The sequence below is a fragment of the Trachypithecus francoisi genome, unplaced genomic scaffold, assembly GCF_009764315.1.
Source record: "Trachypithecus francoisi isolate TF-2019V2 unplaced genomic scaffold, Tfra_2.0 Lachesis_group3, whole genome shotgun sequence".
Classification (NCBI taxonomy): domain Eukaryota; kingdom Metazoa; phylum Chordata; class Mammalia; order Primates; family Cercopithecidae; genus Trachypithecus; species Trachypithecus francoisi.
In genome coordinates, this window is record NW_022681468.1 from 123,974,830 (window position 1) to 124,220,952 (window position 246,123).

Here is a 246,123-nt window from a genome sequence, read left to right on the forward strand (position 1 = left end):
TGGGAAGAAATATTTGTATGAAAACTAGAATTCTGGGACAAAAATGGAACTCATATTCAATCCTGTTAGCTCCCATTTATTTAGCAAAGTGATTCTGTTAGCACCCATTTATTTAGCAGAGGGATCCAAGGATGAAAGCAAATTCTGGTAGCTCTCTAGAAACATTTAACTCAGGAGTGGACAGTATGAAATATAGTTTTCATATAATGAATGTGCTGAGCTCACAAAGAGTTTATGATCATAGGAACTGAGGGCCATGGGAACCATCGTCGGACATTTGAGAGAGCCAACCCTTGAGAACGGGATGGTGAAATGCGAGTAGGAATTTGACTAAGAACCAGGTAGGCCGTGGAAGCATAGGGTGCTTGCTTCGTTCACAGGTGAAAAGATGTGGACTAGGTGTGGTGCCTCACGCGTGTAATCCTAGCAATTTGGGAGGACGAGGCAGGAGGATCGCTGAAGCCCAGGAGTTCGAGACCAGCCTGGGAAAAATGGCAATACCCCGTCCCTACCGAAAATACAAAAGTTAGCAGGTCGTGGTTGGCGCGCCCCTGTGTTCCGAGCTACTCGGGAGGCTGGGGTGGGAGGACTACTTGAGCCCAGGAGGCGAGATGGCGCCACTGCACTCCAGCTTGGGCGAAAGTGTGAGGCCCTGTCTTAAAAAAGAGAGAGAGAGGGACATGGGAGATTCTGCTGCTAGGGATTAAAGGCATAAAGGAGCGAGGTCGCCCTGAATCTGGAAAGGCAGAGGGTGCATTAGGGAAGTCTTTGTTTGCTTCACTGAAGTGCCTATACTGTATCCCACAGACACATGGGAGCCAAGGAAGGTCCTTAACGTGGAGATGAGTAAAATCAAACATGTGCTCAGCAAGAAAGACCTATCAGAGAGGAGGAACTGGTAGTAGGCAAAGTAATTGGAGAACAATGCAATCTGCTAGGTATGAGTTGATGAAAGCAGTGACCTTGACAGTCTTGAATTTTAAAAATAAATTTTTTTATGATAAAGGTATTTTTATTGTATTGTGTTTACTACATAAGATGCAATATGGGGCACTTTTTTAAAAATTGAGGTGTAATTTAAATATAGAACATGGGTAATCTTTTTTTTTTTGAGAAGGAGTCTCACTGTGTCGCCCAAGCTGAAGTCCAGTGGTGCCATCTCGGCTCACTGCAAGCTCTGCCTCTCGGTTTCAGGCCATTCTCCTGTCTCAGCCTCCGGAGTAGCTGGAACTACAGGCGCCCACCACCACACATGGCTAATTTTTTTGTATTTTTAGTAGAGATGGGATTTCACCGTGTTAGCCAGTAATTCTTAAATATTCAGTTTAAGCTGAATTTGTATATATGTATATAGCTATGTGATTATCACCTAGATCAAGATCTGAATATTTCCAGTATCCCAGAGGTTATTTCATGTTAAAAATATCTTTGCAGGCCGGGCGCGGTGGCTCAAGCCTGTAATCCCAGCACTTTGGGAGGCCGAGACGGGTGGATCACGAGGTCAGGAGATCGAGACCATCCTGGCTAACACGGTGAAACCCAATCTCTACTAAAAAATACAAAAAAACTAGCCATGCGAGGTGGCAGGCGCCTGTAGTCCCAGCTACTCCGGAGGCTGAGGCAGGAGAATAGTGTGAACCCGGGAGGCGGAGCTTGCAGTGAGCTGAGATCCGGCCACTGCACTCCAGCCTGGGCGACAGAGCAAGACTCCGTCTCAAAAAAAAAAAAAATATATATATATATATATATATATATTCTTTGCCTCTCAGTAATTACTATCCTGATATATCACCACAGAGTCGTTTTTGTCTATTCTGTTCTTGAATTTTATATAAATGGAACCTACAGTGTCTGATTTCTTTTTTTTTTTTTTGGTTTGAGATGGAGTCTCGCTCTGTCACTCAGGATGGAGTGCAATGGCACAGTCTCAGCTTACTGCACCCTCCACCTCCCAGTTCAATTGATTCTCCTGCCTCAGCCTCCCAGGTAACTGAGATTATGGGTGCCCACCACCACGCCTAGCTAAATTTTGTATTTTTAGTAGAGACGGGGTTTCACCATTTTGACCAGGCTGGTCTTGAACTCCTGACCTCATGATCCACCCGCTTCAGCCTCCCAAAGTGCTGGGATTACAAGTGTGAGCCACCTCACTGAGCCTTGGTTTCTTTCCTCCATATAATGCGTATGAGATTTATCCATGTTGCTGAGTGAATCAGTAATTCATTCTCTTTTAGTTTCTGGTTTTGCTCTATCGTAGTTGACTGTATGAATATACCGCAAATTATCCATTCTCCTATTGATGGATATTTGTCTTGTTTCTAGTTTTTAGCTATTATAAATAAAGCTGCCCTGAATATTTGTGTACCTGTCTGTTGGGGATATATGCGCTTAATTATCTTGGAATAAATACCTATGAAGGGAATCGATAGGTTACATAGATGTATGATTAGCTTTAGTAGGTACACTAAGCAGTTTTACAAAGTGTTTTGGTCAATTTACATTCCACGGCAATGTTTGAAAGTTCTAGTTGCTCTATGTCCCTGGTATTTTCAGTCTTTTAATTTAATTTAATTTTATTTTATTTTTTCATTTTTTTCTTTTTTTTGAGACAGAGTCTTGCTATGTTGCCCAGGCTGGAGTGCATTGGCACAATCTCAGCTCACTGCAACCTCTACCTCCCCAGTTCAAATGATTCTCCTGCCTCAGCTTTCCAAGTAGCTGGGATTACAGGTGTGCACCACCACACCTGGCTAATTTTTGTATTTTTAGTAGAGATGGGGTTTCACCATGTTGGCCATGCTGGTCGCAAACTTCTAGGCTCAAATGGTCTCAAACTCCTGGGCTCAAGTGATCCTCCTGCCTCAGCCTCCCAGGCATGAACCATGGCGCCCAGCCTAATTTTTTTTTTCCAGCACCACCCCCCACCCCCAGCCAGTCTTTTTAATTTTAGCCATCCTGGCAGTGGGTAATAAAAAATAGAATAATTTTACTTCAGCATATTTGAAACCTGAGGCTTATCAGCTGACTTCTGCCAAGGTGAAAGCTATTGATATAGAAGAAGACTGAACGTTGGCATTTTGCCTCAGATGCTTCATAAAAAAGGTCCAGTGGAGGTGGGCCTATCCAGCCTGGTTTGACCACTAGTAACATACTACAAAATGACTTCTTTAGGCCTGAGTTTCCACATTCATCAAATTAGGTGAATTTGATGAGTTAGATTTGGTTCTCTCTAATGCTCTTATCAGCTGTTTCTAAATTTTTCTGCAAAGAGACCCCACTATTATGGACCCCTCTCTCCAAGAGAAATCTAACAAGACAAAAATAGAAATGGAGAGAAGAAAGAATATCATTCTGGTGAACTATAAAACTGCAAGGCAGGGCTGGACGTGGTGTCTCATGCTGTAATCCCAACGCTTTAGGAGGCTGAGGTGGGAGGATCGCTTGAGTTTAAGAGTTCGTGACCAGCCTGGGCAAAACAGTGAGACCCCATCTCTAGAAAAAAAATTTTAAATTAGCCAGGTGTGGTGGCCTGTGCCTGTAGTCCTACCTGGTCAGAGCTGCAGTGAGCTGTGATGGCGCTGATGCACTCCAGCCTGAACAACAGAGCAAAACCTTGTCTCAAAAAAAAAAAAAAGAAAAAAGAAAAATACTCTGGAAGGTGGCAGGGGAGATTAAAAGGCAGAGCCAAGTGGGAGTCAGTGCCAAGCTGAAATAGGTAGGGCTAAGAGTTTTATGATACTACCAGTCAAACGAAAATGCAAATTTTGCTTTGTCTTTATGTCCTACCTTCTAGATGCAGCCTTCCCAGCCTCATCTGGCCCAGGGCCAGCTCTCCCTTCTCAGAGAATAGTCACCACTAACTACAGGAAGCATTTGCTGAGTACTTGCCATGGATGAAGCTCATTCCCAAGGGTGAAGGCTGACTTCCTGCCTTTGGCAAGAGGTCATACACATCCTTGTTGTTATCTGTGCATAAAATCTTCTATTCCTGGAAGAGGTTTTAGAAAATGAGCTGTAGAATTTGGCTGGATCCAAATCGCCCAGGATCACCTAGCCAGTTATCCCTGAGCAAAGTCAGGTTTCTCTAGATGGTACAAAGCTAAGTGTGGAGAGGGAGACTGACTGGATCAGTGCGGGTATCTAACGGGGAATCCTCCACAGCCAGATCATATACATGTAACCTCCTAACTCTGCCTGGAGAATGGGTATTGTAGGTAATCTTTACTGGGAAAACCTTCCCCTCTACCTGTCAATCCACAGTTCAGAAGTGTGAACTAAAAATGAAATCCTAAGCCTCACAATTGACTGAGCAGACCCCTTCTTGGCCAAGGGGACCCCAGAAAAACCTTAAAAACTGAGTTCCCGATCATGACAGGATGGGAGGTCAGACATGCCTCCTTATACCCCCTCCCTTTAGCGGTTTAGACACAACAACTGACCAGTATTAATGTGAAAATAGAGAGCACAAGACTGATGGAACAACAACAAAAAATAAAAACAAATAATGTGTTTAAAGACTGATGAAATGGACCCTTTGTGGCAATATGATACCAAATTATAAATAAGACCTAAGGCCATGCTAGGCAAGAGGTAAGTCACACACGCCTGCACTTAAAGAATAAACCATGTTTAACTGCCACAAGGTTTTTCTTTCTCTAGCAGCTAAACAAGCACTAGCCTTGAGATAATCAATATTAAAATTTCTAGCTCACTTCTCACCAGACACTGACCAACTGACCCCTTGTTCCACAAGCCATAACTATAGCTTTGATTGGACAAGAGACTGATTTCAGTAACCTTCTGCTAATAAGAAGACTATCAACCACAGATGGGTTCTGACTGGTTTAGAGAGGCTGTACATTTGCGGGCCTTTGTGTCCTGAAAATAACTTTTGACATGTAGGCCAAATTGTAATACATTTAAATGTTAAGTCTCCACTGCAAGGTGAACATGGGTCATATGTAACATATATGTTTGTTCAATATTCGTGCTTCAGGACCACCTTCATGAATATTCTTACCTCCTCCTATAACCTGTTGCATATGTATGTTTAGCCAATCCATTCAGCAAAAAGCTCCTGTCCTACCCCTTCATACTTCAAGTACCTGACTCTGATCTTTACCAGAGGCTACACTTCCCAGCCTATCAGCATGGTCAGCTTACAAGCTGTAACCCTTTATAGAAAATAAAGTCTCATTTTCTTTACTTTCTTTTATTTATTTATTTATTTTGAGACGGAGTCTCGCTCTGTCGCCCAGGCTGGAGTGCAGTGGTGCAATCTCAGCTCACTACAACCTCCACCTCCCGGGTTCAAGCAATTCTCCTGCCTCAGCCTCCTGAGTAGCTGGGATTACAGGCGCCCACCACCATGCCCAGCTAACTTTTGTATTTTTAGTAGAGACGGGAGTTTCACCATGTTGGTCAGGTTGATCTCGAACCCCTGATCTTGTGATCCACCCACCTCAGCCTCCTAAAGTGTTGGGATTACAGGCGTGAGCCACCTTGCCCGGCCTCTTTTTTTTTTTTTTTTAGACGGAATTTCACTCTGGTTGCTCAACACTCAGGCAGGAGTGCGATGGCGCAATCTCGGCTCACTGCAACCTCTGCCTCCTGGGTTCAAGCGATTCTCCTGCCTCAGCCTTCAAGAGTAGCTGGGATTACAGGTGCACGCCACCATGCCCATCTAATTTTTGGTTTTTTTGTTTGTTGTTTGTTGTTTGTTTTTTGTTTGAGACGGAGTCTAGCTCTATCGCCCAGGCTGGAGTGCAGTGGTGCAATCTTGCAGTGGTGCAAGCCCCACCTCCCGAGTTCACCATTCTCCTGCCTCAGCCTCCCAAGTAGCTGGGACTACAGGTGCCCACCACCACGCCCAGCTAATTTTTTGTATTTTTGATAGAGACGGGGTTTCACCATGTTGGCCAGAATGGTCTGAATCTCCTGACCTCGTGATCCACCCACCTTGGCATCCCAAAGTGCTGGGATCACAGGCGTGAGCCACCGCGCCTGGCCTGTATTTTGTGTTTTGAGACTGAGTCTCACTCTGTCACCAGGCTGGAGTGCAGTGGCACAATCTCGGCTCACTGCAGCCTCCGCCGCCTGGGTTCAAGCGATTCTCTCGTGCCTCAGCCTCTCGAGTAGCTGGGATTACAGGCACATGTTGCCACACCCAGCTAATTTTTGTATTTTTAGTAAAGACGAGGTTTCACCATGTTGGCCAGGATGGTCTCAATCTCCTGACCTCGTGATCCACCCACCTTGGCCCCCCAAAGTGCTGGGATTACAGGCGTGAGCCACTGTGCCCAGCCCAATTTTTTGTATTTTTAGTAGATATGGGGTTTCACCATGTTGGCCAGGCTGGTCTTGAACTCCTGACCTCAGGTGATCCAACCGTTTCGGCCTCCCAAAGGTTGGGATTACAGCCACCGCACCTGGCCTTAATTTTTTTCTATTTTTAGTAGAGACAGGGTTTCATCATGATGGCCAGTCTGGTCTCAAACTCCTGACCTTAAGTAATCTGCCTGCCTCAGCCTTCCAAAGTGCTGGGATTAGAGGTGTGAGCCACTGCACCCAGCTTGATGGTTTTAAAAAACAGGAGTTTAGATAGGCGCGGTGGCTCACGCCTGTAATCCCAGCACTTTGGAAGGCTGAGGCGGGTGGATCACGAGGTCAAGACCATCCCGGCCAACACGGTGAAACCCCGTCTCTACTAAAAATACAAAAAATTAGCCAGTCATGGTGGCGGGCGCCTGTAGTCCCAGTTACTCGGGAGGCTGAGGCAGAAGAATGGTGTGAACCCAGGAGACAGAGCTTGCAGTGAGCTGAGATTGCACCACTGCACTCCAGCCTGGGTGACAGAGCGAGACTCTGTCTAAAAAAAAACACACACACACAAACACACAGGAGTTTCTCTGCAGACGCTCTTTTTTTTTTTTTCTGTCTGCCACAATCCACGTATAAGATGTGATTTGCTCTTCCTTGCCTTCTGCCATGATTGTGAGACCTCCCCAGTCATGTGGAACTGTAAGTCCAATTAAACCTCTTTCTTTTGTAAATTGCCCAGTCTCAGCTATGTCTTTATCAGCAGCATGAAAATGGACTAATACAACCCCCATCTCTACAAAAATTTAAAAATTAACCAGGCATGGTAGTGCATGCCTGTAGTTCCAGCTACTCAGTAGGTTTAGGCCAGAGGATTACTTGAGCCCAGTTCAAGGCTACAGTGAGCTATGATCATACCACTGTACTCTAGCCTGGGCAATGGTGCAAGACCCTGTTTCAAAATAAATTAAGTACATAAATAAAAGCTTAAATATGAAAAAGAAAATCAGAGGGAAAGATCTTTTTTCTTTTTCTTTTCTTTTTTTTCTTTTTCTTTCTTTTTTTTTTTTTTTGAGACAGACCCAGGCTAGTGGTATGATGATGGCTCACTGCAGCCGTGACTTCCAGGGCCCAAGTGATCCTCCCGAGGAGCTGGAACTACAGATGCCACCACGCCAGGCTAATTTTTGTGCTTTTCTTTTCTTTTCTTTTTCTTTTTTTTTGAGACGGAGTTTCGCTCTCATTTCCCAGGCTGGATTCCAACGGTGCGATCTCGGCTCACTGCGACTCTGCCTCCTGGGTTCAAGCAATTCTCCTGCCTCAGCCTCCCAAGTAGCTGGGATCACAGGCATGGGCCACCACACCTGGCCAATTTTTTTGTATTTAGTAGAGATGGGGTTTCACCATGTTGGTCAGGCTGGTCTCAAACTCTTGACCTCAGGTGATCCACCCGCCTCGGCCTCCCAAAGTGCTGGGATTACAAGCGTGAGCCACTGTGCCCAGTCAATGTTTGTACTTTTATAGAGATGGGATCTCACTACTTTTCTTTTCTTTTTTTTGTTTTTGAGATGGAGTTTTGCTCTTGTTGCCCAGGCTGGAGTGCAATGGTGCAATCTCGGCTCACCGCAACCTCTGCCTCCCAGGTTCAAGCGATTCTCCTGTCTCAGGCTCCCAGGTAGCTGGGATTACAGATGTGTGCCACCACGCCTGGCTAATTTTTGTATTTTCAGTAGACAGGGTTTCATGATTTTGGTCAGGCTGGTCTCCAACTCCCAACATCAGGTGATCCACCAGCTTCGGCCTCCCAAAGTGCTGGGATTACAGGTGTGAGCCACCATGCCCAGTGGGTCTCACTACTTTTCCCAGGCTGGTTTCGAACTCCTGGGCTCAAGCCATCCTTCTGCCTCAGTCTCCCAAAGGGCCGGAACCACAGGCATGAACCACTGTGCCCGCCTTCTTTTTTTGTTATTACTGTTTGGTTTCAACTACATCCTGAAAAGGGGGAAAGTATGGGGGGAAGTGGAAAAAGAAACTGTAGACCCACCATATCCTATAATCAATGGCTGTTAGTGTATGTACTATATGCTTATGATCTTTTTTCTCACCAAGATTATAAACCTCCCTAGAGCACAGATTACCTCCTTTTGGTATCTGTAGTATCTAACACAATGTGCTTTAGAAAGTAGATGTTTAAAACATATTTGTTGATGATAATACCCAGTGCTAGATACAGATGGTTTTGCATCAACCTGGCCATGCTATCTCATTCACACCTCATGTGCTAGATAACTTGTCTTTTCCTGATGGGTTCCTAGAGTACAGGGCAGCAGAAAGCCAGCTAGAGTTTGTCAACCACACAAACAAGACTTGGCAAGGCCACGGCCTGACTGATTAAGCCAGTAAAGATACATTGAGCCACTTTTAGATTCAGGTAGTTTATTACTTAAATACAGTGCATAAGGAAAAATGCACAATGGTGATAGATGCTTGTGATCCTTGTCTCATACATCAAAAACGACAATACAGTTGACTCTGTATCTGTGTGTTCTACATCTAGGATTCAACCTACCTCGGGTCAAAAGTATTTAGAAAAAAACTGAAATAAAAAAAAATAGGCCAGGCATTGTAGCTCTCACCTGTAATCCCAGCACTTTGGGATGCCGAGGCAGGTGGATCACATGAGGTCAGGAGTTCAAGACCAGCCCGGCCAACATGGTGAAACACTATCTCTACTAAAAATACAAAAATTAGCCAGGCGTGGTGGCAGATGCCTGTAATCCCAGCTACTCGGGAGGCTGAGGCAGGAGAATTGCTTGAACCCAGGAGGTGGAGGTTGCAGTGAGCCAAGGTTGCACCACTGCACTCCAGCCTGGGCGACAGAGCGAAACTTCCTCTCAATTAAAAAAAAAAAAAAAGTCAGCCAGGTGCAGTGGCTCACAGCTGTAATCCCAGCGTAGATCGCTTGAGGTCAGGAGTTTGAGACTAGCTTGGCCAATGTGGTGAAACCCCATCTCTACTAAAAATATAAAAATTAGCTGGGCATGGTGACGGGTGCCTGTAACCCCAGCTACTTGGGAGACTGAGGTGGGAGAATTGCTTCAACCCAGGAGGCAGAGGTTGCAGTGAGCTGAACTGAGATCGCACCACTGCACTCCAGAGCCTGGGTGACACAGTGAGACTGTCACCAAAGAAAAAATATATATATATGAGAGGAGGATGTGTATAGGTTACATGCAAATGCTATGCCATTTGATATCAGGGACTTGAGTACCACTGATTTTAATATCTGTCAGGAATCCCGGAACCAATCCCCTGCAGATACCAAGGGACAACTGTACTGAAACAAAAGGGGCCAAATGACTGCAACGTGAGTTGCGAGGTACACTGTTGAACAGGAGCCAATTCTAGACTGCGGCCAAATGATTTTGTATTCAGCAGTGCTATTCTGAGGGAGTGGGGAGAAAGCCCCACACCTTATCAGAAACTGTGAGGAGAGGAGAAGCTGTCTCCTGACTGCCTCCCCGAGGAGGTTGCCTCCAGGTCCCTATCAGCCTCCTATTCTCTCCTATTCTAGGAACATCACACAGCATTCTGCTAAGACTCAGAGATACTTGGATTCAAGCCTATGCCTATGGTACATGCAAGGTGGCCAGCGTTCCATGGTGGAGATGTTCCTCTACAGCTTTCTTGGGATTTGAAAATAAGAATAAAAATCAAGAAATCTGGCCAGGCACGGTTGCTCACTCCTGTAATCCCAGCACTTTGGGAGGCCGAGGTGGGCGGATCACGAGGTGAGGAGATCGAGACCATCCTGGCTAACACAGTGAAACTCCATCTCTACTAAAAAAAAAATACAAAAAATTAGCCGGGCATGTTGGCGGGTACCTGCAGTCCCAGCTCCTTGGGAGGCTGAGGCAGGAGAATGGCATGAACCTGGGAGGCAGAGCTTGCAGTGAGCCAAGATGGCGCCACTGCACTTCAGCCTGGGGGACAGAGCAAGACTCCGTCTCAAAAATAAATAAATAAATAAATAAAAATAAATCTGAATTCCAATCTAGTCAAATCTATAATTATCCATGTGATATAAGCAAGTATTTCATCTGTCCATGGCTTTTTTAAATGCATGAAATTATATATATATATATATATTTTTTTTTTTTTTTTTTTTTTTTGAGGCGGAGTCTCGCTCTGTTGCCCGGACTGGAGTGCAGTGGCCGGATCTCAGCTCACTGCAAGCTCCGCCTCCCGGGTTTACGCCATTCTCCTGCCTCAGCCTCCCGAGTAGCTGGGACTACAGGCGCCCGCCATCTCGCCCGGCTAGTTTTTGTATTTTTAGTAGAGACGGGGTTTCACCGTGTTAGCCAGGATGGTCTCGATCTCCTGACCTCGCGATCCGCCCGTCTCGGCCTCCCAAAGTGCTGGAATTACAGGCTTGAGCCACCGCGCCCGGCCGAAATTATATATTTTTAATTGTTTGCTTTTGGGGGGGAGGGGGCTCTCTCTCTTCTTGTTAGGCTATAAATTGCATGAAAACAGGGCTTTATCTACTTTGTTCACTATTGTGGCCCCACTGCTTAAAATAGTGACAGGTACAAGGCAGAGATTCAGCAAACACTTGTTGAATTAATGAAATGAAGTGCAAGATATTTCTCTGTATTTTGTGTGTGCGTGTGCGTTTAAAGCTTTTAAAATCTGCTCTCAGGTCATTTGGATAAAATTAATAGAAGAGACCCAGGGAAAATGACTTTGCCTTTCTTTTCTTTTTTTTTTTTTAAAGGGAGCTCAACTTTAAAAAGCCTGAGGGAAGGCTCATTTAACCTTAGAGTGAATAATTACATACTGTGGAGTGGAGCATAGTGCCCAAATAGATTTTTTATTAGTGCTATTATTATAAACCCTAATGACATATGACTCTGACACATGGTTCTTTGTAATAATAGAAAATAGGGGAGACCCCGCTTTTGCACTGTTTTGTTGTACACCTGCTACTTTCCTGGATATCTTTCCAAGTTCCCTTTTTCTCAGCCAATATACAGTGTAGACCAGCAAAGAAATTGCAGGTCAAGGGACCTGCCTCTGGTTCTGATTATAACAAGTCATTCATTTCTTTCCCCTAGGAAACTGGGGTTTCTTCATTTTATGTGGTAAAGTGCATACTTTTTTTTTTTTTTTTGAGATAAAGTCTCACTCTGTCACCCAGGCTGGAGTGCAGTGGCGTGATCTCAGCTCACCGCAACTTCCGCCTCCCGGGTTCAAGCGATTCTCCTTTCCCTAGCCTCCTGAGTAGCAGCTGGGATTGCAGACGCCCGCCACCATGCCAAACTAAGTTTTGAATTTTTCGCAGAGATGGGGTTTCCCCACGTTGGCCAGGCTGGTCTCGAACTCCTGACCTCAAGTGATCCGCCTGCCTCGGCCTCCCAAAGTGTGGGATTACAGGAATGAGCCTCCACGCCCAGCTGGTTTTCTTTAATTGCAATTAAGTGAAATGTATTATATTCCCTTTAGACGTAAAGAAATTATGGCTCAAATAGATTGAGTGACCTGCTAAAAGATCACTAGCTAATATTAGAGCCAAGTTTCGGATTCCAGGTTCAGATTTCTTTCCACCACAACAATGAGGCACTTAGATCTCCAAGGCCCTAGTCCCTTTCCTCTCAATATCATCTCGTTGAAAGGGCAGGGATTTACCCCGGTTTGCTCCCAGCGTCTAAGGCTCTCTCTGCCTGGCACATGGACAGGAATGTTGTCTATTTTGAGCATGCACTCAATATATATTTACTGACTACAGATGCGCCACAATCTGCCCTGTGACTTTCAGCAAGTCGCTGTTCCTTTCTGGATTTCATCTCTATCCCCTGCTCGGCCCAGCCTCCACCCCGCGCCTCCTTGGCTCCTCCAGCCACTAGACTGCGCTGTGGTGTCGGACCCCACCCAGCAGACAGCGGCGCCCTTCTTGGCCCGGCTGCGCCTTCGCCAGTCGCTCAGCGGATCGCGAAGAACCGGAAGTGCTAAAGTCTCTGAGGCTAAGGCCGCTGCTACTGCCGCCACTGCTTCCAAGTGCCGCGTTCGCCGCCTGTGTTGTCACCGGCGCCGCCGCTGAGGAAGCCACTGCAACCAGGACTGGAGTGGAGGCGCCGCAGCATGAAGCGGCGCAGGCCCGCTCCATAGCGCACGTCGGGACGGTCCGGGCGGGGCCGGGGGGAAGGTGCAGTATCCGCCCCCCTCTCCTTCCCCTGCGTCGGCGAGGCTTGAGCGACGGCTCACCAGGCCCTCTCCGCCTCACGGAGGGACTGCTCGGCGCGTTCTCAGGGTCAGCGCGCTTTGCGGTTTACCCGACGCGCAGCCCTGTCCTGGGCAGAGCCGGTGGCGGGCCCCCCCAACTTGCCGGAAGAGGAAGCCGAGGCTCTGAGATTCCGTGTCAACCACCGTTCACTGGGCGCCCCCTGAGCTCTGGGCGCTGGTCTCCTGACTTCCACGTCCGTTTTCTTAATTGAGTCTCGCTGGGGTTGGGAGGCCGGGTATTGTCAGCGCTTACAGATAAGGAAACGGAAGCCCACAAAGGCCAAGGAGTTTTCCTTAAGTCCGACTTGGCAGATGGGCTCTGGACTCAGATTTTCTGGTTTCCCATTCAGATTTCCTGGTTTCACAGCTGGTGGTCTTTTTTTCTCACCTGCCTCATGCTAGATCGATTCCCTCCCTGCTCACTGCCCCCTCCCATTCTGTTCCACCCACTTGCAGCAGGACACTTTCCTGCCACACCTCTCTTCTCACACACTTTTTTTCTAAGACTTAGCATCCCTCCCATCTTCCTTCTCATATTCTCTGCTATGCCTCTCTTCTTCTTCCTCATTCATAGTTTTTCAAGATCTTTGCTCCCTCTGTGCTAATGAACCTCTCAACTAGGTGTGGACCCCAAAGAGAGATAGGCTTCAGTAAGGCTTTACGTGTTTAAGTGGACGGCTGTTTGGCCCTCGAGTTAAAAATTAAGGAATTTCACTTGAGTGGATCCAAACTCAAGAGTCCTAAAGCTGTTTTCTGAGTCAGCATGCTCTATTTCTGAGTGAGGGACTTAGTGCTATGGTGTGTCTTGACATTTTAGTCCATTGTTGCTGTGCTGGCATAACCTTGCTGGTTTTCCTACACTTGCCACTTAGCTTTCCCCACCCCATCCGTTGATCACCTACTTGGGCTGTGGGAGCCCAAAATTAAAACTGATAGAGTAACAGATATAATAGCAGACCTTCCTTTTTTTTCCCCCCCAAGCCAGAATTTCAACAAGTTTAATGCTTCTTTTTCCAGAAAAGTTACCTATTTATTCTCAGAGTAATGCAGCAAGAAAAAAAGCAAAAATGGAATGTACTTAAGATGAATAGAAAATTGTTTATCTCGTGAAAAATCTTAAGTTATTAAATTCAAGTTAATTCCTTTTCTGCAAAAATGGCCTGTAACTCTTATTGGCTATCCTCCTGAGTTGATTCTATCCCCAACTAGCTTGATATGACGTTATTATGTAAAACAGGAACAGGAATAGGCACATAAAAATAAATTTTATTAATCATCTGCCGTTTTTGATGATGTGCAGTAGTCACTGAGTAACTTCACATCTGTATGCCTTTTGTAACTTTTTAAAAAGCCTTTCCATGATTTTCCTTTTAATGTATGTCTGGACACCAAGGTTTACTATGTTAGGATATTCTTTTGACTATATTGGGCTACACATCTCTGAAATAAAATAATTATTGGATTTTGATAACATAAAATGCAGATACAAAATAATCTAGGCATTATGTATTATCCCAAATAGTAGTATTTCGGTATCAGTTTTAACTATTGTTTTGGGGCTTCCCTTTTTGACCACATATGGTCCATCTTAATGATCAGAGTCTTATTATCTTATTTCATTATCCTGGTGAGCAGGCTTGGATGGTGAGAAAAGGAAAGATTCCTGTGAGAAGAGCAGGGTGAGCAGAGGGAGTCTGTGCTTGAAGTTGAGTCACTTGAAAAAGATCTCTTTGAGCGTGCAAGAGATCTGAGCAGATGAAAATAAAATCAGGTAGGCACCAGGGAAACTACTTAAGTGACGAGGTAGGTGGGGCAGTGAGATATATGCACTGTGCTGAGAAGGTACACTGACCCTATTTTCCTGTTTTTGACGTTAGAAAATTCAGATCACCTACTTTGAGAATGTATTTGTATATAATCTGGAACTAAGTCATTTACCAAACGTCTGCACAGATTACCAATATTGTATAATATCGGATATATTTTAGAAATGCAGGATTTATATTTGCTGTGAACATACAGAATAGCAGACTGTCATTTGGACTGTACAGTGTTCGTACATGTACACACACGTATGCATGTATATGCATCGAGTGCCCGGGGCTTACTACAATTCAGGAATACCAGATAATTTAAATGTAAGCTAATGTACCTTTTACATAGAAAAGATGTGACGCGAATGATAAGAAGCTGGGCATGGCCAGGCGTGGTGACTCACGCCTATAATCCTGCACTTTGGGCCAAGGCAGGAAGATTGCTTGAGGCCAGGAGTTCAAGACCAGCCTGGACAACATAGTGACACCCCTATCTCTACAAAAAAGTTTTAAAAAATTAGCCAGGCATGGTGATGCATTCCTGTGGTCTTAGCTACTCAGGAGGCTGAGGCGTGAGGATCCTCTGACTCTAGGAGTTCAAGGCTGTACCACTGCACTGCAGCTTGGGCAATAGTGAGACTTATCTAAAAGCAGCTTGGGCAACAGTGAGACTTGTCTAAAAAAAATAAACTGGACAGTAAGGCTTCGGAGGAGGTCTTTCTGTTGAGCTTCCCTGTTCTGTTCACCAGCCCTATTCTTGCAAGCACTGTTTTGGAGATGAACTTCCAAACATAACACAAGAGAAGTTGAGAAAAATGAGCCCAATTTGTATAGGTTCTTTTCTTCTTTGTCCCTCAGTCCATTAGATATAAAACTGGGTCCGCTGGCCAGGCATGGTGGCTCACGCCTGTAATCCCAGCCCTTTGGGAGGCCAAGGTGGGTGAATCATGAGGTCAGGAGTTCAAGACCAGCCTGGCCAAGGTGGTGAAACCCCCGTCTCTACTAAAAAATAGAAAAATTAGCTGGGCGTGGTGATGGGCGCCTGTAATCCCAGCTACTATGGAGGCTGAGGCAGGAGAATTGCTTGAACCCGGGAGGCGGAGTTGCAGTGAGCTGAGATTGTGCCACTGCCCTCTAGCCTGGGTGACACAGCAAGACTGCCTCAAAAAAAAAAAAAAAGAAAAAAGGAAAAACTGGGTCCATTGACATTTGGTAGAAAGTAGGCCTCCACTAGCTAGCTTTTAGTAGGGCAAGTAAACATATGATAGAATATAACCACCACAGTCTTATACTGTCAGTAAATATCAGTGTGCTGGATACTCATTGAACTAAATGACTTTAATTCCCTGCCAAGCTGCTTTGGATTTTAGTCATTGAAAGTGAATGCTCACTTGTTACAGTATTACAGGCATACCTGATGTAACTGTCTAATAGGTTTTCTGGCCACTTCATTACTGTTATATTGAAAATGGTAACATAGGTAACTACAGCATGAAAAAAGACAAAATAAGCTGCACACATAGTTCATTCAGTTATTTGGCATGCCACTAATGTGTGCTTAATGGACTAATTCACAATCCATACCTGCTAATAACTTTTAGTCTCTGATAGTTACTATGAATTGATGTTAACCTTCAAATTTGGGCTTTAAAAAAGATATATTAAATGTACAGCCTTGTATTTATTATTATAGAAGTAGTTAATATGTTAAGTTTGGTTACATAAATGCAATTTAGTTTATCTCCCAAGTCCACATGTCTTTGACATTTATTAGTTCAAAAAGAGCAGATTGCCCAGAATTTTTATGTTCTTTCTTTTTGGCAGTGTCATGAATAATATATGTTAGAATACCCACTGGTTTATGATAATACTTTTTGTTATTTGATACTTTGCTCGTGTTAAATGTTGGAAAAGATAAAGGAGAAATGCAACTTCTGGATTTGTGAAATGAGAATAAACATTATTAGCAGATGAAATATTAACAAACACTAGGGGTTGAACTGGTAAACCTCGGTTTATGCTTTTATCAAAATACTGTTGGTACAAATATTAAATGTTTTCTGTATCAACAACTTCAGCTAATTAAAGCCACTTTAAGATAGTATCTTTTTTTGGCTCAAGCCTGTAATCCCAGCACTTTGGGAGGCCGAGACGGGCGGATCACGAGGTCAGGAGATCAAGACCATCCTGGCTAACACGGTGAAACCCTGTCTCTACTAAAAAATAAAAAAAACTAGCCGGCCGTGGCGGCGGGCTCCTGTAGTCCCAGCTACTCGGGAGGCTGAGGCAGGAGAATGGCGTGAACCCGGGAGGCGGAGCTTGCAGTGAGCTGAGATCCGGCCACTGCACTCCAGCCCGGGCGACAGAGTGAGACTCCGTCTCAAAAAAAAAAAAAAAAAAAGATAGTATCTTTTTGTCTGCCATTTAATCAGTATATGTTGTATGACTGGTAAGAATAGTCATGTAAGTTTCCTTAAAATATAGAGTCACCAGGCTGAGTGCAGTGGCTCATGCCTGTAATCCCAGCACTTTGAGAGGCTGAGGTGGGCGGATCACGAGGTCAGGAGATTGAGACCATCCTGGCTAACACAGTGAAACCCCATCTCTACTAAAAATACGAAAAAGTGGCCAGGCGTGGTGGCAGGCGCCTGTAGTCCCAGCTACTTGGGAGGCTGAGGCAGGAGAATGGCGTGAACCTGGGAGGTGGAGCTTGCCATGAGCCAAGATGGTCCCACTGCACCCCAGTCTGGATAACAGAGCAAGACTGCGTCTCAAAAAAAAAAATAGAGTCACCACAAATGATGATGATAGTGATGTATAGGCAAGAGCAGAAGACTCAAAAATGTGCCAGCCAGTCAAGTGTTTTGTTTGGCTTTCCGTTTAAAAGGAAACGATACATTATCTTGGAGAGGTATCCTAGGAAGGTTATTACATGCACGTTATTTTTGACAGTTTTATTACCGTTCTCATTTGTTGTGGTTATTTCTGTTAGCTGAAAAAAATCCACACTTACCAAATGTGTTACTTTTTAAAATGCAAAACACTTAGCTTCCTTGGCAGAGTTAGCTTCGCTATTGACATGCTCTTGGGTGGAGCATAGCAGCCAACTGGCAAATGGCCTGTTTCCTTCCAGTGTGGGAAAGAAAAGGGAGTTTTGGCAAGAAATACCTAAGGAGAGCCTTTTATAAAAGTTACCAAAGGGATTTATAGGCACTGCGAAGTAGACCTGACCTCAATTTTTTTTTAAATTTCATTTTTAAACTGAACACGGAAGGGAGAGCTATTGCTTTTCTTACTAGGTTTCATTGCAGCTGTGCTAAAAAGCATTTTTTTCTTGCCCTCCCCACTCCCCCCGCTTTAGAGAATAATTCTGATAATAGAAGACAGACCTGTGAACAGCTTCATGTGCCTTGTTTTTCTAGGAAAATGCAACATGGCAGCAGCAATGGAAACAGAACAGCTGGGTGTTGAGATATTTGAAACTGCAGACTGTGAGGAGAATATTGAATCACAGGATCGGCCTAAATTGGAGCCGTTTTATGTTGAGCGGTATTCCTGGAGTCAGCTTAAAAAGCTGCTTGCTGATACCAGAAAATATCATGGCTACATGATGGCTAAGGCACCACATGATTTCATGTTTGTGAAGAGGAATGATCCAGATGGGCCTCATTCAGACAGAATCTATTACCTTGGTGAGTACAAAGTCATAGTTTCTGAGAGAAAATGATCTCTTAAGTCAAACTTAACTCTAGATATAATTGACACTCAAAGTTTGATGAATAAATAAATTAGCGACTTTTGGTTCCATTAAAGGAAAAAACCTTTTAATTTGAAGAATTCGATTTTGTTGTATTGCATTAACTTTATTTTTACTTGTAGGTAACAAACCATGAATTGATCATGATCATTTTTCAAAATCAAAGATGCCAGAAATTGCTTCTTCCTAAAGCTAGCTTGAAATGCCTTTCTTTAGATGGTCTGATTAGGAAAACAAACAATAAAACCATTAGTTTGTTCCCACTCAACAACTACTGCTTTTTTTTTTTAATCCAGAGTTGTTTTGGTCTCTTCTTCCCGAGTCCAGTCACTCCAGATTTAATGTCTGCCTAAATTAAATATGTTAATCTACTGGTTTACTATCTTGTTTGTTAAAATTTTAAAGATAGGTTCCTTCCCTTCCTCCAGAATTTTTCCAATATAAGTTTTATTCGTTTATATGAATGTGTGCATATATGTGTTTTATTTATTTGTGTGCATGTGCGGTGTGTGTGTATGTATATGTGTATAGAGATATTAAAGATGTCTGCATGAGTTCATGTCATAATTTTAGTTTTTTTTTTTTTGAGACAGGGTCTCACTCTGTCACCCAGGTTGGAGTGCAGTGGCACACCGATGGCTCACTGCAGCCTTGACCTCCCAGGCTCAAACAATCCTTCCACCCCAGCCTCCCTGGTAGCTGGGACTACAGGTGCATGCCACCACGGCCAGCTAATTTTTTTTTTTTTTTTTTTTTTTATAGAGATGGGAGTTTTGCCATGTTGCTCAAGCTGGGATTCATTTTTTTTTTAAATAACTTCAGAATATTCCATTATATAATTGTGCCATATTCTACTTAACCAGACCTCTAATAATGTTCACATGCCACCATAACCAGCTACTTTATTTAATTTTTTTGTAGAGACGGAGTTTTACCATGTTGCTCAGGCTGGGATTCATTCTTTTTTAACAACTCAGAATATTCCATTATATAATTGTGCCATAGTTTACTTAACCAGACCTCCAATAATGGCAATTTAGGTTTTTCTGATCTGCTGTTACAAAAGAAGAGGAAGTGAATGTCACTATATTAGATCATTTTGCACATGCATGAATATACCTGTAGAACTAATTCCTAAGAGTGGAATTGCTGGGAAAAAGGGTATATATATTTTGAATTTTGATTGATATTACTGAGCTCCCCTTTCAAAGAGTTTATACTGCCATCAACATTATCTCAGATTATCTATTTCTCCATGCATACACCAATAGTGAGTAATTAAACTTTTTTTAACTTTCCCAGTCTGATTAGCGAACGGCAGTTTCTCATTGTTTTTATTTTATTTCTCTTATGAGTGAGGTTAAGCATTGTTTCACATGCTTAAAAAGCCATTTGTGGCTGGGCGCAGTGGCTCACGCCTATATTCCCAGCACTTTAGGAGGCTGAGGCTGGCGGATCACTTGAGGTCAGGAGTTTGAGACCAGCCTGGCCAACATGGTGAAACCGCGTCTCTATTAAAAATGCAAAAATTAGCCAGGTGTAGTAGCACACACTTGTAATCTCAGCTACTTGGGAGGCTGAGGCAGGAGAATTGCTTGAACCTGGGAGGTGGAGGTTGCAGTGAGCTGAGATGGTGCCACTGCACTCCAGCCTGGACAACAGAGCGAGACTTTGTTTCAAGTAAAGAAAAAAAAAGCCATTTGTGTTTCTTTTCTGTGCAGTCACAGTCTATAATATTTTATTTTTTAGTTGGGTTGGGTTTCTTTTTTCTTTTTTAAAGTTCTTTTCTTTTTCCACCCAACCCCTGAAGAGGGTTTCTTTTTCTTAATGATTTGAAGCCTTTTATATAATAAGTGAATTAATCCTTTGTAGAATTGTCCCAAGTTTATTTTTAAATTATTTATTTATTAATTATTATTATTATTTTTTGAGACAGGGTCTCTGTCATCTAGACTGGAGTGCAGTGGCATGATCTTGGCTCACTGCATCCTTGACCTCTCAGGCTGAAGTGATCCTCCCGCCTCAATCTCCCAAGTAGCTGGACCTACAGGCGCGTGCCACCATGCCCAGCTAATTTATGTTTTTGTTTTTTTTTTCATAGAGACAGGGGTTTTGCCATGTTGTTCAGGCTGATCTGGAACTCCTGAGCTCAAGCAATCTACCTGCCTCAGCCAGGATTACAGGCGTGAGCCACCGAATCCGGCCTTTTTTTTTTTTTTTTTTTCCTTTTTTGAAATGGGGTCTCACTCTGTTGCCTAGGCTGGAGTGCGGTGGTGTGATCTTGGCTCACTGCGACCTCCATCTCCCAGGCTTAAGCCATCCTCCCATCTCAGCCTCCCAAGTAGTTGGGACTATAGGCACACACCACTATGCCCAGCTAATTTTTGTATTTTTGGTAGAGATGGAGTTTCACCATGTTGCTCAGGCTTGTCTCCAACTCCTGAGCTCAAGCTATCTGCCTACCTCAGCCTCCCAGAGTGCTGGAATAGCAGACGTGAGCCACTACACCTGGCCAGAAATCTTTTATAAGAAATTATACGTTTTTGAGAGCCCTTATTCCAAATGTGGTATACTTAGAAGAAGCTCTATTATTGAGTAACAAGCATTTTGTTACATTAGCATTTTACTTTATCGCATGCTTAATTTTGCCTCTTGTTCTTTGTCATGCTATCCTAAAGAGAAACAGGACTCATTGATACTGTTGCCTGAAGACATGGGACCAAATTGACTGCTGTAGCTCTAAAGACCGCTAAATACCATTAGGAAAGAATGAGAAAAGCCCATTTTGTGCTTATGTCAGAACATAGAATGTACTGGGGAAATTTTTACTGGTGATGGATAAAGCTCCTAGATGGAACTAGGAGCATATAGGGAGGGGCAAATGAAATGATTGTGGGGAATGGCTGTTACTAAGGAGAGAAGAAAACCAATTTTTCTTTTAATATTTTAAGACTGAAGGCTCTTAGAAAGAGAATGATTAAAGAGGATATGATCGCATTTTGTAAAATTGTGAATGGTATTGGTGGGTGACCACAGTCTTAAGAATTCTATAACAAAGCAATTTGGGAATCTACAAAGTACATTTTACACAAAATTGAGTGCTGAAGTAAATGTCAGTGGATATATAACTTTTTACTCCAAAGGCAATGTAAATTAATTAGAAAAATAAGAGGATTAAAAAAATATGTGGTTATTTGGGGGCTCATCCTCATGAGGGTTAGCATGGAAGTTAACCACACCTTTCCCTAGACTACCTTCTGCTGGCATTAATAATTCAGAAACACAGGTCAAGGGTCTCTTTCACCCAGGAGATTTCTTGTTAGTTCTGTGTGATTTATTTTTTCCTTCCTTCACTCCTCAAGCTTTTTGGAAGCAATACCTTTTTTTTTTTTTGAGATGGAGTTTTGCCCTTGTTGCCCAGGCTAGAGTGCAGTGGAGTGATCTCGGCTTACTGCACCTTCTGCCTCCCGGGTTCAAGTGATTCTCCTGCCTCAGTCTCCTGAGTAGCTGGGATTACAGGCATGTGCCACCACGCCTGGCTAATTTTGTATTTTTAGTAGAGACAAGGTTTCTCCGTGTTGGTCAGGCTGGTGTCGAGCTCCAACTTCAGGTGATCCACCCACCTCAGCCTCCCAAAGTGCTGGGATTACAGGCGTGAGCCACCGTGCCTGGCCAATAATACCTTTTTAGAGTAGAAAGGCTTTGTTTTACCTTATGTTTTCTTTGATTCACATCTTCATAACCATAGTGTTTCTGTCAGTCTTTTATATGTAACTTTTATATGTAACTCACTCTACACTACTGTTATCTTTCCATCTAGTTATCACATGATTTCACAGAATTGATTTGACTTCTGCTTAATTTAGACCTTTTTCCTTCGCCCTTCCCCAATAAAGGACAAAGAGATTTTCAGCAGATCAGATGCCAGATTCTGTGTTGTTTTAATATTAGCATACTTTTATTGGAAACCCTAAAGGTCTTATTAACGATTATAGTTACAGAACTTTTTTTTTTTTTTTTTTGAGATGGAGTCTTGCTCTGTTGCGCAGGCCGGAGTGCAGTGGTGTGATCTCGGCTTATTGCAATCTCTGTCTCCTGGGTTCAAGTAATTCTGCCTTGGCCACCTAAGTAACTGGGATTACAGGAACATGCCACCACACCCAACTTATTTTTTTGTATTTTTCGTAGATACAGGGTTTCACCATGTTGGCCAGGCTGGTCTCGAAGTCCTGATCTCAAATGATCTGCCTACCTTGGTGTCCCAAAGTGCTGGGATTATAGGCCTGAGCCACCACGCCTAGCCTACAGAACTTTTATAATGAATAAAAACTAGAATTCAGTTAGATCTATGTGTTTCCAAGTAAGCACTTTAAATGTTTCAGAAACGGAAGAAACAGTAATCTGAAGTTGTTACATTGGAATCTCATGAGCCTGTTGCCACCTGGTAAAGGACTCACAATTTTTTTAAAATTCTGAAAATGGTACTTAACTTTTCTTTACACAGCAACTTACATACTTTTATGTTTATTTTGAGAGGGACTAAGATCTAATTACCAGAATGAAACCTGAGCATTTTTCTTTAATGTCTCAGGTTTCTTTTTGTTGTTGTTGTTTTAAGATGGGATCTTGCTATGTTGCCTAGGCTTGTCTTGAACTCCTGGGTTCAAGTGATCCTCTCACCTTAGCCTCCCAAGTAGCTGGGATTATAGGCATGTGTAGTGGGCCAGGCTAGCCTTGGTTTTATTGAAAATTTTTATGGTGTATGGCATAAGCACATTCTACTTGTTAACATTCATTATAAATCCCATAGAGTGCAAAATATTGCAGTGTATAGAAGGCATTATATAGTTGCAACTGTGAGTGTCATAAGAATGCTATTCGAAAAAATAATAATAAATGATTGCTTTCTCCTATAGCCATGTCTGGTGAGAACAGAGAAAATACACTGTTTTATTCTGAAATTCCCAAAACTATCAATAGAGCAGCAGTCCTAATGCTCTCTTGGAAGCCTCTTTTGGATCTTTTTCAGGTAGGATCAAATGTTGTTATTCCTATGATTTGGTGTATGTATTCAGATACTGCATTTATTTAGAAATTGGGATTTTATATTTAAAGTAGATGTAAATAAAAAAAAAAAACATTTTTATGTTTTTGTATGTGTGACCCTGAAATTCCATTTAATTCTTGATATCTGAAACTAAGAGATAATAAAATTCAATTTTTTAAACTGCTTTCTCCCTGTTTAACTGCATTTCCCTTTCATAAACTTTGTACTTATGTAGTTCTCACATTTTTTAAAGGAGTTGTTCACAGAAAAGAACTGATAAATATTTCCAGAAAGGCTTATTTATATATTTTAATTGATTTTGTAGTTTTAAAGCTCAGTAACAGCACTAAAATAAAGATACAAAGTTCAGTTTTACCTTCTAAATAATATAATTCCATTTATGTAAAATCAAAGGTCGGGGTTTTATTTCCCCCAATATTTTATCTTTATTTTTTGTTTTTAAAAACTATTTTATATAAATATAAAATAGTTTTTAAACATATATATATATGTTTAATAAGATGGGGTCTTGCTATGTTGTCCAGGCTGGTCTCAAACTCCTGGATTCAAGCAATCTGCCTGCCTCAGGTTTCCACACGGCTGGAATTACAGGAGTGAGCCACCTCACCTGACTGATTTTATCTTTAGATAAGAAAGTACATTGTTGAAAATATCCCAAATATAATGTTTTGGTACAATCGTTTTCTTCTCTGGTTCTCATTATTATTTTTACAGTGAGTACTTATTCATTTATTATTATCATTTTTTTTTTTGAGATGGAGTTTTGCTCTTATTGCCCAGGCTGGAGTTCAGTGACATAATCTCAGCTCACTATAACCTCCACGTCTCGAGTTCAAGCAATTCTCCTGCCTCAGACTCCCAAGTAGCTGGGATTACAGGCATGCACCACCACGTGCAGCTAATTTTGTATTTTTAGTAGAGCTGGGGTTTCACTGTGTTAGCCAGAATGGTCTCGATCTCCTGGCCTTGTGATCCGCCCACCTCGGCCTCCTGAAGTGCTGGGATTATAGTTGTGAGCCACCGCACCTGGCCTGGGCCAAGTATTTGTTAATTGAATAACATGAATGTGCTATTTCTCATAGAAATTTAAAACAAGCCGGGTGCGGTGGCTCAAGCCTGTAATCCCAGCACTTTGGGAGGCCGAGACGGGCGGATCACGAGGTCAGGAGATCGAGACCATCCTGGCTAACATGGTGAAACCCCGTCTCTACTAAAAAAATACAAAAAACTAGCCGGGCGAGGTGGCGGGCGCCTGTAGTCCCAGCTACTCGGGAGGCTGAGGCAGGAGAATGGCGTAAACCCGGGAGGCGGAGCTTGCAGTGAGCCAAGATTGCGCCACTGCACTCCAGTCTGGGCGACAGAGCGAGACTCCGCCTCAAAAAAAAAAAAAAAAAAAGAAATTTAAAACAAAAAACTTTTATAACAACTAATCTCTTTTTTTTTGAGACACAGTCTCACTCTGTAACCCAGGCTGGAGTGCAGTGGCGCCATCTCGGCTCACTGTAACCTCTGCCTCCCAGGTTCAAGTGATTCTCCTGCCTCAGCCTCCCAAGTAGGTGGAATTATAGGTGCCCACCACCATGCATGGCTAATTTTTGTATTTTCAGTAGAGACAGGGTTTCACCATGTCGCCCAGGCTGATGTCGAACTCTTGGCCTCAAGTGATCCACCGCCTCAGCTTCCCAAAGTACTGGGATTACAGGTGTGAGCCACTGCACCTGGCCACAACTAATCATTTTCACTGCAACTATTTATCGTGAACATTTGCCCTTTACGTAGGCATGTGACTTTTCTTTAAAACAGAAAAAATTTCTTATTCTAAGACCAGTGTCTTTAACTGAAATAATGATAATTTTCTCATGGAAAAATTGGCAAAAGTTTTTTAAACTTTTATAATGGAAATTTTTAAAGCATACAAAAGTAGAATAATGTGAAATATTTTCAACAAGGATTAAATCTTAGGCATCAGCGTTGATTGTAGCCCTACTAACTTCCCCTCACAACCCCCCACCCCTCCTGCTCAGATTTTTTGTTTGTTTGTTTTGAGAGAGTCTCACTGTCGCCCAGGCTGGAGTGCAGTGGTGCCATCGCTGCTTACTGCAAGCTCTGCCTCCTGGGTTCACACCATTCTCCTGCTTCAGCCTACCTAGTAGCTGGGACTACAGGCGCCTGCCACCATGCCCAGCTAATTTTTTGTATTTTTGGTAGAGACGGGGTTTCACCGTGTTAGCCAGGATGGTCTCAATCTTCTGACCTCGTGATCTACCTGCCTTGGCCTCCCAAAGTGCTGGGATTACAGGTGTGAGCCACCGTGCCTGGCCCTGCTCAGACGATATTAAAGAAGATACCAGATATGTCATTCCTGAAATACATCAGTATGTATCTCCAAAGGATACCAGTTTTTTTTTTTAATTGAGACAACATTTCACTCTCACCCAAATTGGAGTCCAGTGGTGTGTGATCACAGCTCACTGCAGCCTTAACTTCCTGAGCTCAAGCTGGAGTGCAGTGGCACAATCTCAGCTCACCGTAACCTCTGCCTCCCGGGTTCAAGCGATTCTCCTGCCTCAGCCTCCCGAGTAGCTGGGACTACAGCGTGCGCCATCACTCCTAGCTAATTTTTTTTTTTTTTTTTTTTTTTTTTGAGACGGAGTCTCGCTCTGCCGCCCAGGCTGGAGTGCAGTGGCCGGGTCTCAGCTCACTGCAAGCTCCGCCTCCTGAGTTTACGCCATTCTCCTGCCTCAGCCTCCCAAGCAGCTGGGACTACAGGCGCCCGCCATGTCGCCCGGCTAGTTTTTTGTATTTTTTTAGTAGAGACGGGGTTTCACCATGTTAGCCAGGATGGTCTCGATCTCTTGACCTTGTAGTCCGCGTACCTCAGCCTCCCAAAGTGCTGGGGTTACAAGCATGAGCCACCGCGCCTGGCCCTACTGCAATTTTTTTTGTTGTTTTTTTTAATGGAGTTTCACTGTTGTCGCCCAGGCCTGAGTGCAATGGCACCATCTCGTCTCACTGCAACCTCTGCCTCCCGGGTTCAAGCGATTCTCCTGCCCCAGCCTTACAAGTAGCTGGAATTACAGGCATGCGCCACCATACCCGGCTAATTTTGTATTTTTTAGTAGAGAAGGGGTTTCTCCATGTTGGTCAGGCTGGTCTCAAACTTCCAACCTCAGGTGATCCTCCCACCTCGGCCTCCCAGAGTGCTGGGATTATAGGCGTGAGCCACTGCGCCTGGCCCACAATTTTTTTTTAAAACGGCCCAGGCACAGTGGCTGATGCCTGTAATCACAGCACTTTGGGAAGCCAAGGAGGGTGGATCACTTGAGGCCAGGAGTTCAAGACCAGCCTGACCAACATGATGAAACCCTATCTCTACTAAAAAAATTATAGAACAGGCCGGGTGCAGTCGTTCATGCCTATAATCTCAGCACTTTGGGAGGCCGAGGCGGGTGGATCACCTGAAGTCAGGAGTTCAAGACCACCCCAGCCAACATGGTGAAACCCCATCTCTACTAAAAATATTTTTAAAAAGCCAGGCATGTTGGCAGGTGCCTGTAATCCTAGCTACTCGGGAGGCTGATGTGGAGAATCGGTTGAACCCGGGAGGCAGAGGTTGCAGTGAGCTTAAATTGTGTCACTGCACTCCACCCTGAGCGACAGAGCAAGACTCCATCTCAAAAAATAATAATAATAATAATAATAAATGAAAATTAGCCAGGTGTGGTGGGGCGGGTGCCTGTAGTCCCAGCTGCTCGTGAGGCTGAGGCAGGAGAATCGCGTTACCAGGGAGGCAGGGGTTGCAGTGAGCTGAGATGGCACCGCTGCACTCCAGCTAGGGTGACCGAGGAAGAGACTGTCTCAAAAAAAAAAAAAAGTAATCAATAATAAATAAAGAAATACTTCAGGCTGGGCACAGTGGCTCACGCCTGTAATCCCAGCACTTTGGGAGGCTGAGGCGGGTGGATCACCTGAGATCAGGAGCTCGAGACCAGCCTCATCAATATGGAGAAACCCCCTCTCTAATAAAAATACAAAATTAGCCGGGCATGGTGGCACATGCCTGTAATCCCAGATACTTAGAAGGCTGACACAGGAGAATCTCTTGAACCCAGGAGGCAGAGGTTGCGGTAAGACGAGATCACACCATTGCACTCCAGCCTGGGCAACAGAGCAAGGCTCCGTCTCAAAAAAAAACAAACAAACAAAAAAAACTTCATTGTGTTTCAAGATTGCTTTGAGTATTCTGTGTCTCATGCAATTCTATGTGAATATTATTAGGGTCAGCTTGTCTATATCTGGAAAAAAGGCATTTGGAATTTTGATAGGCATTTACACTGTATTCCAATCCATGCATACGTGATGTCTTTCTATTTATTTAGATCTTTACTTTCTTTGAGCAGTGTTTAACAGTTTCCCTTATACACATCTTGCTCTTCTCTAGTTAAATTTACTACTAAGTATTGTTTTCTTTTTTTATTTTAATGTCAGTCAAATTTAGCAGTTAGGAGTTGTATACCAACTTTAGTGACACTAATGTTAATAAGTTCTGATAACCCACTACTATTAGGTCAGCCTATTTTTTTAAATAACATTTAAAGTATAATTTTCATTCTTTTATTTTTGAGACAGATTCTTGCTCTGTGACCCAGGCTGGAGTGAGGTGGCATGATCTTGGCTCACTGCAACCTCCGCCTCCCAGGTTCAAGCGATTCTCCTGCCTCAGCCTCCCTAGTAGCCGGGACTACAGATGCGCACCACCATGCTCGGCTAATTTTTGTATTTTTAGTAGAGGCGGGGTTTCACTGTGTTGGTCAGGCTGGACTTGAACTCCTGACCTTGGGTGATCCACCTGCCTCGACCTCCCAAGGTACTGGGATTACAGGCATGAGCCACCACGCCCAGCCACAAACTTTCTTTGAGAGACATTATAACAAATATGTTTTAAGTAGGAAAAAACCACAGAGATTCTGCTCTGAAGTTTTTTTGTTTTCCATTTACTTAGCAAATATCCTGAAAAAGCGAAAAACAATACCATCGTTAAATAAGTAACAGACAGTAACTCCTATAAATAATTTAGGACATAAATGAAAGAAATCACTTCTTTCCCAGCACTGGGAGGCGGAGGTGGACAGATCACTTGAGACCAGGAGTTTGAGACCAGCCAGGCCAACATGGCGAAACTCCATTTCTACTAAAAATACAAAATATTAGCTGGGCATGGTGGTACATTTATGCAATCCCACCTACTCAGGAGGCTGAGGCACAAGAATCACCTGGTTGTAGTGAGCTGAGATCACGCCACGGCAGTCCAGCCTGGGCAACAGACTGAGAGTTTTGTTTCAAAAAAAAAAAAAAAGAAATCACTGTGAAATAGTGAATTGGAAAACTTTGCTAGCTGAGAATTCAAGCAAGGTTTTGGGGTATAAGTAAACTGGGATAGGTAGAAAGAAAAGCATTCTTCCAAGAGTCAAGGGAAGAGGGGTAGAACACACAAAGACCAGGAGACAGAAAACCACTCATTGAGTTTTATTTAGATCAGTGATGTGACCAGCTTGACCTCTAAGGTTTTATTAAGAGGAGTATTGCTAGTATAGTGGAAAGGTATTAATAACAGCTGACACATTTGAGAGCTTATTCTGTGTCAGTCATTGTGCTAAACATTGTACATATTTTATCTAAATCTTCACAAAGCTAATGTAGATGATTTATTACTATTTTGAAAATGAAGAAAATTACTTTTGAATAAATTAAGCTACTTTCTCTTTTTTTTTTTGTTTTTTTTTTTTTGTTTTTTGAGACGGAGTCTTGCTCTGTCACCCAGGCTGGAGTGCAGTGGCCGGATCTCAGCTCACTGCAAGCTCCGCCTCCCGGGTTCACGCCATTCTCCCGCCTCAGCCTCCGGAGTAGCTGGGACTACAGGCGCCCGCCACCTCGCCCGGCTAGTTTTTTTTTTTTGTATTTTTAGTAGAGACGGGGTTTCACCGTGTTAGCCAGGATGGTCTTGATCTCCTGACCTCGTGATCCACCCGTCTCGGCCTCCCAAAGTGCTGGGATTACAGGCTTGAGCCACCGCGCCCGGCCGCTACTTTCTCAAGGTTAGACTTCTAGTGAAGGGTCAAAGCTTGGATTCAAACCACTTGACTTAGAAGTCTGTGCTCTTAACTATGTGCTGGCTACTAAATTACAGTTAAGTTGTAGAAAGTCTTGAATGCCAACATGATTAGACCTTATTCTTGTTCTCTAATGTATACAGTAATCATCTAAAGACCCTTTACTAGGAAATCTTTCAGCAGATTTCCTAAAGTTAATCTGCTTAAAGTTGCCAGCAAATTTTGGGGTCACTTAACATGTAGACTGTGCTCGGTGAATTAGAAGGCTAAAAAAAAAAAGTAGAGTCAATAATGTTGGAGATTCTAGGATTTCAGTGCCGAAAGCAAAAGACGGTTTTTCAGAAGACTGGAATAGGTGACTTTCCTTTCACATTAGGCAACACTGGACTATGGAATGTATTCTCGAGAAGAAGAACTATTAAGAGAAAGAAAACGCATTGGAACAGTCGGAATTGCTTCTTACGATTATCACCAAGAAAGTGGAACATTTCTGTTTCAAGCTGGTAGTGGAATTTATCACATAAAAGATGGAGGGCCACAAGGATTCACGGTAAGTTGGAGTTGCTAGTGGTTAAATCTGGTTTGGATCCAAAAGGTTATTTGCACCCAAATCAGAAAGGTAATTAATAAACAAACCAGAAACTTCAGTTTACCCACCAACAAAGACATTTAATAGCAGTGAAAACAAGAAACATGGAGATTAGTTTCCAATTTTAAGAGCTAATTTTTTTTTTTTTTTTTTTTGAGGCAGAGTTTCACTCTTGTTGCCCAGGCTGCAGTACAATGGTGCCATCTCGGCCCACCGCAACCTCTGCCTCCTGGCTTCAAGTGATTCTTCTGCGTCATCCTCCTACGTAGCTGGGATTACAGGCATGCACCACAGCCCCCGGCTAATTTTGTATTTTTAGTAGTGATGGGGTTTCTCCATGTTAGTCAGGCTGGTCTCGAACTCCCGACCTTAAGTTTTCTGCGTGTCTCGGCCTCCCAAAGTGCTGGGATTACAGGCATGAGCCACTACACCCGGCCTTAGGAGCTAATTTTCTTTAACCAGCTCAGGCAACAGAGAGACCCGTGTCTCTACAAAAACATTTTAAAAACTTAGCTGGGCATGGTGGTGCACACCTTTAATCCCAGCTACTCAGGAGTCTGAGGTGGGAGGATCGCTTGAGCCTAGAGGTCAAGCTGCAGTGAACTGTGATTGTGCCACTGCACTCCAGCCTAGATGACAGACTAAGACCTTATCTCAAAACAGAGTTAATAATCTTTCTAGTTACATTAAGATACCATTTTTAGGCCAGACACGGTGGCGCACACCCATAATTCCAACACTTTGGGAGGCCGATGTGGGCAGATCATTTGAGCCCAGGAGTTCCAGACCAGTGTGGAAAACATGGCAAAACCCCATCTCTACAAAAAAATGCAAAAATTAGCCAGGCAAGATAGCATGCGCCTGTAGTCCCAGCTACTCAGGAAGCTGAGGTGGGAGGATCATTTGAGCCTGGGAGGCAGAGGTTGTAGTGCACCGAGATTGTGCCGCTGCACTTTAGCGTGGATGACAAGAGTGAGACCCTGTCTCAAAAAAAAAAAAAGATACAAATTTTAAAGTGGTAAAAATACTTGCTGTATAGAAAGATAGAGTAGGCCATGGGTAGTGGCCTACGCCTGTAATCCCAGCACTTTGGGAGGCTGAGGCGGGTGGATCACTTGAGGTCAGCAGTTTGAGACCAGCCTGGCCAACATGGTGAAACCCTGTCTGTACTAAAAATACAAAAATTAGCTAGGCGCACCTGTAGTCCCAGCTACTCGGGAGGCTGAAGCACGAGAATTACTTGAATCCGGGAGTTGGATGGAGGTTGCAGTGAGCCGAGATCATTCCACTGCCCTCCATCCTGGGCGACAGAGTGAGACTACCTAAAAGAGAGAGAGAGAAAAAAAAAAGAAAGGTAAAGGGCATTAGTTCCCACTTCCTGTGTAAGCACCGAGGAAGATTTTGGAAGATTGTTATCACAAGGCAATTTTTTGTTTCCCTTGAAAACTAATTCATCTTAATAAATTATATATATACACACACAGTTTTTTTTTTTTCTTTGGAGAGAGTCTTGCTCTGTCACCCAGGCTGGAGTACAGTGGCGAGATCATGGCTCACTGCAGCCTCAAACTCCTCGGCTCAAGCAATCCTCCCACCTCAGCCTCGTTGAGTAGCTGGGACTATAGATATGTGCCACCACACCCGACTAATTAAAAAAAATTCTTTTTAGAGATGAGGGTCCCATTATATTGCCCCAGCTTGTCTTGGACTTTAGGCTCAAGTGATCCTCTTGCCTCAGCCTCTCAAGTGTCTTATGTTTGGTTTTATTCTAGGCAATTCATTATGAGCTTTAGGAACTCTTCTTTTAAGAGAATTGTGATGATCCTGGCTTCTATTACATTTTTATGAGCAAACTATTTTATATTGGTAAAAATAATTTTAAAATATTTAATAAAATATTCAGTGAATAAGTGTTCAATAACAATGTTTAATGAACAGTAAATACTCTTAGGTATTGGGGCAGGTTGGGGCAACAAAATTTATGAAGTACTGTTTTATTGTCTTTATGTCCTCTCCTATTACCCTTAGCTTTTTCATTCAAAGTAAAAAAATGAGTCCTTTCTGGTAAGTTAAGGCAATGGAAAGTTTATTTTTCTGGGAAGCAATGATCATTGTTGACTTTTTTTTTTTTCCTGAGACTGAGTCTCTCTGTCACTGAGGCTGGAGTGCAGTGGCACTATCTTGGCTCACTGCAACAGCCACCTCCTGGGTTCAAGTGATTCTCATGCCTCAGCCTCCCAAGTAGCTGGGACTATAGGTGCCCACCATGGCGCCCAGCTAATTTTTGTATTTTTGGTAGAGATGCAGTTTCACTATGTTGGTCAGGCTGGTCTCGAACTCCTGACATCAGGTGATCCGCCTGCGTTGGCCTCCCAAAGTGCTGGGATTACAGGTGTGAGCCACCACGCCCGGCCTCATTGTTGACATTTTACCTAGAAATCTTCTTCTTCATATAGGAAGCGTGCTGGAACATGTATGTGTCAGCCTGATATTTACCTTAAAATGTTGTTTACTTTTCTAGCAACAACCTTTAAGGCCCAATTTAGTGGAAACTAGTTGTCCCAACATACGGATGGATCCAAAATTATGCCCTGCTGATCCAGACTGGATTGCTTTTATACATAGCAATGATATTTGGATATCTAACATCGTAACCAGAGAAGAAAGGAGACTCACTTATGTGCACAATGGTAAGGCATAGTTCTTCAAATTTACTTTTCTGAACAGTATTTTTTGAAGTATAATTTGCTTCTTGCATTTTGACATTAGATCACCAAGCTGGGTGAGCTTTGCATTTGAAATTCAAGTCTTTAAAATTTTTTAAAAATAGAGAAAAGTACAGAGAATAACTGGTATGTACCACATGTATAATACTGCTTTCTCTTAATGTTCATTTTCAAACAGTGCAACAAAAGAACCTCTGACATGATTGTTCTTTTAGCCTAATAAGACTGCCAGAATTTTCATAGAACTCTTGTTATTAAAATAAAATTTTAGGCTGGGCATGGTGGCTCCTAGGACTCTGGGAGGCTGAGGCAGGTAGATTGTTTGAGCCCAGAAGTTCAAGACCAGGATGGGCAACATGGTGACACCCCGTTTGCCAAAAAAATAGAAAAAAGTAGCTGAGCATAGTGGCATGTATAATTCTAACTACCTGGGAGACTGAGGTAGGAGGATCACTTGAGTCCAGGAGGTCGAGGCTGTGGTGAGCCATGATTGCACCATTGCACTCCAGCCTGGGCGACAGAGTGAGACTCTGTCTCAAAAATAATAAAAATAATAATAAATAAATAAGTAAGTTTTGTTTTTGAGAAACAGATAGAAAAACCAATTACACACTCTAAGAAACTACTTGAGGCCAGGTATGGTGGCTCATGCCTGTAGTCCCAGCACTTTGGGAGGCCAAGGTAGGTGGATCACCTGAGGTCAGGAGTTCTAGACAGTCTGGCCAACATGGTGAAACCCTGTCTCTACTAAAAATACAAAAATTAGCCGGGCATGGTGGTGCATGCCTGTAAATCCCAGCTACTAGGGAGGTTGAGACGGTAGAATTACTTGAACCTGGGAGGCGGAGGTGGCAGTGGCTGAGATGGCACCACTGCATTCCAGCCTGGGCAAGAGAACAAGACCTTGTCTCAAAATAAATAAAATAAAATAAAATAAAACTACTTGAGACTGAGATGGGGGGAAGCCTGGACAACATAGTAAGACCTTGTCTCTACCAAAAAAAAAAAAATTAGCTGGATGTGGTGGCACATGCCTGTAATCCCAGCTATTCAGGAGGCTGAGGCAGGCAGATCACTCAAGCCTAGGAGGTTGAGGCTAAAGTGAGACATGGTTGCACCACTGCACTCCAGCCTGGGTGACAGAGTGAGACCCTGTCTCAAAAAAAATTTATCCTTCAGTTTCAGAGAGCCTACTTAGTTATCATCATAATAGGAAAAATAGAACTTTGTAGAACTATATATATTGTGGGAATATTTAATTAAGTTTTATTGAAGTGGCTATGATAATACTAAGCACTATTCAAAGCACAGAAAGCTGTGGTTTCCTCTAAAGGTTTCATACAAATGAAAGATGGGAAATAGTGTATTGCTTTTTCTTTGAACACGTGAAACAGTTTAGGATTAAGTACCATAATGAAGATGAAGACTGAAAATTCTTTTGTCTAACTTTTGCTTAATCTTATGTTCACAAAGCTGATTGTCATCTTTCTTAATCATTATCCCCTCATCATCATCAATCATTAGTTAAAATTAATTACAGACCAGGTGTGGTGGCTCACACCTGTAATCCCAGCACTTTGGGAGGCCGAGGCAGGTGATCACGAGGTCAAGAGATCGAGACCATCCTGGCTAACACGGTGAAACCCTGTCTCTACTAAAAATACAGAAAATTAGCCGGGCGTGGTGGCAGGCGCCTGTAGTCCCAGCTACTCGGGAGGCTGAGGCAGGAGAATGGTGTGAACCTGGGAAGCAGAGCTTGCAGTGAGCTGAGATCGTGCCATTGTACTCCAGCCTGAGTGACAGAGCGAGACTCCTTCTCAAAAAAAAAAAAAAGAAAGTCATTGTTAACAGATATGTTACAGGTAGGAAAACAAAATGATACATATTCTCTCAAGTTTGTTTTTTTTTTTTGTTCTTTTTTTTTTTGAGACAGAGTCTCACTCTGTCACCCAGGCTGGAGTGCAATGGTGCGATCTCTGCTCACTGCAACCTCCGCCTCTCGGGTTCAGTTGATTCCCCTGCCTTAGCCTCCTGAGTAGCTGGGATTACCGGCTAATTTTTTTTTGTATTTTTAGTACAGACAGTTTCACCATGTTGGCCAGGGTGGTCTCAATCTTCTGACCCTGTGATACACCCACCTCGGCCTCCCAGAGTGCTGGGATTACAGGCATGAGCCACTGTGCTCAGCCTGTTTGTTTTTTGTAGCAAAGTCTCGCTCTATTGCCCAGGCTGGAGTGCAGTGGCATTAGCTCACTGTAACATCCGCCTCCTGGGTTCAAGTGATTCTCATCCCTCAGCCTCATGAGTAGCTGGGATTACAGGTGCATGCCACCACACCTGGTTAATTTTTGTATTTTTAGTAGAGACGGGGTTTCACCATGTTGGCCAGGCTGGTGTTGAACTCCTGACCTCAAGTGATCCGCCCACCTCCGCCTCCCAAAGTGCTGAGAACAGGCGTGAGCCACGGCACCTGGCCAGACATAGGGTTTTATAAGAGCACCAATGTGGGAAAGTGGTCAGGGAAGGCTTTCCAGAAAAGATGACACCTAAACTGATCCTAAATAATGTCTATATATTATCTAGTACACTCCTGACAAAGGGACTACATGAGAAGGGTCTTGATGCAAAAGACATCATGGTGTTTGTGAGGAGGTAGAAGCAATGTGAAGGTCCTGAAGCATAAGTTCTGAGTCAAGAAGTAGCAAAAGACTGGCAGATAAGGGCCAGGACAAGGGTAGACCATATCTTCTGTAAATGAACATGGACTTTATCATGATATGAGGGTCCATGGAAAAGTTTTTAACAGTTGTGTGATCATAATCATCATGTTGTCCATAAGTTGCTCTGGGTACTTTGTGGAAGTTAAATTCAAGAAACATGGGTAGAAACAGGAACACCAAAGCTTGACTGTTGCAGTTATCCAAGTTATATGGCCTAAATCTAGAGCATAGGATAGAGACAAAGGGATAGAGTAGGGAAAACCTTAAGTTAAAAGTACAGATTTTGGTGTTTAATAGGTCTCCCTTTGAAGTCAGGAAATCAGAACAGCTGTTCTACTACCAATGGCAGTAGAAAGATTAGGTTGGTAGTTAATAAATCTGTTCTGGAAATCCAAGCCATTTTTTCATGCTTTTTTTTTTCCATTTTTTTGAGACAGGCTCTCCTGTTGGCTCACTGCAGTCTTGACAGGGCTCCAGCAATCCTCCCATCTCAGCACCCCTGAATAGCTGAGACTACAGGTCTGTGCCACCATGCCTGCCTAATTTTTAACTTTTTTTGTAGAGACAAGGTCTCCCTGTGTTGTCAAGGCTGGTCTTGAACTCCTCGGCTCAAGTGATTCTCTCACCTCAGCCTCCTAAATTGCTGGGATTATAGGCATGAGCCAACAAACCCAGCCCAGTTTTTCATGTTTCAGCAAACACTGGACACTTGCTATGTACCAGTTATTGTACTTGAGGCTGAGACTGCAAAGCTGTGATATAACTGTCAGACTTAAGGCATTTTTAGTAATTTTTTTTCTTCTGTAAAATTGTTTTCCACAGGATTTGTGAAGATTGGCAGAATTTAAAATGGAAAGCACTGGAATCCTGCAGGACATTATACTAGTGTTTTTATTCTTTATCATGTTGTATGTAGGTATGCAGTATATTTTCAGGATTAATAGAGTAGTTAAGAATACAGGTAGAGCCTGGTGAAGTGTCTCATGTCTGTAATCCCAGCACTTTGGGAAGCCAAGGTGGGAAGATCACTTGAGCCCAGGAGTTCAAGACCAGTCTGGGCAACGTAGGGGGAGACCCTATCTCTACAAAAAAATAAAAAATAATAAAAATTACCCAGGCATGCTGTCATGGGCCTGTTTCTCAGCTACTCTGGGAGCCGAGGTGGGAGGATCACTTGAGCCTGGGAAGTCAGGCTGTTACACCACTGCTCTCCAGCCTTGGAGTGAGCTGTAATTGCACCACTGCACTCCAGCCTTGGTGGCAGATGAAAGAGAGAGACCCTGTCTCTAAAAAAAAAAAAAAAAAAAAAAAAAAAAAAAAAAAAAAAAAAAAAAAAAGAATGTAGAACTAGTTTGAATTAGGCCGGGCGCGGTGGCTCAAGCCTGTAAGCCCAGCACTTTGGGAGGCCGAGACGGGCGGATCACAAGGTCAGGAGATCGAGACCATCCTGGCGAACACAGTGAAACCCCGTCTCTACTAAAAATACAAAAAACTAGCCAGGCGAGGTGACGGGCACCTGTAGTCCCAGCTACTTGGGAGGCTGAGGCAGGAGAATGGCGTGAACCCGGGAGGCGGATCTTGCAGTGAGCTGAGATCCGGCCACTGCACTCCAGCCTGGGCGACAGAGCAAGACTCCGCCTCCAAAAAAAAAAAAAAAAAAAGAACTAGTTTGAATTTCAAGTCTACCATTTATTAACTGTGCGGCCTTGGTTATTTAACCCATCTCTTTGTTTCCATATCTATAAAAGCACGTGTTAATAGCACATCAACATAGGGTTGTTATGAGGCTTTAATGAGTTAATATATATGAAGTATTTAGGATACTGCCTGAAACATAGTAAGTGTTGTGTAAGTATGTGCTTAGATAGAAAGTAGGTAGGGGGTTAATGTCATCAGCTTATTGCACTCACAATAGGTTTCTAAGTGAAAGTCCACTTGAGATGGATTTGGTCAATCAGTATGTACATGTGTTTATTCTTTACTTGGTGATAGAGGAATTTAAAAGTAATAAAATCCTAGTTTCTGCTCTCAGATGACTTACTGAGAGGACTATTTATTCATTTAATAAATAATAATGGAAGTCCATAATAAACAGTAAGAAGATACAAATGAGGGTTACTTATCTTCATAGTATTGGCTGTATCATTAATTCCAAAATTCAAAACACTTGGAAAACTGAGCTTAGTTTTCATTAGGTTGTTACTAAAACTCATTTGGCAGTAACATCTGACCTGAAGTGACCTGAGTATATTTATAAACTTAATATGCTCACCTACATAGTGTGCCTATTCGTAAGTTTGCTGCAGGAATATTAGTGTATTTGATTACAAGGTATTTGGTTACCCTGCTGCAGATACTACATAATGTATTATGGTAGATGTACAATATATGAAAAATCTTGGCCAGGCACGATGGCTCATGCCTGTAATCCTAGCACTTTGGGAGGCTGAGGCGGGTGGATCACCTAAGGTTGGGAGTTCAAGACCAACCTGACCAACATGGAGAAACCCCGCTTCTACTAAAAATACAAAATTACCTGGGGTTGTGGCGCATGCCTGTCATCCCAGCTACTCGGGAGGCTTAGGTTGGAGAATCGCTTGAACCCAGGAGGTGGAGGTTGCGGTGAGCCGAGATGGCACCATTGCACTCCAGCATGGGCAACAAGAGCAAAACTCTGTCTAAAAAAAAAAAAAGAAGAGGGAGGGAGGGAGGGAAGAGAGAGAGAGAAAGAAAGAAAATGAAAGAAAAGAAAGATCTCCCAGATTCTGAATTCCAAATATTTCTTTTTGGATTCAAACTTTTTGGATAAAAATATCATTGGTTTGTACTGTACATGATGTCAGACTATATAGAAAATATAGATAAACAAAAATAATAAAACTTGCCTGTAAAATTAGAATCAGGCCAGGTGCAGTGGCTCACACCTGTAATCCTAGCACTTTGGGAGGCCAAGGTGAGAGGATTACTTGAGCTCAGGGGTTTGAGACCAGCCTGGGGGAAACATAATGAGACCTCATCTCTACAAAATTTTTTTTTAAAAATTAGCTGGGCTTAGTGACACATGCCTGTGTCCCAGCTACTTGGGAGGCTGAGACAGGAGGATTACTTGAACCCAGAAGATGAAGGCTGCAGTGACCTGAGATCTCACCCCTGCACTCTACCCTTGGTGAAAGCAAGACCCTGTCTCAAAAATAAAATAAAAATTAAAGTCCCTATGGTATATGTAATGCCTACTAGACTGGCTAAAGTGAGAAATATTGAGAACACCAAATGCTGGAGAAGAACTTTCATACTTTGATAGTAAGAGTGTAAAATAATAGAAATACTTTGGATAACTGACACTTACCACACTAACCAGCCATATTACTCGTAGGTATTTACTTAGAAGAAACAAAAACACATGTTCTCAAAAATTCCCTTTTTTTTTTTCTTTTTTGAGACATGATCTCAGTCTGTCCCCCAGGCTGGAGTTCAGTGGCGTGATACTGGCTCACTGCATCCTCCTCCTCCCGGACTCAAGCGATTCTCCTACTTCAGCCTCCTGAGTAACTGGGACCATAGGCACCTGCCATCACACCTGGCTAATTTTTGTATTTTTTATAGAGGCGGGGTTTTGCTGTGTTGCCAAGGCTGGTCTCAAACTCCTGAGCTCAAGCAATCCACCCTCCTCAGCCTCCCAAAATGTTGGGATTACAGGTGTGAGCCACCACGCCTGGCCCACAAAAATTCTTACATGGTAATAATGTTCATAGCATCTTTATTCATAATAGCCAGAAACTGGAAACAGGCAAGATATCCATTAACAGATAAAAACTATGGTATGCAATGGAATACAACTCAGCAATAAACAGGAATTAACTATTGACACATGTAACAATATTGATGAAACTCAAAAGAATCCAAACACAAGTATATATATACTGTATGATTTCATTTACATGAAATTCTAGAATATGCAAACCTAACCTCTGGTGATAGAAATCAGATCAGTGATTGTTTCTGGGTCGGGGCTGGGCCTTGACTGGGAAGGAGCATGAGAAAACATCCTTGGGTACTGGAAGTGTAAGTGGTGATAGGAGTGTGGTCACACAAGTATATGTATTTTTCAAAAATAAACAGTACATTTAAGAATTCGTAAATTATAAAGCAATTTTTAAAAACCTTGAAATCTTACTACTTGGAGATAACCATATTTCAGCTTATATCAGCACTTTTTAAAAATGCATTTTTAGGCCGGGCGCGGTGGCTCAAGCCTGTAATCCCAGCACTTTGGGAGGCCGAGGCGGGCGGATCACAAGGTCAGGAGATCGAGACCATCCTGGCTAACACGGTGAAACCCCGTCTCTACTAAAAAGTACAAAAAACTAGCTGGGCGAGGTGGCGGGCGCCTGTAGTCCCAGCTACTCAGGAGGCTGAGGCAGGAGAATGGCGTGAACCCGGGAGGCGGAGCTTGCAGTGAGCCGAGATCCAGCCACTGCACTCCAGCCTGGGTGACAGAGCAAGACTCCGTCTCAAAAAAAAAAAAAAAAACAAAGCATTTTTATAAATGAATCACAGTGTAAATGCTATTCAGTAATCTGATTTGTTTTATTCAAGTATATTGTAAACATGTCCTCATGACACAAATTTTTTTTTTTTTTTGAGACGGAGTCTTGTTCTGTCACCCAGGCTGGAGGGCAGTGGTGTTGTGATCTTGGCTCACTGCAACCTCCACCTCCCGGGTTCAAGCGACTCTTCTGCCTCAGCCTCCCAAGTAGGAGCATGCCCTGCTAAGTTTTGTGTTTTTAGTAAAGACGGGGTTTCACCATATTGGCCAGGCTGATTTCAAACTCCTGACCTTGTGATCTGTTCCCCTCGGCCTCCCAAAGTGCTGGGATTACAGGCGTGAGCCACTACGCCTGGCCTCAAAATCTTATATAATTATGGCTTTGTGGTTTTCTTTTAAAACAAGAATCCCCTTCAAACTATTTGCTGGAAACCTAAGTGTAAAACAGATGAAAGCTGAGCTGCTCCAACTGAATGAGATGAAAGAAGAATGGTTGAATTATATGACCTATAAGATTCACTCTAGGTCTAAGATATACTTCTTTGTGTAGGAGAGTTGCAAGTGTCCCCTATACTCTGCTCCTTTACATGTAATCTTTTTTCCATGATCCTGCTAATTGGGAAAATAATAACATTTATTTGGAGCATGTACTGTGGTCCAGGCTTTGTTCTGAGTGCTTTATGTGAATTAATTAATTTAATCTTCATATCAGCCTCACAAGGTAGCCTTTTATTCTCATTTACAAATGGGATAATGCCGTGGAATAAGACTGAATGATTTGCCCAAAGTCAGACAGTACGTAAATGATGGACCTCAGATTTGAACTCAGTCCATTTAGCTCCAGAGTTTACCACTGTACTCCAGCTACCTTTCCAAATAAACTGAATCATTTTGCTTTGTACGTATGAAAAGATAGCTTTCCGTGGTAATTTTGCCTTTTATATTTGTCTAGAGCTAGCCAACATGGAAGAAGATGCCAGATCAGCTGGAGTCGCTACCTTTGTTCTCCAAGAAGAATTTGATAGATATTCTGGCTATTGGTGGTGTCCAAAAGCTGAAACAAGTAAGGGGATTCAAATAATATAGTATGGATCATTTAAAGTATTGTAAGATTCAACTGTCAGTTAAGTGCACAGATTCTAAATCTTGGTTAATAGATTCGAAAGTGGATAATAGATTCCAAAGTGGTGATGATTGATTCATGCCAGTAGTTACTTAAAATATATACTTAAGGCCAGGCGCAGTGGCTAACACCTGTAATCCCAGCACTTTGGGAGACTGAGGCAGTTGGATCACCTGAGGTCAGGAGTTCGAGACCAGCCTGGCTAACATGGTGAAACCCCGTTTCTAATAAAAATACAAAAAATTAGGCAGGCATGGTGGCACGCGCTTGTAATCCCAGCTACGCGAGAGGCTGAAGCAGGAGAATCGCTTGAACCCAGGAGACGGAGGTTGCAGTGAGCCGAGATCGCACTATTGCACTCCATCTTGGGCACTGAGAGTGAAACTCTGTCTCAAAAATCTGTAGATTATGGCCAGGCACAGTGACTCAATGCCTGTAATCCCAGCACTTTGGGAGGCCGAGGCGGGTGGATCACGAGGTCAGGAGATCAAGACCATCCTGGCTAACACAGTGAAACCCCATCTCTACTAAAAATTAAAAGAAAAACAAATTTAGCTGAGTGTGGTGGCGGGTGCCTGTAGTCCCAGCTACAGGGAGGTTGAGACAGGAGAATGATGTGAACCTGGGAGGCGGAGCTTGCAGTGAGCCAAGATTGTGCCTCTGCACTCCAGCCTGGGCGACACAGTGAGACTGTCTCTCAAAAAAAAAAAAAAAATGTAGATTATATTTCATCATAATGAAGTCTAGTAAAAACAATTGTATTGTGGTTTAATGCCTCTGGCCCCTCAATTCTCTTTGCCAGTTTTTCTCCTAGAGGCTGGTCTTGGTAATGCTGGCAGCATTGGTGGCAAAATAAAAAATACCACACCTTGGCCGGGCGCAGTGACTCACACATGTAATCCCAGCACTTTGGGAGGCTGAGGTGGGCGGATCATGAGGTCAGGAGATCGAGACTATCCTGGCCAACATGGTGAAACCCCATCTCTACTAAAATACAAAGAATTAGCTGGGTGTGGTGGTGCACACCTGTAGTCCCAGCTACTCGGGAGGCTGAGGCAGAAGAATCAATTGAACCTGGGAGGTGGAGGTTGCAGTGAGCCGAGATCGTGCCACTGCGTTCCAGCCTGGCGACAGAGCGAGACTCAGTCTCAAAAACAAACAAAAAAACACACCTTAATGTGTTGCTATAAAAATGTGTGATTGACTAGAGAGTCTGTTAAACAGATGACCAAATCAGTGTATGAATGGATAGGATAAAAGGGAACAGATTCCTCCCTTTCTTGGGGCAAATTCACAAATATCTCACTCTAAGAAACAGCTCACTAAAGCTTGGCTTTCAAACTTTTTGACCATGATCCAGTTAGAAGTGTACTTGTATTGTGGCCTAATATATATACTGTATAGATAAAACTGAAAACAAATTTCAAGAAGTAATACTTATTCTTTTTTTTTTTTTTTGAGACGTAGTCTCTCTCTTGTCGCCCAGGCTGGAGTGCAGTGGCGCAATCTCAGCTCACTGCAAGCTCCGCCTCCCAGTTCAAGCCATTCTCCTGCCTCTCAGCCTCCCAAGTAGCTGGGACTACAGGCACCCGCCACTGCACCTGGCTAATTTTTTGTATTTTTAGTAGAGACGGGGTTTCACCGAGTTAGCCAAGATGGTCTCAATCTCCTGACCTCATGATCCACCCACCTCGGCCTCCCAAAGTGCTGGGATTAGAGGCGTGAGCCACCGCGCCTGGCCGCAATACTTATTCTTATGTGTAATACTCCCTGATACTGTTATGTTGGGTTTTTTGTTTTTGGGTTTTTTTTTTGTTTTTTTTGTTTTTTTTTGAGGCGAGGTCTCTGTTGCCCAGGCTAGAGTGCAGTGGTGCAGTCTCAGCTCACTGCAAACTCTGCCTCCCGGGCTCAAGCAATCCTCTCACCTCAGCCTCCCAAGTACCTGGGACTACAGGCGCAAGCCACTACACACAGCTAATTTTTATATTTTTTTGTAGAGATGGAGTATTGCCATGTTGCCCAGGGTGTGGTTTGTGTGTTATATTTTTTAAAATACTGATTATGACCCATTAATAGATTTCATGACCTACTCATGGTTTGGAGCTAGCAGTCTGAATGCTTCTCTAAGAGACCCTGAAAAATACTTGTAAGCCATGTCTTGGATTTGGACATTTTATTTTAAGATGTGAAATGTATTGTTGTATTTGTTAGAACATGATTTTGACATGAATAGAGAAATTATTCAAAATAACTGAACTGTATTTAGTATTTATGTTTTTAATGGGAAATATTATAAATGTAATTAAATATTTCATTTTTCAACAAAGAATGCATTTTATGGTATGTAAGAATGAAGTCCTTCAAAAATGTTTTTCCTTGTTTTGAAAATATGTATACATACCATCTCCAGTTGTTTTCCCTCCAAAAGAAGTGGCTTAACAATAACTCACCTTGCTGCTACAAAGACTAGTGATATTTTCCTACAAAAAAGGTAGCGTATTTTATACATAAGTTATTCTTCACTATAAGAAATCTGATACTAGAAGGAACGGTTGGTTATGACTACTTTCTGGAATAATTATTCTAAATTTTCAATATCTAAATTTCTTTTAAGCTCCCAGTGGTGGTAAAATTCTTAGAATTCTATATGAAGAAAATGATGAATCTGAGGTGGAAATTATTCATGTTACATCCCCTTTGCTGGAAACCAGGAGGGCAGATTCATTCCGTTATCCTAAAACAGGTACTGTACTCCATTGGCATTTATATTCACTCATTTCCTCTTTCCAAATAAGATTCTGTAGTCATCCAAAGGTGTAGTCAATGACATTGGTCATTTCCGGCCTTATTTATGATGGGTTGTTCACTGAGTATCACAAAAATAGATTTTGAATTAAAGGGTGATCGTTTTTTATTCTTTTCAAAGGTAGGGATGTCCACACAATTGATTTCCTCAAGGAATGAATTAGAGGGTATCTTTGTGCCAGGCGTGGTAGCTCATGTCTGTAATCCCAGCACTTTGGGAGGCTGAGGCAGGTGGATCATTTGAGGTCAGGAGTTTGAGACCAGCCTGAACAACATGGTGAAACCGCATCTTTACTAAAAATGCAGAATTAGCCAGGTTTTTTGGTGCATGCCTGTAATCCCAGCCAATTGGGAGGCTGACGCAGAATAATTGCTTGAACCCAGGAGGCAGAGGTTATAGTGAGCCGAGATCACGCCATTGCATTCCAGCCTGGGCAACAAGAGTGAAAGTCTGTCTCAAAAAAAAAAAAAAGGAGACGGTGTCTTTGCTAGCAAATACAGATTTTTAAGTGATACTGTTCATAATAAGTGATTTTTTTTTTCCATTTTGCTTCTTACGGCATTTCAATTGTGAAAATAATACATATTTTCACTTTATTTCATTCGGACTCTTTTCAGCCTGGTTTTTTTTTTTTTTTTATTCTTTTAAAATTTTATTTCAATAGTTTTTGGGGAACAGGTGATTTTTGGTGACATGGATAAGTTCTTTAGTGGTGATTTCTGAGATTTTGGTGCACCCATCACCTGAGCAGTGTACACTGTACCCAGTGTGTAGTCTTTTATTCCTTACCCGCCTCCCACCCTTCCTCTGGAGTCCCCAGAGTCCATTATATCATTCTTATGCCTTTGTGTCGTCATAGCTTAGCTCCCACTTACCATTGAGAACAATGATATTTGGTTTTTCCATTCTTGAGTTACTTCACTTAGAATAATGGTCTCCAGCTCCATCCAGGTTGCTGTGAATGCCATTATTTTGTTCCTTTTTGTGGTTGAGTAGTATTCCATGTTGTATATATACTACATTTTTTAAATCCACTTGTTGGTTGATGGGCAAGCCCCTTATTTTTATTTTACTTTTTTAAGACAGTGTTTTGCTCTGTCATCCAGGCTGGAGTGCAGTGGCGTGATCTTGGCTCACTGAAGCCTCTGCCTCCAGGGTTCAAATGATTATCCTCCCTCAGCCTCCTGAGTAGCTGGGATTACAGGTGCCTACCACCAAGCCCGGATGATTTTTGTATTTTTAGTAGAGATGGTGTTTCACCGCTCCTGACCTGAAGGGATCACCTCGGCCTCCCAAAGTGCTGGCATTACAGGTATGAGCCGCTGTACCTGGCCGAACCCCTTATTTTTTGATACTCAAAACGTATGAATTTGAGATGGGGCTCTGAGATTCTTGTGCAGTAAAGCTCTGACCATCTTCATTATTCTTTTTCATTTTTTTCTTGAGACAGTCTCTCTCTGTTGCCAAGGCTGGAATGCAGTGGTGTGATCTTGGCTCACTATACCTCCACCTCCTGAGCTCAGGCCATTTTCCCACCTCAGCCTCCTAAGTAGCTCGACCAGCCTGGTGCAGTGTGTACCACTGCACCTGGCTAATTTTTGTTTTTTGTTTTTTTGCTTTTTTGTTTTTGTTTGTATTTTTTTTTTTCTTTTTTGCTCTGTCATCCAGGCTGGAGTGCAATGGCGCGATCTCAGCTCACTATAACCCCCGCTTCCCAGGTTCAAGCGATTCTCCTGCCTCAGCCTCCCGAGTAGCTGCAATTACAGGTGCCTGCCACCATGCCTGGCTAATTTTTGTATTTTTAGTAGAGACAGGGTTTCACCATGTTGGCCAGGCTGGTCTCGAACTTCTGATCTCGTGATCCACCTGCCTCAGCCTCCCAAAGTGTTGGGATTACAGGTGTGAGTCACCGCACCCAGCTGTTCTTTTCGTGTTGTTTGTTTTTTTGAGACAGAGTCTCGCTCTGTTGCCCAGGCTGGAGTGCAGTGGCGCAATCTCAGCTCACTGCAACCTCCGCCTCCCAAGTTCAAGCAGTTGTCCTGCCTCAGCCCCCTGAGTAGCTAGGATTACAGGTGCATGCCACCACACCTGGCGAATTTTTGTATTTTTGGTAGAGATGGAGTTTCACCATGTTGATCAGGCTGGTCTCAAACTGACCTGAGGTGATCCACCTGCCTCGACCTCCCAGAGTGCTGGGATTACAGGCATGAGCCACTGCGCCCTGCCTAATTTTTGTATAGTTTGTAGAGATGGGGTTTTACCATGTGAGCCAGGCTTGTCTTGAATTCCTGAGCTCAAGTGATCCACCTGCCTTGGCCTCTCAAAGTGCTGGGATTACAGGCGTGAGATACTGTGCCTGGCGTATACTTTACTCTTGACTTAACTAAAGTATAAAGAGAATTGATCTGGCAAAATTAATTTGAGTCATTTTGGATAAGCATTACTATTCATTTATGTCTCTTTCTTTTTTTTTTTTTTTTTTGAGACAGAGTCTTGCTCTTGTTACCCAGGCTAGAGGGCAGTGGTGCAATGGCAGCTCACTGCAACCTCTGCCTCCCAGGTTCAAGTGATTCTCCTGCCTCAGCCTCCCAAGTAGATGGGATTACAGATGCACACCACCATGCCTGGCTAATTTTTGTATTTTTAGTAGAGATGGAGTTTCACCATGTTGGCCAAGGTGGTCTCAAACTCCTGACCTCAGGTGATCCACCTGCCTCAACCTGCCAAAGTACTGGGATTACAGGCGTGAGCCACCGTGCCCAACCTATACATTATTCTTGACTTAACTAAAGTGTAAAGAGGATTGATCTGGCAAAATTAATTTGAGCAATTTTGGATAAACATTACTATTCATTTATGTCTCTTTCTAAAGGTACAGCAAATCCTAAAGTCACTTTTAAGATGTCAGAAATAATGATTGATACCGAAGGAAGGGTAAGTATAAAATGCTGAGTTGACCTTCTGTGTCATTTGACTAATCTATTCAGCCCAGTAGGGTTCTTTGATATACTTTTTTATTTTTGGACTTGTTGAACTTGCTGAGATATCTGTGGATCATGATTTTAGACTGACCTAATTTTTTACTTACAAATCATCCTGCTGGTTCATAAGATGGGAATATGGGGATATGCATATTAACCACTCCTTTCCAATAGTTTTTCTGTTTGCCTTTATTCTCCAGATTAATGTTAAAAGAAAAAAAAAGGTAGTTATTGACTGGTTACCTTTTGTGGTGGGTAGATGTCTGTGGTGCATTAAACATCCCACAGTGGCCGGGCACAGTGGCTCAAGCCTGTAATCCCAGCACTTTGGGAGGCCGAGACGGGCAGATCACGAGGTCAGGAGATCGAGACCATCCTGGCTAACACGGTGAAACCCCGTCTCTACTAAAAAATACAAAAAAAAACTAGCCAGGCGAGTTGGCGGGCGCCTGTAGTCCCAGCTACTCGGGAGGCTGAGGCAGGAGAATGGCGTAAACCTGGGAGGCGGAGCTTGCAGTGAGCCGAGATCCGGCCACTGCACTCCAGCCTGGGCGACAGAGCGAGACTCTGTCTCAAAAAAAAAAAAAAAAAAATCCCACAGTTGACTTGTACTACAGCTTTCCATTTCAACAGCCAAATGCTTATAAGCTGCATGCACACAAGACTAGCTAAAAAACAGTCTTCTCTTCTAGACTTTTTTGGGGTTTTTTTGAGTTTAAGTGGAGGTTTAACAGGCGAAAGAAAGAGAAAAGAGGATAGCTTTCTCTCCTGTAGAGAGAGGCTCCCGAGTCAGTCTTCCTCTTCTAGACTTTTTTAAAAACAGCTTTACTGAGATATATAACTCACATGTAATACGATTTATTTAAAGTTTAAAATTCAGTGGCTGTTGGTATATTCACAGAGTTTTGCAACCATCACCACAGGCAATTTTAGAACATTGTTATTACCTCAAAAAGATACCCTATACTTCTGAGCCATCATCCTCCAACCTCCTCGTATCCCCCAGCACTAGGCAACTTTTTTTTTTTTTTGAAATGGAGTTTTGCACTGTCACCCGGGCTGGAGTGCAATGGTGCAATTCTCGGCTCCCTTCAACCTCTGCCTTCTAGGTTCACGTGATTCTCCTGCTTCAGCCTCCTGGGTAGTTGGAATTACAGGCACACACCACCACACTCAGCTAATTTTATGTATTTTTAGTAGAGATGGGGTTTCACTATGTTGACCAGATTGGTCTCAAACTCCTGACCTCATGATCCGCCCCCCTTGGCCTTCCAAAGTGCTGGGATTACAGGCATGAGCCACCACGCCCAGCCTAGACAACCATTAATCTACTTTCTATCTCTATAAATTTGCCTATTCTGGACATTTCATATAAGTGGAATCATACAATATGTAGTTTGGTCTCCTTGACTTAGATTGTTTTCAAGGTCCATCCATGTTGTACTATGTATCAATACTTCATTTATTTTTAATTGATGAATAATACCTTTATATGGATATACCATATTGTATTTATCAGGTGATGAACATTTCAATTGTTTCCGTTTTATGGCTATTAAGAATAATGCTGCCATGAGTATGTATGTAGCAGTTTTTGTGTGGGCTTACTCTCTGGAGTATATACCTATGAGTAGAATTGTTGAGTCATTTGATGACTTTTTTTTTAACCTTTTGTGGAACTAAAGTATTTTTCCAAAGTGGCTGCACTATTTTATTTTATTTTATTTTTTGAAGAAAGTCTCCAGCCTGCCTAATATGGTAAAACCCCTCTCTACTAAAAATACAAAAAAAGAGAAAGGTCTCACTTTGTCACCCAACCTGGAGTACAGTGACACGGTCCCACTCAGCCCAGCCTCAACCTGTCAGGCTCAAGTGATCCTCCTGCCTCCACCTTCTAAGTAGCTGGGACTACAGGCACACACTACCATGCCCAGCTAGTTTTATTTTTTGTAGCGACAGGATTTCCCTGTGTTGCCCAGGCTGGTCTTGAACTCCTGGGCCCACGTGATCCTCTCACTTCAGCCTCCTGAAGTGCTAGGATTACAGGTGTGAGCCACCACACTCAGCATGCACTATTTTATATTCCAACCTCCTCATATCCCCCAGCACTAGGCAACCTTTTTTTTTTTTTTTTGAGACGGAGTTTCGCACTGTCACCCGGGCTGGAGTGCAATGGTGCGATTCTCGGCTCACTTCAGCCTCTGCCTTCTGGGTTCACGTGATTCTCCTGCTTCAGCCTGTGTGAGATTTCCAGTTTCTCCACATTATCACCAACACTTCTTGTTGTCCATTATATTTATTATAGCCATTCGATTGTGGGTTTTTTTTTTTTTTGAGATGGAGTCTCACTCTGTCGCCCAGGCTGGAGTGCAGTGGTACGATCTCTGCTCACTGCAAGCTCCACCTCCCGAGTTCATGCCATTCTCCTGCATCAGCCTCCCAAGTAGCTGGGACTACAGGCGCCCACCACCACATCCAGCTAATTTTTTTATATTTTTAGTAGAGATGGGGTTTCACGTTATTAGCCAAGATGGTCTTGATCTGTTGACATCGTGATTCGCCTGCCTCGGCCTCCCAAAGTGCTGGGATTACAGGCGTGAGCCACCGCGCCTGGCCGCTATTGTGTTTTAAGTGGTATCTCATTGTGGTTTTGATTCATGTTTCTCTGATGGCTAACGATGTTGGGAATCATTTTCTGTGTTTATTAACCATGTATATATTTTCTGTGGAAGACTGTCTATTCAGATCCTTTGCAGTTTTTAAAAATTATTTATTTTTTACTGTGTGTTTGCTAGACTTTTAAAGGAAAAATGTTTGCTTATCCGGGGCTATTTCTTTAATATATTACACAAATGGGCCGAGCACGGTGGCTTATGCCTGTAATCCCAACTATTTGGGAGACAGGCAGATCACTCAGGTCAGGAGTTCAAGACCAGCCTGGCCAACATGATAAAACCCTGTCTCTACTAAAAATACAAAAACTAGCTGGGCGCAGTGGCACATGCTTGTAATCCCAGCTACTCGAGAGGCTGAGGCAGGAGAATCACTTAAACCCGGGAGAGAGAGGTTGCAGTGAGTTGAGATGGTGTCACTGCACTATAGCCTGGGCAACAGAGTGAGACTCTATCTCAAAAAAACAAAAAAACGCCACCATATATACATAATTACAAATATATATATTATACAAATATATTTTAGGCTGGGCACACTGGCTCATGCCTGTAATCCTAGCATTTTGGGAGGCCAAGGCAGGAGGATCACTTGAACCCAGGAGTTTGAGACTAGCCTGGGCAACATAGGGAGACTCCATCTCTACAGAAAATTTAAAAATTAATATTTTATTTAATTTCATTACAAGCACACACCTTACCTGTAGTCTCAGCTACTCAGGAGGCTGAGGCAGGAGGATCACTTGAGCCTGGGAAATTGCGAAGGCAGTAAGCTGTGATCAGGCCACTACATTCCAGCCTGGACAACAAAATTTGACCTTGTCTCAAATATATATATATGTACACACACACATATATATATAAATAAAATATGATTACTGTGTGTGTGTATATATATATATATTTCTAGGTGAAATATAGGGAATTAGGGACTATTATTTTTCTGGATACTCGAGTTTAAGGTGATTAAAACTTGATTTTACCAGTTATTATCAAGTGTTCTGTTAGTATCAACTCAAAGAAATAGACTTTTAGGATGTGTTAAAAGTGCTTAGAACTTTTTTAGGCACAAAAAGTAAGTACCAGTATAGGTAACCCAGAATTTACTCCTGGTTTTGTTATATCCTTTGTGCCTTTTTAATACCTGACTCTGGAAAAATTTCCTGCTTTTTAGATAATTGTTAAAGTAGACTAGCAAGCTAATTATTTATCTAAATCTTCTATAACTAGATTCTTTTTTTTTTTTTCTTTTTTAATAGATAATGGATGTCATAGATAAGGAACTAATTCAACCTTTTGAGATTCTGTTTGAAGGAGTTGAATATATTGCCAGAGCTGGATGGACTCCCGAGGGAAAATAGTGCGTATGTTAAATTGTTACTTCTTTATAACTAATTTAGGATCCAGAGCTTTGGAATATTTGTGCTGTTAGGTTTGTCTTGTTGTTGGAGCTGCCTTCACATGTAAATTTGCAGTACAGTTATTACTGCACAAGGCATTTTTCTTGAATTAAGTGGATTTGTGCATTTGTAACCCTATAAGCATAGGTGCACTGCAGTTTAATTCTGTCTGTATACTCAGCCAGTTATGGTTCACAGTGTTATTTGTGATTAAATTATATGACTTGAAGGCTCACACATAAATGTATATTTTTTTAAATTGTATAATTGTAGAGCTTTATATGAGGATTATTACAAATAAATAGTTTCTGTGTCTAAGGTAGACAGACAGCAGGAGTTTCACAAGACTGGCATTTGTTGACATTGATACTAAAGGGAGAAAACTTTTTTTTTGAGTCAGGGTCTCACTCTGTCACCCAGGCTGGAGTGCAGTGGTGCAGTCATGGCTCACTGCAGCCTCAACCTCCCCGGCTAAAGCTATCCTCCTGAGTAGCCGGGACTACAGGGACATGCCACTATGTCCAGCTAATTTTTTTTATTTTTTGTAGAGACGATGTCTCACTATGTTGCCAGGTTGGTCTCAAAACTCGTGGGCTCCAGTGATCCTCTTGTTTCAGCCTCCCAAAGTGCTGAGATTACAGGTGTGAATCACTGCACTTGGCAGATTTTTTGTTTATATAGACAGATCTCTCTCTGTGTCACCCAGACTGTAGTGCAGTGGCATGATCGTAGCTTACTGTAATCTTGAAATCCTGGCCTCAAGCAGGCCTCTCACCTTGACCTCCCAAAGTGCTGGGATTATAGGCTCATGCCAGCCTACAGGGATAAAACACTTTCACTGGCCAACTGTGGTTTTGGACATTTCAAGAAAACCACTTTTTATAAATTCTATTCAAGCTTAAAGTATATTTTTAATTAACTATTTGTAAGTGATAATTTAATATACACTAAAGCAGTTGTTTCATTGTGATTATAGATATAATTGATAGGTGCCAAATGAGATATAGAGAGTTCTTTTTCTGATAGCTTGCTTTATTTCTGGTTCTTCTCTTTTATTTATTTAAATAGTGCTTGGTCCATCCTACTAGATCGCTCCCAAACTCGCCTGCAAATAGTGTTGATCTCACCTGAATTATTTATCCCAGTAGAAGATGATGTTATGGAAAGGCAGAGACTCATTGAGTCAGTGCCTGACTCTGTGACGCCACTAATTATCTATGAAGAAACAACAGACATCTGGATAAATGTATGCATTTTTTCCTGTACTTGTTTAAATATTTTCTCAGAATGCTAAAGCAAATGAAGTTATATAGCAAACTATCAGAATGCTTTTTTTTTTATTTTAAAGGGACCATATTATTTCTTTAGTATGAACAATTCCAATTCGAGTGATTGTTCCAGAATGGAATGGTTTGTATTTAATAGATAGAAAGTAGGTGCCATTGAAATGACATCTCCTTGGCCTCAGATTTGTTCCTGGAGATAACAGATATTAAATACACAGTCTCATCAGTGCTTCTGAGAGGACTTCATGAGTCTGGTCTAGAAAAGACTTTCTCTTTTATGTTGGCAAACTGTACCAAAATGTACCCATTTTTAATTGAATTTTGAATTTTCCAATTTAGCAGAAAAGGTTAAATAAGATACAAAATAAATAAAGCCATTTCACTTCCTAGCTGAATATAAGTTTAAGCTTCATATGATTCGCCTATAAATACCTGTTTTCCCCTGAACTATTAGAAAAATTATCTTCGGAAAACAAAAGTAAAAAAAAATTTTTACTTCATCTTTCTGTATTTTATTAAACAAACCTTGTGCCATGTTTCAAGGATTATAGAGATGTTGAATAAGAAAAAACTTTTGGTCATATTTTTCTTTTTTACTCCATTTGAAAACATTTACTTCTCAGTGGATGAAGTCTTTGACTAAAGTAAAATAAATCTGAAAGCCCCAAGCAAAATTTATTACTGTAAATACAGCATTCCCGTGGCACTGATGGTTATTTATATTTCAACGTATATTTATCAAGTAATTTTTCCTATAGCCTAATTGAATTATGTAGTATTTTCATAATCTGTATAGTAAATTTAGCTATTCATTTTACAGATCCATGACATCTTTCATGTTTTTCCCCAAAGTCACGAAGAGGAAATTGAGTTTATTTTTGCCTCTGAATGCAAAACAGGTTTCCGTCATTTATACAAAATTACGTCTGTTTTAAAGGAAAGCAAATATAAACGATCCAGTGGTGGGCTGCCTGCTCCAAGTAAGAAATCCATTTTATTGTAAAAAAAGAAAAAATGTTGGAAGCAGAAGGTGGGAGGGACAGGGGAATGTATCTTTTGCATGCTTTGTAAGCATCAAATACTTGCTTCATTAAACTTAATATGTAAGTTAAACGAAAATATAAATACATGTACGCGTAAAAAACACAGGACAAAGTTCTTAATGGATTGACACATATTATAAAGTATTAATAGTGAATAATCTCTAAGTATTAGGATTACTGATTTTTACTTTCTACCTTTGCCTTGACTGCAATTTTTAATTTGTTTAAAGTGAGCCCATTTAGAAAAAACTATTTTTGGCTGGGTGCAGTGGCTCACACCTGTAATCCCAGCACTTTGGGAGGCCGAGGCAGGCGGATCACCTGAGGTCAGGAGTTTGAGACCAGCCTGGCCAACATGGCGAAACACCATCTCTACTAAAAAATGCAAAAATGAACCGGGTGTGGTAGTGTGCACCTGTAGTCCCAGCTTACTCGAGAAGCTGAAGCAGAAGAATCGCTTGAACCCAGGAGGCGGAGGTTGCCGTGAGCCAAGATCACGCCACTGCACTCCAGTCTGGCAACAGGAAGACTCCGTCTCAAAAGAAAAAAAAAAAAGACAACACTATTTTTTAAATGTTATGTAATTATTAGATATTTTTACACACTAGGTGTTTCCTATACTGTGCACATATACACTGGAGTTAATTTATAGTTATAGGTCTTTGGATTGATATAATTATGTTGCCCAAAGTAAAATTAAATATATCAGCTGAAGTTAATTTTTCTTTAAAAAGTGGTTTTCCTGTCGAGCACGGTGGTTCATGCCTGTAATCCCAGCACTTTGGGAGACTGAGGCGGACGGATCACTAGTTCAGGAGATCCAGACCATCCTGGCTAACATGGTGAAATCCCATCTCTACTAAAAATACAAAACATTAGCCAGGTGCGGTGTCGGGCGCCTGTAGTCCCAGATACTTGGGAAGCTTAGGCAGCAGAATGGCGTGAACCTGGGAGGCGGAGCTTGTAGTCAGCCGAGATCGCGCCACTGCAGTCTAGCCCGGGCGACAGAGCTAGACTCCGTCTCAAAAAAAAAAAAAAAAAAAAAAAAAAGTGGTTTTCCTTAAGTGGTGGTTTTTCTTCTGGAAAATATGATACAGAATGGATGCATAAGCATAGAAAAAGTGAATGGGTACATAGAACACTTTTCCTGGGTTTTCCTAAAACTGAGTTACAGTTCTCAACTTTAATAATATAGTTTGTTTTGGCCGGGCGCGGTGGCTCAAGCCTGTAATCCCAGCACTTTGGGAGGCCGAGACGGGCGGATCACGAGGTCAGGAGTTCGAGACCATCCTGGTGAACACGGTGAAACCCCGTCTCTACTAAAAAATACAAAAACTAGCCGGGCGAGGTGGCGGGCGCCTGTAGTCCCAGCTACTTGGGAGGCTGAGGCAGGAGAATGGCATAAACCCAGAAGGCGGAGCTTGCAGTGAGCTGAGATCCCGCCACTGCACTCCAGCCTGGGTGACAGAGCAAGACTCCGTCTCAAAAAAAAAAAAAAAAATAATAATAATAATAATATAGTTTGTTTTAGAATAGGAAGCACTTTATGGTAAGTTATGTTGTATGCTTAACTCCATTTGTAACTTAACGGATTCAGCATGGCCCTTTTTAAAAATTGTGGAAAAGGGCCGAGCGTGGTGGCTCACGCCTGTAATCTCAGCACTTTGGGAGGCCAAGGCGGGTGGATCACAAGGTCAGGAGATCGAGACCATCCTGGCTAACACGGTGAAACCCCGTGTCTACTAAAAATACAAAAAAAAAAAAAATAGGTGGACATGGTGGCAGGCGCCTGTAGTCCTTGCTACTCGGGAGGCTGAGGCAGGAGAACGGCATGAACCTGGGAGGCAGAGCTTGCAGTGAGCAGAGATCCCGCCACTGTACACCAGCCTTGGTGACAGCAGGAGACTCCCTCTCAAAAAAAAAAAAAAAATTTGTGGAAAAATGTACATAAGATTTAGCATTGTGACCATTTTTCCATTTTTAAGGGTGTAATTTAGTGACATTGAGTATATTTATATATTTTTAAAATTAATTAATTTATTTTTTTGAGACAGAGTCTCACTCTGTCACCTAGGCTGGAGTGCAGTGGTGCTATCTCAGCTCACTGCAACCTCAGCCTCCCAGGTTCAAGCAATTCTTCTACCTCAGCCTCCCGAGTAGCTGGAATTACAGGCGTGCACCACCATACCCAGCTAATTTTTGTATTTTTAGTAGAGACAGGGTTTCACTATGTTGGCCGGGCTGCTCTTGAACTCCTGACCTCATGTGATTCACCAGCCTTGGCCTCCCAAAATGCTGGGATTACAAGCGTGAGCCACAGCACCCAGCTGATTATGTTCATATTGTGCAACCATCACCACCATCGGTCTCCAGAATTTTTTTCATCTTCCAAAACTGAAACTACCCATTAAACAGTCGCTTTCTATTACCCCCTTTCCCCAGCCTCTGGCAGCCACTTTCTGTCTCTGTGAATGTAATTACTCTAGATGTCTTATTTAAGTGGAGTCTTACAGTTTTTGTCCTTTTTTTGACTGGCTTATTTACTTAGCATAATACCCTCAAGTTTCATCCATTTTATAGTGCATGTCAGGATTTCCTTCCTTTTTAGGGCTAAGATTTCGTTGTACCACATTTTGTTTATCTGTTCATCGGCACTGGGGGATTGGTTCTACCTTTTGGCTATTGTGAATAATGCTGCTGTGGACATGGGTGTACAAGTATCTGTTCCTGTCCCTGCTTCCAGTTCTTTTGGGTATGTACTCAAAAGTGGAATTTCTGGATCATATGGTAATTCTATTTTCAGTTTTTTGAGGGGCTACCATACTGTTATCCATAGGAGCTACATCATTGAAACACCAATGGTCGTGGCTACCGCTGCCCCATTTTACATTCCCACTAACAGTGCACAGGGTTTTAATTTGTCTACATTCTGGATGACACTTTTTATATTCTGCTTTTTAAATAATAGCTATCTTAGTCTTTCTTGCTCCGAGTCATCCTCCTTTACCTTCGTATCTACTTCATTTCCTTCTTCCTCCTCTTTGCTTTCTTAAGAGCCGTAATGTAAAACAGTTAGTATTTATCTATGTTAATCTTGTAATTTCTGTCTATAGTATTTAAAGTACTAAATTGATTTTTTAATTTGCTTGTGCTCTTTGAGTTTAAAAATTTTTTAAACACTTACGTGGAAGCCTAGGAAAGTCACTAGTACCTTCTCTCCTCCTAGGCCTGTCGTCAGCTGTCACTCCCCACAGCAATAGATACAAGCAGTGAGGAAAACAGAAATGATTTTCCCTTTTTAAGCTGTTCCTATAGGCCACTGAGAGAGCCTTGTCAAGACAAACGCTCATAAAAACAAATGAGTGCTGGGTGTGGTGGCTCACGCCTATAATCTCAACACTTTGGGAGGCTGAGGCAGGCAGATTGTTTGAGTCCAGGAGTTTGAGACTAGCCTAGGCAACATGGCAAAACCCTGTCTCTACAAAAAAAGACCAAAAAAAAAAAAAAATTAACCAAGTGTGGTGGCATGAGCCTGTAGTCCCAGCTACTTGGGAGGTTGAGGTGGGAGGATCACCTGAGCCTGGGGAGGTCAAGGCTGCAGTGAGCTGTGATCGTGCCACTGCACTGTAGCCTGGGCGACAGAGCAGAACAGGAAGAAAACAAAAACAAAATGAATGGGACATGTTGACATTTACTATGGTAAACACTTACCTGGGTAATTGTTTGGCAAATGAAGAACAATTGTATTAAACATTTTCTTTTGTGGGTTTTAAAGTAGTTTGTTGCACTTTTAGAAGAAATGCCTTATTGAAATAGCTGATACGGCTGCCTCAGAAGTGCCAGGGAGTCAAGCCAGTCCTAACTCAGTGCCTGGGGATGGATTGCACGAGCCTGGTTTTAATGCCTTTATGGCAGGTCATGTGATGGTCTTTGTGGGAGTGAGACAGGGACCCCAGCCCTGCAGCTCTGGACCCTGGCTCCCTGAATGCCATAATAACGTATATTTGAGTGGCAAAGCTGTACCCCTCACAGTGGCCAAGAGCCAGTTCTCCTGTTCCTCCAAAGCCCACACTCAGAAGATAAAGCTGGCTTGGGGCAGCATCCAACCCAACTTCCACCTAGCACTGGAGTGGAATAGAGGTATTTGGGTTTCTCTAGCCTGTAAATGTCATACTTTCAACTAACTACTGAGTTTGGGGTGGGGGGGAGTATCCTGGCAGAAATATCACTGCATTGCCCTGGACCTCCTTCTTTACCCCAGTGTCTAAGGTACAAGGGTACAAGAAAGAAGGCTGACCAGCACCTTTAACACTGATTTTATTTATTTTTAAATCTGACAATATCTTGGGAAAGTTTTACAAAAAGAAAAAAAGAAATCAACAGAAACAAGTTATGGAAAAAAAACAAAAAGAAAAGAAATGCTTTGTCAATCCATTAGACTTCTTCGTTTGTCTAACCAAAGGTTCAAGAATACAGGTGCTTTTGAGTTTTCTTCTGGCTTTTCCAAAAAATCTCTTTTGCTGTTTTTGCATTATCTAAATAGATCATTCCATTATTATTCCGGAGTATTGTAAAGACTCATAACTTGGATTTTTTTTTAACTGTAGAGTTTTTTTTATTGAAGTGAAATTCATAAAACATTAAGTTAACCATATAAAAATAAACAATTCAGGCCCATGCCTGTAATCCCAGTATTTTGACAGGCCAAGGCGGGAGGGCTTTAGGCCAGCAGTTCAAGACCAGCGTAGGCAATATAGTGAGACCTCATTGCTACCAAAAACAATAATTTGCTGGGTTTAGTGGTGTTTAGCCTGAGGTAGGAGAAAAGCTTGAGCCTAAGAGGTGAAGGCTGCGGTGAGCTGTGATCATGCTGCTGCACTCCAGCCTCAGCAACAGAGTGAGAGTCTGTCTCCAAAAAATAAAAAATAAAAATAAGCAATGCAGTGGCATTTAGTACATTCACAATGCTGTGCAACCTCTGTCTAGTTCAAAAACATTTTTATTACTCCAAACATAACTTTTTGGAAAAAAGAGCTTAGAGTACTGTTCTTAATTATTTCATTTGCTAATAGTCTGGTATAATGTACTGAATTATAATTATATTTATCTTCAGGTGATTTCAAGTGTCCTATCAAAGAGGAGATAGCAATTACCAGTGGTGAATGGGAAGTTCTTGGCCGGCATGGATCTAATGTATGTTATTTTATTCTACTGATATGTTTGGTCAGTATTACTGTGTGAATGCAGTGCTAAAAATGAGTGTAATTTAATATGACCCCGGTATATTTTTTTTCGAGACAGAGTCTTGCTGTGTCGCCCAGAGCTGGAGTGCAATGGGGTGATCTCGGCTCACTGCAACTTCCGCCTCCCGGGTTCAAGCAGTTCTCCTGCCTCTGCCTCCCAAGTAGCTGGGATTACAGGCAGGTGCCACCACACCCGGCTAATTTTTTTGTATTTTTAGTAGAGATGGACTTTCACCATGTTGGCCAGGCTGGTCTCAAACTCCTGACCTCGTGACCTGCCCCCCTCGGCCTCACTTTACAGGGTGTGAGCCACTGCGCCCAGCCAACCCCAGTATTTTTAAAATACTGAGTTAGGGCCTAAAAGTACGTTGTTGAAAAGAAATAATCTTAGTTTAAATTATAAATCTCATTTATTTTATAGCCCTTTTATAGATGTGTTCCTAAAGGTTATTTTCTTTTCTTTTTTGTGAGACAGGGTCTTGCTCTGTCACCCTGGCTGTAGTGCAGGGCACAATCATGGCTCACTGCAGTCTCAACCTTCCAGGCTCAGACGATCCACCCACTTCAGCCCCTGGAGTAGCTGGGACTACGGCTGTATACCACCACAAGCTAATTTTTAAATTTTTGGTAGAGATAGGGTCTCATATATATTGACTGGGCTGGTCTCAAACCTAAACATCTACCACATCTAAACATCTACTACTTGCCCCTACATTTATCAGTTTTCTTTCATGTCATGTGTACTTGTGATATGTTAGTTTGTCTTTCTCTCTTCTCTATTTTCTTTCTTTTTTTTTTTTTTGAAATGGAGTCTCACTCTGTAGCCCAGTTTGGAGTGCAGTGTCATGATCTTGGCTTATTGCAACTTCCACCTCCTTGGTTCAAGCAATTCTCCTGCTTCAGCCTCCCGAATAGCTGGGATTACAGGCATACACCACCATGCCTGGCTAATTTTTATATTTTTAGGAGAGACAGGATTTCGCCATGTTGGCCATGCTGGTCTTGAACTCCTAGGCTCAAAGGATCCTCCCACCTTGCCACCTCCCAGGCGTGAGCCACCGTGTCCTGCTCACCATTTTCTTTTCTTTTTTGAGACAGGGTCTGACTTTGTTGCCTAGGCTGGAGTGCAGTGGCACAATCTTGGCTCACTGCAACCTCTGCTTCCTGGGCTCAAGCCATCCTCCCACCTCAGCCTCCCAAGTAGCTGAGACTACAGGCACACACCACCACACCCAGCTAATTTTTGTATTTTTTGTAGAGAGGGTTTCGCCATATTGCCCAGGCTGGTCTCAAACTCATGAACTAAAGCATTTCACCTGCCTCGGCCTCCCAAAGTGCTGAGGTTACAGGTGTGAACCACCATGCCTGGCCAAGCCTACCATTTTAAGATGTATTACGGCCGGGCGCAGTGGCTCAAGCCTGTAATCCCAGCACTTTGGGAGGCTGAGACGGGCGGATCACGAGGTCAGGAGATCGAGACCATCCTGACTAACACGGTGAAACCCCGTCTCTACTAAAAATACAAAAACTAGCCGGGCGAGGTGGTGGGCGCCTATAGTCCCGGCTACTCGGGAGGCTGAGGCAGGAGAATGGCGTAAATCCGGGAGGCGGAGCTTGCAGTGAGCTGAGATCTGGCCACTGCACTCCAGTCCAGGCAACAGAGCGAGACTCCGCCTCAAAAAAAATAAAAATAAAAAAATAAAATAAAATAAAAAAATAAAATGTATTACTGCTCCTTGATGAGAAAGGGACATATTCATAGTTTCAGAGCCTAGCAAAAGTTGTAAGTTAGCATATGGTTTGAAAAGTGACTTTAAAATCTATTACAGACTACTTGTATCTACATTATAAATTGCATTTACTGCCTGGGCACGTGGCTCACACCTGTAATCCAGCCCTTTGGGAGATGAAGGCTGGAGAATCGCTTGAGGCCAAGAGTTCAGTAATAGTTTGGGCAACATATAAGACCCTGTCTCTGCCAAAAATAAAAAAAAAAACAATTAGTTGGGCATGGTGATGCACACCTGTAGTCCTAGCTAGTTGGGAGGCTGAGGCAGGAGAATCGCTTGAGTGCAGGAAGTCCAGGCTGCAAATGAATTATGATCATATCACTTGCACTACAGCCTGGCTGAGTGATACTCTGTCTCATAAATAAATAAATAAATAAATTGCATTTACTTCTTCTGAAGTAGTGATTGTCTTTCATTCATCTGTTTATCTTACCCCACAAATTTAAACTTTAATCCACCACCTGCAAAGAGTGATGGGCATTTATACAGAGCTTACTTAGATTGATAGGGAAAAGGAAGGAAGTCTACCCTCTGTTTTATTCTCAGTACCAATTCAGTGAATTCTTTAAAGAAAAAAAAATTGCCTCTTTGAAGTACCTTGCATTTGTTGCAGCTGTCACTTGGATGATCATATGAGATCCCTAGGGACTCCATCCTGTATGTGTGTGACACATACAGTTGAGGTATGCTGCCAGGATTTAGTGAAGGCCTAAGTGTGGTTTCCTCAAATTGACAGGAATATTTATTGAAGGATTATGTTTACTGACTACTGTAAAAATCACTTGTAGTTTCTAAAGTGATTAAGGAGACATGATGAAGATCCAGACCCCAGGTTTGTTTTTGTTAGTAAAAACTTTAGAGTGTCTGCTGGGCATGGTAGCTCAAACTTGTAGTCCCAACACTTTGGGAGGCCAATGTTGGGGGATCACTTATGCCCAGGAATTTGATACCAGCCTGGACAACATAGTGAGACTCTGTCTCTGCAAATAAAATTTTTAAATTAGACAGGCGTGGTGGGGCATACCTGTAATTGCAGCACTTTGGGAGGCCAAGGCAAGAGGATGGCTTTAGCCCCGGAGTTTAAGGTCAGCCTGGGTAACACAGGCAGACTCCATCTCTACCAAAAAAAAAAAGCAGGCTGGTTATGGTGGTGCATGCCTGTAGTCCCAGTAACTAAGGAGGCTGAGTGGGGAGGATCGCTTTAGCCCGGGAGGTTGAGGCTGCATTGAGCTGTGATCACATTACTGTGCTATAGCCTGGGTGTCAGAATGATACCCGCCTCAAAACAGCAGCAACAACAAACACTTTAGGGTATCAAGATGGACCTTTAAAGTCTCATTTCCACTGAGATCCTCACGTGGCCTTCTTGTTATATATCAAAATAAATTTTTGGGTTTTATTTTTGTTTTCAAATATTTTTTTCTGTTGAAGGACCTTGGATGTTACTGTCACCTGAGAAAAAACTCTTATTGTGGAATTCTAGGTTCTGAAAACAGAAAGCTACACTGATGTAAATTTCATGCTATGTGATGGTTGAAGGATAAGAGTCATTACATAATGCTGAGGGAACCCCAATAATTGTAATTGCATACATCTGATCCTTATTTGAGCCACCTAAACATCTACTACTCGCCACTACGTTTATCAGTTTTCTTTCATGTCATGTTTACTTGTGATATGTTGATACGTTAAGTCTGTTTTTCTCTCTCCTCTATTTTCCCTCTTTTTTGGGGGTGGGGATGGAATCTCACTCTGTCGCCCAGGTTGGTATAGTGACATGATCTCGGCTTACTGCAACTTCTGCCTCCTGGGTTCAAGCATTTCTGCTTCAGCCTCCCAAGTAGCTGGGATTACAGGCATACACCACCATGCCCGGCTAATTTTTGTATTTTTAGTAGAGACAGGGTTTCGCCATGTTGGCCAGGATGGTCTTGAACCCCGACCTCAGGTGATCCACCCACTTTGACCTCCCAGAGTGCCAAGATTTCAGGCGTGAGCCACTGCACCTGGCCTTTCCTTCCTTCTATTCTTTTTTTGTGTTTGTTTGGAGACAAGTCTCACTCTTGTCCTCCAGGCTAGAGTGCGATGGTGCGAAGTCAGCTCATGGCAATCTCCACCTCCCAGGTTCAAGCGATTCTCCTGCCTCAGCCCCCTGACTAGCTGGGATTACAGGCACCTGCCACCACGCCGGGCTAATTTTTGTATTTTTAGTAGAGACGGGGTTTCACCATGTTAGCCAGGCTGGCCTCAAACTTGTGAGCTCAAGCAATCTGCCCACCTCATCCTCCCAAAGTACTGGGATTACAGGCGTGAGCCACCGTGCCTGGCCCTTTCCCTCTATTCTTGATTTGTTTTTTGACTTAAGTTACCTTTTTCCTTCTCTGCTTTTACAAGACTGTTCCCACCCAAAGTTTTTTTTTTTTTTTTTTGAGACGGAATCTCACTCTGTTGCACAGGCTGGAGTGCAGTAGTACGATCTCAGCTCATTGTAACCTCCGCCTCCTAGGTTCAGGTGATTCTCCTGCTTCAGTCTCTTGAGTTGCTGTTATTACAGGCGCCCACCACTATGCCCAGCTAATTTTTGTATTTTTAGTAGAGACGGGGTTTTGCCATGTTGGCCAAGCTGGTCTCGAACTCCTGACCTCAGGGGATCTTCTTGCCTTGGCCTCCCAAAGTGCTGGGATTACAGGTGTGAGCCACCGCATCTGGCCACCCACCCAAAGATTTCTAATGGCAGTAATTGGGTAAAGCTTTAAGACTTTTAAGGCTATGAGCTTCTTTTTCTTTTTTGAGATGGAGTCTCGCTCTGTCACCCAGGCTGGAGTACAGTGGTGTGATCTCAGCCCACTGCAACATCCACCTCCTGGGTTCAAGGAATTCTCATGCCTCAGCCTCCTAGGTAGCTGGGATTATGGGCACCTGCCACCACACTTGGCTAATTTTTGTAATTTTTTTTTTTTTTTGAGACGGAGTTTTGCTCTTGCTGCCCAGGCTGGAGTGCAGCAGTGCAATCTTGGCTCACTGCAACCTCTGCCTCCTGGGTTCAAGTGATTCTCCTGTCTCAGCCTTCTGAGTAGCTGGGATTACAGGTGCATGCCACCATGCCCAGCTACTTTATGTATTTTTAGTAGAGACAGGGTTTCACTATGTTAGCTAGGCTGGTCTCGAACTCTTGACCTCAAGTGACCTGCTGCCTCCACCTCCCAAAGTTTTGGGATTACAGGCATGGGCCACTGCGCCCAGCCACCTGTGAGCTTTTTATTGTTGAGGGTGGTTCTCAAAGTGCTGGACCAGTGCAAAGCGTCAGCATCACCTGGGACCTTATCAGAAATGCACATTCTTGGCTAGGCACAGTGGCTTATACCTGTAATCCCAGCACTTTGCGAGGCCAAGGTGGGCAGATCATCTGAGGTCAGGAGTTCGAGACCAGCCTGGCCAACATGGTGAAACCCCGTCTCTACTGAAAATATAAAATTAGCCGTGTGTGGTGGCACATATGCCTGTAATCCCAGCTACTTGGGAGGCTGAAGCAGGAGAATCGCAGGAAAATCGCTTGAACCCAGGAGGCAGAGGTTGCAGTGAGCCAAGATGGCGCCACTGCACTCCAGCCTGGGCAACAAGAGCAAAACTTGGCCTCAAAAAAAAAAAAAGAAAGAAAGAAAGAAATGCACATTCTTGGGCCCACCTCTGACATCCTGAATCAAACTTTGTTGGTGGGGCTTAGTAATCTGTTGAACAAGCCCCCAACCCGATTATGATACTTCCGTTGGATGTTAAGTAGTTACAGGAAACAGGAAAACCACTGTCGATGGTGGTGAGGAATTGACTGGTTATTTTTTTAGTTTTGAAAGGCCTGACTCCCATCTGCTAGGTCAAAACAGAACGAGTCCTGATCTTTTGCAAAGATTAACACATACTTGTAAAGTTTCATGAATATTTGTTTCCTATCATTTGTATGCTTTCTGTATATGTCATATGGGCCTACTTACCCAACTGTGTTGATTTCTGTTTATGGATGCTAAAAATATGTTTAGTGATGAAGAGACAGCTTCCTGCGGGGGGAACGACATTTAAAAATAACTTGCTTTTAGAAATATATCTGTGTTTTCATTGCTGTGTAAAAAATTTGCTTTTTTTTTTTTTTTTTTGAGATAGGGTCTTGCTCTGTTGCCCAGGCTGGAGTGGATTGGCATGATCATGGCTCGCTGCAGCTTCAAATTCTGGGCTCAAGTGGTCCTTCCACTTCAGCCTGCAAAGTAGCTGGGACTACAGGGATGCATCACCATGCCCAGCTAATTTTTTCATTTTTTGTAGAATTGGGGTCTCCCTATTTTGCCTAAACTGGTCTCAAACTCCTAAGCTCAAAAGATCCTCTCACTTCAGCCTCCCAAAGTGCTGGGATTACAGGTGCGAGCCACCACATCTGGCCAAAAATTTTCTTTTTTTTTTTGAGACGGAGTCTCACTCTGTCTCCCGGGCTGGAGTGCAGTGGCCGGATCTCAGCTCACTGCAAGCTCCGCCTCCCAGGTTCACGCCATTCTCCTGCCTCAGCCTCTCGAGTAGCTGGGACTACAGGCGCCCGCCACTTCGCCCGGCTAGATTTTTGTATTTTTTAGTAGAGACGGGGTTTCACCGTGTTAGCCAGGATGGTCTCGATCTCCTGACCTCGTGATCCACCCGTCTCGGCCTCCCAAAGTGCTGGGATTACAGGCTTGAGCCACCGCGCCCGGCCAAAAATTTTCTTAAACGTTGTTTGAGTTGGCTGGTAGAAGATTTACAGGAACAATAAAAGAAAGCCATTTGTTGAAATCATATTGTAATTTGAGAAGAATATTAAGTGAATTCAGCTATTGAGTTTACTTGCGGTTTTTTTTTAGTTCTGAATGAAGACTTAAAAGATCTTATCCATGTTTATTTGTAAACTACACCAGTATTGAAACTGTGATTTAGTTCCATTATTCCACAACCCAGTAGAAAAGTCTTTTGCAAATTGTGCAAAAGACCAAAAAAGTACAGCCTAAAATAATATAACAGTAACTAATAAATGTACAAGATAGTAAAATTAGACTTTCAAGTATGTATGAATGATTGACCTATATTGCAGCTATAGCTACTTAGTAGGCTGAGGCAGGAGAATCGCTTGAAACCGGGAGGCAGAGGTTGCAGTGAGCTGAGATTGCGCCACTGCACTCCAGCCTGGGCAACAAGAGCGAAACTTGGTTTCAAAAAAAAAAAGAAAGAAAGAAAGAAATGCACATTCTTGGACCCACCTCTGACATCCTGAATCAAACTTTGTTGGTGGGGCTTAGTAATCTGTTTAACAAGATTAGTTATAATCTTGTTATAGCTATAGCTGCAATATAGCAGAGTATTTTTTCCCCTATAAAGAGTGTTATTTTAAGGAAATAATTCTTGTATTTAAGAAAAACAAACATTCTGACCAGATGGGAAACTATACAGTGTGTAACTCAGGTGTCCTTTTTCCTTCAGGGCAGGACCTATTCTTTTTTTTTTTTTTTTTTGAGGCGGAGTCTCGCTCTGTCGCCCGGACTGGAGTGCAGTGGCCAGATCTCAGCTCACTGCAAGCTCCGCCTCCCGGGTTTACGCCATTCTCCTGCCTCAGCCTCCCGAGTAGCTGGGACTACAGGCACCCGCCACCTCGCCCAGCTAGTTTTTGTATTTTTAGTAGAGACGGGGTTTCACCGTGTTAGCCAGGATGGTCTCGATCTCCTGACCTCGTGATCCGCCCGTCTCGGCCTCCCAAAGTGCTGGGATTACAGGCTTGAGCCACCGCGCCCAGCCATGGCAGGACCTATTCTTAGCTATAAGTCATGAACAGCCAGGCATGGTGGCTCATGTCTGTAATCCCAACACTTTGGGAGGCTGAGGCAGGAGGATTGCTTGAGGCCATGGGTTTAAGACCAGCTTGGGCAACATAGTGAGGCCCCATCTCTTTAAAAACATTTAGAAACTTAGCCAGGCATGGTAGTGTATGCTTGTAGCTACTCAGGAGGCTGGGGTGAGAGTATAGCTTCAGCCTCGGATTTTGAAGCTGCAGTGAGCCATGATCGCATCATTGCATTCCAGCCTGGGTAGCAGAGGTGAGACCTCAACTCTTTAAAAAATAAATAAATGGCCGGGTGTGGTGGCTCAAGCCTGTAATCCCAGCACTTTGGGAGGCCGAGACGGGCGGATCACGAGGTCAGGAGATCGAGACCATCCTGGCTAACACGGTGAAACCCCGTCTCTACTAAAAAATACAAAAAACTAGCTGGGCGAGGTGGCGGGCGCCTGTAGTCCCAGCTACTCGGGAGGCTGAGGCAGGAGAATGGCGTAAACCTGGGAGGCGGAGCTTGCAGTGAGCTGAGATCCGGCCACTGCACTCCAGCCTGGGCGACAGAGCGAGACTCCATCTCAAATAAATAAATAAATAAATAAATAAAAAATAAATAAATAATAAGCAAAATTAACTCAGGTTTATTAATAGTGGCAGCAAAAAAAAAAAAAGGCGTAAGTCAGGAAGTGACTCAAGTGATTCTAAATAAAATTGGGGGTTAGCTTTGCCAAGGTCATGTTAGCCCTGATTTTGTTATTGTTGTTCTCTTGTCAGATCCAAGTTGATGAAGTCAGAAGGCTGGTATATTTTGAAGGTACCAAAGACTCCCCTTTAGAGCATCACCTGTACGTAGTCAGTTACGTAAATCCTGGAGAGGTGACAAGGCTGACTGACCGTGGCTATTCACATTCTTGCTGCATCAGTCAGGTATTAAGTTTGTTTAAAAAGGGTTTTGTGTCATATTAAAACTCTCTGCTTATGTAATACTCCTTTTGAATGATGTGAAATTGGCCTACAAAAGCCTAATTCTCTAAGGAAAAGCTTTAAAAAGCTTAACTTCAACATTGTTTATGTATATAAATAGTCTCTTACAATACTCCTGCTATATCATTAGTGTAGATGTAACAGCAGATAACCTTTTCTGCCTCCCTGAGGAAAAATATAATTGTTTCTTCCTTCTCTAGCATTGTGACTTCTTTATAAGTAAGTATAGTAACCAGAAGAATCCACACTGTGTGTCCCTTTACAAGCTATCAAGTCCTGAAGATGATCCAGCTTGCAAAACAAAGGAATTTTGGGCCACCATTTTGGATTCAGCAGGTATTCTTTTTTTCCCCGATTCTGACGTTAAGTAGGATTAATATGTTAGTACACTAAACTTGTGTCATATTTTCACATTTCCTGAACAAGTCTTCCCATCTCTCACCACTTCCTGTCCCTGAGCTGCCGAGTTCCTGATAGATTCCACTTCTCCTGTTCTGTTAACTACTGAATAAGATGGGTTACTTCTCACTCCAAGCAGGAGCAAGTCTGGAAGGCCTTTTTGAAAATAAGATTAAGGCCAGGTGCAGTGACTCACGCCTGTAATCCCTACATTTTGGGAGACCGAGGAGGGTGGATCACTTGAGGTCAGGAGTTCTGGACCAGCCTGGCCAACACAGTAAAACCCCATCTCCACTAAAAATACAAAAAATATCTGGATGTGGTGCTGTGTGCCTGTTGTCCCAGCTACTCGGGAGACTGAGGCATGAAAATCACTTGAAGCCAGGAGGCGGAGGTTGCAGTGAGCTAACACCACTGAACTGTAGCCTGGGTGACAAAGCAAGACGTTGTCTCAAAAAAAAGAAGAAAATAAGATTAAAATAGTCAAGGTATCAGCTAGGAAACAGTTTATTCACAAATTTTGATGATTTCTCAGGTAAACAAATGAACTTGAAGATAATAGTATTCTGAACTGGTAAGACTCTTTGAGCAAGGAAGCTGCAGCTTTGGAGAATAACCAGCTGATAGCTTTCTTAAACTTTTGAAGCACTTGTAATGGCCATCTTAATAAAAGAACACTTGCCGTCTCTGGAATGAGAGAAACACTGAATTATCTGTTTAAAATGTTTGATTTCTTAAACATAAAGAATGGACTAGGCTGGGCGTGGTGGCTCACACCGATAATCTCAGCATTTTGGGAGGCCGAGGTGGTCGGATAACAAGGTCAGGAGATCGAGACCATCCTGGCTAACACAGTGAAACCCTGTCTCTATTGAAAAAATACAAAGAATTAGCCGGGCATGGTGGTACACGCCTGTAGTCGCAGCTACTCAGGAGGCTGAGGCAAGAGAATTGCTGAACCCAGGATGCGGAGGTTGCGGTAAGCTGAAATTGCGCCATTGCTCTCCAGCCTGGGCAATGGAGCAAGACTCCGTCTCAAAAAAAAAAAAAAAGAATGGACTGGTTTTATGTATCCTCTAATTCACTTTAATCCCCAGTCTTTTTTTCTAGTATTTTTACTAATTCACTATTTCTGCCAAGGGATTAAGAAATTAGGCCAGGCGTGGTGGCGCATGCCTATAATCCCAGCACTTTGGGAGGCTGAGGTGGGTGGGTCATTTGATATCAGGAGTTCAAGAGCAACCTGGCCAACATGGTGAAACCCCACTTCTACTAAAAATACAAAAACTAGCTGGGCGTGGTGGTGGGTACCTGTAGTCCCAGCTACTTGGGAGGCTGAGGCAGGAGAATCACTTGAACCTGGGAGGTAGAGGTTGCAGTGAGCCGAGATCACACCACTGCACTCCAGCCTGGACAACAGAGTGAGACTCTGTCTCAAAAAAAAAAAAAGAGAAATTAGTACAGAACGAAAAAATATAAGTGTGTTTTAATGTCCACAAGCAGAATCCGAATTTGTAATATGGTGATGATCTCTGCCTAGACTGTAAATTATCTGCTGTACACAGACACTTAGGAGATGTCTGTATAGCCTTGGTGAACCAAACTGATGATGACTTTTTTCTGAGTTCTGGTTAGGCTTATTTTCTAATGATCAGAAGCAAATGTTTTTGGTCACCTACCATGAAAAATTAAATTGACTAATAATTTCCCTCACCCCCTACCCAGCTTTATTTGTTTCTAACCAGATAGATGGTTTAACCAACAATAAGTTACATTGAGCATAAAGTATTTGTATAGTTCTTTACATAGACGTTTCCTAGGCTCCAAGGATTATTGATAACACTCTGTGTCTGCTTCTGAAATAATTTGATATGTTTGTTTTGTTGTTGTTTTTTATATGGTGAGTTTTTGTTGTTGTCAAGACAGTGTCTTGTTCTGTCGCCCAGGCTGGACTGCAGTGGCGCAGTCACAGCTCAATGTAGCCTCAACCTCCTGGGCTCAATCAATCCTCCTGCCTCAGCCTCCTGAGTAGCTGGGACTGCAGGAGCACATCTCCATGCCTGGTTAGTTTTTTAATTTTTTTGTAGAGACAGAGTTTCGCCATGTCACCCAGGCTGGTCACAAACTCTTGGGCTCAAGCAGTCCACCCACCTCAGCCTCCCAAAGTGCTAGGATTGTAGGTGTGAGCCACCATGCCTGGCCTAGTTTTGTTTTTAAAGATGAATATACTCTTGCTTAAATTCTAGCTTATCATCTGAAAGAGGGGTGGTCAGTTTGTGTTGGAGGGGCTGTCTTTTAATATCTTCTTTCTTGTTCCCAGATTGTAGCACTCCCATAAGAACTCTTTTGTAGACTGTGGTATGTTACCTATTTACAGGTCCTCTTCCTGACTATACCCCTCCAGAAATTTTCTCTTTTGAAAGTACTACTGGATTTACATTGTATGGGATGCTGTACAAGCCTCATGATCTACAGCCTGGAAAGAAATATCCAACTGTGCTGTTCATATATGGTGGTCCTCAGGTGGGCATATTTATATACATATATACATACACCCATATGCATATGTATTTTAGATCTTTTGTTTTTTAAATGTCTAGTCAGTTGTTTAAGATTTTGAGCATTGTTGGGCATTTGCTCTTAATGACTGACTATAGCTTATATTCTAATTATTCAGTTTAGGGGGTCAGGAAACTGCTTTTTGTTAGAGGTTTAATTTATAAATCACTAATTATTATTATTTTTTTTTTTTGAGATGGAGTTTTGCTCTTGTTGCTCAGGCTAAAGTACTGTGGTGCAGTGTTGACTCACTGCAACCTCCACCTCCCAGGTTCAAGTGATTCTTCTGCCTCAGCCTCCCAAGTAGCTGGGATTACAGTCATGCACCACCATGCCCAGCTAATTTTTTTTGTATTTTTAGTAGAGATGGGATTTCACCATGTTGGTCAGGCTGGTCTCGAACTCCTGACCTCAAGTGATCCACCCACCTCAGCCTCCCAAAGCGTTGGGATTACAGGTGTGAGCCACCGCACCCTGCCACTAAGTCAGTTCCTTAATTTGCAGTGTGGACTATAACTCTGTGTAGAGGAGTGGGGTATTCATGTCAGTAGGTAAATATGTTGCTTTCTATGTAGATAAACTTGTTTGGGAAATAAAATGAAATAATTAAATGTCTTGGTAAATAAAAACAGTCTTAACAGATATTTTCAGAAAGCCTTGGTAGCCTAATGAATTCTTCCTCTTCATTCTAAAGCTGTATCTCTCAAGCAAATTAAAATATTTTTATCAGCTAGTTTTGGTAACTGTTACACTACTATTTAGCACAGTAAGAAGTTTATACCTTGATTTTCCTTATCCTGGATTAAGTATTAGCCAATCACTGTTCAGTAAATACTTTGACTATTGGAGTAAAATGTTTTGACCAGGCATGGTGGCTCACACCTGTAATCCTAGAACTTTGGGAGGCTGAAGTGGGAAGATCACAAGGTCAGGAGATCAAGACCATCCTGGCCAACAATGGTGAAACCCTGTCGCTACTAAAAATATAAAAATTAGCTGGGCGTGGTAGTGCGTGCCTGTAATCCCAGCTACTTGGGAGGCTGAGGCGGGAGAATCACTTGAACTAGGGAGTCAGAGGTTGCGGTGAGCCGAGATAGTGCCACTGCACTCCAGCCTGGTGACAGAGCGAGACTCCATCAAAAAGTATATATTTTGGATGGGTGTATTGGTTAATTGCTAAATTTTAAAATTGTTTATTCTTGATTATATATCCTTCACTGAGCCTTGGAAGAAATTAAAATATAATTATAGTGTTTTCATAATACAATCCTTAGACTCAGTAATACCCTTTATAATTAATAATTATACCCAGTTATTTAGTATCTGGAAATGTATCTACATACCAAATTGTATGAGGTACCTATAACAGGCAAATTCATAGGGATAGAAAGTAGAATAGAAGTTGTCAGGGACTAGGTGGAAGGAGGATGGGGAGTGTTTTGAGTGTTTTGTTTCTTTGTTTCTTTGTTTGTTTGTTTCTGAGACAGAGTCTCACTCTGTCTTCCAGAGGCAGCATCTCAGCTCACTGCCTCATCCACCTCCTGGGTTTAAGCAATTCTCCTGCCTCAGCCTCCCTAATAGCTGGGATTACAGGCGTGCACCACCATGCTCGGCTAATTTTTTGTATTTTTAGTAGAGACAGGATTTCACCATGTTAGCCAGGCTGGTCTCGAACTCCTGACCTCAGATGATCAACCCACCTCAGCCTCCCAGAGTGCTAGGATTACAGGTATAAACTACCGTGCCTGGCCGGGAGTTATTAATGGGTACAGAATTTCTGTTTGGGTGATGAAAAAGTTCTGGAAATGGATAATGGTGATGGTTACACACCAGCATGAATGTATTTAATGTCATTGAATTGTATGCTTAAAATGGTTGAAATGGTAAATTTTATATATATTTTACCATAATTTAAAAAAGGTTAGCCAATTCAATTAAAACAATTTTTTTTTTTTTTTGAGACGGAGTCTCGCTCTGTTGCCTAGGCTAGAGTGCAGTGTCGCGATCTGGGCTCACTGCAACCTCCACCTCCCAGGTTCAAGCAATTCTTTTGCTTCAGCCTCCTGAGAGCTGGGACTATAGGTGTGCAGCACTACATCTGGCTAATTTTTATATTTTTAGTAGAGACAGGGTGTCACCATGTTAGCCAGGATGGTCTTGAACTCCTGACCTCAGGTGATCCACCCACCTCAGCCTCCCAAAGTGCTGGGATTACAGGTGTGAGCCCCTGCACCCAGCCAAAACAAAATTAATTGTTTAGAATACTTTATGCAGTACAGCTATGCTTTTTTGCACTTACCGAACAGTCATATTTGAATAAGACTATGAGTGAATTTCACCATGTGGTTTTTGAAAAGCTATAGGTGACTTAGGATGATTTATTGATTTCTTTCTCAAAATGTTCTTGGGAAAAATTCAAATTTGATAAGGCCAGAGAAGAATCTGGGCTGGGTGCGGTGGCTCATGACTGTAATCCTAGCACTTCAGGAGGCTTAAACAGGAGGATCACTTTAGCCCAGGAGTTCGAGATCAGCATGGCAAGATAGGGAGACCCCCATCTCTACAAAAAGTAAACAAATTAGTTGGGCATGGTGGCAAACACCTGTGGTCTCAGCTACTTGGGAGGCTGAGATAGGAGGATTGCTTGAGCCAGGAAGTTTGAAGCTGCAGTGAGCTGTATTCATGTGATTGCACTCCAGCCTAGACAAGAGAGTGAGACCATGTGTCAAAAGAGAAGAAACAGAAGAATCTGGCCTGGTGTGGTGGCTCACGCTTGTAATCTCAGCACTTTGGGAGGCTGAGGTGGGAGGATTACTTGAGCCCAGGAGTTTGAGACCAGCCTGGGCAAGACCCCCATCTTAAAAAAAAAAAAAGAAGAAGAAGAATCTGGTGTTCAATTTGCAGGGAGATTTTCCCATGAGATTTCACATGCTATAGTGCCCCTGTCCCTTCAACCTCTTGGAAGATCATTCATCTTGTTTGATGACTTCATTTGGGTTAATTATGAAGAGACTCCCTAATATAGGACTAGGTCTTTTTAATAGCACACAATAACATTGTAAAATTTGTTTAAATCTTTTAAGAGTATGATGTTCATGTGGTCAAAACTGTTCTTTGGTGTGTATTCACGTCTAAGTGGAAATCTGTTGAAACAGCAACAGTGTCACAATTCATAACGTGAAGTGAATTACTTTGTCACCAAAGGCAGCAATTTCTATAGGTCAGAAAAGAGTGAAATACAAGAAAAACAACAGATATTTCCCACTAAAGTTATCAAGGATCAGTTCCTTAAACTCTCCTTTATTAACAGCTGTGTTTCTAAGCATTTATTTGACAAGCCTGGGTGAGGTGGCTCATGCCTGTAACCCCAGCACTTTGGGAGGCTGAGGTGGACGGATCACTTGAGGTCAGGAGTTTGAGACCAGCCTGATTAACATGGTGAAACCCCAACCCTACTAAAATTACAAAAATTAGCCGGGCATTGTGGTGCACACCTGTAATCCCAGCTACTCGGGGACTGAGGCATGAGAATCGCTTGAACCTGGGAGGCTGAAGTTGCAGTGGGCTGAAATCATGCCATTGCACTCCAGCCTGGGTGACAGAGCAAGACTACATATCAAAAGACAAAAGTTTGTGTAACAAATACTTACAATATTTCCTAGAATGTGCCAGACACTGTTCTGCAAATAAAAATGCAAAGAGATCAGGCTAGATGATAAAAGGACACAGGTTTTGAAGAATTGATACTGAAGGAGACTTTTGGATTGCCAGTGCCGAAAGGCAGTATATTTAAGTGTTCATATCAAGCAATTGAGACCATCTTCTATACATGGTAGCAGACAAAGAAGTGAGGTGGTTTTCTTTAAATGTTCATATTTGTGTTCTTCTCTGCCTAGTATTTCTTCTTTCAGCACTCTCCCTTTAAAGACAAATCTTTAGCCAGGTGCTGTGGCACACATATTAATCCCAGCTATTCAGAGGCTGAGGTGGAAGGATTGCTTTAGCCCAGGAGTTCGAGGTGAACTATGTAGTGAACTATGATTGCACCACCATACTCCAGCCTGGGGTACAGAGTGAGACACCATCTCTTAAGTAAATAAATAAATACAAGTACCTTTACCCACCAAACACCCTCTTCCCAAGGTAGAAATGGAAAAAAAAAAATTCTCCTATTTCTCTTTTTCATTCATTCATTTAGCAAACAGGTATTAAGTTCCTGTGATGTACTAGGTACTGTTCTAGGCAGTGAGGATACTCACTGAACATGTCAGACTAATGTTCCACTTCATGGACCATAAAGGGAAAATAATAAGCAAACATAAAAAGATATGATGGTGAGACCCCATCTCCACAAAAAAATTTAAAAATTAACCAGGCATAGTGGTGCACACCTGTAGTCCCAGCTACTTGAAGACCGAGGCAGGAAGATTACTTGAGCCCAGGAATTTGAGGCAGCACTGAGCTATGATTGTGCCACTACACTCCAGCCTGGAGACCCCATCTCTTCAAAAAAAAAAAAAAGGTATGATTTTTGTTTGTTTGTTTTTTGAGACAGAGTCTCTCTGCTGCCCAGGCTGCAGTGCAGTGGTATGATCTTGGCTCACTGCAACCTCTCTGCCTTCTGGGTTCAAGGAATTCTTATGCCTCTGCCTCCTGAGTAACTGGGACCACAGGCACTCCCCACCATGCCCAGCTAATTTTTTGTTTTTAGTAGAGACAAGGTTTTGCCATGTTGGCCAGGCTGGTCTCGAACTCCTGACCTCAGGTGATCCACCCGCCTCAGCCTCCCAAAGTGCTGGGATTACAGGTGTGAGCCACCACACCTGGCCTAAAAGTATGACTTTTTATAATGGAAGTTCTATGAAGATTTGCTGGGAAAGGGGATGGCAAGACCTCTCCTGAGGTTACAAACATTGACAAGGAATGAGCCATGCAAAAGATACGAAAGAAAAGCATTCCAGACACAGAAAACGGTAAATGTCAAGTTCATGGGACTAGAACCAACTTGATAGTGTTGACAATAAGGTTAGAGTACAGTGCACATGGAGGGAAATAGTATGAGATGAGGTCAGAGGTAGCCAAAGATCTCAAGGGCCATGTAGACTTATTCTGAAGGGTAATGGTAGCCAGTGGAGGAAGCCAAGCAGCAGTCATGTCTGATGTCTGATGGGGAGGAAAGTTTTTCTTATTTGTCCTTGTAACTGTCATTCGAATAACACAGTTCTTCAGGGTAGAAATAATCAGTTTAGTAACTTTTTATATTGGGTGGATTGATTCACTTGTATGTAATTAATATCTAAGTTAGAATTTTAAAGCCTACGGTTGTTCAGTAATTGCCCTGAACTTGAGTGTGAAGTTAAGCAGGAAGCAACATAAACATGAAAAGACTTAAGTTAATTTAAAAATAAACGACTTAAAAAATTGCATTTTAAAGGTAAAATAATAGTGAAATTAAGCTTTCTATTTCTTGCAATGCCCTGCCACTCTTGGGTTTTTATATGCTTCCATATGATAAACTGAAGTTGTGTTTCTTCCTCAGGTGCAGTTGGTGAATAATCGGTTTAAAGGAGTCAAGTATTTCCGCTTGAATACCCTAGCCTCTCTAGGTTATGTGGTTGTGGTGATAGACAACAGGGGATCCTGTCACCGAGGGCTTAAATTTGAAGGCGCCTTTAAGTATAAAATGGTGTGTGAGCATAAAAACACTTTTCTTTTACAGACATTTACATTTTTCTGGTGCATTGTTTGGTGTGAAACCCTTGAAAGAGAGTTGGGGGAAGTGGGTATGAATGAGTGAATGAGAGTGTATCTGTGTTAGAGTTTGGGGGTGGGAGAGAAGATGCAACTTGATGTACACTAGGCTAGCTCATGTGTACCTATATGTAACTTTGGAGAACTGAGATAGAGCCACTTGTACATAGAAATACCCTCTCTATTTTGTATGTCCACTTGGGTAGAATTTAGCACCATTTAGCTTTCAGCATCCTGGACACTGTTGAGGAATAATTGAGATTTGTTCTGTCCTCTGTGAAGAGGGAATCCAACTGGTTAGTGCCTTCCTTGTGACAAGCCTCTTTCTCTCTACAGGAAGCTTTAAATGCTACCTTTTAGAGATGCCCCATGTCCTTTCTGCTGCTTTGGGAAATGATGAGAATCCGATGTTCCTTTTGCACAGTAAGGCAGTTACTGTGTTTGCCAGTGTTATTGGACATGCTGAGTAAGACATGGGGATTTTCTCCCACAGCCAGTTCTTTGACCTTATGTTGTATTCTCATGTAAGTTTTTTTGTTTTTATTTTTGTTTTTGGCTCAGTGAAGTGAGATTTGCGTGCACTGGCAGGCCTAGTAATATAGACAAGGTGGTGGTGGTAGGAATTAGGACCTTAAAGAAGTAGTATGTTCAGTTCCTAGAGATAATATAATAGGGAAATAAGAAGATAGGGCCTCAAGAGCAATTCCTTCTGCTTTACTGCACTAAAAATTAAAAAGGAGAAGTAGGTCAGGTGCAGTGGCTCACGCCTGTAATCCCAATACTTTGGGAGGCCAAGGCAGGAGGATCACTTGAGCCCAGGAGTTCAAGACCAACCTGGGCAACATAATGAGACCCCCCACCTCTACAAATAAGTAAAAAATTAGCTGGGCATGGTGGCGCATGCCTGGGGTCCCAGCTACGTGGGAGGCTGAGGTGGGAGGATCACTTGAGCCTGGGAGGTTGAGCTACAGTGATCCATAGTCACACTACTGCACTCCAGCCTGGACAGCAGAGTGAGACCATGTCTCCAAAAAAATAAATAAATAAAAAGGAGAAGTAAAATTAATTACTTAAGGGGCTAATTTTTTGTCTTTGGGTATAGAAAGGCTTGTTACAAGGAAGATGCCGACCTCTTAGCAGACAACAGAACAAATGGAAATGGGAAATACCCAAATAGCAAGGGACAGTTTGAGTAGCAATAGGAAGGAGCTTTATGACTAAGTGGTAACTAAACTCTAGGACAGGCTAGCAACAGAAGCTATAGGCCCCTATCTCCAAATAGATCTTTTAAAAATTTGAGGGAGAGGGGGCAACAGAATCTCAGTTGGTAGTAAATTCTAATCTAAAAAAACCTACAGGGCCGGGTGTGGTGGCTCACACCTGTAATCCCAGCAATTTGGGAGGCCGAGGCGGGCGAATCACTTGAGAGGTCAGGAGTTTGAGACCAACCTGGCCATAGTGAAACTCCGTCTCTACTGAAAAATACAAAAATTAGCTGGGCATGGTGGCGCATGCCTGTAATTCCAGCTACTTGGGAGGCTGAGGCAGGAGAATTGCTTGAATCCAGGATTCGGAGGTTGCAGTGAGCCAAGATTGTGCCATTGCACTCCAGCCTGGGTAACAGAGTGAGACTCCATCTCAAAAAATAAATAAAATAAAAATTAAAAGACCTACAGGTATTTTTAGTAAAAACATTTATCATATTTAAAAGCACTCTTATGAGACTTTTATTCATCAGAATCAGTGAAATGTTCTCCCTTTTTTGACAGGGTCAAATAGAAATTGATGATCAGGTGGAAGGACTCCAATATCTAGCTTCTCGATATGATTTCATTGACTTAGATCGTGTGGGCATCCACGGCTGGTCCTATGGAGGATACCTCTCCCTGATGGCATTAATGCAGAGGTCAGATATCTTCAGGGTATGTGACTTCCTATTATACTCATTTTTGCAATAAGGGTAGATTTTTCTGTAAATAGAGAATATATAAAAATGTCTATTTCCTGAAGGTTTACAGAGTTGGCAATGTGTTTTTGGGTTTTTGTTTTTTGTTTTTGTTTTTTTTTGAGACAAAGTCTTGCTCTGTCGCCCAGGCTGGAGTGCAGTGGCACAATCTTGGCTCACTGCAACCTCTGCCCCCTGGGTTCAGGCGATTATCATGTCTCAGCCTCCTGAATAGCTGGGATTACAAGTGCCCGCCACCACACCTGGCTAATTTTTTTTTTTTTTTTTTTTTTTTAAAGTAGAGATGGGATTTCACCATATTGGCTAGGCTGGTCTCAAACTCCTGACCTCAAGAGATCCATCCATGTTGGCCTCCCAAAGTGCTAGGATTACAGGCATGAGCCACTGCACCTGGCCCAGAGTTGGCAATATTGTAGAATGTTAGGGGTTGTATGTTTAAGAGCCATGTGAAATGTATATATATCTCGTTTGTTTTTTTGTTTGTTGTTTTGTTTTGTTTTGTTTTGTTTTGAGACAGAGTCTCGCTCTTCACCCAGACTGGAGCACAGTGACATGATCTTGGCTCACTGCAGCCTCCACCTCCTGGATTCAAACGATTTCCAACTAATTTTTGTACTTTTAGTAGAGATGGAGTTTCACCATGTTTGCTAGGCTGGTCTTGAACTCCTGACCTCAAGTGATCCATCTGCCTTGGCCTCCCAAAGTGCTGGGATTACAGACGTGAACCACTGCACCCAGCCTTCAAGTTTTATATGTATATATGTGTGTGTCTGTGTGTGTGTGTGTATTTTTCTTTTAAACATATATAATGTTTAAACATCTGTCAACTGGATAACTAGTTACTGACTGTTTATAGATACGTGCCAAAGAGTATAGGAGATGGTTACGATTAGTAAAGCACATACAGCATACCTATTGGATTGTAATTACTTAATTGTTGGACTGCAAGCTATGAGGGCAGGGACCTGTTTGCTCTGTACACCACTGTATCCTCAGCAGTCAAGCCTAATGCTTGGCACATAGTAGGCCCTCAATAAGTGCGTTGAATGAGTGAATTATTAAATGTATAAATGCTTACAATTCTGTAAACAAACTTGGAAAAATATACTAGAAGAAAATACATAAGGATGATAATTGTTGAGAATAGGAATTATGAGTAGTGTTTCTTTTTTTAATATTTCAATAACATGATGTTACTTTACAGTGAAAAGTAATTTTTAAAATTTTTATTTTTTATTTTATTTTATTATTTTTTTGAGACAGAGTCTTGCTCTGTCACCCAGGTTGGAGTGCTGTGGCCGGATCTCAGCTCACTGCAAGCTACGCCTCCCGGGTTCCCGCCATTCTCCTGCCTCAGCCTCCCGGGTAGCTGGGACTACAGGCACCACCACCGCGCCCGGCTAGTTTTTTTGTAGTTTTTAGTAGAGACGTGGTTTCACCGTGTTAGCCAGGATGGTCTTGATCTCCTGACCTCGTGATCCGCCCGTCTCGGCCTCCCAAAGTGCTGGGATTACAGGCTTGAGCCACGGCATCCGGCCCTTATTTTATTTTTGAGACAGAGTCTTGCTGTCACCCAGGCGGGAGTGCAGTGGTGCGATCTCGGCTCACTGCAACCTCCGCCTCTCAGGTTCAAGCAATTCTCATGCTTCAGTCTGGGATTAAAGGCGCCCACCACTATTCCCAGCTAATTTTTGTATTTTTAGTAGAGATAGGATTTCACCGTGTTTGCCAGGCTGGTCTCGGACTCCTGACCTTGGGTGATCCACTCGCCTCGGCCTCCCAAAGTGCTGGGATTACAGGCGTGAGCCATTGCACCTGACCCTTAATTTTTATTTTTAAGAACAAAATAAGGGTTTTATTCTTGCACGTATGTCTAGATGATCTTCATAATAAACATAAATAAATTCTGACTACTCCCATAATTTTCCCAGGCTTGTAGCTATCAAGAAAATAATTAGAATATGTAAATATAAAACTATGCAAAGTTTTAGTATATTTCATTTATTGTTTTAAATTCTGTACTGCCAACAGAGGCTTAAAAAAAAAAAGGTGGCTCCTTTTTTACATAAAACTGACAGTTCTCGCACATTTTTTCCTCAGTAGCAGGATGTAGTTCAGTTGTCTTTTAACAACGGGCCTGGCTTTTGTATTTCAGCTAGCCCAGGTTAAAGGTTTGGTATGTAGAATGCCCATGGAACATGAAACTGACTCACAAGAGTATCAAATTCTTGACCTTGGCACTTCACTTCAGTATTCTGAGTTGCCTAAGACATGTATGGCCCAGTCATAAGGCTAAAGCTTAAGGATAATTTTACAGTGTAATTTTGCAGTTGTAAGATCTCACTGCTAGCAACTCTCTTTTTCCAGACCACACTTGACGGTCAATGTCATCTTATGCAGGTTGCTATTGCTGGGGCCCCAGTCACTCTGTGGATCTTCTATGATACAGGATACACGGAACGTTATATGGGTCACCCTGACCAGAACGAGCAGGGCTATTACTTAGGATCTGTGGCCATGCAAGCAGAAAAGTTCCCCTCTGAGTAAGTGCAAGCTTTTTTTTTTTTTTTAAATTGAGACAGGGTCTCACTCTGTCACTTAGGCTGGAGTGCAGTGGCATGATCAGGGCTCCCTGCATCGTCAAACTCCTGGGCTCAGAGGATCCTCCCACCTCAGCCCCCGAGTAACTGAGTCTACAGGCACGTGCCACCATGCCCACCTAATTTTTTGTATTTTTAGTAGAGTCAGGCAGAGTTTTACCATGTTGCCTAAGGTGGTCTCAAACTCCTGGACTCAAGTTATCTGCCCATCTCAGACTCCCAATCATGCTGGGATTACAGGCATGAGCCACCGGGCACAGCCTAATTCAAGCTTTAAAATGAAGATTATAAATTTTCAATTGTATTTTTAAAAATTGGCTTTAATCCTAATGGAAAATTCGAATACTGAAAAACCAAGATGAATATGTTATACTAGAATATCATGGCTGTTTCTTAAAACTGAATTACAGGCCAGTTCATATAATGTTTTTTTACAAGTGATATTTGAAGCAGTTGTTTTTGCTGAAAAAAGTTAAGTACACGACTTTCAAGGTGGAAAAAATGTTATGTCTGCCTGAATATATTTTACACATAGTTTTTCTGGGGACATGCTGTAATTATAGATGTGTTTTAATATTTTAATTATAAAAAATTGAACACAAGATCTTTTTTTAATCTTTCATTACATGTGGTATCTCGTTAATATGTTACAAATTTAATATTGAAAATATTGAATTCTTATTCTAACATTACAGTATCAGGAAGTTAATATGGTTAAGTATGATTAAATAAGTGAAATTGTTTTTCCAAATACTGTACTATTTTGCCTAATCCTGTAATACTTCCATTTCTCCAGACCAAATCGTTTACTGCTCTTACATGGGTTCCTGGATGAGAATGTCCATTTTGCACATACCAGTATATTACTGAGTTTTTTAGTGAGGGCTGGAAAGCCATATGATTTACAGGTGAGTTATTCTACATTTTCTGGATAAATGCAGTCATGATTAGTGATTGATTACTTTGAAATCTATTAACTGTAGGGTAAGTCCAGATTTTTAGAGTGTCCACCCTCTGCTTAAGAGAACTCAAGTAAGAGGCATATTTAGTAGTGCCTGTAGTTGGATAAAAATTAAGATTCTATTGCAGTCAGGCTGACATACCTGCCTATCAGATTACATGACTGTGTGTCTGTATCTGCTTTCAGTTTGGAAGCATGGAAAAGATGACAGGAAGTCCATTCACTGTTCTCCTTTGCTTTTCTTTTTCCGCTTTGAAGGGTGAGGATATGCTATTTTGATTTCGTGGTTGTAAAAGGATTCTTAAGGCCTGATTATATGGTCTTTTAATTTTCTTTTATTTTACATTGACATTGGAGCAGAAACCAGCAAGTTACCCTCCTCCATTGCTCCATTTATAGATCATTATTCCAGTTTTTCTTAAAACTGTGTTTTACTCCTTAAATAGATTATGGACACACAAAAATTGAAAAAATCACTTTTTCCTTTTTAACATTTCAGTTGATATTTATGTTTAAACTATGAGATATTTATAGCAGTAATTTTTAAACTTTTTGGTTTCAGGACACCTTTACCTACCAAAGAACTTTATGTCAATTATATCAATGAATATTTCTCATACAAGATATTAAAACAAAATTTTTAAATATTTTAAAATAATAAACTATCAGCCAGCCGCAGTGGCTCACGCCTGTAATCCCAGCACTTTGGGAGGCCAAGGTGGGCACGGATCACTTGAGGTCAGGAGTTCAAGACCAGCCTGACCAAAATGGAGAAACCCTGTCTCTACTAAAAATACAAAAACTAGTCGGGCATGGTGGCGCACGCCTGTAATCCCAGATACTTGGGAGGCTGAGGCAGGAGAATTGCTTGAACTGGGGAGGCGGAGGTTGCGATCAGCTGAGATTGCGCCATTGCACTGCAGCCTGGGCAACAAGAGTGAAACTCCATCTCAAAAATGGTAATAATAAACTATTACATGTTAACACAAATCACATTTTTCATAGAGAAAAACTATATTCCAAAACAAAAAAATAATTTACTGAGAAAAACAGCAATATTTTACATTTTTCTAAGTTCCTTTAATGTCTGACATAATAATAAAGAAGACACTTACATTCTTATGTCTCTTTCTGTACTCAGTCTGTTGTGATATGTTGTTTTGGCTAAAGTATGTGAAGAAAAATTTGGCCTCACAGAGTAGTTATGAAATGCGGCCAGGCGCAGTAGCTCACGCCTGTAATCCCAACACTTTGGGAGGCCGAGGCAGGCAGATCACGAGGTCAGGAGATCGAGACCATCCTGGCTAACACGGTGAAACCCCGTCTCTATTAAAAATATAAAAAATTAGCCTGGCGTGGTGGCGGGCACCTGTAGTCCCAGCTACTCGGGAGGCTGAGGCAGGAGAATGGAGTGAACCTGGGAGGCAGAGCTTGCAGTGAGCCGAGATTGCACCACTGCACTCCAGCCTGGGTGACAGAGTTAAGACTCCGTCTCCAAAAAAAATAAAAATACAAATACAAAAATTAGCCAGGTGTGGTGGTGCATGCCTGTAATCCCAACTACTCAGGAGACTAAGGCACGAGAACCGCATGAACCCGGGAGGCAGAGGTTGCAGTGAGCCGAGATCGTGCCACTGCACTCCAGCTTGAGTGACGGAGTGGGCTCCATCTTTTTTGTTTGTTTGTTTGTTTGTTTGTTTTGAGACGGAGTCTCGCTCTTCGCCCAGGCTGGAGTGCAGTGGCCGGATCTCAGCTCACTGCAAGCTCCGCCTCCCGGGTTTACGCCATTCTCCTGCCTCAGCCTCCCAAGTAGCTGGGACTACAGATGCCCACCACTTCACCCAGCTAGTTTTTTGTATTTTTTAGTAGAGGCGGGGTTTCACTGTGTTAGCCAGGATGGTCTTGATCTCCTGACCTCGTGATCCGCCCGTCTCGGCCTCCCAAAGTGCTGAGATTACAGGCTTGAGCCACCGCACCCGGCCATTGGACTCCATCTTTTTTTTTTTTGAGACGGAGTCTCGCTCTGTCACCCAGGCTGGAGTGCTGTGGCCGGATCTCAGCTCACTGCAAGCTACGCCTCCCGGGTTCACGCCACTCTCCCGCCTCAGCCTCCCGGGTAGCTGGGACCACAGGTGCCGCCACCTCGCCCGGCTAGTTTTTTTGTAGTTTTTAGTAGAGACGGGGTTTCACCATGCCAGCCAGGATGGTCTCGATCTCCTGACCTCGTGATCCGCCCGTCTCGGCCTCCCAAAGTGCTGGGATTACAGGCTTGAGCCACCGCGCCCGGCCTGGACTCCATCTTAAAAAAAAAAAAAAAAAAAAAATGGGAGGAATATTTTAGCTTTTTCAGTTAATTGTAGATACCATTCTTTGATACTGTACCAAAACTGGACAAGTGGTAGTTTCTTAAAGGTTGTGGGATTTTGTTTGTTTTTGTTGTTTTAAATATATATATCATATGTACTTTTTATTATATTTTTTTTAATTTTATATATATATATTTTTTTTTTTTTTTTTTGAGATGGAGACTTGCTCTGTCAGGCTGGAATGCAGTAATGTGATCTTGGCTGACTGCAACCTCTGCTTCCCAGGTTCAAGCAGTTCTCGTGCCTCACCCTCCTGAGTACCTGGGACTACAGGCTTGTACCACTATGCCCAGCTAATTTTTTTGTATTTTTCGTAGAGATGGGGTTTCACCCTGTTGGCTAGGCTGGTCTTGAACTGCTGACCTCAGGTGATTTGAGGCCTTGGCCTCCAAAAGTGTTGGGATTACAGGTGTGAGCCACTACACCCAGGTATATATATATATATATATATATATATATATATATATTTTTTTTTTTTTTTTTTTTTTTTTTTTTTTTTGAGACAGAGTCTCGCTCTGTCTCCCAGGATGGAGTGCAGTGGCGCAATCTCAGCTCACTGCAAGCTCCGCCTCCCGGGTTCCCGCCTTTCTCCTGCCTCAGCCTCCCGAGTAGCTGGGACTGCAGGCGCCCACCACCAGGCCTGGCTAATGTTTTGTATTTTTAGTAGAGACGGGGTTTCACTGTGTTAGCCAGGATGGTCTCGATCTTCTGACCTCGTGATCCACCCGCCTCGGCCTTCCAAAGTGCTGGGATTATAGGCGTGAGCCACTGCGCCTGGCCTAAATATATTTTTTAAAATAAATAAGAGATGGGTGTCACTAAGTTGCCCAGGCTGATCTCAAACTCCTAAACTCAAGTGATCCTCCCACCTCAGCCTCCCAAAGTGCTAGGATTGCAAGGTGAGCTACCATGCCCAGCCAACGAATTTTTTGTTGTTTTTTAATTTTTTTTTTTTTAATTGAAGTCTTACTATGATTCCTGGGCTAGTTTCAAACTCCTGGGGTCAAGCAATCCTCCCACCTCAGCCTCCCAAGTAGTTGAGACTACAGGGAATGGGCTCCTGCATCTGACTTAAAGCTAGGTTTTAGTGTGGAATCTGAAGTGATACATATAAACTTCATGTTCTGTAACATTAAAGTGTAGATCTTATACTTCAAATGGATCTTTTACCATGCATTAGCCATCTGGAAAATAGTGGCTCACTGTGTTATTCCAGTCCTTCAAATGTTGACGCCTTTTATTATACAATATTTTAAAAATCACATATAGTTATATTACCACTGATCTCATCAGAAAAGTGTCTAAGTATTGGGAAGCTCATTAGTTAATAGTAGTAGATGCAAGTTTTCCAAAATTCTAACTCAAAAGCCCAGATTTTATCATTGGCAACAAATACTGTCAGTGTTGTCCGTGAAGTGGCCAGCTCACTTCATTCACTTTTGAGAAAATATTTACTGGATACCCTGAATAACCATAGTTGTCAGTCATTCTTTGAAGTTAAAAATGGAGTTCCATTTAAAAAGCAGCAGTTCGGCCGGGCGCGGTGGCTCAAGCCTGTAATCCCAGCACTTTGGGAGGCCGAGACGGGCGGATCACGAGGTCAGGAGATCGAGACCATCCTGGCTAACATGGTGAAACCCCGTCTCTACTAAAAATACAAAAAAAAAACTAGCCGGGCGAGGTGGCGGGCGCCTGTAGTCCCAGCTACTCGGGAGGCTGAGGCAGGAGAATGGCGTGAACCCGGGAGGCGGAGCTTGCAGTGAGCCGAGATTGCGCCACTGCACTCCAGTCTGGGCGACAGAGCGAGACTCTGCCTCAAAAAAAAAAAAAAAAAAGCAGCAGTTCAGCTTGTGACTCATTCACACTAGTACTTTTCCTTGAGACATCCTGTAGCACAGGTGCTTTATGCATTCCCATTTCATAAACACAGAATATTAAAGACTTCTACTCAAAGATTGTAACTTAATAAATTCTAATTTTTACCGCTACTTAATTGAAACTGACGTTTTTCTTTTTTATTGGAAGTGTGTGGTGGTGAGAAATACTGTGACTTCTAGTGCAGTTTAATGATAGTGCCTTGATTCATGCTACCCAGCTTACTCACCTTTGCTTTTGCATCATCACTGTAAATGCTGACACAACAAGTAAAGGCAAATACTGTCTTTGTGTTGTTCTAAAAGTAGTTTTGACCGTTTGTATCCCTTGAAAAGCTTTCAGAGACCTCTGAAACTCTATAGACCACACTTAGAGAACAAACCATTGGTCTACAGGTAAATCCATCATTAAGCCTAATTTTAATAAGGAAATCATAAGATGGGGAGAGGAGCGTTTAGATAGGATTTATTCTACAATATTGCATAGAGGCTGTGGTTCATATTATTAATCCTGTTTAAAATCTCTGGAAAGCTTTGGAAGAGGATGTATTACTAAATTCTTTTTTTTTTCTTTTTTTTTTTTTTTTGTATCTTTATTTTTTGTTGTTGGTAAGATCTATCCTCAGGAGAGACACAGCATAAGAGTTCCTGAATCTGGAGAACATTATGAACTGCATCTTTTGCACTACCTTCAAGAAAACCTTGGATCACGTATTGCTGCTCTAAAAGTGATATAATTTTGACCTGTATAGAACTCTCTGGTATACACTGGCTATTTAACCAAATGAGGAGGTTTAATCAATAGAAAACACAGAATTGATCATCACACTTTGATACCTGCCACGTAACATCTACTCCTGAAAATAAATGTGGTGCCATGCAGGGGTCTACAGTTTGTGGTAGCAATCTAATACCTTAACCCCACATGCTCAAAATCAAATGATACATATTCCTGAGAGACCCAGCAATACCATGAGAATTACTTAAAAAAAAAAAAAGCATTAACACCATGTATTCATACTACCCTATTTTCACTTTTAATAGTATTATAAACTTCATGAACTTAATTAGCGTATTTTTACAGTATACTTTTGAGTTTGTTAAAATATGATATTAGTGATTGGTTTGGTTCAGTTCCAGAATCTCTGACTAGTTACAGATTTGATAGCACTTAAATGTAATTGAATAGCTTATGCTTCATTGCTTGGGCATATCCAGCATGTTATGAACTAATAACTATTAAACTTGACCTAACCAGTCATTCATTATTGATTTTTCAAGGATAACTTAGTGGCCTCCTAAAGACACTTGTTTTGGCACTGACCAGTTTTTAGCCAATTTAATCTGTATCTAGTATAAATAATACTCATTTTTCTTTGATGATATTAATGGAGTGGGCTTTTCCTTTTGCATAAAGGCTAGTAACTGTATATGTAGCATGGATTTAATTAGTCATGATACTGATAATTACAGGCAGAAAATTTTTAATCAAATGATTAGAGCTTAAATATTTGCAGGCAAGTTTTTTTTTTTTTTTCTTTTAAGAAAAGGAAAAAGTACACATTCACTAGAATTCTTCAGAAAATTTAGTGGTGCCAGTTTCCATTTGGAATTTCCTTATTAAAATATTCTAGAATTTTAAGGAGATTGAAGGGAATCACAGTGGGGTGGGGAGTCCTGGGTTTGGGAAATGACAGAGAGAAGAGGTGGTGACGGCCTGATTAAAAACTAAGCAGAAGTAGTTTTAACAAAAAGACTCAGGAAAATGTTTGGAAACTGAAATTTAAACAACTAGAATATTAAGGAAACCAGAATCAATAAATTACTGTCTTGCCAGCACAGCTACAGAGTAACATGATTCAGGGGAGGAAGAGTTTCTTAGAGTTACTTTTATAATTCTTTTTTTTTTTTTCTCTTAGGTTTAGAAATCCTACACATTTAAACTTTATCCTTTTAAAATTATTTGAACATAATTTAGATATTGTAAGCTTAAAATACAAATGTTTACAGATAACCTCTTTACCATAAACTAATCCCTGGCAAGCCATGGCTCTCTTTTTTTTGGTATTTAAAGCCTATAAACAGTTTTCTTGAATGATCATGAACTTTTCTTGGTTTAGCACTAGGATTTAGCTATGAAGAGAGCTCATAGGCTTTCAGGTGCTAATTGAGATCTGCCCTGTTAAGAGTCTTGGGGTGCTAGATCGGTCACGTTGACACCAGTGGCAGGGAAGGCATCTATGAGTTTGATGCTTTTTATCGCACACTTCAGTGTTTAGAAAGTTATTACCAATACTTTTAAACAACACTCCAAGAAAATTTGCTATATTTCTTTCTCATCACTACAGAGAGAGTAGATTTCCCCATAGAGAGCACAGCCTTCATTAGTAAGGTTGGTGACTACTGGTAAGAGGTGGACTTCATTGACACCAAGTGGGAGGTAGGGAAAGCCCAGAAATGGCAGGATGGCATGGTGGTTCTGTCATTGGGAAAGGTATTGGGTTTTGCTGTTTATGTTTATACTGTATAATAGATATCACACTTTTTCTTATTATCTGTATATGCATTGCTTTTCATGTTTGATATTTTCCCATGCCAAGATTTGTTTATATATATTTTCAATGTTAAATTAAATTGATTTGAGTAACTTTCTTCCCCAAGAAAGTATTTTCCCCTTTAAGTATATATCTGACTGTGGAGGGTGTTTTGCTTTGTTTTGTTTGGACTAATTGGCCTCAAAGAATCGATCCTTATATGCAATATAAAGTAGAAATGGTATATAGTAGCTTTTAAGCAGCTACTCCATTGAAACCTGTCACCCATTAAGGCTGTTTCTTCAAAATGGCACCTTTTATTTTGCTGAAACAAACTTAGAAAACTTCATGTACTCTTGAATTCACTGGTTCGTTGTTTTCCTTTTGCATGTTGCCTTCTCCTTTCCTCCTATCACAAAGAATGTTTCCATTATCACTCCCAGTCACTTAAATGCCATTCTGCTGCTTTAGCAGGAAAAAATACCTGAATGAATTCACTTGCAGAAAGACAGTTTGACTGAATTTGCTTTTTACAACCAGTGTGGAAAATATCATAGTCAATTGAGGCAATCAGTAGAAATCTAACTGAAAGTTTGTACCCCATGAGTATGGGTAACAGCTTAAACGGCAAGAATATATAAAAGTAGCAACAGTTTAGTGGGAGCCAAAAAGCACTAGGTTACATAATATCATACTGTGTTTTTAAAGACTTGATAAATGTGTACACTTGAACAACCATTAAGAGGGATAGTTACTTGAGCATTTTAGAGTAGTGGAACTCAAAATCTAAGATTGATCTGGAATACTTACTAAAAGAAATGTAGAGTTTTGAATCTCACTCTAAATACATTATAGGCACACGCCATCATGCCCGGCTAATTTTTTTGTATTTCTAGTATTTTTTGTATTTCTAGTATTTTTTGTATATCTAGTATTTTTTTTGTATCTCTAAATACTCTAGTATGTATTCCCAGGCTAGGCATGGTGGCTCATACCTGTAATCCTAGAACTTTGGGAGACCAAGGCGGGTGAATCACTTGAAGTCAGGAGATCAAGACCACCTTGGTCAACATGGTGAAACCCTGTCTCTACTAGAAATACAAAAAAATTAGCCGGGCATGATGGCGTGTGCCTATAATCCCGAACCTACTCGGGAGACTGAGGCAGGAGAATCGCTTGAACCTAGGAGGCGGAAGTTGCAGTGAGCTGAGATGGCGCCACTGTAGTCCAGTCTGGGCGACAGAGTGAGACTCTGCCTCAAAATAAATAAATAAATAAAAATTTGTATTCCATTGATTTGGGTAGACACCAGGAATGTGCATTTCTAACAAGCTTTCCAGGCGATCCTACAGTAAGTCATCTATGGACTACTTTAAGAAACTCTTCTATAGAGAATGGAGTTGGATTAATAATAGGTGATTTTTTACACTGGACTGATTCACAAGAACCTAAACAGTAGTCCATGAAGCTGCTCATCTGTGGTAACTGTTTGGCCCTTCTCACTCTGAAAGCCGCAGGAGATGTTGACTTTGTTTCTATCCCGTTTGTCTGGAGATTAATTTTGGAATAAAAGTTTTTCTCTTTATGCCATTCCTGGTTCTTTTCCAAAGCCTCATACAAGAGGATTAGGTCACAATGCATGCATTACCTTTTTAAAAAATGCAATGTTGATACCGATGCTTACTTTTTTTTTTTTTTTGCTACTTGTTTTATTCCTTCCAGATAGTATAGCCCACCTTTCCATAGCATAGTTCTCTTCAGATGGAATGATTCCTGTAAGATTTCTCATTATTAAATCATGCATTTTCCAAGATGGAATCAATCTTTGATTTAATCTAATCTAATATTCTCATTTGTTAGAAGAACAACCTACATGCTAGAGAGAGAGGAGGAGATATACCCGTGACCACAGCCAGTTAGTAGCCAGTTGGTGCTGGACTCCAGCCAGGTGTCCTGCCTCATGGTAGTTAAATGATATATAGAAAAGGTAAATTTTTAAAGAAATATTTATTAATATATTCATATAAAACATTTTAAAGGTAACCACATAAAAATGGTTAATTTTTCCATTCCAAAGTAAATGCTAAGCATGCTTATTAATGAAGCAGTACTTCTAATTAGTATATGACATTCTGAAGTTAATTAAACTCATTGCACTAAATGTGTCTTCCTTGGTATAGTGGGGGATTTGAGGATTGGAATATAGAGTAGAGTGCTTGCTTACACCTGGGAGCCCATCTTATAGCTATTTGATGTAAGAAAAGAGACATGGCCATTTCTAAACTATATAAGGTGAGTAGTCTATTCCCAGCAGATATAAAAGAGAAAGAAAACTTTTTTGACTCCCACCTTCCCAGCCTCACCTATCCATCTTCCAGCCTCAAATATGGAGATGTTAGTGCAAGGTGCTGGGCTCTAGGTAGTCATTTCATACGTCCTTTACAGGTAAAGAAAAAGTAGTGTTTGTATGTTTGTTTTTAAATAACCCCAAAATAAATTTATGTTGTATTCAGCAAAATTGGAGTTCAGGTGTTTAATTTTAGAACATAAAGTGCCTGCTGTTTTAAGCATTGACTTGCATAAAAAGAATTGCATGTCTCACTCCAGTAAGCTTATGGGTTTTCTCATTTTTAGGTATATGGCTTTTAATCATGTAAAGTGAAACATTAGTTTTGTTGCATTTTATTACAGGTTCTTTGTTGCAATAAAGATGCTGCTGAAATTAACTGATTTAAATGTTCCTTTTTCTCCCATTTGCCCACGGGAAATGTACAACCTTGCCTTGATTAGTGGCAACTATGGAGTGACTAATACACATGAACAAGGTCACGTGCTTGCAGTGGAGAAGAGAGACTGCAGTATAAAGGATTACATGGGGGTTTTAGTATAAACACTAACCAAAATGCATCCAAGCCTAATGGGAGGTGTGCAGAGAACTGCTTTCTATCTGCAAGTGGTTCCCAACAACCAATGGTTGATACTACATGGGTAAATGGTGCTTACAGCCAGTGAGGAGCATATCCCCCTACCCCACCCTCCACCCCCGAGCACCTGGGGGTTTGTGGGAATACCACCTAGAGTTGATAGTGGCTTCTGCATGCCGCCCAGGAAATTTTTTTTTTTTTTTGAGACAGTCTCTCACTGTCACCCAGGCGGAAGTGCAGTGGCACAATCTTGGCTCACTGCAAGCTCTGCCTTCCAAGTTCACACCATTCTCTTGCCTCAGCCTCCCGAGTAGCTGGGACTACAGGCACCCACCACCACGCCTGGCTAATTTTTTGTATTTTTAGTAGAGATGGGGTTTCACTGTGTTAGCCGAGATGGTCTTGATCTCCTGACGTCTGACCTCGTGATCCACCCGCCTTGGCCTCCCAAAGTGCTGGGATTACAGGCATGAGCCACCACGCCTGGTCCCTACTGCCCAGGAAACTTTGAGGGAGTTTAATGTACTATGTATTTCAGAGGTTTCTGGGTTTTTTTGTTTTTGTTTTTGTTTTTGTTTTTGTTTTAGGTGGAGTCTTGTTCTGTCACCCAGGCTGGAGTGTAGTGGTGCAATCTTGGCGCACTGCAACCTCCCCTGCCCAGGTTCAAGCGATTCTCCTGCCCCAGCCTCCCAAGTAGCTGGGATTACAGGCACCTGCCACCACACCTGGCTAAATGTAGAGACAGGGTTTCACTATGTTGGCCAGGCTGTTCTCGAAGTCCGTCATGAACTCAGATGATGTGCCTGCCTTGGCCTCCCAAAGTGCTGGGATTACAGGCGTGAGCCACCACACCCGGCCTGATAATATTCTGTGTTTTTTTGAAGTTTTATTAGAGAAAGGGCAGAGAGGAGGCAGATGAACCCCTCTGAAATAAGTAAATGGGTTTGTGTGATAATCCTTCCAGAACAGATACTTAATCTGGATTCTGTAACCCTCAAGTTGTGTGTGAAATACTGCATGAAAAGTAGTAGTGTATTATTCTGGAGATAGATAGGCTCTTTGGCGTTATCAAATATTCAAAGGGATAATGACCCCAAAAAAGTTAAGAACCACAGCTGTATTAGGGTCTTAAACTTTTTTTGTATACAAAAATTATTAGGAATAAAAATGAGTTTAAAATAAGGGACTACTAGGCCGGGTGCGGTGGCTCACGCCTGTAATCCTAGCACTTTGGGAGGCTGAGACAGGGAGATCATTTGAAGTCAGGAGTTCAAGACCAACCTAGCCAACATAGTGAATGAATTTTTGTATACTAAAAACAAAAATTAGCCGGGCATGGTGGCGCATGCCTGTAATCCCAGCTACTTGGGAGACAGAGGCAGAATCAGTTGAGCCCTGGAGGCAGAGGTTGCAGTGAGCCAAGATCACACCACTGCTCTCTAGCCTGGGGAACAGTGTGAGACTCTGTCTCAAAAAAATAAAAAGTAAGGGACTGCTATAGATGAGTGCTTCCTAACCTTTTCATCTTGTAACACAAAAAGAGATACTCGTATGACACAAGGATAAACATGCACACTGGGGTAAGCTGTTAAGACTGCTTGTAGCCAGAAGTGACTCTCCAGGCCCACCTCAACTTTAAAGAAATTAGTATCTCATTATACATATGATCTATTTATAACACTATGGTTGGGAAATTTTATAGATTACCTTGGCCTATCAAAAATCAGCTTTCACCTGGCACAGTGGCTCATGCCTGCAGTCCTAGCACTTTGGGAGGCTGAGGTGGGCAGATTGCTTGAGCTCACAAGTTTGAGGCCAGCCTGGGCAACATGGTGAAACCCCTGTCTCTACAAAAATACAAAAAACTACCCGGGTGTGGTGATGTGCGCCTGTAGTTCTGGCTACTCGGGAGGCTGAGGTGAGAGGATCTCTTGAGCCTTGGAGGCAGAGGCTGCAGTGAGCTGAGATCACACTACGCACTCCAGCCTGGGTGATAGAGCCAGACCTTGTCTCAAAAAAATTTTTTTTTTTTTAAATTAGCTTTCACGCCAGACAAGGTGGCTCACACCTGTAATCCCAGCACTTTGAGAGGCCAAGGCGGGAGGACTGCATGAGCTCAGGAGTTTGAGACCAGCCTGGGCAACGTAGCAAGATCTTGTCTCTACTAAAACTTTTAAAATTAGCTGAGCATGATAGTGCATGCCTGTAATGCCAGCTACACAGGAGACTGAGGCAAAGGATCACTTGAGCACAGGAGGTCGAGGCTGCAGTGTGCTATGATTATACCACTGCAGTCCAGCCTGGGCAACAAGACCCTGTCTCAAAAAAAAAAAAAAAAAAAGCTTTCAGACTAGCCATAAGCGTCCTATATACTGTGACCGAGGTGTAGAACTCCAGTGCCCCAGACTCGGAGCAAGTGCTACAGCCTTGAAGCCTTTTGACTTCCCTTTGGCCCTATTAACCTCACCCACCCCACCCAATGGATATGAGGGGGCAGATATTGATCCCTTGGTGCTTTTGTGGGGAGTAGAGTGAAACAGTCGCAGTGTGAGAATCTCATAACCAGAGTATAATTTTATTTTGGATTCAGTGTAGTTTGGGGATTTACTAGGATTTAAGGATTCATCTTCCGGTTCTATCACCCTGGAAGAGTTTGAGCTCCCATTGTAATTTCAGCTCTGAAAGACACAGATTGTTTAGTCTGCTGTTTGTTCCTTACTCCTTACTAAAAGATGCTCTCTCTAAATTGGACTCCAAACCTGTGTTCTTAAAATAGAAGTTTGGGGAAGCAATTAGCCAGGATAGTTGTCCTTAGCTAGCTCCAGGATTCCCCCATCTTTATTGGAAAAACACCCTGTAGATGTGGCATAGCTTAACATTCTACTCAGAAGTGACAGTTATTTGCAGGAAGGTCAGTCCTCTGGCCAGGATGGTTCTGGAAACCACAAAGCTTCTCTGTAAAATGAGCTCTCTGTGCTGGCTTAATTACTGAGCACATACCTTGTCATAGTTGCATCCCTAAGCATGCATGTATATACTACTGTCTGCAGTTCAGTTGGGTACTTGATGTGTTGCCATGCCAGTTAATTGTTTTAAGCTGTCTCAACCGTCCATTCCTTTTCCTTCCTATTGTTGCTCCTCTCCCAGTCTAGGTCTCATGATCTCAATGCTGGGTAAATACAGCCGCTCTCTGTCCACCCTGAGTTCAGGGTGAAGAATAGAATTCCAAGTGACTTCAAATAAGCATTTCTCAACTTTCATTTAGCAAATATTTAGGAACAATCATGTGCCAGGTCTCTGCTAGGCCATCAGAAAACAGAATTGAAGAGGATACAGTCCTTGCCCTCAGTAGGCTCTCAGGACCAACTTCACTTTCCACCTAGAAGCCACCTCCTTTAAAGGAGCTTTTTTTTTTTTCTCTTTGAGACAGCATCTCCCTCTGTTGCCCAGGTAGGAATGCAGTGGCATGAACACACCCACTGCAGCCCCAACCTCCCAGGCTCAGGTGATGCTCCCACCTCACCTTCCCAAATAGCTGGGACTTCAGGCACACACCACCACTCCCAGCTAATTTTTTCATTTTTTGTACGGACGGGGGTCCCGCTTTGTTCAACCAGGCTGATCTCGAACTCCTGGGCTCAAGCAGTCCTCCTGCCTCAGTCTCCCAAAGTACTGGGATTATAGGCATTAGCCACCGTGCCCAGCCTGGCAAGCTAATTATTTCCTGCCAAACTTCAAGTGGTGCTCTAGTCCCTAATCAAATACAAATTCTGTCTGACATTCAAGACCCTCCTGCCAGGCGCAGTGGCTCACGCCTGTAATCCCAGCACTTTGGGAGGATGAGGCAGGCAATCACCTTAGGTCAGAAGTTCGAGACCAGTCTGGCCAACATGGTGAAACCACATCTCTACTAAAAACACAAAAACTAGCCAGGCATAGTGGCATGCACCTGTAATCCCAGCTACTCCGGAGGCTGAGGCAGGATAATCGCTTGAACCTGGGAGGTGGAGGTTGCAGTGAGCTGAGATTGTGCCACCGCACCCCAGCCTGGCAACAACAGAGCGAGATACCATTTCAAAAATACATATATATATATACACACACACACACACAAATTAGCTGGACGTGGTAGCATGTGCCTGTAAATCCCAGCTACCCAGGGAGGATGAGGCAGGAGAATTGCTTGAACCCGGGAGGCGGAGGTTGCAGTGAGTTGAGATCACGCCACTACACTCCATCCTGGGCAACAGAGCGAGACTCTGTCTCAAAAAAATAAAAATGAAAAATAAAAGCCTGGCCAGCGGCCAATATGGTGAAACCCTGTCTCTACTAAAAATACAAAAATTAGCTGGGTATGGTGGCATGCACCTGTAACCCCAGCTACTCAGGAGGCTGAGGCAGGAGAATCCCTTAAACCCAGGAGGCAGAGGCTGCAGTGAGCCACACCACTCCAGCCTGGCCAACAGAGCAAGACCCTATCTAAAAAACAAACAAACAAAAAACACTCCGGGCGGGGTGGCACACGCCTGTAATCGCAGCACTTTGGGAGGCTGAGGTGTGAGGATTACTTGAGGCCAGAGGTTCGAGACCAGCCTGGCCAACATGGCAAAACCCCATCTCTACTAAAAATACAAAAATTAGCTGTTTGTCGTGGTGTACTCCTGTAATCCTAGCTACTCAGGAGGCTGAGGCATGAGAATGGCTTGAACCTGGGGGGTGGAGATCACAATAAGCCAAGATTGAACCACTGCACTCCAGCCCAGGCAACAGAGTGAGACCTTGTCTCAAAAAAACAAAAAAAAACAAAAAAACTCAGTGGAGGATTGGATTAGTTAATATACATAAGCACATGATGCCTGGTACACAGTAACTCAATAAAAGTTATCTCAAATTTAGCATTTAATTTCTCTTTTTTTTTTTTTCTTTTTGAGACAGAGTCTCGCTCTGTCACCCAGGTTGGAGTGCAGTGGTGCCATCTCGGCTCACTGCAACCTCTGCCTCCTGGGTTCAAGCGATTCTCCTGCATCACCCTCCCGAGTAGCTGGGATTACAGGTACGCACCACCATGCCGTGCTACTTTTTGTATTTTTAGTAGAGACGGTGTTTTACCATGTTGGCCAGACTGGTCTCGAACTCCTGACCTCAAGTGATCCGCCCACTTCGGTCCCCCAAAGTGCTGGGATTACAGGCATAAGCCACCTCACCCAGCCTAGCATTTAGTTTCATACCATACTGTTTGCTACTGGTTTTGTTTCTCCAGTTGGATCACAGACTCTCAAAGTGGTACCTTTACACTTGTTTAATTCTCACCCATAATACCTACTGCAGGGTCAGATATGTATGAGATACTTGAATACCAAAAAAATTTTTAAATAAAAACATCTGACATCCCCCATTTAGGGTTGTCTGATTGATAGCTTGCAGGTTCATAAGTACCCATCTACCAATTTGTTTGTAACTGCAGAAGAAACCAAATCCTGCCGGGCGCAGTGGCTCAAGCCTGTAATCCCAGCACTTTGGGAGGCCGAGACGGGCGGATCACGAGGTTAGGAGATCGAGACCATCCTGGCTGACACGGTGAAACCCCATCTCTACTAAAAAATACAAAAAACTAGCCGGGTGAGTTGGCGGGCGCCTGTAGTCCCAGCTACTCCGGAGGCTGAGGCAGGAGAATGGCGTAAATCCGGGAGGCAGAGCTTGCAGTGAGGTGAGATCTGGCCACTGCACTCCAGTCCGGGCGACAGAGCGAGACTCCGTCTCAAAAAAAAAAAAAAAGAAACCAAATCCTTCCCAAATTTAAGCTTTTAGAACTCCTTCTTTAAAATGTCCTTGTAGTTTGTATTCTTTATCCCCAACTGAGGCTTCAGGTCAGGAGATATTGTCCTTCTCAACCCTGGTTGCTATTATAGTTGCCTGGGCAGCTTTTAAAAACATTCATATATAAGTCCCTCCCAGGATCCATTACATCAAAACGGGGAGGGGAGGTCCTGCCATCTTTTAATGTGTTAAAAATAAGTTCTCTAGGTGATCCTAATGTTTAACCAGAGTGAAGAGTCTCTGGCCGGGCTTGGTGGCTCATGCCTGTAATCTCAGGACTTTGGGAGGCTGAGGACCGCAGATCACCTGAGGTCAGGATTTCGAGACCAGCATGGTCAACATGGTTAAACCCCATCTCTACTAAAAATACAAAAAGTAGCCATGTGTGGTGGCACACACCTGTAATCCCAGCTACTCGGGGGAATGAGACAGGAGAATCGCTTGAATCCGGGAGGCAGAGGTTGCAATAAGCCAAGATCATGCCACTGCACTCCAGCCTGGGTGACAGAATGAGACTTCATCTCAAAAAAAAAAAAAAAAAAAAGTCCCTAAGGTAGAGCAATGGAAGATTTTATTCACAGAACGTTAGAGCCAGAACGTATTTTTAGAAATCATCGAATTTACCACTTTACTTAACAGAAGAGAAGCTGATGCCAAGCCGGGAAATGATTACTCTGCGGCCATACCAGCTGCCTAGAGTCCATACTGAAGCTCGGAGCTTCTAGCTGTGTCTCCACCTCCCAGAACAATGTCCTCCCAAGCCAGACCCAAGCAGAGAAATTTGCCAAAATAAGGGTGCCAAGGCTGTTGCCAGGGTGGCCTCAGCAGAGGTACGGGGAGTAGAGGAAGTCCCCACCCCTTGTTCCACCCACAGCAACTTACCTGTTTACTCATGTATAATCAGGGAAAACACGTTCCACAGCTTAAAAGAACAGGTAGAAAATCAGTGACCCCTCCCCTCACTTTCAGATGAGGAAACTGAGGCCCAGAGAGAACTACAAAGCCATAACAGCTGTTCAGTGGCAGAATTGGAACCAAAACTCAGGCCGACTAACTCCCTGAGGTACAAGGAGATAAAGTGATTTCCCCAAAGGCACAAACTAGTTGGTAGCTGAACATGGACACCTGAATACAGTATCTAGGACTGTCAATCTAGAACTCCTACTAAATTCCCTAAAATCTAAGAGGTCACCATTTGTGAGACCCTAATATTAGAAACATCAAAACGTGAATTAAGACTATCCTAAGAACCAGGTGCAGTAGCTCATGCCTGTAATGCCAGCACTTTAGGAGGCTGAGGTGGGAGGATTGCTTGAGCCCAGGAGTTCAAGACCAGCCTGGGCAACATACCGAGACCCCATCTCTACAAAAAATATGAAAGCCAGGCCTGATGGTACGTGCCTATCATCCTAGCTTCTTGGGAGCCTGAGGCGGGAGGATCACTTGAGCCCAGGAGGTTGAGGCTGCAGTGAGCTGTGTTTGTACCACTACACTCCAGCCTAAGTGACAGAGCCAGACCATGTCTTAAAAAACAAAAAGCCAAACCAAATACACACACACACACACACACACACACAAAAGAATGATCCTAGAATCAAGGAAATATGATACTTGTCTGAAGTCTGAGTTCCTTCAGGGACTGAGCTGATGCTGAGCTCAAGAAGTGTGTGCTGGGTGGGTCTTGGATGTGAATCTCCCTGAACTTGCCCAGAGAAAGAAGACAGAGCATGAAAAAGAGAAGGGAATTTGGGATCTGATAGAGTTGGGTTCAGATCCAGCGGTTCTGATTTTGAGCAACACCTCTGCTTCTCTACCCTTGGTTTCCTGGACCCTAAAGTGGAGTTTTAATACATCACAGAGTTGCTGTGAGGCCAAATTGTCAAGTACAGACTGGCATGGGATGGCGGTTTGGAAGTGATTCGTGACAGCGAAGTTGGCCGTCCTGCTGTTGATCCAACCCCACCCATCCAGGCCTGCCAGAGGGTGCAGAGTGCTCTCCAAGACTTGAGCTGTGAGGCCCAAACCCTGGGGAGAAGATAGATGCTGGAAGGGGAGAGGAACATGACTCAGCCCCAGGGATCTTGGGAGGACAGCAGCTTCTGGGCCATGAACAAGGGTGGGTACAAAAGCCTCCTATGGGGGTGACTAAACTCTGCCCTGGCCTCAGATACCTCCCACTTACCTGACCCAAAGGCTGATCTTCTGGTATTGTACTTTTCTTTTCTTTTCTTTTCTTTTCCTTTCCTTTCCTTTCCTTTCTTTCTTTCTTTTCTTTCTTTCTTTCTTTCTTTATTTCTTTTTTCTTTTTCTTTTCTTCCTTCCTCCTTCCTTCCTTCCTTCCTTTCCTTCTCTCTCTCTCTCCTCTCTCTCCCTCTCTCCCTCCCTCCCTCCTTCCCTCTCTCCCTCCCTCCCTCCTTCCCTCTCTCCCTCCCTCCCTCCTTCCCTCTCTCCCTCCCTCCTTCCCTCTCTCCCTCCCTCCCTCTCTCTTTCTTTCTTTCTTCCTTTCTTTCTTCTTCTTTCCTTCTGAGATGGAGCCTCACTCACTCTGTCGCCCAGCCTGGAGTGCAGTGTTGTGATCTTGGCTTACTGCAACCTTTGCCTCCTGGGTTCAAGCGATTCTCCGGCCTCAGCCTCCTGAGTAGTTGGGATTACAGACGTGCACCACCATGCCCAGCTAATTTTTGTATTTTTAGTAGAGAAAGGGTTTCTCCATGTTGGCCAGGCTAGTCTTCAACTCCTGACCTCAAGTGATCCGCTCACCTCAGCCTCCCAAAGTGCTGGGATTACAGGCATGAGCAACTGTGCCCAATCTCCACATTCCTTTAAATGAAGGCATCATTAACTGTAAGGCCCTTGTTAGGGATAAAATATTTTACCTTTGAGCCAGGTGACACATTTCCCTCTGAATACCAACTGCTAATGTTTGTATGGTGAGTGTCCTACCACTTAGAGTACTTCCTTATGACATCATCATATTCAATTTGATCCTCACAATAAAACTGGGATGTCAGGCATATTATTATTATTCCCCCACTTTTTTTTTTTTTTTTGGTCAGGGAAAGAAATAAAAACTTAGAGAGGTGTATGCCTTGCCCAAGGTCACAGTGCAGAAGCGGAATGCTGATCCTGGTTTCACCAGCTAATTGGCGAGCAACATGAATTGAGCGGTTACATGGAGCTAATGATTATTCTACTTCACAGAGTTGCTGTGGGCTTTGATATGAGAAAACACATGCAAAGCTCCTAGTGCCTGGCACGTAGCAGTCAGACACGAACTATTAGTTCTCTGGGCAGTGGAAAAGAGGGTGGTCAGGGAAGGCTGCACAAAGGAGGTAACATTTGGATTGGGCACTAATGAACAAGCTTCCCCAGGTGGAAGGAAGTCATTCCAGGCAGGGAGAATAGGGATGAAGGGATAAGGGTTGTGGGGGCTGGCGCACTGGGAGAGCTGATTGTGGGGAGACTGGTAGAAAAAGCTGGGGGTGCCAGGGAAGAAGTGTGAAGGGCCATGCATGATGGAAGCTGAAGAGATTGTGCATCTGCCCCCAGCTCTGCTGCTTGCTTCACCTCAGCCGGCCTAGCTTGTCTGGAGACAAACGATGGGACAGGTCACGGGATAGTCATGCTTTGATAGGGAAAGTGTCGGAGCAAAGGACTGTTGGGTAGAACAGGTTCAGGGGGAGGATTCCAGCCCCTAGAAGCTGCGGGAAGACACAGACTCCAGCAGGAGGGGGTGAGCTTCCACACAGGGATGGACAATATGACAGTGTCGCATGCCTTTCAGTGCTGCGGAAGACAGTGCTGCCATCCTGCCACCATCAGTGTGTCCAGCTGCAGGCAGAGCGTCCAGAGAGACCCCAAGAGAGAGCAGGTCTCAGCCCATGGTGCCAGAAGCCAGATGTGCCGGGGCCTTATAGAAGGGGACCAAAAAGGAGTGATCTGAACCCCAGTCTTGCTGGGGCAGGTGGCTTTGCAGAGGTGAGCATCCTGGAGCAGCCGTTCCAGGCGGGAAGTAGCCGTTGATGGGATGAGCAGATGGAACAGTGTCTGCCTAGAGTGCTGAGGAGGGAGAGCAGGAGGGCAGGAGGGTGTCCACCTGCACAACCTTTTTAATGAATTTTTTAAAGTTTTAAATGTATCAGGGTTACATAGGCACATAGCTTAAAGTCAAGTTATATAAGTCTCAAGTAATATGTTTGTATTGTTATTCTTTTTTTTTAATTTTGATGTACTATCTAGTGGCGTCCCACTAATGAATGATTAGAATTTAGCTGTTTTCCCTTCCATTTCCACCAAATACCCACAGTTCCCATCTCCCTCATCCCTTCAGTATAGTCTTATTGTAATTTTACTAGATTAGATTCCATTTTTACATCGTTAAGACTATGTAAATGTATTCAGAGATGAATCCACACAATATACTTCAAATATTTTCTTTTTTTGAGACAGGGTCTCACTCTGTCGCCCAGGCTGGAGTGCACTGGCACAATCTCGGCTCACTGCAACCTCCACCTCTGGGGCTCAAACGATCCTCTCACCTCTACCTCCGGAGTAGCTGGGACCGCAGGTGCATGCCAGTATGCTAGGCTAATTTTTTGTATTTTTGGTAGAGATGGGTTTTCACCATGTTGCCCAGGCTGGTCTTGAACTCTTGACCTCAAGTGATCCACCTGCCTCAGCCTCCCAAAGTGCTGGGATTATAGGCGTGAGCCACTGCTAAACTTTGAATTTGTTTTCAGTCATGAATACCTTTTTGTTTTACCTAGTTAATAATTATTTTTTAGCTTATATATTTATTACTAATTAAATCCCAAGCTCCTCAAACTTTCCATTATCTATTTTGCTTAATTGCTAGTATTTCCAATGTTTCCCTGCAATATATATAACATTTCAAATATTTAATGAGTTAAAATGGTTTTGATTGGCTAGTCTGAGATGAAGCTCTCATTTGCTGTGCTGACTCTTTAGAGAAATGTGTTTGGATTTTCAGGCAATTCGTGTGTGAGTCTACGGTAGGCATGGCCACCTGCACAGTGCTAGTTTCTGTCCTCAAGGAACTTCCAGTGTCATCTGAGAAATATAAACATAGAGAAGTCACCATATGAGAAATAATCTAGTTAGTACCTGTTGAATGGGACAGACAGGTCAGTGTGGACTCAAGTTGAGTTTTAAGGGCGTCTATGTTTTTTATTATGATAAAATATACATAACATAAAATTTACCATTTTATCTACTATTTTTTTTGTTTGTTTGTTTAAGACGGGGGTCTCGCTCTGTCACCCAGGCTGGAGTGCAGTGGTGTGATTTCGGCTCACCGCAACCTCCATTTCCCAGGCTGAAGAGATCCTCCCAACTCAGCCTCCCAAGTAGCTGGGACTACAGGCACGCACCACCAAGCCTGGCTAACTTTTGTATTTTTTGTAGAGATGGGTTTCCACCATGTCACACAGGCTAGTCTTGAACTCCTCAGCTCAAGCGATCTGCCTGCCTCGGCCTCCCAGTGTGCTGGGATTACAGGTGTGAGCCATTGTGCCCGGCCCATTTTAGCCATTTGTAAGTGTACGGTTCAGTGACATTAAGTACATTCACATCCTTGTGTGGCCATCACTATTACCTCCAGAACATTTTCATCATCCCAAACTGAAGGTTATAGGTATTTTTTACTCTTTATGTTACATTTACTATTTCTCCTTACAAAAATAGGTGTTCGATGTGGATAGTTTGAAACAAACAAACAAACAAAAAAACAGAAAAGCACAAAGAAGAAAATAAAAATATCCCATAATTCCACAAATCGATTAGAGACTTGATGAGAAAGGTGTGGAAAGGCATCTCAGGGTGAAATGAGACCCATCCTGCTACTCAGAGGGCTTAAGCAGCGGAGAAATGAGGATGATAATTTTGAATATGAAGGGTGAAGATATTGGAAACATACCTATCTTTTGTATCTTCCTTAAAAGGGGATAAATGGGGGAGGCAGTGAGTGGTTCTAATAGTGAACCCAACCCTGTAAAGATTCCAGCAGCTGTACTGATGATCAGGTCTGTTACCATATATCAAACCACCCCAAGCTTAGTGCTGTAAAACAACAGCAGTCATTTGTTGTTACTATCTCTCACAGTCCTGGGGGTTGGCTGGGCTCAGGGGTCTCCTATGTGGTTGCAGTCAGACAATGGCTGGGCTACAGCAGTCAAGAAGGCTTCCTCTCTTACACATGTGGTTCCTGGGCTGGAAGGTATCAAACAGCTGGAGGCTGGAACGGCTGGGGCCCCTCCAGCCCCTCTACCTCCATGGGGTCTCCCCACATGGTCTCTCTTATGATGGCTTCAAAGTGGCTAGACTTCTTACATGGTGGCCCAGGGCTCCAAAGGCGCATGTTCCCCAAGAGAAAGCAGTGCAGGAGCAGTAGCCCCTTCTATGACGGACTTCAGAAACCAGGCAATATCACTTCTGCCACATTCTGTTCTTTTTTTCCTCTCTTTTTTTTGAGATCGAGTCTCACTGTGTTGTCTGGGCTGGAGTGCAGTAGTGAAATCTCGGCTCACTGAAGCCTAGGTTGAAGCAATTCTTCCGCCTCAGCCTCCCGAGTAGCTGGCATCGCAGGCACACACCACCATGCCCAGCCAATTTTTGTATTTTTAGTAGAGATGGGGTTTCACCATGTTGGCCAGGCTGGTCTCAAACTCCTGATCCCAGGTAATCCACCCACCTTGGCCTCCCAAAGTGCTGGGATTACAGGTGTGAGCCACCACACCTGGCCTCTACTTCTTAAAGGGAGGAATGTCAAATAATTTGTAGACATATTCTAAAACCACCACAGTGGTGGATTCTGTTATCTAGTCTAGAATGATATGAGTACCATGGACCCCCACTGCTGGTCTACAGAGCAAGTCATCCGTATATTCTTGATTTAGAGTCAGAGAGCCAATATGCATTTTAGAGATGACTCAGGTAAGTGCTTCCCAACATTTTTTTGATGCTCAAACCCCATTCACAATAATGTGCTATCTTGTCCCCTGCTGAGAGATTTAGAACTTTCATCATTTTTGGCCCAGGCATCTCGAGCCTGTAATCCTAGCATTTTGGGAGGTTCGAGGTGGGAGGATCACTTGAAGCCAGGAGTTTAAATCCAGCTTGGGCAGCAAAGGGAGACTCTGTCTCTCCAAAAAAGTCAAATAATACAATAAATGAATTTTTCATCATTTTTGCATGGTTTATAATAAAGAAGTAACTTTTAAAAAACATTTGTTCAGAAAACATTCATTGGGATTTTACTGTCTTCTGTGCACTGTGCTAGATGCCAGGGATATGGGAGGACACATGGTTCCCACCACAGTGGGGTTACTGTCTAGCAGTAGAGCCAGACAATTTAACAAAAGATGATAATAAAGTGTCTTCAGTGCTCTGATCAGAGAAGTACCAGCTCACAAAATACTTTCCCTGGTTCTGATCTCTCTGCTCAGATTAAAACCGCATTTCTAGGCCAGGTGCCATGGCTCATGCCTTTGGCTCACACCTGCAATCCCAGCCACTTTGGAAAGCCTAGGCGGGTGGATCACCTTGCAGTCAGGAATTCAAGACTGGCATAGCAGAACCCTATCTCTACTAAAGAATACAAAAATTGGCCAGGCGCAGTGGCTCATGCCCGTAATCCCAGCACTTTGGGAGGCGAGGCAGGTGGACCACTTAAGGTGAGGAGTTTGAGAACAGCTTGACCAACATGGTGAAACCTCATCTCTACTAAAAATACAAAAATTAGCTGGGTGTGGTGGCGTGTGCTTATAATACCAGCTACTTGGGAGGCTGAGGCAGGAGAATCGCTTGAACCTGGGAGGCAGAGGATGCAGTGAGCCAAGATCGCACCACTGCACTCCAGCCTGGGTGAATACAAAAATTTGTCAGGCATGGTGGCAGGCGCCTGTAGTCCCAGTATGTGGGATGCTGAAACACGAGTGAGAATCACTTGAAGCCAGGCAGAGGTTGCAGTGCACCACTGCACTCCAGCCTGCGTGACAGAGCAAGATTCTATCTCAAAAAAAAAAAAAAAAGAGAAAGAAAGAAAAGAAAAGAAACAAAAAAACAAAAAAGAAACAACATTTCCAGCACTTTAATGCTGTCACTTGGATGTCATACAGGGCCCTCACACTCAACTTGTTTAAAAGGCTAATTCACTTCCCTCTCCTAGGTTCTGCTCCTCCCCCATGTTCCCTTCATTTAGTAGTATCCTATCCACCTAGTCAAACCTACAAGAATTCTAGCCCTGTCCCAGTCTCTTAACCACTACATTGACCTGTTCCCAAGATGTCACTTCAGTCCTAGAACTGTCTTAGGGAAGTTATTTTAAGAAAAAAAAAAGTTTTTTTTTAAACAACGTATTAATTCAAGGTAATTTTAATATATTTAAATTTAATTATTTTAAAAGCCATATTACTCATTTAATAAATGATTCATGCTGATTTTAAGGTAATTAGGGGCCACGCACAGTGGTTCATGCCTGTAATCCCAGCACTTTGGGAGGCCAAAGCGGGCAGATTGCATGAGCCCAGGAGTTCAAGACCAGCTTAGGCTCACATAGTGAGACACCGTCTCTACAAAAAATTCAAAAGCTAGCTGGGTGTGGGGGCGTGCATGCCTGTGGTTCCAGCTACTAGGGAGGCTGAGGTGGGAGGATCACCTAAGCCTGGGAAGTTGAGGCTGCAGTGAACCAAGATCGTGCCACTGCACTCCAGCCTGGGCAACAGAGCAAGACCCTATCTCAAAAAAGAAAGGAGGAGAAAAAGAGAAAAAGAAAGGCATCATTTGTCAACAAACAAAACTATATATAAATGTGGTTTGAGGACCAAATATACAATGAAATATAATAGTGTGGGCTGGGTGCAGTGGCTCTCGCCTGTAATCCCAGCACTTTGGGAGGCCAAGGTGGGCGGATCACGAGGTCAGGAGTTCGAGACCAGCCTGGCCAACATAGTGAAACCCTGTCTCTACTAAAAATACAAAAATTAGCCAGGCGTGATGGCATGTACCTGTAGACCCCAGCTACTCGGGAGGCTGAGGCAGGAGAACCACTTGAACCCGGGAGACAGAGGTTGTGGTGAGCTGAGATCATTCCATTGCACTCCAGCCTGGGCGACAGAGTGAAACTCCATCTCAAAAAAAAAAAAAAAAAAAAGAAAAAGAAATTAATAATAGTGTGTTATAGGATCAAAAACAGACAAAAATTGCTTTTATAATATGGTTGCATTTTGTGTTAAATATTTTAAATTTTCTGAGTTTTATTTCTGAGATGTGAAATAAAAGATTTTAGAATTTATTGGGAAGTATTCCCCACAAAAGAATATACTGTGGATATAGATGATTTGTCTTTCCAGTAAACAACAAGCCGAATTAGATTCAGTTGTCATTAAATTTTGTTTTTTTAAACAGTGTTTTTTAGGCCACGTACAGTGGCACACTCCTATAATCCTAGCACTTTGGGAAGCTGAGGCAGGCAGACTGCTGCTGAGCTCCAGAGTTTGGGACCAGCCTGGGCAAGGTGAGAAAACCCCACTTCTACAAAAAAAAAATCAAAATTAGCCAGGCGTGGTGGCACACACCACTGCTTGGGGGCTGCTGAGGTGGGAGGATCACTAGAGCCCGGGAGGTTGAGGCTGCAGTGAGCTGTGATCATGCCATCACACTCCAGTCTGGGAAACAGAGCAAGACCCTGTCTCAAACAAACTAATGAAAAAAAAAATAGGTTTTTGACCTGTCAGTGATTGAGTTTTGTTTTGTTTTGTTTTGTTTTGCTTGTTTGTTTGTTTTTTCTGAGACAGGGTCTCATTCTGTCACCCAGGCTGGAGTGCAGTAGTGAAATCTTGACTCATTGCAACCTCTGCCTCCCAGGCTCAAGAGATCCTCCTACCTCAGCCTCCCAAGTAGCTGGGACTACAGGCACACGCCACCACACCCAGCTAATTTTTTTGTATTTTTGTAGAGATGGGGTTTCACTATTTTGCCCAAGCTGGTCTTGAACTCCTGAGTTCAAGCGATCTGGCTGCCTTGGCCTCCCAAAGGGCTGGGATTACAGGCGTGAGCCACCACACCCAGCCTGTCATATATTTTTTATGGTCCCACGTGGCTATAAACTAAACAGTGTATAAATAACCAAGTATGAAAATAAGTTAAAGCTGTTTAATGATAAAAACCATGACAGTGGGTGGGGCGCGGTGGCTCACTCCTGTAATCCCAGCACTTTGGGAGGCCGAGGCGGGTGGATCACCTGAGGTCAGGAGTTCGAGACCAGCCTGGCCAACATAGTGAAACCCCGTCTCTACTAAAAATAAAAAATTAGCTGGGTGTGGTGGCACGCACCTGTAGTCCCAGCTACTTGGGAAGCTGAGGCAGGAGAATCTCTTGAACCCGGAAGGCGGAGGATGCAGTGAGCTGAGATGGTGCCACTGCATTGCAGCCTGGATGACAGAGTAAGACTCCATCTCAAAACAAAAACAAAAACAAAAACAAACCATGACAGTGAACTATGTTTATCTGAGCACATTCCTCCACCCTCCACTAACTGCCACCCTGGAACACCCCATATACCCTTGGAAGCTTTCCATGTTACCAGTTGAAAGAGGAAAATAGGCCGGGCGCGGTGGCTCAAGCCTGTAATCCCAGCACTTTGGGAGGCCGAGGCGGGTGGATCACCTGAGGTCAGGAGTTCGAGACCAGCCTGGCCAACATAGTGAAACCCCGTCTCTACTAAAAACTACAAAAAACTAGCCGGGCGAGGTGGTGGGCGCCTGTAGTCCCAGCTACTCGGGAGGCTGAGGCAGGAGAATGGCGTGAACCCGGGAGGCGGAGCTTGCAGTGAGTTGAGATCTGGCCACTGCACTCCAGCTTGGGTGACAGAGCGAGACTCCGTCTCAAAAAAAAGAAAGGAAGGAAGGAAGGAAGGAAGGAAGGAAGGAAGGAAGGAAGAGAGGGAGGGAGGGAGGGACGCCAGGCGTGGTGATTCACACCTGTAATCCCAGCACTTTGGGAGTCCAAGGCAGGTGGATCACTTGAGATCAGGAGTTCAAGACCAGCCTGACCAAATGATGAAACCCTGTCTCTATTAAAAATACAAAAAAGTAGCTGGGCATGGTGGCGCAGGCCTGTAGTCCTAGCTACTTGAGAGGCTGAGTCCCAAGAATCGCTTGAACCCAGGGGGCGGAGGTTGCAGTGAGCCACTGCCCTCCAGCCTGGGGGATAGAGTAAGGCTCTATCTCAAAAAAAAAAAAAATAGAAAAAGAAAGAAAAGAAAACAAAAAAGAAAGTGACAGTTAAAGACAAGAATAGACAGCAGGGAAAGGGGATAGGAAGACTGCTGGTGGAGTTGTGAGAAAGCGTTTAGGGTATCCAGTATGAGGGAACAGACCTTTGGACTTGCACCGGCCGGACAAAGGTCTTGAAGCTGGAGGGGAGGAGACTGCCTGCGATCAAGTTACAGCAAGGAGGATGGTGTGGCTGGAGAGGTGGTGAGCAGAGGGGGTGATGTCAAAGGGGAAGTCAGAGAGTAAAACAAGCCTAGAGGGCCGGGCGCGGTGGCTCACGCCTGTAATCCCAGCACTTTGAGAGGCCGAGAGGGGTGGATCACGAGGTCAGGAGATCGAGGCCATCCTGGCGAACACGGTGAAACCCCGTCTCTACTAAAAAATACAAAAAACTAGCCGGGCGAGGTTGCTCAGGAGGCTGAGGCAGGAGAATGGCGTAAACCCGGGAGGCGGAGCTTGCAGTGAGCTGAGATCCGGGCACTGCACTCCAGCCTGGGCGACAGAGCGAGACTCCGTCTCAAAAAAAAAAAAAAAAAAAAAAAACCAAGCCTACAGATCAGATAGGCCTTGTGGGTCACAATAAGGACTTTGGCGTTTGCTCTGACATAGGAGCCACTGGTGGGTTTCCAGCAGAGAAGTGGCATGATCTCATTTTAACAGGATCACTCTGGCTGCTCTATTGAGAAAAGCACTCAAGGAGGACAAGGACAGAAAGAGATGAGTGAGGAGTTTACTGCAACAATCCAGGTGAGAGGTGACAGGTCTTGGACTAAGGCCACAGTGAGTAAGTGGAGGGTGAAGGATCCGAACAGGAAGAGTAAGAGATGACTCTATATTTTTAAAAACAGAGATGGGGGTCTCGCTATGCTGGCCAGGTTGGTCTTGAACCCCTGGCCTCAAGCAATCCTCCCACCTCGGCCTCCCAAAGTGCTGGGATTGCAGGCATGAGCTACCACGCCTGGCCTCTACATTTTTGACCTGGGCAACAGGAAAAGATGGAGCTGCTAGGAACTGAGATGAGGAAGACTGTGGGAGGAGAAAGATGGATAGAAAAGATCAGGATAAGTTTGCCTACCAGACAGCTAAAGGAACTGGGGCATAGATGACTGGATACACAAGTCTGGGGTTCAGGAAAGATGGTCTAGGCTGAAAGTATACATTTGGACATCATTAGCATAAAGATGCTCTTTAAAGCCTTGAGGACCAGATGAGATCACTAAGGGAAGCAAGTGTTTCAAGGAAGAGGGAGTGATCCACTAAGTCAAATGCTGCTGTTAGGGCAAGTGAAGATGGGGCGTGGTAATGAATGAATAAACGCCAGGCCTGTTAGATATGCAAAGCACCACAGATTATTGAGGGTTAACTGACAACAGATAGGTGTAGAGACAAGATGGCTCTAAGACACAGGAACACTTGGAAGGGAAGAACTATGGCATCTTGGAGTTGGAAAGGACCTTAACTAGGTCGTTGAAATCTGTACTCTTTTCCCCACTCTAGCCTGACAATTGAACCCTTGGCTGTAGAACAAGAAATATTTGCGGGATACTGAGGCAAGCAGTCTGGCTAGGTAGGTTAGAGAAACTACCGTTGAAGCATGAGAGAAAGGGTAGTTCAGTAAATACTGGACAGCAGAGGCAGGGTGAGGGGGTGGAGATGACCTTCTGAAGTCAGAAAACCAAGGTTCAGGTCCTGCAACTGCTGCTCCCTAGACTCCTGTCCTTGGGCAAGTCACTTCACAGCCCCTAGCCTCAGTTTCCCCATGCGACGACTTCTGAATATGGTAGTGCTTGAAGGTAGCGTAAAAGGGTCCTGCCTGTGTTGGTTACTGCCAGAGCAAGGGAAGGAGGCCAAGAGAAGCCCTTGGTTTGGGATGGCAGTGGAAATGGGGATGAGGAGGAACTATCATGATCTCTGCGGGTCGGCTTGCACAGCGTGTGGAGAAGCGAATCAGCATTCAGGCCAGCACCTGTGCTGGAATGGACTGGGCTCGGGTGGCAAGGGGGCCATTCGGACAAAGACCGTGGCCCTGAATCTGCCTCCCCTGAGCCTGGAACGGAGACGGAGGAGACCCCGAGGCAGCAACAGGGAGAAAAAATAGAGACGCCGAGGCAGAGAGACAAGGAGACTCAGAGACAGGGAGACTAAGAGACAGACCCAGCAACAGGCGGCCTCACGGGGACCCGAGGCGACCCGGAGAGAGCGAGGCACCGGGACGCAGACCCGGGCCCAGCAGAGCCCCCGCGCGGCTCAGGGCCGTGGTGCCCGGGCGCAGGGTCCCCTGCCGGGCCAGGGCGGCCGCACTCGCCGGGCGCCCCCGCCCGGGCCGCTCGCTCAATATGGCGATGGAGGGGCGGGCGAGGCGGCAGCGGCCACGGCCCCCGCGCCGGCCCCAGCTCGGGCCCGGGCCCCCGAGGCCGCGCCCCCGCCCGCGGCGCCGCGCCTCCCCGGGCCACTGACGCCCGGCGCGCCCTCCCCCCGCGGCGGCGGCGGCCGAGGCGCGGGGAGGCGGCGGCGGCGGCGGCCCGAGCCCAGCCCCATGGCGCGGGGGGACGCCGGCCGCGGCCGCGGGCTCCTCGCGCTGACCTTCTGCCTGCTGGCCGCGCGCGGTAAGGGCGGGCGCCCGGAGAGACGGGAGCGGCTGCGGCGTGAGGGTGCGCCCGCGCCCTGGGCTGCATCGGGCTGCGGGGCTGGCGCGAGCCTGGGTCCCGAGCAAGTGCGGGGACTGCGCGTCCGGGTGCCCGCGGTGCCTGCGCGGGGATATGCGAGCTGCGGCCGGGGGTCGTTTGCGGCGCGTGCTTGTCCGCACTGAGTGTGTGTCTTTGGTTCGCAGAGTCTGGAGTCGTGTGTGTGTGGTGTGTGTGTTGGGAGTGCTCCCGCCGTGTTCCGCAGTGCGTGCCACGGTCGCGGCGTGGCATCGGCGGGGCGGGTAGCTGCGGTGTCGGTGGCTTTCGCGGGGCGGGCTCTGCCTTGCCTGCGCGTGTCTTGGGTTGAGAGTGTGTGTGAAAGAGGAGGGGACTGGGGTTGTGTCTGCACCTCCATTTGGGTCGGGTGCGTGTGCAATTGTGTTTATGGGGCTGAGCTAATATTTGGCCTTGGCATTTGGGAAGTGTCCTTGCCCGTAGTGGGGGACAGAGCGATGGATGCCGATTGACTGGGGGTGGTGGTGATAAAACAACACTCAACTTTGCCCAGTGGGTGTGGTTCCTGGGGCCGGTTAAGGAGGGGTAGGGGGAGGTGTTACTCCCCAAAACCTGTGGCCCGCAGTGGACTGGGGGAGGGGGCAGGAAACCATTTGCTTTCGTGGGCATGTCCAGCGCTCGTTCTCAGGATGGGACGCGTGTCACCCCGGCCCCACCCTCCAGGGGCCGACCCGGGAAGCGTGGACGAGGTCATCAGGGCCTCATCCAGTCCGCAGCCCAGTGCGGAGTGGGTGCGGGGTAAGTCAGAGTTGTCCAAGCTGGAGAAAGGGCTGGGGAGGGGATAGCGGAGTCCCCAGGGTGTGTATCTAGGGTTCCCGCTTCCACCCACAGCTCTGTTGCTTCCTGTCCGGTGTGCGTTTGGGGGCGGCCCATGCAGAGTGTAGGTGGCAGGACTGGGAGGGGGATGGGCTGGCCGCTTTGTTCGCCTAGTTCTCGCCTTCCCCGCGGAGGGGGGAGCTGAGGATGTGTCCGGGGAGAGTCGGGGAGGGACTTGGAGGTGGGGGTGGGGAGGGGGATTTCTCTCCAGCTGCTGCGGCTTTCCAGAGAGACTCAGCCAGGCCACGTGGGAGGGAGGCGGGGGAAGGAGCCTTCGCCTGGCCAGCCCCAGGCCCATCTCCAGGAAAACCAAACAGCGGGTGGGAAAGTGCCGGGAACTGCTCGGACCCCTTCTGTCCCTACAAAGACACGCCCCTTTCCAGTCCCAACCGCGGATTAAGCTGGAGGCCGCTGCGGGGCTGGGTTTCGGCTGCTGGGCCAGGGGAGCTGGGGGACCTGGCTTGTCAGGTGAAAGGGGCGGAGAAGTGTCAGAGAGGCGTCTGTCCTCCCGGAGCTCAGGGGATTAAGTAATAGTTCCCCTGCCCCACCTTCCGCTATTCCTAGGGCTCGTGGAACGAGCTCAGGGTCACCCAGCAAAACTGCATCGGGGCTGGGAACCGCACCGGCGCATTATCCAATGCCTTTAGGACCTCCTGCGAGGGACCCAGCTTCCCTGGCCTCTCCCTGCTCCCCAGTGCACAAAGTAGGCGAGGGACCGAGTTGCGACGTCTCTTGGTTGCAGTGTGAGCGGCTACAACAGCTTGCCCTAGTCCTCCAAATCTCAGCAGGCCTGGGGACACTCCAGTCGAGTTATGACTAGCCACCCTGATCTGTACTGAGGTCATTCATTCATTCAACAAATATTTATGGAGCACCTTTTGTAAGCTAGCTTGTGCCTAGTGCCTAGAATATAGTAAATAAGGAGGCAGACCTAGTCCCTGGTGCAAAGCTTTCAGTTCGGTGGAGGGGGAAACTGACAAGTCCCCTACAGTGCTGGGGAAGAGGCAAGGAGGAGGGGCTCTTACACCGGTCTGGGAAGGTCAGCAAAGGCTTCCTGAAGAAAGTGATGAGTAGTAGAGCTCAACATGGAGTTAGCCCTGTAGAAGGAGAATGATGATGGGGACAGTTTTCCAGAGAACAGCATGTGCAAACGTTCAGAGGTGATTTAGTTTAGATCATTGGATTAAACTAAACCTAGCTAGCTGGAGTTTAGGGACAAGGGGTGGGTGTGGGGCAGGTAAGGGAAGCATGGAAAGAGGTCAGGCAGTATCAAGACAGGAGGCTGAAGAGGGGAGCTAGATCCAGCTCACAAAGGGCTTTCCAGGGCCCACCAAGGTTTCTGGCCTGAGAATGCCATGAGCCCTTGACAGGATTTAAGATCAGCTTTGCATCATCTCATTCCAGCCATTGTGGAGGATGGATTGGGTGGGGCTGGAGGCAGGAAGCTCCAACGCCTGGGCTCCTCGGAAGCTGTTGTGGCAATCCAGAAGAGAGGATGCTGGCAACTAGCATAGTGGCAGTTGGGGTTGAGCTGGAGTGGCTGCATTCCAGAGGTTTTCAGGAAATAGAATCAGTAGAACTTGAGGATAGATTGAATTTGTAGGGGGTGAGACAGAGGAAAGTAAGAAATAGGCCAGGTGCGGTGGTTCACGCCTGTAATCCCAGCACTTTGGGAGGCTGAGGCAGGCAGATCACATGAAGTCAGAAGTTCAACACCAGCCTGGCCAACATGGTGAAACCCCATATCTACTAAAAATACAAAAATTAACCAGGTGTGGTGTGCATGCCTGTAATCCCAGCTACTTGGGAGTCTGAGACACGAGAATCGTTTGAACCTGGGAGGTGGAGATTGCAGTGAGCTGAGATTGTGCCACTGCACTCTAGCCTGGGCGACAAAGTGAGACTCCGTCTCAAAAAACAAAACAAAGCAAAAACATGAAGCAGAATGAAGGACTGATATTGGGGTTAGGATGATGCCTGTGCCTGCCCATCTCCTCCCAACACTGTTCTTGTGTCAGGGACTGGGACTCCTGTGTGAGCGAGTGGCAAGAAGCCGAGCTCTGTTCTTATCACATGCACAAAGGTGGTGCTCTCAGCTCTCCCTTCTTCTCAAGTCAGAATTCGGAGGGTGGGGAGCCTAGAGGTCAGCCATAGGAGGCCTCTAAGAACTTGAGAGCTTTCTCCTCTCCTGGGAACTCTCCCCCTCCTCTATCCCTTTCTCAGCCCAGAGGCTCAGAGGCCAATCTCAGTCATTTGGGGTGGGTCTCTCTCCCCATCTTGGAGGTTAGGAACCAGGTCAAACAGTGGGAGTTTCTTTTAATAATGAATCTTATCCAGAAGGTATCTCAACCTCCATTGATCCTCTGTTTGCTTTCATGACTCAAACACACGTTTACATGTAAATTAGCATTTCTTTTCTCCTAAAGTTCTCTCTTTCAAGTTAAGCAATTTCACAATTAGTGCATGGTTGAATGTCAGCACTGAAAGGAACTTAGAAATAATTTCAGTCCAGGTGCCATGCGTGGCTCATACCTGTAATCCCAGCACTTTGTGTGGCTGAGGCAGGAGGATCGCTTGAGCTGAGTTTGAGACCAGACTGGGAGACATATTGAAACCTCATTTCTACGAAAAAAAAAGAAAAAAAAAAAGCGTGGCAGGCATGTTGGTGTGCACTGTTATCCTTGCTGCTCAGGAGGCCGAAGTGGGAGGATTGCTTGAGCCCAGGAGTTCAAGACTGTGGTAAGCTGTGATAGCTCGCACCACTGTACCACTGTTCTCCTCCCTGTGCAACAGAGTGAGACTCTGTCTCAAAAGACAAAAGAGAAAGAAAAGAAGAAATCATTTTAGCATGAGCCTGTTTTACAGATGAGAAAACTGAGTGACTTCCCAAAGTTACATGATGAGGGACTGAAATGGAACCACCCTTTCTAGGGATACCCAAGTCCACTCTCTGCACTCCTCTGTACCATATGAGACATTATCAGCTTTAGGCTCTCCCCTCAAGTAGGTCTATCTGGGCTCTGGAATCCACCCTCCTCCACTTACCCCCCACCCACCTCTTTCTATTCTCTCCCATGGTACAGCAACCAGACTTGATACAGAATTCCAGATGCAGAACAGATGTCTACCAGGCAGGCTTGGGGGCAGGGGGAGGAGTATGCATGGCTCTGAGGGAGAGGACCCCAGCCTGGTCAGAGGTGGGTGACAGGAGCTAGGGGGCCAGGGAAGGAAAACCAGAGAGTATGTTTTGGAGCCCGACATGCAGAGAAATCAAACCCTGTTACCTGTGCCAACTGGGTTGCCAGCTACTACTGCCTCACGGCTGAGGCTGAGGAGGTATCCTCTGAATTTGGGGGCCCATGGGGTCCTTGGGATCAGGGAAGCAAGGACCAGTAAGCTGTCCTTCAGGTGCAGACCCAAGGCTCCTGGATGGTTCTATAAGGGGCTCATTACCTTGTTAGATAGTTTCCAGGACAGAGTTCTGGCCAGTGAGCAGAACATACCAGGAGAGACAGGTGGGCACAAGGGAAATATATTTTTTAACCATATGAGCCATACAGCAAGAGAACAGGCAAGGTAGTGATCTCCCCAGCCTGGTCATGTTTAAATACAGGGTTTCTTTCAGTGTGGACTTGCTGTTCTGTCTCTGCTTTTCAAGCGTATCGTGTCGACTGGATGCCACACAGCGTGCTAGGCCAGTTTCCACATGTCTTCCTGACATCTCCCGCCCTGAAGGGAGTTACTATTGTTTTTACAGATAAGGAAACTGATGCTTGGAAAAGCACAGGGGGCTCTGTGTCTTCTGTGTCTTATCTTTTCGAGGTTGTTTTCATGGGTTCACTCATCCATTCAAGAAATGTTTATTGAGCACCTGCTGTGTGTTAGGCACTGTTCCGGGTACTGAGGATTTAGAAAGCTGACTAAGACATAACCCCAAGACTTTGGTGCCTAGTTGAGGAGAAAGGCAAGTCAAAAACCTAGAGTGAAGGCTGGGCGTGATGGCTCACACCTGTAATCTCAGCACTTTGGGAGGCCGAGGTGGGCGGATCCCTTGAGGTCAGGAGTTCGAGACCAGCCTGGCCAACATGGTGAAATCCCTTCCTACCAAAAAATACAAAAACTAGGTGGGCGTGGTGGCACACACCTGTAGTCCCAGCTACTTAAGAGGCTGAAGTAAGAGAATCACTTGAACCTGGGTGGCAGAGGTTGCAGTGAGCTGAGATCATGCCACTGCACTCCAACCTGGGTGACAGAGTGAGACTCCATCTCCCCCACCAAAAAAAAATCTGGAGTGACAACTATGATGATGGGGGTGCCAGCGTTCTACGGGGCAGAAAAAGGAGAGGTGTCTGAAGCAACCAGAGATATCACAGCTGTTCTAGGGAGTGAGAGCAGCACCAGCAATGCATGGAACAGGATGTGTTTTCAGAGAACTGGCCATGGTTCGCTGTGTGTGGAGGGGCAAAGGGTCTCAGGGGAGCGGGAGGTAGGCAGGTCAAGCTGAGCCTGGCTTTGCTGTCGGATAGGCTGAGGCTAAGCCTCTCCCCTCAGGATTGCAGATTAAGGGAGAGCTGAGGCCTTCCTTGTGTCCCAGGCAACTGTCCCAACTCTCCTTCCAGCTGTTGGGGGGAGGGGCTCAGCATGTGGTAAGGGAGGTAGCCAAGGTGGGGGGCGGGAAGGGAGGTTTCTGGAAGGAACCGACTTGTGTTCCCTGGGAAAGGAGAATGGTGATGGTGTTGTGGGGAATTTCTCCTGGGCTGAAAACAAGTAGTAAATCTGTTGGGCCCTGAAATTCAGAAGTGAGAAGGCACTGATGTGATGTTTGTGGCAAGTTCCTGGCTTAATGAAGGAGCCATCTTGGCCTCGTTGTTCCCCTCCCCCAGCTACACACCCCTTCCCTAAGAATTCACTGAAAAATGGAACTCACACCAGGCCTCCACTAATCCCACGCAACAGCATTGAGCTGGCCCTGGAGCTCAGCAGCGAATCTCCTTGCTGTCTGGGTTCTAATTGGCCTCATAAAATCCAATTTATCCTGTAAGTGGGTAAAATAATCTGTCAGAAAAAGGAGACTGAGAGGTGGCCCTAGGGTTCCCAAATGCAGCAGCTCTGTGTCTGTGGCAGGGTCTCACTGAGGAGATTGAGGAGAAGGGATTATGGGAGGGGCGGCCCCCTCAAGACAGCCGGCGGGCAGCAAGTGTCCTCTGGGCACCTGCAATGTGTCCACCCCCGCCCTGAGAGGGAGGGCTAAAAACGTTGGGGGTCAGCCATGACAGTGGGTTGGGGTGGCAAGAAAGTGCTGGCCATGAAGCTCCTGGACAAATAGGGTCCCCTCCCCAGAGCATCTTTTGTGAAAAGATTTGGTGGTATGGGAACCACAATTATATTAAAACAAATATTGCTGTGTTACGGAGCAGAGTGCAAAATGTGCTAGAGGTTTAAAAGGCAAAACATTTTAAGCAGGCAGTGAGCCTTGTAAATATGTGTTCCTCTGCTGTTGGGAGAATTTGGATGAAAATGTGTGAGAAGTTTGGAGACTCCTCATTTTAAGATTGGGGAAACTGAGGCCGAAAGGACAAAAGTAGCTCACACCAGGTCATGCAACAAATGACTGGACCTAGAACCCAGGACTCTGAGGCCAGGCTTGTCCCACCACACCCCCTTGTCTGTCTAGGCAAGAGTAAGGGACCTCCAAGTGGCTTTCAGCGTGAGACTTAGGAAAAACTTTACCTGGGAAGGCAGGAGCAGCCTCATAGAAGGGCTGGCACCTGAGTCCCTAAGGATACGCTTCCTGGGCACAGAAATCAGGTTGGGCACAGAGGCAGAGAGAACCCTCTTATTCAGGAGCAGTTGTCTCCTCAATGCTGGGTTCATCCCCAAAAAGTCAAAGAGGGCAGTTTTCCCAGACTGTCTCCCAGAGAGATGAGACCCCTCCACCAAGCCTCAGTTTCCCCATCTGTGGAATGAGGATTCTCAGGCTTCACAGACGTTTCCACTAAAATGGGCTGTCTTGGGCTGCTGGCACAGCACTGCTGCTCTCTGAGGAGGACCCCCTCTTCTCTCTGTGTCTACGTCCCTGTTGCTTTCCCTGTTCCTGCCTTGCTGAGTTCCTCAGAGGTGGGGAAGCCAGACATCTGCTGATCCATGAATATTCAGGAAGGGAATCGGAGCCTCCTCTGGGCTCCCCAGCCAGCCGCCAGCCCCTCTGGCGGCCGTCCTGCTTGCCAGAGCCCAGGCTGCTGACATACCCAGCAGCTGCTCGGGCCCCAACTGTTCACATTGTTTGTTCAGCGCAGCAGGGGATTTTCCAAGCCCGGGACATGCTTTAGGGGGCAGGGAGGCTGCCGGAGGGCTCAGGGATTCGTGTCCTGTGGGGGTTTTCTCCTCTGAAATCCAAACCTACTGCTTAGTGGCTGGAATGGGTATTTGGAAGCCGCTGCGCTGAGAGTCGGGCTTGCCTTCCCTCTACCCTGTACTTGAATCATGGCATCTAGGGCCTTCGAGATAGAAGGGACTGGATGATAAGAACAGCAAATAGCACTTGTACAGCCCTTTACAGTTACAAAGTGCCTTTAAAGAATAAGCTCCCCACCGGGCATTGTGGCTCATGCCTGTAATTCCAGCACTTTGGGAGGCCAAGGCAGGCAAATCACTTGAGGTCAGCAGTTCGAGACCAGCCTGGCCAACATGGTGAAACCCTGTCACTACTAAGAATACAAACATTAGTCAGGTGTCATGGCGCATGCCTATAATCCCAGCTACATAGGAGGCTGAGGCAGGAGAATCACTTGAACCCAGCAGGTGGAGGTTGCAGTGAGCTCAGATCGTGCCACTATACTCCAGCCTGGGCAACAGAGCACAACTGTCGAAAGAACAAACAAACAAAGAATAAGCTCCCATTCCTTGAGTGATGTCTATTAGGCTCTGAGCTGTAGCCCTGACATACATTGTCTTGTTTAATTCCTTCACGCTTAGTGGTGTCATCTTCATTTTATGCATGTGGAAACTGAGTCCCAGAAACATTAAGTGGCTTGTCACAGAGCTGGTAGGTGGAGCAGCAAGGTTGAAACCTTGATCTTCTTCCCCAAGGTCAAAAGCTGTTTCCACCACAGCACATGGCCCATAGTAGCATGAATGCCACATTGGTTTCCCCAATTAGAATGGAAACTTGGTGAGGGCAGGGGCCGCTTCTCCCCGCTGAACCCACGAGTACTGCTGAGGCCAGTTGTGTAGCCAGAGGTGTCCAGCAGAACGCATGTGATGAATTAAGAAAGGCAGCAGCCCAGGTCAGGTCCTGTCTCTCTGTGTGCCCTTCACTCTGCAATCCCAGAGCCCTGGCTTCTGCACTGGTCTCCTTATTTCACGCAGCCATCACTGCTCTTCTCCCCTCACTCTCGTTCCTCTTTGGAGGTGGTGGGAAGGGAGTCTGGAGACTCACAGGGGTTCTAAGTGTTGGCCTGTGTGTCCCGGTGTTGGTGAGTGTGGCAGAGACTAAGGTGCATGTGTTCAGGAGCGCAGAGCTATGTTCACCAATTCGTGTGTGGTCTCAATGGTGTTTTATGTTTGTTCAGAAATAGGTGTGTCCATGTCAGTGAATAATCATAGAATCATAGAATCTCAGAGGTCACCTGCTACATTCCAGTGAGCTGGGGTCCAGAAGGGGAAAAGACTGGGCCAAAACCACATGGCTAGACTGTGATGGAGCTGGACCTAGAACCCAGGGTCTCCTGGTTCCCTCACCATTGTTTTGTGCACGTCCCCGTGTGGCTCTGTCAGTCCAGACTTGCCTTGTAATGAGTATGGGCCATTGTCCCAACCTCTGTCCCTGGTTCCTCTCAGACATGCCATTCTGCCTTGAAGTAAGGAGTCAGATCAGAGCCTAAGAAGGGATCTTGGGCCACTGAGCTTTTATAAGACAAGGAGGCAGCAGGTCAAACTGTTGGGAGACACAACAGGGAGAACCAACCAACCATTTCTCTGTGAATAATGGTGGCTGGGTCCTGCTGAATATTGGTTCCAATAATAAACATTGGCCTTTGTGTGTTTTTGCCTTGACCCTGGGATGGCATTCCCTTCCTCTACTGTTTCCCTACTCTCCTCTTTGTGGCAAGGGCAGTGTTGGGGTCTGTAGGCTCTTCTGGGGCCTTGGGAGAAAAAAGAACCCTGGATTGAGTCAGGAGACCTGAATCCTGGCTCTGGCCTCCTGCATGGCCTTGGGTAAATTAGCTGCAGGGAGTGTCGAGCTTCTCCAGTCACCAGGACAGACCAGGCTGCAGGCTGCCAGGGCCTGGAATGAGCCATGGGAGCCTCCTCTCATGCTGGCTGTAAATCCAGCTTGAGTCTAGTCCCTACCTGGGGCACTTAATTCCCAGCAGGATCTGCTCACTTAGTTCATTGTCGGGGAAGGGGAAATGTCTGACTTCCCTTCATCCAGGTGGCACCCCCAACCAGCTGGGATTTATTTTTGTTTTGTTCATTCAAAATATATAGCATTCACACACACACACACACACATACACACTTTCTCACACTTAAAATACATTTTAAATGTTTCTTGGATACAGTATTTTTCTAGCCTCTGTGTGTGTGTGTATAAAGAGAGACAGAGCGAGAGAGAGATCTACATATGCATATGTATATATTTTAGACAGGATCTCACTCTGTTACCCAGGCTAGAGTGCAGTGGCACAATCACAGCTCACTTCAGCCTCGACCTTCTGGGCTCAAGGGATCCTCCCACCATGATTGGCTAATAAAAAAAAAATTTTTTTTGTAATAATGAAGTCTCCCTATGTTACCCAGGCTGGTTTCAAACTCCTGGGTTTAAGCAATCCTCCTGCCTCGGCCCTCAACCTCACAAAGTGTTGGGGTTACAGGAGTGAGCCGCCATGCCTGGCTTCCAGTGGCATATTTTTGATTGGGTAATAATGACCAATATGATCTGTTAGGTTCCAAGGTAGGGAATGACATTACTGAGCCCCCATTCTGTGTCAGGAACTGTGCTTTTTTTTTTTTTTTTGGGGGGGGGGATAGAATCTCATTCTGTCACCCAGGCTGGAGTGCAATGGCACCATCTTGGCTCACTGCAACCTCCACCTCCTGGGTTCAAGCGATTCTTCTGCCTCAGCCTCCTGAGTAGCTGAGAATATAGGTGCGCGCCAGCACACCTGGCTAGTTTTTGTATTTTTAGTAGAGATGAGGTTTCACCATGTTGGTTAGGCTGGTATCGAACTCCTGACATCGTGATCCACCTGCCTCAGCCTCCCAAAGTGCTAGGATTACAGGCATGAGCCACCGCGCCCATCCACTACATTCTTTTCTCACACATCATCTCGTTTAATGCTTACAACAGCCCTATGAGAAAGGAATTGCTATGCTTTTTTTTTTTTTTAGGCAGGGTCTCATTCTGCCACCCAGGCTGGAGTGCAGTGGCATAATCGTGGCTCACTGTAGCCTTGAACTTCCAGGCTCAGGCGATCCTCCTTGCTTCAGCCTCCTGAGTAGCTGGGACGACAGGCGCATGCCTCCACGTACAGCTAACTTTTTACATTATCTGTAGAGATGGGGTCTCTCTGTGTTACCCAGGCTGGTATGCTTTTTTCATTGAGACACAGTTCACATACTACAAAATTCACCCTTTAGTGTTCGACTCATTGGTTTTTGGTATATTCATATTCACAACGTTGTGCAACCACAGCCACTATCTAATTCTAGAACATTTTCATCACCCCCAAAAAAAACCCTGTACTCATTAGCAGTCACTCCCTGTCCTTCCTCCCCCTAGTCGCTGACAATCATTAATCCACTTTCTGTCTTTATGGATTTGCCTCCTCTGGGCATTTCATAGAAATGAGATCATGCAAAATGTGGCATCTTATGACTGACTTCCTTCACTTAGCGTCAAGTCTTCATGCTACCTTGTAGCATGCATCAGTCCTTCATTCCTTTTGATGGCGGAGTAATCCAGTTATCCATTTATCAGGTGATGGGCTTTTGGGTTGTTTCCGCTCTTTGGCTATTATGAATAATGCTGCTATGAGGAAATTGAGCAGCAGGGGAAGACAGGCACAGAGGAGTGCAGCAATTTGCCCAAAGTCACAGTTAGTAAGGGGAGAACCGGGATCCAGATGCAGGTCTTTCTCCTTGATTTGCCCCCCTGCTCAGGTGACTCAGGAGCAGAGGCTGTGGGAGGTGGGGGGACACACACTGATGGCCCCATGCTCCTCCTCTATGCAGGGGGGCTGCTGTTGCCCCAGGAGACGACTGTGGAGCTGAGCTGTGGAGTGGGGCCGCTGCACATGATCCTGGGCCCAGAGCAGGCTGCAGTGCTGAACTGTAACCTGGGGGATGCTGCCACTGGACCCCCCACCAGGGTGACCTGGAGCAAGGATGGGGACACCCTGCTGGAGCACGACCACCTACAACTGCTGCCCAATGGTTCCCTGTGGCTGTCCCAGCCACTAGCACCCAATGGCAGTGACGAGGCAGTTCCTGAGGCTGTGGGGGTCATTGAAGGCAGCTATTCGTGCCTGGCCCACGGCCCCCTCGGAGTGCTGGCCAGCCAGGCTGCTGTCGTCAAGCTTGCCAGTAAGTGCTTGCATCGGGGGACTGAGGCTGAAACCTAGACTTGGGGTGTGTGAAGTGGGATCTGCAGTTAGTTACTTGCACAAATGCCTCTCTCTTGAGCCCACTCCCCCTTTCCCTACCTCCCATCCTGCTCAATAGGTCTCTTCCTGGTATTGTCTATCCTCATTCTTGGGTATTCCATAATCTTCCCACTTCTTCTTCTTCATTCCCCTGTTTCTTCTGCCTTTCTTTCCCTTTGAGTCCTAGAGTCTGGGCTTGTGCTTTCCTCCAGGGAGCCTGCCAGAGTGCCCCCTTTGTGTCAGAGGCACAAAGCTGCCTCCTAAGGGAACTCCTGCCTGCAAGGCAGGTGGAACATGTGGAGTCAAACCCCACGCTCCAGCCTTACCCCTTAGGGGGATCTCAGGAGGCACAGATCACCATGAAATAACTTTCAGGCCAGAAGAAATGTGCATCTTACTGTATAGTTTGACCATCACGATGATGTTGGGCAGGGGGGCTTTGGAATTCATTCTGCTGGCAGCATCTGACCACTAATCACCACTTCTTGTTGTGTCTCCCTCGGTCTGAATTGGCTCTGCTTGTGTTTCTACGACTCTGTTTCTGTGTCTCCATGCGGATGTGTTTCACTGTTTGTGCTTGCTGTGGCCTCTCTCTCCTACTCCTCTCCCGTCCCTGCCTGTGTCTCATTGTCCCCAGCACTCGCAGACTTCTCTCTGCAACCTGAGTCTCAGACGGTGGAGGAGAACGGGACAGCTCGCTTTGAGTGCCACATTGAAGGGCTGCCAGCTCCTATCATTACTTGGGAGAAGGACCAGGTGACATTGCCTGAGGAGCCTCGGTGAGTGCCCTGTAGGGGAGCGGGTCCTGGTAGGCGGGGTAGAGAGGGCTCTGGGGTGCACTCAGAACTGAGATTCTTAGAGTCAAGGTAGCTGCATTTACCTAAACTGACTTGAGTGTCAACCACCGCCTGACTCCTGGCTCATGTCTGGTCCCAGAGAGAAGTTGGACAAGAAGTTTTTGCTCCCTGGGAGGAAAGCCACCCATTGAGCTGTGGAGCCTGGGTGGGTGTCGTAGTAGAGTCCTTCCCAGCACATCTAGTCCAACCACTTGCTTTATTGTGGAGACTGAGGGCCAGAGAGGAGCTGTGGTTTATCCTAAGCCATGCCGTGAGCCATTGGCAGAAAGCTGGTTGTCTGTTGAGGGCTCCCGGAGGCTGCTGGGAAGGTTTTCTCTTTTCAGGCTTCCTCCGGAGTTTCCACTCTAGATGCATCACTTCTCTCTCAGTTCCAGCCAGTGGGGCGCAGCCCTCTGAGAAGTGAATTGTAGAGGTCTTTCCTCTTTCCCTCTCCTCTCTCTGTAAAGGCAATGGATGGGTAGAGCAATCCCAGGGAAGAGTTTCCAGGGCGGAAGGGAAGCAGAGGCTAGGCCCTGGACTTGGTCCCTCTGTGGCTTCCTGGGTAGGTCCAGATGTGTATACAGCGTGACCAGAAACCACAAAGCTCATTTCTATCTGTGGTCTCTGAGTTGGTCTCATGACTCAGTCATCACCCGCTAAATTCTTACATATCTTTGGAAATGTGGCTCCAAGGCCTTTCCCAGCCACTCTGCAGTCCTCCCCCTATATCTCCGTAGCTGTAGTTACCAGCTAGATCCTTCTCCCGTCCTGGTGGAAGTGGGGTTCCTCAGGCTCTGAAACACTGCCCTTTCTCCTCTGGAACCAACCTTCTCTTGCCTGTGTCGCATTGTCCCAGCTCCTCTGACTTTTGCCCATGTGTAGAAAAAATTGGGGGTTGTAGGAGAAACTTTGAGGTAGAAAAGCCACAAGACAGTTGTGAGGGAGGAAGAAGATGAGCGGTCCATACATAAGAGATCCTGGTTGGGTGTGGTGACTCACGCCTGTCATCCCAACATTTTGGGAGGACAAAGCAGGAGGATCGCTTGAGCCCAGGAGTTCAAGACCAGCCTATGCAAAATACCGAAACCCTGTCTGTATAAAAAATACAAAAATTAACCCAACGTGGCAGTGTGGTGCCTGTGGTCCCTGCTACTTGGAAGGCTGAGAGAGATCACTTGGAGGTCGAGGCTACAGTGAGCTGTGATAATGCCACTGCATTCCAGCCAGCCCGGGTGACACACCGAGACCCTGTCTCAAAAAAAAAGAGAGAGATCCTGTTGACTTTAGTGATGGGTTAGCCCCACTGGTCCTCAGAGAGTCGCTTCTCACCCAGCCTCTTCTCCTTCCCACCTATAACATGAAAGGAAAAAGAAATGAAAGTTGATTTAGATTGTGTTTTCCCAAAGTGTGGCTTTTATAGAATGTTAGTCCCTTTAAATGTTTCTTGAATGAAGTATTCTATGATCAAATAAGAACAGGAAACTGCCTGTAAATCTCCCTCCTGGAGTTGGCAAGACCCTGAGAAGTGCTGTAATGAGAATCTGTGGACCTTGTTTAATCGAGCACTTCCCAGGCTCGTTTGCCCAGGAGCCCCTTAACATCCCATGAATGAGCATTCTACAGGGTGAACCCTGGGAAATGTTGACTCAGCCTCCCTAACGCTGACATTTTCAGTTCTGTGCCTTTCTAAATGTGGAGGCTCTCACCACTGTGTGATGACGGGTGCCTCCTGGGAGTTCTGTGAACCCAGAGCAGATGATCTGGGCAAGTGAGAACCAAGAGAGAGCCTACTCCTGATGCCCCCCAGAGAGGGTAGCAGAGGGCAGCAAAATCTCCCCATGTTGAAAGTCACAGCATGAACCACTTAATGGGAGTGTACCTTGGGCCAGGCACTGTGCTGCGCCTTTTACATGGTTTCTCACTTAACCCTTCCAATCATCCTTTAAAGTAGGTATTTCTCATTTTCACATTTTCCTCTGTTTACTTTTAATTTATATTCCTAGCAGATGCATTTTAAAAATTCATATCAATATGGCTGGGTGCAGTGGCTCACTCCTGTACTCCCAACACTTTGGGACCCAAGACGGGTGGATCGCTTCAGCTCAGGAGTTAGAGACCAACCTGGGCAATATGGTGAAACGTCATCTCTCAAAAAGTACAAAACTTAGGCCGGGTGCAGTGGCTCACACCTGTAATCCCAGCACTTTGAGAAGCTGAGGTGGGCGGATCACAAGGTCAGGAGTTCGAGACCAGCCTGACCAACTTGGTGAAACCCTATCTCTACCAAAAAAAATACAAAAATTAGCCAGGCGTGGTGGCACATGCCTGTAATCCCAGCTACTCAGGAGGCTGAGGCAGGAGAATCACTTGAACCCAGGAGGCGGAGGTCGCAGTGAGCCAAGATAGCACCACTTCACTCCAGCCTGGGTGACAGAGCAAGACTCTGTCTAAAAAAACAAAACAAAACATAGGCCTGGTGCAGTGGCTCACGCCTGTAATCCCAGCACTTTGGGAGGCCGAGACGGGCGGATCACGAGGTCAGGAGATCGAGACCATCCTGGCTAACACTGTGAAACCCTGTCTCTACTAAAAAATACAAAAAAAAACTAGCCGGGTGAGGTGGCAGGCGCCTGTAGTCCCAGCTACTCGGGAGACTGAGGCAGGAGAATGGCGTAAACCCGGGAGGCGGAGCTTGCAGTGAGCTGAGATCCGGCCATTGCACTCCAGCCCGGGCGACGGAGCGAGACTCCGTCTCAAAAAACAAAACAAAACAAAACAAAACAAAACATAGACCTGGTGCAGTGGCTCACGCCTGTAATCCCAGCACTTTGGGAGGCTGAGGCAGGTAGATCATCTGAGGTCAGGAGTTCAAGACCAGCCTGGTCAACATGGTGAAACCCTGTCTCTACTAAAATTACAAAAATTAGCTGGGCATGGTGGCCAGCACCTATAAACCCAGCTACTCAGGAGGCTGAGGCAGGAAAATCGCTTAAACCCAGGAGGTAGAGGTTGCAGTGAGCCAAAATGGCGCCATTGCACTCCAGCCTGGGTGACAGAGGAAGCCTCTATCTCAAAATAATAATAATAATAATCAATTTTATTGTACATACTAAGTTTTTTGTTGAATCATCTTTTCTTTTCAAAAACAAAAATGGGCCGGGCGCGGTGGCTCAAGCCTGTAATCCCAGCACTTTGGGAGGCCGAGACGGGCGGATCACGAGGTCAGGAGATCGAGACCATCCTGGCTAACATGGTGAAACCCCGTCTCTACTAACAAAAAAAATACAAAAAACTAGCCGGGCGACATGGCGGGCGCCTGTAGTCCCAGCTGCTTGGGAGGCTGAGGCAGGAGAATGGCGTAAACCCAGGAGGCGGAGCTTGCAGTGAGCTGAGACCCGGCCACTGCACTCCAGCCTGGGCGGCAGAGCAAGACTCCGTCTCAAAAAAAAAAAAAAAATGGGATTATATTGCAACTTTAATTTTTTTTTTCTCTTACCACTTGATGAACATTCAGGTCTGTACATATGAATATGGTAGGTATTTTTATCTGGATTGTTAAATGAGGGATTGGAGGATCAGAGACAGAAACTTGCCCCAGGTCACACAGCTTAGTACTCAAGAGTGTCAGACTCCAGCACCCTGTGTGGAGGATACACAGGCTTCTGGCAGGTGTCATTTGGTGGTTGGGTGCAGAACCTGTGAGGTCTGAAGAACTTTGTATCATATTATGACTATAATTTTTTAAAAAATTAAAGGTGGGTTTAGAAATCTGTAGTCCAACTGTGGCTGGGAGCAGATAAGTTACTTCCCCAAAGCTTCTCAGCAAACCGGTGGGTTTCAGACCTCTCCACCATCCCCAACATCTAGCTCAGGCGTCATCCCGTGAAGCCACAAACCTAACCCAGGAGGCCAGAGCTGCCAGTTTCTGGACTCTGGGAGTGTTTGCCCCCGAGTCCTCTGAAAAGTGATCCTCATCTATAAATAAGCTGGGCTCGCATGTCCTGGCACATTGTGTAGGGGGAATAAAGAAATGTCTAAAACAGCAACTTGATTATGCCCAAGGTATGTATTTTTACACATGCCCAGATATAGTGCATGCACAAATATGCTATTCATAAACTCAGCCTAGTGGTTTGAAGGAGACCATATGCCTTGGTGTAGTGTGTGCACATGTGCAGTTAATAAACACACTGCGTCAGGATGTATGTGCTTCGTTTGGAACTGATGGTAAAGACTAGAGCCCAAGGCAAATCCCTGGGACTTATACTATTTTCTAATAATAGGGGATAATCTAGGGGATAATTTTCCTTCCATGGGAACCAGTAATCAATGAGAGCAATGTTTCCCAAATCCCAGGCATTCACAAACCACCTTCATAATTGTGACCATACTTATACCATTTACACAATCACTTAATAATTTTCTTTACATCAACTCGCTCTTTTGTAACTTGAACACATTTTAAAAGGGAACATTATCTCACTGCAATAAAATGGAAAACCAGCAACACTTGCCATAAATAGAAGATAGCTATAAAAATAAATAATATAACTGCTAGGATAAAAAGCCATGTATCTGGATCCACTTGAAATAATTTTGTTATCGTCATTCACTCATAAGAAACATGTAACGAAGGGACTTAAATAACATGGACTCCTACTCTACCCTCTCCCAGTGGTTGCCATTTCTGTCAATCTCATGTGACTCCCAGCCAGTATCCCCTTGCCCTGGGTGGATCTCAAGGGCTTAGGGTGGGGGCTCCTTGGCCCTTGGGAAATTCAGAGCAGCTGTGTCATTTCTTCTGTGTTCTTTAATCCTTGGGACCCAAGTGGCCTTTTGTGGGTAGGGGCAGCAGACTCAGGTTTGAGGTTGGAAAAAGAATAATCCCTTCCTTTTTGATTTGAGATTGTTTTTCATTCTATAAGTAGCTTTTATTTTATATGAAATTTGAATTTCTTTTAAAATGGTAAAGTATACCAACTTTACAGAAAGGGGAAAAAAGTCACCTCCTGACTGAACACAGCTTTCACCAATTTGAGAGTTTCCTTGCAGTCTTTTGAAATACGTATATGGGTTACACCATTGTAAACATGTGTTTAGAGCTTGCAATTCATAAATATGTTTATGTCCATTATCTAATGTGAGCTCAAGACACATTAAGAGGGTCAGAGTTGTGAAGCAGGCAGGACAGGAATTATTTAACTCATTTTTCAAATGGGAAAACTGTGGCCCAGATATGGAATGTCACTTGCTAAAATCACACACATTGAAACCAGTTCTCTCCACCATGTCACAGTGCTTCTGTGTTAGAGCCCAAGTTATAAACAAAGTGTACAAGGGCACAGACTATTAGCAATTTACATTTTAAAAATTTATATTTCCTAATGGATACATATTAATTGCAAAAAAAAAAAAAAAACCCTCTTAACAGGCACAATAAATAAGAATCCCCCGATCCCACTCCTACAGAAAACCCCGATAAACCACACAAGCTTTGCCACCTTTGACTTTTTCTATGGATATCCTAACATAACTTTTCTCTATTTTCTAAAAGTAGAATTTCTTCATAAACACTGTTTTTTTACTTTTTCCCCCTACTAACTAATATATCTTGAACATCTTTCCAAGGACAGAGCTTCTAAAAACACATTTTAGCAAAGCAAAAGATTTTTTTGAGTCAGGGTACTCACTCTGCCACCCAGGTTGGAGTGCGGTGGTTCACTGCAGCCTCTACCTCCCCAGCTCAAGCGATCTTCCCACTTCAGCCTCCTGAATAGCTGGAACTACAGGTGTGCTCCACCATGCCTTGGCTATTTTTTGTATTTTTTCGTAGGGACTGGGTTTCACCATGTTGTTCAGGTTGGTCTCCAACTCCTGGCCTCAAGTAATCCTCCTGCCTCTGTCTCCCAAAAAGCCCGGCCAGAAAAGATTTTAGATGAACACTAAAAGTGGTTCCCCCTTGCCTCTATCGCCTGCAGCAATAGCACCATATCTGGGGAAAGGAATTCATTCATTCATTCATTCATTTGTTCATTCATTCATTCACTCAACACACATAATTAAGGGAATGTTATTTTTTCAAAGGAGAGACTAGCTCTTGAGTACTTGAAGCACACTTTTCTCTGGAAAGACCTAGAAACACTGGGGTTAGGAAATGTAGGCAGTTCCCAGCAGCGTCGTCAGCTCGCTAGACCCAGGGGAAAAGAGGAGAAAGAAAAATCTTGGAGGAAGAGCACATTAGCTGGATGGGGGTGGGGCCTGTTTCTAGGTGGGTCCTTCTTGTCCTTCCCCAATTCGTCCTTTCCTGTCAGTTCTTCTCTGGCAGCAGACTGGGTGCTGGCCCAGGATTTTCCTCCAGCCACACTTGCCTCTCTGTCCCTTTCTCTCGCTCTGCCCCAGCACTTATGTAGACAGCTGTTGGAACTGAGGGTAAGAGGCTGGGGACAGAGGTGGGTTTACCTGTGCCATGCAGGAAAGAGCAGGGCATATTTATGGGTTTTTTTTTCTTTTGAGACGGAGTCTCGCTCTGTCCCCCGGGCTGGAGTGCAGTGACCGGATATCAGCTCACTGCAAGCTCCGCCTCCCGGGTTTACGCCATTCTCCTGCCTCAGCCTCCCGAGTAGCTGGGACTACAGGCGCCCGCCACCTCGCCCGGCTAGTTTTTTGTATTTTTTTGTAATTTTAGTAGAGACAGAGTTTCACCGTGTTAGCCAGGGTGGTCTCGATCTCCTGACCTCGTGATCCACGCGTCTCGGCCTCCCAAAGTGCTGGGATTACAGGCGTGAGCCACCGCGCCTGGCTGGTTTTTTTTTTCTAAGTCCTCTAAGTCTTTGGACCACAGCATGTTTGTAGGGCCCCTATTTAGAACATCCTTCCTCCCCAGCCTTTGAGCCACTTCTCCTGTCCCATGCTTAGATTTTTTTAGACCCCACTTCCCCAGGAGCTAAGGGATCTCCACCAAGCGCACAACTGCCCTCTTCCCTCTCTGACCTTGGCCCAGCCTACATCCCAGAGGCCAGTACCGTTTGCTCTGTTGATAAACTAGGACTCTCAACCTGGAGCTGACCCTGTAGGGATCCCAGTTGGAGGATTCTGAGGGACCCATTCACCCCCTCCTTAGTTCAGAGCCCACTCTGGTCCCCAACATCCCAACCCCCATGGAGACCTCCCTATCCCAGATTACATCGTTTCTCAAGCAAGGTCTCTGGACCTTTCTATTTTTCTAGCCGAGAGGGCAGGGAACACCCTGATCCATCATGCCCCGTCTAAGTAACATACGTGTTGGCTGGGTCTGCTTGGAGACCACGTCCTCTCCAAGGGCATTCTCAGCCATCCAATGACTGCCGAGACACGCAGGTAGGATGAATATGACATTTAGCACCAGAAGACTTGGGTTCGAGCTTTCGCGCTGCTCAACCTATGAGACCTCAGGAAAATACCCTCCTCCCTCCAAGCCTATTTTTCACCAGTAAAATGGAGGTCGTGACCCTCTATGTCTTGGGCTTGTTTTGAGGGTCACATGAGATAGTGTGAATAAAGGATATTTTATCAAGGGAGGGAGAAGGTAATACGGGAAAGGGGTAAAAAAATTCAAACTGTATAGAAGGATATATAATAAAAAGTCAATCCCTCCCACCCTCAGTCCCCTGGATCCTAGGTCCCCTCTCCAGAGACAACCACCATTACCAGGAACATTCAATGTATACACAAGCATAGAAGCCTACATGTCGCCACACATACTGTTTTGTACCAGAACACATTTGGAGATGGCCCTCTGTCAGCAGACACAGAGCTGCCTCCTTTTTAGCAGCTGCCTAGCATTCCATTGTGCGAATGTACCCAAACCAATTTAGCCAGTTCCCACCCTGCAGATGGACACTTGGGTTGTTTCCAGTCTTTTGCTATCACAGATGGTGCTGGAGTGAATATCGTTTAACATGTGCTCTTGTGCACACGTCTGAGAGTATCTGTGGGATAGAGCCCTAGAAGTTTTGATGTTGAGATATCACCAACTTGCCCTGGACAGATGGTGTATGCGCAGGGCCACTGTTGAGGCAGGAGTGCCATCCCCCATTCCCTCATCCACATGGAGTGTTATTAAGCCTTCTGATTTTCACCAATCTAATAGGTGAAAATGGTGTCTTAGAGTATTTTTTGAGACAGAGTTTCACTCTTGTTGCCCAGACTGGAGTGCAATGGCGCAATCTTGGCTCACCGCAACCCCCACCTCCCAGGTTCAAGCGATTCTCCTGTCTCAGCCTCCTGAGTAGCTGGGATTACAGGCATGAGCCACCACGCCTGGCTAATTTTGTATTTTTAGTAGAGACGGGGTTTCTCCATGTTAGTCAGGCTGGTCTCGAACTCCCGACCTCAGGTAATCCGCCCGCCTCAGCCTCCCAAAGTGTTGGATTACAGGCGTGAGCCACTGCACCTGGCCTGGTATCTCAGAGTTTTAATTTGTGTTTATCTTACCATGAGCCACCCTCCCTGTGGCCCCCCTGCCCACCTCACAGTTGCCCGATCCTCTCTTCCCAAGGCTCATCACGCTTCCCAATGGCGTCCTTCAGATCCTGGATGTTCAGGAGAGTGATGCAGGCCCCTACCGCTGTGTGGCCACCAACTTGGCTAGCCAGCGCTTCAGCCAGGAGGCCCTACTCAGTGTGGCCCACAGAGGTAAGGGGGCTGGCTGGGTGGGGAAACCTGGGGGTTTCTGAAGCCAGCCATCTCAGAGCTGGGAGGGACCTCAAGAAGTCCAGGCCTTGCCTTCAAGTAGGTGATAAATGTTAGTCCCATTGACAGGTGAGGCGATGAAGTCCAGAGAGGGTACTGCCACCCAGCAAACCAGGGAAGAAAGAACTGGGATGGAACACAAGACCCCAGACTCCCAGGGCGGGACTCCTCTCTTCATGCAAAGCCTCTGTGCCCTCGGGTTGGATGGAGTGTCGAAGGCTGGGGACAGAGGTGGGGAGGCAAGGCATCTGAGGCCGTGTCAGCACCCAGAAGCCCTGGTCCCTGCTCCTTTCTCTCCTCCCCTTCTAGAGTCACTGAGGGGTTCAGGCACTGGGGGATTCGTCCCTCTCTGCTTTCTGTGCCTTGCGAATCTGGCTCCCTGTGGCCTAGTGCTCTTGTCCTTTACTCGTTTCTTTGAAAAGCTCTTGCCCCAGTGTGATGGAGTAGGAAGGGCACAGGCTTTGGGGTTGGAAAGACCTGGTTTGAATCCTGGTTTCTCTGCTCACCATCTGTGTGACCCTGGGCTCCTTATCAAATGTCCAGCTCAGAGAGGCTTGAAGAGTCCTTGAGATAAGAATGGAAAGTGCAGGCCGGGCGCAGTGGCTCACGCCTGTAATCCCAGCACTTTGGGAGGCCGAGATGGGCGGATCACAAGGCCAGGAGATCGAGACCATCCTGGCTAACACGGTGAAACCCTGTCTCTACTAAAAATATAAAAAAATTAGCCGGGCGTGGTGGCGGGCACCTGTAGTCCCAGCTACTTGGGAGGCTGAGGCAGGAGAATGGCGTGAACCCGGGAGGCGGAGCTTGCAGTGAGCCGAGATCAAGCCACTGCACTCCAGCCTGGGCAACAGAGCGAGACTCCCTCTCAAAAAATAAAAAAGAGCCGGGCGCGGTGGCTCAAGCCTGTAATCCCAGCACTTTGGGAGGCCGAGACGGGCGGATCACGAGGTCAGGAGATCAAGACCATCCTGGCTAACATGGTGAAACCCCGTCTCTACTAAAAAATACAAAAAACTAGCCGGGCGAGGTGGCGGCCGCCTGTAGTCCCAGCTACTTGGGAGGCTGAGGCAGGAGAATGGCGTAAACCCGGGAGGCGGAGCTTGCAGTGAGCTGAGATCCGGCCACTGCACTCCAGCCTGGGCGACAGAGCGAGACTCCGTCTCTAAAAAAAAAAAAACAAAAACAAAAAAAAAAAACAAAAAAGAAAAAAGAATGGAAAGTGCCTGGCACCTGGTAGGTGCTCAACAGATCTCACTTCAAGCCTCCCCCAGGGGCCCCTCCCCTGCTGCCCTTTGCCGTGCATCCCTCCCAGCTCCCACCTCCCACCCACTCTCCACACCCCCACCCCGTCCCCATCCTATTCCTTCTGGGCTTAGCTGGTGCTGATGGGCTGTTCCCAGTCTGGTGGCTTCTCCGTTCTGTTCTGAGGGTCTCTGCCTCCACCTGCTGGACAATCCAGATATTCACCACTCCACCCAGGGGGCCAGGGTCACACAGAGAACTTGGCAGGAAATCAGGGTTTAGGGAGCTGCCGCGCAGGCAGAAACTCAAGTCCACTGTCTGCCTTTTCCACTGGGGAATCCAAGGCCCTTTGGAGAACGGATTTGCCTAAGGTCACCCAGTGCGTTAATGGCAGTGCTGGAACTAGAAACTATAACTGTTGACTCCAAGTCTGGTGCTTTGCCCATGACCCTGACAGTTCTCTGCCTAGATGGTGGGTTGCATTTGGGAGGGAAGAATGGAGGGAGATGTGGGTCTGTCTAATCATTTCTCTGGTGCTGAGTTGAAGCCCAGGCAATTCTTCTGACTCTAAAAGAAACAGCTCAGAGGTCCAGTCCTAGCCCTGCTGACTTTTATTGCTACATCCCCCATCTGACAGATGGAATCATTGCTGCTGCTCCCAGTACCACCTCACCAGGTTACTGTGCGACTCAGGTGAAGTATTGAATGGCAAATGCCTAATGGTAAGGCTGCCTTCTGTCTTCTTGCCAGGGTCCCTGGCGTCCACCAGGGGGCAGGACGTGGTCATTGTGGCAGCCCCAGAGAACACCACGGTGGTGTCTGGCCAGAGTGTGGTGATGGAATGTGTGGCCTCAGCTGACCCCACCCCTTTTGTGTCCTGGGTCCGACAAGGTGAGTGGAGGGGGTGGGAGAAGGAGGGCATGGGAAGGGAGGGATGTGGCATCTCACATGCCTCTAAGTCAGGGGGATGGATGTATGGGTGACGACCCAGGGGGTCACCAACCTTCTGGTGTGGCAGGAACTCCTCTCCCAGGGCTGGGTGTGGTGGACAAGGTCGGAGCTTCGAGGGGAACTGGACAGACTTATTCGTCACTCTGTGTAGCATGTGCTTTACAAATGCACTTCCAGGCTGCCACTTACAGAACAGTTATTGCAGCCCTCCTGAGGCCAGGTGCTAAGCTACATTCTCCACTGTAATTACGTATTTCTGTTCCTCACAACAGTGTTACAAGTGAGTACTTGAGAACTGGGAAGGTGCCACACAGCCAGTGAGTCAGGTGGAACCAGACCCCTCTGCTGGTCTGTGTAACTATAAGGCCAGCTCTGGGACCACCCCAGCATACTGCTGCCTTTGTGTGACTGGCATCATGCTGGGCACAGTGAACAAAATACAGAGAGGCAGGGACCCTGCCCTCTGAACTCATCATCTAGTGAGGAAAAGGAAACACACATCTATGAAGAGAGGTCTGACAGTATCAGGCTACAACTGAGAAGTGCCACTGAGTGACTGGAGATGCCATCAGGGTAACACCAGTGCTGGGCCAAATGTCACTATGCAGTCTCCTGAGCACTTTCACACCTGTTTTCCTGGCAGCCTCCAAGAGCCCTTTGGGGAGAGTAGAGGCCAGAACTATTATTCCCAGTGGGCAGATGAGGAAACTGAGGCTCAGAGAGGCAGGTGGAAGAGCCGGGACCCAAGCTTTTGAGTCTGTTCTCTTTCTGGTACGTTACTTCCTACAGTCCTATAGAAAGAAAACAAGGGTTATTTTTGTTTCCATTTGTTGTTAAAAAGTGACTTGTCCCAAATTGATGGCAGAAGTTTTAAATTCAGTCCTCTTTACCCCGTTCCCCAACTCATTCTATTACTCTATACACTTTTCTAAAAAAAATAAGTTTATATCTCATACTCAAAATTGTATATCATGAATATATACAGTTTAAAGAAAATAAATTGAACAATTATTAATATGTACTCACTACTGAGCTGATAAAATAGAACAGTGCTGGGATTTTCGCAACTGTCTGGCCTGCACTGCCTTGTTGGACCTGTGACACTTGCCTACTTAGGGGGCCAGCAGGACCCTCGTACTACTGGGATAAACTTGTGGTGTCACCTAGAAGTTCTAATGTCGATATTTCTTAATTCCTGATTAGGCATCAGGGTCACCCAGGGGACTTGTTAAAACTGCAGGCTCCTTTCTTCACCCCAGAGAGTCGTGATCCAGGAATCTTTTTTTTTTTTTTTTTTTTTTTGCCTGTCACCCAGGCTGGAGTGCAATGGTACAATCATAGTTCACTGTCGCCTCCACCTTTTGCTGGTTCAGGTGATCTACCTCAGCCTCCTGAGTAGCTGGGACTACAGGCATGTGCCACTATGTTTTTTTTTTTTTTTTTTTTCTTTTTGGAGAGACAGAGTTTCTAGATGTTGCACAGGCTGGTCTCAAACTCCTGGGCTCAAGCGACCCGCCCATTTTGGCCTCCCTAAGTGCTGGGATTACAGGTGTGAGTCACTGCGCCCGGTTCTGCACCTGAAAGTGTGCTCTTCAGCTCTACGACCTAGGACTAGTTAGAAATGCAAAATCTGGGGCCCTGCCTCAGGCCTCTACATCTTAACATGGTCCCCTGCTCATCTGTGATTTGTGTGCACTGTACGGATTTGAGAATTGCTGTTCCGGAGGATCCTGACACCTAGGAAGAGAAGGGCTGGAAAGGAGCTTCATTCCTACCCTAAGCACTGCTTTCTTTCCAGGAACTTACTCCACTAAGTCAGGGAGGAAGCATGGGTTTTTGTTTTTGATTTTGTTTTGTTTTGTTTTGCTTTTTGAGATGGAGTCTTGCTCTGTTGCCCAGGCTGGAGTGCAGTGGTGCAACCTCGGCTCACTGCAACCTCTGCCTCCCCGTTCAAGCGATTCTCCTGCCTCAGCTTCCCAAGTAGCTGGGACTATAGGAGCCTGCCGCCACGCCTGGCTAATTTTTTGTATTTTTAGCAGAGACTGGGCTTCACCGTGTTAGCCAGGATGGTCTCGATCTCCTGACCTCGTGATCCGACCTCGTGATCCAGGCGTGAAACACCCGGGCTGTTTCGTTTTCTTTCTCTTTTCTTTTCTTTTCTTTCTTTCTTTCTTTTTTGATGGAGTTTTGCTCTGTTTCCCAGGCTGGAGTGCAGTGGCATGATCTTGGCTTACTGCAACCTCCGCCTCCTGGGTTCAAGTGATTCTCCTGCCTCAGAGTCCCGAGTAGCTGGGATTACAGGCATACACCACCACATTCGGCTAAAAACACATTTGTGTTTTTAGTAGAGATGGGATGTTGCCATATTAGCCAGGCTGGTTTCAAACTCCTGATCTCAAGTGATCCACCTGCCTCGGCCTCCCAAAGTGCTGGGATTACAGGTGTGAGCCACCGCGCCCGGCTGTTTTGTTTTCTGACTGCAAATGTTGTAAATGTTCACCATAGAAAACTAGGAAAAAAATAGATGCAGAAAACACTCCACCACTCAGAGATAAAAATTGTTTATGTACCAGTATACCTTCTTTCAGTTTTTTTCTATGCATATGTACAGTTTTCTCCCTGAAATTGAGAACATGTGCTGCATTTACAGTTCCAAGTCCTATTTTCATCCAACAGTATATCATAAGCATTTCTCCATCTTTAAAACATTTTCAAAATAATTGTAATGACTATCTAATATTCCATACTTTGAATATAGCTATAATATAATTCACCAGTTCCTGCTGTTGGATTTTTAAGTCCTTTCCAGTTGTCCACTGTTACAGTTAACACTGCAGTGATCTGCTCTGTTCACAAATATTTGCCTGTAATTCTGATCATCTTCCTAGGACAGGTACGCATAAATGGAATCCTTGGCTTCAAGGCCTAGGTGAAGTTCCTTTACGGCCCTTTCTCCAGCATTGCAATTTACTATTTTTAAAAATGTTCTCGGCTGGGCGCGGTGGCTCAAGCCTGTAATCCCAGCACTTTGGGAGGCCGAGACGGGCGGATCACGAGGTCAGGAGATCGAGACCATCTTGGCTAACACAGTGAAACCCCGTCCCTACTAAAAAATACAAAAAACTAGCCGGGCGAGGTGGCAGGCGCCTGTAGTCCCAGCTATTCGGGAGGCTGAGGCAGGAGAATGGCGTGAACCCGGGAGGCGGAGCTTGCAGTGAGCTGAGATCCGGCCACTGCACTCCAGCCTGGGCGACAGAGCCAGACTCTGTCTCAAAAAAAAAAAAAAAAAAAAAAAAAAAATGTTCTCAAGTTGATGGGTGAAAATTAACATCTGTGTTTTAGTATCTTTTTTTTTTTTCATAGAGACGGAGTCTCACTATGTTGCCCAGGCTGATCTTGAACTCCTGGTCTCAAGTGATCCTCCCACCTCAGTCTCCCAAAGTGGTGAGAGTACAGACGTGAGCCACCATGCCCAGTGCCTTTCTTTGATGACATGAAGTGCCTTTCTTTGATGACATGAAGTTGAATATGTTTGTGTTTCTTGGCTATTTGCATTGCTTCTCTAGATTTTCTGTTCATGTCTACAAGGCAAGGGCTTTTTAAATGGTTTTCATTTCACATTGAGATAAAAATCTGTGCACCTTCAAATCGTTGTCTTGGTACGACCTTACCAGCCCTAGCTTCATCATAGTACTGGGCTGGGACCCCAGGGAAGGAGCATGTCCTTCTTGAGAGAAATGAATTTAGTAATGAAAACTGACGAGTGTATGAGCACCTATTATTAATATATGCCTGTACTGTGCCAGGGGTTCTCACATTCTTTCAACCCTCATGGAAACACTGCCAGTTAAGGGCTAGTTCCCCCTTACAGATGGAGACAGAAGGGCTCAAGAGAGTCCCGGCAAGAGGAGGAAATGAGATTCGGACCAGGGACGGTTGTGTTCACTTTACCCGGGTGCAGAGTGTTCCTGAGGTCCGGAGAGTGAATGGAAGGGCAGTCCCTAGCGTCCCCTCCAGCGCGTCTCCCTCTCCTTCCCCAGACGGGAAGCCCATTTCCACAGATGTCATCGTCCTGGGCCGCACTAACCTACTAATTGCCAGCGCGCAGCCCCGGCACTCCGGCGTCTACGTCTGCCGCGCCAACAAGCCCCGCACGCGCGACTTCGCCACTGCCGCCGCAGAGCTCCGCGTGCTGGGTGAGGCGGCCGGAAGGGCGGAGGGAGAGGGTTGTCTGGAGCTGGGGTGAACAGCGCAGGGGGAAGAAAGGCGGAGGTGGGGCGAGGGATGGGGACTAGGTAACTGGAGGACGGAGTGCGGGGCGGAGTGCTGGGATGGAGTGCTGGGATGGAGTGCTGGGATGGAGTGCTGGGATGGAGTGCTGGGATGGAGTGCGGGGCGGAGTGCTGGGATGGAGTGCTGGGATGGAGTGCTGGGATGGAGTGCTGGGATGGAGGGAGAGGGGTGATTACGGCCTGGCGCGGGTGATTAGAGGGGAGGTGGGACTGGGGTTGTTGGGGGGATAGTGGAGTGATCTGGGTGGTACTAAGAAAACTGGGGGCAGAACAGATCTGATAGGTGTGGGAGACATCGGAGGTCAGGGAGGAAGGAGATAGGTAAATTAGGGGTGGGGTTAGATCCGGGAGGAGCGATATTTAGGGGAGGCTGAGGCGGCCTGGGGACAGTTTTGGAAGAGAAAGAGAATGGTCGTTGTGGGGCTGGGGTAAGTGGGGAGAAGAAGGGGTAAGTCTGCGCTGAGCGGAAGTAGTTTGGAAAGGGTGAATCAGGGAGAGGTTAGAGTGATTGGAAGGGGAGCGGGGGAGGGCGGTGGGGCGCAGGGTTGGGGTCCTGGGGGGAGGGGCAGACCTTAGTGGCGGGACCCCCGCGCTCAGCGTCGCCCCTCGCGCCCCCAGCGGCTCCTGCCATCACTCAGGCGCCCGAGGCGCTGTCGCGGACGCGGGCGAGCACAGCGCGCTTCGTGTGCCGCGCGTCGGGGGAGCCTCAGCCAGCGCTGCGCTGGCTGCACAACGGGGCGCCGCTGCGGCCCAACGGGCGCGTCAAGGTCCAGGGCGGCGGTGGCAGCCTGGTCATCACACAGATCGGCCTGCAGGACGCGGGCTACTACCAGTGCGTGGCTGAGAACATCGCGGGAATGGCGTGTGCTGCCGCGTCGCTGGCGGTGGTGGTGCGTGAGGGGCTGCCCAGCGCCCCCACGAGGGTCACTGCTACGCCACTGAGCAGCTCCGCTGTGCTGGTGGCCTGGGAGCGGCCCGAGCTGCACAGCGAGCAGATCATCGGCTTCTCTCTCCACTACCAGAAGGCACGGGGTACGTCGGCCAGGGGCGGGATGCACCAGGGGGCAGGATGCACCAGCGCAGGCCCCGGCGGGGCGCAGCCGGGAGGGTTTCAGGTCTGGTGACTGAAGGGTTGCCTGATGGGTACCTCTGCAGCGAGGATGGACTGGGGTAGGAGTCCATATTAGAGACCCGCATAGGTATGGTAGGTATGGATTAGGCAGTTGGCGCTGGAAGGGCCACTGCTTCCCTCAGTCATATTTGTTGAGGGAGGAGGGAGAGGACGTTCCTGGAGCCACCTCCCACCCCAGTAAACTAACTGGAGAGGTGGGTCATTTCCAGGAAGCACTCCCTAACCAGTGGAGGAATTAATACAGTGAGACAGGAAGCCGAGGGAGTTTATACACTCCTGCTCAGATTATCTGGGATGATTTAGCTATAAACAGACACCAGGACAATATGAAGGATTCCTAGACAAACTCCATCTAGCCAGCACTGGAGTGGCACTATGACAGTCCCTTTGTCCCCTGTGTCACCAGGCATGGATAATGTGGAATACCAGTTTGCAGTGAACAATGACACCACGGAGCTACAGGTTCGGGACCTGGAACCCAATACAGATTATGAGTTCTACGTGGTGGCCTACTCCCAGCTGGGGGCCAGCCGCACCTCCACCCCAGCACTGGTGCACACACTGGATGACGGTAGGGCCTCTGAACCTGCAATGGGCAGCTTGGGATAAAAAGAATTCCCTGGGGAGGGGAGCTCGCCCTCTCTTTACTAATGTAAAGGCATTTTTACCTGCTCATATCATCTTTTGTACCCTATAAGAGAGTGGACAGGGGTTCTCCTCCTCAGTTTACAGTTGGGGAAACTGAGGCCCAGAAAATGAGAATGATTTGCCCAGGTCAGTAGTTCAGCTGGGACTTGAGCCCAGGTCTTGTGATGATTCCCTGTGTCATGCAGTTCTCCCTGACACCTGTGTGCCATCCAGCTAGGGTAGGGGTCAGTGACATTAACCCATTAGATGTGGAAGATTGTGCTCCAAGACTTTTTCCAGCTTCAGGGTGGGAAAGATGTCCCCTCATCCTTCAGCCTGGGGCTCCCCTGAGAAGCTCCCTTTCCTCCCTCAGATCCTGGTCCTGGCCTACTTCTGACTTGCTGTGTGACCCAGGCAAGTCTCTGACCGCTCCTGAGCCTCACCTTCCACGTCGGTGGAGCAGAGCTCACGCTGATGTTCTTCTGTCTCAGTCCCCAGTGCAGCACCCCAGCTCTCCCTGTCCAGCCCCAACCCCTCGGACATCAGGGTGGCGTGGCTGCCCCTGCCCCCCAGCCTGAGCAATGGGCAGGTGGTGAAGTACAAGATAGAATACGGTTTGGGAAAGGAAGGTGAGTGGGGCGGGTGGGCTGCAGGCAGGTCTGGGAATGATCAATGTGAAGAGTGGTCAGGGTTGCTGGAGACCTGAGCAGGGTAGCGGAGTCAGAGGAAAGGAAGCAGACAGAGTAGGGAGGGGTTGGGGAAGGGTGAACCTGAAAAACAGGGGTCTGGGCAGGAATGAAAAGGGAAGATAGAGGGGCCTAGCTTAAGGCAGAGGGAGGCCTGGGCTCTCACCCCAACCCCTCCACAGCTGCAGTATGTAATCCTACTGAGTCCCTGCCTCAGTTTCCTTATCTGGGAAATGGGGGGCTGAGGTGGGAGGATCACTTGACCCCAGGATGTCAAGGCTGCAGGGAACTGTGATCATGCCATTGTACTCCCATCTGGGTGACAGAGCAAAGCTCTGTCTCAGAAAAAAATAAAAGGATAAAAGGAGAAGGAAGGTGGCTGAGGGACCAAGGGAAGGGTGAGGAAGGAGGGAAAGGTGAGGAAGGAGGGAAGGGTGAGGAAGTGGCCATGGTGGCCCTCAGGGCTCTGGAAGCCAGGCAGTGCTTGCTGGCCTTCATGGTCAGCCCCTTGTGTCTGCATCCCGTGTATGTGTTGGCGGGGGATGGTCATTGACAGCTCCTGGGGAAGTGGGGAAAGCCTGCCATCATTCTCTCTGCAGCTGAGCCCAGGCTGATAGCCTCCATCAGCCAGAGGTGGAGGCTCAAGCGTCCACCCTGGAGCCATAGAGTCTGTCCAGGCACTGAGGGGTCAGTGCTGAGAATGCCTCAGGCTCCCATGGGCACGGAGGAACCAGGATGTGAGGTGGAAGAGCCCTGTAGGAGAATTTAGGATCCGGATCCTCAGGTGGCTACCCAACAGCCCACCTTTTCTGTCCCTGCAGATCAGATTTTCTCTACTGAAGTGCAAGGAAATGAGACACAGCTTACGCTGAACTTGCTTCAGCCAAACAAGGTGTATCGAGTACGGATTTCGGCTGGTACAGCAGCCGGCTTCGGGGCCCCCTCCCAGTGGATGCAGCACAGGACGCCCAGTATGCACAACCAGAGCCACGGTACGGGGTTAGAGAGACAGGAGAGTGTGTGTGTGACTGTGTGGGTGTGCGTGTGTCCTTGGGACCCAGTGCCCCACCCCCCGCCCCACCCTCCATCAGAGACCTTTCATGGCTCCCTCTGCTTGATGGGTGAGCGAGGCCCAGGTGCAGAGGTGAAGGGCTGGAATCTGGTGTCCCTTCGGTTTGCCATGTGACCTTGGACAAACCATTCTGAGGCTTCATTTACTGCCCAGGAGTGGCATGAGGTTGAATAATGTATTGTAAGTAAAGTGCTTAGTTAAACTCATTGAACTGTAGCTGCTTCGAGGATGATGATGATGGTTTTGTTGAGAGGCCCAATAGAAGAGTGATTAAATGCTGACCAAACCGGGCTACGTGCTCTCTGTGCGACACTGGGTAAATTACGTAACTCTCTGAGCTTCAGTTTTCTTATCTGTAAAGTGAAGGTTGTAGTATATTTTCACTATTTTAGAGGGCTGTAAGAATAAAGTTATAATACATATACAAAGTGCATATACACAGTGTGTTTGACACATTGTAAGCTCCTCACTCTCAAGTGGGTGTCCCTACTGTAATGGTGGCATCCCTCCTTCCTGGCCTCAGCAACCACCACTCCTACTGCCCCCAACATTTGATCCTTCAGAAGACTTCACAGAGGCCGATTCTGTGCCAGGTGCTATCAGCCTGCCCCAGAGGTGCTCCTTGCTGACTCCTTTGCAAATGCCCAGCAGACACCCCTGCATTCCCTGCACTCTGTGCTTGCAGAATAGTGAGTTCACCTCTGGACCAAGCCCAGGCCTGGCACTAAGAGTGGTGGCTGAGTGGTGATGTGTTGGGAGAATGCTGGCAAGGCTCTCACTGAATGCCATCTTACTGCCTCTTCCTCATGCCTCTTCCCTGTCTCCTATCCCTGGCCTCCTTCTCCTCATTCCCCATTCTGTTCCTTAATTTTCCCATCCTGCTCCTCTGCCCCCAGTCCCTTTTGCCCCTGCAGAGTTGAAGGTGCAGGCAAGGATGGAGTCCCTGGTCGTGTCATGGCAGCCACCCCCTCACCCCACCCAGATCTCTGGCTACAAACTATATTGGCGGGAGGTGGGGGCTGAGGAGGAGGCCAATGGCGATCGCCCGCCAGGGGGCCGTGGAGACCAGGCTTGGGATGTGGGGCCTGTCTGGCTCAAGAAGAAAGTGAAGCAGTACGAGCTGACCCAGCTAGGTGAGGAGGGCTGGGGGAGCGGGAGAGAGGGATGTAGCTTCAAGGGGGACTGGGCAAGCTGTGTGAAGGAGTTAGAGACGGGATGCTTTCTGTGGATGGGAGAGTGACCCCAGATGTCCCCCTAGCTATTAAGCCCTGTAACCTTCCCCAGTCCCTGGCCGGCTGTATGAGGTGAAGCTCGTGGCATTCAACAAACATGAGGACGGCTATGCAGCAGTGTGGAAGGGCAAGACGGAGAAGGCGCCCGCACCAGGTGAGGGCCATGGGGGAAGAAGGCAGGGAGGGCTCAGGTGAGGGCTCTGCTAGCCGCTTCCTTTTCTTTTCCTTTGGGCCAGCCTAGTGAACAGGCACTTTAGTAGCCTCAGCTCATGCTCAAACCCATTCTCCTAGGATTAGGGGTCCTCTTCTAGCTCCAGAGAGCCTCTGTCATGGAGAGAAGGTCGTCTGTTCACTGTCTTAGGCCTGCCACCTTATTTTCATTAGCCATGAATAGTGCTGATTTCCAAAGTTCGAACAGAGGGAAACCCTATGGTTGATCAGTAACTCCTGACCCCAAGTTTGACCTTAAAACAAGTTTTTTTAAAACACACTTGTCTACATCACACTATCAGACTATCTCTCAAGTCTAAGAAGAGTGAGTATCCCTATGTGACCTAACGGGAAACTGAGGCTCAGAGAGGAAAAGGAACTTGTCCAAGGTCGCACAGAGCCTCGACTAGAACCGGGACTCCTGGTTTCCAGGCAAAACTCTTTCCACTGCACTACACTGCCTTGTGGCCCTGTATTGAACACCTCAGTTACCCATCATGACACTCCCTCACCCCTAACTTCCCAGCCACATGGTTTAGCAGAGGGAGTAATCAACCAGAAGCCGTGAAGCCTGGGTTCTTTTTTTTTTTTGAGACAGAGGAGTCTCATTCTGTTGCCCAGGCTGGAGTGCAATGGCATGATCTCAGTTCACTGCAACCTCTACCTCTTGGTTCAAGCAATTCTTGTGCCTCAGCCTCCTGAGCAGCTGGGATTACAGGTGTGCGCCACCACACCCGGCTAATTTTTGTATTTTTAGTAGAGACGGGGTTTCACCTGTTGGCCAGGCTAGTCTCGAACTCCCGACCTCAGGTGATCCACCCACCTTAGCCTCCCAGCCTGCTGGGATTACAGGTATGAGCCACCACACCCAGCTGAGTTCTAATTCCAGTTTGTTCATTTCTTCATTCAGCAAATATTTCACTAAGTGTCTACTAAGTGCCAGCTCTGCTTTGGGAATTTAGTGGTGGACAACACAAATAAGGTTCCTGCTCTCATGGGGTTTATTTTATGTTTCTATAATAAACACTTATAAATATAGTGTTTATTATATTTCAGACATTTCCTATCTATTTTTAAAATATTATATGATTTAATCCTCATAACAACCCCATGAGGTAGGTGCTATCATTAGAATAGTGAATGGAGACCCAGAGAGGGTAAGTAATTTCTCCAAGGTCACACAGCTAGTAAGTGTCAGAGCTGGAATTTGAACCAAGGCAGCCTGGTTCCAGAGTCTGGTTCCATGGTTATTCATTGCTGTGGTTTGCTGCCTCTCTCTTTATTACGTTCTTACAGACTAGTGTTCCACAGTCAAAAATCAAATTCTTGGAAGCCTCAGTTGCCTTATATGTGAAGTAGGAATGATGCTACTCAACTCACAGGATCAAAGGAGAGGGTCAAAGAAACAGCCTTTGGAACTGTAAACCACTATACATATTTAAGGATGAGTATCCTCCCTCCCTTCCTCACGCTCTAGTTTTCACCTTTCAGACATGCCCATCCAGAGGGGACCACCCCTGCCCCCAGCCCACGTCCATGCAGAATCAAACAGCTCCACATCCATCTGGCTTCGGTGGAAAAAGCCAGACTTCACCACAGTCAAGATTGTCAACTACACTGTGCGCTTCAGCCCCTGGGGGCTCAGGAATGCCTCCCTGGTCACCTATTACACCAGGTGGGGACTACTGCCTTTACTAATGTAAAGAAGGAAGAGCAGGTGGGGGTGGGGGTGGGAAGGCAGCAGGTAGTGATCAGGGACGGGCCCCTGGGATTCAGGAACACGTCATGGCTCACCCGTTACACTGAGGCCACACAGAGGAGCTGCACAGGGTCCACGTCCTTGCCTGCTGACCAGATGGTAGCGAGGAGGCCATCCAATCCCATCCCCTCACAACACAGCCTTGTTCTCAAACTCTGGAGAATGTGACACAGGACAGACCTGTTTCTCCAGCCTCAGAGGGCTCCCAAGCTGATGGTGAAGAGAGCCCTACCCCTGTCTCAGAGCTGCTCCCTCCACCCTGTCAGATGGGGAGACAGAGCCTGAGGAGCCTGAGGTTTGGCGGAGGAAAGTCGCATAAAAAGCAACTGATATATACAATTGCCATGAAGGCAAAATTAAGCCAAAGAAAAGATGCATCAGAGATGATTCCACAGGTGGAGAATAACTTGGATTAATCCAGGAAGGTTTCCTGAAGGAGGGGGCCTGGTTTCGAGATTGGACTTGGAGCAGCATACATCCAGACCTCTCTGTAGGTCCCTGGGTGGTGGCAGTGGCCTCCAGGTCAGGGAGCAGCTTCCCTTCCCATGGTAGAGCCTGGGGCTGAGACTGACAGCAGAGGAGTAGATTTGGAGGGGTCTGCCCCGTTGGGAGAGTGTGCCTGAGAGCACTAGTCATGTTTCTTGCCTTAGCAGTTCTGGAGAAGACATTCTCATTGGCGGCTTAAAGCCATTCACCAAATACGAGTTTGCGGTGCAGTCTCACGGCGTGGACGTGGATGGGCCTTTCGGCTCTGTGGTGGAGCGCTCCACCCTGCCTGACCGTGAGTGGCTCCCAGCCCCTTACCACCAACCCATCTTTTACCCAACTCCTTCTTGCCCCAGCAGCAAGAAACATCCCTCAGAACCCCCAAGGTTGGGCAGAGCTGAGGACAGAAGAGTTTCTGGGAGGGGAGGAATGTTAAGTCCTTCCACCCACACACACTGCACTGTTTTCTAGAATTCCACAACTAGAAACCAGACCTCATCTTTGCTTTGTGGCTTGTTCCATGAAGAAGGAAGGGAGGTCATGTCCTCATGCTCTCTGTCCCCCAGCTCTGATGTCTCTCCCCATCTCCTCTCCTGCACCCCAGGGCCCTCAACACCCCCATCCGACCTGCGACTCAGCCCCCTGACACCGTCCACGGTTCGGCTGCACTGGTGCCCCCCCACAGAGCCCAACGGGGAGATCGTAGAGTATCTGATCCTGTACAGCAACAACCACACACAGCCTGAGCACCAGTGGACCTTGCTCACCACGGAGGGTGAGGGCTCCTGCTCCAGGGCATCTGCCTAAGAGCTTCCCAGCCTCTCCCGCTTCCAGCAGTGAGAACAGTGCTGGGGTTTGTTCCAGGTGCTTCTGGGAGAAGCAGTAGAAGCTGCTGCCTACACAGAGAGCAGACTTTCCCAGTCCCACCTCCCTGCCCACCTCTGCATCCACCCACTCCGTCCCACCATCCCTGCTCTCCCTGCCTCCCTCACCCCCAGGAAACATCTTCAGTGCTGAGGTCCATGGCCTGGAGAGCGACACTCGGTACTTCTTCAAGATGGGGGCGCGCACAGAGGTGGGGCCTGGGCCATTCTCCCGCCTGCAGGATGTGATCACGCTCCAGGAGAAGCTGTCAGGTATGACTGCAGGGCAGCCCAGGGTTCCCAGAGGCCCCTGGAGTTGACTTCCAACCCCCTGGCTGTGGACACAACTGTAATTTCATTATTTTGTACAGCTGTCCTCCTGAGCAGAGCAAATGTAAAGGGGAAATAGGTGTGGTTCAGTGATGACTTGGTTCAGATGTCAGGTTCACAGGCAACTGGCTTTTTAATTTTTTTTAAGACGGAGTTTCACTCTTGTTGCCCAGGCTAGAGTGCAATGGCGTGATCTCGGCTCCCTGCAACCTCTGCCTCCCAGGTGCAAGTGATTCTTCTGCCTCAGCCTCCCAAATAGCTGGGATTATAGGCACATACCACCATGCCTGGCTCATTTTTGTATTTTTAGTAGAGATGGGGTTTCACCATGTTGACCAGGCTGGTCTCAAACTCCTGACCTCATGATCCGCCCACCTTGGCCCCCTAAAGTGCTGGGATTACAGGCGTGAGCCACCATGCCTGGCCAATTTTTGTATTTTTAGTAGAGACGGGGTTTCACCACATTGGCCAGGCTCGTCTCAAACTCCTTACCTCAAGTGATCCACCCACCTTGGCCTCCCAAAGTGCTGGGATTACAGGCATGAGCCACTGCACCCAGCTGGGACTGGCTTTAAAGACCAGTTTCTTTGGGAAATTGCTTTATTGGAGGATTAACTTGGTGAGGCGATGAGCTTTACGGGGTGGAAGTGGACAGTAGGACTGGCTACATAATTTCCAGGGCCCAGTGCAAAATGAAAAAGTGCTGTCCCTTATTTTAAAAATTAGAAGTCGGGCATGGTGGCTCGTGATTGTAATCCAAAGGGCTCATGCACTTTGGAAGGCTGAGGTGGGAGGATCACTTGAGGCCAGGAGTTGAAGACTGGCCTGGACAACATGGTGAGACCCCGTCTCCACAAAAAATTTAAAAATTATCTGGGTGTGGTAGCTTATGCCTGTGGTCACAGCTGCTTGGGAGGCTGAGGTGGGAGGATCACTTGTGCCCAGGAGGTTGAGGCTACAGCGAGCCGTGTTCATGCCACTGCAGTCTGGCCTGGGTGACAGAGCAAGACCCTATCTCAAAAAAGAAAAAAAAAAAATTAGAATTGTAAGGTGGTGACAGCAGAGCATTAACTCAAGCGTGGGGCCCACCCAAGCATGGGGTCTGCGCACCTGCACATGTTGCACACCCATGCAACAGCCCTGGGGACAGGCAACACGTGTTTCACCAAAGGCCAGTTTGAGGAGGAGAGACCATAACTTCTGGGTGTGTTCTGGGGAGGACAGTCACAGGGAGTGGTATAGTAGTTTCTGTGAGGCCACAGGGACCTCCTGTCCTTGTATCAGAAGATTGTGAGCATCTGAAGGGTGAGGGTCCGGCTGGTGTCTCCTGAGAAAGCCATGGATAGTCCTGATCCATGCCCTGTGCCCTTCTTCTGTCCTGACCTGCTCTGTGCCTCTCTCTCCCCCACCAGACTCGCTGGACATGCAGTCAGTCACGGGCATCATCGTGGGTGTCTGCCTGGGCCTCCTCTGCCTCCTGGCCTGCATGTGTGCCGGCCTGTGCCGCAGCCCCCACAGGTGAGCAGGGGAGCCAGTCTGACTTCAGGAAAGGGAGACTTCCAGGAAGGGCTGCAGAACGGGCCATCGGGGAAAGTGGCCATGACTTGCCCTTGGCACTCCCAGGAGCCCCGTTAAAGTTAGGACTCTGGGATGAAGGAATCAGGGATGATGTCTTCATGAGAAGGGGGAGTGGACTTAGGGGAGCCCCTGGCTACCCCCCTCAGCAAGGCCAACAGAACTGCCTCGCTCCCACTTCCTCTGTAGCTGCCAGCATCTTGGAAAGAGGGGGCCCAAATCTCCAGATGCCGCCCTGTTTATAGCAGGAGGCTGTTTTGAACAATAGCAGTTTTTCTTACTCACTGCACAGACCAGGAAAGCAAGTCCCAGAGATGGGCAGGAACCTGCCCAGAGACACAGGCTGGACCAGATCCCAGTCCCACCCGACTCCTTACTCTGACCACTGTGCCTTGTTTTCTGTCTTCCCTTCCAGGGAATCCCTCCCAGGCCTGTCCTCCACGGCCACCCCTGGGAATCCTGCGCTGTACTCCAGAGCTCAGCTTGGCCCCCCGAGTCCCCCAGCTGCCCATGAACTGGAGTCCCTTGTGCACCCCCATCCCCAGGACTGGTCCCCGCCACCCTCAGACGTGGAGGACAGGGCTGAAGTGCACAGCCTTATGGGTGGCGGCATTTCTGAAGGCCGGGGTCACTCCAAAAGAAAGGTAGGTCAGAGCCCCATATTGGGGCTCATTTCTAAGTAGGACACCAAGGGGCGCCAGAGCACAACGTGTGGCTGTGTGAGCAGGGCCCTACCTTCCCCTTGGGAGCCAGCTGCTGACGCTAGGGCCTCTCTCCCTCTTCCATGGAATGGTTGACTGGTCAGGGAAGCACATGGGCCTCCATATGCTGGCAGAATAGGTCAGCCTGGTTCTCACGAAGGAGAGGGCCTCCCAGCAGGTGACCCAGGGTAGCCAGAACACCCAGCTCCCTCCTCATCCCTGGAGCTGGGGAGACCTCTATGACCCAGCCATCCCCGTGTGGGGAGAAGAGGCCAGTCGGCTTGACTGTGGCCAAGTGGGGCTAGGACCAGGATAAGGTGAGGCCTTCGCAGGGCTGGTCCCCTTCATGCTGGCAGGGGTGGCACATCCCAACCGACTCCGACCCGTCCTCCCTTACCCTCTCACGCCTGGCTCAGACACCGCGGGCTTTGCAGAGCGTCTGTTCTGCTCCTCTGTAGGAGGACTCATCCTCAGATTACCCTGCTGACTCTCAGCCCTTTCTGTGCTCCTCCCCTGAGCCTTGGGGAGGGAGAGAGCCGCGGGTGACAGGCTGGACCCTGCTCTCCCAGGGCCCGTCCCAATTCCCTCCCCTGGGCTTCCATCTCCCAGCCAATCCTGGTCGTGCCCCTTAGTGTCCCCTTCTTTCCCCTGTGCAGATCTCTTGGGCTCAACCAAGCGGGCCGAGCTGGGCTGGTTCCTGGGCAGGCTGTGAGCTGCCCCAGGCAGGCCCCCGGCCGGCTCTGACCCGGGCCCTGCTGCCCCCTGCTGGAACTGGGCAGACGCTGTTGCTGCAGGCTCTGGTGTACGACGCCATAAAGGTCAGCATCCTGGAAGGAAGGGGCAGGAAAGGAGGAAAGGGTCTCTGTGCTAGTGAAGAGGCAGTAATGAGTTCTCTGGAGACCCCTGGGTGGTAACTTCCCTGGGGATAGAAGTCTAGCCAAAAGACCCCTGGAACCTCCAAAGGTTGAGTAGGGGGAGGGCAGGCCAGTTTGCAGGAACCTGTTTCAACCTGGGTTGAAAACAGTCCCTCCTCTACCCAGACCTAAGTGGGCCACAGCAGTTTCGTGGATCTGAGGGTGTGGCTGGCCTGAGTATGCTCAGCCCTTCCTCCTCTCACCAGAGGCCCTGAGTCTGGTACTCCTGAAACTCCTGGATGAGGGCAAATAGGAAGATTCCATCATTCCCTGCATTCGCATAGGTTCGAACAGTTCCTGTGTATCCTTTACCAGCTCCCATGTGATACCTACGCTGATGAAGGGTCAGTCTCTCTGCCCCATGTACGCTGGTCATTCTGATGATTACTCTCAGAAATGGTCACTTTGTGTTCTCTGCTCTGATCAGGGCAATGGGAGGAAGAAGTCACCCCCAGCCTGCAGGAACCAGGTGGAGGCCGAAGTCATTGTCCACTCTGACTTTAGTGCATCTAACGGGAACCCTGACCTCCATCTCCAAGACCTGGAGCCTGAGGACCCCCTGCCTCCGGAGGCTCCTGATCTCATCTCGGGTGTTGGGGATCCAGGGCAGGGGTCAGCCTGGCTGGACAGGGAGCTGGGAGGGTGTGAGCTGGCAGCCCCTGGGCCAGACAGACTTACCTGCTTGCCAGAGGCAGCCAGTGCTTCCTGCTCCTACCCAGACCTCCAGCCAGGCAAGGTGCTGGAGGAGACCCCTGGAGACAGCTGCCAGCTCAAAGCCCCCTGCCCTCTAGGAGCCAGCCCAGGCCTGCCCAGATCCCCGGTCTCCTCCTCTGCCTAGCTCCTCCCAGAGGGTGTGGTTTGGGGTAGGCAGGTATGGGTCACACAGGATGCAACACCTGTGGCCATGCATGTCCACATGTGTGCCTGTAGATACATCATCAAGCCCTTTGGAGCTTCCTAAGGTGCTTTGGCTGGGGGGAGAGGAAAACATGGATTATTCACTCCCCCCATACTCTTTGTGATACACATGTGACATGCGAAAGACATACGAGACACAGCTACATGTGATGTGCACGTGTGAAGTGCATGTATGTGTACTGGTTGGTGAGCTGGGAAACCTTGGCCCAGGCAGTGGTCACTACAGCCAGATTGGTCCTCCAGGTCAGGACGGTGCCCCAGAGTGGTCAGTCCCCAGCCCTGTGGGCCCCCACCTCCATCACCCAGCCTTTTATTACACACTCTGAGAGTGTCTCCAATGCCTGTCTGACAAAGACAGTCCCAGCCCATTTTCCTGTCTGGCTGGGTTGAGTGCAAGCAGACTCTGAATGCCTAGCATTTCAGCTGCATCACCTCCCAGCTTCTTATTGCCCAAATAGAGAGGGTGACCCTGGCTCCCCTCTGAGCAACTCTGCATTTAATTTTGTAATTTGGGAAGTGCCTGGTTTTGGAAATCCGCTCTCTCTCACTCTTCCCCTCCTTCCTTGTCCCTGGCTGCTCTAGTGGTCTGTCTCCCAGTCACCTGGCTCTCCCAGCACCAGTGCCCTTCTCTTGCTCCCAGATACTCTTTCCTTTCCTCTCTCCTGTTTTCCTTCCTCTGCTATCTCTCGCACCTCTCCCAGACTGTGTCATCTGGTTCTCCTGCCTGGGTTCAAACTCTGCACCCTTCTCTAACAACGTGACTACCTCATGTGTGCTTCAAGGTCCCCGTGCCCCTCCTGTATCCGCGGCTGCCGTGCGCCCGCCTGCTATCCTCCTGCCTCCTCTTCACTCAGTGCTTCTGCTTGCCCCGCCCCAGGCAGGCCGCCCACGCCCAGTGCGGGTGTGGGGAAGACCTTCTGGCTTCCCTGCATCTTGACTTTGGGATTGGGATCCGAGGGTTCTCCATAGATGGATCCAAGTCAGAGGGGAATGTTTGAGACAGGGAAGGGGACTGTGATCCAGAGGCTCAGAATTAAAAGATGCCCTCCCTTCTATGCAGGGGGTCAAGTTTACTGGATGGAGATGATTTGGGGCCTTTCTTCCAGAAGAAGCTAAATGAGGAGAAGGGGAGTGAGAGTTCAGGGAGGCCCTTCCCACCCCGTGAGGCTTGACTTGATCTGGGTTGGGGATGACAGGAATGTCACTCTCTGAGGTGCTGGCAGGGAGGTCTTTGCACAGGAAAAGGATTAGCTCATTTCAGTTTGTTTTTTCTTTAAATTGAATCCTCAAGTCATTTTCTATTCACCTGCCGCACAGGGACAAGCTTGACTTCTATTTTATGTGTAATGAAAACAATGTCATTTATTTGATTTTTCACCTCAGCCCTCTCATAGGAGCATAGAAAGTTAGGGTCTTTACCCCCTAATGGTGTCTGATTGGCACATCAAGAGTTAACTCTGGCTTCTGAGCCAAATTTGAAATAACCAGTCCATTTTTCCTTTTTTTTTTTTTTAATGGTGAAATGTCTCTCAGCACAGTTGTGGCTTCCTCAAACCCTGAAAGCATCTGTGTTTATTACACTCGGGTGTCACTCACTGTTGATGTCTGCACCTACATTTCCACCTCCTCCCCCTCCTTCAGCCAGCCTATGATAACACTAAAGATTATTAATGTTGGTTTTGTATCTCGTTAAAGACAGAATTGTCACTTGTACTATTTCTGTAGCATTCAGCCCTGCTGTGGCTAACACCACTGTGTATGTTTCATCATTGCTCTGAAGGTCAAAAGCCTCATTTTATTTTGCTGGTTTGATTTTTTTTTTTTTTTAAGAAGAAAAAAAAAAATGCCCTGAATTAAATGGCTGTTTTAACAGTAGGCTCTTAGCATTACACCACATAGTCATTTTTCATGTTCTTGTTTAACAGGCACTGAGGTTCTGGTTTAAATTAAATAGCTGCAAATGAGACAATTTATAACCCATTAGGTTGGGTGGAAAATTGTTTCTCAAAAGCAAATAAGTAATAAATCTGGTATCTGCCTATAACTCACAGTTGATAAGAAAGTGGCCATTTCTCACTAGCATTATATATGATTTGGGCTCTGGGTAATTTGGAAGTGTTAGGTTTGTGTCTTTGTAGCAGTATTTTTATTAGAAAATAATCTATTGGCCTTTTACAGGGTATTAATCCCTTTGTCACCTACCATTGATGCCTTAAGTTTTTTGAGTCTCAATTAAAAATCTTCCTTTTCTTGATGCATGACAAGTGTAATCAGTACTTGCTCATTTATTCATCTGTATTTAGTTTATGCTGTACTATTTAATTATCCTCCCAGCGTTTTTCTTCTCCTTACAAATATGATATTCTTTAGTGTTAAGCTAAGGCATTGATTCATGTATCTGTCCTTATGATGAATTAATAAACTATTTTCCAGAAATGTGGAATTATCTTTTGGAACCATTGACTATGACTAAAATTTCCTCAGCCTTTCTGCCCTATGGAGTTTTTTTCTTACTGGGATGGGAAATGTTGTTGTTGTTGTTGTTTTTGAGACAGGATCTCTCTCTGTCGCCCATGCTGGAGTGCGGTGGCACAATCATAGCTCGCTGCAGACTCAATCTCCTGGGCTCAAGGAGTCTTGTCACTGCAGTCTCCCTAGTAGCTAGGACTGTAGGCACATGCCACCATGCCTGGCTAATATTTAAAAAAAATTTTTTTATAGAAATGTGGTCTCGTTATCTTACCCAGACTGGTCTCGAACTCCTGGGCTAAAGCCATCCCCCTGCCTCAGCTTCGAAAAGTGCTCGGATTACAGGCATGAGCCCGTGCCCCTTGGCCCAAAATAGTGTTTTGTTTGTTTTTTCAGACTAATCTCACTCTGTCACCTAGGCTAGAGTGCAGTGGCATGATCTCAGCTCACTGCAACCTCTGCCTCCTGGGTTCAAGTGATTCTTTTGCCTCAGCCTCCCGAGTAGCTGGGATTTCAGGTGTGCACCACCACGCCCGGCTAATTTTTGTATTTTTAGTAGAGACGGGGTTTCATGTTAGCCAGGCTGGTCTCAAACTCCTGACCTCACGTAATCTGCCCGCCTCGGCCTCCCAAAGTGCTAGAATTACAGGCATGAGCCCCTGCATCCGGCTCAAAATGGTGGTTTTGAAGGTAAAGAGCAGGTGGTCATGGCAAAGAACTAAATCATCTTCCTCCCTCAACAGGCACTTAGGAAAAAGACGTAAACTCAGGAAAGATGAGTTCTTTGATGGTACTTCCTTAGACTCTCTGGGGATCTCTTTCCATCTGGGCACACATTTTTCTGAACTTTTTTGGGTGCAGGAAAGGGAGAACAACTCCAGAGATTTGGGCTCCACAACTATTCTTCTTTATAGCTCTGGTCACCAAAATTACTCATGGCCACAAAATCACACACACGTGCACTGTGTGTACAAGCTCAGAGACCCGCACGTGCATACTTGTCTTCACAAACAACCTTGTGTCTGTCCGTTAATGCAAATGTGCACACAGTCTCACACACAAAACTCCACACTCACACCCCACACACATCTTGGCATCACAGTTGGCAGCTGCTGTCTGCTAAGAGCTTTACAGAGTCCAGAACATGCTTTCTATTGGAGGGAATCAAGAGCTGGAGGCTGCTTTGCTCAGGACCACCCCCAAAGTGGCTGGTGGGCCAGACCCAGAGTTAATTGACAGATCAGACAGAGAGATACTGCACATTTTGCACTCGGCAGAATAGCCATTATTTGCATATCACTCTCAGACCAAGGGTTGTGATAAAGAAGAATTAAACACTTGTCAAAATGAATTTAAAATGACAGCAATTCAAGACACCAGTTTGACCTCTTCAGAGTCCAGGACAAGCCAAGAAGGGGTTGTTGAGAATTCAAGCCCTGCAGGAGGGAGTTCCAGGATTTTAGGCCCAGGGAGGGCTCTTCCCCTCCCTTTCCTAAGGCCAGTAGACCGCCACTCCCACCCTTTCTCACAATGAAATCCAATAGGGCTTTGGCACATTGGGATCCTCGACCTAGAATTTTCCATTGCTTCCTGCTGCTCACATGCCTCATGTCCTGCTTCTCAGGCTCATCTTCCAGTAGCAACCCCAGAGTGAATATTCCTGAGCTATGCCAACCCCATCATTAGTAAACCTGTCCATCTGCAGGCACTCTGATTTCTGGAGGCCTGTACTTACTTACTGTATCAAAGTTAGTTTTTTTGTTTGTTTTGAGACAGAGTCTTGCTCTGTTGCCCAGGCTGGAGTGCAATGGTGCAATCTCAGCTCACTGCAACCTCTGCCTCCCGGGTTCAAGCTATTTTCCTGCCTCAGCCTCCCGAGTAGCTGAGATTATAGGCGCCTGCCACCATGCCCGGCTAATTTTTTTTTTTTTTTTTTTTGAGACGGAGTCTCGCTCTGTCACCCAGGCTGGAATGCTGTGGCCGGATCTCAGCTCACTGCAAGCTCCACCTCCCGGGTTCACGCCATTCTCCTGCCTCAGCCTCCCGAGTAGCTGGGACTACTGGGACTACAGGCGCCGCCACCTCGCCCGGCTAGTTTTTGTAGTTTTTTTTAGTAGAGACGGGGTTTCACCGTGTTAGCCAGGATGGTCTCGATCTCCTGACCTCGTGACCCGCCCGTCTCGACCTCCCAAAGTGCTGGGATTACAGGCTTGAGCCACCGCGCCCGGCCCCGGCTAATTTTTTTGTATTTTTAATAGAGACTGTGTTTCACCATGTTGGTCAGGCTGGTCTCGAACTCCTGACATCAGGTAATCCACCCGCCTCGGCTTCCCAAAGTGCTGGGATTACAGGTGTGAGCCACTGTGCCCGGCCAAAAGTTAATTTTGTACATAGTCCCAAAGTTCCAGAGGTGGTATCAAATGAGGGACTTAGTTTTTCCTCTGCCATCTCAGTCCAGTGCCAAAGGAGCAAATAGATACATTAGGCCAACATTGATTGATTGATTGATTGAGACAGGGTCTCTGTTGCCCAGGCTGGAATACAGAGGGACTACAGGCACGCACCACCAGACCTGGCTAAGGTTTGTATTTTTCGTAGAGACAAGTTTTCACCATGTTGTCCCAGCTGGTCTTGAACTCCTGGGCTCAAGTGATCTGCCCACCTTGGCCTCCCAAAGTGCTAGGATCACAGGTGTGAGCCACCAAGCCTAACCTGCCACCTTTAAATCTCTAGCTCCTAGAACTTAGTAGCTGCTCAGTAATTTTGATGGACTAGTCCGTCATGCTGGACTCAACAAAAGACCATTTAATAGCTACTGGCTGAGATTCAAGATCTCTGAGGGCTAGTATGGGTATGTCTCTGCTAAAAGACTTGCTTATCTTCTCTAACATTCTCACGTGGGACCTGTGTTGTCTCCTTATACGTTCTCTGACATGAACGGTTGAGGGACTTCTTTGTGGCGCAGAAACGTTACTGGGAATTTTAAGTTTCTACGTGCTTTTCCAGTTACCAGGTCATTTGTCAGGACCTCTGCGGTTTAAAGGTCTCTAGGGATGAACAGGAGAGATAAGATTATTTTCATCCTTCAGATGAGCTCAGTGAGAGTGACTGGGCTAGGCAGCAGGCAGAACCCAGGTCTGAAGCCAGGCCCCTTTAGAGCTCTCATTGTCCTGCTGGGTCCGCTCTCTCCAGGCAATCCTCCCCAGCGGAGCGCCACGACTCCTCGGTCCAGAGAAGCCAGTCTTGCAGCTACAGGATCTATCCTTTGAGTGGAAGGACCAGAAATCCATGGAAAACTTAATCTTTGACAACTTTACGCAGCTTTTTAGAGAATTATCTCTAAAATATGGACTTGGAGGAGGGCGCAGCAGAAAGAGTGGGTCAGAGCAAATCCCGCAGCTGCGAGTGTCTTTCCGCAGCCCGGACGCACTCCCCAGTCCGCTGGGTGTCCACTTCCTTAGCCCCCCAGGTCCCGGGCTAGCCCGCGGGGAGGGGATACCCGGCTGCAGCCCGGGACGGCGCCGGCCGCTCCAGCCACAGTTCAAAGCGCAGGGGGCGCGTCCGCCGCGCAGCCGGGAATGTCCGGCCGCTTAAAGCGCTCGCCGGCTCTTTTGTTCCCCAGACCGGGCCTCCGGGGAGAGGGGGTGGGGGAGGGGACCGGGAGCGGAGAGGAGGGGGCGGCAGGCTGGGGAGGAGGGCGGGGCGGCCGCGAGCTGTGCGAGTGTGCAGCGCGCACCCCGGGCGAGGCTGACAGATCGCCCGGGTGGGTGCAAGATGGCGCAAGCGGAGCTCCCCCTGCGCCCCCCGCGCCCCTGAGCAGGCATGCGGCCCCAGTCCCCCACTGCACGGGCTCGGCCCCGGCCGGAGCCCCAGCGCCGGCCCCGGCGCCGGCCCCGCGGGACGCTGTGAGCCGCGAGAGGCCCGGGAGCCGCGCGTCGCCGAGACGAGCGGACCTAGAGCCCCATGGCTGTGCAGCGCGCAGCGTCTCCGCGCCGCCCGCCCTCCCCGCGCTGGCCCCGGCTCCTGCTGCCGCTGCTGTTGCTGCTGCTGCCCGCGCCAAGCGAGGGTGAGCGAAAGCGTCCGGCTCAGGCGGCTGCGGACTGAGCCAGGGGAAGGGCGAGCAGGGAGGGAGCGGGCGCGAGGGGCGTACCCGGGGAGAGCGGCGCGGACCCCGCGCGGGAGGGACCCAGCGGATCAGGACGGGGAGAGGGCACCAAGGCCGGACTATCGGGGGCCCTAGGGGCGTGCTGAGGACGGAGCCCCCCGGAAGAAGACTGGGGCAGGACCTGGAGCCCAGACTGCAGGGCAAGGCGTGCAGCGAAGCGGGAGCAAGCAGGGCGGGCTGGCGTGGAGACAGAGGGAAACGAGCCAGGGGAGACCGCACGGCTAAGCAACGACCGAGGCGGACGAGCTGGGGTGCTCGGTGCCTGGCCGTGGATATAGCTCGAGGCAGCCGAGGCAGGGGACAGCAGTCTGGGGGGCGGAAACCGGGACCCTGCTGGCTGCACTGGGCGGAGATGGCACGTCCCGCATTTGGAGCTGGTGCTGGGCTGAGGAGTGCGCGGGAGAGACCTTAGAAGAGGAGGAGGGAGATTCCTGGAGAGCGGCGCGTGGCTAGGAAGCGACCCGGGACAGAGCCCGTGAGCCAAGAGGAGAAGCCACCAAGAGCGACAGCGAGCGAGCCGCGGGGATGCTCACGTGCCCCTGCCCTTCCCCGAAGCGTGCACACGCGGAGACCCTACCCCTGGCTCTCGCGGTCCGCCGGCTCCGCTGCCTGGAGCTCGATCACCACCACGCTGTTCCCTTTGGTGGCTGCAGTGGTCCCATCTCCCGGGAGGGGAGTGCAAATCTAGTCCCTTACCCCTCCCACATCAAGTTCCCCACAGACACTCATCTGGGCTATTCTGTCTCCATTCCTCTCCCAAGAAGTAGAAGATCGCGTCCGCATCAAGGAAAAACTTTATCCCCCGACAGCTATGCCGGGGTTGGACTGGGGGCTAAGACGGGTGAACTCACGACATGGGGAAGATGCGCAGGGGTTTGAATAAGTGCGATCCTAAAAAGTCTTAAAACATTACATCTCCCTGGGCCGGGGGCGCGGGGCGGGGAATGCCTATAACCCCAACGCCCCTCCTTTCTCCCCACCCACTTCCCCATCTCCCCCAGCCAGGGAGGGCCCTAGTCTGCTGGGGAGGGACCTGCTCCAGGATCGCTAGTTATCTGGAAATGTGAGGAGGGGTCTGTGACTGCCCTTTCAGACCATGTGGGTTCATTCCTCCTGGAGTGGAGTTGTAACTGGTCTGGTACGTTGCTTGCTGGAGAAGTTGGTGACTTGGCATCATGCCTGGGACTGGAGTGCTTGTCCCTCCAGCCGGGCTTCTGATTCCCTGATCGGCCTTAGCCCCATCTATTCTTTGGCCTCCTCCTTTTTCTGCTCATTTCTCTTCTCCTGCAGGAGCAGAGAGGCTGGCTGGAAGTAAAAGTTCTAGGAGCACCCTCTTGCTTGGTTTTGGGAAACCATAGTTGGTGTTTGCTATCTTCATCTCTCCCTATGACAAAGGCAAAAGGACAGAGTGCCAGAGAGGAGGGGCAATGGGGCCACATCCTAGTCTGTACCCTGGGTACTGGGACCACACACCCTGCTCCCTGCCAGGCATTGGACCAGGCCTCTGATGGGTTTTGGCCAGCAAAAAGAAGCATGATTTATTACTATCTCCCTCTGTATTTCTTTAGAACTTTAAATTTTTCATAGTGCCTTTGAGTCGGTTAATCATGTCGTAGAACCCTATGACCCAAGCCCCATTGTTCTTCCTTCATCTAAACAGATGAGGAATGAGAAGCCAGAACATGTTGAATACTTTACCTAAGTCACACCCTGAAGGTCTGTGAGGCTTCAGTGCTTACCCAGGTTGACCATCGAAGTAGCAGCAGCTGTATTGCAGTCAGTCTTGCTTTTGGGTCTCAGTTTTGCAGCTACTGACTGTGAGACCCTGGGCAAGTCACTTGACGTCTCTGGGCTTCAGTTTTCTTACCTGTGAAAGAGAAAATGGTACAAATAATATCCATCTCTGAGATGGTCTGATGATTAAGTATGCACTTTGTAATGCGTAAAGTATAATAGGAATTCCTATTAACATTACAGAAACATGGGAATGAGGTGCATAGACCCAAGGAACTTGGAACCGTGTGGGTAGAGTTCTTCCTGGATGCTCATTTCACACTAACGTCCTATTTCCTTCCATCTCCCCTTCCCCAATGCAGGTCTTGGCCACTCTGCCGAACTGGCATTTGCTGTGGAGCCAAGTGATGATGTTGCCGTCCCCGGGCAGCCTATAGTGCTGGACTGCAAGGTGGAGGGGACCCCTCCAGTGCGAATCACCTGGAGGAAGAATGGGGTAGAGCTGCCAGAGAGTACCCACTCCACCTTGCTGGCTAATGGATCCTTGATGATCCATCACTTCAGAAGGGAGCGGGGAGGCAGCCCTTCAGATGAAGGTGACTATGAGTGTGTGGCCCAGAACCGCTTTGGGCTGGTGGTCAGCCGGAAGGCTCGCATTCAGGCTGCAAGTAAGTGGATATCCCTTGTTTTCCCTTGCTGAGGAAGCCAGCTGGTGACCCAGGGTCAGCCTAGGGCACAAGGGCAGCGGGAGCGGTCCCATCTCATGCAGCCTTCTGGAGGACTAATTTCTCAGCATGGGTCGGTTTTGAGGTGCATGGCAGTGATCTGTGGTGGTGGAATTATATCACATGCTTGTTTAACTGACTGGAATGTGAATTGGCAAGATTGTAGCTAAACACCCATAGGGGAGTTGGGGAGAAAGCTTTACCCAGTTCTTGGGTCCGCATGTCTTAGTGTCCATACGCCTGTCATACTTTGAGTATCCCAGTTCACTGAGTTTGATTCTTGTGTATAAAGATAAATCATTCCCATACTTTAAGGGTGATTAAAGACATTTTTGAATGGTAATTTTGGCTACATTCCATTTTAAATTATGTGCTTAAATTAATGTAAACCTTTGGGTAGGATAAGACCTCTATATACCAGTAATGAAATTCTGGAGCTTGTTAACAGTTTGCATTAAAAAAATATGGTAGGATAATTTCAGAATTATCTCAGTGATGACATCACTCCTACTCACCTTCATGCTAATGTGTGTTTTTGAATGGGAGAGAAAAAGCGAGGCAAGATGTTTCAGCTCTGGAATTGTGCTTTGCTTGTGCTGCTTGATCGTCAGTTGTGGTGATGAAATGATGACTGTGGTTTAACTGCCCTGTCCTGCAAAAATTATGTTATTGTTGAATCTGTGCACACTGGGAGTGTGTTGCATAAACCAAAATTCTCCATGTATCCCAGGGAGGTGGCAAGCTGTGGGCAGTGGGGTCATGGTTGAAAAAGGGCAGAAGTTTTGGCAAGTGGAAAATGTTCTCATCTCATATCTCTGGACCTCTGGAAGGGGGTGTTCCTTTAAAGAGGCTGCTTTGACTATTGTTGGTAACAATTCTAGCTAACATTTTTTTTCTTTTTTCTTTTTTTTGGAGACGGAGTCTTGTTCTATCACCCAGGCTGGAGTGCAGTGGTGTGATCTTGACTCACTGCAACCTGTCTCCCGGGTTCAAGCGATTCTTGTGCCTCAGCTTCCCCAGTAACCGGGATTACAGGTGTGCACCATTACGCCCGGCTAATTTTTGAATTTTTTGGTAAAGATGGGATTTCGCCATGTTGACTGGGCTGGTCTCGAACTCTTGGCCTCAAGTGATCCTCCCGCCTCAGCCTCCCAAAGTGCTGGGATTACAGGTGTGAGCTCCTGCACCCAGGTCCAGCTAACACTTTTTAAGCACTTGCTGCATGCTGGGCAACCTGCCCAAGTGCTTTACATGAATTACTTCATTTTGTCGTAACAACAGCCCTGGAAGAATGGAAGATAGGTCATTATCATCCCCCTTTTACAGAAGAGAAAACTGAGCCTTAGGGGGACTCAATGGCATTCTGGTAGCAGAAGAGCCAGGACTGTCATCTGGGCAGCCTGAACCCACACCCTCCCACTTAGCTCCTGTGGCACGCCGCCTCTTTCCTGTCTGATCACTGACAAGTTTCTTCCTGGCTCTGAGGGCATTTGCACAGTTGTTCTGAACGGCTGGTGAGTGATGAATCAGTTTGAGGCAGGAGCCCTCTCGCTGGGTTTAAGATACCCCTTTGTTCTGAGGAAGGCTGATCCAGGCCCCCATATGGAGCTCGCTGGGAGGCAGCCCTGGACTTTGAGACCAAGTCACTTCTGGCTCAGCCATCCTCATCTCACGGCCCTCCCGGCAGTGCAGGGGAAGGCTGGTGCAGCCTCTGAGCAGATGGCTGGGTGTGAGGAAGGGAAGCGTGGACAGAGGGTGGGGACCCCAGTAAGATTTGCAGACCGGAGAGCTGAGACTCCTCAGGGAGATGCTCCCCATACCCTCCCTGGCCTGTGTCAATGCTGAGATATAGATGGCCCCTGCTGAGGCCTTTGTATCACCAGCCTAGAATCCTGGGAGATAAATCCCCAGGGGCTTATATATATATATAGCTAATTGTAAATGTGCTTTTTTATAAATGGTAATACCTTCAAGATGTTTGGTTTCTTTAAACTCCTAACAATATAGTACAAGAAATTAAGCTGTGGGTGGGGTCAGCTTGGTTAATCCTTTGGGGTCCTGGAGACAGCTGGGGGGTTTGCCTCTAAGCTCTGGCAGTCTGACATGGCCCCTCTCTCCCCTGCAAGGCTGTGGTCCCATGGGAGAATGCTCAGATGCCAAGCAACGGTGCGGCTGGATCCCCTTTTCTCACTTCACAGGCTGATGTCCCTAGAAACCTCCAAAGCTGATTAGCTGCCTGGGTTTCCTCCTTCGTAATAACTCCCTGCCTGTGTGCCTGCCGGCACTGCAGGTGTTGTGTGACACAGGAGGGTGCCTTTCTGAAAAGGTGTGAGGAGGCCTCTGGAGGCCCCTGCTTCTCCTGCCTGCTCCACAGGGTCCCGTGGGGAGGGGGCATACTAAGCACCCCTTGCAGACTCACAGTTCACCCAGCAGACTAACCCAGGGAGGCAGATGGGTATTCAGGTCTATGTGGGTGGGTCTGCTGGGCATCTGAGCTCTGGGCCAGAGGCCGATGGTTGGAAATGCACGCGCTTCCATCCCAGGGGGTTCAGATGCTATCCTCAAAAGACAGCCTGGCCAGAGTGGCTACACCACAGGCTGATTCCTTTGGGGCTTCAGTTTCAAGTGTTTCCCCTTTAGAATGCAACAGCTCAGGATCCTAAGAGTGTTCATGCTCGGGAGCCCTAGACTCCGCCTTGCAGCTCCATGTGCTTGTAGTTTGGGGGCTGAAAATTGAGACTTGTTAAGGATGAGACCCTGGACAAGTTAATGCTCCCTCATCCCAGTTTCCTTGCCTGTGAAACGTGCATGTGATCCTGCCTGGTAGGGCGGCTGTGAGGACCAGCACACCCCACACTTTGCCTGGCACGCAGGAGGCACTCAGTAACGGGAGCCGGCACTGCACTCCTCATTTAAAGGCAGTTTCACTGACATGGTCTTTAAATGTAATCTTGGCTGCCCATGGAGGTTAATCTCCAGCAAAAGCAAACTGCCTGACTCTGCTCCCGGCCCCTGCTTTCTCCCTCGCTGGGATTCATTTAGGGAGTTCTCCAGGGAAATCTATCAGGGAGTGGAATTATTGGAGCCAGAGTGCATCTTGTTTTGTTTTAACCCCTTCCTGGGAGGACTGAGGGTTCTCCCAAGCCTCAGGGTGTGGGCTGAAGCTGGCCTGGCCAGTGAGACCCTCCGCTATCCCTCTAAAGGGGCTGACCCTGGGGAATGTGTGCATTGACTCATACCTGAGGCCTGTGTGCCTGAATGACTCCAAAAAGGGATGGACTAGCTACAAGGAGGAGGATGGGGGACACACCCCGAGTCCCTGCCACCCTCAATCCCTGCCCCTCTTTCCTAGCCTTAATTCTTGATCTCAGGCCTCTTGGGGAACCGGGGTGATCAGCTCTGTGATATAGTGCAGGACTTCCCAAACTTTACTGAGCCCGTGGATCGCCTAGGAATCTTGATAACATTCAGATTTTGAATTCATAATCTAGGCCAAGGACTGACAAGAGCCCAGGTATTGCCAATACAGTTGGTCCACAGGCCGTATTCTGAGTAGCAAGGGATTAGCAGAGACCACTCCCATGTCATAACCTCCACTGTGGGGGTCTTCAGGCAGCATAGTGAAGCCTCTGGAACAAGGGCTTCCGGGCCAGACTTCCATGGGTCTGAACCCCAGCTCTGCCACTCAATGGTCAGTGCCCTTGGCAGGAGTTACTTAGCCCTCTTGAGACTCTGTACCTTCATCTGAAAACAATGTGCACCATTACCATCCATCTGTCAGGGCTATTGGAGGAGTAAATGAGGTGATGGGTCTAAAGTACCTGGCACAGGGCTTGGCATCTAGGAAATGCTAAGTATTACTGTTGGTGCTCAGTATTGCCCACTAATTTAGGATGAGGTCTCAGGTGTCTCAATCCTGGCTGGGTTCTCCAAGAGCCAGGACTACCCTCACTCCCAGCCTGGGGCCATCTTGCTTGGGGAGGCCCAACAGTGCTTTAAGTGTGGGTTGTGGTGGCGAACAGACCTGGGCTTGGTGGGCTTGGGCCTTGGCCCCACCACCTGCTAGCTGTGAGATCTTGGGCAAGTCACTTCACCTCTCTGAGCCTTGGCTTCCTCATCTTTAAAATGGGGGAACGTGATGGCTCATGCCTGTAAATCCCAGCACTTTGAGAGGCTGAGGCAGGAAGATCGCTTGAAGTCAAGAGTTTGAGACCAGCCTGGGCAACAGAGCAAGACCGTGTCTCTACTAAATAAATAAATAAATAACATGGGGGGAAATAATATAAAATAATAAAAAATACCAAAGAGAAATGTTGTGAAGATTACCTATGATAATGTGCAGGAAGAGCTTAGCACAGGGCACAAAGGCAGCATTCCCTATTATTAAGGTACTAATTGTATAAATACATACATATATATATATTTTGAGACTGAGTCTCGCGCTGTCACCCATTGCAGTGGTGCAATCTCAGCTCACTGCAACCTCTGCCTCCCGGGTTCAAGCAATTCTCCTTCAACCTCCTGACTAGCTGGGATTACAGGTGCCTGGCACCATGCCTGGCTAATTTTTGTATTTTTAGTAGAGACAGGGTTTCATCATGTTGGCCAGGCTGGTCTCGAACTCCTGACCTCAAGTGATCTGCGCACTTCCTCCCACAGTGCTGGGATTACAGGTGTGAGCCACTGTGTCCAGCCGGGTCCAGCCAGGTACTAATAATGTTAACTATTATTATTTTGAGGAGCTAACAGAGGTGAAAACATGTTAAGTTCTGACCTCCTTTAGTTGTGATATGATTCCCAGAAAGGTCCCTGGTGACCCCAGACTCCTAGAAAGAGGCAGTGGGGCATGGGGAGAGAAGAGAAAGTCCAATTCTAGTACCCTGCTCTCTCCGCCTCAGTAAGTCACCTAGCCTCTCAGGCCCTCAGTTCCTACTTCTGAAGTTTGAATCATTCTAACTTGTCATAGGGAAGGCAGTTTCACCAGTATTCTAGAGTCCATTTTCAGCAACAAGGCCCATGGTGTGTGGCTCTGGGGGCAGGGTCTGGGTGGAGGTCTGTGGAACCAGGTTGGAGTGGGGGGTTAGGAGAACTGCGGGCAGGAGCTGCTGGGGAGTACAGCCTGGCATTTAGGATGCCCTGTGTGGGGAGGTGGGTCCTGGAGGGTGGTAGTTCCTGGCGCAGTGGCTGGTAACCCTGGAGGCCTCTATCACCTAGAGGTTAGTTGCTCAGGCCTGGTGTGTGGAATGCAAGTTCTTTTCTCCTTCTTGAAAGGCCTCTCAACTGAGGGAGGCCTGAGGAAGTCTCCCCTGCAGCTCCTCAAACACACACATCTGTCTATCCATTAGGGCAGGAAGCTGCTGTCCCCAGCGATGAGTGAGTGCCCATACCTAGGCCTGCCCTCATGCCAGGGCTTCACCTGTACCCAGCCACAGCTCAGAGGTAGGTGCAAATGGATGGGGTTCAGACACTTTAACCTGCCAGTCAGCACTGCACAAACTGACCCTTTCTGACACTGCTGAGAAGCTGTGTGTAGAAAAGCCCTTGTCTGAACACCAGGGGTCCTGTGTGGCTGTGGACAAGTTACCCACCCTCTCTGAGCCTTGCTTTTCTCATTATAAGGTTGAGGGGTTGGACTGAGGCTCACTTCTGCTCTGGGGTACGAAGGCTTCCTTTCATCCATCCATCCTCAGGACGCGCCTGCCTCCCCTGGGCCTTATCCAAGTCTATTTCTGCCTGGTTCTTCCCATACCTGATCCCTCCCCAAAGACCATCCTGCTTACAGTCATATCTTCCTCCCCTTCCTAAGGAAGGCAGCATTTGTGGTCTGTGGCATTCAGGCTAAACCCTCTCGGCGATGGCTGCTTGCATTGTTAAGTAACTGTTTTGTGGCTGGATATTCCATCTGTCTCCTCAACTGGATTTTAAGCTCCTAAAGGGCTTCTCTCTTTTGTATTTCTCATGTCCCCTGCCTGTGGAGCCTGGTAAAAACTAAATGAACATGTGGCCTTCTGGGACAAAGCTGTCTCTCTGTCTCTCTTCTGTTTCTCTCTCTGCTTCTCTTTTGCTCCCCACCCCACCCCCCTTGTAATTGATAGCACAGCTTAAAGGAACAGAAGCCTGTGAACGGGGAGGATGGGCAGGGGAATATAATGCACGCGGGGCAGGATCCTGGGGTGCTGCTGCCGCGTGTTTATCTCTAGAGGAACTGAGATTCTCTCTTCCTCACCAGATGGGGTGTGAATCAGAGACTAAATTGCTTGGTACCCCCTCCATGCCGGGGTCTTGGGTCTCCTGCCTTGGGCTTTACTCTCTAGCTAGACAAGGCCTATGTCCCCAGGCTCATTGGCCCCCAACTGTAGGGGGAGGGCCCCCTTACTCTGTGTGCAGGGCCTCCCCTCACCGCCCCCCACCCGCAGGACTTGAGTGTGGAAGTCGAATGCTTCTGGTTCCCACACCTTGGCTCCACTGTCACAGGCAGCCAGCTGGCCCCTTCAACACAATGTGCAAATCTTCTCTGTTCCTGTTCCTGGCATTGTCAGCGGCCAGGCGCCTTGGCTGGGAATGCGGGCCGGTGAATAGGAGAGGCATTTGCAGCCTGCAAATGAAACAGGCCCCCAGCCCCCCTTAACCCTCTGCCCCCTCCCCACCCCCAGGGAGAAAGGACTTTTTCACTCCTGGCCTTCTTGTATTGCCTTTCCCTCTCCCCTCTTCTCTCCAGAGTGCCTGCAGGCTGGGTGTGTGTGTGTGTGTGTGTGTGGTGTGTGTGTGTGTGTGTGTGAAAGAGAGAGAGAGAGAGTTTTCCACAGTAGCTTGAAGGCTGTTCTCCATAGCCTTCAGTAAACCTAGAATGCAACAGAAGAGCACCCAGGATGAAAAACCAAACAGCTCACTGCTGTCTTTGTTTAAACTGGACTGAGTGATTCCACCAAAAATGTCTGCCTGTGTAACTAACCTATGACACCTTTATTTTCTCTGGCCATAGCCTGGTTGCAAACAAGGAATGTAGAGACCAGTAGTGAGTGAGTGTGTGTGTGTGTGTGTTGCCAGGTGGGTCTAAGCATACAGGTGTGTGCCTGAAGGATGTCATTGGGCCTAAGGTTGGGGTCCATCTTTCCTCAAAGGGCTCTCCTGTGGAATCCCTCTTCCTTTGAGCAGTAGTCAGGCTAGAAAGCTGGAGCGGACAGACCCCGCCTGGGGCAAGAGGAGGTGATAGATAATTGTATTAGGTCTTGTAAGGGACTGACTCTTACCCAGCCAGCTGAAGTGAGAGAGGAGTGGGGCAAGCCCTGGGGCACTGGGTGGAGGTTGGGGGGGGCTTACATTTGGAGCGTTTGGGTGTGGCCATAGCACCTCCAGGAGTCTGGGCTATGGTTTTCCTTTTTCTTTTCTTTTCTTTTTTTTTCCTTTTTCTTTTTTTTTTTTTGAGACGAAGTCTCACTCTGTCTCCCAGGCTGTAGTGCAGTGGGGTGATCCTGGCTCACTGCAACCTCTGCCTCCTGGGTTCAAGTGATTTTCCTGCCTCGGCCTCTCTAATAAACTGAGATTACAAGCATGTACCACCACACCTGGCTAATTTTCTTGTAGTTTTAATAGAGATGGGGTTTCACTATGTTGGCCAGGCGGGTCTTGAACTTCTGGCCTCAAGCGATCCACCCACCTCGGCCTCCCAAAGTGCGAGGATTACAGGCGTGAGCCACCGCACCTGGCCTGGGCCATAGTTTTCTTATTCACTGGGTGGCTGCCCAAAATCTAGCTGCACTCTGGCAAGCCTGCTGGCCTGTGCTGCACCATCCCCCCAAAAGAACCTCTCCCTGATTTCTGAGCTTGCTCTCCCTGCCCCCAACTTTGTTCATCCTGTTTTAAGAAATGCCTCTGTGGCTGCCCTCAGATGTAAGGAGAGCAGAAGAGAGGGCTTTCTGAGGAGGGGCTCCCTGAGGAGGGGCACCTGGACTCACGATAGATGTTGGGACTCAGTGAAGGTGGGAAGCTGGGGGCTGAGCAGAGAGGCCTAAAGAGTGGCAAGCTGGGAGAGCTGCTGGCAGACCCCAGACTGCAGGGAGATGCAGGGACCAGGGTTGGCTTAATGCAGGCAAGCCGGTGGGGGCCAGGACTGGCTCACCTGACTCAGGCGGGAAGGAAATGTGACACAGAGGGCTGGTGTCCCAGGGGCTCCACCCGCCCTTCTCTCTCTCTTCTCTGGGTCTTGATGTCCATGCTCCTTAGTCTTTGACACTCCTCACCCCCTGCTGCCACCTCTGCCTTCCTGTGAGGCCACATTTCGTATATTGGTCTTTCATATCCCTCAGTCCTAGTTTCTCCTGCCTTGTCCTCCTAACCTTCTTCCTTTCTCCAGCTCCTCCTCCCTCCTTCTCTTTCTTTATTGTTCTATCCTTCTTCCTGCCTCTTTCTTTTTCTTTTTCTTTAGAGATAGGATCTCACTCTGCTGCCCAGGCTGGAATGCAGTAGAGTGCTCTTGGCCTTGAAATCCTGGGCTCAAGAGACCCTCCCACCTCAGCCTCCTGAGTAGCTGGGACTACAGGCATGTGTCACCTCATCCAGCTAGTTTTTTATTTTTTTTTTTTTTTTTTTGAGACAATGTCTCACTCTTTCGCCCAAGCTGGAGTGCAGTGATGCAATCTCAGCTCACTGCAACCTCCACCTCCCAGGTTTAAATGAGTCTCCTGCCACAGCCCCCCGAGTAGCTGGGACTACAGGCCCGTGCCACCACGCTCAGCTAATTTTTGTATTTTTAGAAGAGATGGGGTTTCACCATGTTGGTTAGGCTGGTCTCGAACTCCTGACCTCAAGTGGTCCACCCACCTCGGCCTCCCAAAGTGCTGGGATTACAGGCATGAGGCACCGCGCCTGGCCAAATTTTTAAAATTTTTTGTAGAGATGGGGTCTCACTATGCTGCCAAGGCTGGTCCAAATTCCTGGCCTCAAGCCATCCTCCCACCTTGACCTCCCAAAGTGCTGGGATTACAGGTGTGAACCACTGTGCCCGGCGTGCCTCTTTCTTCAGTTGTGAGAGTTCCTGTGTTTACCATCTTCTGCTGTGTTTAAAGTGGGATTTCTGTTTCAGAAGCAGAAGTAGGTGAGCTCAGGCCTCTGCAGAGACTAAGGAGAGAGACTGGGAAGATGAGGTTCAAAGAGGACAACAAAGGATGGGGTCCATAGCCCCCCAGCAAGTCAGGGGCTCTCTGGGAGCAGACCTTTCTTGAGAGGAATCTGAGAACCCTGGCCCGGGTTGGGGCCTGTCTCTGAGCCTGGCCACTGACACTGACACTGACCACAGTGGGTGGTGGGGACAGCCCTGGGCTGCTCTCTGGAATGCTGGTGTTAGGTTGCAGTGCAGATGCAGGCAGTGATAATGGGCAGGAACTGGACTTTCTGGTCTGGCTGCTGCCCCCAAGGCCATTGGAATGTGAGGGTGGGGGTACTATCAACAGGCCACAGGGACTTGGGGTGGGCAGATGGAGACCAGACCACCTAAATGGAGAGGAGGGGACAGACCACCAGGAGAGAGACCCCAGTTCTAACCCTTTCACTGAGTCGCAGGCTGCAGCAATAGAATCCTAAAATTCCCAGCCTGCTTATGTCCTTAGGGGTCTTCCCGGTCTCCTGGTGGGATGACAGCTCTGGAAAAACCTTGGTGCTCATCTAGTCCAACTTTCTCACTTTACAGACTTGAAAACTGAAGCCCCAGGGGAGTGACCTGCCCAAGGACACGGCTGGTCTTCCAGCCTGGGCAGGTAAGGGAGTCTCTGGTTTATCAGGCTTCTGAACCCTGGCCTTCCCCAGTGCCTCACTCTTCACTGCCCTCTGGTTTAGAAAGGGGGAGTCTTAGATGGTCCTCCCCGAGGACACACTGGCGTGCATGTTTCTGTTTTTCTTTTTCTTTTCTTTTTTGAGACGGGGTCTCACTCTGTCACCCAGGCTGGAGTTCAGAGGTGCGATCTTGGCTCAGTGCAGCCTCAACTTCCTGGGCTCAAGCAGTCTTCCCATCTCAGCCTCCCAAAAAGCTGGGACTACAGGCACACAATACCATGCCCGGCTAATTTTTGTATTTTTGGTAGAGATTAGGTTCCACCACGTTTTTCAGGCTGGCCTCAAACTCCTCAAGCAATCCTCCCACCTCAGCCTCCCAAAGTGCTGGGATTACAGGTGTGAGCCACTGTACCCGGCCCCTCTATTTTTCTTTCGTCCTGCCCTGGTTTGTGGAGGTGGGCTCCTGACCTCCATGGAAGATTGCAGAGGGTCTCTGAGTTTCCAAAGCACCCTGGAGGCTGAGCTGAGCAGGTGTGAGGGCTACCTATGTGCTGGTTCTTGTAGAGAACTAGTTAGTAACAGTAAATGTAGTCCGAGTGATATGGGGCTGCATTGTTCTAGGCCTTTTCTGTGCTTATTTAATTCCTACAATTCCATTAATAGGAATTACTAGTCTTGTTTCACAGATGAGTAAATGAAATCCCAGAATGATTAATTTAATTTGGCCGAAGGTACACAGTAAGTGGGAAGCTGGGATTTCAACCCAGTCCTGCCTGACCCAGAAAGTTCACTGGCGGGAATGTCTCTAGCAGGGGCTCAACCCCCTGGAGAACCTATCAGTATTTATGCCTCAGAAATAAAAGCAGATACCTGGGGGCATGTAATGTGAGAGTAGGGGAGTGTAGAGAACAGAGGACAGCTTAGAACCCTGGCCAAGGTGGAAGCCACTTCTGGGTGGGCCAGGCAGGGTTACATACTCCATGGCCCAGCTGCTGCTGGGACATCCCAGTTACAGGAGGCTCTGTGTAGAGAAGTCTTGCTCTACCTGTGAGGCGGGCAAGAGCTGGCTGGGAATGGGTTCTTGAGTGAAGAGGAAGCTGGGAGGTGGCTGGGGCTGCTGGAGGTAGAGGTGGGAGTTGCATCTTCCTGCGGAGGAAAGACAAATTCCCCCTCCTCTTCACTCCCTTTCTTGTTTCCGCATAATGATGCTGATTGCTCCACATCTGTCATAATTACTCTTTGTTTGAAAATTCAGAACAAATCACAGGAGAGGAACGGGAATGGCTTGAGAAGGCTCCTTCTCCCCAGGGGTCCTGGCAGGAGGCAGGGGTGGGGAGGGTGGGTGGTAGGAAAAAGCCATAATCATCCTGGAGGAGCTGTGACAGCTGATTGTCCTTGTCCTGTCCCCTTGCCTGGGCAATAGCCACAGCCCCCAGGGAAGGTGGCCTAGCCTATGGCCTCATGGAATTACATGCCCACGGGACAGACCCTGGGGCCGGGCAACCACTGGGTCTCTGGAGTGAGAGCCAACAGTGGGGGACCACTGCTTCCAGGGAGCACCAAACCACACCCTCCTGGGGGTCCAGCAGGCGGCCCTAGATGCTCAGTGCTGCATACTTGCTCCCCAGCCTGACTGCTGGTGAGGGTTCTGGTTCCCATCCCTAGCCTGAAGGCCCTTGGTTTTGGGAGCTCATCATTCCTGGAGTATGAGGCCCAGGTTTGTGACCCTGTCTGCCATGAGCATCCTTTTATGTTTCCCTCCCAACCTAACCCCTTTCCACCTGTGGGCTTTTGTGGGGAGAAATCAAAGACAACCTAGAATTTACCCCCAAACCAGCTGGGGGTGGTGGGTCACATCTGTAATCCCAGCACTTTGGGAGGCCGAGGTGGGCAGATCACCTGAGGTCAGGAGTTCCAGACAAGCCCAGTCAACATGGTGAAACCCCGTCTCTACTAAAAATATAAAAATTATCTGGGTGTGGTGGCTTGGCGAGTGCCTCTAATCCCAGCTACTCAGGAGACTGAGACAGGAGAATTGCTGGAACCCAGGAGACTGAGGTTGCAGTGAGCTGAGATCGGGCCACTGCACTCCAGCCTGGGTGACAGAGTGAGACTCTGTCTAAAAAAAAAATAAATTATCCCCCAACCTCACTGGTAATAAAACCCCACGTGTTCTCACCCTGCAGTACACCCTGACAGGACCGTTTTGGGGTCTGACACCTCATGTTTTTGGAACCAGTGCAAGATGCAGACAGTCTTGCACTGATGACCGGCTCTGGGTTCAAGCTCCCTCCCTGAACACTGCTGAGCCTCAGTTTGTCTTTGTGGAAAGTGGGAGGGAGCACCGCCCTGTCATCAATCATTCTGAAGGGGACAGGATGAGTAAGGCCCAGGCATTTCTGGAGTGTGGAGTCCTGCGCAGCCCCCCATCCCACTCTCACCCCCCGCCAGTGGGGGCACCCTTTGTTCAGGTTTTGTGTCAGCAGGTCAGAGAAGCCAGGGGAGTCCTGGAGACAGGAGGTACCTGGCTTGGAGGGGACACCCCTTCTGGCCCCACCATTATAGACTGAAGGTCATGGGAGGAGCTTGGACTTGACTCCGACACCATGATGCTTATCTCTGCACCCTCCCTGGCTCCTACTTTCAGCAGAAGCTGCTTTTAATATGTAAAATTTCAGCTCACCTTTGTGTGACTTTGGGCCCATCTGCTCACCTTACTGGGCCTCTAGTTTCCTCCTAGGTGTAACGTGGTGTGGGGAGACCAGATTAAAAGATTCCTAAAATCCCTTCCCCATTCTAAAGTTCTCGGACACTACCTCATTTTCATCCTGAACACGGCTCTCCACTTCCTCCTCTGCCTCCCTCCAGGCCCCCCAGCTCCCTCTGTGGAGCACGGAGTTTCGCCTCCTCTTTTTTTTTAATGTCAGGATGAAAGTTTTGAGAATAGCGCTCTAGTCATTCTCCCTCTTTTACTAACCCCACTCTGTCGCCGTCCTCCTGGCTCCTGCCCGCGCACGTGTCCAAAGCAGCCCAGGCTGCGGAGTTTCAGCATACTGTCGCAGATCCCTGGTCGCAGGGCGCCTGGCTCCGCCCTGGGCGGGGCGTGACGGGCGGAGTGCGGTAGCCGCGGAAGCAGCCCTGCAGCAGGCTCCGAAAATGATGCCTCGTCCTCGCTGTAGAAGAAGCGGCGCCCCTACCCCAGCACGGCGGTAGGATCCTGTGCAATTAGCGCCGCGCTGCACGGTTGCTCGGCTCTCAAGTCACCGAACTGCGTGCCCGAGTGTGTCTGTGGATGTGAATGAGTGTGCGTGTGTGCGGAGCCTTTCATCACTACTCTTCTAGGCTGCTGTGGTCAGCGTGGGAGGGGATATTTTCATCTGGAAACTCGGGAACTCGCCCCTATCAACTGGGAGCCTGGAATGGGTCTGAGAGGGGGAACGACGGAGAGCTGGAGTTGGAGTACTTGGGGTGTAGGCCAGGGATTTATTTTCTTTTCCGTGTCTTCTATTTCTTTCTTTTTTTCTTTTTTCTTTTTCTTTTTTTTTTTTTTTTAGACAGGGTCTTGCTCTGGCATCCTGGCTGGAGTGCAGCCCCACGACCATGGCTTGCTGCAGCCTCATCCTCTGGGGCCCAAACAATCCTCCCACCTCAGCCTCCCAAGTACCTGGGACTACAGGCCTGCACCACCACACCCAGCTAATGTATTTTTTTACTATTATTATTTTTAGTAGAGACTAGACCTTACTATGTTGCCCAGGCTGGTCTTGAACTCCTGGGCTCAGGCAATGCTCCTGACTCAGCCAAAGTACTGGAATTACAGGCTTGAGCCACTGTGCCCGTAGGCCAGGGATTTCTTTTTTTTTTTTTTTTTTTTTTTTTTGAGGCGGAGTCTCGCTCTGTCGCCCGGGCTGGAGTGCAGTGGCCGGATCTCAGCTCACTGCAAGCTCCGCCTTCCGGATTTACGCCATTCTCCTGCCTCAGCCTCCGGAGTAGCTGGGACTACAGGCGCCCGCCACCTCGCCCGGCTAGTTTTTGTATTTTTTTTTTTAGTAGAGACGAGGTTTCACCGTGTCAGCCAGGATGGTCTCGATCTCCTGACCTCGTGATCCACCCGTCTCGGCCTCCCAAAGTGCTGGGATTACAGGCTTGAGCCACCGCGCCCGGCCAGGCCAGGGATTTCTGACAAGGAGCTAGAGCTAGACAAAAGTTTATGGGCAAATCTTGAAATGGGCCAGGTCACCTGAGCACTGTGGCTCATGCCTGTAATCTCAGCACTTTGGGAGACTGAGGCAGGTGGATCACTTGAGTCAGGAGTTCAAGACCAGCCTGGTCAACATAGTGAAACCCCATTTCTACTAAAAATGCACAAAATTAGCCGGGCATGGTGGTATGTGCCTGTAATCCCAGCTGCTCTGGAGACTGAGACAGGAGAATCACTTGAGCCTTGGAGGCAGAGGCTGCAGTGAGCTGAGATTGCAACACTGTACTCCAGCCTCGGTGACAGAGCAAGACTCTGTCTCAGAAAAAAAGAAAAAGAAAAGAAAGAAAGGGCCCAGATGCTCTTTCCAGCATGCTGATTGGTCAAATGGGATTTGGGCTCTAGCTTCAGAGCCAGAGCTGAATAGGACCTTAGAGAATTGAAACCCAGTATTTGGCTTGCAACAAACAACACTTCTCAGATCTTTTTCTTTTTTTTTTTTTTTTTTTTTTTTTAAATGTAGTTAGCTATTTAATGAGGTTCTTAAGACATTTAGAACACCAATTTGTGAGGATAAATTCCATTCGTCAGGGCAAAAACAGATCGCAGGTAGCCCTGGAGCTGAGGAACAGCTTTGATTTTTGGTAGAATTTGTGAGTCCACAGCTTTCTGATCAATCTTGCGCTGCTCTGTAATCTCGTATTTCTCTTTCTCTGTGTCGAAGATCTCACCTTCCTGGTGTCTGGGCTTCCTCAACTTCTTCTTCTTGAAGTAAGCATCAGTAAGATGTTTTGGGATTTTGACATTGCTGATATCGATTTTGGTTGAGGTGGCAATGACAAATTTCTGGTGTGTTCTTCGTAGAGGAACTCGATTGAGGACCAGAGGTCCAGTCACAAGTAACAAGCCACTAGCCAGCTGCTTCAAGAAAACCACCCTCTTGCCCCTGTGGCGCCCAGTGAGGATGATCAGAATGGTCCCGGGGGTAATGCTGGCTCGCAGTTTTCTCACGTGCTGACTGAAGGGTTTTTTGCCGTGGCTCAACAGCTTTCGAGGCACATCTTCAGTAGGATAATATCTAGGCATTTTGCGAAGTTTAACCACCCGGGTACCGCCGTTCTTGTCACCACCAACTGGTTTTGTAAGAGTTGCAAGAACCTTCTCCTTCTTTTTCTTTTCAACCTTGGATTTAGCGGCTGAGTACTTCCTCTTGTACATGGCCTTTCTGGAATACATGGCAGATCGGGAATACCTGCCAATTCCTCTGACAAGGACAGGGTTGCGGCTGCAATGGGGCTTCCCCTTCTTGGGCTTCTTAGCCTTGAGGTTACCCTTTTTCACCTTGCCACCAGCATCAGCCTTCTTGACTTCAGGTTTCTTCTCTTTAGTATCTGGCTTCTCAATTTTTTCACCCGCCATCTTGCAAGATGGGAAAGAGAACTAAGGTTCAGATCTTTTTCTGCCATCTTCAGATTTGGTTTCTTTTCCCCTCCCCCCACTTGGGTTATTTTTGTTTTGCCTCTTATATCCCAGCTTATATGGCATGTCCTCCCCTTTCTGCAACAATTCCCTTCATCCTCATTTTTTGAGGTGTCTTAAAATTGTATTCCAATTCTCCCGTACCTTAGAGAAGCCCTGTCTAATTTAGTCCCACTTGCAGATTGGATTAGAATATTCTTGCCTCCATTATCTCAGATCACCCATAATGATATTACATAGAAAGATCCTCAGCCTTGAGGCTGTTTGATATTCGTGCCCTCCTCTGTTTCTGAGTTTTGCTTCTCAAGTCAAACCATAACAAAATCAGGATCATTACAGGCAGGCTGGTATGATGTTGAGAGGATCCAGGCTTTCCTGAAATAAAGTGATATTGCTTTTATCACATCACTTTGAGAAGGATTCACTGGGCTGTATGTCCAGCTCTGCTTTTTGGGAGATGGAGGGAATCAGAAGACAGGGTTCATGCTGGAACAGCAAATATATATCTTACCCCTTCCGCTTGTCTGCAAACATTGCAGGGCTCTGCACCCTCAGGGCTTGGCCTGGAGTTGGTATCTAATGAGGGTGAGAGAATGGGGAGCTGTGGGTATGATGTGGGAGGATAGGAACACCTCCTACCTGCTGTGGTTCACTCATCCCCAGAACTCAGCAGCTGGGATTGGGGGAGGGCAGATGAAGCTGAATCAGATATTACTCCTGAAAGGCCTATAGGAGCATTTTACCTAAGCCCTTCTCAGCAGGCTTCTGAGTCCCTGCTGTCAGGAGCTGAGAGTGACCATGTCTGACTGCTCTTGGCTCAAAGATGAAAGGGTCTCATCCATTTCTCTGCATCTAACTATACCCTAAATCCCCTATTTCAGTCTTTTCTAGTATTAAAGGGCACCCGCATATCCCTATTCTATTATATTCCCTGAAACACCCTTCTTCCAAGGTCTGGCCATTGGCCGCTTGAGAGAGGATGGAGAAAAGGCTAAGTCACAGGTGCCACTACTAAGTACTGAGTGGGAAGGGCTTGGCCTAGTGAGTTCAGACCTCAGTGTGCCATCCCAGGAGAGGTGGCTACTGGTACTTAGTCATCTCAGGATGGGACACCCTCCCAGGAAAGCTAGAGAAACTTGTAGGATTCCAGACCACCGGCCTTACTCTCAGAAGAGCTCACAGGCCAGGCTCCATGCTAGAGCATGCCTCTTCCCTGTAGTGTCCTGTGCATCCCCCGCGGAAGGCCTGTCCCTGCATAGACATGCCTGCCTTCCTGTTATAACCATAATGACAATAAAGCATTCTGTGAACCCAAGTTGCTGTTGGAAATGTGGGGGGGGGGGAAGACACATACTCTCATTATTATGCTTATTATATTCCTATCAGAATACTCACCCATGGAGCATTATTTTTAAAGTTACTCCTGGTCTTGGGTTTGGGAAAGGAAGAGATCATTTAAAAGCACTCTCTCAGGCCGGGTACAGTGGCTCACACCTGTAGTCCCAGCACTTGGGGCAGGTGCATCACTTGAAGTTAGGACTTTGAGACCAGCGTGACCAACATGGTGAAACCCTGTCTCTACTAAAAATACAAAAATTAGCCAGACATGGTGGTACACACCTGTAATACAAACTACTCGGGAGGCCGAGGCACAAGAATTGTTTGAACCAGAGAGGCGGAGGTTGCAGTGAGCCAAGATCGCGCCACTGCACTCCAGCCTGGGCGACAGAGCGAGACTTCATCTAAAAAAAAAATAATTAATTAGATAAAATAAATCAAAGCACTTTTTCAGTTACTTAAAAGGTTGAAGTGGGAGTTCGAGGCTGCAGTGAACCAGTGTACTCCAGCCTGGGTGACAGAGAGAGACCATGTCTCAAAAATTAAAATAAAACATAAAGGCACTTTTTCAGTTAAAAGTATTAAGTCTCTAATTTAGGCCTGGAGGCTCCCCTTGCTTTTTGAATGTACCATTTCTCAAAATGTAATTTATCTGAGGATTGGCCATTCAGGCACCCTTGTTGAAATCTGGGCAATCCATAAAGGCATATGTATAGAGATAAATAGTAAAAAATGTATTTGTAGTTACGATTTGAATGGCCATTTTAGTCTTGCAGAATGAAGCTAGTGGCCTGTATAGCATTAAAATGGTTTTGGGGCCCCGTGCAATAGCTCATGTCTCTAATCCCAGCACTTTGGAAGGCGGAGGCAGACAGATCACTTGAGCCCAGGAGTTAGAGACCAACCTGGGCAACATGGCAAAACTCCATCTCTACCAAAAATGCAAAAAATTAGCCAGGCATGGTGGTGGGTGCCTGTAGTCCCAGGTACTTGGGGGGCTGAGGTCAGGGGATCACTTTAGGCTGGGAGGTCGAGGCTGCAGTGAGCTGAAATCACGCCACTGTACTCCAGCCTGGGTGACAAAGTGAGACCCTGTCTCGGGAAAAAAAAAAAAAAAAAAAAAAAAGGTCTTGGATCTGCTACTAATTAGCTGTTGTTTCCTTGGATTTTTTTTTTTTTTTTTTAGACGGAGTCTCGCTCTGTCGCCCAGGCTGGAGTGCAGTGGCCGGATCTCAGCTCACTGCAAGCTCTGCCTTCCGGGTTTACGCCATTCTCCTGCCTCAGCCTCCCGAGTAGCTGGGACTACAGGAGCCCGCCACCTCGCCCGGCTAGTTTTTTGTATTTTTTTAGTAGAGACGGGGTTTCACCGTGTTGGCCAGGATGGTCTCAATCTCCTGACCTCGTGATCTGCCCATCTCGGCCTCCCAAAGTGCTGGGATTAGAGGCTTGAGCCACCGCGCCCGGCCGGATCTTTTTTCTCTCTAGAAATGGGGGCTTTAAGCCTCTCCCTAGAATCCCGAAGGTGGAGGGAAAAAGGGAAGCCAAATTGGGGTTCCAGGCCTCCCACATCTACCCCATCCATGGCAGCTCAGCTTTTTATCTTTTTGTTTTATTTTGTTTTGGAGTTCTCTAAACTGACTAACTAGGCAGATAGGCCTAACGGGGAGTAGTTCGGCAGCTGCAGGTGCTGTAATGCCAAAAGGGCTTTAAGGGCCTAGAGCCTTAGGTAGAAGAAATGTAACTCTAAGATGAACATTTAGGAGAGTTATAAAGAAAAACATTTTTATCACATCTGTGGTTCTGACCAAGGTTAGATTAAGCCTTAATTCAGGAAAACAATGAGTTATACTTAAATTTTGGAAAGCTTTTCACGTATCACTGTCACCACTAGTGCTTGGTAGTGTTAAATATAGTTAGTTGGTCAGAGCAAGGAACAATTTGGCTGTTGCTTGTTTGTTCCCTCAGTAAGTGTTGTCCATTCTTCATTTTATTCTCAAATAAATGGATGGATAGATGGATGCTTCTGTGCAAGGGTTTGGCTATGGGAGGTCTACAGAATGCTTATAATCGAATTATGGTGACATGGACATTAGAAAATGCTGCAGCCTCAGAAAGCGCTCTGTGATATGTGTCAAATAAGTGGTGCTAACCAAGGGCTATTGGTTTAGCCCAACAGCCTTCTGTTGATCTGGGCAACACTAATTATTTAACAGATAAAGAATTTATTAATCATTTAATAAATCTGATAGAACACTGGAACATAAGCATATCATTCTTCCTTTAGGTGGAATTAGTCAAAAAGCCCATCAGAAGAGATTAGGAAGTCCCTGTTTCCAGAAAAAGAATATGCAGAATTGAGGGGTATTAAAGCAGGTCCAGGCCAGGCATGGTGGCTCACAACTGTAATCCCAGCACTTTGGGAGGCTGAGGTGGGCGGATTGCCTAAGGTCAGGAGTTCAAGACCAGCCTGGCGCATCTCTACTAAAAACACAAAAAAATTAGCCAGGCGTAGTGGTGCGTGCCTGTAATCCCAGATACTTAGGAGGCAGAGGCAAGGGAATCACTTGAATCCAGGAGGCAGAAGTTGCAGTGAGCCAAGATCAGGCACTGCACTCCAGCCTGGATGACAGAGCAAAACTCTGTCTCGAAAAACAAAAGCAAACAAACAAACAAAAAAAACACGTCCATTCTCAAATCTCAAATCAGCAAATCTCCAAGAGTATCCATCCTGTACCTACCTGCCTCTGTGCCATGTACTCTGTGAGGGATAGCACAGAAAGATAAGACACTTCCTGATCTTGAAGGATGTAATCTCCCCACCCACTCCCCAACCCCCAACCCCCGCCTTTAAAAAAAACCCACTTTGTTTGGTGGTGATGGTGAAAAAGCAGCCTGATGTAGCACAAAGAATCTCTTGAATGCATAAATAGTGTGGCTATCGGCTTGTCCATCTGCACCTTGGTTTCCTTTAGTTCTGATTGATTTCTAAGTTGAGCCACCTCATATCCTCAACTGTGAAAAAAGAAATACCTCAGACTCACCAGACTGCTCATGGTGCCTTGGCTTCCAGGGGCATGTGGTTGGAATTCTGCTCTTACCATCAGCTCCACCACTCTCCTCGGGACCCACCTCAGTCAAAACAGTGGTCTCCGTGCTTGGGACATTAAATCCAAATTCTGAGGCCTTGCTTTGTAGACCTCCCCTTTCTGACCATTTCCCTCTTCCCGACTCCTCTAGTCCCTTCATCAGTCCAGGCTCCCCACAGTGCCCCATCTTCCCTCTTCTTTTCCCAGTCTCTCTCTCCTGCCTTCTCTACCCGCATCTCTCCCAGCTATTGCTTAAACCTCTGCAGTCCTTTCAGGTTGGTGGTACACAGCTGGGCACTAAGGTATGTAAATTCCCCACTCTTGCCCCAAGTGTTTGGTGTGTCTAGGCGAAATGAGATTAGGTCTTTGAATGCAGAGCCGTGCCTGTTTTTCCTGAATTAAGGACAACCGGGCGCCCAGTTAGGGCGCCCCTGAGAATCTGCAGGTGGAGAAGGCTCGGTGAGGGGCCAGGAGGGAGGGACGAGGGCGAGTCCGGGGGCCGCGCGTGTCCGCCCAGCTTCCACGGAAGGTGAAGGGCCTCTTTCCTCGGCGAGACAGGCATTGCTTCCTCAGTTTCCCTCCGCCGCCGCCGAGTGCGCCGGGGCCGGGCCCAGCTGGGGAATCCGAGGCTCTGGGGGAGGGGGTGGCGGGAAATGGTGCCTCGCTCGCCCCAGCGACATCAAACCCTCGTTTGGCGTGCGAGGACAATGGCTGTCTTATTTTCTCCATTCGCCGCGCACAATGCCGGATTCTCTCATTCACCCGCGGTGGTGCGAGCGAGGTAATTAGCCAGCGCCATTCAGTGCGGACACTATTGCTATGCGGGGGGGGGGGGGCGGGACGCCCGCGTCGGCGGGGATTAGCCGCGGGCCGGGGCGCAGCTGCGGCCACTTCAAAGGCAGTGCGCGGCCCGGTCGGCTGTGGGAACCGGGCCCCGCCTCGGGCCCGGCCGCCGGGAAGGGGCCCGCCGCGTCCTCCCGGCTCGCGCCCTTGCCCGCAGCCCCTGCCGCGCCCTGGGCCGGGGAGCCTGGGGCCGCTCGGGCCGGGGCTCTGGCGGCTGTTGTCGCTCCCCATCACGCTCCCACTTTCATCAGGACCTCCAGTGCTTTTCTCCTTTGAGGCCCGGAGTCAAAGGGCAGAGCGGGGAAGGAGGGAGAAGAGCGGGGGGGATGGGAGCCTGACACAAAGCGCTGACCTCCGAGGAGTGGAGCAGATGGTCCCACTTACTCCTGCCGCCCAGCCAGCACGGCTCTCGGGGCCCCAGGCTCGGGCCTGACCCCGCCCGCCAGCTGAATGCCTGCACTGGGGCCCCGCGGGGGCCGGGCTCCCCAGGCTCCCCCACCCGCCCCACTCCGCTGCCCACTCTGCCCTCGCCTCCTGGCGTTGGAGTCAGGCTGCCCGGAGCTGGGAGCAAGGGTTGGGGGCCTGGGCTGAGATTCTGCCTTGGTCCAAATTCCCAAGAACCTGCCAGGCCAGGGTGTCCCAATCCTAGGGTCACTTCCAGAGCTTTAGTAGACACCGATTCCTCAGCCCTACACCAGACCAATTAATCTCAAGCTCCGGCAGCAGGGTCCAGAAATCTGCATGGCTAGGCGACAGCCTAGGTTATTCCGATCTGCAGCCAAGTTTGAGAGCCAGGGGCCTAGCCTAATTCTTTTTCTTTTTCACTGAAGAAGCTGAAATTCAAGTAGAGGAATTATAATAACTTGTTGGAGGAGAGCCATTGAATTGTGGCAGGCTGGGGACTTGCATGGAAGACAAGCTGATGGGGAGTGATCCTCAAGACCATGTGACGCTTTAAGTCAGCATTCAGGGAACAGTTTATGAGGACTTAGTATTTACCTAGTATTTGTTCTAGATGCTGGAGGTAGAAAGATAAATATGTCTGTTCCCTGCCCTTAAGGGACTCATAGGTCTTCTGTGGGTAGGTAGATAGACACATGAACAGCTGACTCTAATACAGTCTGAAAAGGGGTAGGAGAGGTGCAAGCAACATGTTAGAGTCAGGAATGAATTCTGCTTCCTTTGGCGGATGTGGAAGATGGGGGCAGTGGTAGAGAAAGGGGCAACAGAGTTGCAGGCAGAGGGGGCAGTGGAAGCAAAGAATACAAGGGTGAATGTCTGCAAGGTGACATAGCATGAGAAGAGAATGTCCTTTTATGGATGTGTTGCAGGACAGGGGTCCTGATTCAGACGCCAAGAGAGGGTTCTTCGATCTCTCTCAAGAAAAAAAATCAGGGTGAGTCTGCAGTGCAAAGTGAAAGCAAGTTTGTTAAGAAAATAAAGGAATAAGACCAGGCTGGGCGCGGTGGCTCAAGCCTGTAATCCCAGTACTTTGGGAGGCCGAGACGGGCGGATCACGAGGTCAGGAGATCGAGACCATCCTGGCTAACACGGTGAAACACCGTCTCTACTAAAAATACAAAAACTAGCTGGGCGAGGTGGCGGGCGCCTGTAGTCCAAGCTACTCGGGAGGCTGAGGCAGGAGAATGGCGTAAAACCCGGGAGGCAGAGCTTGCAGTGAGCTGAGATCCGGCCACTGCACTCCAGCCCGGGCGACAGAGTGAGACTCCGCCTCAAAAAAAAAAAAAAAAAAAAAGGAATAAGACCAGTTACAGTGGCTCACGGCTATAATCCCAGCACTTTGGGAGGGCGAGGTGGGCGGATCGTCTGAGGTCAGGAGTTTGAGACCAGCCTGGCCAACGTGGTAAAACCCTGTCTCTACTCAAAATACAAAAATTTGCCAGGTGTAGTGGTGCGTGCCTGTAATCCCAGCTACTTGGGAGGCTGAGACAGGAGAATCACTTGAACCTGGGAGGTGGAGGTTGCAGTGAACTGAGATTGCACCACTGCACTCTAACCTGGGTGACAAGAGTGCAACTCTGTCTCAGATAAAAAAGAAGTGGAGGAATAAAAGAATGGCTACTCCATAGAGTGGCCCCGAGGGCTACAGGTTGCCCATTTTTATGGTTATTTCTTGATGATATGATAAACAAGGGTGGATTACGCATGAGTCCCCTTTTTAGGCTATATAGGGTAACTTCCTGATGTTGCCATGGCATTTGTAAACTGTCCTGGCACTGGTGGGAGTGTAGCAGTGAGGACAACCAGAGGTCACTCTCGTGGCCATTTTGTTTTTGGTTTGGGCTGGCTCCTTTACTGCAACCTGTTTCATCAGCAAAGTCTTTATGACCTATATTTTGTGTTGACCTTTTATCTCATCCTGTGATTTAGAATGCCTTACCAATCTGAGGCTGGGCATGGTGGCTCACGCCTGTAATCCCAGCACTTTGGGAGGCTAAGGTGGGTGGATCATGAGGTCAGGAGATTGAGACCATCCTGGCTAACACGGTGAAATCCCGTCTCTACTAAAAATACAAAAAATTAGCCAGGCATGATGGCGGGCACCTGTAGTCCCAGCTACACTGGAGTCTGAGGCAGGAGAATTGCTTGAACCCAGGAGGCAGAGGTTGTAGTGAGTCAAGATTGCGCCACTGTACTCCAGCTTGGGTGACAGAGCAAGACTCCATATTCAAAAACAAAAAAAAAAGAAAGAAACAGTAAGCTTGTCCTGTATTCCTACAAACATATTCCACAATATATTCCACAAGAGTAAAAGCAAAATAAGTAAAGTTCTTCCAAGTAAACTGAATTAGAAGACTTTCCATTAACTGGGCAACTGTTGGAACCAAGCTGATATGGGGTTGTTAGTTGATTGTAATGTGCCCAAAATTGGAATACTGATCCAGATTTTTACATTACCCATCCCTCTTATTTCTTATGAACAGCAGTCAGAGATTACTGGTTGGTTCACAGGAATAAGCAGAGTTAGCGTAAACTGCAGAAACAAACTTAAAAACAACTAATGAGACTAGACTTTAATAACAAGTGTACCATAGTTCTTGAAACATAATATTTCTCTGTCCAGTTTCCCATTTTTACTAAAGACAAATCATGGTAAGACTGATTTGCTTTATTATACTTGGTCTAATTATTTGTATAAAGTACAGCAAGAATAATTCTTTTTCACATAGGATCTTTTAAAATTGGCTTTGATGGAACTTGCTTCCATAGAAGGAACCTTAGATGAGATTTTTTAAAGCCAAGCCCTGCCATGGGCTTGTACCCTTAAATACCTATGAATTGGGTAAATTCCTCTCTTTTTGAGGTCCCAAGATAACTTGGGGCTCCTGGACCTGTGAGAAAGTGACATTCTTTACTTGTCATAGGTCAGAAACCCTGTACAGGGACTGTGTAGGCAAGGTATGAGACCAGTTCCCCAAAGGGCTTTTATTGGCTCTACAAGTTAAGTTTGATTCGTTAAAGGAAAGCACATCATTCCAGTCAAAGCCTTGGTAAAATAATCAGTTTCTCCAACTGTGTCCTGTTACAAAAGAAAGCAGATTCTTATATGCAAATAATTATATTGCCATAAGTTGAGAATACTCACAACTAGTTTCCAAATTCTGGAGAAATCAGGTAGAAAGAAACAAATATGTTCCAAATTTTGTTCACAGCAGTATACTTTACTCAATTGCTACAAGCTGCAAATAGCTCAGAAGAAAAATTTCCTTGGCTGAAAAACAAAAACAAAGGATCGGCAACGTTTTAAGCAAAATTTAAAAATTACTTCAGTTTTCTATTGGTTCAGTTAATTCAGTTGACTCCTATTCTATCTGATATTCATGAAGTTTCCAGCTCTTCATGGGAGTTCTGCAAGTTGTTTTCTCTATTCTAATGTTACAATTTCCAAAGTTATTAGAAACCTGCATTTAAGAACACCTGCTAGAGTTTTATAGTTGATTATAAAACACCTTTTAAAGAGGATTAAAACAAGATAACAATTGTCTGGATGATAAAAAGTTTTAGGACAGCCACTATTAAAGCCACAATTGATAAGGAAATTTGGTTACTTCTGTGGCACACAAAATTTTACATAACAATTATTAATAACATACATTAAGTTATATTACAATTATAGGAGTTTCCCATAACTTTGGACCTTATACCAATAACACATTTATGCAAATATAGTCCAAAGAAAGCAAAACACCATTTCACATTTGACAATGCTTCCTGTATGATTTTTGTACCAAATAAACCAAATTTCACCTTTACATTAATGTACTATTAAACCCAATTTTTAATAAAACTTTATAGACATATTTACCCAATGTTAATGTTTAACCATAAGGTAAGATTCTTTTTTTTTGAGATGGAGTCTCGCTCTGTCGCCCAGGCTGGAGTGCAGTGGCGCAATCTCAGCTCACTGTAAGCTCCGCCTCCCGGGTTCATGCCATTCTCCTGCCTCAGCCTCCCGAGTAGCTGGGACTACAGGCGCCTGCCACCACGCCCGGCTAATTTTTTGTATTTTTAGTAGAGACAGGGTTTCACTGTCTTAGCCAGGATGGTCTCAATCTCCTGACCTCATGATGTGCCCGCCTCGGTCTCCCAAAGTGTTGTGATTACACGCGTGAGCCACTGCACCTGGCCAGTAAGATCCTTATAAATGTTTTATAACCCTTTACATTTTTTTGTGAAAGAGCAGATTAGTGCTCTAAGAAATACTTGTTGTGCTTCTATTCCAATGTTTAATTTACGGAAAAACTGAATAATACGGCTTTAACTTTAGCCAATATGTTCACACACAGAATATCTTACAATTAATTTTTATGAACCTTCCACACCTTGTTTAAACTTTAAATTTTTTTTCTTACTAAAAACAATCCTTTAATACTTTAGGCAGAAAAAAATCCACATTCTCATAACTTCTTATAATCTTTCACCAAAACACATTTTACTTTCTTTACACACCTTGCATGTTAAATTGTTTCTTTAGTAGTTTCAATTACATGTTATAATGTTAACTCTTAGCAACTTTTATTTTTGGTGAAAACCTTGGTAAATTCGAGATTTTAATTATGCACTAAGTATAGAGCCTAGCCTAGGACATACCAGGCAGAAGTGCAGGTAAGAGCTGACTCTTGGCCAGGCACCATAGCTCATGCCTATAATCCCAACATTTTGGGAGGCTGAGGTGGGCAGATCACCTGAACTCAGGAGTTTGACACCAGCCTGGGCAACACAGTTAAACCCCATCTCTACTAAAAATACAAAAATTAGCCAGGCATGGTGGCACACGCTTGTAATCCCAGCTACTCGGGAGGCTGAAGCAGGAGAATTGCTTGAACCTGGAAGGCGGAGGATGCAGTGAGCCGAGATCATGCTATTGCACTCCAGCCTGGGCAACAAAGCAAGACTCCATCTCAAAAGAAAAAAAAAAAAAAGCTGAGTCTCAGGCTGGACATGGTGGCTCATGCCTATAATCCCAGCACTTTGGAAGGTTGAGGCAGGTGGATCACTTGGGAGGCTGAGGCAGGCTGAGGTCAGGAGTTCCGAGACCAGCCTGGTCAATATGGTGAAACCCCATCTCTACTAAAAATACAAAAATTAGCCAGGCGTGGTGGCAGGTGCCTGTAGTCCCAGCTACTCAAGAGGCTGAGGCAGGAGAATACCTTGAATCTGGGAGGTGGAGGGTGCAGTGAGCCAAGATCGAACCACTGCACTCCAGACTGGACAACAGAGCGAGACTCCATCTCCAAAAAATAAATAAATAAATAAATAATCCTTTCAGATCTCTTATTACCCAACTTTAGCCCTGCCAAGCGGCCAATATTTCTAACTTCTGATCTTTACCAAAGGTAACCTCCTAGGTGCTTAGAGAAAAGAAAATTTAAGACAGTCCACGGAGAAGAGAATAGACAAGGTCACGCAGATATTTAAACCAGAAACGACTTACTTCCTAGGTGGGGAACTGAACCCAGACCACCACTGTGAAAGTGCAAAACCCTTAGCTGCTGAGCTACAGGATGGGGCCGTCTCTAGTTTCTTTCTTGGAAGAAATCTAGAGTAGTTAATTTTGAGCTTGCACAAGCTTTTAACTATTTAATAACATTTTTTGAGTTAATTATGACACAAACCCTAAAATTCCTGTTCCCTGAAGGCAGAGACCAAAAGAAAGTACCGCCACGTGGTAAAAAGGTGAAGCTCCCAAGAACATAATGCAAAGTGGAGACTTCATCCAGTTTATTGTTTGTTTTAGGGACCTGCAGCCAAGTTTGTTACCAACCAGCTTGCGGAGTCATCTTGAAAAGTGGACTTACAGGTGTTCTAAGCCCATGTTTTATCCTGAAATACCCCCTCGACACAGAAAATGAATTCATAGCACAAAATATACCAGCTTAAGACTAGCCTTAGAATTATTTTTCGCATTAATCAAAACTTTACAAAGGAGATACAGATTTTTTTTCCATTCATTCAACCATTTGCACAGAGAGAGAGAAACCCCAAATCTGACTGGTAAGGAATTATTTCCCTTTTGCTGGCTTTTCCCTATGTCAGGCTTCTGGGTTCCCTTTCCCTGAGTGACCCTACTGATCTGGCTGATGGCACCATCGCCCCAGGGGCCAAGCCGCATCATAAAGGGAAATTTTTTTTTTTCATTCTGGCCAGAGCAAAATACGTATGATAATAAAACATAGACATTAGCTACTCTGCTTAGCACCCAATATCAAACTGGCAAGTCTTAAATTTGCCCCCAGATGAGCCTGTCATCTTTAATCCAACCTCCAACTAGGAGTTTCAACACATGGTCTCTGGGCAAGATGGTCGCCCTGAGTAATAGAAAAGATAAGAAAGAGAAAGGAGAGAAAGAAAAGCATTGCCTGTGGCAGGGTGGGGAAAGCGAAATGATCAGGGAGGCCAGAGAAAGACCCACGCATTGCAGTGACACTGAAAAGTTCAGATGGCTGCTGTCGGTCAAGCAGGGTTCTTTTCTAGCAACCCTAGCAGCTCTTGAGTTTCCCGTTTTAGGGAGGAAAAAGCTCCCCATGTCCCAAGATCCTGTACATGCCTAATCCTATAACCCACAGCCATCAGCAAAGAGTGCAAAGCAGCTTAATCGAAAGAGATAGCAGTTAACATCCCATAGTGCCAAACCTGTTCTTAGACAAGAGGGACTTTACCAAGAGGGGCCTCTAACCCCCTAAATCTTAGAAGGGACTCTGACCCTCCTAAGTCGGGCCTCTAACCCAGGGTTGCTCAAGCATCCTTGCCTTTTATTAAGAGGGGCCTTTAACCCACTCTGTCTTGAAGAGACTCTAACTCCCTGAAGTTGGGCCACTAACCCAATCCCATTCTTTACCTGGATACCGCATCACTTACCCAAAGTCTTCCAATCAGCCCTGCAGTCCATTTCCTTTGGGTTGGGGTGTCTCCTCAGTATCGTCCCTTCCACTGTTTGCCAGAAATACGTTACAGGACCCCAACACTTACCCAAAGGTAGCCGTTGGGTAAGCGTTTCTGCACTATAGACCTTCTGTGATGGCCAGAAATATGTTACAGGACAGAGGTCCCAATCCAGACCCCAAGAGAGGGTTGTCAGATCTTGCGAAGAAATAATTCAGGGCAAGTCTGCAGTACAAAGTGAAAGCAAGTTTATAAAAAAAAGTAAAGGAGCCGGGCACGGTGGCTCAAGCCTGTAATCCCAGCACTTTGGGAGGCCGAGACGGGCGGATCACGAGGTCAGGAGATCGAGACCATCCTGGCTAACACGGTGAAACCCCGTCTCTACTAAAAAAAAATACAAAAAACTAGCCGGGCGAGGTGGCGGGTGCCTGTAGTCCCAGCTACTGGGGAGGCTGAGGCAGGAGAATGGCGTGAACCCGGGAGGCGGAGCTTGCAGTGAGCCCAGATCGCACCACTGCACTCCAGCCTGGGCAACACAGCGAGACTCCGTCTCAAAAAAAAAAAGTAAAGGAATAAAAGAATGGCTACTCCATAGACAGAGCAGCCCCAAGGGCTGGTGGTTACTCATTTTTATGGTTATTTCTTGATGATATGTTAAACAAAGGGTGGATTATTCATATCTCCCCTTTTTGGACCATATAGAGTAACTTCCTGACGTTGCTATGGCATTTGTAAAGTGTCATGGCACTGGTAGGAGTGTGTAGCAGTGAGGATGATCAGAGGTCACTCTCGTGTCCATTTTGGTTTTATTGGGCTTGAACCAGCTCCTTTACTGCAACCTGGTTTGTTGTTGCTGCTGTTGTTGTTGTTGTTGTTTGAGACGAAGTTTCGCTCTTGTCACCCAGGCTAGAGTGCAATGGCATGACTTCAGCTCACTGCAACCTCTACCTCCTAGGTTCAAACAATTCTCCTGCTTTGCCTCAGCCTCCCAAGTAGCTGGGATTAGAGGCATGCGCCACCATGCCCAGCTAGTTTTTATATTTTTAGTAGGGACAGGGTTTCACCATGTTGGTCAGGCTGGTCTCGAACTCCTGACCTCAGGTGATCCACCTGCCTCGGCCTCCCAAGGTGCTGGGATTACAGGCATGAGCCACTGCGCCTGGCCATCACCTGTTTTATCAGAAAGGTCTTTATGACCTGTATTTTGTGCTGACAAAATCTCATCCTTTGACTTAGAATGCCTTACCCATCTGGGAATGCAGCCCAGTAGATTTCAGCCTCGTTTCACCCAGCTCCTGTTTAAGATGGAGTTACTCTGGTTCACAGGCCTCTGACAGATGGAAAGGGGCCACTTTACCCAGTGTTATCCTAGCATCTTAATGTTAGTATGGACCTTAGAGATTATTTGTCTATCCTGCCCCACTCCCATTTTACAGATGAGAACATCAAGGTTGGAACTGAAAGGTCAGAGAGGGAATCTGTGACAGAGCCAGGAGCTCATCTCAACCTGCCTCTGTGTTACCTAAACCCCAACTATGTTAGTTCCTACAAATTCTAATATACGGTTCTGGAAATTCGGGGGAAGTATCTGTTTTTGTTGAGTTGTCCTTGTGATCATGTGAAAGCAATTTACTTAATAGCTGCAGCCTGGGCCCCTCTAACCAGACACCCTTCCGGGAGGTGAGGGAGATCCGGTGTCCTGACCAGAACGACGGAAGTTAGGAATATTGTGGGACTGGGCAGGTTTACATAAGGAAGATTGGTGACCCTGACACCGGTAGAGACGCACAGTTTGTGGAGAGCGGCTCTGCTGGGCCTGGACATTTTCAAGTCCAAGGCAGAGAGGAATTCCAAGTCATCTCCCAGCCCCTGACCCTGCACCATTGACTGGTATTTGGAAGCAGATGTGCCTCAAAGGTTGCAGCTGGATGAGACCCAGTAACTGAGCTGTCCAACTCGCATTTCCCCATTTTACAGAGGAGGGAAAAGAGGCTCAAAGAGGGGCTTTGCCTTTGCCAAGATCACATATCCAGTTGTTAAAAGAGCTGAGTCTCAGCCGGGCAGGATGACTCACGCCTGTAATCCCAGCGCTTTGGGAGGTCAAGGTAGGCAGATCACCTGAGGTCAGGAGTTCAAGACCAGCCTGGCCAACATGGTGAAACCCCATTGCTCCTAAAAATACAAAAAAAGTAGCCAGGCATGACGGCGGGCACCTGTAATCCCAGCTACTCGGGAGGCTGAGGTGGGAGAATCACTTGAATCTAGGAGGTGGAGGCTGCAGTGAGCTGAGATCATGCCATTGCACTCCAGCCTGGACAACAGAGCAAGACTCTGTCTCAAGAAAAAAAAAAAAAAAAAAAGAGCTGAGTCTCGTGGCCACCCTTTTACTCCATGGAAGCCACTAACTAGCATTTCACAGTGCTTCCCCCCAAGCCCCCCAAAACAGAAAAATAAGTTCTGTATTTTATACAACCCAATGGGCTAGACTACAGGCACAGACCTGCAGGCCCACCCTCGCAAGGCTTCACAGCTCAGATCTGCTGGAGGGCAGAGTTGGAAGTGCTCAAGGAAGAGCCATCTTGGTTGTTTATATGCCTGTATTAATAGAAATTAGGAGCCATGTGGCGGCACAGTGCCTATTAGTGGGGGTGATAATACCACCTTATCATGGTGCTTATTTGCATTAGTTACTCTCTATAAAACCTACCACCAAACCCTGGGGGAGTTGAAGTGAAGCCTGCTGTGTCATGGGTGACTCTGAGTATGAGTAGGAAGGGTGGCAGTAAGGGTCTAGCAACATAGAGGTTATGTGCCTCTGTGTTTTTCTGGGTGAGTCTAGGCCTCATCAGTGATGTTTAAGGGTCATTTGAATATATATTTCCCCACTGAGGACAGCTTTGTGATGAAGGCAAAGACCCTTGGATTTTGAGTCAGACCATTGTAAGTCCAAATGTTTGCCTTAACATCACTGACTGGCTGTGTGACCATGGGCAAGTTACCTAACTTAGAAGGGCTAGTAATGCCTACCTCTCAGAGTTATACAGATGGAAGTAATATCTAACCTTTGCCCATTGATGGCCTTTGCAGGTCTTTGTTTTTCAGAACCATATTACTGTGACAGTGACCTTCCTGGCTCTGATGCTTTCATCCTTCTGATGTTTGTTTTTTCTTTTCTTTCCTTTTTCTTTCTTTCTTTTCTTATTTATTTTGTATTTGTGTGTGTGCGCGTGTGTGTGTGCGTGTGTGTGTGTGTGAGACAGGGTCTCACTCTGTTACCTGGGCAGGGGCGCAGTCACAGCTCACTGCAGCCTCAACCTATTGGACTCAAGCGATTCTTCTGCCTCAGCCTCCTGAGTAGCTGGGACTATAGGCACTCACCACCATGCCTGGCTAATTTGTGTATTTTTTGTAGAGACAGGATTTCACCATGTTGCCCAAGGTGATCTCAAACTCCTGGGCTCAAGCGATCTGCCCACCTCGGCCTCCCAAAGTTCTGGGGATTACAGGCGTGAGCCACTGCACCTGGCCATCATCCTTCTGATGTTTCTTAGGAGCTTAGGTGTGCACATCTAAGGACGGATTTGTGGGATGGAGAGAGTTTGCTCCTGGGGTGCCAGAACGTCCTGTCTGAGACATTAGCATTCAGTAAGTATCTGTTGAATGAACGTTTACAGTTGACTCAGTGGGTCTGCTGTGTAAATAGAACAGATGACTATATTTCCCAAACCAAAACCAGGACACGTCCTGACTCATTGCCTGATATGTAGGATGAAAACAGGGCAAAATACTTGAAACTGGGACTGCTTTTGAAAACCTGGCCGTGAGGTTGGTGGGGTGGTCACATGGAGCAGGAGATGCTTTTCTCCCTTTCCCTCCTCCCTCATTGTGAGAGGCTACCATGAAATGCAGGGCAGTGCACCCCCTAGTCCCTGGGCTGTCTAAGGCAGGCGCCCTGCCTGCATCCCACAGCACACACCCCCAGGCACACTTCACACCCTCCACTGAGGGAGGAGTTGCTCATGGCTTGATCTGGAGGAAGAACTGGAGCCTCCAAATTATGGGGCTGAGTAATTAAAAGCAGGGCTTTAAGCGGTTTTATTCCCCTTGGCTTGTAAAAGTCTAGCCTAGAGGCTGCTGAGAGCCCTTTTGCCTCCCCTGCAGCCACGCCTTTGGCCTTGCAGTCCATTTCACCCAGTCCGCCAGCCAGGGGACCAACAGCTAGATGTGGGGACATTCCCAAAGCGGAATCCAACCTCCCACTGCCCCCCACCTCTCCTTCATCCAGGCCCCTGTTTGTCAGAGGTGGCTGAGAGGGGAGAGATGTGGATTTATGGCTGCTGACTTGAAAGACAAAGTTGCCTTTTGTGTTAGAATTGGGTGTGGGGGAGTGGTGAGCTGGTGGTAACAAGGGAGGGAGGAGGGAGGGGCTGGGGTTCAGGGACCCAAGGCAGGGGGTGAAGGACATGAGAAGGCCAAGAAGGCAGACAAAGGCATCCAGAGGCTCCTCAGAGCAGGGTCACTAGGCAAAGTCCCAGATGGGTCAGTCACCCCCAGCGAAGCCACCACAGTCCCCTGAGGCTATTTGTAAATGCCAGACACCCGTCTTCCCATACCCACTCCCACCCACTCCAACACCCAGATGCCACACAGCCTTCCCCTTTCTCAGAACATACTCTTTGGGTTCAGAGCCTTCATTCAACTCTCAGACGCTCCTTTAGAAGCCCAGGGAAGTAAGTCACGCTGCCTCCACCCCAGATGATCACAGCCAGTCAGTGTGGGGGTTCTTCTCTAGCAGAACCAAAGTCAGGGGCTAAGTGGGGACCCGAATGATGGGTACATGGGACAGAGGGTTGGGAAGGGTGAGCCTGGGCCAGAGAACCCTGCTGACAAGACCACTACCCCACCAGGGACCCTGAGCAAGTGGCCAGCCTCTCCCAGATTCAGGGTTCTCTCCACCACCTTTCTCCTCATAGACTTTTAGAGATGGGACATTTGCAGGTGCCTTGAGGAGTTTAAAGAGCATTTGACATGGCTGGCCTCCTTGCCCTCCAGGAGCCGTCTTGCCCCAGCTGTGCCCCACTAGCACACTTCCTGGTGGCTCCGGTGGGTCTGTGTGGAGGCCAGAGTAGCCATCGGGTGCCTGAGTTCAGCAGGTGTTTTAACTATACCTCGGAGAGCCACATCCAACCCCCGGAATGAGCCTGGCCAATAAAGGGCTGGGTTTATAGGCTTCATAAACGTTTTACTAGAGAAATCAAGGCCTCAATTACCCAGTGGCCTCTTCCAACTGACAGCTTGTCTATTGGGACCCCTGTGAAGCCCCCAGGCAGAAGTAAGGTAGAAGAGGCTCTGGTTTATACCCTGCTGCTCGCCCCTCTCCATATCCTGCTCCCACACCATTCAGGCCTTGCAAATCCAGTTTTTACTCCCTTCTCCAGACAGCTTGAGCTCCATCACACACTCTCCGAGCCTCATCCCCTCTGAGGAAAGAGGCTGCCCTTTAAAGGGAGAAGAGAGCCACCACCATTTCTTCCTGACCCCCCGCCCTGCTCTTCCACAACCTCTCAGTTCCCTTTTAACTCAAGATTATACCATCTTCCCTCAAGAATAGATAGCCAGCCAGTATTTGCTCTGTGCCAAGGCCTGCGCTAAGCAGTTTACGAACATAGCTCATTGAATCCCCCTATTGCAGTGGCTCTAGCGACGTGAGCTGTGATCTTCCCTGTTTTATAAGTGAGACAACAGAGATTTCCAGAGATTCTGTCACTTGCCCAAGATCTCACAGCTCATAATGGTGGTGCTGAGATTTGAACTCAGTTCTGTACGATTCCAGAACCTTTACCATTAATCTCCTCCCTGTACCACTACCTCAAACAGTTCTGAGCCCAAGAGGTCGAGGTGAACCTGGGTGATAGAGCAAGACCCTGTCTCAAAAGAAAGAAAAAGGCCGGGCGCGGTGGCTCAAGCCTGTAATCCCAGCACTTTGGGAGGCCGAGACGGGCGGATCACGAGGTCAGGAGATCGAGACCATCCTGGCTAACACGGTGAAACCCTGTCTCTACTAAAAAGTACAAAAAACTAGGCCGGGCGCGGTGGCTCAAGCCTGTAATCCCAGCACTTTGGGAGGCCGAGACGGGCGGATCACGAGGTCAGGAGATCGAGACCATCCTGGCTAATACGGTGAAACCCTGTCTCTACTTAAAAATACAAAAAACTAGCCGGGCGACGAGGCGGGCGCCTGTAGTCCCAGCTACTCGGAGGCTGAGGCAGGAGAATGGCATAAACCCGGGAGGCGGAGCTTGCAGTGAGCTGAGATCCGGCCACTGCACTCCAGCCTGGGTGGCAGAGCAAGACTCCGTCTCAAAAAAAAAAAAAAAAAACTAGCCGGGCGAGGTGGCGGGCGCCTGTAGTCCCAGCTACTCGGAGGCTGAGGCAGGAGAATGGCCTAAACCCGGGAGGCGGAGCTTGCAGTGAGCCGAGATCCGGCCACTGCACTCCAGTCCGGGCGACAGAGCGAGACTCCGTCTCAAAAAAAAAAAAAAAAAGAAAGAAAAAAAACACACACAAAAGTAAAAACAGTTTTTAGCAAGTATTTCCTCACTGGGAATGGAAATCTTTCCATGTGAGGCCTTCCTTGCCCTGCAGCGTGACAGCCTTAGCATGGGATCCGGTGTGGGCCTCGTCATCAGCCTCTGAGTCCACGTGTCTAAGAGGGGAGGGTGCGGGCAGGGGCAAGGCTGGCCAGTGATGAGGATGGAGAGGAGGGGTGCTCTCTGGTGGGACAGCCAGAGAGACCATGAGCAGGAGAGAAGGCAGTAGGGGAGGCAGGGGAGTCCACGTCCTTGCCTCGGGTCTGGACCAGTGCACTATCTGATAGACTTCTCTGTGATGACTGAAGCTCTCTATTGGTGCTGACCCATAGTGTAGCCAGTAACCACTTGTGGCTGCTGAGCACTTGAAATGGAGATAGTGAGAGGAAGGAACTACATTTTTTAATTGTATGTCATTCTAAGTTTTGTTTTTTTTTTTTTTTTGAGACGGAGTCTTGCTCTGTCGCCCAGGCTGGAGTGCAGTGGCCGGATCTCAGTTCACTGCAAGCTCCGCCTCCCTGGTTTACGCCATTCTCCGGCCTCAGCCTCCCGAGTAGCTGGGACTACAGGCGCCACCACCTCGCCCGGCTAGTTTTTTGTATTTTAAGTAGAGACGGGGTTTCACCGTGTAGCCAGGATGGTCTCGATCTCCTGACCTCGTGATCCGCCCGTCTCGGCCTCCCAAAGTGCTGGGATTACAGGCTTGAGCCACCGCGCCCGGCCGTTTTTTTTTTTTTTTTTTTTTTTTGAGACGGAGTGTCGCTCTTGTTGCCCAGGCGCTACCTCGGCTCAGGGCAACCTCCGCCTCCTGGGTTCAAGCGATTCTCCTGCCTCAGCCTCCTGAGTAGCTGGGATTACAGGCATGTGCCACCACACCTGGCTAATTTTGTATTTTCAGTAGAGATGGGGTTTCTCCATGTTGGTCAGGCTAGTCTTGAACTCCCAATCTCATGTGAACTACCCACCTTGGCCTCCCAAAATGCTGGGATTACAGGCATGAGCCACCGCAACTGGCTGTAATTCTAATTTAAAGGGCCACATGTGAGGCTGGGCATGGTGGCTCATGCCTGTTAATCCCAGCACTTTGGGAGGCCCAGATGGGAGGATCACTTGAGGCCAGGAGTTCAAGACTAGCCTGGCCAACAGGGCAAAACCCCATCTCTACTAAATACAAAAAATTATCCAGGCGTGCTAGCAGGTGCCTGTAACCTCAGCTACTTGGCTGAGGCATGAGAATCGCTTGAACCTGGGAGGTGGAAGTTGCAGTGAGCTGAGATCGCACCACTGTACTCCAGCCCGGGTGACAGAACAAGACCCTGTCTCAAAAAATAAATAAATGACCACATGTGGCTTGTAGCTACGACATTGGACAGCACAGACATGGGATGTTGATGATTGAAACTTACTCAAAGTCCTCTGATGATGTAAGGCCCTGTGGACTATGAATTTGACTGCTCTAGGTACCTCATATATGTAGAATTATGCAGTATCTTTTTGTGACTGGCTTATCTCACCTAGCATAGTGTCCTCCTCAAGGTTCATCCCTGTTGTAGCATGTGTCAGGATTTCCTCCTTTTTAAGGCTGAATAATATTCCACTCTATGGATACAGCATATCTTGTTTATCCATCTGTCAATAGACACAAGTTTCTTTCACCTTTTAGCTGTTGTGAATAATGCTGCTATAGACACTATCAAATATCTCTTTGAGACCCTGCTTTCAGTTCTTTGGGGTATATACCCAGAAGTGGGATTGCTGGATCACATGCTAATTCTTTTTTTTTTTTTTTTTTTTTTTTTTTTTTTTTTTTTTTTTGAGACGGAGTCTCGCTCTGTCACCCGGGCTGGAGTGCAGTGGCCGGATCTCAGCTCACTGCAAACTCCGCCTCCGGGTTTACGCCATTCTCCTGCCTCAGCCTCCCGAATAGCTGGGACTACAGGCCCGCTACCTCGCCGGCTAGTTTTTTGTATTTTTTAGTAGAGACGGGGTTTCACCGTGTTAGCCAGGATGGTCTCGATCTCCTGACCTCGTGATCCGCCCGTCTCGGCCTCCCAAAGTGCTGGGATTACAGGCTTGAGCCACCGCGCCCGGCCTCACATGCTAATTCTATTTTTAATTTTTGGAGGAGTTATCATACTGTGTTCCACAGCAGCGGCACCGTTTTACGTCCCAACCAACAGTGCACAAGGGTTTTGATTTCTCCACATCCTCATCAATAGTTGCTATTTTCTGTATTTTTGATAGTACGCATCCCATTGTAGTTTTGATCTGCATTTCCCTAAGATTAGGGTCTTTTCTCTCTCTCTTTTTTTAATACTAGGTCTTCAAAATCCAATGTGTATTTGATACTTACAGCCCATCTCAATTTGGACTGGCCACATTTCAAGTGCTGAATAGCTGGCCACTATATTGGAAAATGTGGGCCGGGCGTGGTGGCTCATGCCTGTAATCCCAGCACTTTGGGAGACTGAGGCAGGTGGATTACTTGAGGTCAGGAGTTCGAGACCAGCCTGGCCAACATGGCAAAACCCTGTCTCTACTAAAATTACAAAAATTAGCCGGGCATGGTGGTACACGCCTGTAGTCCCAGCTACTCGGGAGGCTGAGGCAGGAGAATTCCTTGAACCCAGGAGGCAGAGGTTGCAGTGAGCTGAAATCACACCACTGCACTGCAGCCTGGGTGATAGAGTGAATCTCTATCTCAAAAAAGAGAAAATATGGTTCTAAAGGGAAAAGTTGGGGGCAGTGGGTAGAAGTGTATGGGATTCAGGCATGTGTCTGGAGTAAGCAAAAACATGATAATCATCCCACCTGTCTGAGGAGGGGCTAGACATCCAGAAGGCTGCGTGTCCCTGGTCTTTGGCAGGGATGGATACAAGGAGGGAACAGGCCTTGGTGGCCTTCAGAAGAGTCTGTGGTTCACAACTGCCCCTCTTGAATGGCTGTATGAGGTGGGGACAGCCGGCACCTCAGAGCCCCAGGGCCCCTCGCTTTTGCAAAGGTTATGTTTTGGACTCTGCATCCAAACATGCCCCCAGATTTTTTTACCATCACACACCGGATAGGAGTCTGGCTATGGCCAAAGGGTAGGGGACCTGAGCTTCCTTCCCAGCACTCTACCTCGACCCTTTGCTGCCCCCCACCTCCCCCTGCAGCCTGTCTAATCAGATCCAGGCCTGACCTCACCAGAGGTCCTGGACCAGGAAGAGAGTCCCCCTCCCCTCCCTGAGCGGCCCCAGATCTGGCTCTCAGGAGGCCCCTCCCCTTGGGTGATTTATAGAGGTGTCCAGGAACTGTTTCCTGCCTGTGTTCTGTTCCCTTCCACTCCTGTGAATTGCTAAGCTCACTTTCTGCCCTCTGTCTCTCCCCACAACCTGGTCGCACCTCTGGTGGGGGCAGGGCGGGGCTGGGAGATTCCTTCCCAGATCGCTGTAGACAAAGGTGCCTTCTTCCTTTCTCCCCACCTACTGCCAAGCAGGACTTTGTCCTTCCTGTCGCTTTCTCTGGCCCTCACACCTGGAAGACCATTGCCCATTACCCCCCAAAACTGTCCCCACCAGGCCAACAGATATCCACAGGAGTGTAAAGCATCAAGAGCCAAAGTGACAGCACCACTGTCAGGTGCACCAGCCACAGACACAATACCACCAGCACCAGACATAAATACTCAGTGCTAACACACTAGCTGGTCTGTACTGTCATCAGCAACGCAGTGGCCTGCAGGGTGACTCGTTCAGATCTCAGGGTGGCCTGAGGTCCGGCCTTCAGCCCCACTTCCTCAGGTTTGCCCAGGGACCCTCTCCCTAGAGAGACATAATGAGGGACAGTCCACCCGGCTCTGTGGCTTCCTGGCACAAGCCGGGGCATAAACACACTTGTGAATCAAACATGTTCCGCCCTGAGGGGGCTGAAGTGGCCCCAACATCCCTTTTCCTCAAACTTCCTAAAGAAAAAAATTCTGTGCCAGCCTGGGCAACATAGGGAGACCCTGTCTCTATAAGAAATACAAAAATTGGCCAGGTGCAGTAGCTCATGCCTGAAATCCCAGCACTTTGGGAGGCCAAGGCAGGCGGATCACAAGGTCAGGAGTTTGAGACCAGCCTGACTAACATGGTGAAAGCCCGTCTCTACTAAAAATACAAAAATTAGCTGGACATGATGGTGTGCACCTGTAGTACCAGCTACTCGGGAGGCCGAGGCAGGAGAGTCGCTTGAGCCTGGGAGGCGGAGTTTGCGGTGAGCCGAGATCATGCCATTGAACTCCAACCCGGGCGACAGAGCAAGATTCCATCTCAAAAAGAAAAAAAAATTTTTTTAATTAGCTGGGCATGGTGGTATGCACCTGTGGTCCCAGCTCCTCAGGAGGCTGAGGTGGGAGGATTACCTGAGCCTGGGAGGTCAAGGCTGCAGTGAGCTAGGATCACACCATTGCACATCAGCTTGGGTGACAGTGTGCGATCCTGTCTCAAAAGGAAAAAAAAGAAAAAATACTGTTGCTTATGAACCAGATGTACATGGAAGATTTTAGGAGACTCTAGCTAAGCTGAGTTTGCTGGCCCAGAGATTGTGAATCCTGTTCATGAAGACAGATGGGGAGGCAGGACTGGAGGAGCCCTGAAGAGTGGCTCATCCACTCCCTTCATTTGTGGCTGAGAGGACGCTGCCTGCCCAGGGTCTCACAGAAATCTTGGGACGCCTAAGGAATATGCAGGACTGACCAAAAAGCTGAGAGAGGGTATAAGGAAGGGAGGGAAGGAGGAGCCTCAGATGAAGAGGACCACACCCTCCTCTTGCACCTGCCCTTCCTGGACCACACCTGTGCAGCCAGCTGGACTCCCAGGGGTGGGGGTGAAGAGCCTTCCCTAGAGCTCATTACCCTTCCTCCACACAGTGAGAAGAAGCTAGTCCAACATGCAGTCCACTCTGCGGTCACCTGGCTTTGGAGAGTGAGAAACTTGTTGCAGAACTAAGGGACATCCCAGCAGAGAGCCTAGGCCTCAGTTTCCCCTTCCTAAAATAAAGAGATTAGCTGCAGATTCATGGTTTTCAATTACTCTTAAAGGCAAAACTACCCTTCAAATTAAATGTTTAGCAGAACTGTAACCAAGTAAAGCTGATGGAGAGGTACAGCAAGGTGCTGCTCTGATGGATGGGAAATGTGAGCAGGAGGTGGACTTAACTGCATCTAGGCGGCCCCAGGGGACCCGTAGGAGTCAGTTGCACTGTACACAGTGAAGGATATCAGACTGGCTCCATATCTGTGACCCTTCCAGCTCTAGCGCCATGTCCAGCTGTGTTGTGGCTGCTTAGTGCTGGGGGGAGGAGGAGGGAGCCAGGCAGTGGAAGCCAGACTTTCTCCATCCCTAGCACCCTGATAAGAAGAAGCCCTTTCCCTTGTATATTTCCTCAGGCCAGCTTCTAGCAGTGGGTGCCTCCAGGGAGCCCAGAATGGGACTAGAAGCACAAAAGGATTCGTTTCTTAATGAGGAGGCATCTGTAGTCAGCAGAGCCATTAGTCCCCACCCCAGGTCCCTGGGGGACTGCGAGCTCCTCTCCAGCTGGAGTGAGGAGGAGGCAGGCAGCTCCCCATCTTCGAAGGAGCAGGGCCTGGGGGACGTAGACAGCTGACCCGGGAGCCTGGCTGCCCTCTCCACTCCCTGGGCTCATGGCACCCCGTTGCCTTCCTGAAGGTGGAGGGCTAGAGGCAGTAGAGAGGCTCCAGCAGCACCTCGGCCCCCCTCCCCCAAGACCCTGGGCTGACCTCCCTTGGCCAAACACAGTCTTTGGCCTGAGACCAGGAAGGCCGACCTCCCAGTGCTCCCTGGGGATCCTCTCACCAAGCCTGATGGGAGCACCAGCTGGGACACTTACCCCCCACCTCCCACCCCCAGGGCCCCAAGGTACTGTTTATAAGGGCTGTACCTACGTGGGGATGTGTGTGATTGATTACCTGCACCAAACCAGAGGTACACACCCGCCACAGCAGTGGATGGATTCCTGTCCAGACGCGGACACTCAGACCACATACACGGAGACACAGCCCTGCACACATGTACAAAGAGGCGCACATACCCATCAGCCACACTCCCAGGAGGCCCTCAAAGACGAGGAAGCAGGGCGGGGGATTTTTTATGCATGTTTATATTTAATGAACCACATGCAAATGAGATGGAGAACACGCCACAAAGGAGCCAGCCCCCAGAGACTCTGGGTGGAAGGGCACAAAGGCTTGCCTTTTGGGCCACCCTGGAGGCCAGATCAGGCTGGTCGATTGAGGGGGCCTGAGATGGGGCATGGGGGCCACGGGGAGGGTGGCCTGCCCACACCAGGGAGCCAGGAGCAGAAGCCAGGATGAACTCCAGTGTCCCTGCTGCTGTGGGGGAGGGCTTCCTCTGGGAGGGGAGCAACTGTCCCAGTTGATGGAGTGCCTGAGACGAGGGGCTGCCTGCCTGGACAGATGGTGTACCGCCTTCCCGCACTTGAAGCAAAGTGGATTTTAATGAAATCGCAGCCCTGGTGCTGAAGCTGGGAACCCGAGTGGGAGGGGCTCCTTCCCCAGGCATTACAAGGTGGGGTCTGGGCATGGGTGGAAACGGGGGTGGGCAGGAACACTTAACCAGCCTGTCACTGGGAGGGGAGGGTGCACCACAGCCCCTCTGCACTGATGATCTCTGCAGACCAGAGTTCAAGCGGTTAGTTCAGATCCCCAAAAGGTGGGGAGGGGTCCCTGAATATTTATGACACATTGAAATGTAGATTGGTAGGTCTGACAGTCTTCTGAGAGGCTTGTCACCTTGGATGGATGCAACACCCTCTTGGGGTGCATCGAGAGACTGCAGATGAACTGGGGGGTGGGAGGAGTAGGAGGAGGAGAAGGGACCAAAAAAAAGCTCCCGGGCCTGGTAACCAGGGTCTGATGACCAGTGTCCTTGCTGGGCAACATTGGACCAATTGCTTCCCTTCTCTGAGCCTCAGCTTCCAATTCTATAAAATGTGAAGCACTGAGGATCTGAGCCCTTGCCTGCCTTAGGGAGAGTTTATGAAAATGCATCTGAAAGCTGAAAAAGTGGGGTGTGGGGCTTTGTCTGATTGGCCTTCATGGGTCAGTTTTGGGGGACCAAGGTCTCCAAGGGAAGTCTGAACAGCCCAGGATTTCCTTATTAGAGGTTTGTTATCCAGAAGTTTGTCCAGACTTTTTACAAAGTATCCCAGCCCAGCCTATACCACCTGTTAGGGGAGATGTTTCCTAGCTATTGGAGGCTGGAGTAAGTGCTGATGGGCCCCCCAAGCTATTGCTCTCGCAGGAAAACTCCTGCCCCTTGATGGAGTGGGCTCCAGGTCTCCGTGCCTGTGACTCCACTGCAGCCCATTCTCCCCTCCCCTCTGCCCTCAGCAGCGCGCCGCAATCATACACTTCTCTTCCCCCAGCCATGTCGGACTTCCACGTGCATCCCCAGGCCACTGTGGGTGAGGAGGGTGGCGTGGCCCGCTTCCAGTGCCAAATCCATGGGCTTCCCAAACCTCTGATCACGTGGGAGAAGAACAGAGTCCCAATTGACACGGACAATGAGAGGTGAGTCACGTGTGGGAAAGACAGAGGGAGGACAAAGAGTTGGCCAGTGACTCTGGCCTTAGAGAAGGACTGCCCGCGGCTCTGGGAGCTGCAGTTGGTGCCCACAGGTGCCTGAGACAGTGGTGTTTCTGCAACCGCAGTTTAGACTGCGTATCCACATGATTTGCTGGGCCCAGATTCTAGGCGCATGGATGTGTCTGAGGATCGTGTGTGATCGTTGTCAAGGCTGGAATTGAGGGTATATCCACCTTCGAAAGTCCCAGTGTGAGTCTGATGATGTTGGGACGGTGCAGTGCTTGGGGCCTGGGCTGTGTCTTGGATGCCCAGAGTCTTTGTGGCTGATTATATCAATGGCTGTGCTGGTGGCCAACTGTGTCCCTCCCCTCAACAGGTACACATTGCTGCCCAAGGGGGTCCTGCAGATCACAGGACTTCGAGCTGAGGACAGTGGCATTTTCCACTGCGTGGCCTCAAACATCGCCAGTATCCGGATCAGCCACGGGGCCAGGCTCACCGTGTCAGGTGAGGGTCCTTCGGCCCTTTCCCCCAACCTTAGATCAACCCGCTTCAACTGGCCTCTGCAGCCTTCTCGGCCACGTGCGTGCAGAGTGCCGGGCTCTGTGCTGCCTGGCGTGGGGGTGCACAGGAATCTGAGGCTGGATCTCTGGCTCATTTCCCCCTGGGAATCCCATCCTATGCTGATGTCCAGGACTCCCCCATTGCTGGCAGTCCTGCAGGGCCAGCAGGAGAGGGACGGATGTCCAGAATGTCCTGGTCCGCTGGTATCTCTCTACCCACAGGACCTGGTTTCTGGGCTGGTGTTTGTTTCCCACCCGCTGTGTCCTGGGCTGTGGGTGGGGTGAAGAAGCAGGAAAGTACCCAGCTGAGGTGAGGAAATGTGGCATCTTCCTCCCAGGCTCGGGCTCTGGGGCCTACAAGGAGCCGGCCATCCTCGTGGGGCCTGAGAACCTCACCTTGACGGTGCACCAGACCGCGGTGCTTGAGTGTGTCGCCACCGGCAACCCGCGCCCCATTGTGTCCTGGAGCCGCCTGGGTGAGCCTCATCCCCACAGCCCCTGCCCCTCCCAGCCTGTCCCACCCCCTGGAAGGGCCAGTCTCAAACTCCTCACCCAGCTCCCGGGGAATTTGGAATCCTGTTTGTTCTCCGTGGGGGTCCATTCTATCCCTGTGATCTGGGAAGAGGGTAAGTTTCCCTGTCTTGGAAGGACCAGGGAGGCCCCCTTGTCCACCCTATTCTCCCTCCCCCTGCAGGGATGGCTTAGCTCCCTGGGTTACCTTGTCCAATCCTGGCAGTCCTCCCCTCACCCTGGCCTTGGGGACCCCAGCACCCTTCAGCAGCCCTCAGCACCCCAGAATCTGTCCCCTCCTGCTAATTCCTGTCCTCTATACCCTGGCCGTGTTCATCAGCTGTACAGTCCCAAGCCCCTCAAAATCCCAGCCAGTTGTTAGATCCTCACTGTGGGCCCCCCAATCTCTAGCCTGGCCCCCTAAGTCCCCCAGCCTAAATCCCCAGGCAGCTGAAGGAGAGAAATGAAAGGGTGCAGATGGGCCCACATTGTCTGAGCGGAAAGGTCACTCGGGAAGGAAACTCTGGAGGGGGTGGGGTGGGGCCGCATTCACAGGGAGACTGTGCCACATTGTAGCAGCTGAGTGATGGGGAGGGAGGGGGCAGCAGGCAGGATAATGGAGTAGATTTCACCACTTCAGGGCCTGAATGGGGAGCTGTCTCCTTGTATTCTGACTGTGCTAATCTGATCCTGGTGGGGGTGGGGGAAGGGCTCGGGTCCCTGGGAGAGACTGGGAAGAGTGGCCTCACCATTAGGAGGAACCTCTAGGCACTCCAGGGACCATCTGGTCCAACATTTCCCAAAGCATGATCTGTCAAGCGGGAAGGAATGGCCTATTGGTCTAATAAGTTTGGGAAACAGAGTTAACTGGGTCCCACCTGTACCAGGTCACAGGTGTACTGTGATGTGACTTACCATCCGGGCATAGAATGGATATGTGACCGTGGATCCAGAGAGATAAACCAGGCTTGGAAACATCAATCTAATCCAGACTCCTTACTTTACAGACTGTGAAACAGAAGGGAAGGGCCTTGCAGGTGGCCCGTGAGTCAGTGGTGATGCTAGGTTCAGGACAGGGCGTCCGCTGCTAGGCGCGAGGGTTCTGTGCTGCACTCTGCTGCCTTTTCCATGTTAAGGTGCCTGGGAGGGAAGGGGCAGAGTCAAAGACTGAGGGTCCTTGGAAGACGGGAGGAAGGGCAAGCCCTCTGGAAGTTTCCTTTACTTTCCTTCTTACACATCTATATCTGACCCTCAGCCATCCCCCCTCCCCTTCCTCTCCAGATGGTCGCCCTATTGGGGTGGAGGGCATCCAGGTGCTGGGCACGGGAAACCTCATCATCTCAGACGTGACGGTCCAGCACTCCGGCGTCTACGTCTGTGCAGCCAACAGACCTGGCACCCGGGTGAGGAGAACAGCACAGGGCCGGCTGGTGGTACAAGGTATGGATCAGCCAACCCTGGGGAGGAGGGCAGGGATCTCCGCACAGTCCCTTCCTCCTGGCCTAGGCCCAACCCCAGGGCCCTGTCTCACCCCAGTCTCCTGGACTCGCCCTTGCCCTGCCCCTCACCCCTCACCGGCCCCCAGGCCAGGCCAAAGGCGGTGCGTTCTCCCTTCCAATGCTTGTGTTGGGAATGGATGGACCGTCTTGGTCATGCAGCAGCCCCTGCATGCCCTCTGGGGGCCGTCAGCGCCCCGACACCCGGGGAGTCATTTCCACTTTCTCATCTCAGCTGGTGTCCCCACCTGTGTCGCTCACACGTGTCTCCCCACGTGCTGTTTTCATTCACACGTGTGGCACGTCCATGCTCACACCTGCCTGCCTGTGCGCTTCTGGCCTGCTTGTCATTTTCACGCTGTCGCCAGCAGCCTCACTGTGCACGCAAAGCTGCTTCCCCTTCCGCAGGGCGGGGCCCTGCCACTAACCAGGTCCTTTAGTTGGCCTCTGGCCATGGCGCTTAACTGTCCCCGTGACTGGGCTTGGATGAACATTTTCAGGGTTTTCCTGTGGTTGTTCCTTGCCGGAGATGAGGCGGGGGAAAGGGTGGGAAGTGGGAGAATTAGGAACTTAAATGCCCGTTTGTTTAGCATTCCATGTGCCATTAATCTGTCCAAATGAAAGTGATGGAGCATTTCATTTCCCGGTTTTAATAGAGGCTTGAGGCCTGAGATTGGAGGAGAGCAGAATTGAATGTGGGGGCGAGGGCGCCCCCGGTACTGAGGCTCATACATCTCCCCGTCATTACCGCTTTCTGGAGGTGCAGCCAAACCTATTAGCACATTTATTTATTTAACAATTTCCTGAACAGGGAGCTCAGCTTGATTGCTTTCGGATACAAATGTCAGTCTTTTAAATAGTCATTATAAAGGAGTCCTCTTGGGTCTGCCTGGGGCGGAGGGAAGAGGGAGGTGGGCCATCTCCTGAGCTGGGCAGGAGTAGAGGCTGGGCCCCACCTGGAGGAGTATTCAGGGGGCAGATGTGTGTTTGGAGCCCACCTCTCGCCCTGTGTATCTCTGGTCCCATCCCCTGTTCCCTTCCTCATGCCGTCACTCACAGCTGTCTCTGTTCGTACCCCCACCCCACCATCCTGACCCCACTCGCAGCCCCAGCTGAGTTTGTGCAGCATCCCCAGTCCATCTCCAGGCCAGCTGGGACCACAGCCATGTTCACCTGCCAAGCCCAGGGTGAGCCGCCGCCTCACGTCACATGGCTGAAGAATGGACAGGTGCTGGGGCCGGGAGGCCATGTCAGGCTCAAGAACAACAACAGGTACGTGTGTGGTGTGTGCTGGGGTGAGGACCTGGGAGAGCAAGGAAAGGGGGGCCTGGAGTGAGTGGCCTGAGTAGACTGTGCACCTCCTGCCAGGGAGAGCACAGAATTGGGAGTCTGGAGATTGGGTTGGAGTCCCAGTTCCACCACCAACTTGCTGGGAGATTTCACACAAGTCATTAGTCTCCTGGAAAGACTGTTTCTCCATCTCTCAAATGGGGAGATTTGGTCAACCTCCAGGGAGAAGGAGGGAACCTGAGGCTCTCTCTCTCCCCTGCAGCACACTGACCATTTCTGGAATCGGTCCTGAAGATGAAGCCATCTACCAGTGTGTGGCTGAGAATAGTGCGGGCTCATCACAGGCCAGTGCCAGGCTGACCGTACTGTGGGCTGAGGGGCTCCCTGGGCCTCCCCGCAATGTGCGGGCGGTCTCTGTGTCTTCCACTGAGGTGCGTGTGTCCTGGAGTGAGCCGCTGGCCAACACCAAGGAGATCATCGGCTACGTCCTGCACATCAGGAAGGCTGCTGGTGCGCGCGGCCAGCTCTGCTCCCCCTTCCTCTCATTCACTATTTCTCATCCCTTCCAATCCTGCACGTCCTGACCCGGTGCCTTCCTTTCCTTCTCCCCACTGTCCCCCCTGGGCACCCTGGCTGCCCTCATTTCACCAATGCTGGCAGGACTCCCCCAGTCCTTCACACTCCCCTGCCCACCCTGTGCCTCTCCAGACCCACCAGAGCTGGAGTATCAGGAAGCAGTCAGCAAGAGCACCTTTCAGCACCTGGTCAGCGACCTGGAGCCCTCCACGGCCTACAGTTTCTACATCAAGGCCTACACACCAAGGGGGGCCAGCTCAGCCTCTGTGCCCACCCTAGCCAGCACCCTGGGTGAAGGTGAGGCCTGGGTGTGGAGCACAAAACCACAGGCACTCAGGGTATCAGAGCAGAACCATCATGCACACTTGTTCAGGTTGTGCACTGTGCTGGGTGCCTGGCCCTGAGCCTGTCAGGGCTGAGTCTACTTGGAGGAAAGGGCTTCTTTTTCTAATTCATAGGAAGGTGCTGCTTTCGTAAGCACATGCTCTGGGTCAGAGGCCAGAGGGCTGTCAGGTTTTTGGGGGTCAGGGTCACAGGTGGAAAGTAGAAAAGTAGAGCTTCCACTGGGTCCTCACATCATGGCCTCTTTCTGTACGTGCAGCCCCTGCCCCACCCCCACTGTCAGTGCGGGTCCTGGGCAGCTCCTCCCTGCAGCTGCTGTGGGAGCCTTGGCCCCGGCTGGCCCAGCACGAGGGCGGCTTCAAGCTGTTTTACCGCCCAGCAAGCAAGACCTCCTTCACCGGCCCCATCCTGCTGCCTGGAACGGTCTCCTCCTACAACCTCAGCCAGCTGGGTGAGGCAGACACAACCCGGGGCCTAGTGGGCTGGGCAGGGTGCGGCGCTGAGGGCCAGGAGGTGGTGTACAGGGGTCACCTCCCTTTCCCGGCTAGGACAGAGCACGTGGTGGGGCAGGGGCAGTCACTCAGCCGCCCTGCCTTCCCCCAGACCCCACTGCAGTGTACGAGGTGAAGCTGCTTGCCTACAACCAGCATGGAGATGGCAACGCCACAGTCCGCTTTGTGTCTTTGAGGGGAGCATCTGAGAGGACAGGTGAGGGCTGGGGATGGAGTGCAGGGCTGAGTGGGTGGGAAGCAGGGAAAGTAACGGGGTGAGATAGCATGTGCCACGCTTGAGAGCACAGGCTTAGACTGCAGTTTGAAGCTTGGCCATGCACATGCTGGCTGTGTGACCTTCGTCAGGTTATTTAACCTCTCTCATCCCAGTTTTCTCTATAATACAGAGATAATAGTACCTACTTTACAAAGCTGTGGCAAGGATGAAATGGTCCATGCTATTCCTAGTATCTGGTAAAAAGAACCAAAAAGATTGGGCTGGAGTCCCGTAGGCAAAGTCAAAGGGTATTCCCACTCCCACTTGGGGGTGGGAGCAGCTGAAGGAAGAGGAGCCCCCAGAGGCTGGGTGTTTAGGAGTGCTTCAGACCTGGAGAACCAAAGCCTCCAACCCATCCCTGTCCCTAGCCTTGAGCCCACCATGTGACTGCCGGAAGGAGGAGGCCGCCAACCAGACATCCACCACAGGCATCGTCATCGGCATCCACATTGGGGTCACCTGCATCATCTTCTGTGTCCTCTTCCTCCTGTTCGGCCAAAGGGGCAGGTGGGTCCTGGGCCAGGGAGAGGGGCTGGGCTGGTGTGTGGCGGACTAGGCCTAGAGAAGATGAGTGTGGGCTCATTGCCTCTGTCTCTCGTCTCTCTCCCTCCCCTCAACTCTTGGCTCACCCCTAGGGTCCTCTTGTGTAAGGATGTGGAAAACCAGCTGTCCCCTCCTCAGGGTCCCCGGAGCCAAAGGGACCCTGGCATTCTGGCCCTAAATGGGGCGAGACGGGGAGAGCGGGGTCAGCTGGGCCGAGATGAGAAACATGTGGATATGAAGGAGCTGGAGCAGCTGTTCCCCCCGGCCGGGGCAGCAGGGCAGCCAGACCCCAGACCCACAGTGAGTGTCCATGTCTTAAACAAGCCTCCGCCTCAGGCTCTGACACTGTCACCCTCTGATCCTGCACCCCTTCACCTTGGCCACGGGCCTCAATCATTGGCCTTAGTCAAGCTGCAGGTCTTCTCTCTGTGCCCCTGAGTCAGGCAGGGAGACCTGGAGACCCTAAGCCCCAAGTGGGGTTGAGTTGGAGCCTGGCGCCCTGGCCCTTAAGCTCACACCTGTGTGACAGGCTCTTTCCCCAGCAGGATCCTGCAGCCCCTGCCCCGTGTGAGGAGACCCAGCTCTCCATGCTGCCACTTCAGGGTTGCGGCCTGATGGAGGGGAAGACAGCGGAGGCCACAGCCCCCTGCGCAGGCCTGGCGGCTGCCCCACCACCCCCAGATGGAGGCCCCGGCCTCCTCAGTGAAGGCCAGGCTGCCAGGCCTGCAGAGGCCCAGGTTACCCAGCCAGCTCACTCTGAACAGTAGCCAGTGTCTGGCAGGCTCCAGAGGGTGGCCGGAGAGGGGGCCCATTCTCAGGTCAAAAGCAAGATTTCTACTGTCATGTGGGATTTGGATGGTCCTGGGGGCTCCCCAGCATTTCTGTCCTGACTGCCTCATGGGTTGTCAAAACCCAAGGCAGCCTTGGCAGGGACCCCCACTCGCAACACCCATCAGGAGCTGGAGCAGTTCCTGCAGGAGCCCATTCCCTCCCTGGGCTGACGCCCCCTCACCACTGCCTGGCACCCACGTGACTTGGAACTGAACTAACATTTTTCTTTAAAAAGCAAAACTTAAAATCAAAAAAAACAAAAGGGAGAGAGATAGAGGAAGGTGAATTAGACTCCAAAAGATGACCCTGCTGTAGCTGGGCCCTGACACTGTCACCCTCCACCGACCTTGTTTTCTCAGGATGGATTTTTGCTGTTTTGGCTCTCAGCACCTACCTCAGCCGGAATGAATGTCCTGGGGGCAGTGGGGCAGTGGCCTCAGCCTCCTTACCCCACAGAGCCCGAATGCACTCCTACCTCAAGCCCCCTTGATGGGGAACCCCCTCTCCCTTCCCACACTGTTGTCCAGAGTAAAAAAAAAAAAAAAAAAAAAAAAAAAAAAAAGCATTTCCCCATTTCCGGGTGTGAAAAGAAAATGTCTACCTCAAGGCTCGCTGGCTCTGTGGGCTGTGTTGTCACTGGACCTGCCTCCCCACCCCTCCTGCCCACAGCCCACCTGCCTCTCCTGCAGAGGGGAGGCCAGAGGTTAGGCCACCAAGGGGAACTCTTGTGGCCTACGGAAATAGAAATGGATTGGGCAGAGAGAAAATGTGAAAGAAGCCAAAAATGAGAGGAAATTTGTTCCTTGAAGTATAAATTGTCCAAACGAGCCACCTCCCAGCACACCGCCTGTCCCCGGCTTGTCTGTCCACTCCCATTTCAGCCAGCCCATCCTTGATGGGGATGCTCATGAGGAACCTGGGCTTGGGAGGGAGGCATCACCTGGCCGCCTGCCTCCTGTCCTGCAGGCCCGGCCCCTGGAATGTACCATGTGTGGGATGGTGTGTGTGAGGGTGAGGGGGTGTGGGTGTCCCCCACAGAGGCGCCCCAGCCTCAGGCACCCAGCCAGCCTGATCCACCCCTCGACAGGGGAGCACCCACTGTCAGCAGCCACGGCCGGAAGCTATTTTTATACAAGGTGTGTTAAGGGTTGTGTTCTTGTGACTTTTTGTTTCTCTTTTCTGTTGTGTTGTTCTTTGAACTACTTAGTTAAAGAAGAAGAAAAGAAAACCAAGGAAACAAATACCTATTTTTGGTTACACTCAGAAACATTTTTTTAAATAGCAGAAGAAAAACTTTTTTTTAAAGAAAAAAAAAATAAGTGTATTCCTTAAGAATGAGATTAGACCATAAAAGTCCCTGACCCCCGACCCTCTAGGGACACCCCCACCCTGAACTTTAGTTAATTAGCTGAAGAAGATAGAATGTGTGGTGTTTTCCTAGAAAACTAGAGCTGTGTCTGTGTGGACTTGGGGAAGGGTAGTCCCTTCCCTTCTCCCAAATGATGTGTGGATGCCCAGGGCTCCACAAAACGCCAAGGCAGTGCCCCCTCTGTTCCCAAAGCAGCTTCTCTCGGGAACCTCCCTCTTTCCCTTGGGAAGGGTGGGGCTGGGGGTCACCTGGCCTGACTTGGGTTTTGTCACACTCTGCTCATTTTGACTGAATAAAAGTCCTGTTGCCAAAGTGAACCTGGAGTTTTTTGGTGGCTGTGTCAGGCCCTGGGGGAGGGGCTAGGGTGCTGGGTGGGCCAGGGCCCTCATAGGCCCAGAATCTGGGATAGTTGCAGCAGACCCCACACACCACAGACCTCTGCCACACGAGGCGCAGTTCCCGAGCCCTCACCCCTCCCTGTGAGGAAGACATGCTAGTGACCATCATCTCCATTTTATTTATTTAATGTATTTTTTTGAGACAGAGTTTTTTACTCTGTCGCCGAGGCTGGAGTGCAGTGGCACAATCTCAGCTCACCACGACCTCTGCCTCCCGGGTTCAAGTAATTCTCCTGCCTCAGCCTCCTGAGTAGCTGGGATTACAGGAGTGTGCCACCGCACCCAGCTAATTTTTGTATTTTTGGTAGAGACGAGGTTTCGCTATGTTGGCCAGGCTGGTCTCAAACTCCTGACCTCAAGCAATCCGTCCATCTCAGCCTCCCAAAGTGCTGAGATTACAGGCATGAGCCACTGTGCCTGACCGGTCATCTCCATTTTATAGTTAATGAAACCAAGAAAAAAGAGGTGAAGGAAATGTCCAAAAGCCCACACAGCCAGTTGGTCAGTCTGATCCTCACACAGGATCCGAGTTTGTATCCAGGCCAGGCCGCCAGGTTCCAGGCTCTGCATTCTGACCACCGCTCCACGCCTCCTTGGCCAGCAGCGAGGAGACTGCCTGCTCAGCCCACCAAGGTTGAGCGCTCTCCAGGTGCTGGCCAGGCCGGGCTGTGTGCTTTTCATGCACTGTCTATGAGGAAGGACTGGTTTCCTCCCGATTCTGAAGCTGAGGAAACAGGCTGTGACTGAGTGATTCTCTCCAGGGCACTCAGCCAGGACTCCGACCAGGCCTCTCTGTTCTGCCATTGTCTCTTAGTCCAGGCTCCTGAAGCCAGGTGACTGGGGCTGCTACGGCTCAGACAGGTGCGAGAGAGGCTGGGCTTAATGGCAGTTATGCTGACAAAGATCTGGAGGTCTCAGCTGGCCTCAAACTTGAGGCAGCGGCATAATGCAGCTGCTGCTGAATTTCAAAGCCTGGGTTCACACCCAGGAGGCTCGGCAGACCTGGAAAGCCAGGTTCTAAACCCAGGGGCACCTTTCGAGAGGAACATACCAGGAGAGCAGTTGGTAAATTGGGTTCCCTGGCCATGGCTGGGGTGAGGGGGAGCTCTCTGGAGGGCCTCACTCTCTCTGCCCACCCTCACCCAGACCAGCTCAGTATTTTTTCCCATATTTTTTTCTGTCTTATTACATGTTGGACTTTTTTTTTTTTTTTTTTTTGAGAGAGAGTCTCATTTTGTCACCCAGCCTGGAGTGCAGTGGCATGATGTCGGCTCACTGCAACCTCCGCCTCCCAAGTTCAAGCAATTCTCCTGCCTCAGCCTCCCAAGTAGCTGGGATATAGGCACCAGCCACCACACACAGGCCTCTTCTGGAAGTGCCTGACCAGGTGCCTTCAGATGTTCTTTTAGGATCAGAACCCTACTTTCAAGTGAAATTTCATCAAGAGTCCAACATGGGCTCGGCACAGTGGCTCACGCCTGTAATCCCAGCACTTTGGGAGGCCAAGGCAGGTGGATCACCTGAGATCAGGAGTTCAAGACCAGCCTGGCCAACATGGTGAAACCTCATCTCTACCAAAAATACAAAAATTACCCAGGCGTGGTGGTGCACGCCTGTAATCCCAGCTACTCGGGAGGCTGAGGTGGGAGAATTGCTTGAACCCGGGAGGTGGAGGTTGCAGTGAGCCGAGATTACAACACTGCACTTCAGCCTGGGCAACAGAGCAAGACTCTGTCAAAAAAAAAAAAAAAAGAATCCACCAAAGTATGATCATGCAGATATATGCAAATTGTATGCAAAACCCACGGAAATAGAGGCAGGGCCTGGCCTAACCATCACGTCTCAGCCAGGCTAGGGTAGATGACAGAGCAGGGTTCCAGTGAGGAAGGTTAGCAGAAATAGGTGTCAAAGCTGAGTGGCCTGACTGCAATCCAGGTCCTGAGATCTCAAATAGCCCAGAGGCCTCAGGCTGAAGAACCCCCTCAAATCTCACCGCCCCCCACAAACTATCTTTGAACAGAAATCTGCCGCAACCAAGGCTGCAACCTGTTCCAATCATCTAATGCTGTGCAACAAACAACCCCAAACCTTTTTTTTTTTTTTCTTTGAGACAGAGTCTTACTCTGTCACCCAGGCTGTAGTGCAGTGGCATGATTTCTGCTCATTGCAACCTCTGCCTCCCCAGTTCAAGCAATTCTCGTGCCTCAGCCTCCCAAGTAACTGGGATTACAGGCCCACGCCACCACACCAGGCTAATTTTTTGTATTTTTAGTAGATATGGACTTTTGCTATGTTGCCCAGGCTGGTCTCGAACTTCTGAGCTCAGACGATCTGCCCGCCTCGGCCTTCCAAAATGCTGGGATTACAGGCATAAGCCACCACACCCGGCTTTTTTTTTTTGACCAAGTCTCACCCTGTCGCCCAGGTTGGAGTGCAGTGGCATGATCTCCACTCATTGCAAGCTCTGCCTCCCAGGTTCACACCATTCTCCTGCCTCAGTCTCCTGAGTAGCTGGGACTACGGGCGCCCGCCACCACGCCTGGCTAATTTTTTGTATTTTTAGTAGAGACGGGGTTTCACTGTGTTAGCCAGGATGGTCTTGATCTCCTAACCTCGTGATCTGCCCACCTCGGCCTCCCAAGGTGCTGGGATTACAGGTGTGAGCTACCGTGCCCAACCTTTTTTTTTTTTTTTTTTTTAAGAGACGGGGTCTCACTCTGTTGCCCAGACTAGAGTGCAGTCAACCCTCAGTGGTTTCACATCACATTTATTTGACTTACAAGTCTGCAGTCTGGGCAGGGCTCAGGGGCAGCTGTCTCTGCTACACTCTGCATCAGCGTGGGCAGCTTGAAGCCTGGGGGCTGGGATCCTCTGAAGGCTTCCTCCCTCCTGAGTCTGGTGGCTGATGCTGGCTGTGAGCCCAGCATCTCCACGTGGCCTTTCTGTGTGGCCTGGGCTTCCTCACAGCATGGTGGCTGGGTTCCAAGGACAAGCATCCTGAGAGAGAGAGCCAGGTGGAAACTGCAACATCATTTCTACGCTGGCCCGAGTGATGCATCATCACTTCTGGTATATTCAGTTCTTTAGAACAAGTCGCTAAGGCAAGCCACATTCAGGGAATTCGAGGGGAATTAGAGTCTTCTTTTCAATGGAGGGTCAAAGAATGTATGGACTGTTTTAAAATGACCACAGGGGCAGGGAGCAGTGGCTCACCCGCTGGGGAGAATTGCTTGAGCTCAGGAGGCGGAGGTAGCAGTGAGCCAAGATCATGCCACTGCACTCCAGCTTGGACTACAGAGTGAGACTCTGCCTCAAATAAATAGGTAGATAAATAAATAAAATGACTACAGGGCCACTCCGGAGGGACAGGTGGGGAACAAATATGAGCCAGGAGGCAGGGAGGGGAGGAAAGCTCTACCCCATGGCCCTGGGACTGTGCATGAGGTTGGTGGGGACACAGCTGGGGGTGGCAGGAGACAGAGGGTACCCCCAACTCCTATGGGAACGCTGGGGCTGGACACGGAATGAGTGAGTGGGAGCAGCTAAGGCTGGGGGCCTGCCTTGAATTCTGAGTTAAGGCTCAAGTCAGGGAGAGGAACAGCTAAACCCAAGGCTCTCCCTCAAAGAGGTATTAGAGGGCTGGGCACAGTGGCTCACTGTGTAATCCCAGCACTTTGGGAGGCCAAGGCGGGAGACAGCTTGAGGCCAGGAATTCGAGACCAGCTGGACAACATGGCAAAATCGTCTCTACACAAAATTTGAAAATTAGCCAGGCATGGTGGCACATGCCTGTAATCCCAGCTACTCAGGAGGATGAGGTGTGAGGATCGCTGGAGCCTGGGAGGTCCAGGGTATGAGGGGACTTAAGGGACTGATCTGAGGGCTTTGTTGCTCCCCTGGGCCCCCCCGTAGCTACCTTGGAACAGGGAGGCAGTGGGGAGAAGAACGGGCTAAGAGGAGACCGAGGAGGAGCCTGGTTGGCAGAGAAGGGAAGGGTTCCTTGGGCTCGAGAGGCATGAACACTGGACTCTGAGTTCCCAGAAATGTGAATGGCCCCTTGGTCACCGTGCACCACGTGCCACCACCACAAGGCAGGATTGGCCCTGGCTATTACTCCAAAATAGCCACCCTCTGGCCAGGCTCTGCTCCCCACAGCTTCTCCTCATCGCGGTGTCTCTTCCTGCAGATGTCTCTCTCGCTCTCTGGCAGGGCGTCCTTCCCTAGAGGCCCAGGATTCCCTATGCTGCATTTTATCTCATTGCCTCAAAATCTGGCTCCCTGTTATGTGGACTTGTGTTGCCAGCACTTTCTTGGTAACCACTGAAGGAATCAGAGTGTCTAACTGGGAGTATTGGGGACACTGTCACAAAGCTACCAAAAATGAACACTTTGGTTCAATCCCTGGCTGCTATAGTAGTGTCTTGGGTCAAGCAATTGGAGAGTTTTGTGCCTGGAAGCTTGGGGTCATCTCTCCTGTGGCCACCAAGTCCCCAGTTATTGGGCTGAGGCTGGGGTGAGGAGAACCGGAGCCCCAGCAGGAGCAGAGAACAGTGAGCTGTCCCCTTCCACACCTAGCTGAGGTGTCACCTTATATGGGGGAACTTCTCCAACTTAGCTGGTGGCTCAGTTGGCCACATGCCTTCAGCCCATTGCCACCTGGGAGCTAGTGCAGAGCTCAGAGCCAGTGCCCTGCTATTGAGAGCAACAAGCTGTCACTGTTCCCTGCTTCTAGTGAGAAGCATGGCACCCTCTGGAGCTAAGAAGGTGGTGGCCGTGGCCCAGGCTGTGGACACTAGAGTCCAACTGATGTGGTTTGAACCCCTGGCTCTGCTATTTCCTAGTTGTGTAAGTGTGAGCAAATGATTTAACTTTTTTTTTTTTTTTTTGAGATGGAGTCTCGCTCTGTCGTCCATGTTGGAGTGCAGTGGTGCGATCTCGGCTCACTGCAAGCTCCACCTCCCGGGTTCACACCATTCTCCTGCCTCAGCCTCCCGAGTAGCTGGGACTACAGGCACCCGCCACTGCGCCCAGCTAATTTTTTGTATTTTTAGTAGAGACGGGGTTGCACTGTGGTCTTGATCTCCTGACCTCGAGATGCACCCGCCTCCACCTCCCAAAGTGCTGGGACTACAGGCGTGAGCCACCGTGCCCGGCATGATTTAACTTCTTTACACCTCTGTTTCCTTGTCTGTAAAATAGAGATAATATGCCCCTACCTCAAAGCGTTGTCGACCCACCTGGGTTCTTTGCAGAAACTGATGAGCTGCTTCGAAAATTTATATGGAAATGCAAGGGATTCCAAATAGCCAAAACAATCTTGAAAACAAAGAACAAAGTTGGAGGACTCATACTTTCTTGGTTTACTACAAAGCTACAATAATTAAAAAGTGTAGTACTGACATCTGGGTAAACATATATATCAATAAAATAGCACCAAGAGTCCAGAAATAAACTCTCACATTTATAGTCAATTGGTTTTTGACAAGGGTGCCAAGACAATTCAGTAGAGAAAGAATAGTCTTTTCAACAAATGGTGCTGAGACAACTGGATATTCATATGCAAAGAAATGAATTTGGACCCTTTACACCATACAAAAAAAAAAAAAAACTAACTCAGGCTGGGCGTGGTGGCTCATGCTTGTAGTCCCAGCTACTCAGGAGGCTGAAGCTAGAGGATTATTTGAGCCCAGGAGTTTGAAGTTATAGTGAGCTATGATGGCACCACTGCTCTCCAGCCTGGGTGACAGAGGGAGACCCTGACTCAAAACAAAACAAACAAAACAACAACAACGAAGTCTAAATATGTAGCTACTGGATGACTCAGCAGTTTCATTCCTAGCTGTATACTCAGGAGAAATGAAAACATACGCTTGCCCGGGCGCGGTGGCTCAGGCCTGTAATCCCAGCACTTTGGGAGGCCGAGGCAGGCAGATCACTTGAGGTCAGGAGTTCAAGACCAGCCTGGCCAACATGGTAAAACCCTGTATCTACTAAAAATACAAAAATTAGTCGGGCATGGTGGTGGGTGCCTGTAGTCCCAGCTACTCAGGAAGCTGAAGCAGGAGAATCGCTTGAACCCAGGAGGCGGAGGTTGCAGTGAGCCAAGATCACGCCACTGCAGTCCAGCCTGGGTGATACAGTGACTCCATCTCAAAAAAAAAAAAGGAAAAAAGAAAACAGAAAACATATGCTTGCACAAAAACTTGTACATCGATGTTCACAGCAGCATTAGCTACAGTAGATAAAAGGCAGAAACAACTGTCTATCAGCTGATGAATGCAGAAACAAAATATGGTCACTCCACACAATGAGATATTTAGCAGTTAAAAAAAAATACTGAAATGAAACGAATATGTGCTGCAACACTGATGAACCTGGAAAACATTACACAGGTGCTAAGTGAAAGAAGCCAGTCTCAAAGCCCACATATTGTACAATTCCATCTATAGGATATTTCCAGAACTGCAAGTCTATAGAGACGGAAAGCAGATTGATGGGGGCTAGGGGTTGGGAGAAAATGGGGAGTGACAGCTAACGGGTACAGGGTTTCTTCTGAGGGTGATGAAAATGTCCTAAAATTGTAATGACAGTTGCACAGTCCTGAATATACTGAAAACCATTGAATTGTTCACCTAAACAGTGAATTACATGGAACATGAATTATACCTTGATAGATCTGTTATTAAAAAAAAAAAAAAAGCAGTGGCTCAAGCCTGTAATCCAGCACTTTGGGAGGCCGAGACGGATCACGAGTTCAGGAGATCGAGACCATCCTGGCGAACACTGAACCCCGGCTCTACTAAAAAATACAAAAACTATGAACTGTAGTCCCAGCTACTCGGGAGTTGAGGAGGAGAATTGTAAACCGGGAGACCGAGCTTGCAGTGAGCCAGATCCGGATGCACTCCAGCCTGGGCGACAGAGCGAGACTCCGCCTCAAAAAAAAAAAAAAAAAAGAGTTTGAGAGATTCACTGAGTTCATGTAAGTGAAGTGCACAGTTTAAGTGTTCAAAGATCCCACTGTAATAGGCAGAGAAACTGGAGCAGGCAGGGCAAAGCGACCCTAAGTTGGGGGAAGGTGGGGAGAGGAATGCCAGGGAAAGGGGAGCGGGATAAAGAAGAAAGCGAGCAGTCAGGCACAGTGACTCACGCCTGTAATCCCAGCACTCTGAGAGGCCAAGGCGGGTGGATCACGAGGTCAGGAGTTTGAGACCAGCTTGGCGAACATGGTGAAAACCCATCTCTATTAAAAATACAAAAATTAGCTGGGCGTGGTGGCAGGCGCCTGTAGTCCCAGCTACTTGGGAGGCTGAGGCAGAAGATTCGCTTGAACCCAGCAGGCAGAGGTTGCAGTAAGTCGAGATCGCGCCACTGCACTCCAGGCTGGGTGACAAGTGCAAAACTCTGTCTCAAAAAAAAAGGAGGAGGAGGAGGAAGAGGGGGAGGGAGGAAGAGGAGGAGGAAGGAAGAAGAAGGAAGAAGGAAGAAAGAAGAAAGAAGAAGAAAGAAAGAAGAGTGAGCTCCAAGGGCCTCCTGCAGCTGGCCTGACCTCCCTGGAGCCCAGGGAGCCTCTGGTTCGAGCATTGCAGCCTGGAAGCTGGGCTCCTGGGAGGGCTGTGACTGGAGGACTTTGCTGCCCCCCAGTGGAATTAACAAGGATTACAGCCACGGGAACTGAGGCCTGATCCCTGCCGATGACTAATTGAGCCCAGCAATTAAGATACGCTGGGCCCCATAGGAGAGAGACAGACCCTCAGTGAGCTGAGAATCTATAGGCTTGAATACAAATAACTGCAATCTATTCAAATACTTACGTGGGTGAGTAGCAGCAGCACATTGTAGAAACGGAAGGAAATGATCCTGAAGTGCTGAATTAAAGAAGGCTTTGAAAAGGAGTGGAAACAGGGAAAGGGCATCCAAGACTGCAGGCACAGCATGAGCAAAGCTTGGGAGGTGCACGGGGAACTCACTGAGCAGGCCCAAGGCTTCCATTTGCTGCATGGGGCCTGCCACCTAACAGATGGTCAATAAATGTATGAATGAATGACCACTAGATTTCTGGGGCATATGCTTTTTGTGGGTTGATGTGTCTGAGGAAAGCCTTACATGGTTTCCAGGTGGACAGGAAGTCATCAAAAGGGTCAGATAGCCTAGAGTTTCCTCACGGAAGGGAAGGAGCCCCTAGGGAGTCCTCCCAATGATAATGATGCTACTTCTGTTATTATTTTTTTTTTTTTTGAGACAGGGTCTCCCTCTGTCATGCAGGCTGGAATGCAGTGGCGCGATCTTGGCTCACTGAAACCTCTGCCTCCACGGCTCAAGCAATTCTCCTACCTCAGCCTCCCAAGTAGCTGGAATTACAGGCGCCCACCACCATGCCCAGCTAATTTTTGTATTTTTAGTAGAGATGGGGTTTCACCATGTTGGCCAGGCTGGTTTCAAACTTCTGACCTCAAGGGATTTGCCTGCCTCTCAGAGTGCTGGGATTACAGACGTGAGCTCCTGCAACCGGCCTTTTTTTTTTGTAGTGTACTTTTTTTGTTTGTTTGTTTGTTTGTTTTGAGATGGAGTCTCACTCCATCTCACAGTACTCAGGCTGGAGTACAGTGGTACAATCTCAGCTCATTGCAACCTCTGCTTTCTGGGTTCAAGCAATTCTCCTGTCTCATCCTCCTGAGTAGCTGGAATTACAGGCACCCACCACCACGCTCGACTAATTTTTGTATTTTTTTAGTAGAGATGGGGTTTCACCATGTTGGCCAGACTGGTCTCGAACACCTGACCTTAGGTGATCTGCCCACCTCGGCCTCCCAAAGTGCTAGGCTTACAGGCATGAGCCACCACACCCGACCTATATTATATTTTTATTTATTTATTTATTTTTGAGATGGAGTCTTACTCTGTCTCGTCCAGGCTGCAGCGCAGTGGCGCGATCTCAGCTCACTACATCCTCTGCTTTTCAGGTTCAAGTGATTCTCCTGTCTCAGCCTCCCAAGTAGCTGGAAGAACAGGCATGTGCCACCACACCCGGCTAATTTTGTATTTTTAGTAGAGATGAGGGTTCACCATGTTGGCCAGGCTGGTCTCGAATTCCTAACCTCAGGTGATCCACCCACCTCAGCCTCCCAAAGTGCTGCAATTACAGGCATGAGCCACCATGCTTGGCCTATTTTATTTTATTTTATTTTATTTTTTTGAGACTGAGTCTCGCTCTGTCGCCCAGGCTGGGGTGCAGTCGTACAATCTTGGCTCACTGCAACCTCCGCCTCCCAGGTTCACACAATTCTTCTGCCTCAGCCAGCTGAGTAGCTGAGACTACAAGTGTGTACCACCACCACACCTGGCTAATTTTGGTATTTTTTGGAATAAATGGAATTTTCCCCATGTTGGCCAAGCTGGTCTCAAACTACTGGCCTCGAGTGATCTGCCTGCCTCTGCCTCCCAAAGTTCTGGGATTACAGGCATGAACCACCGCGCCCAGCCATACTTTTCTGTACTTTTAGTAGAGACGGGATTTCACCATGCTGCCCAGGCTGGTCTCCAACCCCTAAGCTCAAGTGAACCAGCTGCCTTGGCCTCCCAAAATGCTGGGATTACAGGCACGAGTTACGGCACTCAGCTAGTTATTACTTCTTATAGCTTTTGTTTGTTTGTTTGTTTGTTTGTTTTTAGATGGAGTCTTGCTCCATCGGCCAGGCTGGAGTACAATGGCTCAATCTTGGCTCATTGCACCCTCTGCCTCTCCGGTTCAAGCAATTCTCCTGTCTCAGCCTCCCGAGTAGCTGGGACTAGAGGCGCCTGCCACTACACCCAGCTAATTTTTATATTTTTTGTAGAGACAGAGTTTCTCCTTATTGGTCAGGCTGGTCTCGAACTCCTGACCTCAGATGATCCACCCACCTCAGCCTCCCAAAAGTTCTGGGATTACAGGCATTAGCCACTGTGCCCGGCCTCTTATGGCATTTTGTAGACACCTCCGTATCACCTCATGTATGTCTCTCATAGCTGTGCAGTGGGCAGAGCTGGGCTTGCAGTCATCCTCCCATCTGAGATAAGGAAACCAAGGCTCCGAGAAGGGAGGTGGTGGAGCTGGGGCTCAAACCTCAGACTCCTTGTTCAAAGCCTATGCTGTTAACTTACATCTATGTAGGGAGGAGAAGAGGACCGGGGAGTCCAGTCGGGGGCAGCAGGGGGTGGGGGGGCAGGCAGCGGTCTAAATTAACTAAAAGGGAGATTTTCTTTTTGAAGAGTGAAAAGAGGCCCAGGAATGTCAGGCCCCCTCCCTCCCTCCCTGAGTGGGACGGTTGAGGAGGTTGGGCACATCCTAAAATGCAGGCTGCGTCTGTAACCTACCACATGTCCACATTGCTCCCAGAGCAGTCCAGTGCCTTCGGCCTGGCAATCAGGGTCACCTCACAAGAGGCAGCATAGCCCAGTGGTTAAGAATGTGGGCTCAGCCAGGCGCGGTGGCTCACACCTGTAATCCCAGCACTTTGGGAGGCCGAGGTGGGTGGATCACGAGGTCAGGAGATTGACACCATCCTGGCTAACATGGTGAAACCCCGTCTCTACTAAAAATATAAAAAATTAGCCGGGCATGGTGGCGAGCGCCTGTAGTCCCAGGTATTCGGGAGGCTGAGGCAGGAGAATGGTGTGAACCCAGGAGGCAGAGCTTGCAGTAAGCCGAAAACGCGCCACTGCACTCCAGCCTGGCTGACAGAGCAAGACTCCATCCCCACCCCCCCAAAAAAAAGAAAAGAAAAGAAAAAGAAAACATAATCCTTGGCTGGGTGCAGTGGCTCACGCCTATAATCCCAGCATTTTGGTAGGCCAAGGTGGTGGAATCACAAGGTCAAGAGATCGAGACCACCCTGGCCAACATGATGAAACTCCATCTCTGCTAAAAATACAAAAATTAGCTGGGAGTGGTGGCACACGCCTGTAGTCCTAGCTACTCGGGAGGCTGAGGCAGAAGAATCGCTTGAACCCAGGAGGTGGGGGTTGCAGTGAGCCGAGATCGCGCCACTGCACTCCAGCCCAGCGACAGAGTGAGACTCCACCTTAAAAAAAAAAAAAAAAAGGAATCCTTGGCACAGTGCACTGGCTCACACCTATAATCCCAGCATTTTGGGAGGCTGAGGCGGGTGCATGGCTTGAAACCAGCCTGGGCGACTCTGGTGGGAATTCTCTTATACAGAGCTACTTCCTTCTGCAGCTCATTATGCACAGTATGTATGTCTGTCACTCTGCTCTGAGAATCTAAGATTATGTTTTCTTCTTCTTCTTTTTGAGACAGGGTCTCACTCCATTGTCCAGGCTGGAGTGCCATGGTGTGTTCACAGTTCACTGCAGCCTCAACCTCCTGGGCTCAAACAGTCCTCCCCACTCAGTCTCCCAAGTCGCTGAGATTACTAACATGCACCACCGTGCCGTAATTTTTATATTTTTTTGTAGAGACAGGGTTTCACCATGTTGCCCAGCCTGGTCTGGAACTCCTGAGCTCAAATGATCCTCCTGCCTCAGCCTCCCAAAGTGCTGGGATTACAGGTGTGAGCCTCTGAGCCCTGCCTTGGATTACGTTTTCTAAGGACAGGTGTGGTGTTCTTATGTCTTTATGAACCACAAGTGCTGCCATGGAGTAGCACTAAATTCTCAATAAATATTTGTGGAAAGAAAGCATGAAATCAGGACAGAAAAGAGGAAGACTGAGGCCGGGCGTGGTGGCTCACACCTGTAATTCTAGCACTTTGGGAGGCTGAGGCGGGTAGATCTCAAGGTCAAGAGATCAAGACCATCCTGGCCAATATGGCGAAACCCTTCTCTACTAAAAATACAAAAATTAGCTGGGCATGGTGGTGCGCACCTGTAGTCCCAGCTACTCAGGAGGTTGAGGCAGGAGAATCGCTTGAAACCAGGAGGCGGAGGTTGTGGTAAGCTGAGATTGTGCCATTGCACTCCAGCCTGGCGACAGAGCAAGAATCGTATTAATAAAAATAAAAATAAAAAATGGAGGAAGAGTGAAAGAAGGAAGGAGAAAGAGAAGATGAAGGGAAAGGACAGAAATAGATGAAAGGTGAATAAAGCCAAGGGAGACTTGAAGAGACACCAGCCTGGCACCATTTCCCTTCTCACAACTTGAGGGAAAAGAACATGAAGATGGGACCTCTAGAAATGCGCAGCTCTTCCTTGAGCCACGGTATTGAAATGGACTTTGAAAACCTCAGAGTTGGCTGGGTGCGGTGGCTCACACCTGAAATACCAGCACTTTGGGAGACCAAGGTGGGTGGATCATATGAGGTCAGGAGTTTGAGACCAGCCTGCATAACATGGTGAAATCTGTCTCCCTGTCTCTGCTAAAAATACAAAAATAAGCTGGACTTGGTAGCAGGCACCTATAATCTCAGCTACTCGGGAGACTGAGGCAGGAGAATCACTCGAACCCAGGAAGCGGAGGTTGCAGTGAGCCAAGATGGCACCACTGCACTCTAGCCTGGACAATGGAGTGAGACACTGCCTCAAAAAAAAAAAAAAGAGGGAAAACCTCAGAGTGGCTCTGGATCTTCAGCCACAATTTCTTCATTGGTAATAGAGATAATAATGGTACTTATCTAATTGGGTTGTTATGAGGATCAAATGAGAAAATAACTGGAAAATCCTTGGTACCTGGTGCAAAGTAAGCACTCAATAAACGCCGTGTATTGCGATGGTGATGGCTGGGTGATTCTGAGAATTCCAGACGTCCAGTAAATGACCGCACACTGCTACTGGAGGGAGGCGCTCCCTAGGCTTGAAGAGAAGCCTGTTGTCCTGGAGCCTGGCCCAGTGGTCACTTGGAGGTCACAATGCTGTCTCCAGGCCTCCCCCCAACCCCCACAAGATACACAATAAAGACTCCTGCTTGCCTGATTAAAGGAAGCGGATACACAATTAATTTCAATTTTAGACCTAAAGCCCCCTCCCACCTTTAAAAAAGCATTGCATAGCCTATTTCAATTTACACACTGAGCCAACATGGAATTTTCCAGCATGTTCTGTGGCCTTTGAAGTGACCAGACCAGACTATTGATTTATTTCCAACTAGCCTCTCTCTTTGAACCCAGAAGGGTCAAGGTTAATTATATAATAAAACATACTGTGCCCAGCTGCCCCTCTAAGGGCTCAGGGAGCCCCCTGACCTTTTTGTGCCGGCGAGTGGTGGATCGTATTTCTGATCCCTTCCCCGCATTAATTTCCTTCATCAGGGCCCATTAAGAAGGAGAAAGGAAAAAAGAAAAAAAAAAAAAAACCTGGCCCCTCATTTCCTCTCTAAGAGATAAATTTTAATTTGCTGGAAACCAACAAAGGTAATCTAAGCCATGTTTCCAGGCTGCCCCCTTGGGCTGGAAAATCTTGTGGGGAGCATCTACTCTGGAGCCACTGGGAAGTAGGGTGAGGGTGGTAGGGGCAACAAAGGAGTGCAGATGTCTGCATCTCCCACGTGGGGGAAGTCCCCAGAGCCCACAGCCAGGTCCCCACTAAGTCTCCCTCGCCTGCTGAGGTGACAGGTAACCAACCGGCCCAGGCTTCTCAGGTATGTTCTCTCAGTCAGTCCCCAACAGCCACCCGGATGGGCACCAGCACAATCCCTGCTTTCCCTGATAATGAAATAGGCTCTGAGTGGCACCAAAACTGGTTCCAGGTGTCACAGGGAGGAGGTGAAAGTCCCATGGCTTTTTTTCTGCTTTTTAAAATAATGGGTTTTCTTGTCCCACAGCCTCCCACCCTAGGGAAACAACATCACAAACACTTTCTTTCCATTGTTAAAAAAAGAGAAAAATGGTTGGATGCAGTGGCTCACACTTGTAATCCCAGCACTTTGGGAGGCAGAGGTGGAAGGATCGCTTGAGCCCAGAAGTTTGAGACCAGCCTGGGCAACATAGTGAGACCTCCTTTTCTTTCCTCCTCCTCCTCCTCCCCCTCCCCCTCTTCTTCGTCTTCTTCCTCTTCTTCTTCTTCTTCTTTCTTCTTTCTTCTTTCTTCGACAGGGACTCACTCTATCACCCTGGAGTGCAGTGGTGCGAACATGGCTCACTGCAGCCTCAACCTCCCCAGGCTCAGGTGATCTCCCACCTCAGCCTCCTGAGTAGCTGGGACTACAGGGATGCACCATCACATCTGGCTATTTTTTTTTTTTTTTTTTCTGTTTTGTAGAGACAGGGTTTTGCCATATAGGCTAGTCTCGAACTCCTGGGCTCAGTGATCTGCCCACCTTGGGCTCCCAGAGTGCTGAGATTACAGGCGTGAGCCACTTATTTTTTTTTCTTTTCTTTTCTTTTCTTTTTTTTTTTTTTTGAGACAAAGTCTCGCTCTGTCACCCAGGCTGGAGTACAGTGGCACAATCTCGGCTCACTGCAACCTCCACCTCCCGGGTTCAAGCGATTCTCCTGCCTCAGCCTCCTGAGTAGCTGGGATTACAGGCAGGCGCCACCTCGCCTGGCTAATTTTTGTATTTTTAGTAGAGATGGGGTTTCACCATGTTGGGCAGGCTGGTCTTGAACTCCTGACCTCATGATCTGCCTGCCTTAGCCTCCCAGCCTCCCAAAGTGCTGGGATTATAGGCATGAGCCACTACATCCGACCTGATTTCTTTTTTTTCTTTTTTTTGAGACAGGTCTCCCTCTGTCACCCAGGCTGGAGTGCAGTGGCATGATCTCAGCTTACTGCAACCTCCACCTCCAGGGCTCCAGCGATCCTCGCGCCTAAGCCTCCTGAGTAACTGGGATTATAGGCACCTGCCACCACTGCTGGCTAATTTTTTATAGAGACAGGGTTTCACCAGGTTACCCAAGCTGGGTCTTGAACTTCTGGACTCAAGAGATCCTCCAGCCTCGAGCAGCCTTCCAAAGTGCTCGGGTTACAGGTGCCTGCCACCGCCCCGAGCTAATTTTTGTACTTTTAGAAGAGACAGGGTTACACCATGTTGGCCTCAGGCTGGGTGCAGTGGCTCACACCTGTAATCCCAGCACTTTGGGAGGCCAAAGTAGGCAGATTACTTGAGGTCAGGATTTTGAAACCAGCATGGCCAACATGGTGAAAACCCGTCTCTACTAAAATACAAAAATTACCCCCAGTACGGAGGGAAGAAGAAGGGAAGGAGTGTACATAGCTCCTAGGTGAATTAGTGTTAGCCACAGGAGGATGGTGGCCCATGCCTGTGATCCCAGGTACTCGGGAGGCTGAAACAGGAGAATTGCTTGAACCAGGGAGGCAGAGGTTGCAGTGAGCCAATGCACTCCAGCCTGGGCAACAGAGTGAGACTCTGTCTCAAAAAAGAAAAGAGAAGAGAAGAGGAGAAAAGAGAAGAAAAAGACTAAATACTAGTATCTCATATATAACCCATTATCATTTGTTCCCAATTGTCCCATCACTGTCCTCCCCAGCTGTGTTTCCCTGATCCAAGATCCAGCCACAACTCATGCACCTTGGTTGTCACTTCTCTTTGCCTTTTCCAGAGCAGCCCCAGCCGCTCTTGTTTCCCATGGCGCTGACACTTCTGAAAGGGATAAGGCCAGTTATCCTGCAGAGTAAGCCACAGTGTGGATTTGTCTCATGTTTCCTCCTGACTACTTAGTCAGATATGTTTGGTGTAAACAGCTCAGAGTCCAGGCTGTGTCCTTTTCAGTGCATTACATCTGGAGGCCCCTGATGCTGGCCTGCCCTGATTTTGGTGAGGGACCTGGATTTTCAGCTGCAAGGCCAGTGCATGTTCTCACCTCCTGTAGGCACCCCCAGCATGGAGGGAAGAAGGGAAGGAGTATGTATAGCTCCTCAGTGAATTAGTGTTAGCCACGAGAGGAGCAGTCGCTGGGACTCATCGATCCCCACAGACGACAACCAGAAAGCTCAGAAGGAAGTCCATCCCTCACAGCTGAGGCGCTCTCTCCCAGTGCCTCTCCTTGGACCATTTCTCAGTGTGTCAAGGCCTCTGTCACCTCCATGAAGTCTTCATGATTCTCTTGGGCAGAAGCAGTTGCTCCCTCCTCTCTCCTTCTGCAACCCTTTGTCTCATCTGCCTGCTTGCTGCAATGTGTGAGAGTTCACTGTGGGGCTGTTACTGCCCCTGTATATCCAGGTCCAGTAGAAAAGCTCAGGCCCAGGGCCCAGCAGAGAAGCTTCTCCATAAATATTTGTCAAATAAATCGTAATTCAAATGAAATCAGTCTGCCTTGTGGTCAATTTTACATTTTATTTATTTATTTATTTACCGATAGAGTCTCACTCTGTCGCCAGGCTGGAGTGCAGTGGCGTGATCTCGGCTCACTACAGCCTCCGACTCCCTGGTTCAAGCAATTCTCCTGCCTCAGCCTCCCAAGTAGCTGGGACTATAGGCATGTGCTACCACACCCAGCTAATTTTTGTATTTTCAGTAGAGACGGGGTTTTACCATGTTGGCCAGGCTGGTCTTGATCTCCTGACCTCATGATCTGCCCACCTTGGCTTCCTAAAGTTCTGGGATTACAGGCATGAGCCACCACGCTTCGGCTTTTTTTGTTTTTTGAAACAGAGTTTTGCTCTTGTTGCCCAGGCTGGAGTGCAATAGCACGATCTCTGCTCACCGCAACCTCCACCTCCCGGGTTCAAGTGATTCTCCTGCCTCAGCCTCCTGAGTAGCTGGGATTACAGGCACACACCACCACACCTGGCTAATTTTGTATTTTTAGTAGAGATGGGGTTTCTCTATGTCGGTCAGGCTGATCTCGAACTCCTGACCTCAGGCGATCTGCCCACCTTGGCCTCCCAAAATGCTGGAATTACAGGTGTGAGCCACCGCGCCCGGCCTTATTTATTTATTTATTTATTTATTTATTTATGAGACAGAGCCTCGCACTGTCACCCAGGTTGGAGTGCAGTGGTGCAATCTTGGCTTACTGCAACCTCTGCATCCCTGGTTCAAGCAATTGTCCTGCCTTAGCCTCCAGAGCAGCTGGGACTGCAGGTGCTCACCACCACGCCCGGCTACTTTTTGTATTTTTAGTAGAGATGGGGTTTTACCACGTTGGTCAGGCTGGTCTCGAACTACTTTTTTTTTTTTTTTTTTTTTTGAGACAGAGTCTCCCTCTGTCACCCAGGCTGGAGTAGAGTGGCACAATCTCAGCTCACTGCAACCTCCATCTCCCAGGTTCAAGCAATTCTCCCACCTCAGCCTCCCGAGTGGCTGGGATTACAAGCGCACACCATCATGCCCAGCTAATTTTTGTATTTTAGTAGAGACAGGATTTCACCATGTTGGCTAGGCTGGTCTCAAACTCCTGACCACAAGCAATCCATGTGCCTCAGTCTCCCAAAGTATTGGGATTACAGGCATGAGCCATCGCACCTGGCCAATTTTACCATTTTTTAAAGTTATTCTTTCAGAGGCAGGATCTCACTATTACACCCAGGCTGGTCTTGAACTCCCAGCCTCAAGTGATCCTCTCAATTTGGCCCCCTAACTAGCTGGGATTACAGCCACCACTCCTGGCTCAGTTTCACATGTGAAAGGAAAGTCCAGGTGGGGTATGATGGCTCATGCCTGTAATGCCAGCACTTTGGGAGGCTGAGTCAGTGGGATCGCTTGAGTCCAGGAATTTGAGACCAACCTGTGCAACATGGTGAGACTTCATCTCTACAAAAAAATTCAAAAATAGCTGGGCACGGTGGCACATGCCCGTAGTCCCAGCTACTCAGGAAGCTGAAGTAGGAGAATCACTTGAGCCTGATAGGTAGAAGCTGCAGTCAGCTTCTACAGTACACCACTGTACTTCAGCCTGGTTGATAGAGGGAGACCCTGTCTTAAGAAAAAAAAGGAAAAGTCCTACATCCAAAAATGAATTGAGGCCAGGCACGGTGGCTCACGCCTATAATCCCAACACTTTGGGAGGCTGAAGTAGGCAGATCACTTGAGGTCAGGACTTTGAGATCAGCCTGGCCAACATGGTGAAACCCTGTTTCTACCAAAATACAAAAATTTGTTGGGTGTGATGGGGTGCACCTGTAATCCCAGCTACTCCAGAGGCTGAGGCACGAGAATCCTTGAACCCGGGAGGTGGGAGGCTGCATAAGCCGAAATCGCGTCATTGCACTGCAGTCTGGATGACAGAGCAAGAAGACTCCTTCTCAAAATAAATAAATAAAGAAATAAAGAAATAAAGAAATAAAATTATAAATATTAGAAAGGAAAAATTGAAAAATACTCCCAGATAATAAGGTTATGTAGGTAGAAAACTGAAAATAATCTACATATAGAGTTCATAAATCAAGTAAGGTTGCCAGATATAAGATCCCATACAGGTTCACTGAATTTCTTACAACAGCAATGTAGTTAGGAGAAGTAGTTTTAGAAATTAATAAAAAGTGTGAGATTTTTAGTAGAAAAATTATCACACTTTACTGAAAGATAATGAAAACCTGGGCACAGTGGCTCACTCCTGTAATCCCAGCACTTTGGGAGGCCGAGGCGGGCGAATCACAAGGTCAAGAGTTCAATACCATCGTGGTCAACATGGTGAAACTCCATTTCTACTAAAAATACAAAAATTAGCTAGGCGTGGTGGCAGGCACCTGTAATCCCAGCTACTCGGGATGCTGAGGCAGGAGAGTCACTTGAACCCGGGAGGCAGAGGTTGCAGTGAACCTTCATCACGCCACTGCACTCCAGCCTGGGTGACAGAGGAAGAATCTGTCTCAAAAAAAAAAAAAAAAAAAAAAAAAAAGGGCCGGGTGCGGTGGCTCAAGCCTGTAATCCCAGCACTTTGGGAGGCCGAGACGGGCGGATCACGGGGTCAGGAGATCGAGACCATCCTGGCTAACACGGTGAAACCCCGTCTCTACTAAAAAAAAATACAAAAAACTAGCTGGGCGAGGTGGCGGGCGCCTGTAGTCCCAGCTACTCGGAGGCTGAGGCAGGAGAATGGCGTGAACCCAGGAGGCGGAGCTTGCAGTGAGCTGAGATCCAGCCACTGCACTCCAGCCTGGGTGACAGAGCCAGACTCTGTCTCAAAAAAAAAAAAAAAGAAAGAAAGAAAGAAAAAAATGAATACCTAAACATATGGAGAGACAAATCATGTCCACTAATAAGATAAAGATTCAATTCTCCCTAATCGATCTATAGATTTAATTCAGATGCAATAGGGATTTTCATGGAAATTGACAAGAGAATTCTAAACATTTTTGGAAGAAGAAAGAATAGCCAAGTTACTATTAAAAAGAAAACCAAGTAGAGAGATGACATCCACCAGATTTCAAGTCTTATTATAAACTCATAGTAATTAGGATGTGCAATATTGGCTCAAGGTTAGACAAACAGACCCATGGACACATGTCACTGCATATCCCTAGGGAAAGGAGGTACCAACTCAATACACAGTGCTGGACAATTGCCAATCATTTCCAGGGGAAAAATAAAACTAGATTCACACTTCACACTATGCATAAAAATTCAATTCCAGACGAATCAAGGACTTAAATATGAAAGACATCACTTAAAAAGATATAGAGGCCGGGCGTGGTGACTCACACCTGTAATCCCAGCACTTAGGGAGGCCGAGGCAGGCAGATCACGAGATCAGGAGTTCGAGACCAGCCTGGCCTACATGGTGAAATCCCGTCTCTACTAAAATTACAAAAATGGTGGCCCATGCCTGTAATCCCAGCTACTCGGGAAGCTGAGACAGGAAAATCGCTTAAGCCTGGGAGGCCGAGGTTGCAGTGAGCCGAGATCGCACCACTGCACTCCAGCCTGGGCGACAAAAGCCAGACTCCATCTCAAAAAATAATAATAAAATAAAATAAAAAATAACAATAAAAAGATAGAGAATTTATTTAATAATTTGAGGTGGTGAGTTGTTTATTAAACAAAACACACAAAAGTACAAATAAGAATGAAGAAAATAAACCAGATCAATCTGACATTAAAACCAGTCATTAAGAGACTCTATAAGAGCAAAAAGAGAAGCTGTAAACCGGGAGAAGGTAGTTGCACCATATAACCAACAAAGAATTACTCTTTAAAGTTTCTGAAGCCTAGAAGCTGTGTAACAAACTACTATACCCACTAAGAAAAAGATTCACCATCTAAGAAAAAAATGGTACAAAGAGGCATTTTACAGGAGAAACCATGAGTGGCCAAAAAATCTCTGAAAAGATGTTCAACCTCATTAGTAATTAGGGAGATGTACATTAAAACTACTATAATGCTGGCAGATTAGACATTTGTAAAGGAAAAAAAAAAAAAAAAGCCAGGCACAATGGCACACATCTGTAATCCCAGCACTTTGGGAGGTCGAGGTGGGAGGATAACCTGAGCTCAGAAGATCCAGAGCAGCCCAGCCTGGGCAACATGGAGAAATTCTGTCTGTACAAAAACATAAAAACAAAATAAAAATTTTAAAAAGTCAGCCGGTGTGGTCATGCACACCTGCAGTCCCAGCTGCCTGGGAGACTGAGGTGGGATCACTTGAACTCAGGAAGTTGAGGCTATAGTGAGAGGTTATTATGCCACTTCACTCTGGCGTGTGTGATAAAGCAAGATCCTGTCTCAAAAAATAGAATAAAATTTGAAAACCACTCTAAGTTACAATTTCATAACTACCAGATGGACAAAGATTAACTTCTGAGCATTTCTTTTTTTCTTTTTTTTTTGAGACGGAGTCTCGCTCCATCGCCCAGGCTGGAGTGCAGTGGCGCGATCTCTGCTCACTGCAAGGTCTGTCCCCCGGTTTCATGCTATTCTCCTGCCTCAGCCTCCTGAGTAGTGGGGACTACAGGCACCCGCCACCACGCACGGCTATTTTTTTTTTCTTTTTTAGTAGAGAAGGGGTTTCAGCACTTTGGCCAGAATGGTCTCGATCTCCTGACCTTGTGATCCACCCGCCTCGGCCTCCCAAAGTGCTGGGATTACAGGTGTGAGCCACCGCACCTGGCCACATTTATTTTTTTCCTCTCTTTTTTTTTTTTTTTTTTGAGATGGAGTGTCACTCTTGTTGCCCAGGCTGGAGTGCAATGGCACCATCTCGGCTCACTGCAACCTCCACCTCCCAGGTTCAAGCGACTCTCCTGCCTCAGCCTTCCAAGTAGCTGGGATTACAGGCACCTGCCACCACGCCCGGCTAATTTTTTGTATTTTTAGTAGAGATGGGGTTTTGCCCATGTTGGGCAGGCTGGTCTCGAACTCCTGACCTCAGGCGATCTGCCTGCCTTCGCCTCCCAAAGTGCTTGGGATTACAGGGGTGAGCCACCACGCCCGGCAACTTCTGAGCATTTCAAGGCCAGTAAGGGTGAGAAGCAATGGGAATATAATAGGCCATTTGTGGAACTGCAAATAAGTACATAATTTGGGGAAATTATACAGTTACCTACCTGCCCTAAGACCCAGCCAGTCCATTCCACACTTTAAGGAAATAAAATCTTGCACAGGTTCAAGGAGTTCCAATGGCCAAAATCTGGCAAAACCCCAAAGCCTATAGGAAGGGAGAACGAATCTATACACTGTGCTCTGTTCAAACGTTTTTTAAATTTATTTATTTATTTATTTATTTATTTATTTAATTTATTTATTATTATGAGACGGAGTCTTGCTCTGCCACCCAGGCTGGAGTGCAGTGGCTGGATCTCAGCTCACTGCAAGCTCCGCCTCCCGGGTTCACGCCATTCTCCTGCCTCAGCCTCCCGAGCGAGTAGCTGGGACTACAGGCGCCCGCCTCGTCGCCCGGCTAGTTTTTTGTATTTTTAAGTAGAGACAGGGTTTCACCGTATTAGCCAGGATGGTCTCGATCTCCTGACCTCGTGATCCGCCCGTCTCGGCCTCCCAAAGTGCTGGGATTACAGGCTTGAGCCACCGCACCCGGCCCTGTTCAAACGTTTTATACCTAACAGAGGTGGCAGGGCAATTATTAGTCATTGGCCACGTGTGCCACGTACGCTGATTGAGCACTTGAAATGCAGCTAGTCCTAATTGAAATGTGCTAAATGCAAAATATACACAGGATTCAGAAGACTAAGAAAGCAGTGTAGAATCCTTGGTTTTTTGTTTGTTTGTTTAAGATGGAGTCTAGCTCTGTGGCCCAGGGTGGAGTGCAGTGGCACAATCTCGGCTCACTGCAAACTCCGACTCCCGGGTTCAAGCAATTATCCTGTTTCAGCCTCCCGAATAGCTGGGATTGCAGGCGCCCGCCACCACACGGCTAGTTTTTGTATTTTTAGTAGAGATGGGGTTTCACCATGTTGGCCCAGGCTGGTCTCGAACTCCTGACCTCAAGTGATTCTCCCACCTCGGCCTCCCTATGAGCTGGGATTACCGGCATAAGCCGTGTCCATAACCAGTTAAAACACTTTTTTAAGAATCTTCCATATTAATGACACTGGAATAGTTCAGACTTGTTGAAAACAACTTCACTAGAAAAAAACGCTTACACTTAACACGAAGTTTAAAGGCATGAAAGATTAAAGCCTAGTGAAAAAATCAAAGCAGAATCAGAAATAAGATAACACCTACAACAACAAACACACCTGCAACAAAACAAACGCTGGATCGTTAAAGCTGTTTAACGACTAACAGTGCCTGAAAACATGAACCAATACCAATTCTAATTTTTAGACCGTTTTATGCAGCCTTGCCAAAGCAAGGCCTCAAAAAATTGGTTTAAGACTCAGAGTTGTTCCTCTCCACGGAAATCTTTAGTAAAAGGCGAAAGATTTATACGATCTGAAGAGAAACCAGAGTATGACATTGAAGTCCAACAACTCGCCTCTCGGGTAACAGAAACGCCTAGTGTAGTGATGGTGACTAGTTAATGCCAAGGCTCTATACATAGAAAAAAATTTTCAGAGTACTATTTAAACAAAAGTCTAATTTTTACAGAATATACTTAGAATAAAAATGTTTGATTTTGCCGTTTTAAATTTGTACTGTGTGCAGTGCATTATGGGTATGCAAATAATCGGATCAATTTTGATTCTGGAACGGAGCATGTCACAGAGTGCCTTATGTCACCGTTAGGGGGAGAAGCCGAAGACTGGCTGGCTGGAAAATAACGCTTTCCTGGTCAGAGACTCAGGTTTTATCTGTTTTGTGTATTTGTACGTCTGAGTTTGATTTATTTTAAATAAAGACTGCTATTAAATTGAAAGAGAAAAAATTGGCAAGTAAATGATTGACACAATTCAGGATAGTAGTTCATCCCTTCGGTGAGGAGCTAGAGGTGTGACTGGGTAAGGGCACACAGGGGTTTGTTTAAAAAGTTCGACAATTTCCGTTTTTTTAAACTGTGTGGTGGGCACAGGGGCGTTCTGATGTTGTTTTTAACCGTGCACTCCGGGGATATACTGAATTTTGTATGCCATTTGAGAATTCCTGGCAATGTCCTATTTAAAATTGGAGCTTGAGTGCTCTGTTTCAGGTTTCCTGCCCCACGGGACAGTGCTGTTGGGCATGCAATCTTGCTATTCCAGTTTCAGACCTCGTGTCTCCTTATCCTAGGCGGGAGGATCGCCTGAGGCCCAGAGTTCGAGACCTGCCATCGCTACAAAAAATAATAAGTAAAAAAAAATAGTGCTGTCCTCTCACCCTCTGTGCTACAGTGTGGGCTCTGACCAGCCTACAGGGAATTCCTTTCTAAGGAACGTGCTCACTGGGCAACCAGTGAAAGGAAAGCAGTACAGGCTGGTCTGGAATTCCTGGCCACAAGCAATCCTCCCATTTTAGCCTCCCAAAGAGTTGGGATTGGCCGGGCGCGGTGGCTCAAGCCTGTAATCCCAGCACTTTGGGAGGCCGAGACGGGTGGATCACGAGGTCAGGAGATCGAGACCATCCTGGCTAACATGGTGAAACCCCATCTCTACTAAAAATACAAAAAAAAACTAGCCGGGCGAGGTGGCAGGCGCCTGTAGTCCCAGCTACTAGGGAGGCTGAGGCAGGAGAATGGCGTAAACCCAGGAGGCGGAGCTTGCAGTGAGCTGAGATCCGGCCACTGCACTCCAGTCCAGGCGACAGAGCAAGACTCCGCCTCAAAAAAAAAAAAAAAAAAAAAAAAAAAAAAAAGAGTTGGGATTACAGGCCTGAGCCACCATGCCCAGTCAGCTCTAAGACTTTTACAGCCGCTGGTGTGAACATTTCATTTCCCGACTTTCACACCTTCTCTGAACCAACACTTTTTTTCACTTGCTGCTCCTTTGCTAGCAAGTCAATCATATTTGACATGCATGTAATTTAAATTTGTCTAATACATTTAAAAAATAGATTTACTGGCTATAATTTAAAAGCCAAGCAATCCACCCATTTAAAGTATACAATTCGGAAGGGCGCGGTGGCTCACACCTGTAATCCCAGCACTTTGGGAGGCTGAGGTGGGCGGATCACAAGGTCAGGGGATCAAGACCATCCTGGCTAACACAGTGAAACCCCGTCTCTACTGAAAATACAAAAAATTAGCCAGGTGTGGTGGCGGGCGCCTGTAGTCCCAGCTACTCGGAGGCTGAGGCAGGAGAATGGCATGAACCCGGGAGGCGGAGCTTGCAGTGAGCAGAGATTGTGCCGCTGCACTCCAGCCTGGGCGACAGAGCGAGACTCCATCTCAAAATAAATAAATAAATAAATAAATAAATAAATAAAGTATACAATTCAATAGTTTTTAGTATATTCACAGTTGTAGAATCATCCCCACAATATAATTTTAGAATTTTTTGTTTGTTTTGGGTCTTTTTGTTATTGTTGTTTTTCTTTTTTCTTTTTTTGAGACCGAGTCTTGCTCTGCTCCCTAGGCTGGAGTGCCATGGTGCAATCTTGGCTTACTGCAACCTCCGTCTCCCAGGTTCAAGAGATTCTCCCGCCTCAGCCTCCTGAGTAGTTGGGACTATAGGTATCTGCCACCATGCCCAGATAATTTTTGTATTTTTAGTAGAGACAGGGATTCACCATGTTGGCCAGGCTGGTCATGAACTCCTGGCCTCAAGTGATCTCCCCACCTTGACCTCCCAAAGTGCTGAGATTACAGGTGAGCCACCGTGCCCGGTCAGAATGTTTTTGCCACTCAGAAAACAGTATGTTTTTGCCACTCAGAAAACAGTAGCCATTAGAAGTTACTTCCCACCCGCTCATTCACCCAGCCTCTGGCAACCACTAATCTACTTTAAGTTACTTCCCACCCGCTCATTCACCCAGCCTCTGGCAACCACTAATCTACTTTCTGTCTCTAGTAGGCCCATTCCAGACATTTCATATAAAAGGAAGCATACAACATGTGGCCTTTTGTACTGGCTTCTTTTGATATGGCTCATTGGTGAGCAAGCATCCATCTGGTTTTGTTTGTTTGTTTGCTTGGTTTTTCCCTCCCACAACAAGGAAAATGTGATTTAATTCTACAAATTGACAAACCAAAATACAAAACAAAATGTGGAACACAAAATAAAGATGAGGAGTTCTGAGACTCAAGGCAGCTCAGCTGCAGCAGCTGCCCCCATGATCTGGGCTGAGTCCTCCCCATGACTTGGATTTGGCTCTGACCTTCAGAACTTGAGGCTGAAAAGGCGCCCTGGTTCGTGATGGTGAAGTGGAAGCCAGTCTCCTTCAGGTGGCCATCACCCAGCTGGCTGACTCCCTGGCAGGGCGCAGGTCGGGTGGGAGCGTCTACTTCACACACTGCTGCTCACTCTTTGCGGGCCACATGGGGAACATCGAGGGGTCAGTAGGGGAGGGGGCGATCTCGCAGAAATACTCGTGCTTTAGGCCATCCTCGGTGCTCCTCCCGGGGAAGTAGGTCAGGAACTTGTTCGTAAGATCAAAGCTCTGTTCTGACAGCAAGACCCCCAAGCCCTTGCAGAGGTTGCTATAGTAGTACTGGCTGAAGGTCATCTTCTTGACTACTGGAAGGCTATTGGAGCCAGGGCTGTTTGTTTTCGTTTTTATTTTTGTTTTTGTTTTTTTGTGACGGAGTCTCGTTCTGTTGCCCGGGCTGGAGTGTGGCACGATCTCAGCTCACTGCAAGCGGTGCCTCCTGGGTTCACCACCTTCTCCTGCCTCAGCCTGCCACCATGCCCGGCTAATTTTTTTTTTTTTTTTTGAGGCGGAGTCTCGCTCTGTCGCCCGGACTGGAGTGCAGTGGCCGGATCTCAGCTCACTGCAAGCTCCGCCTCCCGGGTTTACGCCGTTCTCCTGCCTCAGCCTCCCGAGGAGCTGGGACTACAGGCGCCCGCCACCTCGCCCGGCTAGTTTTTGTATTTTTAGTAGAGACGGGGTTTCACCGTGTTAGCCAGGATGGTCTCGATCTCCTGACCCCGTGATCCGCCCATCTCGGCCTCCCAAAGTACTGGGATTACAGGCTTGAGCCACCGCGCCCGGCCCCGGCTAATTTTTTGTATTTTTTTTTTTTTTTTTTTAGAGATGGAGTCTAGCTCCACGCCATTCTCCTGCTTCAGCCTCCCGAGTAGGTGGGACTACAGGCACCTGCCACCACGCCCAGCTAATTTTTTTGTATTTTTGGTAGAGGCGGGGTTTCACCATGTTAGCCAGGATGGTCTCGATTTCCTGACCTTTGATCCGCCCGCCTCAGCCTCCCAAAGTGCTGGGATTACAGGCGTGAGCGACCGCGCCCGGCCTGTTTTTGTTTTGATACAGGTTCTGTCACCCAGGCTGGAGGGCAGGGCGGCAGTCATAGCTCACTGCAGCCTCAAACTGCTGGGCTTAAGCACCTGCTGCCTCAGCTTTAGCAGTCCTCCTGCCTCAGTCACCCGAGTATCTGGGACTATAGTCAGCGAGCCACCACATCGGGCTAATTTCATTTTATTTTTAAATTTTTTGTAGAGATGGGTGTCTCCCTATGTTGAAAGACATGTTGCCCATGCTGGTCTCAAATTGATGGGCTCAGGGGATCCTCCCAACTCTGCCTCTCAAAGTGTTGGGATTAAAGGTGTGAGCCACTGCGCCAGGCAGCATACATCTGTTTTGATAGTCTTGCATGCTTGCTATATTCATAATGTAACGAGAAGTTACAGAGACCCGTGGAGATGCAAAGTTCTCACCATATGATAATAGCTACACTTCATAGGACTTAGCAAGGGGCTAAGGGGACAGGCTAAGGGGTGGGTTCTCTGAACACTGAGCTCTCCCCGCATTGAGCCTTGGGAGAGAGTGTTTCCTTACTCCTGGGTTTTAGGGGACATTCGTCTGCTGGCCTTTGCTCCGCTTCACTCTGGAAGGGTCCTGGATAGCTTTCACTGTTTAGAGAACTGAAAGGAAAGTTAACTTGTTTTTAGCCATACCAGTCTCCATAAAGGGTCATGGAGTTTCTAGAACTTGTTAATCCAAAGCCTGGACTCACCCCGATCCATTACTTATGGTGTGGCTTGCACTTCCATTTCCAGCAACAATTCACGCTAATTTAATTTAAGAAATAACTGGCCAGGGCCGGGCGCGGTGGCTCAAGCCTATAATCCCAGCACTTTGGGAGGCCGAGATGGGTGGATCACGAGGTCAGGAGATCGAGACCATCCTGGCTAACACGGTGAAACCCCGTCTCTACTAAAAATACAAAAACTAGCCGGGCGAGGTGGCGGGTGCCTGTAGTCCCAGCTACTCGGGAGGCTGAGCCAGGAGAATGGCGTAAACCCGGGAGGCGGAGCTTGCAGTGAGCTGAGATCCGGCCACTGTACTCCAGTCCAGGCTCAAAAAAAAAAAAAAAAAAAAAAAAAGAAATAACTGGCCAGGTACATCGGCTCATGCCTGTAATCCCAGCACTTTGGGAGGCCGAAGTGGTTGGATCACCTGAGGTCAGGAGTTCAAGACCAGCCTGGCCAACATGGCGAAACCCTGTCTCTACTAAAAATATAAAAATTAGCGGGGTGCAGTGGCATGTGCCTGTAGTCCCAGCTACTCAGGAGGCTGAGGCAGGAGAATCGTTTGAACCCGGGAGGCAGAGGTTGCAGTGAGCCAAGATCGTGCCACTGCACTCCAGCCTGGGTGACACAGCGAGACCCCGTCTCAAAAAAAAAAAAAAAAAAAAAAAAATCCAGTGTGTATTTTATACTTACAGTACATCTCAATTCAGACTGGCCACATTTCAAATGCTCAATAGCCACATGTGGCCAGTGGTTACCATATTGCATAATATACTTCCAAATCCTTTTGGATCTTCTATGAAGATAATCATATGGACTAAGAATAACAATAATTTTGTTTTTCTTTTTTCATTCCTTATACCTTTCCCTCTGCCTGACTTTTCTTGTTTTACTTTCCTGGCAAGGCCCTTAGTGAAAAATTGAATGGAAGCAGTGATACTGTTATTTTTGTCTTCTTCTAGACTCTAAAAAGTTCACAACACTTTTGGTTATGTGTGATGTTTTTGGTTGTTATTCTACTTTAAGCAGATTCCCATCTATTCCTATTATAATAAGATTAAGACATAGCTGGGCTTGGTGGCTCATGCCTGTAATCCCAGCACTTTGGGAGGCCGAGGCTGAAGGATGGCTTGAGCCGAGGAGTTCGAGGCCAGCCTGTGGGTGAAACATGGTGGAACCCTGTTCCTACAAAGAAATACAAAACTTAGCCAGGTGGGGTGGTGCGAGCCTGTAGTCTCTACTACTTGGGAGGATGAGGTGGTAGGATCAGTTGAACCCGGGAGGTTGAGGTTGCAGTAAACCTAGATTGCACCACTGCACTCCAGCCTGGGTGACAGAGCAAGACTCTGTATCAAAAGTAAAATAATATAATATAAATATATTAAATATATATGTATATACTATATATAAAATGGATAGATTTTATACTATATATAAAATATATCAATATGCTTATGCATTCATGGGATTACCAAATGATTTTGCTTTAATCTCATATAGTGTTGATCAATCTACACTAACAGATTAATGGGGCTTTTGTTTGTTTGTTTAATTTAATTTATTTTTTATTTTTATTTATTTATTTTGAGACGGAGTCTCGCTCTGTCGCCCAGGCTGGAGTGCAGTGGCCGGATCTCAGCTCACTGCAAGCTCCGCCTCCCGGGTTTACGCCATTCTCCTGCCTCAGCCTCCCGAGTAGCTGGGACTACAGGCGCCCGCCACCTCGCCCGGCTAGTTTTTTGTATTTTTTAGTAGAGATGGGGTTTCACCGTGTTAGCCAGGATGGTCTCGATCTCCTGACCTCGTGATCCGCCCGTCTCGGCCTCCCATAGTGCTGGGATTACAGGCTTGAGCCGCCGCGCCCGGCCTATTTTTTAAATTTTTTTTAGATAAAATTTTACTCTTGTCTCCCAGGCTAGAGTGCAGTGGCATGATCTGGGCTCACAACCTCCGCCTCCTGGGTTCATGCGATTCTCCTGGTTTTTTTTAGATAGAGGCTCACTCTGTCACCCAGGCTGGAGTACAGTGGTACAATCTCAGCTCACTGCAACCTCTGCCTCACAGGTTCAAGTGATGCTCCTGACTCATCCTCCCAAGTAGCTGGGATTATTACGGGCGCGACCCACCACACCTGGCTAATTTTTGTATTTTTAGTAGAGAAGGGGTTTCACTATGTTGGCCAGGCTGGTCTTGAACTCCTGGCCTCAACTGATCTTCCCGCCTCGCCCTCCCAAAGTGCTGGGATTACAGGCGTGAGCCACTGTGTCCAGCCTACAGTAACAGATTAACATTAAATCATTCTTGTAGATTGTTCTCTGGTTTCTATTTGTTGTGACCAGATGCCCACAGTTACAAGAAGTAGGTTCTCTTGTAGAAGCAACATTCAATCTTTTCAAATTTTTCAGTAAAGAGAGACTCTCCCTATAGGGAAGGTAGTGGGGGGCCTCTAGGTCTTAGCTCCTATTTACCAGAGTTACCTCCGTTCTGGAACTCCTTGCTCATTTCTGCTGCAGCCTCCGCGATGGCCACAAGAGGGCGCAGCTTCCATTTAGTGCTCAGTTCTGACCACAAGGCCCACCCGTTATGGTCGTGGGGTCAAATATCTTCTTCCCTTAAATCCGAAAAGAATTTTGAAAATTTATGTTCCTCTTGCACATTGTAAAGATCATGTCTACAGCTTTCTCGTGATAACTTACACAATATAAGTTTAAATAGATGCAAAGGATGAGTATTTTGTGCATTTTAATATTAACATTCAAAACTGTTACATCACTAAAAATTTAGGCCGGTGCTCCTGCCTGTAATCCCAGCACTTTTGGATGCTGAGGCGGGTGGATTACTTGAGGCCAGGAGTTCAAGACCAGCCTAGCCAATATGGTGAAACCCCGTCTCTACTAAAAATTCAAAAATTAGCCAGATGTGGTGGCACACGCCTGTAGTCCCAGCTGCTCGGGAGGCTTGCTTGAACCCGGGAGGCAGAGGTTGCAGTGAGTCATGATCGCGCCACTGCACACCAGCCTGAGCAACAGAACAAGACCTGTCTTAAAAAAAAAGGGGGGGATACCCCAAAAGTCAGGTTAGTGTCTGGCTCTATGGGCTAGAGAAAGGATTGCAGCCAGGAAGGGGCAGGAGTGCATGCGCTGGCAATATCCTGGAGTTCGGTTACCCACAGGCGTTTCCTAAGGGCACTGCATATACAGAACCCTTTAGATGTGGAAAATTTTAAAACTTTCTCCAAAATAAGTAGCATAAAAAGCTGAAGATTCATACTAAGCAAAGCAAAGAAACTTCTGGAACAGAAGAGTGGTTCCAACAAATAATGGCTTGCAGAAAGGAAATAGCTGATAAGACAGTGCATTAAGTCTCTTATTTATGTAAGATTAGGCCAGGCGCAGCGGCTCACACCTGTAATTCCAGCACTTTAGGAGGCCAAGGCGGGCGGATCATCTAAGGTCAGGAGTTCGAGACCAGCCTGGCCAACATGGCGAAACCCCATCTCTACTAAAAATACAAAAAGTTTGCCGGGTATGGTGGTGGGCACCTGTAATCCCAGCTACTTGGGAGGCTGAGGCAGGAGAATCATTTGAACCCGGGAGGCGGAAGTTGCAGTGAGCCGAGATCGCCCTACTGCACTCCAGCCCGGGAGACAAGAGTGAAACTCCGTCTCAAAAAATAAAAAAATAAGATTAACCCTACTTACCAAAGCAAGGACTACAGTATGGGCAAAAAATAATGTAAAATATCTCAATAATTATTACATATGCAAATTACAGTATTTTGGATTACTGGATTTTTCCATTCTTTTTAGTTGTTTAATGTGGCTTATTAAAATAAAAAATTCCACATCTACCTCGCATTGTATTTCAACTGGACAGTGCTGCAAAGAAAATGAACTGGATACTGTATATTACAGGTAACAAAACACATGCATCTACCAAACAGCCTTGACTAAGAGAAGAACCCAGAGGAGGTACTACGTGTGCGTCAAGTGCCTATTACATAAAGTTGAAAAACACAAATATACAAGACGCATTTCCTTGGAACATAGGTGAGTACACACAGAAATAACTACAAGCAAAATAGGGAGAAAAAAAGTAAGTAGTCTTCAAGGCTTCTAACATGCAGGATCTGCCAACCAGTGTTTCAACACACGTGATAATACCATCAAAAGCACCAGTGAGTGCCGTGACACAAAGCAACATAACACACGAAACTTCACCCATAAAACGCTTCTAATATTAAGCCACTACATATAGCCTTGTCATAAATACAAGGCCTCAAAAAATTGAGTTAAAACTCACAGTCGTTCCTCTCCACGGAAATCTTTAGTAAAAGGCGAAAGATTTATGCGATCTGAAGAGAAACCAGAGTATATGCTACAAGTTTATAACTCAAGTCTCGGGTAACTGCAATTCCTAGAACACTAATGGTGTCTATTCATCCCAAGAATTACTACCTGAGAAAGTTCATACAGAAAAATTCTGCATGTGCAATTCTCATATTCAGAAATGTCAAGCAATATAGAATTTTTTTTCAGAAAAAAATACTGTTTGCAATGTATTATGGGTATGCAAATGAACCTGAATAATCATCTTTAGACTCCGGAAATACCTTAGTAATCACACGGTGCTCTTGGGGAAACCTTTAGGGGGCGAAGCCGGGGCCTTGCTGCCCAGGATTTTTTTTTTTTTTTTTTTTTTTTTTTTTTTTGAGACAGGGTCTCTGTCATCCAGGCTGGAGTGCAGTGGCGCAATCTCGGCTCACTGCAGCCTCTGCCTCCCGGGTTTAAGCGATTCTCCTGCCTCAGCCTCCCAAGTAGGTGGGATTTCAGGCGCAAGACACTGAGCCCGGCTAATTGCCCAGGACTTTTAAGCCCTGTCTCTAAAATAAAAATAAAAACATCTTAAAGATTTTTAAGTATATCTCACACATAATGCATATAGTCTATGTGCATACACAATTCAAAGAAAAGTAATAAAACACTGATGTCTCCCATCCAGTTCAAAAAGTATATTGTTAACATCTTTGAAGCCCTCGTTGGCCCATTTCCCCATCATACCCCTCACTCACTGTATGGGTAGTCACTATCTGGAATTTGTATTAACCATTCCTTTGCTCTTAACTGCCCCTCCTCGCCCCAACTATTAGAAAACGCCCGGCCGGGCGCGGTGGCTCAAGCCTGTAATCCCAGCACTTTGGGAGGCCGAGACGGGCGGATCACGAGGTCAGGAGATCGAGACCATCCTGGCTAACACAGTGAAACCCCGTCTCTACTAAAAATACAAAAAAAAAAACTAGCCGGGCGAGGTGGCGGGCGCCTGTAGTCCCAGCTACTCGGGAGGCTGAGGCAGGAGAATGGCGTAAACCCGGGAGGCGGAGCTTGCAGTGAGCTGAGATCCGGCCACTGCACTCCAGTCCGGGCGACAGAGCGAGACTCCGCCTCAAAAAAAAAAAAAAAAAAAAGAAAACTCCCTCCTAGCAATCCTCCCACCTCAGCCTCTTAACTAGCTGGGACCACAGGCACTCGCCACCACACCTGGCTAATTTTTGTATTTTTTGTAGAGACAGGTTCTGGCTTTCTTGCTCAGCCTGGTCTCAAACTTCTGGCCTCAAGCAAGCCTCCTGACTCAGCTTCCGGAGTTGCTGGATTACAGGCGTGAGACACAGCCGCCAGCTCTTCTTTCACTTTCTCCACGAGATTTTGCATCTATATAACATATAAAAAATGTATTACATATAATATATATTACACATATAATATATATATTATATAATTTATATATTATATATTTTATATAGTGTATATATAATATATTATATATAATGTATTTTTATATGTACTATATATAGTGTATACATAATATATATTATATATAGTGTATTTTAACATGTTTTCTAGCCTGCATTTACATTTTTAAAGTTTTTTTCTTTTTTTAATGGTGATAAAATATACATAAAATTTACCGTTTTAACCATTTTTAAGTGTACAGTTCAGTGGCATTAAATATATTCACTGTTCTGCAACCATCATTACTTTTCATTTTCAGAACTTTTCATCATCCCAAAACGCATTAAATAATGACTCCCCATTCTCACTCTCTCAGCCCCTGGCAACCACCATTTTACTTTCTGTCTTTATGATATTGCCTTTTCTGGTTGCCTCATATAAGTGGAATCTGGAATATTCGTCCATTTGTCCTTTTGTCTCTGGTTTATTTCATTTAGCATAATGTCTTTAAGGTTCATCCATGTTGTAACATGCATTGGAATTTTATTCTTTTTTTTTTTTTTTGAGATGGAGTTTTGCTCTTGTTGTCCAGGCTGGAGTGCAATGGCGTGATCTCAGCTCACTGCAACCTCCGCTTCCTGAGTTCAAGTGATTCTTCTGCCTCACCCTCCTGAGTAACTGGGATTACAGGCATGTACCACCACACCTGGCTAATTTTGTATTTTTAGCAGAGATGGGGTTTTACCATGTTGTTCAGGCTGATCTCCTGACCTCAGGTGATCTGCCCGCCTCGGCCTCCTAAAGTGCTGGGATTACAGGCGTGAGCCACCGCACCCGCCCAGAATTTTATTCCTTTTTAAGGATGAATAATATTCCATTATGTGGGTACACCACATTTTGTTTACCCATTCATTTGTTGATGGATGTGTTGTTTACACCTCTTGGTTATTGTAAATAATGCTTCCATGCAATTATTTTTAAATTTAAATTTAAATTAACTATCAGTAAAATTGAATTCTTCAGGTATACAGATCTATGATTTCTTTTTTTTTTGTCTTAAAAAAAATTTTTTTTTTTTTTGAGACGGGATCTCACTCTATCACCCAGGCTGGAATGCAGTGGTGCAATCTCGGCTCACTGTAATCTCCACCTCCCTGGCTCAAGTGATCCCACCTCAGCCTCCAGAGTAGCTGGGGCTACAGTTGTGGCCACCATGCCAGGCTAATTTTTGTATTTTTAGTAGAGACAAGGTTTCACCATGTTGCCCAGGCTGGTCTAGAACTCCTGGACTCAACGCCTCCAACCATCTCCGCCTTCCAAAGTGCTAGGATTACGGGCTTGAGCCACTGCCTGTTTTGTTTTGTTTCTTTTAGAGACTGGGTTTCCTATGTTGCCCAGGTTGGTCTCGAAATCCTGGCCTTAAGCAATCCCACAACCTCATCCTCCCAAAGTGCTGAGATTACAGGCATGAGCCACTGTAAGAGACACGGTCTCTCTGTTGCCCAGGTCTCAGCCTCCCAAGTAGCTGGGACTCCAGGTGCAAGCCACCATGTCCTGCTACTTCTTGTATTTTCTTTACAGGCGTGACCCACCACACCTGATCAGATTTATGATTTTAAATTTATTATTATTTTTTATCTTATCCTCACTGCATACTGACTGCATCTAAGATTTTTTTTTTTTTTTTTTTTTGAGATGGAGTCTCGCTCTGTCACCCAACCTGGAGTGCAGTGGTGCGATCTCGGCTCACTGCAAGCTCCGCCTCCCGGGTTTACGCCATTCTCCTGCCTCAGCCTCCCGAGTAGCTGGGACTGCAGGCACCGGCCACCTCGCCTGGCTAGTTTTTCGTATTTTTGAGTAGAGACGGGGTTTCACCGTGTTAGCCAGGATGATTTCGATCTCCTGACCTCGTGATCTGCCCCTCTCAGCCTCCCAAAGTGCTGGGATTACAGGCTTGAGTCACCGCACCCAGCCAAGATTTTTTATACATATGTATAGATTTGCATAGTCACCACCACAATCAAGATACAAAATAGTTTCATCACTCCAAAATTTCCTCATGCTGCTCTTTGTGGTCACACCTTCCTCTACTTGTAATCCTTTACAAACACTGACCTGTCCTCC

At 47.2% G+C, this 246,123-nt stretch overlaps 4 protein-coding genes, 1 long non-coding RNA gene and 2 other non-coding genes across 18 annotated transcripts; 3 read left to right on the plus strand and 4 right to left on the minus strand.

Annotated features, from left to right (window-relative positions):
- The first annotated feature begins 12,286 nt into the window (after nucleotides 1–12,286).
- Nucleotides 12,287–88,252, plus strand: DPP8 (dipeptidyl peptidase 8). 9 transcript variants are annotated; one of them, XM_033189727.1, is made up of 21 exons: nucleotides 12,287–12,523; nucleotides 14,236–14,371; nucleotides 17,837–18,106; nucleotides 23,088–23,200; nucleotides 29,726–29,899; nucleotides 32,460–32,628; nucleotides 40,883–40,993; nucleotides 43,668–43,796; nucleotides 46,732–46,793; nucleotides 50,769–50,869; nucleotides 51,978–52,155; nucleotides 53,016–53,175; nucleotides 58,352–58,431; nucleotides 66,882–67,034; nucleotides 67,292–67,427; nucleotides 69,868–70,013; nucleotides 75,589–75,735; nucleotides 77,570–77,722; nucleotides 80,167–80,309; nucleotides 81,163–81,274; nucleotides 86,182–88,252. In XM_033189727.1, the coding sequence occupies exons 2-21, from the start codon at nucleotides 14,356–14,358 to the stop codon at nucleotides 86,302–86,304; spliced, it is 2,676 nt and encodes an 891-aa protein (XP_033045618.1). In that variant the 5' UTR covers nucleotides 12,287–12,523; nucleotides 14,236–14,355; the 3' UTR covers nucleotides 86,305–88,252. The 9 variants fall into 9 exon arrangements, 8 of the variants coding, with proteins under 8 accessions (XP_033045618.1, XP_033045621.1, XP_033045623.1 ...); XM_033189730.1 differs by having other exon boundaries at nucleotides 86,194–88,252; XM_033189728.1 differs by lacking the exon at nucleotides 12,287–12,523 and adding an exon at nucleotides 12,551–12,794.
- Nucleotides 88,253–110,464: 22,212 nt separating this feature from the next.
- On the plus strand, nucleotides 110,465–153,289 carry IGDCC4 (immunoglobulin superfamily DCC subclass member 4). Of its 2 annotated transcripts, none has more exons than XM_033189737.1 (20): nucleotides 110,465–110,739; nucleotides 121,885–122,235; nucleotides 122,932–123,073; nucleotides 131,667–131,803; nucleotides 133,856–133,996; nucleotides 138,097–138,252; nucleotides 138,967–139,380; nucleotides 139,887–140,051; nucleotides 140,599–140,736; nucleotides 141,615–141,785; nucleotides 142,762–142,998; nucleotides 143,150–143,251; nucleotides 144,799–144,982; nucleotides 145,720–145,847; nucleotides 146,157–146,327; nucleotides 146,551–146,688; nucleotides 148,158–148,263; nucleotides 148,736–148,964; nucleotides 149,678–149,839; nucleotides 150,363–153,289. In XM_033189737.1, exons 1-20 carry the CDS (start codon nucleotides 110,670–110,672, stop codon nucleotides 150,771–150,773), a joined length of 3,753 nt encoding a protein of 1,250 aa, XP_033045628.1. In that variant the 5' UTR covers nucleotides 110,465–110,669; the 3' UTR covers nucleotides 150,774–153,289. The 2 variants fall into 2 exon arrangements, with proteins under 2 accessions (XP_033045628.1, XP_033045627.1); XM_033189736.1 differs by having other exon boundaries at nucleotides 110,631–110,739; nucleotides 145,717–145,847.
- A 4,823-nt stretch (nucleotides 153,290–158,112) lies between these two features.
- On the minus strand, nucleotides 158,113–172,791 carry LOC117070496. The gene is made up of 3 exons (XR_004431940.1): nucleotides 172,692–172,791; nucleotides 160,462–160,598; nucleotides 158,113–159,354 (listed from the first exon to the last, which is right to left on the minus strand). It is a non-coding gene; the product is annotated as an uncharacterized LOC117070496 (long non-coding RNA).
- Nucleotides 172,792–174,430: 1,639 nt separating this feature from the next.
- Nucleotides 174,431–175,346, minus strand: LOC117070494 (60S ribosomal protein L6-like). The gene has a single exon (XM_033189741.1). The coding sequence runs from the start codon at nucleotides 175,329–175,331 to the stop codon at nucleotides 174,465–174,467; it is 867 nt and encodes a 288-aa protein (XP_033045632.1). The 5' UTR covers nucleotides 175,332–175,346; the 3' UTR covers nucleotides 174,431–174,464.
- A 16,145-nt stretch (nucleotides 175,347–191,491) lies between these two features.
- IGDCC3 (immunoglobulin superfamily DCC subclass member 3) lies at nucleotides 191,492–210,845 on the plus strand. 3 transcript variants are annotated; one of them, XM_033189740.1, is made up of 13 exons: nucleotides 191,492–191,707; nucleotides 202,081–202,225; nucleotides 202,617–202,747; nucleotides 203,142–203,279; nucleotides 204,595–204,753; nucleotides 205,916–206,081; nucleotides 206,362–206,609; nucleotides 206,808–206,972; nucleotides 207,277–207,468; nucleotides 207,621–207,725; nucleotides 208,154–208,292; nucleotides 208,421–208,628; nucleotides 208,871–210,845. In XM_033189740.1, exons 2-13 carry the CDS (start codon nucleotides 202,083–202,085, stop codon nucleotides 209,093–209,095), a joined length of 2,019 nt encoding a protein of 672 aa, XP_033045631.1. In that variant the 5' UTR covers nucleotides 191,492–191,707; nucleotides 202,081–202,082; the 3' UTR covers nucleotides 209,096–210,845. The 3 variants fall into 3 exon arrangements, with proteins under 3 accessions (XP_033045631.1, XP_033045630.1, XP_033045629.1); XM_033189739.1 differs by lacking the exon at nucleotides 191,492–191,707 and having other exon boundaries at nucleotides 201,278–202,225; nucleotides 208,874–210,845; XM_033189738.1 differs by lacking the exon at nucleotides 191,492–191,707 and having other exon boundaries at nucleotides 201,279–202,225.
- A 22,705-nt stretch (nucleotides 210,846–233,550) lies between these two features.
- LOC117071966 lies at nucleotides 233,551–233,666 on the minus strand. Its single transcript, XR_004432673.1, has one exon. It is a non-coding gene; the product is annotated as a U5 spliceosomal RNA (small nuclear RNA).
- Nucleotides 233,667–242,525: 8,859 nt separating this feature from the next.
- LOC117071967 lies at nucleotides 242,526–242,644 on the minus strand. The gene has a single exon (XR_004432674.1). It is a non-coding gene; the product is annotated as a U5 spliceosomal RNA (small nuclear RNA).
- Between the last annotated feature and the right edge of the window lie 3,479 nt (nucleotides 242,645–246,123).

Bases quoted from the DNA above. Each gene is read 5' to 3' on its own strand.
- DPP8 (XM_033189727.1), top strand. The intron at 40,994-43,667 runs GTAAGGGGATTC...ATTTCTTTTAAG, and splicing joins GTGTCCAAAAGCTGAAACAA to CTCCCAGTGGTGGTAAAATT. The intron at 75,736-77,569 runs GTGTGTGAGCAT...CTTTTTTGACAG, and splicing joins GCGCCTTTAAGTATAAAATG to GGTCAAATAGAAATTGATGA.
- IGDCC3 (XM_033189738.1), top strand. From the start codon at position 201,975: ATGGAGTGGGCTCCAGGTCTCCGTGCCTGTGACTCCACTGCAGCCCAT. The intron at 203,280-204,594 runs GTGAGCCTCATC...CTTCCTCTCCAG, and splicing joins TGTGTCCTGGAGCCGCCTGG to ATGGTCGCCCTATTGGGGTG. The intron at 206,973-207,276 runs GTGAGGCCTGGG...CTGTACGTGCAG, and splicing joins AGCCAGCACCCTGGGTGAAG to CCCCTGCCCCACCCCCACTG.
- LOC117070494 (XM_033189741.1), bottom strand. From the start codon at position 175,331: ATGGCGGGTGAAAAAATTGAGAAGCCAGATACTAAAGAGAAGAAACCT.
- IGDCC4 (XM_033189736.1), top strand. From the start codon at position 110,670: ATGGCGCGGGGGGACGCCGGCCGCGGCCGCGGGCTCCTCGCGCTGACC. The intron at 122,236-122,931 runs GTAAGTGCTTGC...CATTGTCCCCAG, and splicing joins TGCTGTCGTCAAGCTTGCCA to CACTCGCAGACTTCTCTCTG. The intron at 144,983-145,716 runs GTGGGGACTACT...TTCTTGCCTTAG, and splicing joins CTGGTCACCTATTACACCAG to CAGTTCTGGAGAAGACATTC.